This window comes from Indicator indicator, chromosome 1 (genome assembly GCF_027791375.1).
Source record: "Indicator indicator isolate 239-I01 chromosome 1, UM_Iind_1.1, whole genome shotgun sequence".
Classification (NCBI taxonomy): Eukaryota; Metazoa; Chordata; class Aves; order Piciformes; family Indicatoridae; genus Indicator; species Indicator indicator.
This window is the reverse complement of record NC_072010.1, coordinates 95,443,418-95,731,628: the sequence shown is the minus strand read 5'-3', so window position 1 is coordinate 95,731,628 and position 288,211 is coordinate 95,443,418. Positions and strand designations below refer to the sequence as shown.

Genomic DNA, 288,211 nt, shown 5'->3' with positions numbered 1-288,211 from the left:
CTGTGAATTTATGGTTCTTCCAAGCTTTGCATGCTAAAAGATGAATAGGGCAGTTTTCTCACTACGAAAGACCAGTACAGCACATTACTATGATAGTATTGCTAGACTTACATTCAATGAATATATATATTGCACATGAAGAAAAAATGTCATTTCATAATAGGAATTTGTTTTGTGATTATTTAATTCTCACTATACAGTTATGGAAAGATGATGCTATCTCTGCCACTACTCTATGTAATATATTCTAGTAACTGTGTGAAGTTAAAGTTTTGGTATATATTCCATGCAAAGTGTAGATAAGAGCTGAGCATTTACAGAAAGTACAACAATCTTTTTTGATGTCCTTTGGAAAACATGGACCATCAATATTGAAATTCACCTTCACAAGTGGAATTCTGTCAGAGATTTAAAAACATTAGCTTTTTATCCTTGAAAACATTCTGTGGTGAGATTTTATAGATGGGTTTTGCATGACACTTCAAATCACACACTTAGTATTTAAATGTGATTAATGCAAAGTCTCTGAAATGGTGGGTAATTAATGCTTCTTGTCTATGCCATGTTTCAGTTCTTTGCAAGATTCTTAACACAAAATAAATAAAACTTTTAAAAAAGGAAATAAAGTTTAATTTTGATTATATTTTAACTAAGTTTTAAATTGCAAATACTGTTCTTAAGAGTGCAGTAATTTGCAGGAAAAAGCTAACGTATTTGAAAAGAGTCTATGGCTTCTGGTATTACTGACATGTCTGTAGCTTCCCCATCCCGATATACTCCTTGTTTTTCTGACAATATCTCCTGCTTACAGTTAAAATATTAACTGCTTATAATTCCTCATATCTATGTATCAGCTCTTTTCACTATGTGAATATTGATCATTTAACCACATGTAATTTATCAAGAACTTCGTCATTGGTCCTATTTACCCACTTTCCAGTCTCTCTGGCATTAGGCACTAAATCATAATCCATCATGTATTAGATGAGATTTACTTTTTATTTTCCTAAAATCTCTTTAATCACCTGCAAATAAAGCATACTTAAAGATGTATTTTGCCAATATTTGTCAACTTTTAAGAAAGTTATTTCTATTGTTTTTTCCTCTACAGAAGTTGTACAGTGCTTCCATTTTCTTGCTGTCTAAAGATTATGGTCTAGAGATTATATCAAATGGTATCTATGTAGAAAGCAATTAAACTGCAATTCAGCAGTAAAATCCCATGGGCTAAGACCCTGAAGGGTAAAGAAAGTTGGTCAATTTTTAAAGACCACTTCCTCCAAGCCCAAGCTAGGTGTTCCCTTGAGTAGAAAATTGGGTAGACATGCTAGGAGACCTGCATGGCTTAGCAAGGAGCTCCTGAAGGAAATCTCAGGGAAGGAAGAAACTTACAATTCATGGAAGAAGGGATTTGTCATTTGGGAGAACTATAGAGAAGTTGTCAGGGCATGCAGGAAGGCAACAAGGAAGGCCAAAGCTCTCTTGGAACTGAAACTGTCAAAGGAAGTAAAAGAGAACAAGAAGGACTTCTTCAAATATATCAGTAGGAAAAGGAAGAATAGGGAAGGTGTGGGGCCACTGCTGAATGAGGAGGAGGCAGCCCTGATAACTGAGGATGCAGAGAAGGCAGAGTTGCTGAATGCTGCCTTTGCATGAGGCTTTACACCTAAGACTGAACTCCCCTATGTACTCCAGACCCTGGATGAAGGAGAGGAAGTCTGGAGGAGGGAATGCTCCCCACTGGTTAGTGAAGACTGGGTTAGGGATCAGTTGTACAAATTGAATATTCACAAGTCCGTGGGAACTGATGAGATTCACCCAAGAGTGCTGAGAGAGCTGGCTGATGTTATCGCTCTGCCACTCTCCATCATTTTTGCCAAATCGTGGCAGACAGGAGAGATGCCTGAGGACTGGAGGAGAGCCAAAGTCACTCCAGTCTTCAAAAAGGGCAAGAAAGAGGTTCCAGGGAAGTATCGACCAGTCAGCCTCACCTCCATCCCTGGAAAGATGATGGAGTGGCTCCTTCTGGAGGGCATCTCAAGGCACTTGGAAGAAAAGAAGGTTATCAGGAGTAGTCAGCATGTATTTACCAAGGGGAAATCATGTTTAACTAATCTGATAACATTCTATGATGCCATAACTGAATGGGTAGATTCAGGGAGGCCACTGGATGTAGTCCAAGGCCTCTGACACCATGTCCCATGACATCCTAGTGAGTGAGCTCAGGAAGAGTGGGATGGAAGTGCAGACAGTGAGGTGGATTAGGAACTGGTTACAAGATAGAGTTCAAAGAGTGGTGATCCTTGTTGCCAGGTCCAGCTGGAGAGCTGCAACCAGTGGAGTGCCCCAGGGATCAGTGGTGGGTCCGGTGCTGTTCAACATCAGTGACATTGATGATGGGACAGCATGTCTGCTCAGCAAGTTTGCTGATGACACCAAACTGGGAGGCTTGGCTGATACAGCTGAAGGCTGTGCAGCCATCCAGCAAGACTTGGACAGACTGGAGAGCTGGGCACAGAGGAACCAAATGAGGTTCAAGGACAAGTGCAGAGTTCTGCATTTGGGGAGGAATAATAAACTGCACCAGTACAGGTTGGGAGGTGATCTGCAGGAGAGCAGCCCCATGGAGAGGGACCTAGGAGTCCTGGTGGATAACAAGTTATCCATGGGACAGCAATGTGCCCTTGCAGCCAAGAAGGACAATAGGATATGGGGGTGTATTAAAAGTGTGTCCAACAGATCGAGCTTCTCCTTCCCCTCTACTCTGACCTAGTGAGACCTCATCTTGAGTACTGTGTTCAGTTTGGGGCTCTCCAGTTTAAGAGGGACAGGAATCTGCTTTAGAAGGTCCAGCAGAGGGCTACAAGGATGATGAGGGGACTGGATCATGTGCCTTATGAGAAGAGGCTGAAGGACCTGGGGCTGTTCAGTCTGGAAAAGAGAAGACTTAGAGGGGATTTAATAAATATTTATATATCTCTGAGGGCTGGGTGTGAGGAGGGAGGGGACAGGCTCTTCTCACTTGGTCCCTGTGATAGGACAAGGAGCAATGGATGTAAGCTGCAGAACAGGAGGTTTAACCTCAACACAAGGGGGAACTTCTTTACTGTAAGGGTCACAGACCACTGGAACAGGCTCCCCAGAGAGGTTGTGGAGTCTCCTTCTCTGGAGACTTTCAAGGCCTGTCTGGAGCATTCCTCTGTGACCTGAGCTAGATTGTATGGTCCTGCTCTGGCAGTGGGGTTAGACTTGATGATCTCTTTGGATCCCTTCCAACCCCTGACATCCTGTGATCCTGTGAAAAGATACTGTTTCCAGTGTAGTTCATGGCTTGTTTTGAAGCACGTATTTTGTATTTTCTTGAAAAGGCAATGAACAACTTTCTTCACAAAATGAATAGGATTGAATCTGTCAAATATTGCTATCATTTTCCAAGGGACCGGTTCAGAGCTAGATCCAGAGAAACCTCTTGAAGTTCCTTTCTACTCTCACTTTTGTGGTTCTAGAACTTTTAAGGTAAGGAATTCTACTAGCTCTTTTCTCAGCCTCTTCCATTTATATAAAGATAGTCCAACAATGTTTTCATCTTCTCCTTTGCCAGCAATCACTGAGCTGAGTATAACCAAAAGAGGAAAGACTCTTTCTTTTTCTTACACTTCAACAGCAATTCAAACCATCTACTTCTCTTGCCTACTGCATGAATCCGTAATACCTTTAATATTAAAAGAAGAATAAAGAAGGAACAAAACCCCAAACAACCTTGTTCAATAAAAAGAAAAGACAAATCAATAACAAACAAGAGAATTTGTAGTGTTCTACCTGACCTTATGGAGAATGTCATTTTTGCCTGATAGAAAGCAGTGGACAAGAAGCAGCAAAGAACAGAATAGTCATTAAACAGTTTGAGAGGTATTTAAGCACTGCTGTGTACTGCTGTTTCTGCCTTATCTTTCACCTAATGACAGTGAAATGTAGGTCTCTCTTCAACAGTGGCCACCTTGCCTACTTACTACAAGTGCCCATTCATTTCAGTCTGACATAGCTTTTCTTTTCCTTCCCACTGACAGGAAAAGATCATGATCTGAGAAAAAAACATGAGAAAGAAATTGAAGTATGGTATTTACACAAAACACTGTCCTGATAAGTAACAAATACAGCAATGGAGAAAACAGAAAGCAGGTTGCTCCCACCTTGACTCCAGTCTAAAAGCAAAAGTATTAAAACTCTTCTCATGTCCTGTCACTTGAAACACAAAGAAGCATTAAAAAAAAAAAAGATACTGAACATGCCTCTAAAAGGCATAGTGTGCAATTCACACTTGCAATGCTTGTAGGATTAAGGGAAGTAAATGATAATGAGATGGGTCTACAGAACAGTGTAGTACAACTCTGTTCTCACATGTATTTCTTATTCCTAGCACCAACTAGCCCTCACCAGATGTTATTAACATTTCACAGTTGTGGTTTGATTTGGTTTTCACAGGGCTTTTTCTGGGGACCTTTCTCGGTGCAGAATTAGGAGTTTCACAGCCTTTTTACACTGTCCTAGACTTCTAATAGGAGTTGAAACAGTCTAAAATGCAGTCAAAAATATTACCCATGACAGCATGTTTGTACTACAGAGCCACTTTGAAAAAACCTCGGAGACAATTTCTTACAGGATTTATCTGAATATTAGCTCATAAATTAATTTATCACATACAGATTTGATTGTAAATAATCAAGAGAAACTTCACATAGAAGGTAGTTTTTTAACTGATACTTGGTGTTCTATGTATATAATGAAAGTAATAGAACAGTCACCTTTCCTTACAAGTAAAATACATCTCACACATACTACTTAGGTAAAAATTTATATATATATATATATATATGCTGTCATTTAACATCTCATCAATGCCATTGTAAGTAAGTGGGCCAATTTATATGCAATGGACTCAGAGTAACAGAAGACAATCTGTTACTTGAGGTAGTGTGCATACTGGTAGATGTAACATGTTCTCTGAGATCAGAATACAATGCAAACTATTTAGAAAGAGGCATAAATAACACTTAAGAAGGAAAGATTTACTTAATAAAAGCATGTCTCGTCACTGCTGTAACAGACAAAGCAACAACAGTATTATAATTACTTTGAAATTACAAAGCCCCATGAGTGTTACAAAAATGGGGAATTAGCTTTCAGAAGCCTGCTTTCACTGGTGGGCACGCTTTTTCTTGTCATGCAGAAGTCACAGGAGAGGTGTGGGGAGGGCGATGTGAATTTACAGCACCTAAAAATCTTTTTTTTTAAAGCAACTGAAGAAACAAACTTGATGTTTCAGATGTAATATAACAATGTTTGTTTTCTATATAGAAAACTGTATAGCTTCACTGTAAAAGAAAAAAGGTGCATAATTTAAAATTAACTTTTCATTCATTATTTTGAAGTAAAGATTATGTGAATTGTCAGCTTGATATTCTCCAGAATACTGGCATTTCTGCACAGTATGTTGACTGAGGTGAGTCAAAGCAGTAGGATGCCTACAAGTGTAAAAGACTGTTCCCTGAAAATAGCTGCTGCTTCTGAGGATAGACACAAAATGGGTAATAAAGATGTGCTATACACAGCTGAGATGGAAAAAGAGACAAATCACTGCTTTCAGATGACTGCTAAAGCAGAGCACCCATCCTTTATACACACACACAAAAAAAAAAAATGTTCCAGGGTCCAGATACTTATGAAGGGAAAGGAAGAAAGTTTTATTCTATTTTCCAAAATTATTAGTCACTACTGTTCTCTTTGTCTTTCTGGTCTCTGCAGGTACTGATAAAATCTCTCTGACTCCTTTTCCTTTCCTTTTTCTTCATGTTTCTCAGTTTTCAGAGGAAACAAACATTGGAGATAAGTGATGATGCAAAAAACTTGGAAGAGAGCATTTTCTTGGAGAGAACCATGGTGTTTGTGAAACAGAAGGACACCATGTTAGCTTTCTGATGAGAACCTCAACCAAAAATCAGTCCTACTTCCTCACAGAACATAGAGCAGCTGACCCTTGAATCCTCATGTGGAAAACAGGACATTCTCTTTACAGTTCAGTTCAGTGCTTTCATGTCTAGCCATTTCCATTTCACAGAATCACAGAATTGATTGGAATCACAGGTTGGAAGGGACTTCTAGAGATCACCTAGTCCAACTCCCCCTGCTAATGCAGGTATGCCTAGAACCCAATGCACAAGAATACATCCAGATGGGTTTTGAAAGTCGTCAAAGAAGGAGTCTCCACAGCCTCTCCAGAAAGCCTGTTCTAGCGCTCTGATGATCTCAAAGTAAGGAAGTTTTCTTTAAGTGAAATCTCTTGTGTTCTAGTTTGTGCCCATTGCCCCTTGTTCTTTCACTGGGCACCACTGAAAAGAGCCCAGCCCTATCCGCTTGACCTCCAAACTTCACATATTGATAAGCATTGAGAAGATCAAGGATAAAACTCCATTCACCACCTCTCTTGGGGCCTGGCCATCCAGACAGCTTTTAATCCAATGCAAAGTACACTTATCCAAGCCTTGTGTCATGAGTTTCTGAAGGAGAATCCTGTGGGAGAGTGTCAAAAGCTTTAAAATCCAGGGAGACAATGTCTATGGTCCTTCCCTCATGCAGTAGGATCACCTTATTGTAGAAGGAGATCTGATCAGTCAGACAGGACCTGCTTCTCATAAATACATGCTGACAAGGCCTGATCACCTGATTGTCTTGTAAGTGTTTTGTGGTGGCACTCAGAATGACTTGTTCCATAACCTTTCCTGAAACCAAGGTCAGAGTGACAGGCCTGTAGTTCCCTGAATCTTCTTTTTGGCTCTTCTGTAGATGGGCATCACATTTGCTAGCTTCCAGACAACTGGGACCTCCCTGATTACCAAGGACTGTTGACAAATAATGGAGAGCAGCTTAGTGAGCGTATCTGCCAGCTCCTTAAGTACCCTGGGGTGGATCTCATCTGATCCCATAGACTTGTGCACATCTATGTGGCACAATAGGTCACTGATCATTTCCTCCTAGACTATGTGGGTTGCTTTTTGCTCCCTGTCCTTGTCTTCCAGTTCCAGGGGCTAAAACCTCATGGAGCAACTGGTGTTTCTGACAAATACTGAGGCAAAATAGCCATTCGGCAGCTCAGCCTTTTCCTTGTCTTTGGTCACTAGGTTCCCTTTTATACCCAGTAGTGGGTGGAGATTCTCCCTAGCTCTTCTTTTACTGTTAACATTCTTAGAAACGCTCTTTTTATTATCTTTAATAACACTGGCCAGATTGACTTTTAGCTGAGCTTTGGCCTTTCTAATTTTCTCTCTGCAAATTTTTGCAACAACTTTGTACTCTTCCTGACTTACCAGATCCTTCTTCCATAGCCAGTAGACTTTGCTTTCCTTCCCGAGCTCTACCCAAAGCTCTCTACTTAGCCAGGCCAGTCTTCTGCCCTGCCAGCTCATATTCTGATGCACAGGGACAGCTTGTTTCTTTGCTTTGATGATTTGTCTCTTGAGGAATGTCCAGCCTTCCTGGACTCCCTTGTCCTTCAGGACTACCTCCCAGGAGAGGGAGGAACATAATGAGACCTGATTAAAGTAAAACTACTTACTTCCACAATTGTCTGTTTATCCTATAATTACTATTATCACCACTGACAGAGCATATTTTTCTTGCATTCCTATGGAATGAGTGCAGGCAGGCAAGCAACCTAAGTGTTATATGAAGCTGAAAGACCTGTATATGATGGGTAGCGTTTGTGCATCAAGTAGTCAGTAACAAAACACATGATCACAACATATTCTGAACTACAAATTAAGGATATGGAAGCAGCAGAATTAAAAAACTGAATGTATCCTTTACCAGTAAAGATATGGAGATAACTGAGAAAAGGACTTCTGAAAATATTCAGATGGCCAAGTAAATTGAAGAACTTTCCATGTGAGTTCTACTGCTAAATGATACCACTAAGTAGGAGTCTTGCTAAGCAGAGGAACATCTGGTCTCAATCTAGACAAATGCCTAGACCCTTCCAACATGGGTCCAAATGCACAATTCACTTCTGCTTACAAGAACATTGATGCTGTGTTAAGGTTTTCCCAGAACTGTTCTTTTAACAGTCAAAGTAGAATATGCACCATGAAACCAAAAGACTAAAATATTATCTGGGGGGGTTTGCTTCCATCCGTACCAGAGAAATGCTGGCTGTAAGGAAAATTTGAAAGTTAGCAATCCAGCTTACTGCTCCAAGCAGAACTTTTCTCAAAGCTATGCTAAAGCAGTATAGCTTTGAGTAAAATCTGAAAAATTCCAAGGACAGACATTTTATAAGCTATCAGCAGGTCTGATAAAACATGATAGACCATGTCTTGCTTATTTAACATTTGTTACCATTTAAGCTTTTCCTGGAACCCAAAATCCCAATGGGACTGATTTAGGTTGCCTTCCCTTTCCCCTTTTCCCGGTAGGTGTATCAGTGTGAGCTGAAATTCCCCCCACACCGACAATAACCAGGCTAGCTCAGTCTGGAAAGCAAATGAAAGCTGTATTTACAAGCAAAATCTACAATCTATGATGAAATGCAATGAATATGTACAAATATACAAAATTCACAACATTTACAAATACATACAATCAACAGAAAAGCACAACCAAGCTCCCTTTGCTTCCCCTGAGGAGACCTTCCCAAGGGGCCTCTCTCCCAGGGGCCTCCTCCCCACAGACCCCTCTGGCAGAAGGCAGAGTTAGTTAAAAGCAAAGAGGCTGTTGACTTAGCTCGCCAAGGTCAGGGTGTTATCTTCAGCCAGAAGAGAAGAAGCAGCAGCAGCCAGACAGCCCAGCAAGTTGCCCAGACTGCAGACTGCCCCACTTTGTTTTGAGTAGTGGTTCTTAAACATTTCTATCTATCCAATGGAAGTGTTTAGAACAATCATTATTTTGCTTTCTTATACCCAATAGTGACTTATTTACACTCTTTTGCTTTCTCTGCTTGAACTTTGCAAAGAAAAATTAAAAAGACAGCTTCAAACCATCACAGTAGGGAAAGAAAATTAGGCAGGAGAAGACAGAAGTAAAACAACGAAAGAGCAGCCTTGCATGGATTTGGAAGTAAAAAGATAAGTTTAACAAAAAATAAAAGGTATTTAAGAAAAAGGAAGGTTACAAAGGTATAAGGACAAGGGATAAATAAAAATATATACAAAATGCGATGCAGCTGGCAAAGGATTCTCTGGATGGAAGATGGATTCTCTCTAGATGCAGTCCCCTTAAGTCTCTGGGACCACATGGAACAGGCCTGACCACACAGTTAACAGTTCACAGCAACAACAGAAGGATGGCAGAGAGCTGAGGGCAGGAGAAAGAACAAGGTAGGAAATTACCCCTCTTAAATAGGGTTGTGGACAGAAAGTGGGAGTGGAATAAACTTTGACCCAGGGGCCCCTTCCCCTGGAAGGGGGCCAGGTCTCTCTGCCCACCTGGGTCAGGTTTCTTTGCCTGAGGCTAGCTTTTTCCAGCCCACCCCTCCTGGGCTGGGCTTAGCCCAGCACATCATTACATTCTGATATATGTTTTCATCATTCGATCGATGTCCATAATGCCAGTTTTGTATGACATCACTTTATTGATCAATGGTATCCTACAGAAGTCTAGGTATACTACGTTGCACAGCTACATCACCTCCACAGCAATGATTGGAAGATACTTTAGCTACTGTTCTATACAACCCTAAGAATCATGTCAATAAGAAACATTAAACAGAATTTCCACTATTTCATAATCTGTGTATATTTCATCATCTGTGTGTATGGCCTTCATTTGCCCTGATGCGAGTAGCACTTGACTACCATACGTGGGGCATGGATATGACAAAAGCAATGATCAGAACTCCTTGACAATCTCCTCTGTATTAATGTCACCAATGCATTTCAATGTAGGTGACTTTACAGTGTTGTAACAAGTAAAAATAGCATACATGTAGAAAATTTCACTCATGTAATTTGTCTTTGTTGACAGATGTATCGTTTAATGCAAATCAGTTTCTCTATTAGACTAATATTTAAAGGAGTCCTTTCACTGAGAAGCTGTATTAGTGCTTTATGCCTTATTTCAAAGGGATGAGCAACAGTTTTATTACAGCTTCATAATAGAAATTCATTCAATATAGAGTTGCTATGACGATTGATGAGACTTAATAGTCTAGATTCAAAGGTCCTCAATCAAAATTGTCTTATAGTTCAGTCATTTGCACGTGTAATGGATGTGGAATGCTGTGTAGGACAGAACAAATAGAACTCATACGCGCAGAAGAATCACACTGAGCTTTGCATCTAAGTGATGTTTACTTGAGCTATGCAATAGAAGTCTTGAGGCTTTTCCACCCCTAGTAGAGGTGTCCAAATTGATGTTTGGCTGCAGCAATACTGAACTCAGCATTGACTCCCAAAACCATGTGAGATGGATGGTGAAATAGTTCTCAGCCAGTTGTATTTATCTGTATTTAAAGATGAAGTTATGGACAGAAGAGATAATTAAACACCTTGCTGCTACTGCAAATGGGCTTCCCACCCCATCCCTTTGTCCTATGATTCAGCTGCTTGATAAGGTTTGGATCCCAACTCATATGAGTGGTGGTATGGAAACAGGAATTGTTGTAGGGGGAAGTATGCAAACCTCTATCATATAGTCCTTGGCACTACATAAATACCTTTAATTAGACCAAAATCCCAATTACCAACAAAGATTTTATCCAAAAGCAGTTACTTACTGGATTAGTGCTGAACTTTCATCTTTAATTTCAAATTGGCTCATTGTTCAAAGGAAAAATAGCTTTTTTAATAAACATTTGGAAAATGTGTGGAAAACATAATGTCTGTAAACAGTCTCATATCCTACAGTTTTATTTGATGTTTTAATGAAATAAATTATGCCATGAGTTCCACCTGAATGCTTACCACAATATTTGGATATAGTGAAGACAAGTACCGATATGAATAATTGCTCATCATGTGCTGGCTGGGTGGCCCACCATCAAGCTTCTTATTTTCATCTATAATCTACAAAGGCTTCCAAACGTAATTATGACATTGAGTATCTTATGATCTAGGGTAGGCCATAATTCTCTAAAGTATGTCCCTATAATTTTGATTTTTTTTAATACTATCACAGTGCTCCTTGATTTGAGTGATTTTCACTGTATAATACCATTGATATGACAGACTACAGCTGCAGTGGTGATGACATCATACTATTTAATTTGCTGTCTCTTTTCACTTCAATCCCCTTGAGCTACACATTGGAATTCTCCATCCTTCCATGTAACCCAGCAAGTGTACCCAAGTCATTGAGCAAAAGCAATCCTGTGGATGGATTTGCTTTTGCCTGAAGCAAGACTAACCCAGACCATCTTTGTTATTATATTCTTCATGTGCACTAGGGAGACTTTATCCCCCTCTACAGCATGCGGGAGTATTGACTGAGCAAGGCCATCTCAATTGGCAGATCCTCTGGTGTAAACTACCCAGGTGCCTCATGCTAAACTCATATTCTAGTGTCTGAAGGTCCCACCCTCCATTCCTCTCATTGTAATTTTTAGCAGTCCATTTTATCATATAATTTTCCTGGAGGCCAGTAAAATATGGAGAAGAGATACACCACTCCATGCCATGCTCATTAGCCCAGATGTCTATGAGGCTGTTTTGATAATTAGTCCCATTGTCTGACTCAATTCTTTCTGGGGAACCATGTGGCCACTAAGACTTACATTTCAAGGCCCAGGATGTCTTTTTGGGCTACAGCTTGGGGCACTGGATATGTTTCTGGTCATCCAGTGTTTGCTTCCACTGTTGTGAGCACATGGAACCTACCTCAGCAAGTGTGTGGGAGTGTGATGTAGTCAGTCTGCCAGGTTTTCCCAGATTTGTATTTCAGCCGTCACTCTTCATAACACAGAGGCTTCAACTGCTTGGCTTGGTTGATTGAAATATATGTTTCATGGTCATGGACAACCTGGGTAATCACGTCCATGGCCAACATGTGTAATCATGTCCATGGCCAACCTGTGTAATCATGTCCATGGCCAAGCTCACCCCTCGGTCTTGAGCCCATCTACATGTTGTATCCCTTCCTTGATGACCTGAGCTGTCATGGACCCACTGAGGTGTAATTAATTCATCCTTATGTGGCCAGTCCAAACCCACCTGACCCACTTCAATCTTAGCAGCCTGATCCAACTGCTGATTGTTTTGATGTTCTTCAGTGGCCCAGGTACTGGGTACAAAGGTATCCACGTGATGTGCGTTCACTTCCTGTTCCCTACCCAAGCAGCAATATCTTGCCGTAATTCAGTAGCCCAGATGGGTTTACCTCTATGCTGTCAGCTGATCTGCTTCTGTTGCCCCCAGAGGTCATTCACCACCATCCATAAGCAGGTCTCCATTTTCCATTCAACTTTCACACTCATCATATGGGGCTGTTAAACTGTGAGCAAGTTTTGCTGATCCTCCCTTGGCTCTCCAGCTGATGAATCAGCTTATGAAAAAAAACAGGCAGTCTTGGTTGGTGCAATATTGCTGCTGGTGCACTGTTGTGGTAGTTGCTGGCACCTGCTGTTCTTCAGCCCTCAGCAAGCTATACCAAAGACCCACCAGTACCCTTTTGTGTCCTTCAAATACCCTTTTCTTAGGTAGTCTATGCCAAGGATGCATGGGGCCTCTGGGCTAGTCACACACCATTCATTCCCAGTTAGACTCAGTTCAGCTTCCAGTATAGTTATTTGTTGTGAACCCCATCAACCCAGAAATACAGATAAACACATATCCCTCTGTATCTTGAAGATATTAAAGTGCACTGTGCACCAGTGTTTACTAGAGTCTTATACTCCCATGGATTGGATGTGCCAGGCCATGACAGACCAGTAAAAATAATTGTTCCTTTCCTCCACTTGGCTGGATGACATGTAACATCTTTCCTGAAGGGGACCCTCTGTCATGCCTGACAGAAGTCACCTGTTTTCCCATTGCCCTGTCAATGCCCTTTCCTAGACAGTGATGCCAGCTGCTTGGATTCCCTGCCCTCTAATTCCAAACTGCTGGCCCCATTATCCTACCATGAGAGCAGCCAGGTGTAACAGTGTGGGAGGTGAAATCCCCATCCCACACTGACGATAACCAGGCTAGCTCAGTCTGGAAGCAAATGAAAGCTGTATTTACAAGCAAAACTATAATCTAAGATGAAATGCAATGAATATGTACAAATACACACTATTCACAACATTTACAAATACGTACAATCAACAGAAAAGCACAACCAAGCTCCCTTTACTTCCCCCAAGGGGCCTTCCCCCAGGGACCTTCCCCCCAGCCAGAAGGAATCCCCCCAGACCCCCCTTGCAGAAGGCAGAGAGTCAAGAAGCAGAGAGACTGTTAGACTTAGCTTGTCAAGGTCAGTATGTTATCTTCAGCCAGAAAAGAAGAAACAGGAGTCAGAAGCCCATCAAGCAAGCTGAGAACCAGACTGCCCAACTCCCCAACCTTGTTTTTGAGTAGAAATTCTTAAACATCGTTATCTCTCCAATGGAAGTGTTTAGAATAATCATTATTTTGCTTTCTTACACCCAATAGTGACTTATTTACATTCTTTCACTTTCTCTGCTTGAACTTTGTGAAGAAAAATTAAAAAGACCATTACACCAGGTGATAATGTGCCTGCCTGGATGGTGGCTGAAATACCTTTCCATATCTCATGATCCACTCAGGGATAGGGTTAGGGTGAGTACCTCTGGCTCTTTTTTCCATTCTCTTTATGACCCTGGATCATCATTGTCCTTCACTAAGCAAACTGATTTTTTTTGGTGTATTCCTTTTTTGTACTGAGGTGACTGATACCAGCACAGGCTGGTTCTCTGGTGCAGCTGCGGTGTCTGCTGTTGGGGCTTGAGTAGATGCAGTGCCTGCCAGTCTGTCTTTGGGCCCAGAGACCTCCTCTTCCCTTTGAGGGAACTGAATAGTGTTGAAAGGGACTAATTAGGGATGGGCAAGGGCCCAGCACATCACATTGATATATGTCTATCCAGAACTGCCAAGTTGACAGCATACTTTTTCCAAATATTTTACTAGTTTATCAGGATTCTGCACTTGCTCAGGAATAAAATTCTAAAACATTGGAGGTGATCACTGTCTCAGGCACTTGCTCATACTCTCCCACACACCCTGCTACTCATAACTATCCAGCCTCAGGCATAAATCTCTAGGTGGTGTTCTTGAAAAAAGACAAATAATTGTATAACCCTAAACAAGACTTGGAACACAGTTAGAAGACACAGCATCAAGAGCATGCTGCTCTGGGTATCCCAATAATATTTAAAATTCTCAGAAGCTGTCTCCCTTACAGATTGGGTAAGTTTACTAATACACAACAATCCCACATACAAATACCAACTTAACATCATGACCAGTGACATAATCATATCACTCAACATAACCCATGCTAGTCCTGACCTGTCTCTCAGAGATCATCAGTATCACCACAGGGTGAACATAAGGATTTACATATACCACCACATGAATAAATAGACCATGGACTATTTAAGTAATATTAAGAGTGCATGTAACAAAATGGGTTTAATATGCTTTGTCAGATGTTTTTGTTTCTCCACCCTTCAAGCCCACTTCCCTGGGCCAGCTTCCCCCCTATGTAACAAGCATGACGTCAGTACAGTATGGAATATCCCACTGCTATCCTGGCTGTGGCCCCTCCCAGGTTCTTGTAAAAATTAACCCTATGCCAGGCAAACCCAGGACAGTTTCCTATGGAGGGATGTGTTTTCAACCAGCAGGAATGACAGTGAATTGATTTGAATATTCAAGTTGGCTACAGTTGGCTTTGAAACTTCTACTGGACATCATAGTCAAGCAGAGGTTCAGAGAAAGCTCTGCAATACAAAGCAACACAGTCATGTCAAAAATGAAGAGGCTGCTTTGCTCAGCATACAAGGTTAACTAGCACTGCACTATGATAAGTTTGCTGTTTCTTGAAACTAAGTTAGATATTGGCATAGCACCACCTCACCATGGAAACATGCCAGCTTATTTGACAACAGCTCAGGCAAGTCTGTATAGTGTCTGAGTGACCTGTCTAAACATACCTAATTCATCACATCTAACTTGGAAGACGAGTTTGTTACCAAGGACTCATATACAACTATGTGTAGTATAAATGAATTAATGCTACTTAGGAAAATTTTCATAGTTCCTCAATCCTTTGTTCATCTATATTTCACTCTAATCTTTAAAACATCATCTTGTAGATTGCAATTGCTGGTGTGTTGCTCTTAAACAATGAACTAGCTAACTATTCCAATTTGAAGAAAACTGTAAGTAAGGTCAGCACAAAATCAGAATCTAAAGGGCACTGAAATAAGCAGAAATATTCAGAAGATAGGTCATCCACACCAGTAAGAATTTACTTCACAATCTGAGTAGTTTTGCTCCTATAAAATTATTTCTTGTTATCAATAATGTGACAACTTCTACAAGCCTGATCACAAAGCAGGATTCAGTGGTGTTAGGTGTCAAACAATGAATGACTGTTACTATCCCAAATAAATTGTCAATTAACTAAAGACATTTTTAAAAGTAAAGATCAAAACATACTAGTGTAAGTAAATATTAATCTGATTTAGAAGTTCCTCTTTACAATGGAGACAGAGGAGTCTTTTAAAGCTTTATTCGAATAAAGGGAGAGTCCATGGGACAGTTCCCCATGGGGTCTCTCAAATTGCTGGGAGTGCAGCTCCCCTTTTATCCTAAATTCCCGGACACGAATTTCCCTCTCCCTTTCCCCATTGGCTAAGGTACTCAGGATTTACAGTCTTTCCCAGAACGCCTACTACATGTCCCCCTTCGCATGCAACCCCCCCTGCTTCATACATCGTATGTTCATTTAAATTAGGTTCTTCACTTCTCTGGGTGGAGAAGTTAATATTCAGTAGTCTATTAAGCCTGCACTCTGTCCTAAAAGGTCAGAAGTTCAGGGTGTGTTCAGTGTCTGTCACCTTATGACAGACCCCTCAAGGATTCACAGCAAGGTTCAAGATAAGGTACCAGGTAGGCCCCTTTGTTGTTAACTGTCTGGTTCCTCCGTTTCTCTTCCAACCCCCTCTTAGGCAATTCTTCCTTTGTAAAGACACTACCTACTCTTAATCCTACCACTAGGATTTTAAGTTTCACTTACATCTGCACATAGAACACAGCAGAAGAATATTTGGAAGATATAGCAAGCCACATAGTGTTGTATAAATGTATGACTTGCCTCAACATGTCCCAGCATTTTATGACCTGATACAGTAAGACTTTTTATTTGTATCAGATTGAAGTTCAATGGTTCTTCTTTCACCTTATCGTCTTGTTCTTTTAAAATCCTAGGGAAAAGAAGCAATAATTCTGAGAGAATAGCCAGTAATATCCTTAAAGAGATCAAAACAAAAAAATATTTCACCCAAAACTATACCATTTTCCAGAAATTAACAGAAAATGACAGAATTTTGCAAACTAACAAGCAAATAAACAAAAAAGTACAATTATGGTCACCCTATCACAAACTATCTTTGTTCAATTATTTAGAAAAATATACTTGGTGCCAATCATTAGCATTTATTGTATATTACAGCAACTAAAAGCAATACTTTACATTTGGTATTTTTGAGGTTGGAGCTAACCAAAACTGCATCTGCCTACCTAGACATTAATCAATTATCTTTCACACATTAATTCACGTAACAATTAACATTCACAAAATTTCACTAACTTCAGCAACATTAAAGATCTGTCAATTCAATAATTGTTACCACCTCTGTATTTCAGAGGGAACAGATTCACCCATAATCTTTATATAAATTCAACAATCCACCTCTCCCTCTCTCCCAGCTACCAGGCAGTTAGCAGAACCTGAGATGTAATGAGTAGAGGAAATAAAAAAACCACATCCACTGTTCCGCTACAGGGACTCAGCAGGATCCATTTCCAAGCACGTTTCTCCAAACATTCAAGAACTTCCTGAAACAACCATCACAACATCCTAGGACCTCAGCCTTCCCAGCAACAATTCATATTTTTCTGTGTCTATACAGAGTTTCATTAGGTTATGCAGGACTTTCTATGAACCTGAGCAACTACTCAGTTGGAGCAACAAGGTCAGGCAGCAGACCAGTTTAAAAGGAACAAATAATTCATCACTGTATGTTCCTATCCAACTCTTCATTCACTCTGTCATTAGTGATAGGATTAAGGTGAGTAGTGTCTTTACAAAATGAAGACTTGGCTAAGAGAGAGTTGAAATAACAAAGAAAGAACCAGACAGTTCACCTTATCTATGTGTATGTAAATTACAAATAGGCTCTGCTAAGGGCCTTATCTGGGGTCTTGCAGTAAACCAGTGGGGGGAGGGGCGGTCTGAAGACAACAGACAGTGAACACAGCCTGAACTTCTGAACTTTTAGGACAGAGTGCAAGCTGAATATTAACTTCTCCACCCACAGAAGTGAAGAACTGAATTTAAATGAAGGTGGATTACATGTGAAGGGGTACATATAGCAGGCGTATCAGGAAGACTGTAAATCCTGAGTACCTTAGCCAGTGGGGAAAGGGAGAGGGAAATTTGTGTCCAGGAATTTAGGATAAAAGGGAAACTGTTGGCGTACGGAAAAGGACTCTATAACTCCAAAGTTATAAAGTAGGTATGTTTATTGCACAAGATGCACAGGGGAATCCTTCCTCCAAAGACGTGCATACCCAAGGGAGCAAGCCATCCCGTATTTATACACTGAAACCATGCATATTCATAAAACGCCTATACATTCTTATCACTGAAACCCGCCTATTCCCGCTTCATATGCTAATTGGCTTATCAGTCCTCTGCACCTGCGTAGTTCTCCTCAGAAATTGTGGGCAGGGGTCCTCAAAATGTGGGAGGTTGTCTTTGGGAGGAAGGCTGTGGGTCTTCATCATGATGTTCTTTTCATCTCTTGCCTGGAATTTTGGTGATTGTGCAGTTCTGCGACATCCTTATCGACTTAAGCCTACGTACATCCTTGGTGGTCATCTGCCTTTTCTCACCAGGGGGGTTTGCTGATGGATTTATGATGGGTGCCAGTCAGTGTTTCTTTTCCCAGATGACATTATAATGCCTTGCTCTTGCTTTGTTCTTTAGATAACCTTGGAATGCTTTCGTGCTGCTACTTGCAAGTGTACAGTGTACCCTTTTTAGTGATTAAAGACCAGCTTCTTCCCTTGCTAGTCATCTATTTCTATATGACTTCATAATTATCTATTTCATTTCTATGTTCCCGGCGTAGATATACAATTGATCATAATGTTCTATTCTATGTTCTCTTCTATTTCTTCATAGCCCCATATCACTGTGCCTTTCAGAAATTTGAGAGACCCCACAGAGAACTGTCCTGTTTTACAAGACTCCTCTCTCTTTGTTGTGAACAGAAACTTCTGAATCATATTAAGTCTTCTTTACATTAGTGACAAGGAAGTCAGGCACATACAGAACTCACACACTGAACTCAGAGATACAGAATTCACTGAATTCTTACCTAGCTAAGTGAAGCACAGACTTTTTGGTATTGTATCCAGAATAGGCACTGCATTCCTAGAAAATCAAATTGTAATCCTAAAATCAAACAGAAAGACCATTTAAATTAATGTTGCACAATATTTCCCTCTAGCTTTAAAAATATGAAACTAATTTTTTCATTGAAAATTAAATATACCAACAAAGAAATAGAAATAGATAATCTTAGGAAAAGTTACCATTTCATTCTAGAGCTAACAGTAAAGAGGAACAAAAGTAATCTGAGGAACAAAAGTAATCTGAGGTACAAAAGTAATCCAAGTGTGTCACCCAAACAACATCTATATGCATTTCTTTGCAGGTATTCAATATACTTGCTTTGTTGCAAGAACTTGATCCATCAGACTCAAATGCAAACTTGCTTTGTAAAGTTCTGAAGTCTTGCTTAACTTGCAGTGATGAGGTAATCAATACACTACTGACAAGACAGCTGGAAATAATTCCAGTGCCTCTAAAAGGAAAAAAAATCTTGGAAAGCTTCAGCACTAGTGATTCTGTATTCAGCCATTTGTGACCAATGTGCCACCAAAGATCCAGTCAAAAACCTCAGCAAAAAATAACAACAAATTAATTCTGCTTGATTTTTTGACTTGTGAAAATTTTCTGTACCTTCTTTCACTGTCAGCCTGCACTTTTGCTTTTGTAACCCCTGAGAGCTTTGCAGTTAAGACCAATGGATCACGCCCTAAAGACATTATTGGGATTTTAGCTGAATTAAATGCAAAAACAAGACATCATCTGCACAAAAGCCTAACCTGGCAGCTGTAATGGCAAAAGCAACTTGCCAAATAATAATAATAACCCTCTCCAAAATAGACATCTGTCTACTTTCACAAGATACAATATTAAGCCTCACCTACATGGCCTCTGTGGTATTACTACATGCCCTCTTACCCACTCACATTTCAATTTTCCCAATTTTCTGTGTGTCTTATTGATATTTATGACAGTATCTTTAAGTTCAAATAAGTAAGCCAGTATCTTAGGAAATTACAATCACATTGTCTGCATATTTTTAGTTGTTTGCTATTAACTGCAGTTATATGCATTTGCATGTATTTAACAGCCCCTCAATGGGGACAACCCTTTAATGGGAACAAAAGTTCCCATTTAATTCCACAAGCACTCAAGTTTTAGTCTGTTGGTTTTGTTTTGTTGGGTTTTATTTAATATACCATACTTCTGAAATTCATAGAATCCTTTCAGAGGGGAAAGACTTTTAAGATGATTGATTCCAACCATTACATAACTCTACCAAGTCTGGTGCTTAACCATGTCCCTCAGCACCACATCTCTGTGTCTTTGAAACATCTCCAGGGATGGGGTATCAACCACAGGGAAGCCTGTTCCACTCTCTGAGAATCCTTTCAGTGAAGAAGTTTCTTCTAATATACAATCTAAACCTTATTTTTATCGTGAAATTTTGAAGACAAAAAGTGAGGAAAGGAACTTCATAAATATAGTAGTTTATTTTATACGCTCTTAAAGAGTGCTTCAATGATATAAAATGTCAGTTTTGAATATGTCGTCATTGGTATGTGGTTTCTTCTAATGAACGTCAGGATTGAACCACTTGCAGCATTTTCTGGGTGGCTTGATAAGCACAGAAGGTGGTAGTGTCAAATGGATATTTTGCTGGTGGCTTTTTTTAAGTCTTCTCTACAATGTTTACAATGATGCAACTACGATTCTCTTGCTTTTCTTAGAAATGTTTTATGATAAAATTTGATAAACTCAAATTTCTTGCTAGCTACACAACAGAAGTTTGAGATAAAACTTACACTCCTTATTTGTGCTCAGCTGATCAGAATTCTAATTGGAAAACTACTGTGCTTGGTATCTAGCTAGTTTATGGCAGTGAAGCATAGTGGCACTACTCCTGCGCCTTACCCACATACAACAGGATTTCACTAGAGAAGAACTCTCAGTGATGACATCATTTTACGCTGGCATAAATCTGAACAGATTTTTCAACAAATTCCATTGGTAGGACAAGTTTTTATTAGTGAAAGGTAACAACTTAACTGATTTTAATATCTTATTTGTGGAAATACAAAGCGTCATTCCTTTGAATTAGGGAAGAAATGTTAATTGATAGCATATACATTGAAAACAAAGTAGCAGGAAACAGAACATATAATAAGACAGAAAATTCTATCCATCTCCATCCACAAATCAGCTGTTGAGTCTGGGAGAACACTGGCAATTACATCATTTTAAAAGCTTATATACAAATCAACAGACGTCTAAAAAACAGGGAGGAAAATGTATTACCAGAGGGAGCTGGGCATTTTCTGTCCTGTAAAGCAGTATTGATCTGAGAAGAACAGCTCCCTTATTAGGAACTGAAAGGACTCCCTTCAGGCTTCCATTCTTTGTTTTAATAATGAACTCTGCTGTTCATTGTGTTCATGCTCTTGCATGTGAGACCTTGGATTTCTGACCGAATTTTTAGTACGCTTGTGGGACTGAAGCAGAGCGAAAGTTAAAACAGCTGAGCTGGAATGCCCTCTGAAAGTACACATTTCTCTATGAACCCACAAAATTCTAGATAAAATCCATCCCATTATGTAAGAACTTGAAACAGTTCATAAAAACTATTGGGATTCAGGGTCAATAGGCTAATCTGGTTCTTTGTCTGCCTGAGAACAGGTATAGTGTTGTACTCACCAAGTACACCTTACACATATTTCTATCAGCTCAGCATCTAGTCCCACATAGTTTGGATCTTTTGAGAGTAACTCATGGAATTATTCACAAATAAGTAATTCATCTGCATTCACTAATAGGAACAGTGGTGACATGTGGTTTCAAAAGCATTACATAGCTATTTAGCAAGAACTAATATTTCATTGACATTAATTATCATTACTAGCTCAGCAGGCATAATTGTTATTATTTAATTACATCTCTGTTTTTCAAATAATTGATTGTCATTAAGCATTCCCATAGCTACATCAGGGAGCACATTCAAATATGCAAGTCAGTCATTCAGATCCATTCATTTGATTATATCTATCTTTTATTTGACAGCTTGCATTGTTTTACTTATGGAAAACATATTATTTTCTTATATAACTTGTTAGAATGTCCTGGTGGGCTGTGAGTTCTGTGTATTAGAATGATTATCTGTCCATTTAGCATTTATGTGTTATGTGCATTTTCACTAAAGCCTTGAGAATTACACCCTGGTATCCCTTCTGGCCCCCAGGGTCCTGAAACTATCTGCATTTCCATGCAGACAAGAAAATAAAAGGACACACTTTAAGGGATGAAGTTCAAGGCTGATATTGCACCCTTATAAAAATACAGTTATGAATATAAACCTAAATATGGAGGTATGCTTGTAAAATGGTGTATGAATAATCAAAATGGGAAAAGATGAGATCTTTCATAGTTCTTTCAGTTACAAAGAGGTGCTTAGCAGCAATCTTCTCTATAAACTAAGAACAGTTCAGCTGCATTTATTTTTTAAAAAAATCTCCTTTTTGGTTACCAGCAAGCAGAGCTGTAAATCAATTCTCAAAGAAGAAAGAAGTATATATGTAAAATCCAGCATGCTGTTTAATTTAGTTAAATTCTTACCAGTTCAATTGTTTTCTCAGGAATATTGAGATATTCTGGATGGGTTGGTGTTCAAACTATATGCATTTTATAGAGAAATTTTAAAAAAATGACAGGCATGGGAACACAGGAAGAGAAACAAGTATCTGATATTTGCAGTCCCTTAATACTTAAATTATGGCCCACGTATCACCAATGCTCTGGTAGATGTAGATGTTAACTCTACTTTTATCTTCTTGATGGAGAGTTGCTAAAAGTAAACATGTTTTCTCCTTCTACCATAGGAGTAACAGATGGTCTTCTGTGGTTTTACATGAGGTAGGAGGGAAAAAATGTCCCCACATTATCTCTCTGTTAAGACCCCATCTGCAGAGAAAAGAAAGAAGAGAGAGACTGAAAGAGAAGGGAGGAAAAAAAATAGAGAGAAAGAGAACAAAGGAAAAGAGAGGAGGGAGAGAGTGAAGAGTGGTGAGACTTAAGTCTTAAATATTTTTTGTACCACTCTTTTTTAAATCTAGACAGTTTTATAACTACTATAATTATCAGCATTTATATCACTGAGTGTGATGAGGCTCCTAATCCTTAAAAATACTTGTCGCTTTAAAATTAATCTGTGTGCTTTATGAATTCTGACACATTCACACTCCATTTTAAAACTTTCACCCTCAAGTTTTCTAAGGAGTTCCCTTCTAAGTATAGCACCTTAGCAAGATGCTCTCCCATTCCCATAGGAACCTCACATTCCTTTTCATTATCAGTTTTATTACCCACCAAAAGCACAGGTACATTATCCCCAGTTACCTCCTGCAGAACAAATTAAAAATACTAGGTGAGACACTGTATTTAAAAAATCACAGATTAAGAGGATAAAAGCTAACAAACGTCACACCAGAGATAATCAAGTCCAACCCCCCTGCCAAATGCATCATCTAGGGTAGTCCACACAGGAATGCACCCAGGCAGATTTTGAAAGTCTCCAGAGAAGGAGACTCCACAACCCCCCTGGGTATTCTGTTCCAGTGCTCTGTAACCCTCACTGTAAAGAAGTTTCTCCTCATGTTGAAATGAAACCTTCTATGTTCAGGTTTGCATCCGTTGTTCCTTGTCTTATTACTATGCACTACTGAAAAGATTGGCCCCATCCACTTGGCACCCACCCCTCAGACATTTCTACATATTGATTAGATCCATTCTTAGTCTTCTCTTCTCAAGACTAAACTGCCCCAGGTCTCTCACTCTGTCTTCATAAGGGAGATGCTCAAGCCCCCTAATCATCCTCGTGGCTCTCCATTGGATCCTCTCCAGCAGATCCCTGTGACCCTTACTGTAAAGAATTTTTTCCTCATGTTGAAGTGCAACTTCCTGTGCTACAGTTTACATCCGTTGCCCCTTGTCTTATCACAGGGTGCAAGTGAGAAGAGGCTGTCCTTTCCTTCTTGAAACCCAGCTTTCATATATTTCTATACATTTATTAGATCCCCTCTTAGTTTTCTCCTCTCCAGACTAAAAAAACCCAGATATCTCAGCCTTTCATAGAATCATAGAATCAACCAGGTTGGAAGAGACCTCCAAGATCATCCAGTCCAACCGATCACCCAGCCCTAAGCAATCAACTAGACCATGGCACTAAGTGCCTCATCCAGTCTCCTCTTGAACGTCTCCAGTGATGGCGACTCCATCACCTCCCCAGGCAGCCCATTTCAATGGGCAATCACTCTCTCTGTGAAGAACTTCCTCTTAATATTCAGCCTATACCTCCCCTGGCACAACTTGAGACTGTGTCCCCTCATTCTGCTGCTGGTTGCCTGGGAGAAGAGATCAACCCCCACCTGGCCACAACCTCCCTTCAGGTAGTTGTAGACAGCAATGAGGTCTCCCCTGAGCCTCCTCTTCACCAGGCTAAACAACCCCAGCTCCCTCAGCCTCTCCTCATAGGGCTTGTGTTCCAGGCCCCTCACCAGCTTCATTGCCCTTCTCTGGACACGTTCCAGTACCTCAACATCTCTCTTGAATTGAGGAACCCAGAACTGGACACAGTACTCAAGGTGTGGCCTTACCAGGGCTGAGTACAGGGGAAGAATGACCTCCCTTGTCCTGCTGGCTACACTATTCCTAATACAGGTCAGGATGCCATTGGCCTTCCTGGCCACCTGGGCACACTGCTGGCTCATGTTCAGCCTACTATTGACCAGCACCCCCAGGTCCCCCCTGTCTGGCCGCTCTCCAGCCACTCTGTCCCCAGCCTGTAGCGCTGCTTAGGGTTGTTGTGACCAAAGTGTAAACCCTGCACTTAGCCTTGTTAAATCTCATCCCATTGGCCTCTGCCCAGCCATTGAGCCTGTCCAGATCCCTCTGCAGGGCCCTTCTACCCTCCAACAGATCAACACCTGCTCCTAGCTTCGTATCATCTGCAAACTTACTGATGATGGACTCAATTCCTTCATCCACATCATCAATAAAGATATTCAACAGGACGGGACCCAGCACTGATCCCTGCAGGACACCACTAGTGACTGGCCACCAACTGGATGTGGCACCATTCACCACTGCTCTCTGGGCCCGGCCCTCCAACCAGCTCCTGACCCATTTCAGAGTGAATCTGTCCAAACCACGAGCTTCCAGCTTTGCCAGGAGCTTCTTGTGGCAGACAGTGTCAAAGGCTTTGCTGAAGTCCAGGTAGACTACATCCACAGCCTTCCCCTCATTCACCAGAAAGGGTAACCTGATCATAACAGCAGATCAAGTTGGTCAGGCAGGACCTGCCCCTCCTGAATCCATGCCAGCTGGGCCTGATCCCCTGACCATCTTGTAGATTCTGTGTGATTGTACTCAGGATGACCTGTTCCATAACCTTGCCTGGCACCGAGGTCAGGCTGACAGGTCTGTAATTTCCTGGTTCCTCTTTCAGGCCCTTTTTGTGGATGGGCATCACATTGGCCAGCCTCCAGTCATCAGGGACCTCACCTGTGAGCCAGGACTGCTGATAAATGATGGAGAGTGGCTTGGCCAGCTCATCTGACAGCTATCTCAGCACCCTAGGATGGATCCCATCTGGTCCCATAGACTTGGGAGGATCCAAGTGGCTCAGCAGGTCCCTTACCACTTCCTCCTGGATTACAGGGGGACTATACTGGTCCTCGACTCCATCTGCCATTTCAGGAGGCCAGTTGTCCTGCAGACAGCCTGTCCCACTATTGAAGACTGAGACAAAGAAGGTATTAAGTACCTCTGCCATTTCCTCATCTTTTGTTACTATATTCCCCTCCACATCCAATAAAGAGTCGAGGTTGTCCTTGCCTCTTCTTTTGCCATTAATATATTTGTAGAAATATTTTTTATTCTCCTTTACGGCGGTGGCCAGTCTAAGTTCTAAATGGGCTTTTGCCTCTCTAATTTTTTTCCTACAAGACTTAGCAATGTCCTTAAACTCATCCTGGGATACCTCCCCTTTTTTCCAAAGCTGATACACCCTCTTTTTTTCCCTTAATTCCTTTAGAAGCTCCTTGCTCATCCAGTCCGGTTGTCTCCCTTGTCGGCTCCTCTTCTGGCACATGGGCACAGCCTGTTCCTGTGCCTTCAAGAGTTCTTTCTTGAAATAAGTCCAGCCTTCCTGGACCCCTTTGTTTTTAGGGCTGTTTCCCAAGGAACTTTCTGAGTTAGTTCCTTGAATAAGCCAAAGTCTGCCCTTGATAAGTCCAGGGTGGAAGTTTTGGTGCTGCCCCTCCTGGTTTCACCATATATTGAAAACTCAATTATTTTGTGGTCACTGGACCCCAGGCAGCCTCTGACCACCACATCACCCACCAGCCATGTGCTTCAGACCTTTAATCATCCTTGTAGCCCTCCATTGGACTCTCTCAAGTAAATCCCTGTCCCTCTTGAACTGAGGAGCCCAGAACTGGATGCAATATTCTAGGTGGAGCCTCACTAGGGCAGAGTAGAGGGGGAGGAGAACCTCCCTCGATCTGCTGGACACACTCTTGTTGATGCGCCTCAGGATACCATTGACTGTCTTGGCCACAAGGGTACATTGATGCCCCACGGAGAACTTGCTGTATAGAGAGACACAGAATAGCAACCCCCCAAATACACAGAGTAGGCACAAATCAAAAGTAGTTTTGGAAATGGTTCAAATTATCACAGTGGGAACATTCATAAAGTAGGCTGAATGATGTAGCAATAAATGGACTTGCCTATATGTCTTTACCTTATCAACAGTTTGTAGCAAAGCAAAGTAGTAATTAAAAGATGAGTGAGCTGGCAAAAATATTTTGTCCACAATGTTTGATTTTTCTGGATCAAAACCTGGAATTGTCCTCTAACTTTTTCCATATTTATTTGTAAGAATTACAGATTTTTAAGATCATACATTCAATAATGGCCTATTGTTATAAAATGCATGCTACTATTAGTTCAGTACAGCCACTCAGATGAGGAATAACTATGCCTGTTTATAAACATTTGATTGAATAAGTCCTAATTTCAACTTGCAAAGCTATCCATCTTTCCATAACAATTTGTTCCTTGCTTTTTCAGCATCAGTACTCTCCAACAGAGAGCATATAGGAAGTCACACTTTATTGTCTCTAAGAATGCAGTCCTTTATAACAGTAGCCTTAAGTTTAGTTTTATTTTTTCTTTTGGCCACAAGAAAATTCAGCTGCTTGCATTGTCAATATGTTGTCTAGGAGCTACAGAGATAAACAAAGAGAAGAACAAAAAGATAATTTTTTATTAACTGAAGCTACTCAGTCAGTGGCATAGATTATGATTTTGCTTTCATGTGGTTAGAAGGATGATCCCCAGGAAACTGAACTGTGTACCATGAGACAGCTTTAGGGCACTAATGTAGATACTGCAGCTTTAGGTTTGTGGTTTATGTTCACCACACAATTTTCCATGGGCTACTGTGATAGTTTTAAGGCTATACTTTCAATTTCTTCTCACAGAGTTCAAGCAGAAAAGTGAAAGAATGAAAATAAATCACTATTGGGTGTAAGAAAGCAAAATAATGATTATTCTAAACACTTCCGTTGGAGAGATAGAAACGTTTAAGAGTCAATACTCAAAATGAAGTACACGCAGTCACTGTCTGGTGTTTCTCTGCTGAGCAGACTGCTGGCTTCGGGAGATAATACACACCTCCACATACTGACCTTGACAAGCTAAATTTAACAGCCTCTCTGCTTCTTGGCTTTCTTCCTTCTGCCAGGGAGGTTTGGGGGGGGGGGCTGGGGGGGGGGGGGGGTGGGTAGGGGGGAGGAGGAGGAGGCCCTTCTGGCAGGGGGAAAGAGAAGCAGGGCCCCTCTGGGTCCAGGGGGCTTTGTTGTGTTTTTCTGTTAATTGTACATATTTGTAAATGTTGTGAATAGCATATATTTGTACATATCCATTGTATTTCATTATAGATTGTAGTTTTGCCTGTAAATACAGCTTCATTTGCTTCCAAACTGAGTTAGCCTGGTTATTATTAGTGTGGGAGGGGAATTTTCAGCCCACCACACTGTAACAGCTACATAGTTAGTTATCCAATTTAGTGATCATCAGTGATCAACAGACTTTCATCACTGATTCAAAGCATCTCCCAGTGCTAGCAGTGATCCAACAGGAGTAATCAGATAGATAAACTTTATGAGAAATTGGAGGACTTTCCCCACCACTTCTTTTAAGTTCCTAAAATCCTGGAACTGGATTGTTTTCATAGACACTGAAATTCTAAAAATAGCTTTACTAGTAACTGTGCAGACCAAAATCAGTAACAGAAATTTAATTGTGATAACACCAGAAACATGCTGCTCTCTGTGCTTTGTTCTGTGAGCATCCAGAAGAAGGTAGAGAATAATGACACCAGAGTTTAGATGTCATGTCACCTTGATGCTTATCAGCCACTGCTTGACAGCTATGAACGTATCTTTTGCTGTTATATTTTTCATCACAATGACACCATCAGCTTTTCTGAAAAACTGCTTGGTAATATTTCTGTACCTAAAAGTAAGAACCTGTTTAGAGCTCACTTCAATACAAGCAGCAATCTGACAGGATAAATAAATTTTTTCAGTAATTTCTCTTGAAAAAGAAGATGTTGCCATACAGTTTCTTCTAATAATCTAGTCTTAATAATGGTTATGGATCCTGCTAATTTGGCCTACATATATATCCTAAAATTCCATACACTAGCCAACAGGAAACTGTAATACTGATCTTCACTGCAGATCCTGTTTGAAAGGTGAAGCTTATTATGAATTGTAGTAAGCAATCCTATCCTTCCTGAATTGTCAAATCCCTTTTCACATTCAGCAGAAGATTCACAGAGGACACTCCACCACAAATTACTGCAATAGCAAATAAATTCTTTACCAAATAATAAAAAGGTGGAAATAAAGTGTTTGGAAAAGTTTTCACTGCCTTCTTTAATTGATTCTGGGTTAGTCCGGATAATCAGCTGCATATCTCACCTTCTCCCATCCTCTTTCATTTTAAGCTTCAACCAGAAATCTCTCCCTCACAAAGTGCTCTGCCTAAATCTAGCTAAATTTTGTGTTGGGGCCTCTTTTCCTAAGCTTCCTCTAATAAACGTAGAACATTGTTATCATCCTTGCTTTTAGTAATAGGAAACTAAACAGGAGTTGAAGAGATGGGGAAGGAAATTGCTACAGAAAACTTACAAAAACTTAGAGTTCTTCAACTAAAATAGGATTGTGTGAAAAAAAACCCCACCCTTCTCTTTTAAAACTATTAAGGCATTTTCTGCTATAGGAATACAGAGGTCCATTTTTAAATCAGCCTTCCTCCTAAAGAAATTGTGTGCTACTAAACCTTTAAGAGTTTAGTAAAAATCTCTTTACAGTCTATGTGAACATTTAGCACCAAATGAGCATACTATTGCTAATATGGAAGGCTCTAAACTGTGACTTCACTGGCTCTATTAGGAATGCTTCTATATTTGTTCCTCTCCCAAGGAGCAAGATCAGGTGCATGCTTACTAACCTTCAAACAGATGAATCAAGGAAGCAAAACCTTAGAATGCATACTGATTATGGCTGGGACAGAGTTAAATGTTATGATACTAGCTTGTGCAGGGCTATGTCTTAGCTTTGTGTTGAAAGCAGTGGTGGTAACACACTATTTTAGTTACTGCTCAAAAGTGTTTACACAGCATCAAGGCCTTTTCTACTTCTCAGACTGCCCCACCAATGACTATGTATGGTTTGTTTTCCTTAATTTTGTTTCTTTCCCTTTTTCCTATATTTTTTTTGGGGGGAAGGGGAGGTGTTAGGGGTAGGGTAGCAGGCTTGGTTTTGTTTTGTTTTTCATTATTAAACTATCTTTATTTCTACCAATGAATAGATTCTGATTCAGACTGAGCAAGCAGCTGTGTGGTAGCTGACTGCCAAGGTTAAACCACAACACAAAGTTTCTCACCATTCCTGGCAAGCAGTGTCCCAGAGTTGCAGGGCTACCTGGGTATTATCTACTGTAATGGTTTTCACATTGTAATCCACACCTGTAATAGATAACAAGAGTTTGCCAAAACTTCTTGAATAATAAAATACTAAATGTTAACAGAGTAGTTGAATTTTGTAAAAGCCATAGTATCTCCAAATCAGGGTACATGAGTTAAGGGTCCATTTGACACTCTACAGAAATCTAAGCTATTTAGCCTGGAATTCATGCTGTATAACATCAGTTGTTTCAGTCTGTCTGGACACCCAGGAGAGCTGCACTCTTCCAAAGCAGCAGATGAAGACCTGGTAGAATACCTTATAATGCCAAAATTAATTTAAAGTCCTATATTATGATGTTAGTTCTTCCCTGATTCTAATGTGGACTTAGACATTCAATGTAACAGCAGAAATTTACACTCAGGCATAAGTCAAAGGAGATACAAAAACTGATTACCTGAATGCTCTAAGATTGTCACAAATGCAAACCAAATCCATTAATTTAAATACCTTTTATTGTGAACAAGTTTCATTTCATACATGCTGCAGAATAAGTAAGGCATAAATACAGACTAAGTGTAATGAATCTAGTCATTTACTATAACTCAGCTGCATTGCAATAACTTCAGTTCTGGTACCCTGACTACATATGCATGACTTTTGAAAGCTTGGTTTACAACTTCAGGCAATGTAAGTACAACACAGCCTTTGAAATGTTTAGCTTTGAAAATGCTGGTCCAGCACACTTCTTTGGGATGGTTAGTACAGTGCAGTCCAGAGGAGAGAATATCAGTTTCAGAACAGTATGACCTACAAGGAAATTCTAGCTTCACTGAAATCAATAAGATTCTTCTGATTTACTTCAGTGCCACCAGGATTTAAGTATGGAATTACTCTGAAACCTCTCCAACAGTTACGTGCTTCTCAGTTAAGAGCTCACTTTGCATGTCCTACTCTCCTTTTGGATAACGGTTTTTACAACGTATGTATGTTTGTAACACAAGGCTTGATCTCAGCAGAAGCTGCTAGGTAATGCTGGAACAAACAAAAAAAAAGTAATAATGTTTCTTAAACTTACCTATAGTAGCAGCTGTGCCTGGGAAAAAACTATCTTCACAAAACCACCTTAAAAATGAAGTCCTTCCAACACTCGAATTGCCCATGAAAATAATCTTGAATAAGCTGTCTGGGACAGAGTGTATTTTCTTCTCCTTCAAGTAGAGCAAACATTAGCCTCCATCTGTTACATAAATTCTGTTGTCTCTCCAATACACTGTGTCTTAAAGGCTAACTGAGATAGGAAAAAGAAGAGATTTTATCATATCATGTCTTCCTTTACATATAAATCATACTCCTACTCTGTTTCTTAAAATAACTCAGCATTTCAGACGTTTACAATGCATCATTCCAGAACATCTGAAGTGCTGTGGTTTGGACTGAGCTCTGGAAGTATCCTGAAGGTGACCCCTGAATGAGACTGCATTGAAAAATGCATGAAAACACCAAAGAGAAAATGGTTTATGTTCATCCTGTAAATCAAACTTCAACAAATAAAACACAGTAGTTTCATCCTATACCAACACCACAGAGGAAACAGCACATCTTCACCTAGGTAAAAGAAGAAAAGTTATAATTTTTTAGTTTATGAAATCCAGGCTGAGGGGAGCCCTCTTTGCTCTCTACAACCACCTGAAAGGAGGTTGGAATGAGGTGGGGGTCAGTCTCTTCTCCCTAGTAACAAGTGGTAAGAAGAGAGGAAGTGGCCCCAAGTTGCACCAGGGGAGGTTTAGGTTCTATACTAAAACTTTTTCACTGAAAGTGTTCTCAAACACTGGAATAAACTCCCCAGGGAGGTGGTTGAACCTCCATCCCTGAAGGTTTTTAAATGATGCAGGTACTGAGGGACATAGTTTAACACCAGACTTGGAAAAGTTAGATAATGGTTAGACTAAATGATCTTAAAGTCTTTTCGAACAAAAATGGTTCTATGATCAATCACCATTATTCTCTCTGCTACTATGGTGGACCCAAGAGTTTCATGGAATTTCTGCACCTCTGTTTAAAGGCAGAAGCATGGAGAAGAGACAGAGAAAGAGGTAATTAGACCCAGTTAACCAGGCTGTAAACATTCAGCTACGTTTCTGTCATTCAGGTTTTTTAAGCAGAAAGAAGAAGCATTTGTTCTGCCTATTCATGTCCTGTTTACTGAAGGCTAAGCTAACTGGATGCTAGAAGTAGGGTATGTAGATCAGGAGTTGCTCAGGGAAGAACACTGTGGCACCAAATGCTTTGCAGGAGGTGCCCAAGCATTAGTTTGCTGGGGCAGGGGGTGTGAGGAGTGAAGGCCAGAGGAGGAAAGGCTCTCTGCCAGGCATTTGAGATACAGAATCCCTGAGACTGCTGACTGCAAGACATCAGAACTGAACTCACTGCCCAACAGTTCTTTGAACGACTCATTGAAGTCTGGCCATGCAAATGTTTTCTACAAATACACCAAAGTCTTACAGAAAGAAGCAGAAACAATATAGACCTGCACTTGATGGGGCAGAAATAAAGAAAAAAGGAAAAAGGTGGAGTTGCTGGCTTCCATAGTATGAAAAAAATTAATTTACTGCTGTTTTGGGAGACAAAATATGTCTCTTTCACAAGCTAGGCTAGTCACCCATTACAGATGTACAGAGATATTTTACCTCACTGTTGAATTCTTGTTTTCTATTAAATTTCCAAACTCCAATGCAATTAGTAACACACATACATCTATATATAGCACATTTTAAGTTTGACTGAAAAAATATTTCCAGATTAGTCTGTGTGCTCTGGGAAATAAATCAAGTTAACACAAAATCATCATCTTGGCATCATTTTCACAGTGTTTCTGAGAACAATAACTAAAGATATGGACTACATCACCTGAAATAACTTGTCCCTGGTAGTCATGCACACCTCAGTACACCAAGATTCAAAGACACCACAGGTCTTCAGCTCAACTCCTAATATAATAGGCAGTCATTTTTAATTTCAACCCACCACAACTTGTTACATCTTAATTAAAATAACCTTAATAATCAAACTTTATTCTAAAACTGCATCTGAAACTATACTAAGGAACGAGCTTCACAGTCTACTTCAAGAAAGTACTGATGGGAATATGGAAGAGTTAAATGTACATTTACTTCAGTTTATATATTGCAGTCTGAAAAAGTCTTCCCTAAGTGTGTCTTTTGAAAGGCCTTCATATAAACAGTAGCCAGGTCAAGCGATATACCTAACATTTGTGCAGTTTAACACTGGAGTGGCTGTAAAAGACAGTCTAGGTGACATACAGCCCTGAGAATGTCGTGGGTTCTGTTGAATCTGTATTCAATATCACACAGACATCATCCCAGTTTTAAAACAGAAGTTCTGATTGTAACATGAGAGGCTTCTTGTATCCGGTTGCTGCTTCCAGTTTGCAGTTTTGGGGTGTTGGGCTTTTCCACTGGGCTGGCCGTGGGCTTGTGAGGTGAAGGGGTCCTTTTATCACTGGCTTCTGCTGCTGCTTCTGCCTCTGCTTCTGCTGTGCTTTTCTGCAAAATACCTAAGGTAATTGTGCATTGTACAATTATACATTGTTCATTAAACTCTTCTTATCTTAACCCAGGATTTTTTGTCTTATGTTGCCTCCCTAACTAGAGGGGGAGGTGGCTTGTTTGTTAAAGCAGACTGTTAAACCAGCAAAGAGACTCACACCTCACAACTCATGATGTAGCAAGCAGCAAGCTATCATTTTCTGAAATTTTCTTCACCTGCAGTTGGAGATTATATGCAGACCTGCCCTGAAAACACTTCTTAATTGAATGGTACTCCTCCTAGTCCAGGCAAGCTGTCAGGAGAGGAAATCAGTCTGAGAGCACTGCGCAGAATGAGATAATTTCCAACGTCTACATCTCACAACCAGAAAGTGTGATTCTAAAAGCCATCATTCAGGAAATACAAAGTTGTAAGAGAAATTAATCAGACTATAGATGGTGTATGGAAGGAGACAAAGCATGACTCAAACAAAATGACAGGAGTCAAGACACACAGCCCAGAGACTGCCCTAAGCAATGGTATGCCATCAGTTGGATAGTCATTGGCAGGCATGATCAGCAGGACAAGAGGACCATGCAGGAGCATGCACATACTTCAGTGCCACATGGACAGAAAGTTTATCAGAAAAGAGTATTCTGCTGTGGGGGTTTTTTTCAATAAATTTTGAAAAACAATTGAAAACACAGCCTAGGCTGGGCTAAGGCACTGACATTCATAGGGAAAAAAAAACAATTAAATTCCTAGTTCTAAGTGACCTTTGCAAATTAACTTCTTGTTTACTGCCATGATGTATCATTACAAACTGAAACAAAATGTTTTCAACAATCAAGTACAATATACTTAATGATTTCTTCGTTTGGGGAAAAAAAAATTAATTTTAAGGAACAAGATCTGAGGGAATGTCCAGTTCCTTTCAAGAGGCATACCTGCCAAAATAGAGAAGGCAGGACAAGTTTGTCCTAGATGGACTTGATGGCCCACCTGGCAAAAAATTATTTACAAGTAAAATTATTTATCCTCTTTGTTTATCAGATTGTGTAACATCTATCAAAGCTGATATAAAAGTATCAAAATATGAAACATGCCACTTTTTGACAAAAATACCCCAACTTTAAAAAAAATAGAGTTGCTTCTTTTTTTAGCCAAATGCTACCTTTCAGTGGATCTTGTGTCATCTATTGCAAGGCTTAACTTCACTTTACCTAGACTCTTTCAGACAGAAGTCTATGCATACATTATTTTACTTCTTTGCACCTTCAACATTTATCTGCAATGTATTTTCATCTCCCTCTTCATAGAAGGGCTTAATTTGTGATGTTTTAACTTAAAACCAGAAAACTAAATAATTTTTTATTCTAACACATTACCTTTCAAAATCATTTCATGTTTTCTAAGGTCCTTTAGAACAGAATAGTTGGAAGGAACTATAAAGATCATCTAGTACAACTGCTTGACCTTTTCAGAGCTAACCAAAATTAAAGCATGTTATTAAGGGCATTGTTCAAATGCCCCTTAAACACTGACAGGCATGGGGCATCAACTGCCTCTCTAGGAAGCCTGTCCTAGTGTTTGTCCCTACTCTCAGTAAAGAAAAGTTTTCTCATGTCAAGTCTGAACCTCCTCTGAGTCCATTGTGAACCATTCCCATGCATCCTTTCACTGAATCTCAGGAAGAAGAAATCAGCACCTCCCTCTCCACTTACCCTCCTCAGGAAGCTGTAGAGAGCAAAAAGGTGACCCTTCAGCCTCCTCTTCTCCAAATGAGTCCTTGGCTGCTCCTCACAGGACATTACTTCCAGCCCTTCCACCAGCTTTGTTGCCCTCCTCTGGATGCATTCAAGGACCTTAATATTCTTAAACTATGGGCCCAGAAGTGCACACAATATTCAAGACAAGGTCCCCTTTGCCCCCTGACGTTTGACAGTAACACCCTTACAGGCTGCTCTCTAGAAGATGATGGTGAGTGTTCCATTGATTGTTTTGTTTTTCTTATCTATTTCCATCTCAGAGGTACTCTCATCTTCTCTAGTATATCTGTTCATCTGCTTATCAACCACCCTGTCAAGAAGCTGGGGCAGGTGATCTTCCTCAATTGATATTCTTTGGAGATGCGATGCTTTAGATATTCCTCCAATGGCTCCAGCATCAAGCTCTACAAAGAGAATTCCATTCAGTCCAGCAGAATTCCTTCTTTTTGAGTTGTTGAAAACATCATAATCTTCAAATGAATGGCTAGAGAGAGAAAAAAGGAAGACCTTCACAAAATTATATAGGACCTTACTGTTTCGTTCTAGTGCATTTGAAATTAATCCCCTATGTTTTTCACTACTCAAAATAAGCATAGTAGATTCAGTTCACTGCCTACTGAAAAATCAGCTCATCATATAATGTTTATATAGAAAGAGAGTGTGTTTGACCATTTATGGAACAAATCCTCCTGGGAACTGTCACAAGTCAGCTGAAGCACTTAATTGAGAAAAGCCACATGGATTCACCAGGGGCAAATCATGCTTCACAAACCTGATTGCCTTCTATGACAAAGTAACTCACTCATTTGCTTCAGGGCAAGCAATTGATATTGTCTACCTGGACTTCTCCAAAGCTTTTGACATGGTCCCCCACAACCTCCTCCATGAGAAACTAACACATTACAACCTAAATAGCTGGGGAACTAGCTGATGTACCCAGAGAGTGGTAGTAAATAGTTCTTTCTCAGCTTGGCAGCCATTCACAAGTGGGATCCTCCATAGGCCCAATGCTGTTTAATATCTTCATAAATGATCTGGATTTTGGTATTAAGAACACCCTGATGAAGTTTGCAGATGACACCAAAATGAGTGGTGAGCTTGACACTCCAGAAGGGTAAGCCACCCTCCAGGGAGACAAGCTGAACAAGAGAGCTACCAAAAACCTTATGAAGTTCAATGGGGACAAATGTAGGGTCTTGTACCTGGAAATACATAACTCAGGAGTAAAGCTCATGCTGGGATCTACCTGGATGGGGAGCAGCCCTGTCAAAAGCAATCTGGAGGTCTTGGTGGACAAGCAGCCCAGCATTGGTGAACAGCATACTGCAGCGGCAAAGGCAGCCAATAGGATCCTCGGTTTCATCAACAAAGGCATTAATAGTAGAGGTAAAGAAGTCATTGTACCACTCTAGTCAGCACTTGTCAGACCATGCCTGGAGTACTTTGTGAAGTTTCGATTCCTGCTGTACAAAAAAGATGAGGACAGGCTGGAAAGTGTGCCATACGAGGCAAGGCTGAGCAGGTTTTTTTCAGCTTTCACGTTTAGCGTAGACCTTCTTACCACATACCAGTACATGAAGAGTGGCTACCAGGAAGATGGAGGCTCCCTTTTACCAAGGAGTCACATGGAAAAGACGAGAGGTAATGGGTACAAGTTACTCCTAAAGAGATCCCAATTGGAATCCAGAAGAAATTTTTTTCACCATGAGAACAGTTAGACACTAGAATAATCTCCCAACAGAAGTAGTGGATTCATGTAAATTGGTCAGTTTTAAGACTCATCTTGACAGGATGTTGGGCCATCTTATTTAAGGCACAATATCATCTAGAAAGGTTGGGGATCCTTGGGGTCCCTTCCAACCTGGCATTCTGTGATTCAGTAATAATTATAAGCATCCTAGGGAAAGCTAATAACTTACATGGAAAACCTGAATCAGGATACAAAACATGAGATCTGCCTAATTTCTAGCCTCGTGGAATAGCTATAGCAAATTTCTCTACTTTTATTTTCATCTCCCCTTTCCTCCATACTCTGGAAGTATAAAACAAGCCCCAAACCAGATCCTTTCTATGTATAATCTAATTCTCTCTTTAGCAAGTAACCTGTAAAATGATGTCATGTTCATCTTTGAGATGTTTGTTCCTCTCCCTGCAAAGAAAACACAAGTAAGAGAAACATTGAGGACAAATAATTAGAAGTGCTGACATTTCTACTCAGCACTAACAGTCAAACTGGACAGTTGGCAGTGTAAAAGGCAAGACAAATGCCCTTTAGTTTGTCATATCTCCATTCTTGATCATGCTTTATTTATGTTCTCACCACAGCCAAGCCAGTTCCTTGTCTGGGTCATTCCATTTCCATAGGATTATGATGATTATAGCAAGCTGGCATGTGGCCCTCATTCTGTAGTTTATCAAAACAAATTTCACAAAATATCTTTGGTTGGAAGAGACCTTCAAAGATCATTTAGTCCAACCTTCAACCAAGGACTGCAAGGTCACCATTAAATCACATTCCTAAGCACCAGGTCCACATGCCATTTTAAATTCCTCCAGGGATGCTGACTTCACTACTGCACTCAGCAAACTATTCCAATGTTTGATAATTCTTTCAGTGAAGAAATAATTCCTAATATCCAGCCCAAACCTTCCCTGGAGGTCCATTTCCTCTAGGCCTCTAGGGAGGCCTCTAGGGAGAAGAGACTGTACCCCTCCTCGCTCCAACTTCCTCTCAGGGAGTCTGATAAGGCCTCCCCTCAGCCTCCTTTCCATTGCCATTGGCTTTCTTGGCCACCTGGGCACACTGCCAACTCATATTAGTTGACTATCAACCAGGTCCCTATCCAAGTTGCAGCTTTCCAACCACATATCTCCAAGTCTGTAGCTTACCACAGGGTCAACTATGACCCAGGTGAAGGACCTGGCACTTGGCTTTGTTGAACCTCATACCTTGGTCCATTGGTATAACCTGTTCAGATCCCATTGTAAATCTTCCCTACCCTCTAGCAGATTGAAACAGCCACCCAGTTTGGTGTCATCTGCAAAGTTACTAAGGGTGCATTCAATCCCCTTATCCAGATCGTTAATAAAGATATTTTAAAAGAGAACAGGCCCCAGTACTACACCCTGGGAACACTGCTTGTGACTGGATGCCGGCCACATTTAACTCTGTTCACTACCACTCTTTTGGCCAAGCCATATAGCCAGTTTTTCATCCAGTGCAGAGTGTACTTATCCAAGCCTAGCACTGTTAAGTTTCTGAAGGAGAATGTTGTGGGAGACAATGTCAAAGGCTTTATTAAAGTCCAGGTAGACAATGTCCACAGCCCTTCTCTCATCCACTAGGTGAGTGGGTCACCTTGTTGTAGAAGGAGGACAGGTTAGTCAGGTGGGATCTGCCTTTCATAAATCCATGCTGATAGGGTCTGATCACTTGGTTGCCTCATGTGTCCTGTGTGATGGCATGCAAGATAACCTGCTCCGTAGCCTTCCCTGGCAGCAAGGTGAGACTGACAGGCCTGTAGTTCCCAGGGCATACCAGTTGCTGTTCTGCAAACAAAGATGCATGCAGAACACATGGCATCACAAAATATTCCCTAGCTGACCAACTCCAAGCTGCAAACTTCTTTTCACATGTGAGCCAAGAAAAACATCCTGCAGAAGCCAGACCTTTGGACATGCTGGCACCTTTCATAGGGGAATATTTTTAGCTTGTATAATGAGGCTGGATTCTATTGGTTAAATGGGTTGATGCAAAAGGTAAGAAAGTATATAAAAATCAGCTACTTCAGGCAATACTGAAATTAGGGGGTTAGGGACTCTGTTAGGGAATTTGAGTGGTTAGGGATTCTGTTAGGGACTGCTGTTAGCTACTTCTTTGGTTAAGGCCTTCTGGGACTTCTGTAAACGACACTTTAAGATTCTGTTATAGACACTGTGATGCTGGGGGTTCTTCAATGCTGTAATAAAGGACTTTTGAGAGGACTTCTGAGATTTTCTACTCTCTGCATTTCTGCAATTCCCTTTACGGAGCACTAACAGGGTTCATGCAACCATTTGTCACCCAATGGCCCCCTGAAACGGGGGTTAAAATACCAGGGTCATCCTTCCAGCCCTTCTTGAGGATGGCTGTCACATTAGCTAGCCTGCAGTCAACTGGGACCTCCATGGTTAGCCAGGACTGTTGACAAATAATGGAAAGTGGCTTCGTGAGCACTTATGCCAGCTCCTTTAAGTACTCTGGGGTGGATCCCATCTGGGCCCATAGACTTGTGCACATCTAAGCGGCACAATAGGTCACTGATCATTTCCTCACACATTATGGGGACTGCGCTCTGGTCCCCATCCGTGTCTTCCAGTTCAGGGAGCTGGACCCTTGTAGAGAAATGGCCAGAAGATAGGAGGCCATGAGCTGCACAATCCAAGCTATACTAACTATAAACAGGCTGACATGTCCTTGAGAGGCTGATAAGAGAAAGCTTGGCAAAGCAGTAAACAGGAGATGAAGCCAGGTGTTAAAGCCGCAAGGCAGAAAAACATTGCCGATACCATATTCCAATCAGCGTACAGTAACAGGCGCGTGAACAATTGCAGACTAATGTTATTCGCGTGGATAAAATAATACTATAAAAGCCTGTGTCTTATAATAATAAATGAGCAACATTCTGAACTCATATTGGGTCTATGTCTTGACTCTGTCTGAGCAGGACTTTAACTCATATTGAGTCCATGTCTTGACTCTGGACAATCTCCTACAGACCCTCAGGAAGCAACTGGTATTGCTGACAAAGACTGAGGCAAAGTAGGCATTCAGCTCATCCTTTTCCTTGTCCTTGGTCATCAGATTTCTTTTTGCATCCTGTAGTGGGTGGAGATTCTCCTTAGCTCTTCTTTTACTATTAACATATTTACAGAAACATTTTTTTATCATCCTTAATGACACTGGCCAAATGAAGTTTTATCCGAGCTTTGGCCTTTCTAATTTTCTCTCTGTAAATCCTTGCAACAACTTTGTACTCTTCCTGAGTTGCCAGCGCTCCAGTTTGTTTCTCACATATTTTTTCTTACTCCTCTCTCTACTGTTGCACAGTGTTTTCTACCATTTCTTACACAGGTTTTCCTAGAGATACCAGTATTTTGGCTGAGTAGCTCAGGTGTGTATTTCAGCCATGGTGCTTTGGCCCTGGCTGAGAGCCAGATGCCCACCAAAGTGACAACTCTTCTACTTAGATGGACAGAGGAGAGGGAAAATATAAATAAAGGTCCGTGAGTCAAGATGGAAGCAATTTAACAGGATGGAAAGCAAAAGCAAAGGCCGTATGTGGAAGGAAGAGAAAACAAAGATGTTATTTTCTACTTCCCATCAGCAGACGATCACAGGATGTCAGGGGTTGGAAGGGACCCAAAGAGATCATCGAGTCCAATCCCCACTCAGTCACTTCGCAGGAAGAAAGGCTTCAGCCCATGTAGTGATTGCTCGGGAGGACAGATAACATCCACAAACGCCACCACACTTCCTTCTTTTACTTAGCTTTTCTCTCTGAGCTGATGTCATATGGTATGAAATACCGCTTTGGTCAGTTTGGGTCAGATGGCCCAGTTGTGTCCCCTCCCAAGATCTTGGCCAACCCTCAGCCTACTGTTGGGGGAGAAAATGTTGGAAAACCGCAGCCTTTGTACTTGGCTCAGCAGTAGCCAAAACACTGTTGTGTTCTCAACATCCAGCTACATCACTGCAAAACACAGCACTATGAAAGATGTTATGGGAAGAATTAACTCCAGCTCAGTCAAACCAAATACAGCAGTCCTGGCCTCTCCTCTCTAGCACAGATGTCACTCCGACAGTGACATCCCTGCCAACACCAAGAACTATTACTCAAAAGAAAGTGGGCACTCTGCAGTCTGCAGTCGGGGCAGCTTGCTGGGGTGTCTGGCTGCTGTTTTCGTCTTCTCTTCTGGCTGAAGATAACACACTGACCTTGGCAAGCTAAGTTAACAACTTTTCTGCTTTAGCTAACTCTGCTTTCTGCTAGGGGGGTCTCGGGGGGAGGCCCCTTGGGAAAGGTCCCCTCTGGGGGGGAAGCAAAGGGATCTTGGTTGTGCTTTTCTGTTGATTGATATTTGTAAATGTTGTAAATTTTGTATATTTGTACATATTCATTGCATTTCATCATAGATTGTAGATTTTTCTTGTAAATACAGCTTTCTTTCTTTTTTTTTTTTTTTTAATAATCAAGAAGGTTGGAAGAGACCTCAAGGATCATCGAGTCCAACCTGTCACCCTACACCTCATGCCTATCTAAACCATGGCACCAAGTGCCACGTCCAATCCCCTCTTGAACACCTCCAGGGATGGTGACTCCACCACCTCCCTGGGCAGCACATTCCAATGGCCAACCACTCTCTCTGTGAAGAACTTTCTCCTCACCTCCAGCCTAAACTTCCCCTGGCACAGCTTGAGACTGTGTCCTCTTGTTCTGGTGCTGGTTGCCTGGGAGAAGAGACCAAACCCCTCCTGGCTACAACCTCCCTTCAGGTAGTTGTAGACAGCAATGAGGTCTCCCCTGAGCCTTCTCTTCTCTAGGCTAAACAGTCCCAGCTCCCTCAGCCTCTCCTCATAGGGCTTGTGCTCAAGGCCTCTCACCAGCCTCGTTGCCCTTCTCTGGACATGCTCCAGCAATTCAACATCTTTCCTAAACTGAGGGGCCCAGAACTGGACACAGTACTCAAGGTGTGGCCTAACCAGTGCTGTGTACAGGGGTACAATGACCTCCCTGCTCCTGCTGGCCAAACTATGCCTGATGCAGGCCAGGATGCCATTGGCTCTCTTGGCCACCTGGGCACACTGCTGGCTCATGTTCAGCCTACTGTCAACCAGTACCCCCACGTCCCTTTCCACCTGGCTGCTCTCCAGCCACTCTGACCCCAGCCTGTAGCTCTGCATGGGGTTGTTGTGGCCAAAGTGCAGCACCCGGCACTTGGACTTGTTAAATGCCATCATGTTGGACTCTGCCCATCTGTCCAGCCTGTCAAGGTCCCTCTGCAGAGCCCTTCTACCTTCTAACAGATCAACACCTGCTCCCAGCTTGGTGTCATCTGCAAATTTACTGAGGATGGACTCAATCCCCTCATCCAGATCATCAATAAAGATATTGAACAGGATGGGGCCCAGAACTGATCCCTGGGGGACACCACTAGTGACAGGCTGCCAGCTGGATGTGGCACCATTCACCACCACTCTCTGGGCTCGGCCCTCCAGCCAGTTCCTAACCCAGCGCAGAGTACTGCTGTCCAAGCCACAAGCTGCCAGTTTGGCCAAGCGTTTGCTGTGGGGGACAGTGTCAAAGGCCTTGCTGAAGTCCAGGTAGACTACATCCACAGCCTGCCCCACGTCCACCAGGCGGGTCACCTGATCATAGAAGGAGATCAGGTTGGTGAGGCAGGACCTGCCCTTCCTAAATCCATGTTGGCTGGGCCTGATTCCTTGGCTATCCTTCAGGTATGCAGTGATTGCCCCCAAGACAATCTGCTCCATGATTTTCCCTGGCACTGAGGTCAGGCTGACAGGCCTGTAGTTCCCAGGTTCTTCTGTTTTTCCCTTCTTGTGGATGGGCGTCACATTGGCCAGTTTCCAGTCTTCTGGGACCTCTCCAGTGAGCCAGGACTGGTGGAAAATGATGGACAGAGGCTTGGCCAGCTCATCTGCCAGCTCTTTCAGCACCCTAGGATGAATCCCATCAGGTCCCATGGACTTGTGAATATCCAAGTGACTCAACAAGTCTCGAACTAATTCCACATGGATTTCAGGAGTACAACACTGCTTCTTGACCCCATCAACCAGCTCAGGAGGCCAGTTATCCTGAAGTCCTCCTGCCTTACTGTTGAAAATGGAGGCAAAGAAGGTATTTAGAATCTCAGCCTTCTCCTCATCCTTAGCTACAGTGTTACCCTCCACGTCCAATAAAGAGTGGAGGCTCCTCTTGCCCCTCTTTTTAGCATTAATATATTTATAAAAATGCTTTTTGTTGTCTTTCACAGAAGCGGCCAGTTTAATTTCTAACTGTGCTTTTGCCTCTCTAATTTTTCTTCTACATGATCTAACAACATCCTTAAACATATCACTAGTTGCCTCCCCCCCTTTCCAAAGGCGATAAACCCTCTTTTTTTCCCTTAAATCCTTCAGGAGCTCCTTGCTCATCCAGGCCAGTCGTCTTCCCCGCCGGCTCGTCTTACGGCATGTGGGAACTGCCAGTTCCTGTGCTTTTAAGAGCTCCTGTTTGAAGTAGGTCCAACCATCCTGGACCCCTTTGTTCTTAAGGGCTGTTACCCAGGGAACTTTCTGAATAAGTTGCCTGAACAACCTGAAGTTTGCCCTCTGAAAGTCCAAAGTGAGGGTTCTGTTACTGCTCCTCCCTATTTCCCTGCATATTGAAAACTCCACTATCTCATGGTCGCTGCACCCTAGACAGCCTCCAACCATCACATCTCCCACCAGCCCTTCTCTATTTGAGAACAGCAGATCAAGCAGAGCCTTGCCCCTGGTAGGTTCACCTAAGAGAGCTGCATCAGGAAGTTGTCATCCATGCACTCTAGGAACCTTCTGGACTGTCTCCTCTCTGCTGAATTAAGTTCCCAGCAGATGTCTGGTAGGTTAAAGTCCCCCACAAGGACAAGGTCTGATGATCTTGAGACAGCTTCCATCTGCTTATAGAATACCTCATCGGGCTCCTCATCCTGGTTGGGTGGTCTATAACAGACTCCAACCAGGATGTCAGTTTTGTGTGGCCTCCCTCTGATTTTAACCCATAAGCATTCAATCCTTTCATCTGCAACCTCGGGTTCTGAGGCATCAAAAGATTCCCTAATATACAGGGCCACCCCTCCTCCTCTTCTCCCTTGCCTGTCTCTCCTAAAGAGCTTATAACCCCCCAGTGCAGTACTCCAATTGTGAGAATCGTCCCACCACGTTTCTGTGATGGCAACTACATCATAGTCTTCCTGGTGAACCAAGAGTTCCAGTTCCTCTTGTTTGTTGCCCATACCGCGTGCATTGGTGTACATGCACTTCAGCTGGGCTGCTGATTTCACCAGTTTGTGTGGTCCTCCCTCCTTTCCAGGGAGACTGGTTTCCACACCCACCCCCTTCAGACCTAGTTTAAAGCCCTCCCAATGAGTCCTGCCAACCCCAGTGCCAGCACCCTCTTACCCTTTCTAGATAAATTCAACCCATCTTGGTCCAGCAGGTCAGGTGCAGTAAGAGTTGCCCCGTGATCAAAGAAGCCAAAATTCCGCTGCTGGCACCATCTCCTAAGCCAACTGTTGATGGTGTGGGTTTTCCTGTTCCTCTCAGTGTACACCACAGCTGCTGAGGGAACTGAGCAGAACACCACTTGAGCTCCTGCCCCGTCAATTGATTTCCCAAGGGCCTTAATTTCCTTTTTAATCTTCCTGGTGCTGCTCTTTTCAATTTCTTCACTTCCAGCCTGAATTACCAGCAATGGGTAATAGTCAGAGGGCTGGGTTAGTTTAGGTAACCTCTGGGTGATGTCCTTCACCCGGGCCCCAGGTAGGCAGCACACCTCCCTATGGGATGGGTCAGGACGGCATATGGGTCCCTCTGTTCCCCTCAAGAGAGAGTCTCCAATAACTATAGCCTTTCTCTTCTTCTTTGTAGCACTGGTCATTAAGGTTTGGGGGGGCTGCTTCGTCTTTGGTATCTCCTTGATCGGTTCCTCTACAATACTCTCATCCACATTGCCCTCAGCCTGCAGAGTCTCATAGTTATTGCTCAAGGGCAGCAGGGGAGGGGAAGAGGGTCGGGGTGCATTCCCTTTGCTTCCCCTGACAGGGACCCGTATCCACCCTCCACTGCTCCCCTCAACTGGAGAGGGTTTCAAAGCCTGTTCCCACATATCCAACTCCCTTTCACATTCTCGTATGGTCCTGAGCCTTGCTACTTCTGCTTTCAGCTCAGCCACTTCATCCTTCAGCTCAGCTACCAAATTTATGAGAAAATTCATCTGGTCACACCTGACACAGGTGTCTCCTTCACCCTCCACACCAAGTGCCAGGCTTGAACACTCACTGCAGCCAGAAGCCTGAACACCAGCATGCTTGCAGAGAAACTCAGTCTGAGAACCTACTGCATGTTTAACACCCTTTGTCCGAGTTGCTACCATGGTAGGTACCTGCAGACAAGAGATCTTAAGATCAGAGATTTTATTGAGGGTTGTTTTTTGTTTTGTTTTGTTTTGTTTTGTTTTTTCCCCTGTACCCTGTCAGCTGACCTGGCACGTGCAACCAGGCAAGAAGCCTATAGCTCACCAGCCAAAATGGCGTCGCGCACTCAGCTCCGCTGGGTTTTAAAAATTCCCGCGGCTGACGTCACAATCCCGAGCAGGCACGCGAGAGGACGACCGCTGGTTGTCGCTCTCTGCCAGGGGTCTTTCCGCCCCGCAAACCCCGAAAAGAAACAAAAAGAGAGAGAACCCAAAGCAGGCACAGCGGACCCAGTGTCTATCCTGATCAGCTCACCAGCCAAAATTTCATTTGCTTCCAGACTGGGCTAGCCTGGTTATTGTCGGTGGGGGGGGGATTTCAGCTCACACTGACATATTTTTATTTTTGGCGCTCCAACGTGAGGCGATTGTTTGTATGATTTATTCCTGCTCAGATTAGAAAGCAAAATGAAGCTGTTTTGGATTCTGAGTCATTCTGTTTCCTCTGTTATCCGTGCGATTGTCTACAGATGGGCCATTTCCTGCATGATAGACAAGATTGTGAGATATGTGGCATACAAGTAATTTCTTTGGTTTAAGAACAAGTTACTGAATGTTGTTGATTTCTGTTGTGGTCTTATCGGGCTAGGGAGATATGGTAACTCAACTATAAACCTGCCAGCAGAAGCATTTGAGTTTGCTATTCCTCTTGCAGAGGATTATGTGAACCAATGGAATCCCAAATTGATTTTTATGCTAATCTTGATTCTGGTGCTTGTGGCAGTAAACATTTGGCTATTGGTAGCACTGTATCAAGAAAGACATAAGGCTACTTGCTCTTCCAACCTGCGTAGACGTAAGAGGAAACATAGAAAAGCTCAGAGAGATTTGGAATTAGGTTCTGATTCTGATTACAGTGTCCAGGAGATCACAGTTAAGGTTTGTGAGAAAGCTGCCGATAGCATTGACTCAGAGCCAGCAGCAGGAACTGCAGGATTTGTGCCAGGAGCTCTGGGAAGCGTGCCAGAATCTGAGATAACAGCCATGGCTACTCAGGCAGACACCATTAATGAGGCACAGGCAGACACAGCTACACAGGCAGACACGGCTGCGCAGGCAGACTCCATTACCGAGGCACAGTCTCCTCCTCCTCCCTCTGCTGCCCAGATGGACACAGCAGCAGCTGCAGGGTCTCAAAGTGTACCTGCTGACTCTGCACAGGATCCTTCTGTTCCTGCAGAATCTGTACAGAATTCCTCTGCTCCTGCCAACCCTGCACAGAATTCCTCTGCACCTGCTGACCCTGTACAGAATCCCTCTGTGCCTGCCAAATCTGCACAGAATTCCACTGCTCCTGCAAGCTCTGCTGTGAATGTGAAAGCTAGCCCAGTGAATTTGGTTGCCACTGTCACCAGAAAGCACAAAGGAGCCACAGAAGGAGATGTAGATGGTGCAGGAGATGGTGCAGAAGGAGGTGAGGGTCCCTCTACTCAGGGTCCCTTTGTTAAGAAAGATCCTTCTGGGGAGGAAGAGAAGGTTAGCCTTAAAACTCTGGCAGACCTCTTGAGACCACACATGGATGATGGAGATGTAGGTCAGGATGTGGACCCCGGTAAATTAGCAACTGCTGGAAGTGCCTCTGAACTCAAGGAAATGGAGGATTACGGTAGGAGTATGGGGACAGCGACCTCAAGATGATGATGATGATGACGATGAGGATGACATACAGTCAGCTAATGCACCCAGTCAGGAAATTAGACATGTGAGGAAGGATTACATCAGAGGAGACACTGAGCCAGTCATGTCTTGGCTAGCCAGGTGTTTTGATATGGGAGCTCCAGCGTTGGTGGTAGGCGACAAGTTGGCCTCCCAGTTGGGTATGCTGTCAAAGGATACAGGCATAGACAGGCATCTAGGCAAGTGCATTGGTAAAGTTTCTCTGTGGGCAGGCCTCCTACTGGCAGTCCTGCTGAGGTATCCCAGCAGAGATGATTTACCATGGAACCCTAAGCCTTGGACCACAATAGATAAGGGAATCAAGTGTCTGAGAGAGTTTGCTGTGAGAGAAGTGATGTACGGAGATCATAAGACTCTGAATCCTGATGAAATTCCTGTTGGAACAGGCCTTGCCAAAAAGCTCATTAAGCTTGCTTCTCCTAATTATGCTACTATTCTGGCAAGCAGGATTGTGGCAAGAAATTATGGTGGAGTGCCTCCCACTGTTGGCCATTTCACTGACCAAATGAGGCAATTGGAAGATAGTCTCGCACATACTTCTTTAGTTTCAGCCATTGAAACTCTGTCTGGAGAGCTAAAGAATTGCTTGAAAGAGCTGATAGAGGAATTTAAAACCTCCACATCCAACTTGATGAAGGGGGATGATTCTGATTCTGATTCCTCTAGATGGATACAAGTTTCAGCTGTCAGGAACAGACGTCCTCCAAGAAGGCCATTCCAAAACAGGTCAAAACAAAACAGACAGCAGAGGCAATCATGTGGCAATATCTGGATAACTCTGCATGATCAGTTTGGTGAGAACATGAACAGATGGGATGGTCAACCAACTTCTGATCTTTTCAGGAGGTTATAGGAGCTGCACAGTGGCAGATCCCGAGGTAGCAATACCAGAAGGGTAGCTGTCACTTCCTCAGTTTCCCAGAACAACTCCAATAGCTCCAACAGTGATTCTAATTCTGGTGCTGGACATTGTGCCAGCTGTACATGTGGATGTAATCCCCACAATTAGGGGTGCCCTGCCTTCTGCCAGGGGAGGTAAGGGACAATGGAGATAACAGAATCTGTTGGGATGTGTACATCCAGTGGCCTGGCACTTCAAAATTTCAGAAGTACAGGGCCTTGGTTGACACAGGAGCTCAGTGCACCATAATACCATCAAATTATGAAGGGGGAGAATCTATAACTATTCAAGAAGTCACTGGTGGATCTCAAGAGTTCTTTAAGATAGAGGTTGATATAAGTTTAACTGGGAAGCAGTGGAAGAAACATACTATTGTAACAGGTCCTAATGCACCTTCTATTTTGGGAATTGATTTTCTGAGAGAAGGGCGTTTCAAAGACTCTAAGAGTTACAAATGGGCCTTTGGAACAGCAACTGTAGAAATTGAGGGAAGAAAATTGAAGTTTTCTATTAGACCTGAGCTTTCAGATGAATCTGCAGTTGTGGGACAACATGAGATAGAGGATGTGAAGTTGACGGTTGCTTCTCAAACTGTGCATCACAGACAATACAGAACCAACCGTGACTCTTTGGTGCCCATTCAAAACTTGATTCGTCAGTTGGAGAGTCAGAAGGTCATCAGCAAAACTCATTCACGTTTCAACAGTCCAATCTGGCCTGTGAGAAAGCAGAATGGAGAGTGGCGTCTGACAGTTGATTTCCGTGCCTTGAATGAAGTAACTCCACCCATGAGTGCAGCTGTACCAGACATGATGGAACTCCAATATGAGCTGGAATCCAAGCAGGCCAAATGGTATGCTACCATAGACATTGCTAATGCTTTCTTCTCTATTCCCATAGCAGAGGAATGCAGGCCTCAGTTTGCCTTCACCTGGAGAGGCATTCAATACACATTCAATTGTTTGCCCCAGGGGTGGATTCACAGTTCAACCATCTGCCATGCAGTGATCCATGATGTTTTGGAGAAAGGTGGAGCTCCAGAACACATTCAGTTCATCGATGATATCATCGTCTGGGGTGAAACTGCTGAAGAGGTCTTTGAGAAAGGTAACAAAATCATTGACATTCTCTTAAAAGCTGGTATCGCTATCAAGCGAGACAAGGTGAAAGGACCTGCCAGAGAAATCCAGTTTCTGGGAGTGCGGTGGCAAGATGGTCGCCGTCACATCCCAATGGATGTGATAAACAGAGTCTCCACCATGGCAAATCCCATCAACAAGAAAGAAGCTCTACGTTTCTTAGGCATAGCGGGATTTTGGAGACTGCACATTCCTGGATACAGTCAGATTGTGAAACCTCTATATGATGTGACTCGAAAGAAAAACAGTTTCCAGTGGGGTCCTCAGCAACAAGCAGCCTTTCACCAGATAAAGCGAGAGGTAGTCCAAGCGATGGGTCTGGGAACTGTCCGAACTGGTCCAGACATTAAGAACATTCTGTACACGGCCACGAGTGACAATGGTCCAACCTGGTGCTTATGGCAAAGAGCTCCAAGTGAGACATGCAGACATCCTCTTGGTTTCTGGGGTCGTGGCTACGGAGGCTCAGAAGCTAGCTACACTCCAACAGAGAAAGAGATTTTAGCTGCTTATGAAGGAGTAAAAGCTGCTTCTGAAGTGACTGGAACTGAGTCACAACTTCTTCTAGCTCCTAGATTACCAGTTCTGAATTGGATGTTCAAAGGCAAAGGTTCTTCACCACATCATGCAACAGATGCTATCTGGTCTAAGTGGATGGCTCTGATAACACAGAGAGCTCGAATGGGAAATCTAGAAAGACCAGGTTTGGTGGAGGTGATCACAAACTGGCCAGAAGGCATAAGCTGTGCAAAACCTCCAGAGGAGAGAGTAACTCGTGCTGAGGAAGCTCCTCCTTACAGTGATCTGTCTGATGACGAAAAGAGAAATGCTTTGTTCACAGACGGTTCCTGTCGTCTGGTTGGAAACAAGCGAAGGTGGAAGTCTGCATTGTGGAGTCCAACACACAGGTTGCAGAAGCAAGAGATGGAGAAGGAGAATCCAGTCAATTTGCAGAGGTAAAAGCTGTCCAGCTAGTTCTTAACGTAGCTGAATGTTAGAGATGGCCAAAGCTTTATCTCTACACTGACTCGTGGATGGTAGCCAATGCCTTGTGGGGTTGGCTGAAAGACTGGAAAAAGAATGGATGACAGAGAAAAGGAAAGCCAATCTGGGCTGCAGATCTGTGGCAGGACATTGCTGCTTGCATTGAGAGAATCCCAGTGCAAGTGAGACACATTGATGCTCACATTCCTAAGAGCAAAGCTACTGAGGAATAACACCACAACCATCAGGCAGATCTAGCTGCAAGAGTTTCCCAAGTGGACACAAACTCTGATCCTGATCTTGACTGGAAACACCGAGGTGAGCTGTTCTTAGCTCGGTGGGCCCATGACTCGTCAGGACATCAAGGCAGAGATGCAACCTACCGATGGGCTCGTGACAGATCCATTGACATTTCCATGGATGCTATCACACAAGCCATCCATGACTGTGACATTTGTGCTGCTATTAAGCAGGCAAAAAGGATCAAGCCTTTGTGGTATGGTGACCAATAGTCCAAGTACAAGTTCTCGATCTGGTAAGCAATATGTGCTGACTATGGTAGAGGCAAGCACTGGATGGTTGGAAACTTATCTAGTTCCTCGTGCAACTGCACGTAACACCATTCTTGGTCTGGAAAGACAAATCCTGTAGAGACACAGAACTCCAGAGAGGATTGAGTGAGACAATGGAACTCATTTCAGAAACAATCTTGTAAAAAAATGGGCCAAAGAGGACGGCATTGAGTGGATATTCCACATTCCCTACTATGCATCAGCTGCAGGGAAGATCGAATGCTACAACGGTTTGATGAAAACCATTCTCAGAGCCATGGGGGGTGGATCTTTGAAAAACTGGGAGAAGCATTTAGCACAAGCAACCTGGTTGGTGAATAGTAGAGGTTCAGTGAATTGAGCTGGACCTGCCCAATCAGATTTGTTGCAAAAGGAGGAAGGTGATAAGAGTTCCTGTTATTAGAGAAAAGAATCTGTTAGGGAAAACTGTTTGGGTATTTTCCCCTTCAGGAGTGTCCAAACCTGTCCGAGGGGTGGTTTCTGCTGAAGGTCCTGGTCACACCTATTGGGTGATGCAAGAAAATGGTGAAATTCAGTGTATTCCACAAAGAAATTTAACTTTGGCTGAGAGAGGTTAAATTCAGAGTGTTGCGCAGATACAACATCACGGCCAAAGAAGAATCCATGAGATCTATGGTGCACGAACCCTACGAACCCTGAGAGCCCTGAGTCACCTGAGAGTTCCTATTCCTTTCTTCACTCCATCTGCGAGGAAACAAGCTGTTTGCTGTTTTTTCCTGTGATTTTACCCTTTTGAATCATCTACATCTGAGATAGCCGGAATGGACTATGATTTTTATTCACTCATTGTTGTAAATATTATTTTAGATTAGACAAATAGTAGTTGCAGCCAATGGAATTGTTTACAAGGGGTGGACTGTGATGGTTTGAAACTGTCTTTTTAATTTTTCCTTGCAAAGTTCAAGCAGAGAAAGTGAAAGAGTGTAAAGAAGTCACTATTGGGTGTAAGAAAGCAAAATAATGATTGTTCTAAACACTTCCATTGGATAGATAGAAATGTTTAAGAACTATTACTCAAAAGAAAGTGGGCACTCTGCAGTCCGCAGTCGGGGTAGCTTGCTGGGGTGTCTGGCTGCTGTTTTCGTCTTCTCTTCTGGCTGAAGATAACACACTGACCTTGGCAAGCTAAGTTAACAACTTTTCTGCTTTAGCTAACTCTGCTTTCTGCCAGGAGGGCCTGGGGAGGAAGCCCCTGGGAGAGAGGCCCCTTGGGAAAGGTGCCCTTAGGGGGGAAGCAAAGAGAGCTTGGTTGTGCTTTTAAATGTTGTATATTTGCATTTCATCATAGATTGTAGATTTTGCTTGTAAATACGGCTTTCATTCGCTTAGACTGAGCTAGCCTGGTTATTGTCGGTGGGGGGGCGGAATTTCAGCTCACACTGACACACCTGGCTTTAGCAGTTACTCAGCCTTAAACATTGGACACAGTGTCTCAGATTTTTACACTAGCTGTACACCATTTATGTTGACTTAATTCACTGTCTGGCCTTAAACTGTTTTTTGCCTTTCAGTGAAGACTCAAGTTCTTCCTGTGCACAGTCTGAACATTAAACCTGCTTCAAAAACTCAGGTATTTCTAGACTGATACATATTCTCTATGTTCAGAACAACACTGCAGGTGTGGTTGAGTAGGACTGAGCTCTAATTCCACAAAATACTATTGAATCCAAAGTGCTATCTGAACACTGGGCAGTTTTTTTCCATAGCTTTAAAACCACATCATTCCACAGTCTTTGCACTTGATCTGAAAAAAACCACCTTGAAGAGGAATACTTCTATTTTCTACTTCCAAAACACACATCAGACATGCAACCTCAAAAATAGCATTCTAAACACAGTGGCTGGTCTTTAAAAATAATTTAGAAACAATGTTCATTATTTATACCCTCAAGAAAAACTAAATTAGTAATAGCTAAGGACAACTTGGCACAAACCTTAATAGAAAATAGTATGCCATCTGATCTAATATTCTGCTTTATGCTGAAATATGACAACTAGCCATAGCTCTGAGCTACATAGTTCAACTAGGAATACATTTATGTGAGGAAGCCCACTGGTATTTCAGAACTATGATACTTTTTAATGAATTGGTCTGATTTTTAATACCAAACATTCCCAACAAATAACGGGAGTTGGGTGGGAAAACACTGACATCTTGAAGAAGACAGAGACTTACATTTCCTTCTCCTCATTTAGTCTTGATGTCTCCTCCTGAAGCACCTGTAACTGTTGTTTGTGAGATGTTCTCTCCAGGTTAGTCAGCTTCAGCTTGGTGTTCTCTTCTTTGGTTTCTTCTTTACCAGTGAGAAGGTTTGTACACTGCTACTCTAACTGGTATGGAAGGAAAATGAACAGAAAGTATTATAACTATGGCATCTTGATTTTGAGGTTTTTCAATTCAAGTCTTAAAGGTTAGTTGAATAGGGAAGTTATTTCTACCAGAGCTGTATGAATAAAACATGTATGGTGCTCTTCCACTGCTCTGCGTACAGATATAATTAAGTTACACAAAAATAAAGCCATTCTATTCTATGACTTCATTTAATCCAGTTAAAAAAATGCACCAAGACAAACCACAAAAAAGGTATTTACAGAGCAGATTATCAGTATTTAGCTGATATTCACAACTGATATTTTAGACAACTTCCCACAATGACAAGGCCTACAAAAAGTGGTTCAGAATTCTGCCTAAAAACTGTTAAGTTTAAATCTGGTAGCTGACAAACCTTCTCATCCCCAGCAATAGCAACAAGCAGTAACTTTTCTGCCACCTCCACTAAATCTGCCAAGAAGTGTGAATTAGAGCTTTTTTATTAATTTTCATATCAAGTCTCCAAAGTATATAGAAAGGAAAGATACATCCTCCCTGTGAAACAGGTAACTGCAGATGACAGTGGTTTCTGGCTAACTGAGCAAATTAAGATGATAGAGCAAAAGTTATGTAGACTAAAATTAGTCCACTGCATATTAGGGAAGGTACTGCTGGCCTGAAGATAGAAAAGCTTTTTTAATTTTTTTCCCCAGTATGCATTTTGAGAGATGTAAAATGTATTAGGAGCATTACAATGATGCCAGTTCAGTCTTCTTAATCTGAGACACAGTGTTGGAACTGTCATTTTGCACATTCCAACAGGAAGAGCTCACCCAAACCAAAATCCATCCACACACAGATCTGTCAGTCTGTTCATTCCACGTGTCTTGGTTTTGAATGCAACCTTAAGGTCCACATTCAAAACAAAAGCAGAAAATGCTTTTCTATCTGGGACTGTGAACGGTCAGGGACAAGAGCAGAGTGGGCACACGCAGCAGCAGCAGCAGCAGCTTAACCTATTGCTGAACTGTAGCCTGAGCAGACTTATAGTTCACGTGGAACACTGACTAGCTGGGCATCAAAATAGACAAGCAATGCTGGTTTATGCTGATAGAGCACTTCAGTTCCTGAGTATTGCGTTCAGTTCTTTGACAAATCAAAGTTATGTAGTCTAAGTAAAAAACACAATGATTCAGTTTACTAGCAGATGAGACTTCCTTAACCAGAGGAGTGGTTTTGGGAAATGCAAAAAGCGATCGCACAAAGATGAACTTTCAAAAAGTTTGAGCAGTAGAAATCCCACTTACAGAATACTGTGGCCATCTCAAAACTTGTACGGAGAGTGACCTGGAATTATAACTAAAATGGCAGCCATCATCAGCTCCAAGAATCACAGTTACAGATGTCAGAAATATTTGTTAGAAGTCCTGGTGCTTACTCATCTGAGAAAAATAATTATGTTGAAACTATGCTCAGCAGTATTTAAGTCCCAAGACACAAGTGGAGAAAGCATTACTGTCATGGTAGGGCCATGACATGGCCCAGTACAAGCCCAGACAGGCCTTAAGATGTCCATACAGTCTCCCTTTCTTTCTCCTCCCTCCTGCAGAAAAACAGGGCAACATGGGGAAAAGAACAAAGGGGACAGGACTCCTGCCTATCTGGTAAACAAGATGTTTATCTGGGCTGAGAGCACATAAGCTGACCACTGTTCCCCCGGATACAAGGTTTTGTTTCTGCCTTTTATGGTTATAGCCTGGTAGAATGCCTTTCCATTGGGCAGCTACACGTTAGCTTCAGTGCCCCATTGGACCAATCGATCTCTGTCAAGATGTATATATACAAATGACTTGGTAGTCACCCTTACCTTGCCTTGCCTTGCTTCAAAATTTGCTTAAAGCCTACTTGGACCTGTCTTGTAGAAGCTGCCTCGAGTTGCCCTGCCCTGCATCAAGTGCCTGGTCCAGAGACTGGGATAAAGCCACGAGCCACACCCATGCAAGCCAGAGAAGCCACAAGCCTAGAAGACGGTTCCGCCTAGCCTGTTTCCCCCTGCCACCAGAATTGTGCCGTGCCTCAGTTTACCCAGAAACCAAGCCCGTCGTGAAGAGCGTCATTAACTTCCCGCCATCCGCTGAAGCCAGATCAGCCTGGGACCACGTGGTAAACTCTCAGACAACAGCAGCAGCAACATCCCCATGTGGATAAAACTAGCTGTGAGTAATTAATTCATTGCCCTTTGGATGTAAAGGTTTTTATTGAGCCTCCCCCCGCTGTAATCAAGCGTTATCTGCTCTCGGCCACTTTCCAAGTTATTGCTTCCCAGCTTGCATTGAATTGTTTGTATTTTGCCCTAAGACTGCATATTCCCATTGTAAATATATATTCCAACTGTACAATGATCCTATTCAAGTTTTGGCAATTTTCATTAATAAAGGGTTACTATTTTTATGAATACCCATTTGCCATATCATTTATTATTCTTGTGAGGGTAATTAATAAATAATTCTCCCCTTGACCATAACAGTTACTTCACAGTATTACAGAGCTCGTTCCTTTTACTGTATTTATACAATCGTTTAAGTGATGCCAAACACTACTTTTAATTCCATCATTTAAACAATGCCAATATAGTGGAATAACTCATTAGATAGATGTTCAATTGTTATAGAATGGCATAGACTCAACAGGCTCTAGCTGCTTATTGGAGCTGGCACCCATGGTCAAGCAGATGAAAGCTAATTGGGAAAGACTCATGGCCCACAGACATGTTTTAAAATAATCTAAAAAGCAGAGAGAAATAACCAATTACCACAGGCCAAGCAGAGACACAGTAGCTGATGGCCTATTTTCTCTTTTTTTTTTCTTTTTTTTTTTAACAGAAATGGGAGGAAAACCTCACAAGTTTACAATTGCACAAAGAATTGGGATTGCCCAATACAAACAAACTGTTGCTGAGGACAGCTATCAGTCTCCCTCAAAGACACATATAAAGAACTCTTCATGCATTCCCTTGTTCTCAGCTGCGCATCCTTTCTGTATTTTTTGCCTTTTATTTTCCTATTTATTCCAGGTGCATATTAATTATGATATATTTATACAGTGGCAGGGAGTTATTTTGGTGTTTATGTCTTTCTTAACAATTCTATCACTTAATTTGCATTTTTTGAGTGATATTGATCCATGTTCTTATGGATTTCTAACTCAGAAGCCCAAGAGCATGCTCTTCGATGGCTGCCAGCAGCACATCATTTTATGAGAGAAACCCAGTAACTCTCCTTCATTTTATCAGGTCCACACCTAAGTTCTTCCCCTTACACAAGATTTTGTTCCTTAGATGTTATGCTGCGCATCCTCTGTGCCCAGTGTCCCCTTCTGAGATGTCATCACACACCCCTTGAGGAACACTATTGTGCACACCTTGTGCTTTATCTAAGCATCCAAATGAACAGGCTAGGCTACCATACCAGAACAAAAATAATAAAATATTATGTGTAAGATTGACAATGGTACCAATCTGCTGGTTGAATGACTAAAGTTTCAAGAGTTATCAATCCTGTGAATAAAATTATCTCATTCATCACATCATTAAAAGCAGTGAATTCCATTTATCCCAAGACAGATTCCTTTTTAATAAAATGAGACGGTGCAATTTTTATGCTACTATGAAGGTACTGTCATTCAAAAGCACCCTTGTTGAGACTCCTGCAAATTCATAATGAGAGAATAAATGCTAAGTAATAGGAATTACAAATGAATTAGAAAAACAGTAAACATGGTTTAGCACCAGAAGCAGAGTTAGATAATAGTTGGACTTGATGATCTTAAAGGTCTTTTACAACTAAAACTATTCTATGATTCTATAATACGATTAATAATAAACAATACAATGAATAGGAAAAGGAAAATTTAATTTTTAAAAAAATCAAGTAAAAATAACATAAATGTTTCATGTTCTCCAAGATAGGCAATAGTAGACAACAAACATGTAGATAATAATCATAAACTTTCCTGATACTGCTGCTTGTATTACTTGATTGCACCAGACTTAAAATTGACTCCTTTTAAGTACATCCAGGTATCTATATTAATGACACAAAAGCAATAGAAGCTCATAGTTTGGCAGAACCACATCACACCAACTTGCATTTTTGGGACTAAAATAGTACCAAACGGAAAATCAGATTAACAAATAAATATTATCTGATTTTTCCACTATGGAAGATATTGGTTAAACCCCATTTCTGGTTTTTAACCAATTGTTCCATTTCTTCTTCTTTTGACAGGAGCTTGCACTCCAGCTCTTTACTGTAGGACTGAAACCTCTCTGTGTCCTGCAAAATCCAAAAAGGATATGGATTAACAGAACAGCACAACTTTATCAGCAGGAGACATAAGGCATGAAAATAATAAGCAAGCTTTTTACAGTGAACATAGTGAGCTACTGGTAGAAACCAGTTGAAGGAGTCTGGACTCTGACCATCTCTAAACTGGTGTAGTTCAGCAATTTCAGTGACTGCAGTTTCTATAGGATATGGTGACTGCATATGAGTAGACATTAAGTCTACAAAGGGGAAGCAGAAGTATTTCATCTGAGCTTAGCCAGCCTAAGTCAATGAAGCTAGAATGCATCCTTCTATTTCCAGCTACACGTATTCTCTCATACCCTAGCATTCATGCTCATCTGTTGCAACAGTTAGCTGCTTCAGAGAGCTAAACAAGCAGGGGAAAAAAGGGGGGAAAAAAGTGAATAGCTTTCTGAACATTTGGTTCCTTGAACCAGACAACTGCTGAGAATGTACTGATAGAAACAACTTGGGCAAATATAAATGGAGTCATACTGTAACTCACATACAGAAATGTGGGATATACAGGCTACTGACACACAGCACAGCAACTCATCTTAAGTTTAAGTAACCTGCTACCTTTAAAATCCATCACTAACAACATGTCACAGATATTCCACACATATATGCAAGTCATATGAGCTTCAGGCTCTGCCATTCACTGCTGGGAACTGCCACTAGTATTTGAGATTACTGCTTCAGACAATCCTCAACTGAGACAAACTCCAAGACCTCCCCTGAGTAAAACTTACTTCCAGCGGTTTGTATCAGCAGTGAATTTGTCCTACTCCTCCACAACAGGCTTCTACTCTCTAAGGTCTTCAGACAAATGCCTCTGAACAAAAATTTAAATTCCCTCAAGACAGCAGTGATTCCTACATGCTTTTCCCCTTCAGTATTACATGTAATGGGGTTTTCAAATGCATGTTAACTGGCTTCTTGTGTGGAAGAATATATATCCAAGTGAAAAAAAGAGAGTAACTTCTCCTTTTGTACACCCTTCAGTCAGCAGGGTATTAAGTATCATAAATAGCTACAATTTGTACTCATCTGCACCTTGCCAATTTCTTTAAATGTATTCCTCAGGAGCTGCTCTTCAAGCTATAATAATTCCCCTTTTATATGGCATCAATGCATCTCTCCAGGCTGTAAAGTCATTGTGAAACTTTGCATTAGAGCAAGAATTTAACAGATCTCCCCAAATGCCAAATTATTCATGCCAAGAAACAGTATTTCTTGAGTGTCTGACAATCATTAGTGTGAATGCTGATTAAACTGTAAATAGCTTCAGTGGGAAGCTTTAATGGAAAAGCTTGAAAGAAATGGCTTTACCTCCGAACTACAACTAATTGGGAGATCCAGAAATTATTTCTGATGCAAAAGTCTTTGTTATTTTAGGATTTTCAATACAGCGTCAGTTTTGGGCTATTAAGAGCATATACAGTTGGCTATTAAGAGTATATAAACCATTTCTTCCACAATTGCTGTTAGGCAAAGTTACAAATACTTTTTAAACTTCAGCTGATACACAAAATTTATATAAAAAAGTTCATCTCATCCACTACTAAAAACTGCTCTCAGATTGGAATGAAAAAAAAATTGACATTTGAGTCAAATTTACTACCACATGAGGAAAGTGAAAAGACTGAGTCCTTAAACAGTTTTTTGCTGTAATACAGTTTATGTCAGGAAAACAAAAAATTCTTTGTATATTTGGGTCATGAAAGTTTTCATCTGATTGAGAATGAAAGCAATATATCCAATAATTCTGACAATGTTGTATACTGTGTGTTGTCTGAAGTCGTGCATTGGTTTAAAAAAAAAAGAAATTAAAAAAAAAAAGGTTTGATTTCAATACAACAAAAAGACATGAGCCAGTAGCTCATGGCTAGCTGTCCCACACCACACAGAGAAGCTGTGTAACCTCAGTCATTTGCACACTCAAAACTCATTTGGACAAGTCCTTGCGCAACCTCATTGAGTTTGAAAGTTAGGTGAAGAACGGATGTGTTCCCACCTAACTGATTCTAAGACAACTCTTTCCTGGAGCATACTGGCACTTCTTGTTAGTGTCCATGTTTTAGGAGAAAAAACAGGACAGAACAATAAACAAAAATCAGACTACAAGAGAAGTAGAGGAGATTTAAGAGACTTTGTAAGAAAACATGATTGTCAGGTGTTCTGGAAGCATCATGGCAGTGACAAAAGAATGTGATGTTTATTTTGCAAATAGTTGTGGTGGTTGCACAAATTGCCATCACTATGTTTATCTTTTGTTACTCTTCACTGAGAACTTGGCCCTTCCCCAAAAGCAGAGACTGCAGAACGCAAGAAGAATAGCGCTGCTCTTAACCTCAAAGAGCATTTTTCCTAATTGTATCCTAACTGTATCCTGGGCTGCATCAAAAGATACAAAGCCAGCAGGTCAAGGGAGGTGATTCTGCCCCTCTGCTTTGCTTGTGTGACACCCCATCTAGAGTGTGTCCAGCTCTGTGTCCAGCTCTGGAGTCCTCAGCACAAGAAGGACATGGATCTGTTGCAGAGGGTCAAAGGAGGGCCACAAAGTTGATCAGAGGGATGGAGCAACATTCTTGCATGGACAGGCTGAGGGAGCTGGGTTTGTTCAGCCTGGAGAAGAGAAGGCTCTGGGCCTTCCAGCACCTGAGGGAGGCCTACAGGAAAGTTGGAGAAGAACTTTTTTATAAGGACATGCGGTGACAGGACATAGGGCAATGGTTTTAAACTAGAGCAGAGCAGATTTAGATTGGACATTAGGAAGAAGTTGTTTACTAGGATGGTGGTGAGACACTGGAAGGGGTTGCTCAGAGAAGTTGTGGACCTCTCATCCCTGTGTGGTGATTAGGATGGAGGAAGATGGTTATTTATTTATGAATTATGAAATATGAATTATTAAAATTATTAGTAAACAGTTAATCACCTTTATATATTGATTTTAATGCATAGTTGTGAAAATATATTCCATAACTGGTTTAATATGTACAATTTGACCCAACTAGAATATTTACAGAATTAATTTCAATTAAGGGAACGAAGGGTGCAGTTCCACCACTTGTCCACTAGATGGAGACTCGACAAGACTCTTGATGCCTGAAACTATGTATAGAGATACAATGTTATCAAGAAGCAAGTCAAGTTGAAATATCACATGTCCAGGCACAGGCACTTTGAACTGAATGTTACTAAGTGTTGCACATGTGAAAAGATACATGTGTCTTTGGTCATAGTGAGGCAAGTTGCTGGGTTATGTTGGCTGCTCGCTGTCTGCCCGGGGCTGGTCCATCTGGGCGGTGACTCTTTCTCCTCCCGCAGCCGCGGAAGGGGCGACTTTCCGACGATTGGCGGCTTCCTTTGGCAAGGCGGTCCCACGGCACAACCGAGGCGGTGGGGGCTGGCAGGATCAGTGCAGCTCCCTGAACGGAGTCGGCCCGGCAGGGCTGGTCTGGGGAGTGGTCCTGCGTGGTGGGGCCGGGTCCTTCAGGGTTGGCCCTCGCCGTTGGGGTGACAGATCCCGGTAGGCGAGGTCAGCCATCTCCGATCCCGGAGACCGGCTTCGGGGAAGGGATGCAGTGCTTCCCCTCGGCTCAAAGTTAGCTGACTATGCCGATCTTGGCAACTGCTTCCCATTAAGGTGACAATACAGTCCTTGGCTTGAACTCAACGGAGAGGATATCTTTCTCTCTTTCTCTTGTGAGATCCTGGGTTACTTTACCCTGATGACTTAGGGTTGCGGAGCGGCAACAGTGGCTCTGCTTATCTCCTGCAAACAGCGGGGGTCACGCAAAGCGCATTGCTGCTTGTCATCTGCTTATGATTGCAGCAATGTTGGACTGCCGGGCTTGGGCTAGAGTTTACCCTCGGGGTTCCAGTCTTCTCAAAGACGTGACTGGGCTTACGACGCTGGCTTTCGTAGCTTCAGCGAAGGGATCTCCTTTGCTGGTTCCTTGAGCAGCTCAGGGACTGGCTTCTTTCCGTGTTGCAGAGGCTTCTAGTATGCTTGCATGTGGGAGTGACTTAGGGGCTGCCAGCTTACATTGCTTGAGCAAAGCGAGAGAAAGCAAAAGGAGAGAGCAAATTGGTAAACAAGTGGAGTGTGCTGGTTTGAGGCCAGCCAGAACATCTCTTGCCCCGAAAGGGGCAAAAGAATGACACACGCAAACGGATTGAAGAGTGATGGAAAAGTTTAAATGGAAAAGCAAATTGGTGAAGCTACAGAAAAACTACAAACTACAAAGCATAGTGGAAAAGAACATCCTAAGGCATACAGAACCCCCTCACAGAATTCCCAAAAGCTTCCCAATCCTCCCTTCCTCCCACCTGAGGGTATACCCAATCCCTCAGGGCTCTTCCTTCCCCCTCCCCTCCCACTGCTAGGCAAGTCTCAGGCTGGCCAGGTCTGAGACTGTCCCCCCCTCTCCGTTCTCCTCCTGGCATTAGGCCTAGTCAGGCCTAAGAGGCCTGAGATACCCCCCCCCCCCCTCCCGGCATTACCCGATAAGAGAGGACATCTCCCATGGGCTCGGAGAGGGAAGAAAGAGGAAGAGGATGACTCTGCAGATGGCTTTATAGGGCGCAGGATTTATGGGTAGAAATACGCCATTTCCTGTGTCCACCCCTAGTGGGTGGGTACCTGGGACACCAGAGGTGTATCTCATGCAGCAGGGGCAGGGGACACCCAGCCTAAACTGCCACATGGAGTAGTACTTATAGATCTCTCAAGGCTGGATCTGGCCAATGGGCACACTTGTCAACAACCTGCTTTAACCTATAGAAAGGGTGAAGCTAGAATTATGCCCTTAGGTAGAAAGAGCATGAGCATGCCATGCGATGGGTGCATGTAGCTGCTTACCCCTTAGGAGACAGGTTGGCGCCTGGGCCTTGGTCCCCCTCTCCTGAAAGGAGGGTGGAAGGGGGGGCTTGCCAAAACATGTTGGGACAAGTTTGCTGGTATTTGGGGGCATAATTCTGGGCATATAGTGCCTTCACCACACCCTTGAAGTGTTTAAGACCAGGCTGGATGAGGCTTTGAGCAACCAGGTCTAGTAGGAGATGTCCCTGCCCATGGCATGGGGGTTGGAACTAGATGATCTTTAAGGCCGCTTCCAACTCAAGCCGTTCTATGATTCCATAGCAGCATCAATAATAAAAGTTGTAGCTCGGATGGCATTCACAAGAATGCCAGCTGCTACTGTATGCTAATCACTGAGCACAGGATATCATGTTCCTCTCATCCAATCAGTTACTTAGTCTGAAGCTGCAAAGCCTAGATCAATACAAAAGTATCAGTGATGTAAGCGATGTTTTTAATTATTCTGTTGTGAAACACATTTTACCAGCTTTAATTTCAGATACAGAATGAGTATAAATCCACTGAAAATCAGATCAGGACCCAGGCCCACAAAATGTCACTCACTTTCAAGAGAAACTGCTCCTTCTCCTTTTTGATTTGCTGTTCCATTTCCTCATAGAGATGTTGAATTTCTTTATCATAAGCAGCAATTCTCCTAATAAGAGATAAAATTACACTGAGTGGGTCTTTGTAGCATTACTTCAAGTCATGGCTCACATTACAAATTAACCTCTACACTTCTGCCTTAACACAAGACACCAGAGAATGTTTTAGGGTTAAGAAAAGAAGAAGTTTTGTGCAGGATAAGTCACAGATGAAATTTTTTTTAAATTTTTTTTCTTCATGGAAGGAAAACTTCAGCAGCTCAAAGTCTAATCTGCTTTTTCCATATAAAGTAACTGCTTACTAATGCAGTTTTAACAATTACTACTGAATCTTAGGTTTAAAGATCAGAGCTTCATAGTGATAATACTAAGAATTCCAGAACCTAAGTTTGCCAGTTAAAAATATTTTCACTGCAACTTCATTTCAACTGCATTGTTCAACACTCAAGAGCTTTGAATGGAGTACTTCTGTCCCATGGTGGCTGGACTAGATGACCTTTGAAGATCCCTTCCAATCCAAAACATTCTATGATTCTGCATCTAAGGTATTTCAGCTAGAACAGACTTCTTAATAGCCCTTTTTTGAAAGCTGCCTTACTGCCTAACAGCTTTGATGAAACAAATGTGAAAAGCACAGCTGCAGAACAGAAATAAACGTTGCACACAAATGTATTTCACTGTAGGAAGGAAAAAAAAGACCTACAGAGCTCCCTTTTTCTAACATAATATTGCAATGAATATCACTACAGTGTGATACAGGAAGGGATTACACTTAGCAGATGTTTTTGTTTGGGCAGAAAACAAATTAACAGTTGAAAGGGAACAAAGCTCACTTTTCATCAAACTCAGGGGATATCCCAGAAATATTTTCAATAGAGATTAATAGGGCCTTCATATGACATTCCTCCTCATTCTCCTTGCTACAGCTGTTCCTTGAGCAATCTGCAGAATGCATCTGTTACAAATAAATACTTAACTGCCTAGGCATTAACATCATTAAGAACAAGACAAGGAATACACAGTAGAAAAAAAACATGAAATTTGTAATCTGGGTATGTATTCTTTCACTTTTTTTTTTTTTTTTTTTTTTTTTTTTTTTTTTGTTGCCTAATACTCCATACATTACAATTTTTCACTTATTAAAGGCCTGATTCTCTTCTCAGTTAAAGCCAAGTAAATTGGAAAGAAACTTTACCAAATTTACCTAAACAAATAAGAGCGAGAAACACTAGAAACAAGTCTTTCCCCCTTTCAAAACATCAGAACACCTGACATTGCCAGCTTGCATTTTCAATCACAGGTAAAGTAAGAGGAGGGGAAGGCATTTTCTCAGGATTTACAGCAACAATAAACAAATAGCAAGCTACACCAACTTGAGGAAAACTATTGCTATCACTCATATTTTCGTAAATTCTGATTAAGCAGGAAATGCAGCCCAGACAAGGGCCTCTTCATGTGACTGCAATGCTTCAAAAAGAATGACAGAAAATTCAGAAGCCCTTCTTGCTGCCTTACTCCCCTTACAGTGTAAATTCATGTTCTAATGTCATTTTTTCTTTTCTTAAAACTGAGAAAATGCTTCATAAGACATTAGCACTCATCAATGGAATAAAATTACACATATTCATAAAGATTTAATTATTTAGAGTGGCAGAGATGATAAGTATTTAAAAGTATTGTACTCATATAGTATAATGTCATTTTGTCCAGGGCTAGATTGACTATGTACTGAAAAATCCTGTAATTTGCACATGCAGAACACATTTCATGGTAGTGTTTCCATGGGAATCATAAAGATTTTCCTTGCTTCTGTGTGACAGAAAGAATAACTTTAGTCTCATTTTACTAAGCTGATGATTTTGACATATCTCTCCTCTTATTTGTTTGGAAGGATCTGGTAGCACTAGCAAGAATACATGCAGAAGGTAATTCTGGATGTAGCAAACTTTTTATTTGCTCTGGCACATAAGTACATGCCATTGCTGCATGTACTTCTGCATGTACAATCCCCAGGCATTTCATTCGTGGCTTAACCATTCTTAACTCCAATCAAGTTAAACAGAAAGATAAAATAATATCTTGTTATAATCAAAAGTGTAAGTACAACAATTCTAAGTAACATAACTAACAAGCAGCAGGAAAAAAGATTCAATGCATTAGCTAGCAAACATTCCCCACATGCAGTGAGGGGAGAATAATTAAAGCCATAAGGGCTTCATTGTTATGTGAAAAATGCAAAATTTTAATTAAAACCCCATTCCCCAGAATCATATCATCTTGTTTTACTCAGTGCATAATTTTATAATTTCTGCAATATTTGATAATGTGACCTTATTCTTTCCAGTAATGCTATGGGCTCAACAGAGATCAAAAAGATAAACATGTCCATGGTTATATACTAGCACAGAATATGTCTAATGCACTGACAGACCTCTTCTGTGGGGGTATAAGGAATATATCTATTTTGAGGAATCTTTGTTGAAATTCTTTTAACTAAGGGACCGTAGTGGCAGGTTTTAAATTTCTTCTCCAACAATTGTTTAATTGCTTAAAATAAGATATAAAACTGAGATGAAGTTAATATGACAAAATCAGAGTGGATCAGTCGTTATGGTTCCAAGGTGGAACTTTTGTCTAGTTCACAGGAACTTTCTGGACATTTTTGGGAAAAAGGTAAATAAATTACCATTGGACATAAAACAATAACATAGATAGGTATATATCATTCCATTCATTTGTTAATGTGGATTAAAAAGCAGTTGCATAAACATTTCTGTCTCTTTTTTACCTCTTCATTCTAGCTGATACTAGCTGGTGCTTTTGCTTTGACTTGAAACTCCTGCCTGCCGGCTACTGCTGCAGGCAGGAGTTTCAAGTCAAAGCTGTGGGAGCAGCAGGAGCACAGCACGGGGCTGGCAAGTCACAGAATCACACACAGAATCACAGAACTAAACAGGTTGGAAAAGACCTTTGGGATCATCAAGTCCAACCTTGTGGTGGTAGGCCATGACACATGGCCCAGTATAAATCCAGACAGGCCTCAAGATCTCTAGACAAGTCCTTTCTCTCCCCTCCTTCCTGCCACAATAACAGGGCAACACGGGAAAAGGAACAAAGGGGGTGGGACCTTGCCTGTCTGGTAAACAAGATGCCCATCTGGGGTTAGAGCACATAAGCTTCCCCAGATACGAGGTCCTGGCCTCTGCCTTTTATGGTCATAGCCTGGCAGAATGCTTTCCATTGGGTGGCTACATGTTAGCTTTAGTGCCCCATTGGACCAAGTGACCTCTGGCATTTTATATATATACAAGCGGCTAGGTAGCCTAGGAGCTTTGCTCAGATCCACTTTGCTCAGATCCGCCCTCGCTCAAATCCACCTTGCTCAGATCCGCCTTGATGTTGCTTGCTGAAGCTGTGCTCATGCCTTGCTCAAATTTGCCTTGCTCACATCTGCTGAAGCCTCGCCACACTTCAAGCCTTGTCGTCTCGAGTGTCCTGCCTTGCTTCAAGTGTCTGGTCCAGAGCCCTGGGATAAAGCCTGAGCCTAGAACTGGATTACAAACCGACAGTTTCTGGAGTCCATCAGAGGAGAGAGCGAGCTAGGGACTATCTCCAAATTCCTACTCTAATCCTCGTGAGTAAACCCGGCCTGCTCATATCTTCCTAAGGGTTATTGGTTGGCCTTTGGTTTATAAGTGGGTGAAGCTATTTGTGTCATAGCTTTTTCTAGTCTCTGAACTCTCTAAATTGTGTCAAAATTGCCATTAAGCATCCTGGAAGAATTCACGACTGAATAGAACCTGTAAATAATTCTATCAGTTTTGTACATAGTTTTGGGGTGGGGTTTTGGGAAAATAAAAATAACTGTATTTTATAATTCCTGCCTCGTTAATTTAACCCAAACTAACACAAACCTATCACCCAGCACCATCTAATCAACTAAACCATGGCACTAAGTGCCTCATCCAGTCTTATTTAAAACAGTTCCAGGGTCTTTCATTGAACGCAGAAACGGCAAGCTACAGAGCCCTTGCAAATAGCACTGTGTCCTTCTCCCCAGCCAACTGCAGAAAATATTTGGGAGAGAGATGTGCAGTGGTTCCCTATGGATGTAGTTAGGGGAAACAGTAGCAAACCCACCAAAAGCAGCAGCAGCTCTGGTGAAAAGCCAGTGGGGGGCAGTTGCAGCCAGCGGCGGCGCTGGCAGCAGCGCTGGCAGTGGCTGTAAAGCTCAAGCAGTGGCTATGTCGGCAGACTGTGCAAGCAGCGGTGCCAGCTACAGTGACAAGTTTGGCTGCAAATGCCTGCAGCTATGTCAAAGTCCCCCAGATGAACAAACTTAATGAGTTCCACCTTCAAACCATAACAGTCGCTTGAACTGAAATACTAAAGCAGACCTCTAATACTGCAAAATATTATGTCCTGTTACAAAGTAATAAAAATAACCACTCAATAAGGGTGCACATTGCCATTATCTACATGTTCAGAGCACAAAAATACTAGTTCCTGTAAGAAGGTCAGCAGTAGACAATGTATTATGCAAATCTCTTCTTCAAGACTATCTAAAGTCAAGACTATCTAAAGTTTTCCTAGGAAAAAACCTTACTTGGCATATAGAAGGTTTCTTTTAATATATGCATTTACATATATACACATATATATAAATACCTATGCATTAAAATTAACAGGGAGATCACCTCTATGCCTTAAAGTAACACCCAGTAAAGTACGAAAAATCTCCTCTATGCAGGATCACAGATATGTTACATTATGTATACATATGTTATATGATACATGTTATCATATGTATTATAAACTTATTCATGAGCTCTATGAAAACAAGTTTCTAAGAGATGTTAACAATGGTATAGACTAAGTGTTCAAAGTGTTGAAATGGCTAGACCTTAGCCTGAGGATTAACCAATTGAACAAGTGAGAAACTACTGGACATTATATGAGGAATTGCTGTAGATATCAATTAAGAGTGAGAAACTGACAGATTACAGACAGCACCCTGACTGTTTCATAGTGTTCACAGATGGTCTAGCAGGGATTATGCAGTAAACAGAGAACCTCATTGCTATCTGAAGGAGAGGTTTTTTGGCACCTTTTAGGAAGAGTCAAGCCAAGGAAAGCCTCTAGAGAACCACATCAATAACATCATATAAAAGCAATGTTACTTAGGTACCAATATTAGAAAGAAGAAATTTGCATACAAATGTAGAAAAAATGGGATGAACATTAAAAAAAATTATTTAGGGACAAGTATTTTATTTATGAAGAGAAAACGATAGAGAAAGGAACAAAGGCAGATGTGAAGCATTAGCAATCTGATGGTTAGTACGACTGTTCGGTCAAGACCTGTGTTTGATTATCCCAAGATATGCTGTGTTGTTATTGCATCCTATTTCTAACTGTGTGAACTCAACAGCTATTATTTGTGTGTACTACTTATTAGCATAATTCTTCAAGCTGAACTATCTAGCAAGGAGGGAGATTTCCATCTGGAAAAACTCATTGAGCTGATAACTGGAGGTAAAGGGACTAGGGTCTCAGCATGGGCATTAGATGAACTTAAAAATTGTCATCATATCTGAAGGATCTATGATGGTTAATGAGTGAGCAAACTTCAATCCAGCTGAATCAGCTAGCAAATAGAAGGAGACCCACACCTGGAAAGATCCAAGGTCTGAGTCAAAGAATTGAGTTAGGGGCTCAGGCTGCAAGCAGAAACATTAGGTAGTCTAACATCTATGATAATATTCAAAGGACTGGTAAATGTAAGTTTGTTTCTGAATAACACAAACATGGGGGGCAGCTGCATGTGTGTACATTTGCCCTAAAAATAATCCAGTCCTGATAAAGCAGATGGGAGAAACAGGATCAAGACTGCTATCCTTCATGTTTCTGTGACTGCTTCTTGTTTAGATGTGTTCCAGGAGAGGCCCTGTTTTCTAAACATCTAATCAGCACTGGTCTGCAGGGTACACTATGTGTACTGTATCTTCATGTGTGTGTACTAAATGTACGTTTGTCATGTGGTGGGTTTGGAAACTCCCCACCCCCCACCCTCCCCCATCATTAATTTTACCAGACTAGCTCAGTTTGAAAGCAAATGGAGCTATATTTACAAGGAAAACTATAGTCTACAATGGAATGCAATGAATATATACGAATATACAGTATTTACAATATTTACAGATATTTACAGTTATTTACAATTAACAAAACAGCACAAACCCCCCCCGGCCCAAAAGAGACCAGGAAAGTTGTCTCTCTGCCTCCCCCTTCCCTGCCTTCTCCTGACCCCTCTAGCAAAAAGGAAAGAGAGAGAGAGAGAGAAGTAGATAAGGTTAATACCAAACCAAACAGTCAAAGTCAGCAGAGGCATGTTAGAAATCTTCCCAGAGAAAGAAGCAAGAAGAGAGCCGAACAAACTGCCCTGCATTCCTAAACAGAGCTGAACATTGTTTTGAGAACCAAATCTTAAGCAAGTTATCCCTCCAATGGAATGGTTTAGAATAATCACAATTTTTCCTTTTTACACCCAATAGTGATTTATTTACATTTTTACTTCTTTCTGCTCAAGATCTGTGAAAAATTTTAAAGGCATAGCCTAAAACCAGCATAACCTTCGACCTCACTACTAGGTGGACCTATAAATAGGAACAACAGCAGCGTACTGTACTTATTGAATCAGGACAGTTTCATGAATTAAAATATGCAAGTGTGAAAGCTCCACAAGAAGAAACAGGTATAAAAATCACAGAATCACTTAGGTTGGAAAAGACCTTCAAGATCATTGAGTCCAACCATTTACCCTGCTCTACCAAGTCCAACACTTGGCCATGTCCCCAAGCACCACATCTACATGTTTTGTAAACACATCCAGGAATAGTGACTCAACCACCTTCCTGCGCAACCTATTCCAATGCCTGACAGCCCTTTCAGTGAAAAAAGTTTTTCTAATGTCCAGCCTGAACCTCCCCTGGTGCAGCTTGAGGCCATCTCCTCTTGTTCTATTACTAGTTACTAGTGATCACTAGAAGAATAGAATGGGTTGACAATATAGATTGGTATGGCATAAATATCCCAGCACATGCACATGCACATGAAGCTTCTCACATCATGCAAGTAAGAGAAAAAAAAAAGAACTACTCAAGACAAAAGCATAGCCTACATCCAGGAAATGAGATAACAGGCTGAGAGTAGGCTGCATTATACCCAGGTGACTCACAGAAGACAGGAAGGAAAGACAAAAGATCACATTCATTCTCAATTTCCAATCTTCTTGATTGTCACCAATCAAGAACCAAGGAGACATGATATGACCTCAATAATCAATATCTCTTATCTTCTGTGGCCCCACAGTAAATCCTGGGTGGTTTATGTGGACACATGCATCTTTGTGCTAGTAAGTATGTAAGTATAAAAAGAAAGTAATTTTTCTCCCACTGTATGGTCTTTTCTCAAGTTTTGCTGTTATTTGTACATAGTTCAAAACACAAGAAATTATTCTTTCTCACTGTTACCAAAGACAATATTACTCCTCTGAGAGTTCGGACTCCTTTCAGCTATTGATTACAAAGAAAACAATGACCTATTTGCTGAAATTAGAGGTGTTATCAGAAGGAACAATAAGAATAAATCATATAAAACCCATTTTTACTACAAAGGCATAGAAAACAATTCATTTTTAAGGCAGAGATTTCATGTCACCCAGAAAAGTAAGGTAATGCTAATGGTCACCTCTGTGCTTATACACAGATATTAAACAGACAAAATTATTCTTTCAGTTCCCAAAAATGAGAGGAGTCTAACAAACAAAACCAGAGTTATTGGTAAATCTGAATGCCCTCTGGTATCCAACTGATCTCACTAGAACTGAATTGCTTCATATTGTATTAAAACTGCAATGCAATATTGGACATCTGCAAAAGAATTTTAGTAAACAAAATCTGTTAACTGGAAGAGAAAAGCTAATTTCAGCCTGTTTTCTATTATAATTAATTTTATAGGTACTCTTCAGGACTAATAAAATTTTACATTAGAGGAACCCTTGTGATTATAGTCCTCAGTTCTTCACTGAGCTACCATGTTTATTTCAAAGGTTCAAATAGTAGGTATGACAGTTATACAATTGCCGCGATGCGAGAGACGGGACAAAGCCTGATACAAGCAAAGTGTCACTTTATTGTACAAAGCTTTTTCTTTATATAGGTTAACATGGTATCAGAAGGTAGCTTGTCATTAGTATGTCCAAGCGACAGTTGTAAATTCATAATTGGCTACAGAGAGAAAGTATCACGCGAACGCATATATTTTTCCAAGGCTTAAACAAGCGTCAAGCAAGAGATAAAGGATTCCATAATTCTACATCCCTCTGTCCTAGCTTTTGCTTTGTTCTTGTTATCAGGTAACTGCGTAATCCCCACAGGTCACAGTGACCACTGGGAATTACCCTATCTATGTTTTTTTTCTTTTTACACAGCTGCACTCTGTTCCCAGGGTTTACCACCCATCAGAGACACAATGTATCCAGTGTCTGGGGTGCTGGACCCTAAATCAATTCCTTCATACAATGACACAAGCAGTCCAACAGTGAGAAGTACTAACTTCTTTACAATTCATTCCAACTCATTCTTTTCATTATCTGCTTCTTGGAGCTGAGAAAAAGTTCTGACCAGGAGCTCTTCAAAATTGGAAAGTAAATGAGGTTCATCTTTTCTCAGCTGCAACCAAAGGTGCTTCACATCACTCTCACTGAAAGAAAATATCATAAAGAATTCATTAACAAAGAACATTTTTCAGCTGCAATACATGTTCCATCCTAGTGGATAGAGGCTTCAGCATCACTATTCAGAACATAAAGACTATTAAAAGCAAGGGCTACTTAAGCAGTACCCTTAAGTGACGATTAGGTGGGTGGAACATAATGGAAATTGTGTTTATTAAAAAATGCGTTGCAAAGCTTGGCCACACACAACTGCAGAGAATCACAGGAACTGCTGTCTAGTGCCAGACACTACATCTAAACAGGAATTGATAAGAAAGAAGACAGATGAGAAACACTGCACTATCCCATCACTTCTATTAGAGGCTCCCAGGAATCCAGTGAGGAAGGAGCTGCGGGAAAGCTAATCAAATGCACCTCCTCATAAGAAATGAATGAGACAATATGCAAAGTTATTTAGACAAGTCAACAAATTGCATTTGTACTTTAACCCATTTTAACGTCACAGAGGAACTGCTGCTAAAATCACAACACGAGAACTTGAAAATTTTGATTAAAGATGTATCAATAGAATGTTTTGTTTCCAAATTTGTTCATCATATACTGGAAAACAGATTTTCTACAGTGAGTAAATTTTTTAATGCTTTGCCAAAAATTCTTCTCTTTGTTTTTTACATGTGTATCTTAAGCCTGAACCTAGCCAGCAAATAGTGCTGTATCTAAAGGACTAAATAAGGATATGGGTAGGAAAAGTGGGTGATAAAAACCTCTTCATAATGAAAGCCTTTCAGGGTGACTGCCAGTCTAACTCTTTCCTGTCAGATTAAGAGAGAAACAATGATGAGCATTTTTATTTCATGGTAAAGATCACTGATGCATTTCTTAAACAGTCCTACTATATGTCCAGATTCTCCCCCTTTTTTGCCACATGCCTTTTTTTTTTTTTACCTAGAACATTCATTGTGATTGACCAATGAATGTCAGGCCAACACAAAAGAATCTCTTAGAGCAGTTTTTGCATTCTTTGTTGCAGAGTGAGTCATCCTGGTCCTGGAAAAGGTAGTGTTGTCAGAGCAATCACATGTAATTATGTGTGCAGGGCAGAAAAAGCAAGAAAAAGGGGAGAAAACATTATTTCTTATGGTTAACTGGTACACTTTAAACTCTAGTCATCATGCATTGTTGGACTGAAAATCAGTGGCATTTGTGGATTACCTGCTAAGTAATTATCTATTTTCAAAACTTATGGCATATCAGTGGGTTAATGTCACGACTTTCATATGGCATAAATGCACATTTCATATGTGGAAATTTTAGTTGAACGACATTTTATCACCTCTGACAACCAAGAAAACTATTTTTCAAAGAATCTCTGTGTTACAGAGCAGCCTTGGTTCTTGTCATTCACCTTGGATTCCATTAAAATTAAAAGCAGAGCTGAATCATAAAAGATCATACAATCTATTACTATTGCTGCAAAGACTCACTCATCTAAAACCTTTTTAGCTCCAAGCTGATTCATCAGATTTGAGAAGTGGAACTCTTTATCCTCATCATCACTCATGGTCTCTTCACATTTAAATGTGCAGGCTGTTTCATCTTCTGGCTGTTGCATCATCTCATTGTTCAAAGCAATCTGCCCCCCCCAAAATGTGGCCTAAGAATTAGAAATTACACACATTATCATTTTCACAATTTACTACAAGAAACAATGTTACTGAAGACCAGTATACTAAAGGTCACATTTTAGAGTAAATATAATTTGTTTACAAGAAAAGGGAATATAATGAAACAACAGAAGGATGAGACACAACAAGAGGATCCCTGAGTTTTCTGCATGCTTTTACCCCCAGTTTAATATCTAGCCTTCAGTAAATCACTCACTTCAAAATCGACAAGCATTCTGAAAAAAATCTGTCCTCCATAAACAAAAGGCATAAACTGCAGCAGCAAGTACTTTCTAAGTGTTGTGGTCTTATTTCTTGATATGCTTAAGTAGAAGTTAGGAATCTAAAATAACCACTGATGAAATCTGCTTAACATTCTTTTTAATGTATGACCAAAGGCATACCTTAAATTCCTTTATAAACTGCATATTTCAGTATATCTTTATTTTGTATATCAATAAAAAAAACCCCAAAATTAGACCAAATCCATTAGTCACCATGTAGACTAAAGTCACTGGTGTCTGAATAAATTTCTAATAACCCACCACTGAATTACAAGAAAGACGAGACAATGAGAAAGCTATTGCTAGCTTCAAAGAATCAGAGTTTATAAATTTTTGGAATTAATATAAATTTTTTTCACTGTTGCTAAGTTACTGTAAAATTAAATGGAGTAGATAGGTCTCAGTTCAGTTTTTTGTCAATGGCTATTTTATTGGAATTACTCTTCATTTACTAGTCTTGAATGAAATAAGGATAATCCAGTATTTTCAAAAGGTCTGCATTTGTAATATCTTTAATTGGATCAGCAAGGAATAAAAGCAAATATAAACAATTATCTTCTCAAGTGTTCTGAGCACCCTTATTTCTGTAGTTAAATGGACCAGACACTTACATACATACTGAAATTGTCAGATATGGTAAACAAATACTCATGGTGAAATAGATTAAATGTATGAGAAAGATTCTTTGCAACTCTTTGTCATCCTTTTGGCAACATGTGTTTTAGAACCTGAAGTATAAATTTATCAGGACTTTGCGCATAAAAACTAGAATCAAATAGAAATACATGTTTTAGGTTCCTTGTAAAAACAGGTATCAAAATTGTTTATATACAGGTACATACCTACATACATATGGGTCTTCACTAAGTGAAAATATATGCCATTTAGTTTTTGGAAAGAAAATAATTATAATCCATGAAATTCTCTATGGGTCTGGATTTACCAAAATTAGTACTAAGAATGTATTTGTTTTCATTCAGCTACTTCAATAAGATAACGCATACTGGCAAAGCCTACGGCACAGCAAGCATCTGCATTCCTATCTTGTCTCAACTTTGCAGAATTAGCACAAGTCATCACAAAACTCAATACAAGACCTAGTAATCTGAGCAAGTTACTATGAGGTTTTTGGTTTTCCAACATAAGTAGTTACTTACATTTGCCTATATACAGACACATCTTTGGATCTGAGGATATGGAAAGTTTCAGTACTTTACATTAGATGCTTCTGTTGGTAGTAGTTTGCACTGAATTTATTTTGCTCTCACTTTCCAATTCTCCTTCATCCATAACAAAGTAGAAATGGATTAACATAATGAAATTATGCTTTGTGTGGCACACAAGTACATTATTGTTTTCTGCCACATACTGGTTCGAATCATGTTACCAATTCTTCAATACACACCCAATCATATTTTCACACAGAATCACAGAATCATTACTCTAAAGTCATCAAGTCCAACCATCAAAAAGATTTTGTTACATCGTTATTTTCAACCCTTCCAGCAAGTCTGATTTTGGCTCCTCAAACAATTTAAGAACAATTTGGTGAGATTATTGTGAATATTGAATAATTGAATAATGTTCCTCTATACTTTCTACAGATATATGTGATCCAGCTGAGAGTTCACTTGTCTGGCAAGTGAAACCAAAGTGAAAGACTGCATTTACACAATTTTGCTGAAAAAACAGAGGCTAAAATTGGTGGGCTGGATAAATTCATGAGGCTGTAGCAAATTGCAAAGTAATGAATTTACTGGAGTTTCAGCTTTCTCAGTAAGAATGAAATTAATTTCCTGGGGGCATTTTTTTAAACTTCACTTACATGGATTTTCCATTTTTTTGTTGCTTTGTCTGTGGAAACAAATGCAAACATTTGAAGAGATTATTTCAAATCCTACATATCACTTTAAAGTTAGCAGGAGAATGCTACTATTTTTAACTCCAAATTAATCAGTCTCAACTCATTAAGAGAATTAGGAGCTTTGTGCATTTCACATAGACAATTTTGGTTTTACCTACATATCTCGACAAGTGATGAATCCTTTGCCTTCCAGATCACAAATCTGAAAAAACTCATGTGTTTTTCCCAACACAGTTAGTCCTGGGTCTTGTCCTCCAGTTGGGCTCCTCTCTGAATCTCCTGGTGGTGCCGGGCTGGCATAGCCTTCTTGTATTCTGTCCATTGTCACAATCTCAGTAAAGGAATATCTTGGGATGCTACTGTCCCTTTACTTATTCTGATCTGAAACCTGTGCATGAGAGGTAAGGAAAAGAGCAAATCAGACCCTTTTAATGATGCTTTCCACAACCTCTTAGCAACCACCTCCTTCATTAGGCAATAAAACTAAGAAGAAAAAGCTTTTTGAAAATGCTTACCCTTGATAGATTACACTAAAGATACTGCAAACAGAATAATGAATGGTGAGGGAGAAGTCTGAGGGAAGGAGAAGACCTCTGAAAAGGAATCTCAAAGCAAAATCAGATAATTTAATGAGAAAGATAGACAATCAATTAATTTGAACAAGAAAACACAAGAAAGATGGGGAAATGAAAAAAACAATTTAAAGTCACTACAAGTATTCAACTGGTATCTTTTTGGCTCTGATCATCTTATCAACACATACCATATCTCGGATCAAATGCTTTAGAATACAGTTCATATGACAGCTACAGAATGGGAGATAACTGATGACTGACGGAACCTGATGGATCATGATCAATTAAGTAAAAACAAAAGAAAGATAATAAATTATAGAATTCTGAAACAAACATTTCCTTAGATTCATCCTTACTACTTCAGGCTTTAACTTCTATGAAGAACTAATTGCTAGTGAACTTGGTGGGAAGTTTTCATAAATCAATCATATTCTCAAGAGTCTCTGAAAATCTGTATTATGCTTCCTTCATGAAAATATTTCTATATATACATGTTTGGCTATAAATTGATCTTAATTTCATTCCATGTCAGATACAAATAGCTTTTCCTCTCCAAACTTGATTCAATACGAAAGGAATGGGTTTTCCCAAAAGCCTGTGTCCTTTGTTGTGGTTTGGTTTTGCACCATGTTGCAATTTGGAATTTACCCCAAGAAGTAAATTACCACACTACTCAGCATTTGGAAATTAAATTAAATTATTATTTATAAAAGCAAGCTAAATATGAAAGGTAATAAACATATACAAATGCATACATACATACATACAACTAGAAAATAGCCCAACTACCCCCCTGTACAAACAAATATCCCAGACCCCGCTGTACAAACACATCTATACACTGCAGCCTGAAGGCCACGTTGCCTTACCTCCCCCCACTGTGATAACCCAAACAATGGTCAGCACAAGAGAAGTAAAGGCAAAGTTCAGAAAGAACAAAGAGAGAAAACAGGAGAGGAACACACTATAACTCCAAATATATAGCATTTGCAGGCGAATGGGATGGGATAAGCGTTTTTTCGTAGTGTCTTGTCCAACCCCCTCTGGGGATTTTCCAGCCTCCTATATTCTGGAATTCTCTGAAAAACTTTTTATTTATCATATAATATTCAGACTATAACAGTCCTCAAAGGCACTATGGCATTGTCATGCCTCACTTGATATTTCTAAGTCTTCTTGAATAATCTTAACTCATCACTGTGTGGGTAAATCAAGTAGAGAAACAATGACAGGCTAAGAACATGTGTATATTTACCAGAGCTCAGATGATGTGCAACAACTTGACTTGGTATATGCATATTGATTTTGTATTTCTGTTTTTTCAAATAGCAGCCACAGATTAGTTTGATAATTTTTAATAGAGAGAAGTATTTTGAGAGACATTTGGCTATTGTAACATCTGGTTCTAATCCAACATGACTGGCACAATCTGAAACAACTCCAATAGAGGCTAGTGAGAATTATTTGAATCTGAAATGTAGGTTATCTTCAGAATACAACCTTTGGCACTGCATGTATGTTTTCACAGTGTGAGAGCTGAAACCCCCTCCCACACCAACAATAACCAGGCTAGCTCAGTCTGGAAGCAAATGAAAGCTGTATTTACAAGCAAAAGTACAATCTATGATGAAATGCAGTGAATGTGTACAAATATACACTATTCAGAACATTTACAAATATGTACAATCAACAGAAAAATACAACCAAGCCCCCTGGCTTCCCCCTCCCCTTGAGGGGCTGTGCTTCTTCCCCAAGGGGCCTTTCCCCAAGGGGCCTCCCCACCGCAGCCAGAAGGACTCCCCCCCCCAGGTCTCCCTGGCAGAAGGCAGAGAGTCAAGAAGCAGAGAGGCTGTTAGATTTAGCTTGTCAAGGTCAGTATGCAGGTGTGTTATCTTCGGCCAGGAGAGAGAAGAAGCAGGCAGACAGAGAGAAGACAGACTGTGAGAGTGTCCAACTCCCTATTGTCCCGTATCTTGTTTTGAGTAATGGTTCTTAAACATTTCTCTCTCTCCAAAGGAAGCGTTTAGAATAATAATTATTTTGCTATCTTACATCCAATAGTGATTTACTTACATTCTTTCACTTTCTCTGCTCAAACTTTGTGAGAAGAAAAATTAAAAACAGTCTTAAAACCATCACATATGTGAAGGCAGAATCCAAGGAAAGAAGAGCTTTAGCTTGTCTACTTGGCTTATTAAGGAGAAAAGTCTCCGATCGCATACAGTAATTCAGCAGAGGCTGACCAGTCTATAGTTACCTGGGTCCTTCTTACCCTTTTTGAAAATTGGAGTGACTTTTGCCTTCCTCCAGTCCCCAGACACCTCTCCTGTCCACCATGACTTAACAAAGATAATGGAGAGTGGTCTGGCAATGACTTCTGTCAGCTCCCTCAGCACCTGCAGGTGCATGCCATCAGGACCCATGGATTTATGGATGTTCAATAAATCTGGATTCATTTCAATCTGTGGGTCTCCTTTCCCTGATCCCCCTTCTCTGCTGGGAAGGCATCATTGGGTGATAGAACAACTGCTAGTTTAGGTCCAGATTTGGGCTAAAAAGAGACAGTTTATTTGGTGGCCAGTGTTTATTTGGGGTCTGATTTTAATAGGCCAACTGGGAGAATTACAGACCTTTGCAAGTCTTGAAGGGTTGAAGTTTTAATGGATTTGAGCAAAATGTTACAAGAATTCATCCTGTTGGTTATGTCGGTGTGATGGTCGCTGGATGCACTTAGCCATTTTTTTGTTTCTAGAGTTGTTTCTGTTTTTGACTTTCCTGCTTTTGGTTATTGCTTTTGTGCAGTTTATCACTTCTGGGCATGGGGTCAGAGGTGCTGCTCTGCTATGTTCTGTGGTGTTAGGTTATGGTATTAAATTATTTTCTTATAACAAGGATTTCTGATTTCTATGGAATGGTAGTAGGCAACAAGAATTTTATATACCCTTGGGATGCTTCCACCACCTTAATTATAGTTTTAGGCCTTTTCACTGTCTTTCAGTTCTTGGTCTGGCTTAGAACAACCCCCTGCAATGGGCCTTGCAGCTATTTCTGCCCCCACAAGAAATATTGCAGCCTCCAGTTAATTGATGTGTCTGGCTGAGAGACACAATGAGTGTCAGTATCAGTTACTCCTATGAAGAACTACACAAAAAAAAAAAAAAAAAAAAGGGTCCTGGATGGATATCACTGGAGGAATCAGAGGTGACCACTCAATCTCTGTCCCTAAGGGAGTTGTGAAGTACATGTAAAGATTACAGTTGTTACGAAGAGAAGCAACTTGTTACTTGTCTGATCCATGGCTAGGATAACAGAGCTGATTTGGAGTTGAAGGTCAGAGAAGCCAAGGAACTGGGATCATGATTTTTCCAGTGAGGTGTACTACAAATCATCAAATCCCAGAACTACAGAGCACTGCTTTGTCAGTGTGAGCTGAAATTCCCCCCCCACCGACACTAACCAGGCTAAGCTCAGTCTGGAAGCAAATGAAAGCTGTATTTACAAGCAAAATCTACAATGTATGATGAAATGCAATGAATATCTACAAATATACAAAATTCACAACATTTACAAATATATACAATCAACAGAAAAGCACAACCAAGCTCCCTTTGCTTCCCCCTGAAGGGGACCTCTCCCAGGGGCCTCTCTCCCAGGGGCTGCCTCCCCCCAGACCCTCCTGGCAGAAAGCAGAGTTAGCTAAAGCAGAAAGTTGTTAACTTAGCTCGCCAAGGTCAGTGTGTTATCTTCAGCCAGAAGAGAAGAAGAAAACAGCAGCCAGACACCCCAGCAAGCTGCCCCGACTGCAGAATGCAGAGTGCAGAGTGCCCCACTTTGTTTTGGGTAACAGTTCTTAAACATTTCTATTTATCCAATGGAAGTGTTTAGAACAATCATTATTTTGCTTTCTTACACCCAATAGTGCCTTATTTACACTCTTTCGCTTTCTTTGCTTGAACTTTGCAAAGAAAAATTAAAAAGACAGTTCCAAACCATCACAACTGCTGATCCACAGATTTCATAAGTCATGACTTGTTGCAATTCCATTCTTCCTAGTTGTGATAGTTAAAAACATAAAGAGCTATTTTACCTGCATTCATGTCTCTGAGTTTCTAGATTTCAGTAAAATAATTTTTTAACATTTGTCTGCTTTCAGCAGAAAAACAGTAAATTTACTTAATACTGAGTTTTTTTCAAAACATGAATCACCAGCAGAAAAACAGTAAATTTACTTAATACTGAGTTCACAATGATTTTATACAAAATAATCTTACAAGGGATAACATTTATATTTTACAAATACTGGAAAATAAATTGTATTGTGTATTTTACTACAAAGAAACACATTTTTTCACAATCAAATTATCATTGTTAAAATAACCTGCAGCTGTTCTGTAGTATGCCTGACATAGAAGCTGGAACCTTCAGAACTAACTTAGGGCTGGAGCACCTCTCCTATGAAGATAGACTGAGAAAGTTGGGGCTATTCAGTCTGGAGAAGAGAAGGCTCTGAGGAGACCTTATTGTGGCCTTCCAGTATCTTAAGGGGGCCTACAAGAAAACTGGTGAGGGACCTTTTAGGGTGTCAGGACTAGGGGGGATGGAACAAAAATAGAAATGGGTAGATTCAGATTGGATGTGAGGAAGAAGTTCTTCACCGTGAGGGTGCTGAGACACTGGAACAGGTTGCCCAGGGAGGTGGTGAAAATCCCATCCCTGGAGGTTTTTAAGGCCAGGATGGATGTGGCTCTGAGCAACCTGATCTAGTGTGAGGTGTCCCTGCCCATGGCAGAGGGGTTGGAACTAGATGATCCTCGAGGTCTCTTTCAACCCTAACAATTCTATGATTCTACGATTATGCTGAAAAGCTTCTAAAGTTGCTACGCTCTTGTGCTATAATACGGCAGACAAGCCAGACATGGAAAAGCCATCCAACGGTAAAGAAAGTAGAGCACTGACTGCAAAAGTAGTACAACTGTCATCATGGAAGAACAGGCCAAACACAAATCTGCAAATAATGACATATCATTTCTTGAGAAAGATGAACAGATCAGTAGACCTCAATGCTATCCATTTAAAAAAAAAATGACTATTCAAGGTAAAAATTCAGGATTCATGATTAAAACAACTATCAAAGATATAAAGTTGTGTGCCTCCAAAACTCAGTTGCTCTTCTTTCCCTCTACTGTGTTTAAGACAACTACCCTTTAGCTCTTGTGGAATTATTATAAAACCTGACCAAACCATGTGAAGACCTCAACTGAACCAGATGAAAAATGGAACTTCTATTCCTCTGATTTTGACTTGTCAAGTGAAAACATGCACATCTCATGCTTTTGCTTCAGAAAGACATTGAAATTTGTCATAAAAGCCTCTTCTCTTCCACACGGCATGAATTCACTGGGTAGGTAACTTCTCTCACGATGCAGGGGGAGCAGGAAAGTCAGACAACAAAAGAACCCTGCATCCATTGGCCTAAAAAAGGAAAAACTGTAAATTATGTAGGAATTCCTTTCCTGAGAATAGGAGAAGGAAATTGTGAAGGAGAACCAAATTCTGTTTACAATCAGTGTTAACAGAAACTCTCTAACCATTTCTGACTGTAGCTTTTAAACATTAAGGGAACCATTACACAATCATAGAATGGATAAGGGTTGGAACAGACCTCTGGAGATCACCAGATATGCTTGCATAATGCAAGCTCCAACTTTCATTTGCATCATGAATTTTTACATTTCTATTAAATTACTGCAATTTATTTCAAGGTAAGAGAGATAAGAAGAAATCAAGGTGGGGGAAAAACCTGTGAGAAGATGTGGTAGGTTATAAATATATTGAAATCATATAAATTAAATTCCTCATTTTCAGAAGATAACTGGTTAAGGAAGAAAAACCATACCTAAAATTAAAGAAGAAGAAAACAAACCTTGGTCACACATCAGAAGCACTCTGTCCACAGTTTTAACTGGGAAACTAGAAAGAGAGGAAAAAATGCGAGAGGAAGCAATGGCATTAACAATTCCAAACAGGCTACTGAAGTCTTTGGAGAGAGGCTATTTGTCCCTACATGAATCCACAAATCCAAACTCTGTTACTTCTGTGCACAATGATATAGGATCCCAATTCTCACCAGTGACCATGTCTTCATCAATCATTTTTATTTTTATTGTCTTTACCCAAGCAACTAATTTTCACTGGGTTTGTAAGAAAGCTTGCCTCTTCCATTGCACGAACTAACAGTAAACTATCATCCAAGAAGAATTACATTTTCCTGTATGAAATAAAAGATAACCTTCATGCTCTTTGTTCTGCACAGCTCACTTTCAACGTTTGGGAAACCCATAAACAAACTCACTTATATTTGATTAGTAGGCTTCGTGTACCTCATCCTGTTCTACAAAAACCACTAGCAACACAAATAATTAAAAATGCATATTCGGATTTTAACTCACTACTTCCACATTCTCTATCAGTCAACTACTCAAAATGTTATTCTTGCACGATCCCTACTGCACAATAGGGTAGATAGGGAGAATATCTTCTGGTGTGGTTTTCTGGAGGCCACAGACTCTTCAAAGTGGCACATATCCTGGCCAAGGCTCATCAGTGTAATGACTTCCTCACTGTGCAACAGCTATGGCTACCTAATCATAGAATCATTTAGGCTGGAAAAGACTTTCAAGATCGAGTCCAACCATTAACTCAAGACTACCACGTCTGCTGTTAAACCACATCCTTCAGCTCCACATCTCTACCTCTTTTAAACACCTTCAGAGACAGCGATTCAACCATCACCCTGGGGAGCCTATTCCAGTGTTTGAGTACCCTTTCAGTGAAGAAGTTTCTTGTAATATTGTGGCAGTTTAGGCTGGGTGCCTCCTGTTACTGCCACATAAGCTACACCTCCGGTCTTCCAACTGTCCAGCCCAATGAGGTGGACACAGGAAACAGCAGATTTCTACCCATAAATCCTGCACCCTATAAATCCATCTGCAAAGTCATTCTCTCTCTATTTCTTTCCATCTCTGCTCCCATGGGAGATGCTCTCTTATCAGGTAACGGTGGGGAAGTATCTCAAGGCCTCTTAGGCCTGTCTAGGCCTAATGCCAGGAGAAGAAAAGAGGGGGGGGGGCAGTCTCAGACCTGGCCAGCCTGAGACTAGCCTAGCAGTGGGAAGGGGAAGAAGGAGCCCTGGGGGTTTGGGTAGACCCTCAGGTGGGGAGAAGGGAAGAGTTGGGAAGCCTTTGGGTGTTGTGTAAGGGGCTCTGTATGCTTTGGAATGTTCTTGTCACTATGCTTTGCAATTTTTGTAGTTTCACTAATTGCTTTTCCATTTAAACTTTCCATCACTCTCCAATCCATTTGTGTGAGTGTCATTCTTTTGTCTTTCCCGGGGCAAGGGAGGATCTGTCTGGCCTCAAACCAGCCCAGATTATTGGTAGCAGAGGATGGTTGCTTCAGGGAACTCTGCAAATTGGATTGGAGAAATGCAGAGATGGAAAATTTAAAATGGATATATGGACATTGCTGCTTTTGGTGGTTGGGCTCAAGGTTTTGTGCCAGGGTGACCGTGTGGGTGTTTTATGGGTTCCGATGGGACAGCCTGGTGCGTAGCTGCGGCATGGAATCCCTCCTGCTGTTCCAAGGCGGCAGCGGCGATTCTGTAGCTACAGGCACTGAGGAAAGCTTAAGAATGCGGTGCCTGTCCCTTTCCCTTTTGCTCCGCACGGCGTGAGTGGTGAGCGGAGAGGTGCAGAGCCAAGGAGGGGAAGGGACTGTTGTAAGCAGATCAGAGTCGGCTTTACCCCGGCGGTGGGGGCTAGCCACAGCAGGGAGGTGAGTGGTGGCTCCCGCAATCCAAGAAGGAGAGCAGTGGCTCCAGTTCAAAAGCTGCTTCCAAGGCCCAGGGAGCGAGTATGGCTTTGGCTGGAAAAGCCGCTCTTGTGGCCTGAGGGGTGGAGGCGGTTTTGATCTGTACCGCGGCGGCAGAGGTGACGGCAGCTCCATCGTTCCGTACATCGGGTGACGGCCGTTGTTATCTCTCCCCGGATTTTTGGACGCGTTCCAAAAATGGTGCCTAGCACCTGGCTCCACCTCTCTTCTTGGTGGGTTGCAGTGCAGCCACTCCCTTTCCCAGGGGAGCACTGTGTAGCCAGATGCCTCCATGCCTTGGTATGCTTACACTCAGGGGGAGCAGTGTGCCTGTGAGTGGTGTGCATTCATGTAGCCTGGGCCGCGGTTGGAAGCGGTCAGCACTGGGCTTGGGAAAGGTCCGTGCAACTTTTGAAAGTCTCAGCGTGCTGTTGCCTGGAGGGGTGGAAGGAGTCGAGTCGATGAGCCTGATTGTTCTGACTCGATTGCCCCGAGGGGTGGAAACAAGCTGTTTGAGTGGATGGAGATAGAGGTTTGGTTGAGAAGTTATGAGGTTGTTTCCAGGTGGCCAGGATGTCCATTGGATCCATGAAGAGTTCACAATGCAGAAGAATGAACTCTGCGTCGCTGGGAGGTTCCACCAGATGAGGGAGAAGAACTGGAATGAACTGTTACCTGAGCCCGAGTGAGAGACTTTTCTGAAGGACACCCAGATGAAGAGTTGGACTTTGCCAGACATGTCATCTGAAAATTGTTTCTAATTTGATGATATATTTTGAGTGCAGGAATTATGGGTATGAAATAAGGGGTGGAATGTGGCAGTTTAGGCTGAGTGCCTCCTGTTGGTGCCACATAAGCTACACCTCCAGTCTTCCAACTGTCCAGCCCAATAAGGTAGACACAGGAAACAGCGTATTTCTACCCATAAATCCTGCACCCTATAAATCCATCTGCAAAGTCATTCTCTCTCTATTTCTTTCCATCTCTGCTCCCATGGGAGATGCTCTCTTATTGGGTAATGGTGGGGAAGTATCTCAAGGCCTCTTAGGCCTGTCTAGGCCTAATGCCAGGAGAAGAAAAGAGGGGGGGGGGCAGTCTCAGACCTGGCCAGCCTGAGACTAGCCTAGCAGTGGGAAGGGGAAGAAGAAGCCCTGGGGGTTTGGGTAGACCCTCAGGTGGGGAGAAGGGAAGAGTTGGGAAGCCTTTGGGTGTTGTGTAAGGGGCTCTGTATGCTTTGGAATGTTCTTGTCACTATGCTTTGCAATTTTTGTAGTTTCACTAATTGCTTTTCCATTTAAACTTTCCATCACTCTCCAATCCATTTGTGTGAGTGTCATTCTTTTGTCTTTCCCAGGGCAAGGGAGGATCTGTCTGGCCTCAAACCAGCACAAATATCCAATCTAAACTTCCACTGGTGCAACTTGAAGACACCTCCTCTCATCCTATCACTTTTACAAGGCAGAAGAGAAAAACACCAACCTGGCTACGACCTCCTCCTTTCAGGGAGTTGCAGCAAGTGAATCATTTCTGTCTGGGAATAAAAAGGTAAGAGGTAATCTGGGACAAAATAAAACAAACAAATGGTACAGAGGTACAGCAGGAGAGTATGAGAATGAAGTCAAATTTGACTGAGACATGACACACAATAAATCTTAAAGTGACGACTGAGGCAGATTGAACAAGAGCCCCAGCAAACTATTCTATACCTCAATTATCTGGCTCTGTGGGGATTCAACTTACTAAACATGGGGAATAGCTACTTCAGAAAAGGACACTGGTGCCTATAAATGCAGTGAAATACTTATCAACTTCTTTTTTTTTTTTGTCTCAGGATGAAAAAAATAAACCTGGTTAAATCTTTGTCTGGAGACAGCTCCAAAGTCTTTAACTGAATTTCAGTCAGTTTCTTGACACCGGCATCCTGCATGGGTAAGTCACAGACAGACAATCAATTATTGTTTTACATCAGGTTTAATTTAGACTGATTAAATCTGCATTTTTCACAAGAAAAATAAAGCCTAAAGATGTTTTGTGCCTCCTTATATGTGGATCTGTACATTCATATATACTTGTATATGCAAATACATATATATTGCAAATTAGCAAATGATGAAAAGGGAATCTGGGCAGACCACTCTAGTCTTTACCCCTCCATATGGCCACCATCAACAAAATCATGACAATGTATCATATGTCTCAGAATAGTAACATGAGGAAAAGAGAGCAATCTGTTAGAAGCAGCACATGCATCCCGTGGGCTGAAGAAACCACAAGGAAAGCTTGCAAAGCTCTTTAGTGCATTAATTCCTGTTACTTTCTATATTGTTCTCTTTTAGCCCACCACAAGATTGGAAGCAAAGAGGAGAGAGGTGTCTTACACAGAACACACATACCTCCTTCACTTCAGCAGCATACCTGAGTCTTTAGGACATCCCACAGACAACCAGTAAACTTCTACCAGTGCATCAGAATAATTCATATGTGCCATCTAAAAAGAAAAGTGAAACCTACCTGGCAACAATTGTTGAAAACCCACAAAGTTGCAACTAAGAAAATAGAAAAGTATGTTAAATTAGTCAAAGTATTTGTGCAGGGTCTGTCTCGTGGGTTTTTGTAGTGAGAGTGAAGCTGTCTTGTGTTCTAAGCTTCAACAACCCCAGCAACCAATTGGACTCACCACTGGCCAAGACTGAGCCAATCATTGTGATAAACATATTTAAGAGGGAACTTTTGTTTTGTGTTTTGAGAGGAACAACTTTTTGGACACCAAGATCAGTGAAGAAGCAAAGGGGAAGGTGCACAACAGCAGAAACTCCACTGCAGTCCATGGTAAGACAGCATGCCAACTCTTTGCAGCCCATGGAGACTAACAGTGGGGCAGGTGCCAACCTGCAGCCCATGGAGGACCCCACACTGCAGCAGGTGACAGCACCCAAAGAAGGCTGTGACTCTGAGGATAGCCTGCAGTGGAACAGTTTGTTGCTGGGAGGTCTGAACCCATACTGCAGCAGTCCCTAAAGAGATGTAGCCCACAGCATGGATTCATGCCCACAGGAGGAACAACATATTGTAGCAGAGGACTGCAAGGAGTCCTCCCACTGAAGCAGCAAAGAGAACATGGGATGGTCTGACCACAACCCCCATTCTCCACCACTGCTGAGGGGAAAGAAAGTAGAGAAATGTGAGCAGAGCCGATCCCAGGAGGAAGGTGTTTTTAAGGTCTGGTTTTATTTCTCATTATCCAGCTCTGATTTGATTGGTAAATTGATGGTGGTTTTGTTGTTTGAATTAAGTGCTGTTGTTTCCCCAAGTCGAATCTGTATGCTTGTTATTATAATTGATGTGAGTCCTCCTTGTCCTCTTGGCTCGACCCTCTAACCTTTGCTTTGCTTTTCCTCCCCATTACACTGGAAGAGGGTAGGAGCGAGCAAGCAGTTGCTTAGTTCTTTGCTGCTGCCTTGTATGATAGCATTCCAGAGGGATTTCACCATTTTCCCAATTGTGATACAATCCAAATTTCTTTACATGCAGTCGTAATCTGTTCTATTGGTGTATGTTAAGAAATCTGTTATCCTTGTAGAAGTTTCTAACTATCATTTGTAGTCATCATAAACATTCAGTATCAAGACAGACTGAAATCTCAATCAGAAACTAGACTAGTGCCACAGCAGTGGGCACATACTGGGCCTGTTCCAACTACGAGGGCAGCTACGGACCTTAATTTTTGTATTTGCAGGGAAGTGTCCACTGAAAACCACCCAGGCAGCTCCTGAAGCAACCTCTTTGTGACACTGCCTATTGGCCTTAGCATGAAGCTACATGAGGATGCAGAAGTGCAAATACAAAGACGGCACTTTTGGTCACCATCTTTATTATATTCATACTGCAGGAGAAGCCCACAATACCTCACACCCCAGCCCACTCAGCTGCAGTTCTGAATGCAAGCTTTTCACCTTGTGCTGCTCCAGCGCTGTACCAGTGCTGTACAAAGAAAGAGAGCAAGATAGAGTTGGCTTAAGCAACCTGCTTGCGTTCACGCCGGTCGCCAGTGGTGCAGACAGGAGCAGCCTGTCGGCAAGCACAGCGATTCTAGTCCTGCTGCCTTCCTGCCTGAAAGGGATCTGACGATTAAGGATAAGGACCTGGGCTGCGAATACAGCGTCCGGCCCTGCCGGCGACTACGGAACGGCCACCGTGCCGCCCCAAGCTCCCCACCTCTACGAACTTTGTCAAGCTTCCTGCCTCACCAGCTGCTAAAGCAGCGCCCGGCTCCGGGAAGAAGCCAAGGCGCCGACGGGCACCTGGGGACAGGACGTGGGCTAGTCGCGGCTGTACCTATCCGGCTGCTCCTATGTCCGTACGGATCCCGAAGTTCTCTTGCCAGCAGCCCCTCGCAGGAAGCCGAGCTTTGCAACAGGCAGAGCTCGGCGGAAGAGCGCGCTCTTGAGACACCGGAGCTCTGCAAAGAAGGTTGCTGCAGCGCGCGGAGGTGCCTTTCTGCCAGTGGCTTCGCTAGAAGAATGCCCTGGCTACGTACGTCTTTTTCTTCCTACCCTGACTCTTTCAGCCCATGATGTTTTTCTGCCCTGACTCACCTCCCGTCACTTCCTGCAGGTGCCCAGGCGAAGACGCGATACCAGCCTTCAGCGCCGGCTGGTGAGGCTCTCCGAGCACGGGTGGAAGTGAGACCGCAGAACGGTTGAAACAACTTTCTAAACTTCCCTCCCGAGCACGGGTGGCATAATGGAGTGAGGCAGGCTGCGCTCCAGGGGCGGGAGAGCGAGCCCGTCCAGCCCAGCCCCTCCTTCCTCCTTCCCTCCCTCTCTGCGAGGTCTTGCGGCCGAGACTCGAGGGCCTGTCGGAGAGGCCGTTGCGGCACCAGGATGCTGTAGCACCTCACCTTTGGTCACCGCTAGCGAGTACTGTCGGAGAGCCAGGGGAAATCAACGAGGCACTGCCCTCCTTGATCTCTCGTGAGCATGGAGTTGCAGTCTCTGTAACCCGAAGTGCACAGAGCAGAGGGGTTTGGAAGGGTCCAGGGACACTCAGCCTCATTAAGGCCTTAAGATGACAACCATGCAACCTTGTGATCTCAAACTGTTCCAAGTCTAGTTGCACATGTACAGAGGGTGGCAACAGCAGGTAGAATTTACTGCTCATTCGTTTGATTCAGAGATTTCACTTTGCCCAGAGTATGTTTTGAAAAACGTGTAAATATCAGGCCTTCAGGAAGAGAAAAAGAAAAACCTCAATATGTCACTGAAATCAGCATTAACAAGAAGGTACTACTTTATTATAAAGTTGTGCAAGTTTGGGCGCTAGGGACATTCCCACAAATCTAGCACACCATTTGAAATTCACTGTGGATATTTATACAGTGAAATGTATAAGTTACGCCTTATGCTCACATCATGTTAAAGGTCCGTCTTCTCTTAAATTCACTACGCAGGCTCAGAGGGTGCAGGGTTTGTTTTGGGTAGGAGTCTTCCAGCTAGGAGGTGTGGACCCTAGCATCTTCAGGAGAGGAAGCTTTCTTGAACTTTGACATTTTTTTCCCTTATCATCACTTTGTTTGTTAGGTCCTTGCTGGTTTTGAAGAACACTTTGTTAGTTAAGGGAAGATATATTTGGAAGCTTCGGTTATAGGGATGCAAAGGTTTTTGTCAGTTACAGGCAATAAGAATGTGGTTAAACTGCTGAGATGGCACAAGCTGCTAATTAAATCTGTAAATATTTTTTCCAACAAACATAGTTGTCACCACTGTAAAATCCCCCAACTGCAGAATAGTTCTTAGGGCATGGTGCCTCTTCTTAATCAAGTGATCTGGTAGCAGATACTTACTAGGATACCAACAGCACAGGTCAGTTCTGTGGTCCTTACCCACACACTCCATGGGTAAGGATCAACTGTTCCAGGGTACTCCTTTTCATACTGTGCAAGCTTTGAACCTTTCAGACTTATCTCTTTAAACTATAATTCCAGAACACTGGTAGATAGCAAGTCTTGCAGGTAGATTGCAGAATACAGGCAAGTAGGAGTTTAAAATAATTATTAAATGCTGAGTTTACCTAGGATAATTTCTGCAAAGGGAAATTTCACTTCACTAATTATTACAATAGTATAGGCTTGTACAAGTTTCCACAAGACAAGCCTGAGTGTGGGTTTACAATACATTAAGGAGCTGTTTGCCATTTACTACTTACATCCATGCTCAGTAATAAAGTATGTATGTGAAACTTGATTCATGGCAGCTGCTTTATATGTATTGTGGGCTAAAACAGGCACACAGGTAGTTTCTTTGAAATCATTGCTTGTTGAATAGCTGTAACACTCTGCACATGCTGACTTGACACAGAGTAACTTTTGTATTTATCTTCTTGCTATGTTAGTAAAACAGTGGATAAAAGATGGAATTACATTTCCTTTAAAGGTGTAGACAATGTTCCTTACAAGATTTTTTCAGAGAAATGAAGACACACTGTCAGCCACAAGGTACTAGACATAATTCAGAAACTTGTCAAGAAACAAGACAGCATATAAAAAATAAACTTCTTATCACATTGAAAACTATCCTAAAGGGCTCCATAGCATTCCATAATAAAACAATTCGGGGAAGACAGGTTTAGAAACAATGCAGAAATATTTCCAAAAAACATTCTGTACTCAGGATTAGCTAACACTGAGCAAAAACCTAGAACAGCAAAGAGACTTTGACACATGTATAAAGAAAAAACTCTTTAAAGTAGCATATGCAGACTTACTTAATACACTAATGTATTACGACCCCAGAGACCATGTCTCAAAACAGAACTGTTTAGGTACCTTGCTGCAAAAAGTCATTCCATTTTTTTCCTTATCATTTACTGTGAAGCAGTTTAGACTTTCCATTTTCTGCAAGAAAGTCTTCATGCCTACTAAGGAATAGTAGCTGATCACTGAGGTTATCTAGGTCTTGCTTACTCAGCTAATGATATTTTTACATATATACATGAATACTTTGCAGTAGAGCCTTATTCTTTCTCATAGCAAAAAGTTATGGATTTTAGCTCTTCCTTAGGAAGAACAAATAGCAGAGTAAGAAGCAAGACATACAGTACTTATAAGACCACTAATATATTGTAGTACTTATGTAGATACATGGCAACTAGAAGAGAGGACCTAGCAGTAACTATTATAACTCAAAATCTAAATTACTTAGCCTTAGCATTGTTTGAAAATTTGTGTCAAATCGGCAGTTTGAATTGAACTGTCTTGTTTAAGTCTCCCAAATAAATCTTGTTTTTACTTCTTCTGAGTAGTAATTCTGGAAGCTGCTGGATTTAAACATTAGCCAAAAGAAGAAATTGATTATTTTTATATTGAACTAGATGAGTGTCCTGACTAAGCAAGCATCACCCAACAGGTGAAACCTTCACAATGAGACCTACCCATTGTATGTCTTCTGCTTTAAAATGATTTTTTTTTCTTTTCTTTTTAACATAATTGGGAAGAATGTTAGATTTAGATGAAAGTATTTGCATACTGGAGGAGTGCTAAAGAGCTATGTCTTTCAGAGGGCTATCAATCACTTGCTGTAATCATCAAACCCCAGAAGACTCACACAAGAAAAGGACGACTTTGACATACAGCTGAAACGTAAGTTTATCACATTGAAATTTGGTGGAATTGGAACATTCCTATATGTACTACCATGAAAAATCAGCCTCTGAGGCCTTAAAGAAACCTGTTTCATGATAGAATTACGCTTTCAAAATTGTGCTCAGGTTAGAAAATACCTTAACATCATTGAGTCTTTACCCTACAGCCAAGAACACCACTAAACCATGTCACTAAGCACTACATCTACATATCTTTTAAACGCCTCCATGAATAGTGACTCATCTGCTTCCTTGGGCAGCCCATTCCAGTGCTTTACAACCCTTTTTGTAAGAAGTATTTCCTAATGTTCAATCTAAACCTCTCCTAGTGTAACTTGAGGCCATTTACTCTTCTATTGCTCATTACTTGGAAGAACAAACTGATTTCCACCTCACTAAAACCTCCTTTGATGTAGTTCATAGAATCAACCAGGTTGGAAGAAACCTCCAAGATCATCCAGTCCAACCGATCACCCAGCCCCAAGCAATCAACCAGACCATGGTACTAAGTCCCTCATCCAGTCTTCTCTTGAACGTCTCCAGTATGGCAAATCCATCACCTCCCTGGGCAGCCCATTCCAATGGGCAATCACCCTCTCTGTGAAGAACTTCCTCCTAATATTCAGCCTATACCTCCCCTGGCACAACTTGAGACTGTGTCCCCTCATTCTGCTGCTGATTGCCTGGGAGAAGAGACCAACCCCCACCTGGCCACAACCTCCCTTCAGGTAGTTGTAGACAGCAATGAGGTCACCCCCGAGCCTCCTCTTCACCAGGCTAAACAACCCCAGCTCCCTCAGCCTCTCCTCATAGGGCTTGTGTTCCAGGCCCTCATGAGCTTCATTGCCCTTCTCTGGACACGTTCCAGTACCTCAACATCTCTCTTGAATTGAGGAGCCCAGAACTGGACACAGTACTCAAGATGTGGCCTGACCAGAGCTGAGTACAGGGGAAGAATAACCTCCCTTGTCTTGCTGGCCACACTATTCCTGATACACACGAATGTGTATCCTGGGCACATTGCTGGCTCATGTTCAGCCTATGGGGGACTGTGGTGGGTCTGCAGATTCCTTGCCTGGGAAAGAAGAACTTGGCCTTGGGCAGATTGCTGTGTATCAGTGAGGATATGGGAGGCCCCAGAGGTGCAGATGGTTTGCGAGAACAAAGAGTGTCTGGGAAAACCCTAAGATAAGAGGTTTGAATCATCCCGTGTGTAATTTAACAAGAATATTTATTACCATAGTGAGATAGCAATAACCAGTAAGAGTATTAAAAACAACTTGTTAACCAATTAGAAGTAGCCACAGTACCATAGAAAACATATAAATGTGTGTTGATGTCTGGGAAATTAAAATCATCCATAAGAACAAAGATGGTTGATCTAGAGATATCCCATAGTTCCTTGGTGTCATTGTCCTGGCTGGGTGATTGATAGCAGACTGCCACAACAACATCTGCTTTACTTGTTTTCCCCTCATCCTTACTCAGAGGGTCTCAACCATCTCATCACCAACTGTAAGCATCCAACCTGATATCCACTGCCACCTGCCCGTGCCTCAAGTTTATCTGGCCTGTCTATCCTTCCTGCAAAGCTGATAATCATACACCATGGCACTGGAGTCACAGAACCCTCTGCTGAGTCTTCACTGTGCTGGACTTTGCCACTTATCCTCAGGGCCCTCAGAATCCTGATGGCACATCTTATCGTTGAGTAGCTCAGCCTTTTCCTTGTCCTTTGTCACCAGGTCCCCTGTATCATTCAGCATCAGGCCCATGCCTGCCTAATTGTTTACATTTTGGTTTGTGTCTGTTTGGTTTTTTGTGGTGATTGTCTTATTACTTATGTACATCTAGAAGCTCTTTCTATTGCCCTTCACATCTCTCACCACATTTAATTTAATAATCTATACTAAATAAATTTAAAAAAACTAATAAGTATTTACTTCCATATGACCTCCAGTACCTGAAAGGGGCCTACAGGAAAGCTAGAGAAGGACTTCTTATAAGGGTTAGGACAAGAGACAATGCTTACAGCAGGACATTAAGACTGAACATTAGGAAGAAGTTCTTTACCAGGAGGGTGATGAAACACTGGAAGGAGCTGCCCAGAAGAGTTGTGGACTTCTCATCCCTGCAAGTGTTTAAGACCAGGATGGATGAGGCTTTCAGCAACCTGGTCTACTGTGAGGCCCATGGCATATGGGGGGTTGGAATCAGATGATCTTTAAGGTCCCTTCCAACTCAAGCCATTCTATGATTCTGATTCTCTGTATGTTTCAGGTAACTAGGTGACCCTTCTCTTAAAGACTCCTTTAAATTAAAAAACCCTGCTGTGACTACTATAGTAGCCATGTACTCAGAGATGAGTACAGCTGCTGCTCTTCACATCTTTTCTGCTGCTTTAGCCTAATGGCCTTCTGGCAAAGTTTGAGATGGCAGACTTTCATTATAGCTAACATTGTTTTATGCACAATGCACTGTAAATAGGAGCTATTTCCAAAGATACTGTCATGGTAGGGCCATGACATGGCCCAGTACAAACCCAGACAGGCCTTAAGATGTCCATATAGTCTCCCTTCCTCTCCCCTCCCTCCTGCAGAGAAACAGGGCAATGTGGGAAAAAGAACAAAGGGGACAGGACTCCTGCCTGTCTGGTAAACAAGCTGTTTATCTGGGGTAAGAGCATGTAAGCTGACCACTGTTCCCCCAGAAACACGGTCTTTGCTTCTGCCTTTTATGGTTATAGGCTGGCAGAACGCCTTTCCATTGGGCAGCCATGCGTTAGCTCCAGTGTCCCACTGGACCGCTTGATCTCTGGCAAGATATATATATGCAAGTGACTTGGTAGTCACCCTTGCCTTGCCTTGCTTTAAGCCTTGCTTTACACCTTGCTTCAAGCCTACTTGGACCTGTTTTGTATGAAGCTGCCTCGAGTTGCTCTGCCTCGAGTGCCTGGTCCAGAGCCTGGGATATAGCCATAAACCATACACAGCAAGCTGGAGAAGCCACAAGCCTAGAAGATGGACCTGCCTAGCCTGCTTCCCCTTGCTACCAAAATCGTGCCATTCCTCAGTTTACCCAGAAACCAAGCAAGTGCCTGTCACGAAGAGCGTCATTAACTGTCCGCCGTCCGCTGAAGCCAGATCAGCCTGGGACCACGCAGTAAACTCTCATTGCCGGCAATCCACCGTGATAGCACCCTACGAGAGCGGCCTAAAGCTAACACAGCAGCAGCAGCATCCCCCGTGTGGGTACGATCAGCTGTGAGTAATTAATTCATTGCCCTTTGGGTTTAAAGGTCCTTATCGAGCCTCCCCCCACTGTAATCGAGCACTATCTGCTCTCGGGGACTTTCTCTTTCCAAGTTATTGCCTCCTAATTCGCACTGAATTGTTTGTATTTGCCCTAAGACTGCATATTCCCATTGTAAATATATATTCCAACATATATATAGTACAACAATCCTATTCAACGAGTTTTGGCATATTTCATTAATAAAGGGTTAATATTTTTTATTAATACCTGTTTGCCATATCATTTATTATTGTTGTGAGGATAATTAATAAATAATTCCCCCCTCAACCACAACAGATACACATCTGTAATTCCTGTTATACTTTTTCCTGATATTTTCCATCTTCCTTTGTGCCTTGTCAACAACAGACAGCTATATAGCAGCCACATTTTATTTATGCAGTAGTGTTACTGGTGGAGCCAGGCTCTGCCTCCCCTGAAGAAGAGTCAGGAACACCCATTAAGAAATACTGAGGGTCAAGTACCCCCTGTATCCTTCTCCTGACAGGCTGAAAGCAGTAACCTAAAGGAAAAGAGAGAGTGGAGGCAAGTCCATGGTCAAGGCAGAAAACAAACTCCTGCCTTGCTCACCTCCCCCCACCTGTGGTAATTTTAGGCTATGCCTTTAAAAATTTTCCACAGATCTTGAACAAAAAGTAGTAGAATGTAAATAAATCACTATTGGGTGTAAAAAGGAAAATAATGATAATTCTAAATAATCCCATTGGAAAAACAATGGACTTAAACTAGTTGTACAAAACCAATTTCTCTCTTTTTGCTTCTTTGGCTCTGGGTGATGCTTCTCCTGGCTTCACTGACCTTGACTGCATCGCTTTTTGTTGTGACTGGTATTAACAACAACTTCCCTGCTCTGTGTTTTGTCCTTTTTGTGTACAGAGGGGTAAAGGAAGGAGGAGCAGGGGAGGTAGAAGCTGTTGCAGCTCCCCGAGTTTTTGGCCAGGGGTGTTTATTAATTGTAAATACCTGTAAATATTGTAAATACTTTACATTTTGTACATATTCATTGCGCTTCATTGTAGATTGTAGCTTTGCTTGTAAATACAGTTTTAATTTGCTTCCAGCTGAGCTAGTCTGGCAAATTTAATGTTGGGGGGAAATTTTAAACCCACCACATATTACAAAATTAATTGGCACCTATCCAGCGTGGGGTGTTGCTTGATTGATTAATTGCTGCTAAAATCAAGGAAGCCAAAATAAAGCTGTGGAACTCAGTGAAGGCAATGTTTGGGAGTGTTAGTGATTATTGCCTTGGTCTTATCGGTCATGTCAAATATTGTAATTTTTCAGTATATATTCCACCTGAGTTTCTGGAGTTCATGGTCCCCATGACTGTGAGTTACTTAAGTGATTTGACTTCTACAATGGCTTGTCTTCTGTGCTTGAATTTGCTGTCTTTAGTTGTTATATTAGGGTTGGCTATAGCTTTATGGAGAGAAAGATGTAAAACTAGGCAGGCAGCAGTTAAGAGCTAAGAGTTAACAAAGAAGCACGCTTGGATCATAGTAGTGGAGGGAGAGAAGTGGCATGTGAAAAAGTGTGTGGCCACTATGCCTTTAGAAAGGAAAAGAGAAGCCCCAGATCTCCCATTTCCCACTGTTTCAGAAATATGGAATAAAGAGGTGATATGGGTACCTGTGGCGCATACTCCGCCATGGCAAACTAAACCCACACCAATACAGGTAGGGACAAACTGTGGCCGCGCTGGCAAAAAAACAGTGAAGGGGCGTGAGCTGTTAGTTCACGCAGCATCAGCAGAGAGCCCCTGCCCAGCAACAAGCGGTGGTGGAGGTGCTGGTGATGGCAGACCCTGCACCAGGGCCCATAAAGGCGGTGGCAGAGGCAGACCCAGCTGTGCTGGTGAAAGTGGCAGTCTCGGGAGTTTTGCCATCAGCCCCTGCCCAGCGGCAAATAGCGGTGGCAAGTGCTACCTTCAATAACGATCCATATGGTAAAATCGCTCGTAACAATCAGGTGGAAAAACTGCGCTATGTTAACGGCTATTCAGAGAGGGTATACTATGAAAGGGTGCCAGAAGACCTCCTGATACAGAAAGTAAAGGCAGTGGTATTGGCGGCACCCCAGGCAGAGGTCATTACAGAGGCAGAAAGACTTCCGCCTGCAGTGGCTGGACTGGAATTACATCTAGCCGGAGTGGCAGCAAGGTCCCAAAGAGCACCCAATGACGCTGTTTCTGTGCAAGTCCCTTCTGCTTCTGCCAGTCCCACTGTGAATTTCCAAGCAGCACCAGTAAAATTGGTTGCTACTCTGGACAAGAAGCCTGAGGACAAGGATCCTTCTGATCCATGTCCAAGTTCTCCACGTAAAGCAAAGGGAAAGAAAAACAAACCAGTCTTAGATGACCCCTTGCAGAAGACTTCTTTGCAAATGCAGACCAGAAGTCAAACCAAGAAAATTGCTCAGGGTGATAGGGATGAGAACAAGAAAGTCTGTCTTAAAGATCTAGCTAACTTAGTGAAGCCACCAATGGATGATGGAGATGCAAAACAGGGCATGAGTCCTATTGGATCAGGAACCAAAGGAGTTGCTACTGAACTTCAGGAGATCCTGCAGAGGCTTTCAACAGGGGGACAGCAGGATGAGGAGGATGAGGATGATGAGGATGATAAGGATTATATACAGTCAGCTAATGCACCCAGACAGGAAATTAGGCATTTAAGAAAAAGATTATATTAGAGGAGATACTGAACAAATGATGAGCTGTTTGGGAAGATGCTTTGACACAGGTGCTTGTGCTTTAATGGTAGGTGACTGATGGTTTGAAGCTGTCTTTTTAATTTTTCTTTGCAAAGTTCAAGCAGAGAAAGTGAAAGAGTGTAAATAAGTCACTATTGGGTGTAAGAAAGCAAAATAATGATTGCTCTAAACACTTCCATTGGATAGATAGACGTGTTTAAGAACTATTACTCAAAACAAAGTGGGGCACTCTGCATTCTGCAGTCGGGGCAGCTTGCTGGGGTGTCTGGCTGCTGGTATGCTGAATCCTGATGAAGTTCCTGTGGGAACAGGTCTTGAAGAAGCTCATTAAACTTGCTCCTCCTAATTATGCTACTATTCTGGCAAGTAGAATTGTGGCAAAAAATTATGGTGGAGCACCTCCTATTGTTGGCTGTTTTACTGACCGAATGGGAGAAGAGTCTCACACGTGTTTCTTTGGTCTCAGACATTGAAACACTGTCTGGAGAAAGAAAGAATTGCATGAAAGAGCTGAAGGATGAATTAAAAGCCTCCATATCCAAATTGGCAAAGGGGGATGATCTCAATTCTTCCTCTTCCAGGAGGAAGAAAAGAGAGAGTGGAGGCAAGTCCATGGTCAAGGCAGAAAACAAACTTCTGCCTTGCCCACTTCCCCCCCACCCCATCGACAAGGGGCAGTGGCAACAAGTGCTGGCTGTGTGCTGGCCGTGTACTAGCTTCCCTGCTATCTCAGGGGAGGTAGGGGATCATGTGCTGTGTGTTGGGGAAGATGCAAGGGCTATCAATGAGCTAGGACTCACAGTAGAACTTGGGAATGATCAAGTAGATGTGAAACAGAATGGGAATGATGGTATCACCAGGCTTTCATGTGACAAGCTGAGGGACAACATACCAGGTTTGGAGGGATGGGGGGAGGCTAGTAAGGGCCTTCAGCCCGTTGCTCTGTAGCATGCTGGGGACACAGCAGCACAGTCAAAGTCTCATACAGATAAGCCCACAGCTCCTGTGGTAGTAACAGCGAACAGGAAAACATCAGCACATGCAGGATTCACTGATAGGTTGGTGGCCATGAGGGTGACTGGGAACGGTTGGATGGCAAGAATGAAAACCAACGGATTAACTCCCTCTCTGAAATATTTATATACTGATGCATAGTGTTGGTTTTCCCCTGATTCAGGGGCTGAAAGCGACTAAATCTTGTCTCTCTTGATGTGAATCAACAAAGATAAAAACCACCTTTGCTCCTCGCCCAGACAACAGCTGCTCAGGGAGGGGTTGGTGAAAAGACCCTCTGGAATGTCCAACAAAAAGATGATTGCTGTGAACAATCTGTCTGATGGCCCAGGGGGAGCTGCGATTAACTGACTAAAAGACACTGAGCCTTAGCAGCTCAGAGAGAAACCGACAGAGAGAAGAAGCCAGACGTAGAGAAAGACATCACCGTGCAGCCTGGAAGCAGCAGACCAGGAACCCTCTCTCCGTGCCCTAAGTTTTGCCTGCTGTAAGAAGAAAAGAATAACTCATGGAGAAAAGACATCTTTACTGAAGACACCACATACTGGAGGCTGCTCAGAGAAAGACTTGGAATTTAGTATCTCTCCCTCCCCTCCTCCAAGGATGTGGTGGGTTGAAAATTCCCCCCTCAACATTACAGCAGAAGCCAACAAGGATGACATCTCCTCCAAGTCAAAGTGGCAGCACTCTTCCTCAGACTTCCTCAGACCCAAATTGTCTTGGGGCTCGGGGGGTGGTAATATAATTCCTTTCCTGCTTTCTCTATTTCTCCATTTTTTTCCCTCTCTTTCTCCATTTTTCTTCTCTCTCCCTCTGTTAATAAATAGCCTCATTTGTGCCTTTAATTTCACCACATGGAAATGTTCAAAAAAGAACCAAGTCCCTCTCCCCCTCCAGACCAAGACAGGGGCCAGTAGGTGAAGAATGAAGGCATGAACCCCATTGCCGTATAGCAATGAGATTCCAGAAATGCAGAGGGCAGAGAATCTCAGAAGTTCTCTCAGAAGTCCTAGCATGACAGAGTCTTAGAATCCTAATTACAGAAGAAGACCTGGAAGCCCTTAACAGACGAAGCAGCTAACAGAAGTCCCAAGTATATCTTTAGCAGCATCCCTACACTGAAGCCTTAACCAGAAGTAGCTAACAGAAGCATAAGTCCCTAGCAGCCCTAAACCTGCCCAAGACATCCCTAACTGAAGCCCTAACCAAAGTGACTATTGCTCAGAGTGGCTGTTTATATAACTTTTATTATCAATCGTTTAACCAGTAAAATCCAACCATATATATAAGCTAAAATCTTTTCCCAATAAGAGGTGCTAGCATGTCAAGGAGGTGGCTTCTGCAGCATGTTCCAATCAAAGGGTGCCAACATGAGGATGTTGTTCTTGGCACACATGGAATGTTATTGTTTTGCTCTACACAGTGTGCTAAGAAATTGGTCAGCTATGGAATCATGCACTCTGCATGCGTCCAGCAGCTGCCCTCACAACAGTGGCTGCAACACACGGAGCATGGGGAAGAAGAAGAAGGAGTTGGAGATCTGCATTAGGCTGCATGACTATGATATAATTGCAATCACTGAAACATGGTGGGACAGCTCCCATGACTGCAGTGTTGTCATGGATGGGTAGGTACTGGTCAGGAAAGATAGACCAACAAGGTGAGGCAGTGGTGTTGCTTTTTATGTGTGAGAGAAACTGAAATGTGTTCAGTTCTATCTGAGGGGGGAGGTAGAACAGGTTGAAGGCCTATGGGTAAGAAAGGATGTGGTAAAGGGAGGTGAAACTGTTGTGGGTGTCTACTATAGACAACCAAATCAAGAAGATGTTGATGAGGCCTTCTACAGTCAACTGGAGATAGCCTCTAGAACACACTCCTTGGTACTCATGGGTGACTTCAATCACCTTGATAATTGCTGGAAAGACCACATAGTTAGGCACATTCAGTCCAAAAGGCTCTTGCAGTGTCGATGATAACTTCTTGATGCAGGTAGTGGAGGAGCCAACAAGGAGAGGCACACTGCTGGACCTTCTATTAACTAATAAAGAACGACTGGTTGGGGACATTAAGGTCAGGAACGGCCTTGACAACAGTGATCATGACATGGTGGAGTTTAGTATTATACAAGGTAGAAGCAGGGCAATGAGTAGGATTATAGCCCTGGACTTCTACAGGGCTAACTTTGTATTCTTCAGAGATACACTTGCAGAAATCCCATGGTCTAAGACTTGGGAGGGTAAAGGATCCCAAGAAAGTTGGTCATTTTTTAAATGCCACTTCTTCCAACCCCAAGATAGGTGTGTTCCCTTGAGTATAAAATGAGGTAGATGTGCTAGGAGACCTGCATGGATGAGCAAAGAGCTTTGGAAGATAATCTCATGTAAGAAAGAAACTTACAGTTCACGGAAGAAGGGACTTGTCACTTGTGAGAGCTATAGAGAAGTTGTCAGGGCATGTAGGAAGGCCAAAGCCCTATTAGAACTAAAACTGGCAAAGGAAGTAAAAGAAAACAAGAAGGGCGTCTTCAAATATATCAGTAGTAAAAGAAAGAATAGGGAAAGTGTGGGCCCACTGCTGAATGAGGAGGCAGCCCTGATGACTGAGGATGCAGAGAAGGCAGAGCTGATGAATGCCTTCTTTGCTTCAGTCTTTACTCCTAGGACCAGCCCCTGGGAACTCCAGATCCTGGATGAAGGAGAGAAAGCCTGAAGGAGGGAAAACTCTCTGCTAGTCAGTGAAGACTGGTCAAGGATCAGTTATAAAACCTGAATATTCACAAGTCCATGGGCCCTGATGAGATGCACCCAAAAGTGCTGAGAGAGCTGGCTGACATTGTCACTCTACCGCTCTCCATCATTTTCACAAAATCGTGGCAAATGGCAGAGGTGCCTGAGGACTGGAGGAAAGCCAGTGTCACTCCAGTCTTCGAAAACTACAAGGAAGAGAGACGTTCCAGAAAACCACAGACCAGTCAGCCTCACCTCCATCTCTGAAAAAATTATGGAAGTCATCTCTAGGCATTTGGAAGAGAAGATTATCAGGAGTACTCAGCATGGATTTACCAAGAGGAAATCATGCTTCCCTAATGTGATAGCATTCTATGATGCCATAACTGAATGGAGGGATGCAGGCATGCAGGGAGACCAGTGGCTGTAGTCTGCCTTGACCTTAGCAAGGGTTTTGACACTGTCTCCCATAACATCCTTGTGAGCAAGCTCAGGTGTGGTATAGAAGAACAAGTAGTGAGATGGATTAGGAACTGGCTACACAAGAGAGTCCATAGAATGGTGGTCAGTGGTGCCAAGTCCAGCTGGAGACCTGTAAATAGTGGAGTGCCCCAGGGATCAGTGCTAGGTCCAGTCCTGTTCAGCATCTTTATCAGTGACATTGATGATGGGACAGCATGTCTGCTCAGCAAGTTGGCTCCCAGTACCAAACTGGGAGGCTTGGCTGAGACACCTGAAGGTTGTCCAGCTATTCAGCGAGACTTGGACAGACTGGAGAGCTGGGCAAAGAGGAACCTAATGAGGTTCAACATGGATAAGTGCTGAGTCCTGCATTTGGGAAAGAATAATAAACTGTACCAGTACAGGTTGGGAGGTGACCTGCTGGAGAGCAGCCCTGTGGAGAAGGACCTAGGAGTCCTGGTGGACAAGTTCTCCATGGGCAGCAATGTGCCCTTGTGGCCAAGAAGGCAAATGGTATCTTGGGGTGCGTTAAGAAGAGTGTGTCCAGCAGATCAAGGGAGGTTCTCTGCCCCCTCTACTCTGCCCTAGTGAGACTTGCATACTGCATCCAATTCAGGGCTCCCCAGTTCAAGAGGGACAGGAATCTACTTGAGAGAGACCAATGGAGGACTACAAGAATGAATAAGGGACTGGAGCTTTTTAGTCTGGAGAAAAGACTGAAAGAGGATTTAATAAATATTTATAAATATCTGAGGGCTGGGCGTCAAGAGGGAGGGCACAGGCTCTTCTCAGTTCTGTCCTGTGATAGTGTCGTGGAGAGGAAATGATTAGGGATGGAGGATGGTGATTATTAATTATTAATTATGAAATAGGAATTATGAAAATTAATATTTATCATTATGAATAGTAATATATATTAATCATTCTATATATATTGATTCGGATGCACGGTTGTAATAATATAGTCCATAACTGGTTTAGTATTTACGATTATACCCAATTATAATATTTACAGTCACTTTCTAATTGACGGAACGAAAGGGTGCGGTTCCGCCGCTTGTCCACTAGATGGAGACTCGACAGACGCTTGTGGCTTGCAACTATGTACAGAGATATTTATAATGTTATCACGAGGCAAGTTAAGCTGGAAATATCACGTGGCTACGCATGGGCGCTTTGAATAGAATGTTACTGAATGTTGTACACATGAAAAGTACATTCTTTCTTTCTTTGTGTAGCGATGCAAGTTTCTGGGTTACGCTGGCTCGCTGCTTATCTGCTGTCTGCCCGGGGCTGGTCCCATCCGGGCGGTGACTTTCTTTCTCCCTCCCGCCTCTGCGGGTGGTGGCAAGGCTTGCTTTCTCCTCCCGTGGTCTGCGGAGAGGGGCGGTTTGCTTTCCTTCTCCTCCCGCGGTCGCGGGGTTGGAGCGGCTCCCTGAACGGAGGATCGGCTCTCCACGCGGCAGGGCCGGGCTCTTGGTTCCCGGTAGGCGGGTTTTGGTGGGGGGTGCAGTGAAGCGACGCTTTCCCCTCGGCTAGGCTCGAGATGAGCTGATTCTGCCAAATCTCACAGCGACTGCTTTCCATTTAAATTACAATGCTGCAGTCTTTGCCTTTGACTTCAAAGAAGAGGCTATCTTTTGCTCTCTCTTTCCCTCGGGGAAATCCCGGGTCCTTCGCGCTGGTACGGGGCTGTGGAGCGGCGACAGTAAGCAGCTCCTTTTCTCTCCCGCAAGCAGCGGGGGCTACGCAAGATGCGTTTCTGCTTATGGCTACTTAATTAGCTCGCAGCAAAGCTGGACCGCCTGGCTCAGGCTTGGTCCTTCCCCCTTTGGGTTTTAGCTTACCCTCTCTCGGGGCTTCCTCAGTCCTTTCAACTGGGTCTGATCTCTCTCTCAGGCGTACGGCGCTGAGATTCTGTATCAGCGAAGGGGTCATCCTATTTGCTGGTTCCTCGAGCAGCTGCGGTGAGCTGGCTTCTGTCTGTATGCAGAGGCCTCTAGTGTGCTTGCATGAGGTATTGAGAAGACTTGGGGTTTGCTGAGCTTCTGTGGCTCAGCCAAAGTGAGAGAAAGCAAAAGAAGAGAGCAAAGTAGTAAACAAATGGAGTAATACTTATAGATTCTTGAGGCTGGATCTGGCCAATGGGCACAATCGTCAACAACCTGCTTCCACCTATAGAAAAGGTGAAGTTAGAATTATGCCCTTAGATGGAAAGAGCATAAGTATGCCATGAGATGGGTGTATGCAGTTGTTTACCCCTTAGGAGACAGGTTGGTGCCTGGGCCTTTGTTCTCCTCTCCTGAAAGGAGGGTGGAAGGGGAGACTTACCAAAGACATGTTGGGACAAGTTAGCTGGTATCTGGGGGCATAATTCTGGGCATATGATGCCTTCACTACAGATAGGACAAGGGGCAATGGATATAAACTACAGCACAGGAAGTTCCACCTCAACATGAGGAAAATCTTCTTTACTGTAAGGGTCACAGAGCACTAGAACAGGCTCCTCGTGGAGGTTGTGGAATCTCCCTGTCTGGAGACTTTCAAGACCTGTCTGCATGTGTTCCTGTGTGACCTGCACTAGATTATATGGTTATATTGTCCTGCTCTGACAGGGTAATTGGACTTGATGATCTCTGGAAGTCCCTTCCAACCCCTAACATCCTGTGGTCCTGTGAGCCTGTTATAGGCCAGGACAGAAAACTGAATGGCACCATAACTAAGTCAAATCATGTTTCCCACTCAAACTCAGTTTTTAACAAAGATCAACATCTTTTGTCTGGTTCATTTTATGACAATATGTAAGCAGAGCATGGGAACAGAAAGAGGGAGGTGAGCAGGCTAAGGCCTTATATTGCCTCGTTCATGAAATCAGGACACAAGTCAGATATTCATCATCTGTTACTGGTTTACATATTACCTTAGTCAAAGGAAAGAAAAACGTATCAGTAGAGAACCTGAGTAAAGAGAAGAAACATTTAAAGTTGTTCCTTTTTGTGTTGATATGATTTCATTCCCTTTAATTTTATTGGCATTTATTGGTTAGCAGATCAAACCAGGAAATTTCTGACTTCCCAATAGGCATACTGTCAACACGTTGACCAAGCAGCTTCTCCAAATGCTGACACGTTTATCCTTTCTTACTATTCTTTCATCCCTAACTGCAAAATACATACATAAAATAGGCAGGCAAAGTCTAAATATAGAAATTAATTATATTTCTCAGTAACAAAATCAATAGCTGAGAAGAACATAGCCGTATCAAACTCTTAAGAGCTCAAAGTGCACAAGGAAGAGAAACTCATTTTATGGCATTACATGGATATGATTAATGCCCTGATAGGCAGTTTATTTTCTTTATCCTTTTCCCATACTGTATAACCTCTCTTCAATACAATGCTATTTTTTTCTTGCTTATTCCACTACACACCAAATACTCTCCTACTCCCATACATTCAAAGTGGGCCCTTTAAAATGAAAATATCTACTCAAAATAACTTGTAAACTTCCAGTATTTGTGTTCATCTTGACCACTGCTTGTCCAAGCATCAGGATGGAAACCTAGTGCAAACAGTCCTACTACATGCATTCACTTACCTGAAAGCAGGTTGTAGCAAGATGAATGTTGGTCTCTTTTCCCAAGTAACAAATGATAGAACAAGAAGAAATGGCCTCAAGATGCAGCGGAGGAGGTTTAGATTGGATATTAGGAAAAAATTCTTCACTGGCAGGGTTGTCAAGCACTGGAGCAGGCTGCCCTGAGAAGTAGCGGAGTTGCCATCCCTACAGGTATTTAAAAGACATGTATATGTGGCACTTAGGGACACCAGTTTAGTGTCCAGACTTGATGATCTTAAAGGTCTTTAAAACCTAAATTACCCTCTGATTCTGTGACTCATTATCATAGGACTGGAATGTGACCTCAAACTAAATACCACAAATGTGGGACCAGAATTGCAGGATATTATGTGGCACAATTATCTGTAAGAGTATGGGGAGGGAGAATGTCACTCCTTTGAGGGTATCTAGTCAAGGACTTCTTCCAAAGCAATGGGGACAATAAGAAAAGGAGGAAGCCATGAATGAGAACATATGGGAACACAAATCTGACTGACCTGGTAAGGGAGCCAGTGATAAAACCCAAACTTGATCAGTGTCACATCAATTGATAAAAACATGTGGGATGGTGAGAACGTTTATTCCAGTGAGGTTATCTGAGCAGGGACCTGCCAATTGGGAAACTAAGGGGAAAAGGGGGGCAATCCAGAACAAAATACAGAGACACAGAGCTGACAAATGTAAATAACTGCAAGAAACAAACCTCAGCACACACATTATCTGACAGGCTATCAAGAAACCACAGGTTCATTTCCAGGAAAATCAGCCTGGACTTCACAACTGATAATACTGCATACCAGAGTGACCCCCCTACATGGGGTAGGAGATGTACAAGTGAAGAGGGAAGCAGGTCTGATCAGTATGCTTCTGGTTGAGCCCAGTGGCTAATCACTGCAGTCTGCCCTAGCTTCTTGTGTTTCTTTTCAAAATCTCTTCTTAAGTATCTCTCTGTGTATGCTCACTCTTTGTATCTTGTGAATGCATGCTGCAAGGACTCAGCGCCAGCTACTGGTGAGACCTGTGTGTCTATGGGGAATTTTGTGATAGCTTCTAGGGTCAGACCAGGGGTGGGGTCAGTGTGTCAGCTACTGGAACCAGGGAGGGGAGGTCCTGAATCTCAAGCCCTTGTGGCAGGAATGGTATCCATTCCCAAAACTGCTGTCAGGCTTTTCTACTGAAGTCATCAGTAATGTGAGCGGCTTCTGGCTCTACAAACAAAATTGCAGCCAAGTAAACACATTCTTATTTTGGCTACAGGGGAGAAAAGCAAAAGCAGCATGGGAGAAGCAAACACATTACACAGTATTGCATCTGTCAGTCCCCACTGGTTTTTGGTCACTTGTTAATAAGTAGACAGCTATACTTTGCAGCAGACCTAGGCTCTTCTGGGAGTCAGCTGTTCTCTACAGTCCCTAATAATAATCATAGTTAAAACACCAAAGGACATATACATCAAAGAAATTTTAGGACTGACGTGCTGATCAGATGTAGAGCCTGTATAGACCATTAAGAAGCACACCATCAGTGGTAAGTCTTCTTCCTGAAGGTAATGTGCATGTATGTAGACTGCTCTTTAGCCTTTGTGCTTGTGTTCTGGTAAGAGCTGTCCTCAAACTACCAGCTGAAATGGCATCCACTGTACTCCTGAAATTTAAGTCACTAATTCCAGGTGGCACATTATGTATCTCACAGCTAGCTTGGATGTAAGGGCACCAGGACATCTGTTAAAAAAAAAATAAAACTGTATCTTTTGTTTCTGTAGATTTTAGCTTAAAACCCTGTTACAGACTGCCCTGCCCCTGTGACAAAGACAGACACCTTCCCCAACTGCTTTGGATACAATAGATCTGTTCAGCAATAAATGAGTATATGCCCATTCCAAAAAGCAAAGCTGGCAAAGAAGGCCACTATGATACAGAATAACATTAGCTCATAATGAAACGTTTTGCCACAAGGGTAGTTTAGTAAGAAAGCTTTACCTCAGATCAAGACACATACGAGAATTACATGCTCGCTTGCACAGGTATAAAAAGAAAATGGCACATAAAGTTTCACTACATGAAATAGTAACAGAAAATAGGTTTCCTTCCCCAGAATCAGACCAAATAATTTTTCAATTTCTTTAATGCTCTGTAGTCCAAGAAATTATTTTACTCCCTTCCTCTCTCACTGTTCCTTTTATTAAGTACAAGTATTTATTGTATTTGTTGCATGTAGGGATTTAGCATTTGCTTGCAATAATAATCATCTCCCCTTGACATTAAAGGGATAGCTACTTAATAGAGATACCTTCAGTATCAAGATTCCTCAAGACAAAAATAGGCACTAGAAAGCAGAACAGTATATTAAAAGAAAAGCTGAAACTACAGTTGCACAGTGGTCTGGTAAGATTAAGATTCTGCCATTCCATTTGAGTGGAATTCTAAACACAGCATCATCATGCAAACAACTGGAAAAGTCACTAAGACCAGTACAGATTATAGTATTTTGTGTCCACGAGACACTGGAAAAGAAACTTCATTTTTCTTAACTAAAAATGTCAGTTCACACATTAAAAAAAAATAAAAGGCCAAATCAGAGAAACAACGGCATGTGTATCTGTTAGTTTGATAGAATACTGCGTAATACACAAATTCCCTGCTATTAAATTTTATACAATGCAAGGAGGAACAATGTACCTCTTGCACAGCTAGTGAATCAAAGACAAATCATGCCTACAGGAGTATAACCTAGAGATCCCAACCAGGATCAGAGATCATACTTCCTGTTGCACTTAGCCCTTAACAGTTTAGGAACAGAAGAGAAAGGAAAAACTACCATGAAATTATAAATACAGACACTCAACCTGTGCAAGATCCACTGACAGTCAAAGACAATAGCACTAAAGAGGGAACAGAAGCTTGTGTCCTCAGTTCTGATGCCAGATACATAGTCATATTCTGCTTCCAGTTTCATAGGTTTAATGTGATTTTGAGCAGACTTGGTCAGACCAGCTGCAGTGCCTTTTAAATACAACAGATTTTAAACATAGTCTTTGATCCCAAAGTCCAGTAACAATTCCATGGCAGAGAATGATCTCCGTTGGTCTGTCATAATTACATACTATTTCTATAAGGATTCGTTATTGCTCATATCCAAAGAAGCAGATTGAAAAGCTTCCACTTTGATCTTGTATTACTATCTCTTAGTGCCACTTTAACAAAGCAAAACACCAGGGATACAACTTTGTAGCAAATTATTTAACATTTCAGTTGCATTTTGCTGTAACAGCCCCTTTTTCAGGCTCTTAATATATTTAGGTACTCCAGTATGCCCTTTACCCTAATACTGTCTCTTTTGCTCTTTTCACACGTGAAAAATATTCCTTAACTTTAAAACAATACCACAGTTATGAAAGCCTGATATACACAACTGTCATTCAAAGCTTTCTGTTAAAGTGTTCAATACAAAAAAAATGACATCTTTTGAAATTTTCCTTATTAGTTGAACTGCATTATTATCTTCATATCGTCTTCAGTAAGAGCAAGTACACAAGAACACTGAGTACTTCTTAAACCCTATCCAAACAAGAATCACAGCAGCACAGCTGCATGAATGTAAGTGCATACACACACATACTGTAACAAGAGGGTAAAATTTCTATAACTCAGAAAAGTGTATGGTACTGCTGATAGTACAAAACTGAATTCAACAGTTATATACCCAACAATTAACCACCACAAGAACTTATGTGGATCATTTCCATCAAAACAAACATTCAAATCCTACTGCAAGGGTTCTGTCATCTTGCAAGTACTTGCAAGTAAATCTTTACAAGCATGTAATTGAAGCTTACAGTAAAATGTACCTAAAAGATAAACATAGCAGCTTTGGTGGACTTTAGAGTTCCCTTAGTGGTTTTCTCCATATAACTGGGGGGGTTTTCTGGTAGGTTTAGAATCTAAGACATCTCCAAACACAACATTGTCCTGGCTTCATCTGGGTTATAGAACTATTTTCTTCTTAGTAGCTAGAATAGAGCCTTGTTTTCAATCCAGCAGGAGGCAAATGCTGGTAACATACTGACATTTTCAGTTGTTGGTAAAGAATCATGGACCTTCCAGCTTCCCATGTATTGCTGCTATGCAGGAGCACAAGAAGCTGGGGGAGATCATGGCCAAGACAGCTGATATCACCAGCCAAAGGAGTATTCCATACCACAAAATATCATGCTTAGTATAGAAACTAAAGGAGCTGGCCAGGAGAGGGGTGAGAAGTTGCAGCTTCAACCTTGGCCACAGGTGATGAGCAATTGCACTGTCCATCAATTGTCCTTTTCTGGAATTTTTATTTCTCTGTTGTACTCCTTTTCATTGTAGTAACACAAAGAGTGAGTGAGCAGCTGTGTAGTGAGGTTAAACGTCTACTACAAAACACGGACACACACACATATGTAGCCAAGTCCCCTGCTTTTTTTTGCCGTTTTTGTTATTTTTATGTTCTGCAGACAATCTTTATAAAAGATTAATTTTCTCATATGCATACTATATTACAGGCATATTTCTATCACATGAATACTTGCAATGTATCAATAAAAAAACCAAAGGGAACATAAATCTTGCCTTTGAAAACGTACCAATGCCCAATGCATTTAAGGCTCACCAAGCCATTTCAAAATTGTAATTGTCTCTACATTTGAAAAACATTAGTAAAGTTCACAGATTTTAAAAACCTGTTTGACAATCTCTCTTCAACATTCAAAAGCTTCCCTCCTTCAGAAACACCTCTCAAGCTTCATGTGTTTATATTACTGTCTTTATAAAATGAACAAAAGTATTGAAGAGACACAAAGATTACTCAGTTCAGCTGCTTTCAAACTTAACAAAATTCTATTAAATACTCAGGGTAGATTTGGTTTGCATCAAAGATAACGAAGATCTTTGGGTTCCAGGTATTATCCACACAGCTGTCATACAAGTTCACAAAACTTCCATCTTTTGAAGGAGGCCTCATGTATTTTGAATCGCCATTGATATAGTCACCAGTTAACACACGAGCAAGAAACATGACTTTATCTGTTCTATGCAGATGAGGCTGCAGATTCACACCATGAATTTGGAAAGTATCTCCATGCTTCATGTCCTCTTTGCAGAAACGACTGGAATATGATGCATCTCTTGCAAAATAGGTCCCTTTCAAATAAAAAACCCAACAACTGATCATGACAGCTTAACTGCTAGAGCATGGATCTATATATAGACAGATAGATCATAGAATCAGTATGAAGATAGATGTCTATTCTTTTATGTTTATTAGGAATCCAGTATTTTTTTTCCTAACTCATTATATTATAGCAACATGATCAAATACCTTTCGTGAAAATGTTTCAGTAGGGAGATTGTCTTGGGATCAATACTGCTTTGTTAGGCATCCACCCTCTACGCTCCATGGCCCGACCAGATGTTGTGCTAATTACATTCTTTACTTCATCCTAACTTTCTTAATTACACTTGATGTAAAAGTAGAGCTAGATTAAACAGCTCTTAGGTAAACACAGGGAGTACCTCACAAAGAATATGCTACAGGGAACATGCCACAATGTTGAAGTGTTAAGATTACCAAACAAAATTTCAAAAATGCTTACCTTTTCCATACACAGCAGCATGCATCCCATTTATTCTCCAGTCAAAGTTGTGTATGCATATTGCTTCTACAAATTCACTACTGGTGCCATGAAATAACATCTGCTCATTAATAGTTGGGACACCTCTCCTCTTCTTCAGTTGAGCTTTTTTCCTACAGAGACCACACAACACACCATTAAAAACATCTCTATGATCAAATTAAATTACTACTCACACCATGCAAAAAGGACAGATCTAAGCCACTCCATATGTTCCACTTTTAGAAGCGTCTAGATGATTCTAGTTTTGAAGGTACACATCTATATCTCACACACTTATGGATGCTGTGGACAATTTTCAGACATAATTCAAGGTCAGAAAAACATTATATTGCAATTAATACCTTGTTTATAAATAAATGCATTCCACAGAAGTTAAAATATTGCAGCATGTAGCTTGAAAGATATGTTTATTCAGGTTTATTGTTCAGCTTTTTTTTTCTTCACCATTTAGTGCTAACAAAAATACCTGTCTTGGCAACTTCATTTTTTTTTGTTGGTTCATTGGGCTTTTCTGTTTGTTTGTTGTTTTGTTGGGATGGGTTTTGCTGTTTTGGTTGTGTTGGTTGTTTACTTGGGTTTTTCTTTTTGTTTTTGGGGAGAGGGTTGGGGTGTGTGTTCTGGTTGGGTCGGGGTTTTTTCCTACCCTACAAATGCTTTACGAATCAGAAGAATGTTAGTAGAATCTCAACGGCACCTGGAAGGTAATAATTTCCTTTGTGGCATTTTGTGTAAAGAGGCAGAGAGGTTCCAAGCTCTCACATTCCACACTATTAGCAATTCAGCAAAACCCAGGAGCCAAGGTTCCCCTCAGCTCACAAAAATTGCCATGGAAGGCAACACCTTTGAACTAAGAGCTTGTAATGCTGAACACTTGAAATTTTTTCCATCAGCAGCCCTGATAAACATACCCTAAAATAACTTCTCTTGAAACAGAACAAATATATAGAAAAGGTGAGCAATCAATTGTCCAAAAATATTCCGTAACAGTTCTTCACTATCTCTGACCAGTTGATTTCATAAAACCAATTTTAAAAAGGCATCATGGAAACTCTTATAACAGGCTAAAGGTGTTTTGTCCACTACAATGAAGCAAAAAATCATTCAAATTTAATCACTGACTTCATCAAGGAAACAAAATATTTTCTCTAAACCACAAAAGTTTAAGTTGCAATTATTCCTCATAAGTAGTGGAGTATACTGAGCATAGTGGAAGGCGGTTCTAGAGAATGCAGAAATGCCCCAGCAGGACCTTTTGTTGATCTGGAACAGAAAGTGAGGAGTCCATCTATTCTAGAAACCATCTTCACACTTTCCACTAGCACTGACAAGCTAATCCAGTAAAACAAAAATCAGGTTGATTCACCACTCAGAAAGCTGTCATACAGTCAGTTCACTCAATAAAGGATAAACCTAAAGAAAACTAAAGATGGTCACCAATGTCACTGACCAAATATTGTTATCTATTGCTCCACTCTTCAACAATTCCAAAGTGATACAAGACTGAGATTCATCATCTTTTACTTGCACTTTCCTGTGCAAGAACTTCCAGTGAATTTGAAATGATAGAATACCTACTTCTTTCTAATATACTACCAGGCAGTAGTTTCTTCACCAGTGTGTATAAGTTCACCTACTCCAGAGCTGTAGCTAAGCTCCAGCTGCATACATACATTTGTTTTAGCAATTAATGTTACTTGGTTTTGGGTCTATTTTAATTCAGGAAAAGCTTTAAAATGGAAATTACTTTTCTCCTTATACTTTTATACTACACAGGTACTAAAAAGTGCCTTGGTTTGTAGTTAGTTATATGGCAGTACTTTCATACTTCTGATGTATGAAATTCTAATTCCCAGGCTCAGTTTCATACCTTGAGAATATTCTAGCACAGAGTTCTTAAACCACAAGTTCTACTCACTAAGCAGTCAGGAAAACTAGTACACTCTCCAAATTAAATCAGTTCCTCAGCTAAGCAAAAAACGTCATCCACTGTCCCTCTCTCCCATCTACACTGGAGACTCAAAAGAAAAAGTCTGCTTGGCATAATTACAACAGAAACTTGAAACACAAGGCCAAGCAAATAAGTCTTAATACAGATATATATATATATATAACCAAATACACTTGCAATTAAGAGAAGGCTAATTCTTAAGGAAGAACTTACATTAATTTCCTTATTCATATTCATGACAGTTTTAAATTAATAATAAATTACATATCTTAAAATATATAACTTATGAAATTTTTAAATATACATCTATTAGCTATTTTCTCACTATTCAACACTTTCAGCTGGGTAGTGTAGTAACATCTTTAAAAGTGATTCTGATACATACACCTTCTTAGAAGCTACACAAATAACTTCTGTCAAATAGAACTGCTTAAGACTGATAATATGAAATAAGTGAAAACAGAATTCTGTATGTCCTACTTCTTCCAGGCCAACAGAATACAGAGAGGGAAGAGCACAGACTTTGAAAAAGCTTTTGTAGCACATTAAACTTAAAGAAATTACAAGAATATGTGCTAATTTGGCATTTAATTCTGTCATAGATTTCATAAAGTTGAGAAATTAAAACAATCTACAAACATTAATTTGCACTGTTCACTAAAAATTAAAATAATACAAGTATGGCAAGGAATTATTTTACAAAAAGCTTTTTGTTCTTGTTTCACTGTAAGTAACATGGGCATCTACCACATGGACATCCTGAACATCTTTAATGCTTCAATCTTATCTATGCAATATCTAATCCATTTCTACAAATATTGCATTTCTGTACTTGTAGAATCTACAGTATTGACGGTGGAATTCTGAATACAGAGCAATGACATAAGAAAATTTAAAAAGAAAAATGCTAACACATTGTCATTCATAATAAAAAGCAATTAGACGTATTTTTGATGCATGCTTTCAGGATCTTCTCTGTGAACAACTTGCTGGTTTTAGAAATAATCTCACCTGCAAAAAAACTCCCACAAGTCTAGATTTTGTATTCTTTTAATTCTTTTAATTCGGTGGCTATCCATTGTTTTGCCAAAGAGACTAGAAACTTCATCATATTCATTTGTTTTCTTTTGCAATGGAATAAGCTGGGGAAAAAAATGAGTATGTTAATATTATTTCAATTTGATGCATTCTTTCATTATCACATTTTTGACCAACATGCATACCAATTCTTACCTGATATGGCTCCTCAGTATTTACATTCTCCCAGTGTGAAGGCATAGGGATAGCCTCATTTTCACAGATGAAACTTCAAACAAAAAAAAAAAAAACACATAAAAACATGTCACAAAGACATGAGCCATTTTTATTCCTTTCAAACTACTGCAAACAATACAGTATGTAAAAAAACCTCATAAGAAACCACTTAGGATTTTCCTTCAAAGGCTGTTTTCAGCAGGTAAGGTCAAAGGTAAGAAATCCTATTTTGTATTCAAATTCTAGCTTAGCTTATTATAAATAAACTAGGGTAATGAATGGTTTTAATATACCATCTACCCCCCCAAAAAAAGATAGGAATACAGGTCCACATCAGGAAAGCAACACTAGTTTAGACACATGAAAGTGTATATATAGTGTGATGGTTTTAAGGCAATACCTTTAATTTTTCCTCACAAAGTCCGAGCAGAGAAGTGAAAGAATGTAAATAAATCACATTTCAGTGTAAGAAAGCAAAATAATGATTGTTTTAAACATTTCCATTGGAGAGATGATAGAAATTTTTAAGAGTCAGTATTCAAAACAAGGCACAGGCAGTCTCTGTCTTTCTCTCTGGTGTTTCTCTGCAGGCAGTCTGCTGGCTTTGGGAGATAACACATGCACCCGCATACTGACCTTGACAAGCTAAGTTTAACAGCCTCTCTGCTTCTTGGCTTTTTTTTTACCCTTCTGTCTGGGGGAGAAACAGAGCCCCTCTGGGGCCAGGGGGCTTTGTTGTGGTTTTCTGTTGATTGAACATATTTGTAAATGTTGCGAATAGTGTATATTTGTACATATTCATTGCATTTCATCATAGATTGTAGTTTTGCCTGTAAATACAGCCTCATTCGCTTCTGAACTGAGTTAGCCTGGTTATTGTTGATGTGGGAGAATTTCAGCCTACCACACTGTAACAATATAGCCTGAACATTCCAACCCATCAGGAACCACAATTAGTTTAAGCTTCTGGAAATTAAGCCCTCATTTGAAGTTTTTAAAAGCATTGTGTTAGAAATACACAGTTGAAAAATCATAGTTGAGTTTGTTGGGTTTTTTTAATAAAAAACAAAATTAAACCCTCAAAAAAAAAAAAGTCTTAAGTATTTGTACCACACTCATAGCATTGTTTAAGGCTTAATACCTGGACTATAAGCAATCACCTGAAAGTAAAGAATGATATCATCACACAGAAAGAGATTACTAAATGCAATTATTCCAGGAATAAAAATCCAGAAGTGAATTATCATACTATTGCATCCAAAAATGGCGTTACAACTCAAAAGAACAGGCTTTCTAAAATGTCAGTGTAAAAAGTTTGCTACTACATTTCTTATTGAAAACACCAGATCTTTTTTTTTGAAAGTAAAACCAGATTACAATTCAGAAATTAATTTATTTCTAAGAAATTATTTGGGGAAAAAAACCCACATATATTCCATATAGTCAATTTTACTGTGTCAGTATCACTGCATAGATCAGTCTATTGTTTAATAAGTTTCAGATTCACATCAGTCCATCCTTACATGTAATGACTCATCATCCAAGCACAAATACAGGTTGGGCAGGGACTAGCTGGAAAGCAGCCCTGAGGAGAGGGACTTGGGGGTGCTAGTGGATGAGAAGCTCAACATGAGCTGTCAATGTGCACTTGCAGCCCAGAAAGCCAACCAGATTCTGGGCTGCATCAAGAGAAGTGTGGCCAGCAGGTCAAGGGAGGTGATTCTCCCCCTCTACTCAGCTCTGGTGAGACCACACCTGGAGTACTGTGTCCAGTTCTGGAGCCCCTATTACAAGAGGGATATGGACATGCTGGAACGTGTCCAGAGGAGGGCCACCAGGATGATCAGAGGGCTGGAGCACTTCTCCTATGAGGACAGACTGAGAGTTGGGGCTGTTCAGTCTGGAGAAAAGAAGGCTCTGAGGTGACCTTATTGTGGCCTTCCAGTATCTGAAGGGGTCCTACAAGAAAGCTGGGGAAGGACTTTTTAGGGTATCAGGTAGTGATAGGACTAGGGGGAATGGAATAAAGCTGGAAGTGGGGAGATTCAGGCTGGAATGTAGAAGTAGTTCTTCACCATGAGAGTGGTGAGAGCCTGGAATGGGTTGTCCAGGGAGGTGGTTGAGGCCCTATCCCTGAAGGTGTTTAAGGCCAGGCTGGATGAGGCTCTGGCCAGCCTGATCTAGTGTGAGGTGTCCCTGCCCATGGCAGGGGGGGTGGAACTAGGTGATCCTTGTGGTCCCTTCCATCCCTGACTGATTCTACGATTCTATGATCAAATGGCAAGAAACTTAATAAAAAGCTATCTGGTTATTATGATGCAATTTATTGGAATTTCAAATTATTTAAATAATGAAAACATACAAGCAAGGAAAATATAAATTAATACTTGTTGCTGTTACAATAATACTTCTAAATAATTTATGAAGTCATTATAACAATGGAACAAATAACTCTTCATTTTTTGCTGCTTCTTCTACATAGCAATTCTGATTGGAGCAAGGGACTCCAATGGCTAAAGTCAGGCACAGCTTTTAGAACTTTGCCAAAGGCCATCAGTATTAAGTATGCCTTGTCTCACCCACTATGAGTTCTTTACATTTTCAGAAAAGAACGGTAAAAAACAGACTAAAAACTAGTCACTCTTTTCTTCTGAAATGTCTTCCTTCTTGACTTGACTAGCTCTTCCATCTTGGCTCACCTCTTAAATTGTTTCATCCAAAAAGTAAAAAAATATAAACAATAGAAAACATCTTTTGGTTTCATTTTACTTGGCATAATTAGGAATAAAATAAAAACAATTAATGTTCCTTGTATTTCCTTACCTGAAAGCACTGATAGAAAAGGGAGCTCGCTTTATTGGACGCTGCTTAAGGGTAGTTAGGTTAGTTTGTTTCATCACTGAGCATAAAACAAGAGTTAGGATGTAAGTTTCTGGAATTTCTCTATAGCATATGAAACACTTAATTGTCATTTTAAAAAATAACATTACTACACCCAAAGCTGCATGACAGGAATTCTTATTTCAACAACTAACAAATCATCATTTTTCATAAATGTTTCTAAATACTGGCCTCACAATCATTGCGATTTATACGACCTGGCAAAATGTGCAAATATTACACCAACAAAACATACACTGTTAAAATACCTATCTAAATCTCTGTCAAAATTTCCACTGACTTTACTATAACTAGGATGATGAAGCATACTACTACTATCCCTAATTCAAGATACAACAAACAGTAACATAAAATTCATTCTTTAGCATTTGTATTTAGTATTATTATTCTGGAAGCAAAACAAAGTGTTTTTTTAAACAGACATTTCAATCCAAGTAAACAAACTTCCTTATATCATACTGCTTTACTCCCAGTATATGGCTGGTTTACCCAATCCCTACTAACTGTATTTGAAATACTATTATTTAAGCATATAGCTGTTTTGCAATTTAACCAGAAAATAATCTATGGGTGGAAAAGCCAAATAAATAAATAAAATCATTAGACCACACCATTCAACAAAGGACGGATTAATTTACAATTAGCTGCATTCATTAAAATAATTTACAAGCATGGCGTAAGTAAGATCTTTACAATCTATGAGACAAACCCTTTTGCATATAGAATCATAGAATCATTTCAGTTGGAAAAGTCCTTTAAGACCATTGAGTCCAACAATATTTCCTTGTTATTATAACAAAAGAATTGACCCCCATATACGTGCTGAATTATTAAATCACTTTTATGCCAGTATGTTGAAGAAAACTTCACTATAATAATGTTTCTTATTCAGACTCTGAATGAAAAAAGTTTTTCAAGCTTACAGGCAGTTGCATGTTAAAGAAAGAAGGCTTGAACTTCCCAGTCCTGCAGACGTATGCTACACACCACCTACAGCTGAGGTTAAGTTGCAGTAACAGGATGAACTGCTTTTAAACAAGGCATGCTACTTTATTAATAAAAATGGATTAAGGGCAGCTGCTTCTAAAAACTTCCATGTACTTCCCAGTAAGGAAGATACTTGCAATCCCAAGTTTTTGCACTGAATATGAGAACAGTAATTTGCTGAATTGAGAAATTAACTGGTGTATCAGGTAGCTTCTATTATTTAAATTTACTCTATACAAAGATACATACCTGAAAAGTCTAGTGTGTAGTTAAATTTCGTAGTAGTAAAAGAAACAGAACCATGCGGATTTGTTTGGAAGCTCCTTTCAATGTCTTCACTGCTAACAGAGCAATGACTGTTTGAATCAGTCTTCAAAATAAACAAAAAAGCACATTTAGACAAATTCAGGAATAGGTAGTTGATGTGTGGAATCCAACACAGCTAATATAACTTCATACGTATTTACCTGAAACATGTGCCATTTACCACACTCAGCCAAATAAAACCAGCCCCACTGGGTATCAGAGGTATCCATCTCTTCAACTGAAGTTTCCATCTTTGGAAAAAATTCTTCTGATGTTCTTTGGAGCATTTCCTGAAACATTCATGTACATACACAAAGGAAGTTCTGATACTGTTTGCAAAAATGCATTATTTGAGAAATCAATTAAAAAAGTGAAATAAAGAAAAATTACAACACTTAAAAAAAACCCTGGCAGGCAAGGTGGCTTCCATACAAGCAGTGACTACCATAGTTGGGGTTCTGCAGAACAGAAGAACAGAGGAAAGGACATAGAAGTGGCTGATAAAATAATGACAAAACCAAATAGGCAATAACGAATGACATTTTCCTCCAATAGAAGTAGACACTGATCAAAGGTTGCACACGTAAAGGCTGAAACAACTGAAAGAGAAAATTCTTGATAAAACAAATGGCAATCTTGGAATTACTTTTACATGGTATGGTGTGGATGCTGCAAATTTATGGAAGTTCAAAAACGGCTAGACAAGTTCAAGCCTACTAAGAGCTATGCCAGAATACCTTTAGAAGAACAATCCCTGACAGATTTCAGGAATTCATCAACAAATCCTGAAACTTCTGAAGTTTGCCACCCTCCATTCTCAAGCAATAATTCTACGTCAGTTGAGGGGAATCTTTCAGAGAAAGAAGCTTGCCTTACTCCCAGAAGAGGTCAGCAATTAATCCACTCTAACTGCCTAACCAAGACTGGCACTTGTCCCAGCAATTTCCTTGACTTTTGTTAGAAAGAAATTGAACACTCCATCACAAGTAAATCAAACAACACTTAGCTAATAACCTAGATGTTTCAGATGCTGCCTGGGCACTTCAACCCAGAAATAAGGTAGAAACCTAGAGGCAAGTACTGGAGACTAAGTAGGCACCAGCTCACCAGCGCTACTGGGGCAGAAGTTAAAATCAGAAGGCAACTCTTTTGGCACTACCATTTCCCCTTATTCTTCCCAAGCTAGCCCTCTCTGACGAAAAACAATCCCAAAAACCTCTCTGCAGTAATATCTAGAGACTATTCTAATCATCAAAAGCTCCAAAGGGCTACAAAACCTGGGGAATCAGAAGTGGACATTGCTGAAGTGTGGAATCTAAGGGCAAACCTACTTTCGTACAGACAGAAACTACAAGGCTACATACATAACTGTTTCAAGTTCAAGCAGAACAATAAAGGTATATCGCTTGCATGGAAAAATATTTGAAAGAGATAATAAAATTGTTGTCTATTTCAGAGGACATCTGCCAACATCTATTCCACACAGCAATGCAATGTCACTGAGTCTTCATCATTAGGTGTTAAAGCACACTGTTAAAGCACTGGCCACATCTTTTGATGAAATATCTTTCACCTTCATTCTTCCTCTCAAATGAGTACTTGACTATGTTCTCTCCCACAGAGCAAAGGCAGAGGTAGTCTACACTTTTTAAAAGCTTAGAGGAAAGCAATTCAGGCCTTTTAGTCAATGTTTCTTTTCCTCACAAAACCTTCCAGACTTCATCTCCACTGTAACATCAGGGCCTCGAATCTGACAAACTACATCAGTAATACCTTTTGAACAAGTTACAAAATTGTGCTTATCTGTGCCCCATTATCACACATTTTCCTCTAGGGGTAACACAGCCTTTATTAGAATAAACTATTTACGAAAAAGGCAGTTACTCCCATAGCTTTTAGTAATGCTACGTTAAATCCACATGTATTACCCCAATCACAAAGGCTAGGGTAAGCTGGTAGATTCCAGAATACTTTAAAAGTATGGAAGAATGACCCAAAGGCATGAACATGTAATGCCATAAAAACAAGAGCTGTTCTGAAAGATGACACAGATCCAAAATGCTCTAAGGAAATAGCTCAACATATTGATGAATTTAAAAGCAAGCCCACATCATTTATATTTGTTTTGTCCAAGAACTCTGAACAGTGACAGAAAAGTCTCAGTGGGTTTTTCTGTATGACAGTCAACTACCAGAGGTGCAGCAGTGAGAATTTTATCAGCAATGCTAACAGGTGGCATTTCAACTCCCATTATTAGCACTGTTTCTACTGGTCCAGGAGTTACCAGAACCACTCAAATTAAACAGTTTCTTTGACAGTAAAAGCTTTCTTCTGAACAGAATGAAAAGTCATTGGGTGTTGTGCTGCGACTGAATAGGTTTACTGCTGCTGGTAACGTACTGCCTCATTTTCTCAGAGGTATATCTAAGTCTGAACGACAAACGCGATTCCACAGTGTGGAATCACAGAAAGGTTTGGGCTGGAAGGGAACTTTCAAACCCCTCACCATAGGAAAGGCCACCTTGAGGTTCTCAAAGCCCCATCCAACCTGACTTAGAACACCTTCAATAATGGGGCAATACACAGCTTCTCAGGGCAACCAGCAGGAGTGCCTCACTGCTCTCAAGGTAAAAAATACAGAAGCATGCAAACGGGCAGCTGTCTGCTTTCTTGTGCCGCCTGCTTCCCTTGGCAAATCGCACGTTATTGCCAAAGAGTCTTTCACCTACGAACACCAACTTTGTATGGTTCCCTGCTGGGAACATTAGTAGTGCTGACACTTTCTGGCTCTTCCTTAGAGTACACTTGAGCAAGAGACTTGGGTGAGAGTGCAAGGCCAGAAGGAAGAACACTAGCACTAGTAGGGGACACAAGATGAAATGGCAACGCCCTCAGCAACTGTATCACCACTTACCTGCTTTGTGCTGCTGGGGACCACTGATTCAGTTATCCCTCCTAGGGCCCCCCTCCAGGGCTGATCCCCTAACAGCTTAAGGACACGGCGGGGTGACCGATAGAAGCACATCACTAGTCTCTCTCCATGTGGGCCCTAAGCTTTCCCACTGATGGTGGCCTACATACCCCCCACCCTCTTCCTTAACCTGGCAGCGCGCTCGTCGGCGGGGACTGGGCGGCAGGGGAAGCGGCCTTCGGGACGCATCTAGTAGGAAACAGACTGAAGAGGAAGAAGACTAAAGGAGTAGTCGTTTCCGCAGTTTCCCCCGCGCGCACTCACCGCATCGGCCGCCCACCCCGGGGTGACTCCCCACATGCCGCCCGAAGGGTTTGTAGGGTAACAGTACGTGTAGGCTGAGTGGCGGCAGGGCCAAGCGCCCAGCGTCACGGCGCAGACTCCAGCCGCTTCCGTTAACGGCAGCGGGCGAGGGGGGCGGAGCAACAGCGGGTAGAGCTCGCGTTCAATAGGCTCGTCACATAGAGGGGCGGGGCCTAGCGTGTAATTATGCACCTGGGTAGGCGGAGCCGGGGAGGGAGGCGGGATTGGGGAAGGGGTGGAGTCACGGTTGCGATGGGGGATGGGGGCGAAGGGGGTGAGGGTGGAGGCGGCTAGACTGCGGGCGGTGGGGCTAGCGGGCGGCTAGTTCGGCGCACTTGTAGACCGGGATCACCTGGTGTACATCTCGCCGAAATATGTCCAGACGGGTTTGGAATGCCTCCAGAGATGGAGACTCCACAACCTTTCTGAGCAGCCTGGTCCAGCGCTCTGCCACTCTCAAAGCGAAGAATTTTTTCCTTCTGTTTGTGTGGAACATCCTGTGTTCCAGTTTGTGGCCAATACCCCTTGTCCTGTCACTGAACACCACTGAGAAGAGTCTGTCTCCATCCTCCTGATATTTGGCCTGTAGATATTGATAGGCATTAATGAAATCTCCCCTTTCCTGAGAGATCCAGTCCTCTTCCACTCTTTCAAGTGTGGGTAGCGTTTTGATGGTGATAGGAGAGATACATGTCTTTACAAATAAAGACATGACATGCAGCCTGAAATAATAGAGAATTAGGAATAATAAAGAGCACAAAAGGGGGAATTGTTGGAAAATGATCCCAAATTTTCATTGGCTGTGCCATGTCAGCAACTTGACCTCACCCTTATTTCCTGTAACTAACAAAAGAATCTTTGCATCCTTATCACTGAAGTCCCCCCCATATACCTTTCCTTAACTAGCAAGGTGTCCTTCGAAGACAGCAGAAACTGGACACAACCTAAACTTTAGTGTAGGCTTAATAGGACGATAAATATTAATTTCTCTGCCTGGGGAAGTATAAGGCATAATTTTAATGAACATGCGATGTATGGTGCAGGGGACTGTACAAGTAAGGGGGAATTATATAGTAGGTGGACCAGAAGTCTGTACATTCCAAGTACCTCAGCCACCGGGGAAAGGAAGAGGGTTCCTTGCAGAGAGGAATTTGGGATAAAAGGAGGCTATGTCCTCCAGTAATGTGAGAGACCCCACAGGGATTTACAGGATTCATCTGTATCCTTTGTGAACACAAACCTCTAGCGATGAATGTTTTCTGTACAATGGTTAAGTTCCCCAGTGCAGCAATCCTCACTGCTTTGTACCTCACCACTTTCAGTTCTTTTAATTGTTGGCTAGCAAGCAACAGTCTTCTGCTTTACTGAGGCATTTTTACAACACATAATCTTCCTGTGAAATATATGTATATATACATTAGCTATGTTCATGAGTATGGCCTGTCTCACAGAGCTGCTGCTGCCTCTGTTATTTCAGTGGCAGCACGAAGCTGCACACAGACCCACCTCCAGCAGTCTGAAATTCATATTTGCTCTTTGCATTAGATAATCATACTTTATGCATAGTTTGAACTTCTGCTGCCTTGCCTAGCACTAACATGGTATCAGTTCTTTAAAATCCTACATGTACAGAATTTTTAGATAATTGTCAGGCATTTGCATAAGTCTGAAGTTCCAGTACAGAGCTGTCTAGCAGCCAAAAATTTTAAAGAGGTTTCTGAGGCTATATATCTTGAAGCATGTTTTAGAAGTTGAGATTTTTGGGTGTGGTTCTTTAATTTCTTTGTATGTTTAGACTGATAGTTAATAATGGAGCATAAACCTCTTTCTTGAGATTAGAATATTTTGTTTATAGTGAAAGAATAGCTTGACTAAATACTCAGGATGCTACCTGATAATGCCAGACTCCTCACAGCAACAACTTAAAACATTCTAAAATTCAAATATTTTTGTCAATATCTTATGTACTGTGTGCAGACTAACAACCTATCTTGAGAAGACATAATTGCATTAAATGATTCTCATGAGCCTCTACTCCAAGCAGCAAAAAGGCAGAAACAGGAAATGTTTGCCCATATGACCTTAGTTATGAACACATTTTTGCAGGGAATGGCAAATGAAAGTGAAAAAGAGAACTCTCTGGTACATGAATCTTAGGATCATAGAATGATCTAGGTTTGAAAAGAATTAGGAAGCTCTTTAATCCAGTCTCTTTATCAGTGCAGGCCTATCTTGAAATCCAGATTAGGTTGCTCAGTTTGTCATCTGACCAAGGTTTTTTGGTTTTTTTTTTTTTCATTCAGGCCTGTCTGCTGAACTGTTTTTAGAGGCAAGAAGGTCTTTTTTTCCCTTTTGTCCAGACAGAATGTTGTAACTTACGCACATCACATCCTGTCCTTTCACTGTAGTCCTGTGTGGTGACTTCCTTCATTCATCCTTCATGATGCCTTTACCTGGGTACAGAAATAACCAGCACAGGTCTCTGGGCTGCTGAAAATCAGCTGAAGTAGAGGGAGATGACAGTCTCTAACATAATACTTCTGTAATTGGATCAGTCAAGGGATTAAAAGAAGACTGGAATTCACTTTGGTCATCTAGCACAAGCTCTTGCTTAAAGCAAGATCATCTATGAGATCAGGTCATTCTGTTCAGGATTCTATCCAGTCAGATCTTGAAGTCTACAAGGAGACAGACTGTGCAGCCTTTCTGGCCACTCTCTTCCACTGCTCAATGCTTATCTATCATCACGTTGAAGAAATTTTCCTGCATCTGTTTGGTACCTCTCAGTATATCCTAAGCCCTCTGTTTCTTGTCCTACCACCATATACCATTGTGAAGAGCCTGGCCTGGTTTTCTTGATAACCTCTGTAGGTATTTGAAGAGGGCAGTCAGATCCTTCCACCTTCAAGGTAAACAAGTCCAGGTCCATCAATTGCTCTTCACAGAGCAAGTGCTCCAGCCGCATGCCTGTTTGGTCCTCTGATGAACATTCTTCAGGTGATCAGTGCTTTTCTGGTACTGATGAGCCCAAGCCTGGATGCAGTATTCTAGGTGGGGTTTAACAAATGACAGTAATCCCTTCCTTTCAACTACTGGGTAGGATCCTGCAGTTTTACAGCCAAGGATGCAGTTGGTCTACACTGCCGCCAGAGCACATTGCTAGCTCATATCCAGCATTCCATCTACCAGGATCACTGCTCTTTCAGAAGAGCTGCTCACCTGATAGTAATTTCCTAACCTTTGTTGTTGCCAGGGGTTATTTCTTCCCAAGTGCAGAACTTCACTTTTGTACTTTTTCCAATTCATAATAAGCGCATTCCTCCATTTTGTCTATGTCTCTCTGAATACTTGCTCTCTGCCCTTGAATGTATCAATTAGAATAAGAGGAGGGTAAACTGCCATCATACATTTTCTTAGAGGGAAAAGTGGATGATTCTTTGGTATTTGCCATTTCATAGTAGATTGATTTCTAATAATCAATGTAACTATGTATTCATGCAATTGAATGCTAATGTACATGATACCAAAATATAATTCTGCTGGAATTAACTGAAAATAAGCATAAAACAAACAGAACAACCAATTAAAATAGGAATATTTTGTGCCAAAACCTCATAAAAATACAATGACTATGCCATGACCAATAAAATAAAATGAAAAAAAAAAAGATTGACAGTGTTTTGCCACTTTGCAGAAAACTTTAATATTTTGTGATGGGCACATATATTGCAGCATAAAGGAAACTCTAAAATCTGTGTGAAGTTTGTGGTGTCCACAAACTTGTACACACACAAATACAGTTGCCCAGAGGCAAGCAAAGAGAATAAGCAAATATTGTGTTTATTACAGAGCATCACTTCCAGAGGCAGTGGCTGTCCACCTCAAATATGGCATTGCTCTTGAGATGTCAAGGAAGCTGTAGAATCCATCGTTATGCACCCTTTACTTGAAAGTCTACATCATCTTGATTTGTTGTTCAAGGAACTGTTAGATGTGTTATCTTTCTTAACCTACCTCTCCTGTGTCTGTTTTCCAGACAATACTCTTCTAGACATGTTTCTGCTATGCTTTCACCAATTACTCCTATTCTGCAATCTCTGTGAAAAGGAGAAGTTCCGGGAACATCTCAGGTCTTTGATGCTTTTTTTCTGTGACACTGACTAAAAGCCATGATTGATTCTACCCCTTAATCACGGAGAACACAGCCCACAGCCAAAATATTTGTCTCTCTTCACTTTTCTTTCATATTCCTAGGTGTCCCTTTTTTGCCAGTTGTCTTACTATCATACCTAATACTTCACCATTATTTGGTTGTCTCCTTCTGTGTACAGCCTGAGCTCCAACATCTCAGCCTGTCTTCTTTTTTGAAAGGAGGAGTAGTCCAGGAAGTTCTGAACTCTTCAGATGACATTACAAGAATTCAAATGCAAGCAGATGCACTTGCACCAGCAGGAAGGCAGAAAGACTTTTATTATGTTTTGTGATTGTTTGCTTGTTTTCTCTCAAGAAGGACATAGCAGAGTCCAGGGGAAACAGAATGCTTGGATACCTGCACTCATTTTGGACTTCTACCTTTTCTAGGCTAACACAACCATGTGTTGCTAAGCACAGCATTGCATAATGATATTAAGGCTGGAGCCAAACAGCTGCAGCTCAGAGAATTATATACCCTCAATATACCAGTGCATCTGCCAGCACCAGCATAGCTTCTCAGGTATGAAACAAACAGCTGAATTGGGCTGGCGGTTCTCATTGACCTTGCAGTGCTGCTCCCTGTGCATTGTTCTCATGACTAAGCTTCTCTCATCATACTTAAAGCCTGTGTAGTATGCATACTCCTTCTGTGCTCCAGTGTATATATCATGCCAGCACTGGACACCCTCAGTCTGAGATTTCAGTATAAAGGTGAGTTCTCTACATACAGAACAAGACTTTCCTATAGCGTGATGCACTTCTACTGTTAATTGCAATCTAGGAAAGATGCAGTGATTATTTGCCACCTTGTCCAATGACTGGAGATAGCGTTCCTGTTTACCTTAATTTCTTAGTAAATAACAGTCATGTTAGGAACAGTTTCTTTGTGCAGCCTCTCTGTTTTCAGTCCCTGTGTTAGGCCAAGTTTATTTATGAGTAGAGAAAAGCATTTATGGATCACTTTTGTGCCCAGTTATACTGAGCAGTAGAAACAACTGTCAGTAGTTTATTCTGTGTCTGGGGAATTTAGTGAGCAAGACTGAAATGACCAGAGAAAATTTCAGACTGCAAACTGAGACTGGGAACCTGTGGTTGTCTGGGAAGTCTGGACAGGATTGTCATCCATAAGACGAAGGGTAAAATTACATCTCTGTGTATACTGCTGCTTTCCCCAAGCACTCAAATGACATATGAATGTACTGGGGCTAGCAGGGTTGGAGGTATCACAGTATCACATTATCACAGTATATCAGAGGCTGGAAGGGACCTCAAGAGATCATCGTGTCCAAGCCCCCTGCCAAAGCAGGATCACTTGTGGTAGTCCATACAGTAATTTTGTTTGTAATTTTGTTTGTAGCAACCTGTATGGTGCTGTGTTTTGGGTTTGTGACTAAACCAGCCTTGTTAGCACACCTATGCGTTGGCTATTAATGAGCAGTGCTTCCATAACATCAAGACTTTATCTTTCTCCCATTCAGGTCTACCCCAGCAAGTAGACTAGGGGTACACATGAATTTGGAGAGGACATAAGCACGACAGTTGACCTAAACTGACCAAAAGGATATTGTATGCCGTGTAACATCATGCTTAGCAATAAAATTGGTGAGAGAGGGATGGTGAGAGAGAATGGCTGGGCATCAGTTGGCTTGTGGGAGTTGATAAGCAATGGCCTTTGAGTTGTTTTTTTCCCACTCCTTCCTCTTATTTACTAAACTACCTTGATTTCAACCCATGAGTTTTCTTGCTTTTGCTCTTCCTATCCTGCTAGGGTTGAAGGGGGAAGTGATTGAGATACTGTGTAGTGCTTAGCTGCGGGCAGGGTTCAACCTGCCACAAAGTGAGCAGTGAAAATCTCTAGAATGTCTCTGCTGTACACACAGTCAGACTTCCACACATTCCCACACTCCAGTGTGTGCACAGACATGCATCCCAACGTCTGGTCCCGTTCACTCACTGCATCATGCAGGGCAACACTGGTGCTATGAAACATCAAAAGATGTATTGTAGCCACCTGAATCTGAGCCACACATGAACCAGCACTGAGAGGAATCGCTGTGTGACACTGGCTGGAAACTTTCTTCTACAGGGTACAGAGGCATCAGTCTACTGATCTTGCTTGCTGTTTCAGGTGATCTGTTGCTTGCAGGGAGGTTGGACTGGGGCTGATGCAGAGAGCACTAAGGCATGCTGTCCCTGGCCTGCTCATCCACGTGTGCACCAATGATACTGTTAAGGGAGACCTTAATAACCCAGGGGTGGCTACAGGGCACTGGAGCCTAAGTGCTGTTTTCCTTGGTGCTGTCAGTGGAGAGGAAAGACTTCAGGAGGAGGGTACCCAACCTAAGGGTTAGCACTTGACTGTGCAGCCAGTGCTGCAGCCAGGGCTTTGGCTTTTATGACCATGGACCTGGTCTTTGAGGAGCAGGGAGTGCTGTGGAGACACAGGAGGCTACCACGCAGGGGTTGGCACAAGAGCGTGTTTTTCAACAGGCTTTCCAGCCTTAGCTAGGAGGACCTGAGCCTAGGATATTCTGGGGATAGTGGCCAAATCCTGCAGAGAAGGAGAAGCACATGGAGCAGGAAGGAAGTGCCTGGTGAAATGAGTACACACACTTTTGTTGGCAAACTGGAAGGCAGGGCAATCCAGGAGCTGGGCATTTGTCACAGTACACATCATGCCCTCAGTGACCAAGGTCCACTTGCACATCACTCCCACCAAACAGGGAGAGCAGAGCACGTGTGCTGGGGACAGAGTGAGCAGAATGGGTGAACTTTCCCAGGCAAGCCAAGGTAATGAATTGAGTCATGGTCCATCCAGAGTGTCTAGTCAGAAGAAGAAGATGTCAGGGCCTGGAGTGCATCTCTCTTGCAGGAGTTTTGTTGGCCAAAGCTAAGTTTAGGTGGCTGAGACCAAGTCTAGCTGCTTTGCTGGTAAGAGCTACTGGGAAGAAGGCTGGGAGCAAGAGCTGTTTCTAAGCAGAGGCTTTGCTGTGGGCTCTTGCCTGTGCTGCATCACAGTTCTGTAGCAGTTCTGTGTGTGAGCTTCCACCTGCACAATATGGACCTTGATCCAGACTCACAGCTTCAGCTTCCTGGCTGACTTCAGATTCTGCATGGTCACTATGGGCTTGCTGAGGTATTGCTAGGCTGCATGTGACCCAGTCTTTGGCCATTATCCTGACCTGGACTTGCTGTTCCACATCCTGACTCCTCTTGGTGAGGCCACTGCTTGTGCCAGCTTTCTTCTCCTGACTAGCCTTCCATGGTGGAGCAGCTAGCGTTCACTGCTCTCTGACAAAGAGGCAGGACTTTCAACAAGGCTACAAAGCATGTCTAAGGTCCACATAGCTGTGAGTGAGACACATAGCAAGATTACAGCACTGGACCTGAAGCAAGCAGGTTCTAGCTTGTTGAGAGAATGAATCTCCTAGGCAGTTTTCCTTCGGAGTTGCCCGGAAGAGTAGAGCCCAGGAGAACTGGTCAGTTTTTAAATACAATCTCCTCAAAGCACAAGAAGGGTCCATTCTGATATGCGGGAAGTCTATCAGTCCTGGCAGAAGGCCAGCATGGATGAACAGAGAACTCCTGACCAAGGCTGACAGTGCCAAGGAAGTGCACTGAAGTGGGCAGGGCAGCTCTAGAGGAATACAGCTGTTGCCTGAATGTGGTGGAATCTGGAAAGCCCAAATCTCAGCTGGAGTTAAAACTAGTGAGGAAGGTGGAAAACAACTGAGATTACTTCTATGGATATGTTGCTGGTAAAAGGGAGACTCAGAAAAAGTGAACCCTCTGCCAAATAGGGCAGGAGACCTGGTGACAAAGGGGACACACATGGTGCCTTCTTTGCTTTGGCATTTTCTTGTGTAAAGGTCTGCTCTTAGGCCTTAGGTCCCCAAGATTAGTTGGCAAAACCTGGCAATGTCGGTAGAACATCACCCACAGTAGAGCAAGACTATTCTGGGAAGACAAGCTGGACATATGTGAGTCTGAGGTGCTGAGGGAGCTGACGAAAGTTACTGCAAAGCTGCTCTCATTTTTGAGGGGTCACAGTGAGCAGGGAAGGTCTGATGATTGAAGAGGCATCTAGCATAGGTTCCCTGGCCATCTTCCCTGAAAGGCATGAAAGAGGCCCCAGAGAACTACAGGCTCTTCATCCTAATCTCTACCCCTGGGAATCCTCCCCAAAACTACCTCCAGTTGCAGGAATGGCAACAAACTGTTTGGGAAAAGACAGCAGGTTTACAGAGGGCAAATTATGCCCAACCCACCTGATAGCTTTCTCTAGTGATTCAACTTGAAAACAATTTGCTGTTCTATGGGGATCTTTCTCAGCAATTTCTGTTTCCTTAAAGTATTTGTTTGATGGATGATGAGAGAGGACGGGGCAAGATATCTTTTCCAGAGGTCTGGACTTCAACTGCAGCAGAGTTGGAATAGATCTCTGTGAGTCACCCTTTGGAAATCTTTTTGTTCACTTTTGGGTTTGGTGGAGTTGAGGTTAAGACAGAAATGAGCTCAAAGAGTCACTTTTTAAAAACTCCTTTATTTTTTTATATCATCCTAGTATAAATCTTTTATATAAAGGTGAAAGTAGATATTGCATAGAAGAAACACTGGTGCAAACATCACCTAGTAGGAATCGCGTGTTGTTTCTCAGTCTCTGTTACCTACTGCACAACAGATGGCTAGTCCATAAGCAAACATCTCCAAGTTTCCCCATACCAGATACAGGATGAAGCTGCTCAAGTCTATGGGAAGAAGTTACATCAGAATTATGTGTGGCCTTTTCTATGCTGCTCCCAAGAAAACACCCCTTTCCTGCTTGCTTTTTCTATGCCAGACCCTCTGCTAGCACCCTTCCTGTGTGTGTTTGTATTTCATGCATAGAAATGGGGAGTGGACACAGGATAGGAGAGTTGGTCTGACATTACTATACTCTAGGAACTCAATGAATGACTTATTCAAGGCGTCTTTTGTCATCCTGGAGACATTCATGCCATTTTTATCATCACATATGTTACTTAGCTATGGGTACTTCTGAGTGCCCTCCACCTGGGCTTCCTCTAACTAACAGGCTTAGTACCACCAGGAAGGAACAGAATTCACTGCTATCACTTCAGCAGCTTTCAAGTGGAAGTTTTTGAAGCAGTTCTCCTATTACGTCTCTGCTTAAGATCTGCTGCAGCTTCCAAGAATGAAGCACAGTGAGAGGGCAGATATGGTACAGTCTGAAGGAATGCTCAAGAAAACAGCATTTTCACACATTTGAACTGTGCTTTCATTAATTAGAGATAGAGAAATGTATTTATACAAATAATTTTTTTTATATTACAGATATTTTTACTCAGCATCAGCTTTTATTTAAAAACATGCAAAAAAAACTCATAATTGAGTAATCAGAGTGACATTTGCGCAAAACACACACAGAGCCACTCACCAGCATAAGCAAAAAAAGTGCGTACATGCATGAGCCAAAACTCCCTTTGACCAGTTTACAGGACAGTTAGTGTCTTCTCGTATAAACTGACTGATGCAGCCTCGCAGTTTCCAGGGCTAATTTTTTTTGCCTGGAAAATGGCATTACTTTTCCACTCCTTTCAGGACATCTGTCATCACCTCCCACATCAGAAAGTCAGCTAGAGACACCAAGCAGTCCTGCTTTTGACTGCCTTCCTGTAGGTGGCTTCACAGAGATGAATACATGAAGCTTGTGTAAATATGTCACTTAATACTGTGCTTGAAATGCCAAAAGTAGTCATTAAAATAAGAGTTCAGGATATAGGCTGCTGGATCATAAAATGAGATGAACCATTAGAAAAGTAAGTTTGGATGGAAGACAAAGTAGCTTGCAACTACACATTTTATCTCTTAGTTATTCATAAGCATTTTTAATTTCCTTAGTACTTTAGTATCTTTAACCATCTTTTTTGTACTAAAACTGACTGCAGATTAAAATTTAAGATGTGGCAGGTACCACTATGCAACCCAGAAGGACAGAGATGATGCCCTGCACCCTACTCTTTTGAATGCCAAAGAAAGCTAGAGAAAGCTAAGCACCTTTGCCCAAAGGCAGAATTAAAATTGCCGTATCTTTTCTTCAAAAATAGGAACACATCTTAGCAACTTTGGATACAGTCTTACATGTAGCAGCAAGTGTATTGGGCAACAGAGCCCCTTCTTCAAGATGGAACATCCATCTCTAGTGGAGCTCAGATGCTTCTGGTCCCAATTTTTGTTAGAAATGGAAGTAAAACTGGATTTAGTTTCTGTGCTTTCCCTCTGATTCTTCCCTTACTCTTCCAAAGGCAATACAAGTTGAACCCATATGGCATTGTCTGTTTCAATGGGAAACAAAAATCCTGTGGAACTTTGGGCATTGTGCTCACAGGGGCAAAGGCCATGCTCTAGAATAGTAACCTTCTTCACTGCAAAATCCAAATTCACCTCTGTCTTATCTCCCGCACATCCTTCCTGTCATGCTGATTTCACAGGAACTCACACATAATCCACACAAAACAGTATTGCTGCCAGATGCACAGATGCATTCAAGACCTAATAGGAAGATAACCAGGGGACTAAAAATTCCCAGATATGAGGTGGCTCAACAGCTATTTCAATCCATAAGGAAAAGATAAACATATTGACAAAACAAAAAATTGTTAAGAATTTGAAGCATAAATATTCAGACCTGACATTAAGAGAAATTAGTTTACCAGAGGAGTAGTTTGACATAGCATGGCTGGAAAGGCACAAAAATCTTCATCCTCAACAGCTTCTGAAATTCAGCCCAATAACATAACAGTGAACCTCATCTCACAGATGACAGTACTCTTTTGAGAGTGACACTGGGTGAGGTAACCATCACTGGATAAGGATGATCACTTCTGACTCCTGCTAACCAAGACTGGCAGTCCTCTGTTTCTTTCAGAGCTGAGTTGAGCACTGACTGAAGTTAAACAAGAACACCTGCCAGTATCTGAGGCTGTTCTTCTTTCACAAAACAGCAAAACACCTGGAACAAAAGGTAAATGGAAGCTACTTACAAGGAAGCCACATTCAAACTATAGAAATATATATTCAAGTTTTCTAACAGGAATGTTGGTAAAAATGCACATTGCAGTGAACTCTGTACTACCCCATTGGATGGACTTGGCAGTCCATCAGCAAGAACCAATTCTGTACTGAAAGTGTGACAACACATACTGTCTCTGAGTGCTCTTTTGGAAATTGTCCCTTTCCTGCATTGTCTGGTCACCTTTAATCAAGCCATCTTTTCCAGCTCAGGAAGACAGCTGTTGTCTGCCTGGTGAAATCCCTGTGAGGAAGGGCATGGCATGATAATGTTGCCATCAAATTGCCATCCATTCCCTCATATCCAGCAGCATGATGTGCCTAGGACAGACGTTTTGAAGCAGACCACACAATCTGTGAAATCTGCTGCCAGCTGCCCAGTAGGTCAGGTTGCTTCTTTGTGCTGGGGGAGCAGTAACTTGCTTAGTCACTACTTTTAGCTTTCAAAGTAGCATGACATCAAAGTAGGCAGACACTGCTTTGGATGAGTACAGGCCTCACAGGAGTATAAAGCTCACCATTTGGTCCAATGGGAAGGCATTGTATTCCATCTAAAGAAGAACCTCTGAGTTGAAAGGAACCACCTTTGTTACAGTAAGGGCATCAAGGCCTTGATAAAGGTTGATGATGCCTCCCCATGGACTTAAGAAAAGTTATGTCTTTATTTGCTTGCACCATCAACTTTGTCCTCTGAGATCACACAGTGGTTCCCATATTAATGTACAGTAAATGTGTAAAACCAGAAACAGTAAGAAGTAATGTCAGGCAACTAAATTCTAAGCTATATCCATCATAATAATCATCATTATCATAATAAAAATGTATACATTGTAAGGTAGAAGAAGCTGCAAAGCAAAGCAGCTCCAATTACTAGGACTCTCAGAGTGACTTTTTTGAGTCTTCCAGTAAGTTACACATGAGGGTTGAAAACTTAATGGAAGACTTTGAAGAATTCTCCCTTGAAGTTGAGCACACATAATTTTTGCACAAGGATTAGTAGAGCAAAACATTTTCTTCACTTAAGAAAAGTTCTTAGAGCAGATCTATGATTTCAGTAGAAAATCAATTTGTTTGGAGAGTTCCCGTCTTTGGCAAATAAATGGCAAGTGAGAAAGTGATACAAAAATGAGTCAAATGACAAGTTGTGATAATAACTGGACGAGTAACAACAAAGTAGGTTAGTCAACAGGACGGATTCCCTCAGCAGGTCTAGGCTTGATACTTTTTGAAGTCATTCCGTTCATTCATTTTTATGATGAGACAGAGGGGTTGATGTGGTAATGTTTCAGAGGCTCTAGGCATCATATTTTTTGCCAGTCCTGTGAATCTGCTGGAAGAGTGTCATGGAGAAGGCCATGCCAAGAATCTGAAGGAAAACAAATAATAAGGGTTTCAGTACAGGATAGGCTGACAAAACTGCACTGCTGTCCTGTGTTCATGTTCCAGCTGTAGTTCTAAAAGTCATACTACCCTATCTGTATTTCTCAGGCTTCACCATGGATTAGTAAATTTGGATGTATGTTGTTCAGGCACACAGTGATACCCAGAGATGTATCTGTCAGATCACAGATGGAGGCAAAAAGCTCTCAGGGCCCTTTGTCATACGCACAAATTTTTTTTTCGGAATAAATACAAACAAGTCACTCTCCCAACAGTTTGTGCTCATTTAGCCAGGTAACTGACTTGAAAACATCAAATTCAGGTATTCTCCCCCAAGAATGACACAAGAACCCTGAAACCTTAACAGATTATGATGTCATTCTGGCATTTCTCTTTCAAAACACATTAACTTACTCAGTTCAGTGGCCATGATTTTACTCATTTGGGCAAATTCTGGAACTTGCTTCCAAAATGAAACAGTTTCCCTAGGGACAGCATAACAAATAGCTAAGCATGGGAACTCCAAAGTAGTGCTCATAAGTCAAAACACAAGCAAGCTAAACCCCTCTGTAGCATGCCTTCTTTGCTTACTTGCCTGCTTCCTTTCTGAGTAGATGGCCTTAAATGAACTCATAAAACAATTTTTGAAATCATGACAACTCAAAGTGGTTGAGCACCACTTTTCACACTGTAGAATCAAGAATGCTAACAGCAAATCAAAAGTCATGTCGACAAACATCATACCAATGTTACCTGCATTATGAGGATGCACATCCCAATTGAACCAAGGACATGCTTATTCTCATCAAACCAGGTCATAACTCTCTCATAACATCCCTGAAATGATGAAAGATGAAAATTGAAATCCCAAGGTCATATTTTCTTTCACACGCATTCCCTCTACTTCCTTTCTTCCATGACCTGCAACACAGCCAATACAAGCCTTACCGTTTTCCACACTAATCCAGTGGAATTCCGTCCACAGTCTTGGGAGTTTTCTGTACAACATCGGTCTGGGACAGTGTTTTCTCCCAGCACTGGGTACCAATCCGTAAAGTCATTCACACCACAGCATTTCATCTATAGCAGAACCAAAGGATTAATAAACTTAACTAGCACACTTTTTGAATCATGAACCACCAAAAAAAATTACTTCCAAAAAAGAAAAAGGGTCACATGGCCAAGGTATGTTAGTTTTCTTGCTACAGAGACATGAGCCCAACAGCAAAAGCCTCACTGCCCAAGCTGCAGTTCTACTTATGCAGATTTTTCTGCTTCTCATCTGTTTCAGATCTCAGAGAGATCATCTTTCACCTTACAGAGTACACTTTGATCCTGGGTTTCACAGAGATGTTCAAGAGTGCAAAATCAGAAACCAAAGTTTTCATCAGCCATCTTTTCGACTTGGCATGGATGCTACCGTAAACAGACGGCATCAGCATTTATGGTCCAGTTATTTACTTTTTTCCATTGAGAAAATGTATTACCTCTGCTTGAATGATATTCCATGCATTTTTCAGTCCGACATTATTTTCTGAATTGTAGAGCTTCATACCTTCCTTCAAATCCTTCTTTGCACTCTCGCTGACCTGCATCATATAAAATAGAGAAAAGTCAATGAACGCACTGCTGTTTAGAGGAAAGGGCCAAATGGCACACACTTGCATACAGAATGTATCTCTCCTACATTCTTTCATCATAAGCTTAATAATGGGTAGAAAAGCTCCATCATCAGCTCTCACAAATGTGTGGGGCCCTTCAGTACCTGCCAAGGCTTAGTCTCTTCTTCAGATACCAAAATACTGGATTAATTCTAATGAGATAGGAGACCAAAGAGCTTCCTCTCTACTTAAAAATATATTATACAGTCACCATTTGATCCAATCTAACTGAAGAGTGATCAGCAGAGATCTGCTGAGCTTACTTTAACTTTGCCAGAGTTAGCTGTTGGCAATGCCCTGCAACAGCCTCTCCTGCCTGTAACCTGGCCTACTTTAATTTGCTTATATAATAAACCCAGCCTCCCAACCTTAACACAGGCATCTTTTGTAAAGGTTTAGGCAGGATATAATAAGTAGCCATTACAAAATCAATTGTTCTGTTTTGTGGGTACAGGCTTCTAGGATTTACGATTTTTCAAATGTGCTCTTCTTTCTTTACAGGAGGAAGTTGGAATGCTTAATGGGAGATCCAAGGTGCCCCACTTCTTGTATAAATTCTTGTAGGAATACTACTTGTAGGAATACTTGTCTTGTATAATACCCGTAGGAACTGTAACTTGGTTCTGACAGCAGTGAGCTGGCAGTACAGAAGGGATTAGTGTATGGGTCCTGGAAAAAATGACAACTGTATGTTTCATCCCTCTTTGATATCCCACTGAAAATCAGAAGTTAACCCACAGTGCCTGAAAGTGGCAGATATCATAATGACAACCTGAGAAGGGATACCAATCTGGTAAGAGTTAGTTTTATAGTCAGTCTGGACATGCTCATACTGTAAAGTGTTTATCAGAGTTCCCCAGTTCCTCAAGGATTTTTCCAGTCCTACCTATCTGACAGGCCAGCCAGTTGGCCTATTTCACCTAGTCTCTACTAAATTCCTACAGATGGGCCTGTGAATATTGCAGGCCACTCTTCTCCCATCATGTTCAAGGGCTAGCCCTAAGAAGCTAGCCAAGTCTTAAGTAGGACTTCCCACAACCCAGGGCCACAAGATGATCAGCATCTTTCAGAGACCTCAAACAGCTATTTCAAAAGCTAGCTTAGCTTGTAGAAGAAGACTAAAAGGGGGTCTTGGATCATAGTTTTAGTTCAGGGAGGAAACTGAAAAGCTCAGCAGGCTTGTGATGGTTTGAAACTGTCTTTTTAATTTTTCCTTGCAAAGTTCAGAACAGAGAAAGTGAAAGAATGTAAATAAGTCACTATTGGGTGTAAGAAAGCAAAATAACAATTGTTCTAAACACTTCCATTGGATAGATAGAAATGTTTAAGAACTATTACCCAAAACAAAGTAGGCATTTGGCACATTCTGCAGTCGGCAGTGGGGGCAGTTGCTGGGCTGTCTGGCTGCTGTTTCTTCTTCTCTTCTGGCTGAAGATAACACGTACTGACCTTGGCAGCTAAGTTAACAACTTTCTGCTTAACTAACTCTGCTTCTCTGTCCAGGGGAGTCTGGGGGGGAAGCTCCTGGGAGAGAGAGGCCCCTTTGGGAGGGTCCCCTTGGGGGGAAGCAAAGGGAGATCGATTGTGCTTTTTCTGTTGATTGTATATATTTGTGAATGTTGTGAATTTTGTATATTTGTACATATTCATTGCATTTCATTGTAGATTTTAGACTCTGCTTGTAAATACAGCTTTTCATTTGCTTCCAGACTGGGCTAGCCTGGTTATTGTTGGGGGGGGGGGAATTTCAGCTCACACCGACACAAGGCTCTTCGGTTTGCCCTACTCATCACTTCCTCCTCCCTCTGCAGAAGCACTTTACAGAAAACAGTCAAAATGTCAAGGTTAAACCTTCACCCAAGTGAAAAGCAAGGAGAATCTCCACCAAACAGAAGCAAACCAAACCTGATTTATATGCTAGTACAGGTAATTAATCTATGTAGCGTATTTGCTTACCTTGTCCATATAAACAAAGAACAAAATGAGTAGTATCAGCTCTGCCAGGAGAATTACGAGAAGAATGATGAAAAACTAGAACAAAGGAAAAACAGACAGTGTATAAACATTTGCCAACTAGAGAGTAAACCTGGGATAGCTAGAAACTCTGAAGACTATAGGCATTGTCCTCTAAATGTTTCCTCTACATGCAAGTGTTATTTCAAACTCTATTGCCACTAAAGCTCCTGTAGGTCTCACCAGCAATGAGGAAGCTCACTGCTTAACATATTCTAAATCTTAGGTTTTGCCCTTACATTTTGAGGGTTTCAGCAATGCTTTTGTCTTGCTTTTTATGACTATCACAGCACACAGCCCTGGTAGTCTCTTTCCTTCACACATTTGTTCTCTAGTTTAACTCTCTGAGGTGGTCTAAGGAATGCTGCCCAGATGTTCCACAACAGCATGGAAAAGAGACTTATATATGGAAAACTAATGTACTCCTTAATGCCATAGGCCTGTGATTAATTAGCTGTGACTGAATTGGAAGCTGTCTGCTTTGAAAGAACTCCTCTTACCTTCTGCCACCATACCTCCCTCACTGGTGTGTGGAGAAGTGTTATGAAACCTCCTGGGTTTTTGCAAGACAAGTGATCCACACTGTATTTTCTGAAAGGGGTTCCCAAGTGTCTGTGCTTCAGTGCTGGAAAAAGACTTGGCAAAAACCAAGGGGCTTTTTGTTTATTGGTATGGCCTGGCAGGGACCTTAACTTTGGGTCAGATGGTTTCCACCAACCTCAAAGGCCTTTGATAATGGCAAAGTAGAAAATGGCCATGAGAGACTTTGAGAGGCATCCAAAAGCAGCTGTGCTTAATATTTTTCAGTCAACACTTCTATTTCCAGAAGGGATATCCATGTTGAACCTACAGTTCACGTTTAACCACTCAGAGGCAATTAATAGGAATTTTCTTTGCTATCTAATTCATTAGGGCACAGGAACATGTATACATTTGGTGATACGCTGTGAGCAAAGCTGTGGAATATCGTATTACAAGAAGCTTAAAAGCCAAGGGCAACGTTACAGTGATCCACACGACTATTTTGCACTGGCCATTTAATAACAAAGCAACAGTCACTTAGACAAGTGAAAAGAAGTACTGGTGTCTTACACTCAACAGTAGGCACTTGTTTTCCTTGATAGCACCTAGGCAGCCCAGAAAGCCGGTCACCATGATGATTGTGCCAATGGCAATGACTAGGTTGGCAGCTGAAAGCGACGGAAAGCTAGGAGAAAATGTGGCAAAGTTTCCTTGAGACACTGACAGCCAGATGCCCACACCCAGCAGCCCACAGCCACATAACTGTAAAGAGAGAAACAAAAGACAGGTTGTACATTAATCTAAATGGCTCTGTCTCCTTCACTCCCTCTCTGAAAGAATTTCTCAAGCAGGTTCTGCTATTCTGCAGCAATGCTTTCACTGGTTTGGTACTGAAATGAAATGAAGCTACATGCTCTTACCTAGACTTGGTTGTGCCACCTATACCTATAAACCTATTCAAAAGCCTCTGGATGGCAGAATTCTCATTTTAAAGATGTGAAACCAGGGCTACTCATTGATCTCCCAATTGCACAACTCAATGCAATTTTTCTGTAGGGAAATTAAAACCATTATTTGAAAGAGTACTGCATGGCACTTATTTCTGCATTCATCTACAATGTTTCAGATTATTCATCCCTATATTTCGTCATCCTAGGACAGGCAAAGAAGTCCTGGAGATGATTAGACTCAATAGTGTAATTTCAGTAAAGACTTGTCATTAAATGCCTAGTCCCACTGGATTTTAGTATGAGTTCTCATAGCTTTACTGTTGTTTGCCAGTGTTCAGTGTTACAAAAAAATCAGATTTCTACGCTTATTATCTACAGGAAACTCAACTTTTGTTAATTTCTGTCAGTGAGACAACCTGAAAGAAGTGCAAAACTACTAAGAAAACCTAAAATCTACTTAACTTTACTTCTTATTCTTAACAATACTATATCTGGTTAAAGAAATAAAGTTTCGCACCTTAAGTCATGGGATAGGTGTTCAGAAGATTGGCCAAGTGTTACACTACAGGGAGTCTAAGAGCCATCTTTTAGTACTTGCTTAAAATGGTGGTTATATGACTTCCCATCATCATGTCTGTGATTGCTGTGCAGTAAAATCAGAAGTAGGACTTCGTTCTGCTTTCCTTAAATCTGTGAGCCACTGAACAGCACTGTCTGAGTTTCCTGCCAAATCTATCCTTTGCCTAGGTCAGAGGTGAAACTCATATCACCTTCACTGGGAGGGTGTGGTAGTTTTAAGGCTATACCTTTAACTTTTCTTCACAAAGTTTGAGCAGAAAAGTGAAAAAATGTAAATAAATCACAATTGGGTGTAAGAAAGCAAAATAATGACTATTCTGAACAATTCCATTGGAAGATAGAAATGTTTAAGAGTCAGTACTCAAACCAAAGTGCGGCAGTCTCTCAGTCTATCTGTCTGTCTGTCGAGGTGTTTAAGGCCAGGCTGGATGAGGCTCTGGCCAGCCTGATCTAGTGTGAGGTGGCCCTACCCATGGCAGGTGGGTTGGAACTAGATGATCCTTGTGGTCCCTTCCAACCCTGACTGATTGTGATGATTTGAAACCGTCTCTATGATTCTATGATTCAATTGTTTGCCCTAGGTTTGGATTCACAGTTCAACTATCTGTCATTCAGTGATACATGATGCTTTGGAGAAAGGTGGAACTCCAGAACATATTCGGTTCATCAATGATAATCATCGTCTGGGGTGAAACTGCTGAAGAAGTCTTCGAGAAAGGTAAAAAAATCATCTCTTGAAAGCCGGTTACACTATGAAGTGAGACAAGGACCTGCCAGAGAAATCCAGTTTCTGGGAGTGCAGTGGCAAGGTGGTCGCGGTCACATTCCAATGGATGTGATAAACAGAGTCTCCACCATGGCAAATCCCATCAGTAAGAAAGAAACTCTATGTTTCTTAGGGATAGTTGGATTTTGGAAACTGCACATTCCTGGATACAGTCAGAATGTGAAACTTCTTTATGATGTGACTCGAAAGAGAAACACTTTCCAGTGGGGTCCTGAGCAACAAGCAGCCTTAGAATCATAGAATCATAGAATCATAGAATCATAGAATCAAGAAGGCTGGAAGAGACCTCAAAGATCATCGAGTCCAACCTGTCACCCTAAACCTCATGCCTATCTAAACCATGGCACCAAGTGCCACGTCCAATCCCCTCTTGAACACCTCCAGGGATGGTGACTCCACCACCTCCCTGGGCAGCACATTCCAATGGCCAACCACTCTCTCCATGAAGACTTTCTCCTCACCTCCAGCCTAAACCTCCGCTGGCGCAGCTTGAGACTGTGTCCTCTTGTTCTGGTGCTGGTTGCCTGGGAGAAGAGACCAAACCCCTCCTGGCTACAACCTCCCTTCAGGTAGTTGTAGAAAGCAATGAGGTCACCCCTGAGCCTCCTCTTCTCCAGGCTAAACAGTCCCAGCTCCCTCAGCCTCTCCTCATAGGGCTTGTGCTCAAGGCCTCTCACCAGCCTCGTTGCCCTTCTCTGGACATGCTCCAGCAATTCAACATCTTTCCTAAACTGAAAGAGCCCATCCTGAAAAACTGAAAAACCCCCATCCTCCCAAACTGAGGAGCCCAGAACTGGACACAGTACTCAAGGTGTGGCCTAACCAGTGCTGTGTACAGGGGTACAATGACCTCCCTGCTCCTGCTGGCCACACTATTCCTGATGCAGGCCAGGATGCCATTGGCTCTCTTGGCCACCTGGGCACACTGCTGGCTCATGTTCAGCTGGCTGTCAACCAGTACCCCCACGTCCCTTTCTGCCTGGCTGCTCTCCAGCCACTCTGACCCCAGCCTGTAGCTCTGCATGGGGTTGTTGTGGCCAAAGTGCAGCACCCGGCACTTGGACTTGTTGAATGCCATCATGTTGGACTCTGCCCATCTGTCCAGCCTGTCCCTCTGCAGAGCCCTTCTACCTTCTAACAGATCAACACCTGCTCCCAGCTTGGTGTCATCTGCAAATTTACTGATGATGGACTCAATCCCCCCATCCAGATCATCAATAAAGATATTGAACAGGATGGGGCCCAGCACTGATCCCTGGGGGACACCACTAGTGACAGGCTGCCAGCTGGATGTGGCACCATTCACCACTCTCTGAGCTCGGCCCTCCAGCCAGTTCCTAACCCAGCGCAGAGTGCTGCTGTCCAAGCCACAGGCTGACAGCTTGGCCAGGAGTTTGCTGTGGGGGACGGTGTCAAAGGCCTTGCTGAAGTCCAGGTAGACTACATCCACAGCCTTTCCCACGTCCACCAGGCTGGTCACCTGATCATAGAAGGAGATCAGGTTGGTGAGGCAGGACCTGCCCTTCCTAAATCCATGTTGGCTGGGCCTGATTCCTTGGCCATCCTTCAGGTGCAGAGTGATTGCCCCCAAGACAATCTGCTCCATGATTTTCCCTGGCACTGAGGTCAGGCTGACAGGCCTGTAGTTCCCAGGTTCTTCTGTCCGTCCCTTCTTGTGGATGGGCATCACATTGGCCAGTTTCCAGTCTTCTGGGACCTCTCCAGTGAGCCAGGACTGGTGGAAAATGATGGACAGAGGCTTGGCCAGCTCATCTGCCAGCTCTTTCAGCATCCTAGGATGAATCCCATCAGGTCCCATGGACTTGTGAATATCCAAGTGACTCAACAAGTCTCGAACTAATTCCACATGGATTTCAGGAATACAACACTGCTCCTTGACCCCATCTACCAGTTCAGGAGGCCAGTTATCCTGAAGTCCTCCTGCCTTACTGTTGAAAATGGAGGCAAAGAAGGTATTTAGAACCTCAGCCTTCTCCTCATCCTTAGTTGCAATGTCACCCTCCACATCCAATAAAGAGTGGAGGCTCCTCTTGCCCCTCTTTTTAGCATTAATATATTTATAAAAATGCTTTTTGTTCTTCACGGAAGTGGCCAGTTTAATTACTAACTGTGCTTTTGCCTCTCTAATTTTTCTTCTACGTGATCTAGCAACATCCTTAAACATATCACTAGTTGCCTCCCCCCCTTTTCCTTCGAACAAATAAAGCAAGAAGTAGTCCAAGCGATGGGTCTGGGACCTGTCCGAACTGGTTCAGACATTAAGAATATTCTGTACATGGCTGCAAGTGACAATGGTCCAACCTGGTGTTTATGGCAAAGAGCTCCAAGCGAGACACGTGGACGTCCTCTTGGTTTCTGTGGTCGTGGCTACAGAGGCTGAGAAGCAAAATATACTCCAACAGAGAGATTTTAGCTGCTTATGAAGGAGTAAAAGCTGCTTCTGAAGTGATTGGAACTGAGTCACAACTTCTTCTAGCTCCTAGCCAGTTCTGAATTGGATGTTCAAAGGCAATGTTCTTCACCACATTATGCAACAGATCCTACTTGGTCTATGTGGATGGCTCTGATAATACAGAGAGCTCAAATGGGAAATCTAGAAAGACCAGGTTTGGTGGAGGTGATCACAAATTGGCCTGAAGGCACAAGCTCTGCAAAAGCTCCAGAGGAGAGAGGAACTCATGCTGAGGAAGCTCCTCCCTACAGTGATCTGTCTGATGATGAAAAGAAATATGCTTTGTTCACAGACGGTTCCTGTCGTCTTGTTGGAAACAAGCGAAGATGGAAGTCTACAGTGTGGAGTCCAACACTCAGAGTTGCAGAGGCAAGAGATGGAGAAGGAGAATCAAGTCAATTTGCAGGTTCCCAAGTGGACATGAACTATGATCTTGATCTTGACTGGAAACACCAAGATGAGCTATTCTTAGCTCGGTGGGCCCATGACTCGTCAGGACATCAAGGCAGAGATGCAACCTACCAATGGGCTCATGACAGATCCATTGACGTTTCCATGGATGCTATCACACAAGCCATCCATGACTGTGACATTTGTGCTGCTATTAAGCAGACAAAACGAATCAAGCCCTGATGGTCCAGGTACAAGTATAGTGAAGCCTGGCAGATTGACTACATCACTCTACTTCATTCTTGATCTGGTAAGCAATATGTGCTGACTATGCTAGAGGCAAGCACTGGATGGTTGGAAACTTATCCAGTTCCTTTTGCAACTGCACGTAACACCATTCTTGGTCTGGAAAGACAAATCCTGTGGAAACATGGAACTCCAGAGAGAATTCAGTCAGACAACAGAACTCATTTCAAAAACAATCTTGTAAAAAACTGGGCCAAAGGGCAGGGCATTGAGTGGATATTCCACATTCCCTACTATGCACCAGCTGCAGGGAAGATCGAACATTACAATGATTTGCTGAAAACCACTCTCAAAGCCATGCGGGGTGGATCTTTGAAAAACTGGGAGAAACATTTAGCACGAGCAACCTGGTTGGTGAATAGTAGAGGTTCAGTGAATTGAGCTGGCCCTGCTCAATCTGACTTGTTACAAAAGGAAGAAGGTGATAGAGTTCCTGTTACCAGAGAAAAGAATCTGTTAGGCAAAACAGTTTGGGTATTTTCTCCTTCAGGAGAGGCCAAACCTATCTGAGGGGTGGTTTCTGTTAAAGGTCCTGGTCATACCTATTGGGTGATGCAAGAAAATGGTGAAATTCAGTGTATTCCACAAAGAAATTTAACTTTCGCTGAGAGAGGTTAAATTCAGAGTGTTGTACAGATACAACATCACGCCCAAAAGGAGAATCCATGAGAAACCTACAGTGCACGAATCCTAAGAACCCTGAAAGCCCTGAGTCACCTGAGCATCCCTGTTCCTTTCTTCACTAAGAAGCAAACTGTTTTCTGTTTTTCCTGTGATTTGAACTTTTGAATCACCTACATCTGAGATAGCCAGAATGGACTACAAACTTTATTCACTTATTGTTGTAGATATTGTTTTAGATTAGATGGATAGTAGTACCAACCAACAGAATTGTTTAGAAGGGGTGGATTGTGGTAGTTTTAAGGCCGTGCCTTTAACTTTTCTTCACAAAGTTCAAGCAGAAAAATGAAAGAATGTAAATAAATCACTATTGGGTGTAAGAAAGCAAAATAATATTATTCTAAACACTTCCATTGAAGAGATAGAAATGTTTAAGAGTCAGTACTCAAAGCAAAGTGCAGGCAGTCTCTCAGTCTTTCTGTCTGGTGTTTCTCTGCTGGGCAATTCTGCGTTTCTCTTTTGGCCTCTTGCTTTTTGAAGATAACACAGACACCCGTGTACCGACCTTAAAAAGCTAAGTTCCCTCTCTGCTTCTTGGTTTTCTTCCCCTTTGCCTGCTAGCACTGGGAAGGGGAGGGGGGGGGGGGGGGAAGAAGCAGGGTCCCTCTGGGGCCAGGGGGCTTTGTTGTGTTCTTCTGTTAATTGTGCATATTTGTAAATGTTGTGAATAGTGTATATTTTTACATATTCATTGCATTTCATCATAGATTGTAATTTTGCTTGTAAAATACAGCTTCAATTGCTTCTGAACTGAGCTAGTCTGGAGTTGTTAATATGGGAGGGGAATTTCAGCCCACCACACTGCAACAGAGGGGGATCTTAGTACACACACACAGGGAGATCAGAATATTTTGCTCCAATTACTTTGACCACTGTACAGGAAAAACAAAACTGCACCTCATAATTACTCACAGTGATATGCCAAAGCTGCTGGTGCTCACCTGTCAGCAGTAAGGAACAAGAGAAATTTAAGTTCTTGTCATCTGGCAAGTTCTCCACACCCAGCCCACTCTGTTGTGCTCACATAAATTTACCAGTTTTAGTCAAACTGTTAACTGAAGGCCAGAGAACAGCACCTCCACTAAAATACGGTTTAGTCCCACCTTGTGATGAACACTAATCTGGCATGATGAAGAGATATAAACCTAACTTTTTGGGTAAATGCCTGCACTTCTGTCTACAGTGATTTACCAGCAGGGGTGATAGTTCAGGGTACAACTGGCTCTTTTTGGTTTTGCTGCTTCCCAAAACATGAGAAAAAACAGGAGTAGGGTTTTTTTTTTCAGTCATGGGTAAGGTTTACCTATGAGTCAGGTGCACATTTCCATAATCATATGCATAGTTATTTTCTTTTACTTCCTCTGTGACCCTTCTGCCCCCTTGGAGCCACCTTCCTAGTTTGATTGCAGCTTTTGACACTGCTTTGCAGCTGGGGAAACTCACTAGTTTGGTGAAGAACTGCGAGCAGGAGTAGGCCTTATGCAAACTGCTCACAGACAGTCCCATAGGAGGCAAAGTATCTGCTGAGGTACAAATTCCACAAGAGCTAGCATCATACAAAGCATAAAAACGTAGGCCTGTGTATGCAGAGAAAGAGATTGAGATGGAGATGAAATATACTGCATCGGTGATTATTTCCAGGCCCATTTGCATCTAAGCATTAGTTTATTAATCTGGAAAAACACCCCACACACTGGGTACCAGAGAGGAAATTTTCAGCATTCTTTTAAGGAGGCTGGGAAGCACCTCTGCTTTCAAACTCAGCACACCATAACTCCAGAGAGTGAGTTGGGGAGCTTTGCATCACTGGGTGTAGATAAATGTCACAACATCTGCTTCCTGTAACAGAGCTGAATGCAGCTGGAACATGAATGTATGTATCAGCAAGAAGAAAAACAGCTACCATCCCTATGAAAAGACTGGTACCAAACATACACACAAGTGTGTGGCAGGAAAGGGCAACAGGACTTGCATCTCTTCCTCTAAATCCCTCCACTCTGATTAACAGTCTTGAAGTGATTTGTCATTGCCTTTCATGGTACCTCAGCCAGGTCAACATGAATGTGGTGTAGGAGACAACTGTGGGGGGATGCAAAACAACTCTCCTGATCACATCCTGCTGCAAGACCCATATTTAAACTGTTCTGCAGTTCATGGAATCAGTCAACCTGTTGCTCCTGCTTTAAATTTCATCTACTCTGCCATTGAATTGCTGCAGTTTTGGTGACTCAAGCCCTCTCAGGAATTGATTCTGCAGCTCAGCTGCTTCAACTGTTAGATGAGAACTACAGGCAGTTGTGCAGGCTGAGAACTTGATGGTTCAGGAGATTAGAAGCAGCTCTCACCACACAAGATTCGCTTAAAGTTTAAATGGCATTTCTAAGCTGCCAGGGCTGTACACTGCTAACAGGTGATGGCACTTCAATCAATGACTTCATGACACTCCATGGATAAGACTGGAAATGTTTCTAAAGAAGTTTCTACCAAAGACTGAATTTGTTCAGTGTGACTTTCCTTCTGAACCTGAATTCTGCCTTTGAAGGTCATTCTCAAACATGTTTCTTAGACTCTATTAGGCTCAGAAATCACAGCCTCAGCTCAAGTATTTTGAGAGAGAGCTATGAATTCTGGAATCATCAGGCCAAGTAGATCATTGAGGATAAACAGGGTTATGGTAAGAGCAAGATCAGGGCAAAAGGCTTACAGAGGAAGGGCAGGTAAAGGACAAAAGGAGCACATACAATCAAGAGAAAGGCATTGCACCTCAGTATCCCTCTCCAATGATGTGGATAGTAGTAAGAGGTAAAATTAAGAAGCCCATACCAGCTTTTTGCTGCTCTACCTTTTGCAAAAAGGCAGCACAATCCTTGGCTGCCTGCCAAAGCAGGGTCACCTAGGGCACACTGCACAGGAATGCATCCAGGTGGGTTTTGAAAGTCTCCAGAGAACACAACCTGTTCCAGGGCTCCATCACTCTCACAATAAAGAAGTGTCTCATCATGTTGAGCTGGAACCTCCTGCATTCTGGCTTGTACCTGTTGTTCCTTGTCCTATCACTGGGCACCAACAAAAAGAGACTGTGACCCTCATCTTGACACCCTCCCCTCAGGTATTTATAGACATGGATAAGATCCCCTCTCAGTCTTCTCAAAACAAAACAGCCCCAGTCTTTCTTCACCAAAGAGATGTTCAAGTCCTGCAATCATCCTTGTAGCTCTCTGTTGGACTCTCTCCAGATCCCTTTCTCCCTTGAACTGGGGAGCCCAAAAGTGGACACAGTATTACAGAATTCACTGAATTCTCTTGACATCTGTCATCATCACTGTGCCCAGAAAACGTACTGCATTCTAAAAAACATTTAAAAGAGTCTCACATGATTAAAGAGAAATTAGAACTCCAGAGAAACTCAGAGAGAAACTCAAAAGCAATTCTTTCCCTGTCATCACAGAGGGAAAGGAACTCTTTTATTCTGGATTGTGATGGTTTGAAACTGTCTTTTTAATTTTTCTTTGCCACGTTCAAGCAGAGAAAGTGAAAGAGTGTAAATAAGTCACTATTGGGTGTAAGAAAGCAAAAATAGTGATTGTTCTAAACACTTCCATTGGATGGATAGAAATGTTTAAGAGCTATTACTCAAAACAAAGTGGGGCACTCTGCATTCTGCAGTGAGGGCAGCTTGCTGGGGTGTCTGGCTGCTGTTTCTTCTTCTCTTCTGGCTGAAGATAACACACTGACCTTGGCAAGCTAAGTTAACAACTTTTTCTGCTTTAGCTAACTCTGCTTTCTGCCAGGGAGGTCTGGGGGGGAGGCCCCTTGGGAAGGGTCCCCTTTGGGGGGAAGCAAAGGGATCGTGGTTGTACTTTTCTGTTGATTGTATATATTTGTAAATATTGTAAATTTTGTATATTTGTACATATTCATTGCATTTCATCATAGATTGTAGATTTTGCTTGTAAATACAGCTTTCATTTGCTTCCAGACTGAGCTAGCCTGGTTATTGTTGGTGGGGGGAGAATTTCAGCTCACACTGACACAGCTGCATAATAGCACTCAAGATGACCTGCTCCATGACTTTCCCAGGCACTGAGGTCAGACCAATAGGTCTGTAGTTCCCTGCATCCTCCTTCTGGCCCTTCCTGGAGATGGGCATCACATTTGCCAACCTCCAGTCAGCTGGAACCTCCCCACTTAGCAGGACTGATTGCTGGTAAATGATGGAAAGTGGCTTGGCAAGCACTTCTGCCAGCCCCCTCAGTACCCTTAGGTCTACGCCATCTGTCTCCTTAGACTTGTGTATGTCTAAGTGGTGCAGTAGGTCACTAACTATCTCCTCTTGGACTATGAGGGTTTCATTCTGCTCCCTATCGTATCTTCCAACCTAGGGTGCTGGTTATCTAGTGAACAACTGATCTTGTGAAATACTGAGGCAAAGAAGGTATTAAATAACTCAGCGTTTTCCTCATCCCTGCATTCAACTAAAGACAGAGATTCTCCTTAGTCCTCCTTTTGTTGCCAATATATTTGTAGAAGGATTTCCTGCTCTCTTTAACAGCTGAAGCCAAATTAATTTCCAGTTGAGCTTTGGCCCTTCTAATTTTCTCCTGGCATATTCTCATGACAATCTCCTGAGTGGCCTGCCTCTTCTTCCAATGACCACAGACTCTCCTTTTCTCCCTAAGCAGCAATCAAATCTAACTATTCAGCCAGAGCAGCCTTCTACCTCACTGACTCATCTCTTGACACATGGGGACAGCCTGTTCCTGTGCCTTTAATTACCTCTTGAACAGTGTCCAGCCTTCCTGGACTCCTTGGCCCCTCAGAACTGCCCCCCAAGGGACTCTGTCCACCAGTTTCCAAACCAAGCCAAAGCCTGCCCACTGGAAGTCAGAGGTGGCAGTTCTGCTGGCCCTCTCTTTACTTCTCCGACAACTGAGAACTCTATCATTTTGTGATCGCTGTGCCCAAGATGTCCCCCAACTGTTACATCCTTCACAAGCCCTTCTCTGTTCACAAACAGCAAGTCCATCAAGGTGCTTTCCCTAGTTAGCTCTGTCACCAACCGTGTCAGGAAGTTCTCCTCCACACACTCTAGGAACCTCCAGGACTCTTCCCTCTCTGCTGTACTTCTCTGTATTTCTAGCAGACACCAGGGAAGTTGAAATTCCCCATGAGAATGAGGGCCTCCTGACTCTTACCCATAAATGCTCAATTCTATCACTATCATCAACCTCAATACAATCAAAGCATTCCCTAACACACAGGGCCACACTACCTTGACTATCTCTCCTGAAGAGTTTATAGCCATCAATTGTGGCACTCCAGTGGTGTGAGACAACTCACAACTTTTCTGTGATGGTTGCTGTATCATTTTTTCCCCTGAGAGACGATGGTTTCCAGCTCCTCCTGTTTGTTTCCCAGAAGAATAAAGCATCACAGTTTGCACCTCCACTTTGAGTAACATGCCCTGGATCATCTGTGGCCCAATTACAGAGAAAAGAAAGCTCCACACATTCCTCTGTGCTGTGTTAAAACAGCCAAACTTGCTTGAAGCAAAGATGATACAAAGAAAAATACATGGAACAGCTTCAATATGGCCCCCATAAAAATATCCCAAGGCACAGGAGGTTTGTTACAGCATAATGGTGAAAAGTGTCAATGCTGGGAACTGATTTCAGTTGCTTGGTTTGTAAGACAGCTTAGTCTTCTTTTTACCTACCTGAAAGGCAGCTTGGGTAATCTATGTTTCATATTAGGAGAATATTTCACTAAGAAATTAGTACAGCACTGAAAGAAGTTACAAAGAAATTGTCAGAATCTCCACTTTCAGAGGATTCCAGAGCTTTGCTAGAGACAATCATGGCTGACCTGACCATTAGCAACAGTGCTACTTTAGTATGACTTTCAGATATTCCTGCTAAGCAATGATTTTATTCCCTCAGCAATTTTGTTCTTCCCAATTTGTGAAAAATCCAACAACTGTGTCATTTCTACTGAATACAACAAATCTACTACTTTTAGAAGTCTTATGGGGAAAGACATCATGCCCTTTCTAGGGAATTGGTACATTTGAGTGTCTCTCTCCACTGCCTGTATATCAATGCATGTAGCATTGGGAACAAACTGCACATCTGAATGCAGTTATAGTGCTATGACACTGCTGTGATCACACAGATAGTGGGATAACTCATGCAACTGGGGCATTGTGACAGATGAGTAACAGATTCTTTAGGAAGATCAGGCTGGGAAGACAAGGTAGGGATGTTGCACCTTTTGTGAGAGGGCAGCAGAAATGTAGAGCTCTGCCTTGGGAAGGGTGAGGAATTAGTCAAGAATTACGTGTCATATTAGCAGGCAGACTCATACAGGTGACATTGTAGTAGGTTTTTGATATAGAGCTCCCAATAAAGAAAAACTAGATGAGGCCTTCTTTATATAACTGGAAGAAGACTCATGTTCACAGGCCGTGATCCTCCTGAAGGATTTTAACCACCACATTGTCTGCTGGAAGAACAATCCAGCAGGACACAAGCCATCAAAGAGATTTCTGGAATGCACTGCCAACAATTTCCTGACACAGGCGACTAAGAACTGACCATGAAGAGGTGCTGCTTACAAGGAAGAACTGTTTGGGCATGTGAATATCAGAGTCAGACTTGATTCTAGTGATCATGAGATAACAGAATTAAGGATCTCATGAAAACAGAGCAAGGCAAAAAGTGGGATCACAATCCTGGACTAGAGGAGTGCAGTCTCTTACTTTCTTCAGACACCTGAGTCATACAGGTTTCAGAGACCTGAGGATAAGAAATACAAGGTCAGAAATTATAAGTGTCCCATCCCCAAAGAAACCTCAAAAAATGTGGGATAGATGATTGGACTGTGAGTTGGATTGAAAATTGGCTCAACAACAGAGTTCAGAGGGTTGTGATCAGTGGCACAGAGTCAAGTTGGAGGCCTGTGGCCAGTGGAATTCCTTAGGGATCAGTACTGGGTCCAATTTTGTTCAATATCTTCATTGACAACCTAGATGAGGGGATAGAGTGCACCTTCAGTAATTTTGCTGATGGTACAGAACTGGGAGGGGTGGCTGACACATCTGAATTTTGTGATGCTATCTAATGAGATCTGGACAGGCTAGAGAGCTGGACAAAGGTGAACCTCATGAAGTTCAATAAGGACAAGTGTAGAGTCCTGCACCTGGGGAGAAATAATACCAGGCACTAGTAGGAGGTAGGGGTTGTTCTGTGGGAAAGCAGCTCCAAAGAGAAAGACCTTGTAGTCCTAGCGGACAGTAAGTTATCTATGGGACAACAATGTGCCCTTGTGGTCAAGAAGGCAAATGGTATCCTGGAGTGCATTAGTGTGTGTCCAGGAGGTCTAGGGAGGTTTTCCTCCCCCTCTGCTCTACCCTGGTGAGACCACAGCTGGAATACTGTGTCTAGTTTTGGGCTCCCCCATTCAAGAAAGACAGGGATCTACTGGAGAGAGTCCAACAAAGACCTATGAGAATGACTAAGGGATTTGAACATCTCTCCTATAAAGAAAGACTGAGAGAGCTGGGAGTGTTTAGTCTGGAGTTAGAGAAGGCAGAGAGGGGATCATATTAATATCTATATATATCTGAGGGGTGAGTATCAAGAGAAAGGGGAGATGTTCTTTCCAGTGGCACCCAGTAACAGGACAAGGAATAATGGATATAAGCTAGAACACGGAAGTCCCACTTCAGCATGAGGTGAAACTTCTTTACTGTGAGTGTGACAGAGCACTGGCATCAGCTGCCCAGAACAGTGGCAGCCCAGAACTGTGTGGCCTGCCTGAGGTGATCCTGCATTGGCAGGGGGGTTGGACCCAACTGACCTCTGGAGGTCCCTTCCAATCCCTAACATTCTATGATTTTGTGATTCATTTTGCAGTTATTTAGGCAAAGGTCTTTGCTTGGGCACTATAGCTTGCAAAATCTGTTTCAAAGCTGCGTGGGTTTGCTGTTGTTATGAATAAAATAAGTGATTTGTGTTAAAGGGTGAGTTAGGAGTAAAGTTCAAGGAGCTTGTTTTGAAAGATCACAAGAAACTGTTTTCGAAAAGCTCGAACAAAGACTTTTAAACCAGACAAATCAAGCTCTGGAGGCATCAGACCAGAGATAAAAGCTGTACCAGCTTTCCCAGCTCTGTCTTGGAATGTGGATTTCAGATAAGAAACCTTGGAAATGGCGCATGCTTAAGGGGGGAAGTTATTCAGCAGACACTGTGAGGAAGATTTCTTTCTTGACCCCCCCAGAAGACTCCTGCCAAATAGAATTCCCGTGAGCACCCCATTCTGAGAGCTCATTATCATATCCATGCCTTCTATTTAGCATAAGCTTGTTATGTAGATAAGGTAGCTATATAAAATTAGAGAAGCTATTGTAGCGGTTGCTGTGATTTGTCCCCCCAGCCCAGTGTGCACTGTTTGCTTGCTTTTATTCCAAATAAAATTTTAAAAGACATTTTTCTGGCTAGCGTATTTATAACAGTTGTTTTAGCCTTGCTTCAGTAGTTTTGGTTGAAACAGGGCTGCTTTCAACTGCTAGCAGCTTTCCCCTGAGACACAAAAAATTAAATGCTTTAGGGAAGAAGAAACTGAAGATGCCGCCAGACTGGAGTGGAGAAAAACTTAGAGAAAATTAGTTTATATGTGTGTATAGTACTGTTAAAACTGTAATGATGACTTACAATCATAACTGGGGAGATATACAGGCTCTGCTGGAATTCAGTTTCAGGATAAGGCAGCAGAGAATAGCTCAGAATTAAATTATATCTTCCCAAGGAGGATATGAAATGGAATCCTGATAAAAGTGATGAACTGGAAAGTCTAAAGAAATATCAAGACTCAATTCTGTATGGAATTTAAATTGGACTAGAAAAATAAAATCTTGCTTAAGTTTTATGAATGCTTGAAAATGGACAGATTTGACTCCAGAGTATGTGAGCAAGCATGAAACTGTTTAATATGGTGTTTATAGGTCAGTTGGCATCAGAAAGTAAAAAGAAATTGCAAAAAGTAGATGGAGCAGCAGTTGCATAGAAAAAGGTGAAGGAAGAACGGAAGCGACGATGAGTAAATTTGCAGAAAGAGGCAGAGGAAGTGTTTGAGAAAAATTGAGAAGCAGAGGTAGAGGTCACAGCGGCAGTGCTGGTTGTGAATCAATGTGCTTACAGTGGAAAGAGGAAATAAAGGGAATGCTTGTGTTTTTTTGATGTATTATTTTATTAAACTCTCCTTCTCTCAAGCCGTAGGGCTTTCTGTGTTACTTTCACTCCTGACCTTGGGGGGACGGGGGAGAAGGAGGTTTGCTTGTTAGAGTGAGCTGTCTTATACCAGAACAGTCTATTTTTGTGCCAAATGTGGGGCCCAAAAGGGTTGAGATAACAAGAAACAAGACAACAAGAAGATTCAATTACGGCTTGTTAAAAGAATAATCTTTTTTTTCTACTCTGTAGTATGTTTGCTATGTTGATGCACTTGCTTTGGGGGTAACTGGGGCTGACGTGCTAGAGCCCAGCCCTGGTAACAAAATAAATCCTTACGTACTCTGTATGCTCTGTGTGGTGGTGTTTATCACTTTGGGGAAATGGATTAGAGCTACCATGTTGCTGGGGTGGATACAGTCATATTATGATATGATTATTCTACTTAAGATGTAATCTCACCCAATTAATGGGCCAGGTCTTCTCCAGAGTAATACAGGTTTTTCCCAAGAATACCACCTGGAGATCTGCCCCAGAAATGGAAAATTATGAGTGGCAGGGTGTCTGAGAGAGTATGGGCAAGTGCTTAGGATGATGGTTACCACAGGCATTTTGGAATTTCACCCCTGAACAAGTGCAGAATCCTGACAAATTGGTAAAATATTTGAAAGAAGTACGTTCTCAGCCCAGAATTTCCTGAGAGACTGCAATATGTTGGGGCCTGGCCTATGACTACCCAGCCCTTCTCATCACTGTTCAGTGTGCTCAGGGGCAAAAGATCATCTCTGGACATACAGACTCACAGGCACTGCAGCTACTGTAGCAGGGGAGAGTTAATTGGAGTTTGGATTAGAAATACCGTAGTGGCCAAGGCCTGCCCAGGGATAATTAGTGTTTGTGCCCAGCTGCCTGCAGGTGTCTGGAAATGCTTGGTGTTTGGTCTTTGGTCAGAAACTCCCAGGTGCACGATAATCATAACAGGTAACATGTATCTGTAGGCCCCTTTGTTTATGGGACTGAGTGGAGATGGGAATGAACTGATGTGTTGACATCTTGCGCTGACCAAAAAATACCTCACGCAGAGTTATCCAGATACTGCCACGTGATTGCCTCTGCTGTCTGTTTTGGTTTGACCTATTCTGGAATGGCCTTCTTGGAGCACGTCTGTTTCTAACAGCTGAAACTTGTATCCATCTGGAGGAAGAGGAATCAGAATCATCCCCCTTCATCAAGTTGGATATGGAGGTTTTAAGTTCCTCCTTCAGCTCTTTCATGCAATTCTTTATTTCTCCAGACAAAGTTTCAATGGCTAAAACCAAAGTACGTGTGAGACTATCCTCCAACTGCCTCATTTGGTCAGTGAAATGGCCAACAGTAGGAGGCACTCCACCATAATTTCTTGCCACAATCCTGCTTGCCAGAATAGTAGCATAATTAGGAGGAGCAAGCTTAATGAGCTTTTTGGCAAGGCCTGTTCCAACAGGAATTTCATCAGGATTCAGAGTCTTATGATCTCCGTATATTATTTCTCTCACAGCAAATTCTCTCAAACGCTTGATTCCCTCATCTATTGTGGTCCAAGACTTAGGGTTCCATGGTAAATCATCTCTGCTGGGGTACCTCAGCGAGACTGCCAGTAGGAGGCGTGCCCACAGAGAAGCTTTACCAATGCATTTGCCTAGATGCCTGTCTATGCCTGTATCCTTTGAGAGCATCCCCAACTGAGAGGCCAACTTGTCGCCTACCACCAATGCTGGGGCTCCCATATCAAAACACCTGGCTAGCCAAGACAGGACTGGCTCATTATCTCCTCTGATGTAATCCTTCCTCACATGTCTAAATTCCTGTCTGGGTGCATTAGCTGACTGTATGTCATCCTCATCATCATCATCATCATCATCATCCTGAGGTCGCTGTCCCCATAATCCTATTTTAATCCTCCATTGAATTTCCTTGAGTTCAGAGGCACTACCAGCAGTTGCTAATTCAGCAGGGTCTACATCTCCATCATCCATGTGGGGTCTCAAAAGGTCTGCCAGAGTTTTAAGGCTAACCTTCTCTTCCTCACCAGAAGGATCTTTCTTAACAGAGGTAGAAGGACCCTCATCTCCATCTGCACCATCTCCTGCAGCATCTGCATCTCCTCCTGTAGCTCATTTACGCTTTCTGCTTACAGTGGCCACCAAATTTACTGGATTGGCTTTCACATTCACAGCAGAGTTGGAGGGAGTAGAGGAATTTTGTGCAGGGTTAGCAGGAGCAGAGGGAGTCTGTGCAGGGTAGGCAGGAGGCGTGCTTTGAGATCCTGCAGCCACTTCTGCGTCTGTCTGGGCAGCAGAGGGAGGAGGAGGAGACTGTGCCTCGTTAATGGCGTCTGCCTGCACAGCTATGTCTGTCTGCACGACCATTTCTCTCTGTGTAACTATGTCTGCCTGCACAACCATTTCTCTCTGTGTAACTATGTCTGTCTGCGCATCCATTTCTCTCTGTGCAACTGTGTCTGTTTGTGTACCCCTGTCTGCCTGTGTACCCCTCTCTGCCTGTGTAATCGAGTCTGTCTGTGTCGCCGAGTCTGTCTGTGTAACTATGTCTGCCTGTGTACCCGAGTCTGTTATCTCAGATTCTGGCAAAGGTCCCGCAGCTACTGCTGCTGGCTCTGAGTCAAAACTATCAGCAGCTTTTTCACAAACCTGAACTGTGATTTCCTGGTCACCATAATCAGAATCAGAAACCAATTCCGAACCTCTCTGAGCTTTTCTATGTTTCCTCTTACATCTATGCAGGTCGGAAGAGCAAGTAGCCTTATGTCTTTCTTGACACAGTGCTATCAGCAGCCATATGATTATTCCAAGAAACAACAAAATTAAGGCTAGCACAAGATATCTAGGGTACCACTGGTTCCAAAGACCCTCTGTAGTTGTAAGAGGAGTAACAAACTCAAATGTGTCTGCTAGCAGATTCATAGTTGAGTTACCATATCTTCTAAGCCCAATAAGACCACAACAGAATTCAACAGCATTCAGTAACTTGTTCTTAACCCAAAGAAACGACTTATATGCCACATATCTCACAATCTTGTCTATCATGCAGGAAACAGCCCATCTGTAGACAATCACACTGATAACAGAGGAAATAAAATTACTCAAAATCTAAAACAGCTTCATTTTGCTTCCTAATCTGAGCAGGAATAAATCATACAAGCAATCGAGCCCCACGTTGGGCGCCAAAAATAAAATGTGTGTCGGTGTGAGCTGAAATTCCCACCCCCCACCGACAATAACCAGGCTAGCTCAGTCTGGAAGCAAATGAAAAGCTGTATTTACAAGCAGAGTCTAAAATCTACGATGAAATGCAATGAATATGTACAAATATACAAAATTCACAACATTTACAAATATATACAATCAACAGAAAAAGCACAACCGATCTCCCTTTGCTTCCCCCCAAGGGGACCCTCCCAAAGGGGCCTCCCTCTCCCAGGAGCTTCCCCCCAGACCCCCCTGGACAGAGAAGCAGATTTAGTTAAGCAGAAAGTTGTTAACTTAGCTGCCAAGGTCAGTACGTGTTATCTTCAGCCAGAAGAGAAGAAGAAGAAACAGCAGCCAGACAGCCCAGCAACTGCCCCCACTGCAGAACGCAGAATGTGCAGAGTGCCTACTTTGTTTTGGGTAATAGTTCTTAAACATTTCTATCTATCCAATGGAAGTGTTTAGAACAATCGTTATTTTGCTTTCTTACACCCAATAGTGACTTATTTACATTCTTTCACTTTCTCTATTCTGAACTTTGCAAGGAAAAATTAAAAAGACAGTTTCAAACCATCACAATACCTTTGGACTCTCGTTTGACTGCTACTGGAACTGAGGAAAATGAAGATGAGGAAGGCTATTGCTGGACAGGGGGCGTGCGATCCCCTTAGCAGGCTGTGTGCATGAGCAGTTGGGTGAGAAGTTACATAACGCGATTGTGAAATATGGGTGGGGCTTTAGTTCTAACTCAGCCTCCTGTGATGTCCTGGCCCAACGTCACAGGACGCAGGACCCTTAAAAAACCCTGAATGGTGGTGCGGCCACTTCTCTGCTCCAACAAGACAAGATTTGTTTTCACGGGAATACCTGCCTGGATGGGAGACGGTTGGCTCAGCCATTTCATGATCTTCAGTACCGCCGTGTTTCTTACAGGGTGTTTAGGGTAAGTTAGCTATGCTGTGCTTGGGATCGGCCTCTGCTTTTGGAATACGGGGCAGCTTATGGGGTTGTTGTAGTGAAGGCATCACATGCCCAGAATTATGCCCCCAGATACCAGCTAACTTGTCCCAGCATGTTCTGGGAAGTCCCCCCTTCCACCCTCCTTTCAGGAGAGGAGGAACAAAAGGTTCAGGCGCCAGCCTGTCTCCTAAGGGAATAAACAACTGTGGGCACCCATCTCAATGGGATGCCTATGCTCTGTCCATCTAAGGGCATAATTCTAGCTTCACCTTTCTGTAGGTGGAAGCAAGTTGTTGGCAAGTGTGCCCATTGGCTAGTTTCCAGCCTCGAGTGTCTATAAGTATTGCTCCATTTGGTGCCACGTTGCTCTCTCCTTTTGCTTTCACTCGTTATGTGACTCATGATGCGTCCGCTGTTAAGTCTCTGCACACGCAAGCATACTGGAAGCCTCTGCGAACATGGGAGCCAGGCCACCAAGCTCACCTCGAGGAACCCGCAAAGGATGATCCCATCACCAAAGGCGTCGTAGACCCAGTCGAAGGGGACTGAGGGAAGCCCCCAAAGAGGGTAAGCTGTAACCCAAAGGGGGAAAGGACTAGCCCATGCCCGGCAGTCCACATTTGCTGTGGGCTAATTAAGTAGCCATAAACAGCCAAATAAGCAGAAACGCATCTTGCGTAACCCCGCCGCTTGCGGGAGAGAAAGGGAGCTGCCTTGCATAGCATCGCCACCCCATGCCAGGGCGAAGCACCTGGGGTATTTCCCCGAGGGAGAGAGAGAGAGAGAGAGCAAAGATAGCCTCTCCATTGAAGTCAAAGGCAGCGACAACTCGAGCCGAGCCGAGGGGGAAGTATCAAGTTACCACACCCCCGCCACCTACGGAACCGGCCCTGCCAAGCCGATCCTCCGGTCAGGGAGCCAGCCCCTCCCTGCAGACTGCGGGAGAACGAAGAAGCTAAACACCCCTCCCTGCAGACCGCAGGAGAACAAAGAAGCAAACTGCCCTTACCGCAGACCGCGGGAGGAGAAAACCAACCTTGCCCCCCCCCACAGAGCCGGGAAGAAGAAAGAAAGCCGCGGCCCGAACGGGACCAACCTTGGGCAGAAGCAGATACCCATTGAGCCCGCGTGATCCAGCAATTTGTCTTGCTGCATATATCTTTCATGTGTATAACATTTAGTAATGTTCTATTCAAAACGCCCGCACGTAGCCGCGTGATATTTCCAGCTTAACCTGCCTCATGACAACATTATAAAGATCTCTATACCTGGCTAGCAGCCGCAAGCGCCTTGTCGAGTCTCCATCTAGTGGACAAGTGGTGGAACTGCAACCTTTCTTTCCCTTAATTAGAAATTGACTGTAAATATTATAATTGGGTATGATTGTAAATACTAAATCAGTTAGGTCTATATTATTACAACTGTGCATCCAAATCAATATATATAAAGTAATTAATCTAATATTAACAATAATAATAAACAATAATTTCATAACTCATATTTTCGTAATTCATAATTAATAATCACCATCCTCCATCCCTATTTCCTCTCTCCACGACAGTTGTGCCTTGCTTTCAGTTTCCACACATTACAGCGCTCCAGCACAGTCTCGTTCACCTTTATACTGAATAAATACTATCAGCACCTGTGGTATGTGTACTTAATTAATTCCTCATCAAAGAGAACTCACTTGAACAGCTACTCAGACCCCAACAGCAGACATGGCAGCTGCACCAAAGAACCAGCCTGTGCCAGCATCAGTCACTGCTGTATGGAAAAAAGAACATACAAGGAAAGCAGTTTATCTTGCAAAGGATGAAACAGTCAGGAACAAGAGGAGCCAGAGGTGGTCACTTGGGTTTTATCCTCAGACTTGAAAGATCGCCAAGGACAAATGGTGAATGACTAGCAGGCCCTGACAACGAGAAGGAAGTCTCTCTTCCTTTGTACAGGCTTGTGTTTCACCCGTGGAGGAACTGTCATGAGAGGTCCATCGACTCAAAAATAACGTGTCCTATTCCCCACCTGTATTACAGATCACAGTAGTCCCATGTTTCAGCTATCAGAAGCAGGAGCTGCCCTGTTCGAGAGAGAGAATCTGAGAGGTACACACCATGGTGTACTCTGTGGTTTTACTTACCTGACCATGGGGAGGACATGAGGAAGTGGGATGGAAAACTCATTTCAGCCCTAGCTGTGTGAGTCTGTGAATCACAAGGAAACTCTTCCCATAAGAATGCTGCCCCAGTTTCCAGTGGAAAGTCACCCAAAAAGAGCAGATAAGATGTTACTGCTTCTGATCATCCTGAAGGGACTTCCAAAGCATCTTCACAGGGCACAAGTGATTCCAATCAGGGTTAGAGCAGCCCTGCCTCCAGCCAGGCAGAGGAAAGGGACAACTGGGTCTACTGGATTGTGTAGAACCAATGGCTTGACACATTGAACCCAAAAGAGTATAAAACTTTAGTAGATACAGTCACACAGTGCACTCTGATGCCGTCAAACTATGAGGTGTGGAACCCATGTATATTTCTGGTGTGACAGGGGGATCCCAGCAGCTGGATGTGTTGGAAGATATGCATCAGAATGCAAGGTACATTTTGCTTCCTCTTGGAGGGATGGAAGGAGCTACTGGAAGCATCTGCCCCAGGGGTGGAAACATGGCCCCACCATTTTCCATGGACTGATCCAGACTGTACTGGAACAGGGCAGAGCTCCAGAACATCTGCAGTAAGAAGTCCACTGTGTACCACAAGACAATGTCATTTTGGGTGAGAATAGACAGTGTTGTATATATGTATGTTGTATATATGTTGTATATATGTATATATGTATATATGTATATATGTTGTATATATTGTATATATGTATATATATATTGTATGATGTTAAGGGCTGCTGAGCATGACATAGATGGTATAGAATAAGGGTTGGAGAACATCATGGGTTTAGCTAGCTGAACCAGCTAATGGTATTCAACACCAAGCTGACGGTCATGCCAGCTTTATAACAAAACGTGGTGGCCAGAGCAAAAGATCATGGGGCTTGGAGTTCAGACTGTAACCTGTGACACTTCCTATTTCTAGGGGTTTTCTTTCAGTTTTCTGGTTTAGGGTGTTAGTCTGTCCTGAAGGGACATAGCCTCAAATATACCCTGAATGGAGCAGGAGCCAGGAGGTCTGGTTTTTCAGAAGACTGCCCACATTGCCCAGGCTTGTCTGAACATGCCCTGGGATCCAGGTGTGTGTGCCTTTGCCCTCGTTTGGAGAAAACTGATTCTATAGGTTAAAGTATCAGTTTCTATCTCTTAATCTTTGTTGTCACTGGCCATCATTGTCTCAGGAAATCTATAAATACTAGCCCAAAGAGTGAGTGCCTTGCCTTGTCTTGTCCAAGATCCAGGAGAGAAGCCACAAGCCTTATCCTGCAAGCCCGAAAAGCCAAGCCTTACTTGCGTTGCAATTTGGAACACATACTGTGCCTCAGTTTACCCAGAAAGACACAAGTAACCCTCGCAGTAACATGTTGTAAAGCTCAGGAGAAGACAGACATGTCTTGCCAGGCCGAGAGACAAACCCTGGAGGAGCCAAGTCCTTGGGACAATTTTGGTTTATTGGAAGAAGCGATAAAAACCGCTGTGAAGACTGCAGCTGAAGAACCTCTCCACAACAGGCAAAGCTATAAAGATGATGAGCCCCGCAAGCCTCATCAGCAACCACTTTTCTACAAAGCTTCCAGCTACAAAGCCCTCAGAGATAAAAGCTTCCCCCATGTCTGTGCTACAGAAACAAGCTGCAAAAGCCAACAGAAAGTGAAACTGTACTCCTTCAGCTTTCATGTGTTTGATGCCATTTTGGTTTTGTTTAAATCCACATGTGTGCCGCATGGTACCGTAATCTGTCGATTATAAACGTGGTGACTGAATATACTGGACTAAAGAGCAACTTGCAGTGAGTATAATCAAGCAAATCTGATTTTTATAAGCATCTGTTAAAAGGTCTGTTGCCCTAGAGGATTCTGGAATTCTTCCCCATTGTGGGCAGAGCTGGCATGTTGCTCATGTTCTTTTTTATCTTTACAGTTTAAATTAGTGTTTGTTGTTTTTTCCTAATATTGCTTAAATTGTTACATGTTCCTGCTGGTGAGGTATCTGTTCCACAACCAAATATTTCAAACCAGTAAATAGGTTTTATTAATATGTTCCATGGGTTTTTTTTATTAACAAATTTATTAACATATTTTATTAGTTGTTCAAACTATTAAATATTAATAACCATAAATTCATAACATAGTCTCCTCCAATTTGCTGGCTGCTGGCTTGTATGCTGCCCTTTTCTGCCTGCTAGCTTGTTTGCTGATTGTCTTTGCTGGCTTGTCTAGTATTGCACATTGGATCATTGCATTAAAACTCTCCTTATTCCAGCCCCCAGGGCTTTCTGTGTTACTTTCACTCCTGATCTGTATATGTGGGGCTTGCTTATTAGAGTGGGCTTTCTTAAATCAGGATACAAGGAAAAAGAACAAAGGAAGCAGTTGGAATAATAGCAGGAATTGTATTGGATTGAAGGGGACTGGAAGAATTTAATATAAAGTCTTGCAGCTAATCCTCTGGTTCTAGTTCAGATGGGTAATGAAATATTAAAAATTTTAATTAATAGCAGAGTTACTAATTTAACATAAAATACCTCTACAGGGCCTATAGGGAAAAATAAAGTAAAAGTTGTTGGTGCCACAGGGGTAGAGTCTATAGGCCATTTTCTGATTTTTTGTGCTTTTCCTGTGTAAATGACACGATTCTTTTTGTTTCTATCCATTTCACATCCATTGGCTCTGATGGGCAGAGATATCAAACAAATTAGAAGGACAAGGTTCAAATACATATTCCAACTAATACTGTCTGGAGAGCACAAATATATTTTACAGGAATAATCTCAAAAACAATCATTGAAAAGAAAGCTCAAAGAATGATCCCTCCCAAAATAACGAAAGCAGGGATTCTTTCTGTATGGGGCACTGGAAAGCCCGGAACAACTAAACTGGCAAAACTGGTAAAAGTAAAACTGAGACCAAGGGCAGAACAGGTAAGGCAATCACACAGTGATTTTAGAATATTTGGTTTAGGTTTTGAGCAGTTGCTGCAGATAACAGAGCGTAACATTTCTAGTTTCACAGGCAATAAAACAAGCTGCTAAAGCAAGGTTTCTAGTCCAAGACTACTGCTAAAGCAAGGTTTCCAGTCCATGACTACAGTGCGCATGTTACTCTTATTACAACTGCAATAAAAGATGCCAATCATAATTTTTGGGCACCTCTTAGAAATGTTATCCTGGGATATTGTAGGACCCTAGTTAAGTATGCAAATGATCCTGGCTACAAAATCAAATATTAAGTAAACCAACTAGGGGCTATATACAAAAGCCAAGACTACCCTCAGACCTACACAATGCAACACCAGATAGGAAAGAGCAAATGTCTGCAACAAGAAGGGTTTGCAATGTCCTTGCTGGAGTTATGGGTGACAGCACATGGCCATGGATTATCAAAAAGAATCAGTCTGCCTATAGTCCATGAAATAGCATCTTGCCATTGCTAAGAGACCTCAGACCACTTGTGCAAGCACAGACACACAAACATTTTGCTGAATCATGCCCCATGAATATGTAATAGGTAGTGGGAATAATTGTATTAGATAGGTGTCACTTATGTAAAATTCATGTATAAATAGCCATGAGAAATCTTTGGGGGGGGGGGGCACTACTTTGAGGAGAGATCTCAGTGCATCCCACATGCTGCAATAAAGAAATGCCATTTCTTAGTACTACATCAGTGTGTTAAGATGTTTCATTTATGATTTAATGACACTTATATGTATGTATACACACAAATATTTCTAACGTATTAAAATACAAAGTTATAGAAGCAAATAGCCATAAACCCAGGTATAAAATAGATAAAACATTCTGTAATAAGGCTAAAGGAGTGAAATACTATAGTTTAAATAAACACATTAGTAAAAGACTAGGTCCTCTTCCCCTAACTTAGCAGACCACAAAACAAGCCCTGACATGTCTGAAGTGGGGCAAGATTTCAACAAGGTGGAGGGGTGCCAAAAGGATGACAGCCCTAGAAAGGCTGAAACATAGAATGGTCCAGGTTGAAAGTGACCACAGAAGGTCATCTAGTCCAACCTCCTCTGCAGTAAGCACAGGCCCAGAGCCCTGTCAAGCCTCACTTGGAATATCTCCAGGGATGGGGTCCTAACCACCTCCCTGGGCAACCTGTTTCAATGTTCCACTGCCCTCATGGTAAAGAACTTGTTCTGAACATCCAATCTAAATCTGTTCTTCACTAGTCCATTGTCCCTCAACCTATCTCTACAGGTCTATGTAAACAGCCTCTCTCTCTCCTTCTTATAGGCCCCCTTCAGGTATTGGAAGGCTGCTATCAGGTCTCCCTATAGCCTTCTCTTTTTCAGGCTGAACAACCCCAGCTCACACAGCCTGTCTTTGTAGCAGAGGTGCTCCAACCCCCTGATCATGGTCCTCCTCTGGACCCAACCCATCAGGTCCATGACCTTCCTGTATTGAGGGCTCCAGAGCTGGATGCAGTACTCCAGGTGAGGTCTCACCAGAGTAAAGTGGCAGAATCACCTCACTCAATCTGGTGGCCATGCTTCTTTTGATGCAGCTCAGGATGTGATTTGCCTTCTGGGCTGCAAGTGCACACTGCCTGCTCATGTCCAGCTTCTTGTCCATCAGCAACCCCAAGTCCTTTTCCACAGGGCTGCTTTCTATGACCTCATCCCCCAGTCTATATTGATAATGAGGATTGTTCCAGCCCAGGTGCAGGACCCTGCACTTGCTCTTGTTTAACCTCATGAGGTTCACCTGGGCCCACCTCTCCTGCTTGTCCAAATCCCTCTGGATTACATCCCATCCCTCTGGCATATTGACAGCACCACTCAGCTTGATGTCATCTTCAAACTTGCTGATGGCACACTTCATCCCACTGTCTGTATCATTGGTGAAAGTATTAAACAGCACAGGTATGGACCACTGAGTGACACCACTTGTTACTGCTCTCCATCCGAACATCCAGTGGCCATTCAGCCATTTCCTTACCCACTGAACACTCCACCTGCCACATGCTCAAGTGTTACAGATCTTTCCTAAGAGACCACCATGGGGCATCCAGTACAAAGCCTCTTGCACAGAGCCCAGTCCATTGAACGGGACTGAGAACTCTCTGCATCTTCCCATAAAACACCAGCTTGACCTTTACAGCACAGCCAGGGAGGCCCCCAGAGCTCTCTGGGAAGTGAGAAATGGGGCTGGTAAGAAATACAGTAACTACACAGCTAGAATAACATCATTGAAGCCACACACCATCTTTGGAATAGATCACATTATCACAGTACATTAGAGGTTGGAAGAGACCTCCAGAGATCATTGGGTCCAATGCCACTGCCAAAGCAGGATCACCTAGGGTAGTCCACATAGGAATGCATCCAGGAGGGTTTTGAAAGTCTCCAGAGAAGGGGATTGCACAACCTCCCTGGGCAGCCTATACCAGTGCTCCATCACCTTCACTGTAAAGAAGTTTCTCCTCATGTTGAGGTGAAATCTTTTATGTTCAAGCTTCAAACCGTTCTTTCTAGTCTTATAAGTGCGCACCACCAAAAAGAGATTGGTCCCCTCCACTTGACACCCACCCCTCAGATATTTACACACATTGATGAGATACCCTCTTAGTCTTCTCAAGACTAAATAGCCCCAGGGATCTTAGTCTCTCTTCATAGGGGAGATGCTTGAGTCCCCTAATCATCCTTGAGGCTCTCTGTTAGATTCCCTCCAGCAGGTCCCTGCCTCTCTTGAACTGGGGAACCCAAAACTGGGCACAGTATTGCAGGAGTGGTCTCACCAGGGCAGAGAAGAGGGGGAGAAGAACCTCCCTAGACCTGCTGGCCACACTTTTCTTGATGCACCCCAGGATACCATTGGCTCTCTTGGCCACAAGGGCACATTTTTGTCCCATGGAGAGTTTGCTGTCCACTACGACTCCAAGGTCTCCATAGATGCAGTAAAGCATGGCAGAAAAGGTAGTATCTTTCCTCTGTGTTGATGGAACATATGAGGCATCTCATTAATCCTCACTTCTTCAGCTGTCGACTCTCCAGCAGTAAGCCTTGTCTGTGATCCTGTCATAAGGAAAACAAAGCTCAAAATAGATGAAAAGCTTTGAACCTTTTCTATAGCTGAGGATCTAGCATGTATTTTGGGGGCATTTACCATCATTGCTCACTTCCTAAAAGGCCATGTTTCTCTAAGAGCAGCAAGCATGCTTGTAAATATGCATCCAAATAACCAGCCTGGAGAGCACTGGGTGGCAATTCTAGTGGCAAGCAATCACCATGCCAAGTATTTTGATTTGTATGGCTATCCTCCAAACAGTGCTCTCTTTCCTGAAACTATCAAGGAGCAAAGGTAGCATCCCCTCTCCATGGCCTGTGGATACAGTGTTGTTTTCCCAATCACCATAACAAAAGATTACCTCCTGAACAGTTTTTAAAAATGTATTCTAATGATCTAGTACAAGAAGAGGAGATGGTAATGTGCTCTCCCCATGATGAGTGCTACTCCAAATATTTTTCAGAAGACCTGCATTTCTTCTAAAAATTTTCATAAATATATTCTGTAAATGAAACTTGCAACCTAAGCACGAGGCTCTTGCGCATCATCTTGAACCACATCCCAACACATTTTTTAAAATTGGACACTATAGACAGGAAAGGTTAAAGACTTTATTAATATTTTATTTTCAATAGCAAACAACAGGATGAATCCCTGGGCTTTAGCAATCTTTCTCCTCTTAGGTGGTGTGCATCTTCCTTCTTGGTTCTTCTCAGTCACTTTTATTTGTTCCAGTCCCCAGTTTGCTATGTGGCCCATTATAGAAGATGGGACAATTCACCACAGCCACAGATTCATAAACACATTCCAGGTGCTGTCAGGCTAGAAGGCGCACAAGTCTGAAGAATGCATTGAACTAATTCAAGCAAGCTCAACCCCTTGATGACATCTCATTTGTATACAAAACTTCCCTGGTTATCCCAAGAAGGAATACATGTGTGTTACCCCAGTTTACCTGGAAGCATGTATGCACTCTTCCAATGTAGTGCATGCATGCTATACAGCACTTCCTGAGCAACAGGGTCGGGGTCATCAGAAGCCTCCAGTTCTTTTACTTCTGTCTTGTTTCCTTCCAGAAAACCAAGTCATTTTCCCTCACTCCTGACCCCTTTGCCTCACACCTGCGAGGTATGTGTGAAGAGCTGCTATACACAGCCTTCTTGTAGGCCACCAAGCCTCGTTTCTCGAAGATGTCCCTCATTTCAGCATCCTAATAGTGGACTTTATCAGACCTCATTTTTTCCTGGGGCAATGGTGGCACCCTTGGCTGCTGCAGGTGATTTGCGGGCACCAGATGTATTTTTCCCATATAATCCATCACTGCTTTATCAAAAGCCCTGTTTGAGCAGCAGAAGAAAACTTAGAAAAGAATTGATAAAGCCACTTCTTTCCATTAGTATGTTGTATTTTGAAGCTACTACTTGGCAAATAACATCTTTCAATAGACTGGAAACATCTCCTACATATTCTTAAATACTCTGGCAAGAGGTCTTCAATTAAAAGGATGTTATGTGCAGTCAGTCAATTGCCTGGATCACCTGAATCTTGTTACTGTTAAAGACTTAAAAAAGCTGAAGCAAGTGAAACCTTCCTCCTGCACTTTGCTGGAAATTCTACAAGGCTGAACCTGATTTTCATTAGAGAGCCTGCTAACAAAGAACCGACATTATAAAGGGACCAGATACATAAAAAGGGGTAGGAAAGCAGCCACAGGCTACACTGTGAGAGTTACAAGCATCAGAGAGTTGGTAGATGACTTGACAGTTAACGGAATCTCACTTTCCCTTCTGAGCAGCAGTCTGTGTTAGGGAAAACAGCTAATCACAATATCACAGGAAGAAAAATGAAAATTCAGTAACAAAATTCAGCCAGTTACAGGTGGACAAATATCTTTGCTATCCCAAGGCAAACATGGGATAGTGGCATTATACCATTTAATGAATACACGCATGACGTTTCCAAGTCCTGCACTGCGTCCATGAAAAAAAAAACATGTGGAAAGCTTTCATTGATTTGTTTTGAGAAGAGACTGAAGACTCCTTATCGTGGAAGCAAAATAAAATGAAGTGCTCTAGTTGTTATCTAGAATGCTTTAACAACATGTTCTTGCCGAATCTACTATAAGAAGAAGGAATCTTCAAAACGCTCAGATGTCAGAATGGTTTAGTGAAGGAAATAACTGAGGTCAGGTCTGTTCCTGCCCAATGCTGATTAACTTTCTGTAGTCCAGCTACCATTAGACCACATCATATCTTCTTGTATATTTAAAGCTACTCCTTGTTATTCCTGGAGCTTTCATTCACAAAGCCTTCATATGGAAGGAAGGATCAGCAAATCCCAATCTTAAAACATTTAGGAATGATTTTGTATGAGACCTGTGTCACGGGACTTCTTCAGTTTCCAATTCTGCCACATAAAAATAAGCAGAACTGAAGTAAAGAACAGGTTATTGCATAAAAAATTGAGAAAGACATGGGTCTGCTTTTTTCATATAGCCTAATGTAACAGCCTTCATATCAGAAAAGCTAAGCAAGAAGTCACTGTAATGTTTCCTTCCTTGGTATCTGAAATATTGGAAAAAAAGAGACTGGCACAAAAGAATGTCTAGCAACCAACTCTAAATCTCAGCAATGATTAACAGCTCTTGCTGTTACTGTAACTAATGAGTATTCCTGATGTGAATATATTTAGACTTCTGCCAGGCACTGCTAAAAAACCAGACAGCACAGTCTGTGATGAAGTGATGTCAGAAGAATAGAAGGAAGTAAACCTAAAGTGGGCAGCAACTATAACAGGAAAAACAAGGCCATATGTGTCAGTGTGAGCTGAAATTCTGCCCCACACACCAACAATAACCAGGCTAGCTCAGTCTGGAAGCAAATGAAAGCTGTATTTACAAGCAAAATCTACAATCTATGATGAAGTGCAATGAATATGTGTTATTTATAAATTGTAAATATATATAAATATATATATTTTGTACATATTCATTGTATTTCATATTTCTAGCTTTTAGTTTGCTTGTAAATACAGCTTCATTTGCTTCCTAAACCTTCTGAGCTAGTCTGGCAATTTATTTTGGGGGTAATTCCCCAAATTCATGTTGGGGGTGATTCCTAAACCCACCACACTATGTTTGGGAAAATATATCCTCAACAACTCATACTCACTTCACTATGGCTTTGGACTCAAAATTACTTTGGTTTATTTTGTACTTTTACCTAAAACCAGTTTTATCACATGGCTGTAGTTAAAAATGCCCTTTCAGTAATCAATGACAATATCAAAAAGCACACTTCATTATAAAATGTTCCAGAGTAAGATTAAAAAAAATATATTTTGGTGACAACATCATGTAGGACATCTCCCAGTCTCTTATTTTTGCTCTGCTACTTTCATGCCTGTGAAAGCCAAAATATACCAAATATCTGAAATAAAAAGTAAAATGTAAAGCCCTGACTCATGGGCATATTTTACTGCTCAAAAGGCTCATCTACTGGCAACAACACAGATAGTAGCAGCAGGATCACTGAGAAAATCACTACCTACCTACATTCTGTGCACATAATAAAAGATGTGCAGTACTTGAATTCTGAAAGGAACAAAACTCTGTGTCCATGGGATTCATCTGAGTATGATGCAGTGAAACTACTCTTAAGGCAAGTGTTCCATGCCAACACTGAATTAATGTAATATTTCCTAGGTGTGATTCTTTTCTTGTCTAAAAAAACCCAGAAGTTCTTCAGACTGATTTATTTATTTTAGCTTACAGGAGGGAAATACATCCTCAACAACTCACACTCACTCGTCTGTACCTAAAAGAAGCAAATCATTCTGCCATGAAACCCAGGTTCCTTAGAGATGGCATGTAGAACATCTTGCTCATGTATGGATTCTTTGGCATTTAATAAAGTTGGTGTTCGTTCTGCAGGCTTCTTCTATTGCAAGCAGGATTTGTGTCCACTATCCAGTCTCATCTTAAGTTTTATTCCCATCAATGCAGAATTCATTAAATTGTAAACTATGTTGTATTGAAAAAATACAAGACTGTTAATGGAATTTCATCCACTGCACTATGCAGACATCCAAAATAGACATTTTGAGCTAGTCATGCTATATGGTGAAAGTTATCCTGAAAAGTAAACAGTCTGGGTTTGATTGTTTCTCTTCTCCTAGGTGCTATTTATTTGATTTAGGGAGACACACTTGACTGAAAAACTTAACAGATGGAAGGAATTAAATCCTTTATATGCATCCTAAAAATACTTCCATTTCCCTACCTCTACCTCTTTACTTACAAGATAACCCTTGAGCAGTTTTTTAATCCATTTCTGCAGGTCACCTGTAAGTAATTTATCAAGAAACCAAACATTTCATATACAGAGTAGGCTGTTCTTTGACTAAGTCCAGACTGTACTCTTCAGTAATCTCTTTGGTTCACCTATTACTAAGGACAAGCTTACACTAGTGTCAGAAATAGTTGATAGTTAACCACTGAGAAGAAAACCAATGAATTATGGTCATAGACAATGATTTATGAACCCCTATTTTAAATATATGTATTCCAAACAAAGGATTCATTACCCTTCTTGGGGCTTCATCCAACTCTGGTAAGAAAGAAACTTAACTGATAAGAACCTAACATTGCCCAGGGAGGTGGTGGAGTCACCATCCCTGGAGGTGTTCAAGAGGGGATTGGACGTGGCACTTGGTGCCATGGTTTAGATAGTCATGAGGTGTAGGGTGACAGGTTGGACTCGATGATCCTTGAGGTCTCTTCCAACCTTCTTGATTCTTGATTCTTGATTGCACAACTGGAATGCTACATTACTTGAATTTTTACCAAAGTCACCTGCCTTAGTTGTCAAACATCTAATATATTATGTAGCTACGGAACTGACCAGACTCCCATCTGCTAATGGCAAATGTGAGTTCATCTTTTCGTACTCCAACAATGAAACTCAGATGTAACTACCTTGTTACAAAAATTATAGCCATACTGAAGAGTAATACACAAAAGTTCAAGAAATTCCTCTGCAAAAAGCCTCACTACCCTGAAGCTAAGTTCCTAAATTTAGGGCGGTATTGCCTACAAGAGGGAGATGACTTAAGAACTAAAACCAAATAAATAAATAAAACTCTTACAGAAGTCTCACTCCACTCCATGGAAAGCTTCAGAAATTTACACAGGAGAACTCAATTCAACTTCCTGCTGTTGGCAAAAGGGTTAGAATTTTCCATCCTATAATTTTGCATTTCCCCCAAAGCGCTCTAGTTAAAAGTCTAACCATTCTGAACTGACTGTATAATGAAACATGCTCATTTCCAGAAAATGTGTGCCACCCAGACGTAGATATGGAGATACACAGAAAGCAAACAATGACATCCTACATAGTCCACAAGCAGAGACAGAGATGAGTCACACACGCAAATTTTTTTGTCTTTGAAGTTGTGGCTTAAAACTGCAAAGCTATATGGCAAGACATGTATCAAGTGGAACTAGAACTCATCCCACTTCAGAATGAATACTGATCTAGAACACCGAAAGTAATCTGTATTGCACCTTTATAAGTGACACAACTCATGCAGATTGACAGATATAAAACAATATAGTACAGTCCTAATGGGATGAGTCTCTGTAAAAAAAAATAGTATGAATTGCCTTAGGGCTCTCCCATGCATCTTTTGGTTTTTTTCCATCAATCTAGATTCTGCTCTTTCACTATAAACAGATTTGAGAATTAGCTATGATTATGTACAGAAAGCATACTCAACAGGCACAGAATCACAAAGTGGTTGAGATTGGAAAGGACCTCTGGTCATCTGGTCCAACACTGCTTTTCAGGTAGGACCACCTAGAGTCAGTTGCCCAGGACCATATCCAGGCAGCTTTTGAGTATCTCCAGGGATGGACAGTTGATAACCTCTCTGGGCAACTCGTTCTAGTGCTTGGCAACCTTCACAGTAGAAAAGCATTTCAAATCTTTTTTTTTATTTGCTTCCTGCCTCTTGTACTCTCCCTCAGTTTTTTCTCTCCAAGGACCTAAACAGTTCCAGTTGTCTCAAGCCTTTCCTCATAAGAGGTGCTTCATCATCCTAGTGGTCTTTCATTTGAATCTCACCACTACATCCACATCTCTTGTACTGGGATGCCCAGAACTCCAGTTGTGGCCTCACCAGTGTGGAATAGAGGGGAAGGGTCACCTTCCCTCTACCTTCTGTCAACACTCCTCCTAATGCAACCCAGGATACGGTTAGCCACCATCTTTGCAGCATTGCTGGCTTTTGTTCAACCTGGTGTCCACCAGGACTACAGGATCACAGGATTCAGGGGTTGGAAGGGAAACAAAGAGATCATCGATTCTAACCCCGCTGCCAGAGCAGGGCCATACAATTTAGCTCAGGTCACAGTGCAACGCATCCAGACGGACCTTGAAAGTCTCCAGAAAAGGAGACTCCACAACCTTTCCAGGGAGTCTGTTCCAGTGGTCTGTGACCCTTATAGTAAAGAAGTTCCCTCTTCTGTTGAGGTGGAACCTCCTGTGCTACAGCTTACATCCATTGCTCCTTGTTCTATCACAGGGAGAGAGTGAGAAGAGCCTGTCCCCTCTCTCCTGACACCCAGCCCTCAGACATTTATAGACATTTATTAAATCCCCTGTAAGTCTTCTCTTTTCCAGACTAAAAAGCCCCAGGTCCCTCAGCCTCTCCTCATAAGGCATGTGCTCCAGTCCCCTAATCATCCTTGTAGCCCTCCACTGGACCTTCTCCAAGCAGATCCCTGTCCCTTTTAAACTAGGGAGCTCCAAACTGAACGCAGTACTCAAGATGAAGTCTCACCAGGGCAGAGTAGAGGGAGAGGAGAACCTCCCTTGATCCGCTGGACACAGTCTTCTTAATACACCCCAGGATCCCATTCGCCTTCTTGGATGCAAGGGCACATTGCTGTCCCATGGATAACTTGTTATCCACCAGGACTCCTAGGTCCCTCTCCACGGGGCTGCTCTCCAGCAGATCACCTCCCAGCCTGTACTGGTGCAGTTTATTTTTCCTCCCTAGATGCAGGACTCTGCACTTGTCCTTGTTGAACCTCATTTGGTTCCTCTGTGCTCAGCTCTCCAGTCTGTCCAAGTCTCGCTGGATGGCCACACAGCCTTCAGCTGTATCAGCCAAGCCTCCCAGTTTGGTGTCATCAGCAAGCTTGCTGAGAAGACATGCTGTCCCATCGTCAGTATCATTGATGAAGACGTTGAACAGCACCAGATCCCTGAGGGACTCCACTAGTTACAGGTCTCCAGCTGCACCTGGCACCATTAACCACCACTCTTTGAACTCTATCTTGTAACCAGTTCCTAATCCACCTCACTGTCTGTTCTTCCATCCCACGCTTCCTGAGCTTGCTCACTAGGCTGTCATGGGACACAGTGTCAAAGGCCTTGCTAAGGTCAAGCCACTGGTCTCCCTGAATCTACCCATTCAGTTATGGCATCAGAGAATGCTATCAGATTAGTCAAGCATGATTTCCCTGTGGTAAATCCATGCTGACTACTCCTGATAACCTCCTTCTCTTCCAAGTGCCTTGAGCTGCCCTCCAGAAGGAGCTGCTCTATTATTTTTCCAGGGATGGAGGTGAGGCTGATGGGTTGATAGTTCCCTGGATACCCAAATCCTTTTCTGCCAAGATGCTTTTAAGACAGGTAGCTCTCAGCACATACTGTTGCACAGGGTTGCTCCCCACCACAAGCAGACCACATTTCCCCTTGTTGAACTTCATGAAGTTCCTATCAGCCCATGAAAACTGTCTCTGCATTATAACTGTATTTTGGTTCAAGCAGAAGGAATTCACCAGAAACTAAATGAAGGCTCTCTGTAGCTAAAAGCACAAGCCAGTATCTTTTGAGCTAACCAGTAAAGGCCATCAAATGGACCCTAAGCGACTTGTTCTTTCTGAAAGGGCACACAGAGACAGATCTGTCACTTACATACAATAATTCGAATGGCTTATGCAGACCATGAAGAGTTTATGATCTGGCAAACAAAGGAGGCAGAAAACAGAAGGAAGAGCTGCCAGATGCTACATCTGAAAGATTAAGCAACATAACAAACAAAACCTCCAAATGTCTAAGAAGAGCAGTGTTTAAACAAACTGAGAAAAGCAGTTTTATCTCTATTCTCGTGTGCTGGGATTGGTTAACTTCTTACACACTCAGAATATTCTGTTACCACTTATGAACCTCGAATTTCCTCTACCACTTCTGCAGAATTCATTATAAAGCTCCAGCTGCTTACTGTGTATCTGTGTAGTGTAATCTGCCTGCATTAGACTGCTTGTCATGACAAAATAATTCTGGAGACATTTGCTTGCATGGCATCTCTGTACTGACTTGCATCACACAAGATATTTGACTGGAAAATATACCTAATCCTAATCTGCGAGGTGTGCAATAGATTTTAATACAAACATGAGCACACTGGCTAAAATAATATTTTGTCAGAGAGGCAGCCATGGGACTTGGAACTTTCCAGTCTCTATCCAGAAAGATTTCCAGAAATTCTTCCTGTTCCACAAGTTAAATAGCTTTTGCTTCACCTGCAACACCTAAAACCACAGCCCTTGCTCATCTACATTCCTATATGCTTCCATCTCTTTTGCCACAATCATCAAAGAGAAGCTACAGTGGCCTTCAGTTACTGTTGCCAAGTGTGAGATCCATCCAGCAATACCTAGAATTCAGAAGAGATTTATCTAATTCCTAGTTTGACTTTACATGTGCTGATATGTTCCTCCAATTATTGTCTGATCTCACAAACATTATAAAATAGAAAAACCTAAGCAGCAATTGCTTTACCATGCACAATGCATGTCTGACTGGGGCTTGAGTCCCTTGCTTTGCCCTCACAAACTCCTAGCTCATGTTTTTATATAAAAAGCAGAATACAACTGAATGCATCTCTCAGCGATAGAACGGAAGAGACAAAAAAAAAAAAAAAAAAAACCACGAAAAAGAAAAAGTTGGCACTGTGCTGTGAATAGTCTTCCTGTGTAGACAGAAGATTTAGCTCACACCACCTGTTACTTAATTTTGCTGTTTGCACTTGCACCTGGTCTGAGAAGCAAGTGAACCCTGCATCCGCAGCTAACATCATCACCAGATTACCAGCATAGCCACCTGCAAGAAGCACAACTCTTGTCTGTCCATCTGCTTTTTGAAAGAGGTGAATAAGAACCAGGGGCCTCAACAGTTTGAAGGAGTCTGTAAACTGAGTGCCAAATGAAAACAAGAGCATAGGACAATATATGTTAAAAAGGCTCACATATCTGCACTCTAGACACAAAGACTACCTTTGTTTGAATATAACTTTCTGGAGGACAGCAAACTCTCCATGGAACAACAATGTGCCCTTGTGGCCAAGAGAGCCAATGGTATCCTGGCATGCATCAAGAAAGGTGTGGCCAGCAGGTCTAGGGAGGTTCTTCTCCCCCTCTTCTCTGCCCTGGTGAGACCACTCCTGCAATACTGTGCCCAGTTTTGGGTTCCCCAGTTCAAGAGAGGCAGGGACCTGCTGGAGGGAATCCAACAGAGAGCCTCAAGGATGATTAGGGGACTCAAGCATCTCCCCTATGAAGAGAGACTAAGATCCCTGGGGCTATTTAGTCTTGAGAAGAGAAGACCGAGAGGGTATCTCATCAATGTGTATAAATATCTGAGGGGTGGGTGCCAAGTGGATGGGGCCAGGCTCTTTTTGGTAGTTCACAGTAATAAGACAAGGAACAACGGGTTCAAACTTGAACACAGATTTCACCTCAACATGAGGAGAAACTTCTTTACAGTGAGGGTAATGGAGCACTGGTACAGGCTGCCCAGGGGGATTGTGGAGTCCCCTTCTCTGGAGACTTTCAAAACCCACCTGGAGGCTAAGTGATCCTCCTTTGGCAGGGGTGTTGGACCTGATGACCTCTTGAGATCCCTTCCAGCTTCTGATATACTGTGACATTGTGGTAAGACTATGAATGGCATATGGTTTGCAGCAATGACACTTCTATCCAGAAATACGGAAAAGGAACACTCTCATATTAATAATAGGAACCCTTTGAAGAGAAACAATATTCTAAAAACTGCTTTTCTAATGGAAAAGGGACAATATGAACTTATTTAAGTCAGAGCTATTTAAATCACAAACTTCAATGATAATTTAAATCAAAAGCAAGAAACTCCAAATAAGTAATGGATTTTAACTCTGGATTACTTTTGTATCCTTCACTCAGCTTCCTTCCGCATTTAATGCATCTTTTTGTCATGTGAGAAAAGCATATACATTTATACACTTAGTAATCTTATATTGTTCTTACTATGGTAGAAAGCAGTGAATTATAGGGTTTTATTGCCAATATGGTTTTATTTTTAAATTTTATTCATGGCAACTGAATTTTGGTAGAAATTGGAATTCAATCAAAAGCCACAAGGCAACATTTCAAAAATATACACTATTAGATACACAGTACTAAGTCTAGTGTGCTGTATGGGTAAGAAATCAGAACCTCCAAACCAGAGTTTTCATTTTAAATGGATTTATTTAAGCTGGAAGTTAATCAACCTGTAGTTAATTAACTGAACAATTCTGATGACCAAACTCTTGAGACGGAGAAACTGTATTTCTTAAATGCTTATACTTAATTCTTTTTTTGTATTAAAGAATAGAAAGCAAATTTGTTTGCTTCTTCAGCTCCTAGTTTTTCATTTACTGGAAAATGAACTAGATGTTGAAAGTAACTAAATGAATAACCTGAGATGAAAGTTACTGCTGTCAAAAACTGGTTTAGGCCTTCACTCAGATTTGCTTTCAGTTGCTAAAACTTATGCTGGTATTTTTTTGCTCTCTTTTGCAGTAACTGACAGCAATTATCTACTCCTTGACTATTTTTATTTAGCTTGCTTTTTCAGAGATTATAGTCATAAAATGGATTGTTGAAATTTCAAACAATTTCAGTTTTTCAAAAGGAGTTAAATGGAGTTAAATCAAAAGGTCTTGTTTGTTTGCTTCTTCCAGCTTAGAATGCAGACTGCTAACAATTAGTACTCTCTTGCCAAAGCAAGAAGGAATTCTAGTAATTGTTTAGAGAGTTCTTGTTTTTTCAAGTTCTGCTTTTCAAGGTATAAAAATAACTTTCAATTTCTTTTTTATTTTTAAAAAGGCCCATGGGGCTTAGATTAGATGACCTTTAAAGGTCCCTTCCAACCCAAACCATTCTATGATTCAGGATTCTAGGACGTCCAGTTGTAGTTCTGCTAGAAGGCCACAAAGATAACAAATCAGATGCTTTAAGGATTCACACTACAATAGGAATGCAACAATATCTCTTGATACCATGCAGAAAACAGCAGCATGAAATGAGTATTACATGCAAATTTGCACATCTAAAACAAACAAGGAAAAATAATGCTATAAAAAAATTGCCAAGGAGTTTAGGCTTTACATTCTATCTATTAATAAAACTGACAGATTGAAGCAGAGGACAGAAATGAATTAAAGTGAACTACAATAAAGACAAATGGGAAGCACTTGACAGTGATTACTCCTTTTTAAAAAATGAAACCAGAAGGAGGCTTGGCAGTTGTTCGACATGGACTCATCTCATCGTCAGACATGGCAGTAAACTGAGTACTGAATTTAAATGCCAAGATGATAATCTTCTTGAAATGGAAAATGGCAGTGTAGTACAGCAATCTCAGATGGTGGCATATGCATACAGTTTATTTATTTACTTACTTATTTAAATATAAATCAATGTATCACGCTGGATTAATTTTTTAAAGCTTAAGGAAAATTGTTTTTTATTTTCTCTGTAGCTACCACAAGGTAGAAGGGCTTTGTGTTCTAACAGACTGCTCACAAGCTAACATAAGCTGTGGGAAGCTAGGCTTCCCAAATCCTGGAGCTGAGTTGCCTACACTGGGCACACATCAGCCAATATGTTACTTGAAAAATTCCTAGACATGAAAATTAGTTAAGCAGTGCAACTCCACTTACACTTATTTATTGTGCAAGTTTTTTTATATTGCTTTTCTCCTGACCTTTCATAGATATTTATGTATTATTCACTTTCTAGTCTTCAGGTCTTGCCTTTCTTAATGAAATATAGCAAAATGAGTACTTTGCATTAAGAATTAGTAATTTTAATTTCTTTCTCCTTAAGCAAGTTTCTCTTTCTTTAAATTAAGCTGACTCTATGGTTTGGTATGAGTAATGCCAGTGAATGTGAGGTTACAATAACACAACAAATTTAGAAAGGAGAAATGATATATGCATATATGAGAGTTGTACTTGTAACGTGGAAGGCTTATTTAAAAAGAGAAAGAAAAACATCATTTACCCATTAATCAATAGAAACAAAATTAGAAATACAGGTTGATCATGCTGTTGCACAGAAGTTAAGTTTAAGATGTATTTTGTTCTATGAAGAAAATGGAAATAATTTCTGTTAAAAAGTGGTAGACAATGAGTCCTGGAAAACTGAACAGTCATGACAACTTTGGTCATCTGGGAGTTATGAAATTCTGTCATTCTGCAGAATGGAAGTTGGAATTGAGTACCATCAGTTCATAACCAAACTAGAAAAACTGGTTACATTTCTGTTTATATCCTGTGCTTCACAGCACACACTTGCCTTTTTAGACAAAATTCAAGTGCTCATATAACCCACAGGAAGAGAAACTCTTCACTAATCCCACTGCCTGCTTTTGTTACTGGGTTGTCTCCTAGCTCCTTACTGCCTTATTTCAAAATGGTAGGCACTGTTAATTCAAAAAAGGGAGGGAGGCGACAGATAAAAGCAGCTTTCAGCATTTCCATAAACAGCCTATACAAGCCATTCTTTTCAAGTTTGTCACTGGATTGTCTTTCATTTCTCAAAGCCCATTCTAATGGTCTTGAGGTTAGCACTGATGTTTTACTGGATTTGTGGCTGCAATGTCACATACCAGCTGACTCTGACATTTCAGCTCCTCTTCTGTTTCCACTGTTGGAAGAAAGCCACATGCACAGTTGCCCTATTTAACACTCACAGTGGAAAACACTCTGCTGAAGCACTCCATCACCTGAAGCTTCCTGTCTTTCCAGGGTTATAATGCTGCCCAAAGGCCAGAGAACACACTCCACATTCTGGGCTCTGACTGTTCAAGCCCAAGCAGTGAAGTTATAAATAACAATGACTCCACTTAATCCTTTTCAAGAACTGTATAGGCCACAACATTATTATTCACTTTGTAACAATTCAGACAGATTTATTTTTCCTAAAACCACCCAACAGCTGCCTTTCAGCATAAATGCTTTGTGGTGGTTAAATAAAAATTACAATGAGCCTCAAGGATTGTAAAAAAGCACACAAGTCCCTTGCAGACCTTTTTTCTTCCATGAGGTAAAAGGGACATGCTTTGATAAAGAGAGCTTTTGAGTTAAATTCATGGGAATTATTAATGATCATGTCAGATGTTTAGGCACACATTCAACCATTAAATTACACATGTGAGTTATAGTCAAGATCCTCCTGATGTGTTCACATGGGCAGAGTTTATCCAGATGCTCATATCTCTACACTTAAAAACATACTGAACACATGAACACATTTTCTGTGCAAAAAGCCCTTTCTTTCATGAAAACAAGTATTTTCTTCAAAATACCCAGGAAGTTCTACGTTTGATATTCTGCCTGGCTCTTTTTCCATTCATTTTGAATAAAATGATGGTACTACTGATGCGATAAGCACTAAATATATGTAGTATTATGAAAGATAAGTGAAAGTCCTGTCTTTCTGTCTGTCTGAGTTGGACTAAGGTACAAATGCTGTCGTCTTCTACATACACATCAACAGCACTGTCATGGCAACTGTAAGTAACAGTGTTCAGCAAGTATACCCAAATACCACATAATTTGCATGAAACCCTCCCACTGAACACTGTCTGATGGGCCTGTAAAACAAATTAGCAGATAAATGAAAGACGAAGCTCTTCCATCAGGCTGCAATGTGCTCGATACAAGAAAAGAACAACCAAGTTTGGACACCTCATGGCAGTAAGCATATGAAATAGTGATCAAAATGGTTATCTACAGATACAGGTAGAGGAAAATAGTGATCAAAATGGTTATCTACAGATACAGGTAGAGGAAAAGAGATCACTGAAAAACATACAGCTTTTAGAAGTGACAGAGCATAGCACTTGAAAGACACAACCTGCTGAGAAGATAGTGAATGAGTCTGGGGGGGGGTGTGAAATAAAATGTGTATTTCATGATTCCGGTTAGAAAACAATGGGAAAAGGAAGATGTTGACCTATTTCCTTCTCCTTCCATGCTTTTAGCCTCTTTCCAACCCCCTTCTCTTCTTTCTCATATTTTCCCTTCTCTTTTATTTTAAATCATCCAAATCTTCTGTTTCCTTCCTACTCCTGCTACCTTATTGTTCTGTTTTTTACTGGTCTGTGGTAGTCAACATTTTCCATTTCCCTTTTTGAACTGTAAGCATGTTGCCTCACTCTTCTGTCTCCCAACAGATATGACACGACTGGTTTGTGCAAGAGAGAATGAAACTGCCTGTCTTTGACTGCAGTAATTACTTTGTACACAGATACATGAGCTGTCAACGACTCTCAGACATGGCTGAGCAGGTCCCACGGCCCAGGTCAAGAAGAGGAAAGAGAATTGCTGTTACGGAGTTACTAGCTCTACACCAGATAGAAAGGTAGGGTGGGATGACATCAAACCTTCCCTGTGCCACTCATGACAGACCTGGAATTCCATCTGAGTGCTACTGAACACATCCATGCTCTTGCCATAGTATTGGCATGCGCTCTTTAGATGAGTTTAGGCAGTGGAGATAAGAAAGCCTTTTGCATAGATGCCCTGGTACATAAATGTTCAGCAAGGTGGAAATTAAACCACCTTGGACTACAAGAGTTGAAGCAGACTTTGACACAGATAATGGGTAATGAAAACAATTTAATACTGGACCTCAGTAAGTTTGCAGATGACATTAAGCTGGGAAAGACTGTTGATCTGAATGAAGATAAGAAGGCTGTACAGAGGGATCTGCAAAGGCTGGATTGATGGGTCAAGGCTATACAGAGTTCCACTACAGTAGGAATGCAACAATATCTCTTGATACCATGCGGAAAACAGCAGCATGAAATGAGTATTACATGCAAATTTGCACATCTAAAACAAACAAGGAAAAATAATGCTATAAAAAGCAGCAACCTACAAATAAGAGTAAAGACACTAATCCATGCTGGCTCTCTAGACATTTTGGTTTATTAGGCTCCTCTCCCACTGTTAGAACAACATTGTTTCAGTTTGCATGTGTGTTTTTGTCCCAGATATAACTGGGATGATTTTGCAGCCACTCCTGACAAATAACTGGCTGTCTCTTGCAAATGTAGCCAAACAGATGTTCTAGAAACACCGCACCATTTCAACAGGTTCCAATCATCAATCAAGTGAAAGTTGTCCCTTTTTCTCCATACCACATTTCCCATTTTTCTGTTTTGTGTTTTAAATATATCTAATCCAGATCCTCTCCAGAGAGAGCTGCTCCCCGTATGCAAACAGCCTGGAACAGGCTGGATCAATAGGCCAAGGTCATTGCCATGAAATTCAACAAGGCCAAGTTCTGGGTCCTGCATTTGCATCACAACAACCCCATGCAATGCTCCAGGCCTGGTGAAAGGGGCTGCTCAGCAGACAAAGAACTGGGGGTGCTGGTTGACAGCTAGCTGAATATGAGCCAGTATGTGCCCAGGTGGCCAAGAAGGCCAACATCATCCTGGCTTGCATCAGGAACAGTGTGACCAGCAGGAAAATGACAGTGATTGTCCCCCTGGACTCAGCAATGCTGAGGCCACACCTTGAATACTGGGTTCAGTCTTGGGACCCACACTACAAGAATGACATTGAGGTGCTGAAGCAGGTCCAGGGAAGGGCGACAAAGCTGATGAAGGGACTGGACAACAGGTCTTGTGAGGAGCATCTGAGGGAACTGAGATTGTTTAGTCTGGAGCCAAGGAGGCTGAGGGAGACCTCCTCACTCTCTACAACTCCTTGAAAGGAGGTGGTAGTGAGGTGGGTGTTGGTCTCTCCTTCCTAGTAAGAAGTGATGACTTCAAAAAATGGCCTCAAGTTGCATCAGGGAGGTTTAGATTTGATATTAGAAAAAATTCTTCACTGAAAGTGTTCTCAAAGACCTGGATAGGCTCCCCAGGAAGGTTGGGTGAATCCCCATCCTGGGAGGTGTTTAAAAGAAGCAGAGATGTGGTACTGAGGTGGTTTGGTTGAATTAGATAATGGTTGGACTCAATGATGTTAAAGGTCTTTTCCAATGAAAACCATTTTGTGCATGTGTGTCAGTCCCTTCACTTCCATGCCCCTTCCCCCACCACAAAGCTGGGATGGGGGAAGCAGAGCAGCTGGAATGGAGGGAGCCAAGGCAGAGACACCTCCCCCTCACCCAGGACTGCAGGTCAGTAGACTCTTTAAGAGCCCCTCCCCCAAGCCACATGCCCTGCCAAGCACAGTAAGACACAGCCCCCGTGCTGGGGCAAGTCTGGGCAAAGAACAGATGTTTATCTGTTCCTGCTGCCCACTTCTATTGTTTGGCTTTGGAAATGCTCTCCTGGTGACATGTGACAAAATTAGACTTGGTTTTATCAAAACAAAACAGTTGCAGAGAGAGCAAGCTCTTTGACTCCAGTTTTCCCTCCTGACACATGTGGACTAAGCAGTTGTAGAAGTTCAGGAGAATTCTCTAATAAAAAGGGAGAAAAAGAGAAACTCTCACAATCAGCAAACAGTGTTGTGAGTATCTGATATATTCCTAAGTCCCCAGGAAGTTCTTTTTTTTTGTAAGTGGGGTATTATTGCTGCTTTTCGATTTATCTTTTCCAAATACTGTTCTCAAACTATCTGTAAACATTACTATGATGAAGATAACCCACAATCAAAATATTGAACCTTTATAAAATTTGTATCACATTACCAGGGAGGTGGAGCCAATAAATATATAAATAAATAAATAAATAAATAAATTTTAAATAAATTTCTCACCTTATTTCATAACATATTTTATGTCATGTTTTATGTTCTCTGTAAGGCAAATGAATGTCAGCTCTTCCCAGAAATGGAAGTTTTGAAAAGTAGCAATGTCAGACCTGAACTATACTGCTCCCCACCACCCACAATCCGTTTGTTTCACCCCTCCATCCAATGCCTTTCCTCTAATCCTATCCTTATTCTCGAAAAAAAAAGAAAATGTTTTTTGTTACCTTCATGAAATCTTTCATTTTGAAATGAACTGACGTTGAATGATATTGCAACACCAAAGTCAAAATGACCACTGTAAGGAAAAATAGTGTGATACTTCCTTTAATTACTAGAGGAAGAATTTAAAATGTTTAATATAACTTCACAAATGCATAAATAATACCATTTTAAAGCTATCATACAGCAGACAACTACAATATAAGACTCTTTCTAACCACGCACAATGGAGTTGTTTCTATCCTACAACTTAATTTTTTTTTGTCATCAAAAGCTAATTATTAATACAGAAAATAAGGTTCACTTATATAATACTAATAATTTTTATGCTACCTACTTCTGCAACAGGCACTTGGTAACGCTACTAAAATGAAAAGGAGTAACACCCCTAATGCAGCTGTACCCATCTGAGGTACCCACCTTACCTACATCAGATTCACTGGAAATCAACTAGATCCTCACTAGTGAATACCTACATAAATTCTTTGTCTGATGATAAACTTCTTATGAAATTGTAATCACATAAATTTGTGGAATGGAAAGTCCTATCTAACTTCCTCAGTTATATTTAATGTGAGTCTCTCTTGCCAAAACTACTGAAGTACTCTGTATTTTTGATAGGTAAATACACAGCAGGAGCCACTTTTGTAGAGGCAAAAGGTTTTAGGTTATTTTCTTATACTGAAATTTCATTAGAAATGATATATTAACCATCAAAAAGAAAAATATCCTCCACACCAACAGAGACAGTCCAAAACCTTATCTCTATGATTTCACATAGATAATATTAAATGAGAATTTCTATTCTGGTAAGGGAGAAGAGGCAAAACACATTGAAAGCTACTGTCACAGTCACTTTTACACAATCTGCAAGAAATTTAAAAAAATTTATTTTATGATGCTATACAAATATATTGATGATTCTCTCTCTCCAGTATTTTCTGTCAGTATTCTATGGCACCAAAAGCTGTAAAAAAAAAGAAGCTGGAAAAAATGCCCCCAAATGGCATCTAGTAAAAGCTGTTAAAAACAAGTTAAGAGCTGTGTATGGAATCTGTAGTTTTTATAGCTAATTATTTCCTCAAGTTTGGAATTCTAACCTGCAAGGAGTTCATGAACACAATTACAAAGATTTTTGCAAAATTCATAGCTGTTACAGATGGCAGTGGTTACACTTTACATCACAACAGCCAACAGCTGTTTGCGTGAAACACAACCAGCTGGATGGAATCCACTTGCACAGTAAAACATATTAGGCAACCATACTACCCCTTCTGCTTTCGTATCTTGGTGACAAAAAGAAGGTGGAGGAAAGCATAAATCGGAACAAACCAAAACTGAACTAATTCAACATCTACATTCTGAAGAACTTCAGTCTGTCATCTCAACCATATACTAAAATTTTACTTACAGAGAAGAGCGGAACACACTTGTGCTGGACATACAGCAGTTCATTCAGTTCTGTATCTCAGAACTAAGCATTTAAAGAGCAGTGCAGTCACCAGTCACATTCAGCATAGATTCACAAAGGGCAAGTCCTGTCTAAATAATCTGATGTCCTTCTATGGTATAGTCACCCACCCACAAGTGAAGGGAAGGCACTGGATATACTTTTCCTGGATTTTAGTGAGGCTTTTGATCCTGTTCCTCACAGCATCCTTCTGGACAGGTTGTCCGGCTGTGAGATGATCAGGTTCATGGTGCACCGGGTAAAGAACTTGCTGAAGGGCAGAGGTCAAATGTTTGTAGTGAGTGAGGCTATGTCTGGTGTTCCTCAAGAGTTCAATCCTAGAGTTCTGTTCTGTTCAGTATTTTTATCAATGATCTGGATGCAGGACTCAAATGTGCCATTAGCAAGGCTGCTGACTACACCAGTAACTGAGAGGTGCTGCTAACTCTCTTAAGGAACAAAGGGCCTTGCAGAGGGATCTAGATAGATCAGCCTATCAAAAGAGGTGATCACTCCACTGCCTTGAGAGTTGGTGCAGCCTCACCCTGAGTACTGTGAGTAGTAAGATTCTCCCGACCAGCACCCACACATGTGAGGATTATTTTGATCCATAGCATCATAGGTGGAATTACCTGTGATGCAACTTCCCAATGACAAACAAGAAGACCTGCACTTTCATGCATTCAGGAGAACACACAAGGCACAAGGAGGTGTTAAGGGAAGCACTCTACCCTACAGCAATCACATCTTTGCAGAATTTCACAGTAATATCAGGCTATATTTCTACCATTACTGTTAGCTTAGGATCAATGAATTCTGCGCCAACATTACCAGCTGCCTTAACACTAGTATTTACGCAGGTACATCTTATCACGATGGAAACCATCTGTTCCCAAACCAGGACAAGCAGAACTGTAGATGATGCACTAACTTGAGTCCTACGCTTGCTTCTTTTCCCATTTGTACCAATCATCTGTGCCTCATTTCTTATTTTGAAGTTACTCCTGACAAGCAAAAACAATAATATATCTAAAAGAGGTGTAACAGAAGACGCACTACAGCTCTAAGGGGCTACTAATCCATCTGCTGACTGTGCTGCCAGGCTACTATGCCTCAGTGTACTGGTTTTAGGCTATGCCTTTAAATTTTTTCACAGATCTTGAGCAGAAAGTAGTAAAAATGTAAATAAATCACTATTGGGTATAAAAAAGGAAAATAATGATTAAATTCCATTGGAGGGATTGCTCCCTTAAGATTTGGTTCTCAAAACAATGTTCAGTTCTGTTTAGCAGTGTGGTGCAGAGTGTCTGCTTTCTTCTTGTTTCTTTTGCTGGGAGGATTTCTAACACGCCACTGCTGGCCTTGACTGCTTGGTCTAGTATTAACCTTATCTGCTTCTCTCTCTCTCTCTTTTGTTTTTGGCCAGGGGGTCAGGAGGAGGCAGGAAGGGGGAGGCAAGGGGCCAGCTTTCCTGGTCTCTTTTGGCTGGGGCAGGGGGGAGTTGTGCTGTTTCGTTAATTGTAAATATCTGTAAATATTGTAAATACTGTATATTTGTATATATTCATTGCATTACATTGTAGACTGTAGTTTTGCTTGTAAATATAGCTCCATTTGCTTCCAAACTGAACTAGTCTGGTAAAGTTAATGTTGGAGGGGGGGAATTTCCAACCCACCACACTCAGGTCCAGACAGCTCCATGTTTGCGTAGTGCACCTGAGGTGTGCAATAACCTGAAACATGGGAAGTCTCCTAGTACTTAGGGAACACATACACAGTTTTGCTCAGGCCTAAGTATCGTATGCCTTGACAGTTTTACTTTCTGTTCAATAATATGGAGCTTAAATTCACATTTTACAAGTTTGGTGTGCATAGGATTCCTTGACAGGCTTGATATAGGGCAAATGCAAGGTCCTGTCACTGGAATCAGGGCAATCCTCAATGTCGACACTGACCAGGTGATGAACTGACTGAGAGCAACCCTGCAGAGAAGGGTGTTGGCAGATAAAAAATTTAATGAGCCAGCAGCATATGTTTGCAACCTAGAAAGCAAATCACATCGTGTGCTGAATCAAGAGAATTTTGTCTACCAGGTCAAGGGAGGTGATTCTCTCCTTCTGTTCCACTCTCATGAGACCCCATGGAGTACAGTGTTCAACTCCGGGGTCCAGTGTAAGAAAGACGTAGACCTGCTCAAGTGGGTCCAGAGGAGGGCCACAAAGATGATCAAGGAGCTGGAGCACCTTCCCTATGACAACATGCGGAGAGTTAGGGTTTTTTAGCATGGAGAGGAGAAGACTCTCTGGATATTTTATAGCAGCCTTCCAGTACTTAAAGAAGGCCCACAGAAAAGATGGAAAGGGACTCTTTATCAGGGAGTACGGTGAAAGAACGAGGGGCAAAGGTTTCAAACTTAAAGAGGGTAGTTTTATATCAGACATTAGGAAGAAGTTCATTATTGTAAGGATAATGAGACACCAGAACTGGTTGTCCAGAGAAGTTGTGGATGCCCTCTCCCTGGAAGTCTTTAAAGCCAGGTTGGATGGGACCTCGAACAACCTGGAAGGTGACCCTGCCCTCGGCAGGGTGTTGGAATTAGATATCTTTAAAGTCTGTCCCAACACAAAAATCACGCTATGATTCTGTGATTTCCCAGATCATGCCATAGGGACAGGCTATAAACTATGGAGAGTACATCTTTGAAAGGAAAAACAATCATAATGAACTGGCACACTCTTGATTCTGAATGGGAAGCTGGAAGGCCAGGCAGAATAGTTCTCTAGGCAAGATCTGACCAATGGGCTGTGTGCTAGACATCCCACAACTGGACAGGCAAGAAAACACAGGAAAATAAAGTTTTCTCCATTTTGCAGAAAATGAAGTAAGAAAAAATGAGATTAAAATGTCTCCCATGAAGTTACTCCAGGAGAATCTCCATTTACTACAAAAGAATCAATAACTCAGTAAAGGTATTTCCAAGTCCCACTCAAATTGTTCTTGAATTCTTCCAACACAATTCAAACCTGAAATATAGTTCAGTACCAGAGACAATGATTGCACACCAATTGTGAAGATCACATAGAAGCTTCAGTTTACTTGGGGAATGAGAGGCAAGTCATTCCATGGAAAAAGTTGCACACTTAACAAGTTATTACTACTTTTTATCTCTACATTTGGGATGCTATTCAAGACTTACCAAACTTCACTGCTTCTAGAAATTGTGACAACTCAGGGAAAGGCTCAGATGATGTCACAGAAGCAAAAGTAGATGGGATACCAAACCAATGAAGATATTTTCATGGATATGATTCACACAGTCAGAGAAGAACAATCAGCATAATAAATAACCAGCTAATGAAAACAATTTTCTCTAAAAAGGATGCTTTCCAAAATTTTCTTATGGAATAGATATCCTCAGCTGTTTAGAGTCAGTGAGCAAGCTGTGACTGCAACAATGCAGTTAACAGGCATGCTCAATGTACAAAGAGAATGCTATCATTTACAGCACAAGAGCAATATTGCTATAGCTGATCTGGGACACAAAGCCTCCTTCCTAGAACCTTCAATACCAACTTCTCCAGCTTTCAGATCTGGAGACATGAAGTAGCAATGGGTTTAGGATAGCCTTAGCATTTTTAAATAATCCTATTCTTTCAATTTTACAGTCACATTGGGCTGGCACAATGCCACCAGAGTATGAAATTTAATACAGTCATAGCTGTCACAAGACGTATTAGATTGTTCTATCCATGGACTGTGTTCTATATATAACTGATGAGAGCTTGAATTAAGGTTGCGTTTAAAAGCCCCAGCTATATAACTAACAGCGCTTTGCACTGAACTTTTAATTATGTATGGATCACAAGTTTTCCTCATGGCAGCAATTCTTCCTCTCCAGAAATACCTCAAATATTTTGATACTATATTTACAATAATCTTTAGTGTTTACAAGGGCTACAATTTTAAAACCTGCTCCAATTCTTTTGAAGCATTAATATTAAAGATTTTTTATTCATATAGAACAAAAACATAATTTCATATGAGTGTTAAACAAGGAAAACTCAGTATATTATTATTATACACTGGATTGTGAAACAATTAGAGACTACTTTACCTGAGACTCATCAAGAAGTCCATCTCACACACACAGAGAAAAAAAAAAACAAAAACACCCGCAAACCTCTGTCAAAAGCAGGAATAACTGCAAAGATTTCTGCAGAGTTACTCCCAAAGGGAAGCAAACACATCTGCATGTGACACAATACTTCCCTTTTCCAGGCAGTAAGCAAGATGTCACAAGAACAAAATATGAAATTATGTACATAGGAGGTGTGACATTTTGAAACAATCTCTGGGACTCTTACTGTTGCACCTTTCACTTGCAATTCAGGTGTCTTAGGTTGAGCAGACAGAAAGCTATTTTACTCCTCCCCAAAGGAGTAAAATAAAAACACTCCACACACAGAATTGGAAAGTTAAATGGAAATACTATTCACAACTATATACAACAATACTACATACACAAAATTCATATTCAGCCTCGGCCCAGTTCTCCATTCTGGGTTTACGAGAACATCACTAGGTCAACACCTTCCCAAACCCTTCCCTCCAACCAGGCAAAAAACCCAGCCTCAGTGCTCCCTCCCACTAAATGCAGCAGGCCCAAATGCCTCAAGGCCTCCCTCCCTCTCCAGGCCACATTGCATAGCAAGAAATTAGCTTGTCAGCTCAGGACCCACTCCCTACAAACGAGAGATAGGAGCTGCTGCAATGCCTGGAGAGAAAGGGGCCAAAAAGGGCAAGAACAGACTGTTATACAGAGGTCACAAAATTATGGGATAGAGATAACAAAGTTACAGTACCCTGTACACCTTCCGGTCTGTCCAGCCCCTTGGAAAACCATCTCTATGGTTAACACATCCCAGTCTTAAACCCATAACAGAGGGCTTTCTCTACCAAAGGAACTCTAGCTTGTATGTGTTCGCTGTACGCTTCAGTACTAAACTGCAGAAAAGCAGAGAAGTGTTTTGAACAATGGAAACTAAACAGACTAAATAAATTTTTAACAGTAACTTTAGAACAGTCCATTTCTTTTTCTTGTTTGGCACAGGACAATAAATTCGGTGTTAAACACTCAGTACAGCTTTCACAATCATGAGAATCACAGCACAGTTGCAGGAGAAACAGGCCACTTACCTGGTGGTCAAGTAATTCACCAAAGATGTCTGTTTTCCTAGAAATAGCAGTTGCAGGTCTGAGGTATGTCACAGCTTTATGCAAGATTCTTTTGAATTATTTGTTCCACTGTTATTCCTAAGAAGTTGGCAATAAGAACTTAAAATGCCCTGGAAATAAGCACTGGGTCTTCAAACAAACTTCTATAGCTACCAGAACAGAATCCAGTTCACAAATTCTGCTTTATAGAACACTTAAGTTATGCAAAGACTTCACTTAAAGAATCACAGAATATATTTGGTTGGATGAGACCTTCAAGATCATCTAGTCTAACCTTCGACCCAGCCCTGAAGGGTCAACACTAAACAATATCCTTAAGTGCCAGCTCCACAAGCCACTTAAACCTACTTAAACCACTTTTTCTAGTCCTGTCGCTTGACACCAAGGACAAGAGGCTGTCTCCCTCCTCACTCCAACCTCCCTTCAGGTAGCTGTAGAGAGCAATAAAGTCTCCCCTCAGTGTCCTCTTCTCCAGACTGAACAATCCAGCTCCCTCAGGCACTCCCTCAGACACTACTTACAGGTCATGTGCTTCTAGGCCCTTCATGAACCTCGCTGCCCTTCTCTGGACACACTTCAGTACCCTAATGTCCTTACAGTGAGGGGGCCAGAACTGAACACAATACTTGAGGTGTGGCCTCACCAGTGCTGGGTGATGATCTGTTTCTGCTGGCCACCATGTTTCTCATACAAGCCAGGATGCCATTTGTGTTCTTGGCCACATGAGGCACACTGCTGACTCAGAGACTATCAACCAATGTCCTCAAGTCCCTCTCCGAGTTGCAGCTTTCCAACCACAACCACACAACCCCAAGTCTGTAGCTTACTATGGAGTTGTTGTGACCCAAGTGCAGGACTTAGCACTTGCCCTTGTTGAACCTCATACAATTAGCCTTGGCCCACTGGTCTAATCTGTCCAGATCCCACTATAAAGCTTCCCTACCCTCTAGCAGATTGACACACCCACCCATCTCGGTGTCATCTTACTTTCAGAGGCTTTTGGGACAATTGTCAAAGGCAATTTCAGAAGCTCCATCTTGCTGATTTTAAAATACTATTAGGAGCGGTCCATTAACCTGAGACAAATATGGGCCATTTGGACCCTGTATTAAAAAATATGCAACTCTATTTACTGTCCAAGAGCCAATAAGCCAGAAAAGGTCTCATCCCCTTCTTTCACTTCTTCCTCCTTTTCAAAGGAGTAAATATGCAGTTTGAGTCTACAGTAATAATGCCTATATGAAAATCCCCAATCTTTAGAATAATATCAGAAATGGACACAACACACCATACCTTTTAGCTCACTTACCACCACCATCCATGCATGCTGAGACTTTAAAAAGATGTTAAAACACAATATCTGTTGCAAGTGCTCAGGTAATATCATCTGCATTGAATACAATTTGCATTTATTGTTATCTAGATACTTATATGGCTTCCTTATGGCATTACTAAGACCTTTCCCAGGTAGTAATGAATTTCTCCAGGAAATACCCTTTTAAAATACACATGATTATTTTCAGTTGAGAGCTGAAGAACAGATATGAAGGGGAATAGAGTGCACTGCTGAAGGCCACATCAAATGTCTATGAAACACCTATGACCAGAGCAGAAGCCTCCCAAAATCACAGATTGGCTGTGACTCCATGCTGTCCTTTCTCCCCTACTCCCCTACTTAGCTGAAAAGAAAGTCAAAATGAAGCAGTTACATGACCTTTTGATCTCGTTTGAGTCAAAATTATTATCTCTGAATGGAATAACATTAAAATATTAAGAATGCTAAAATTTTCTGCATTGTGCCACCACAAATACCACATTTATTCTGAATATTCTTAACAAAGAATTGTCCCACCAATCACTACTGTTGCTAGTGGTGGCTGTGTCAGAGCTATGTGACAGTGGTTATTTTCAAGATGTAGAAATAATTCTGTATCAGTTCATATTGAGTTTATAGCACTTAGAAGCAAAGATGATATCAGTCTACCATTCTGGAGGTTTTTGGATTCCCTGTTCTGAATGATCCATTTTCAGCAACTTTAAATCCAAGATGGGTATATGTCAAACCTAGCTATGGAGATGATTTGAAGAGATGAAGGGATGACAGGGATTCAGATCTAACAAAGTATGCCTGAAACCATCCCACCCACAACCCCACCCCCCTTTTTTTTTTTTTGGTGGGGAGAGGAGCATTAATGAGTATAATAAAAGAAATATGCTTCCCTGCAAAGTATTCCTTGTGTCTAGTCTTGTACCTTCACAGTACAATAATGCTGATCTTTCTCCATTTTCATGCTAGACTACTAGGAAAAAATTCAATGTTCACAGAAAAAAATCCCCCGCTGCAAACAGCCTGCTAACACAAGGAATGATGCTGGTAAGCAAGAGTATTTATAGCTTAGTTTTAATGGGTGTGTTGTTTCTTTGGGAATACAAAACACAGACTTCATGATTTTGTAGTGCTCTTAGCAGAGAGAAACTACCAGGAAGCTTACTGGTGCAACTTGAAGGAGAGCTAAGTAAAACAGATGTACACTTGGAAAGGAATTTCCCTCAATTAGGAATTCTAGGATCTGTGGGGGTAATTTTCTTATTCTGTAATACTGTCCACTCGCAACAATCACATTATCGTTTCTGACAATGTCCATATTATTGCACAGACCTAGAAGTGTAATACTTCCCTGCAGCTTGTGATAGCATTTTTATATTTTCTGGATTTTGTACAAAAGATATTTAGCTTGTTTCAATCTACCAGTGTTTTATGACACATGAAGGGCAGGTATCTGGATAGGTGCTCAACAAGCCTTTCTGCACATCACGTTGCCTGCCTAAACAAATCTGATGGACTTGTTCTGTCCCGAGTTGTTACCCTAACAGCAAGCTGTCCATACCAAATCTGTCATGATAATGACAGAAGAAACAGCACCAAAAAAAGGTCTAATATAACTCAGAACATGTAAAAATCTGCCAGTGGTTTGTGAGCTTTTGGCATCATACACAAAAACTAACTGCAAGCAGTACTTCTCAGCTGCGTCACTGTTCTTAAAGTGGCTTGTTCACAATCAAAGACACACTTAATGAGTTTGAAGCAGCACATATTGGGCATGATGTAGGTCAGGATGTCTCAAGGAAGACACAGATTCAACCAGTAGTTGAATCTGTAGTGGTTCCCCCCTTTCACTATCAGAGAGATCATCTTGGAGTACATATCAGAAGAAAATTCTTCGCTGAAAGGATTTTCAAACACTGCAATAGACTCCCCAGGGAGGTGGTTGACTCTACATCCTTGAGGTATTTAAAAGATAAAGAGATGTGGTGCTGAGTGACATGGCTCAGCAGCAGTCTAGACAGCTAATGGTTGGACTCAATGATCTTAAATGTCTTTTCCAACTGAAACAATTCTATGTTGCTATGATTCTATCTTGAAAAAAATGCTAATTCACAATGGTGGAAAACCATCAGGATACCCATTCCACACCAAACAAAAATAAGCTTATGCAGGAGTTATGTCAAAGTACAGTCGACCCACGATTCTTTCACACTCTTGACAGCAATGTTGTCAAGTCTCCCTTTCTAATACATCATAAATCAGGATCACAATTCAAATATTTATTGTTGGGACAGCACTTGTAACAAATGGGAGTGCTGAGACTAGAACCCAATACTATTCTCTGCATCTTTCCTGTGCCAGAGAAGGCTTAAAGACTAGAAACATACATAAGCTCCTCAAACCAAAACTACACAAGTCAAAGAACTTTATCTTACAGACATGACAATAAAACTTTAGCTTGAAAATACGGCAGCTGTAAGCAAAACCAACACATCATCCTAGCAGCTTGTAGTACAGTCTTACTGCAATACACCATATTCAACTGTTTCTGAATGGGAACAAAGAGCATCATCTGCTGATTCCCAGTATCAAATCCTACAGCAAACCTTTCTTCCTTTAAGATCATCCAGGGTAGTCTTCACTATGCCAAAACATCAGCATAGATTGCAAAACCAGCTCCGACCACCATGGTCTGATATAAAACTGCAAGACTGCACCATCTGTGCAGGTGTGACAAGAAAAATTGTTAATCATCAAAATTTTAGAATTTCGTTGTATTTGCTTCAGTACATGTTTTCCCACAAAAGAGTCTCTGTGTTAAGCATCCCAAGGGTCTCCAAACGATTCATTCCAACCATTTACCACTCTGTACCTTCATATTCCCCTTTGTCTGGCATGTAGAATAGATGCTAACTTTAAAGGATCTTCTTTTATCTTCCCCTGACACTTTTCTACACAGTTAGGGTAAAATGAGTGTTTTCACCAGTAATTATCAATTCAATGTCTTCAGCTTCTACCCCTGCAACAGACAGGCTTACTGCATTCCTCAGGAGAATTGGAACCATTCCTCTCTCCCCATCAACAGGTGGGAAGAAACATTCATAAGCAGGTTCATGAATTTAATAAACTTGGGCACAACAGTGATGGCACCAGAAAGGTATGTCTTTTTTTTGCCTCCTTTCTCATACATGAACTTATGTAAAGTACTTGCTTTCCCCTGTGCACATCCCTCAAATAAAGAACATGCATTGTCCTTTAATTTCTTATCGTACTCCACAAAACCTTTTGATGCAATATTGGATCACTGCTACCATTTTACTAACACACCCCAGCAAACCTTAAAAAGCTGCAAAACAGACTCATGTATGACTTTTTACATACAGAGTGTCAAGTTCCTTCTTTCACAGCAGCACCTGCCTGTATGCACTGCATAGTCATGGGAGCTCGTTTATACAGTTAATTATTCCCTTCCAGGGTGAGAGGTTCATTCTGTTTCTTTATTAAAGCCCATCAGTTTTCTCAAGTGTAAAATACTATAACTTCAGCAGGATAATGTAAGTCTTACAGCAAGTTAGCTTCAAGTCAGTTCTTTGATTCTCAGCTTCTGGCTTCAGTTCTTAAGGCTACCATTAAGCGTTAACACAGTCAGCAGCTTGCTGTGTGACCCTAGCCACAGAATTCCAATTGCACTTCCCATTTTTCTTACTTGTAAAGAGCTTTTAATCTTCAAACAGGAGAAGCTACTCATAGATTCATAGAATACCAGGTTGGAAGGGACCTCAAGGTTCATCTAGTCCAGAGTAAGAATGTAGTTTAAATGAGATGGCCCAGCACCCTGTCAAGCTGGGCCTTGAAACTGTCTGAAGTAGGGGAATCTACCACCTCCCTTATTTAATAGTTTGAATGGTGAAAATTTTTTTCTGCCATCCAGTCTGAATCTTCCCAGTAGCAACTGTGGTACCCATTAACACTTGTTTTTAACATGACTGTTTGTAAAAAGGGATTCTCCCTTCTCATCATAACGGCCCTTTATGTACTGGTAGTCATTCCAAATACCAAATATTCTTATGGTAAGCATGTTGAAGTCCCACGATGAAAGGTTCTACATAAATGTAAAATGATGGTAAAATGTTGTTATTAATGTGCATATGAACATATTTCCATCTGAACTTTCAAACAGCTTGTGGTGAGTTTGAAATTGCCCCCAACATTAACTTCACCAGACTAGCTCAGCTTGGAAGCAAATGAAGCTATATTTACAAGTGACACTACCGTTTACAATGGAATGAATATACACAAAATATACAGCATTTACAATATTTACAGGTATTTACAATTAACAGAAACAGCACAAAAACCTTCCTGGCCAAAGCTGGCTCTCTGCCTCCTCCTCCTCCCCGTGTCCCCCTCCCCCACCACCTCTGTCCAAAGGAAAGAAAGAGAGAGAGAAGCAGAGATTATGTTAGAACTTGCCAAGGTCAGCAAGCAGGTTGATATCTTCCACAGTGAAGGAAGCAAGAAGAGAACACCCAGCTAGACTACTGCAGCAGAACAGACTAGACTGAAATTTGTTTTGAGAACTAAATCTTAAAGGGTGCTATCCCTCCAATGGAATAAATCAGAATAATCGTTATTTTTCCTTTTTACAACCAATAGTGATTTATTTACATTCTTACTGCTTTCTGCTCAAGATCTGTGAAAACTTTTAAAGGCATAGCCCTAAAACCAGTACACAGCTTTACACCCTTGGAGAGGACATCAGAAGCAAGAAAGAGAGGTGAAGAAAACTAGTAAATATAGTAAGGTCATTAATAGTTTTTTTTTTCCGGATCAAGATGGAACCCTTTTATTTTTAACTCAAGTGTTAACACACAACATTAATGATATTTTACAGTTCCTGGCATCAATCAATACTAGAACTAACAAGAGAGGTGATTTTCCTCCAAACGAATGAAAATAAGACAAAAATAAATTCTAGCAGCAAATAAAAGTAGTAAAAAGCTGACATCCTGAATTAGCTCTAAGTTTATATATTCAGCAGTCATATTCTTAACTTCCTATTTGTGTTGCTATGCAGCATAACTTCCATCTGATATTAAAGTCCGGATACATATGCATGCACACACTTCTGCACAGCCAAACAGAACAATTAATTCATAGTGATGAAGTAACTTCAGTTTTCACCATATCCACTAAATGGAAGTGTGTAGGTACATAGATATGCAAATTGATTTTGGAATCAGGCCAAACCTAAAATTACATTCTTTGTAACATCTGTCACTATTCGTCTGTCACGCATCAAAGAATGCCAGGCCATACTATGACATCAGCTCAGGAACATACATACTTTTGTCTAAGTTACTATGGACTGTTAGTGCTCTCATGACAACTCTAGTGCATATTTCTTATACCTGTAATTGAAACCTAGCAAGAGATTACAATGAAATTCCACTCCCTGCAACACTCCCTTGCTTCTTTCCTATCAGGAGTATGAATGCTCATAAGTACTTGGTCAGTGTGATGGTTTTAAGCCTTGCCAGGTAAAATGTAGCAATACAGTTCCGAAGCAAACTCCTATCACTCAGCACCTACTCCAGAGGCCTTCCATTACCCCTGTGGATTTGCAATTACCCTTGAATCTCATTCTTCTCTACCCACAAAAGATCTACAAACACCTTCAGATAAAGCAGTATTTGCATCATTTGTGCCCTAAATTTTCTCTCATATGCAGACAAGGTAAGTGAAATAATAATCACCCTTTAGTGGCATTCATTGAATCATTAAAGTTGGGAAAGACCTCTAAAATCAAGTCCAACCATTTACGCAACACCAGCATGCCCACTAAACCATGTCTCAAAGTGCCATGTCTACACAGCTTTTAACACCTCCAGGGACCTCCTTCCATGGGCAGCCTGTTCCAATGCCTGACCACTCTTTGAGTAAAGAAATTTTTCCTAATACCAAATATAAACCTCCCCTGGTACAACTTGAGGTTGTTTCTTCTCATCCTATCACTAGCTACATCATTTACCACATCACTGCAGACTATCACAGAAATCAAATAACACATTTTTTTTTATTTATTACAGGAGGAATAGGTACTCTTCATTAGACTGAGCAGCATGCTTGGTTAGTATCCAGTGTGCCAGTTCTCAGGAGATATAGGTATGCCAAATACAACTGATATTATTTATTCATACTAGTGCTGCAAAAATGGCAAACAGGAGCAAGACAGGGCTTCTAAACTCAAAAGTTGCCATAGAATGTAAATCACAACATCCTAAGAGGTCTCAACATGACTAAACACTTTATATTTTAAAACGAACGAGGTAGCAGATACATGGAGATGAACATCCCTCAGGAATCAGTACTGAAACCAGTCTTGTTCAACATCTTTGTTGGTGACATCGACAGTGGCATTGAGTGTACCCTCAGCAAGTTTGCTGATGACACCAAGCTGTGTGGTGCAGCAGATACGCTGGAGAGAAGGAATGCCATTCAGAGGAACCTTGACAGGCTGGAGAGGTGGGCACAAGCCAACCTCATAACGTTCAACAAGTCCAAGTGCAAGGTCCTGCATCTGGGTCAGGGCAATCCCAAATACCGATACAGGCTGGGCAGTGACTGGCTTGAGAGCAGCCCTGAAGAAAAGGACTTGGGGGTGCTGGTGGATGAGAGGCTTAACATAAGTCACCAGTGTGCACTTGCAGCCCGGAAAGCAAATCACATTCTGGGCCGCATCAAGAGAAGCATAGCCAGCAGGTCAAGGGAGGTGATTCTCCCCCTTTACTCTGCTCTGGTGAGACCCCACCTGGAGTGCTGCATCCAGTTCTGGAGCCCCTATTACAGGAAGGATCTCGACATGCTGGAACATGTCCAGAGAAGATATGAATCACCTCACTGACCAGCCATTTGTGCCACATTTGGTTATGGGTAAGACAAACATCAGGAACATCTCTGTCATGGGTTAAGTTGAACCTCTTGCGGTTATTCATACCATGCTGCAGCCATGCCAGCTTCAAAAACATGGAAGTGCTAACTGGAGCAAAGTATTATGGGGCTTGAAGTTCATATTGCAACATGGAAGACTTCCTGTTCTGGTTGCTGCTTCCGGGTTCTGAGTTCTTGGGTGCTGGCTCTTTTCTGCAGGCATGGCACCAGAATGGGTGGCAGTCAGGTAGCTGCTGGTTTTAGTTTTCTGGTTTATGCTGTTTTTTCCCACCTGTGTATTTCACTGTGCTTCTTCTGCAAATAGGCTAAGCTAAGGTAATCATGCATTGTATTACTAGATTAATTAATTATTAACTAAGACATTAGCATGTTGTGCTTATGATATGTTATATTAAACTCTTATCTCTTTATCTCAACCTTGAGTTGTGTGTGTTACTCTTCCCCTCACTTGTGTGTTGGGGGAGAGTGTAAGTTAGCCCCCATTACAATCTGTTAGAACCATGGTGTTCTTTTGGAAGCTGGCAGGGTGAAAAATAAGCCTTTAATTTGTATACTGGACACATTTGCTCAGTTACGGATGACAAGGCATCAGAGCCTAATTTTAGTGGGAGTCTCATATTTGACTTTGTTTCTCTTTTGTTAAATGTATATTTGGCTCAGGTAGTGACTTTAACAGTTTGCTTTATAGTGCTGGTGTCTTGCTTACAAATTGGAGATGTTACTGTCTAAGTCTGCATTTAAAATCAATGCTGTGTAATTGCAGTATGCTCCTAGTTTTAAGACATTGATGAGAGAAATGTGCTATAGCAGCAATACTTGGCACAAACACAAACAATTAGAGCTAAATTTCATGTCCATTTCCAAACTAATTTGGAAAACAAAGATTGCAGGATAGGTTCTTAGACTTTTCAAGTCTAAGATGGCTGGTCAGTGAGGTGGATTGAAAACTGGCTCCACAACAGAGTTCAGAGGGGCATCATCAATGGCACAGAGTCAACTTGGAGGCATGTGGCAAGTGGTGTCCCCCAGGAATCGGTATTGGGTCCAGTTTTGTTCAATATCTTTATCAACAACCTGGATGAGGGCAGTGAGAGTACCCTCAGCAAGTTTGTTGATGATACAAAACTGGGGGGGTTGGCTGACACCCCGTCAGGCTGTGCAGACATCCAACGTGACCTGGACAGGCTGGAGAGCTGGGTGCAGGCAAACCTCATGAAGTTCAATAAGGACAAGTGCAGGGTCTGACATCTGGGGAGAAATAACAACAGGCACCAGTATAGGTTAGGGGCTGCCCTGCTGGAAAGCAGCTCCACAGAGAAAGACCTTGGAGTGCTGGTGGACAGCAAGTTCTCCATGGAACAACAATGTGCTCTTGTGGCCAAGAGAGCCAATGGGATCCTGGCATGCATCAAGAAAGGAGTGTCCAGCAGGTCTAGGGAAGTTCTTCTACCTCTCTACTCTGCCCTGGTGAGACCACACCTGCAATACTGTGTCCAGTTTTGGGCTCCCCAGTTCAAGAGAAACAGCGACCTGCTAGAGGGAATCCAACGGAGAGCCACCAGGATGATTAGGGGACTTAAGCACCTTCCTTATGAAGAGAGACTGAGATCCCTGGGGCTATTTAGTCTTGAGAAGACTGAGAGGGGATCTCATCAATGTGTGTAAATATCTGAGGGGTGGGTGTCAAGTGGAGGGGGCCAGGCTCTTTTCAGTGGTTCACAGTGATAAGACAAGGAACAATGAGTTCAAATTTGAACATAGAAGATTTCACCTCAACATGAGGAGAAACTTCTTTACAGTGAGGGTGACGGAGCACTGAAACAGGCTCCTCAGGGGGGTTGTGGAGTCTCCTTCCCTGGAGACTTTCAAAGCCCACCTGGATGTGTTCCTCTGCAGACTACCCTAAGTGATCGTGCTCTGGCAGGGGGGTTGGACCTGATGATCTCTTGAGGTCCCTTCCAACTTCTGATATACTGTGACACTGTGATACTGTGCTCATGAGATTACATACTGAACATAACACCGGCACTGCACTGGATCTGCCTGAATGCTCCAAAGGCACTGAAATGATTCAGAGGTGCTCTGGACAGCAAGTGCTTAGCTGGAGGCAGATGCATTTGTTCAGCCAAACCCCTGTTTCCAGGGAAGAATGTATTCTTTCTGATTTCCAAGAGAGGAGTCTTGAAGTGTACTGGGTTGGGTATACTGAAAAAGGAGAGAGTGCCTTCTTCAAGAGTCCTATTAGACAGAGAAAACTCCAGAAATGCAGGAGCTAAGATCCCACAGAAAAAAAAAAAAAAAAAAAAAAAAGAAGAAAGAAAACCCTAAACAAAAAAGAAACAATAACCAAAGGCTTGAAAAGCAGGTTGTCTTAACCAAGACCGTTGATTTTGGCAGGAGATGAAAGGGTTGAGCTAATGAGAAGCAAGGCAATGAGAGGACTTACTAGAGGCTTGAGGCTTGTTAGGAGAGTTTATATATGGTTTTCTTCCTGTGGTATGTCCGCTATGTTGATGCATTTGCTTTCCAGGGATAGCTGGGGCCGCTCTACTGGGATCCTGTGTGTGCTCTCTGAAGTGCTGCTTTGTCACCTCAGGGAAATGCCTTAGAGCTGTGCTGTTGCTCTGCTGGTTACTGGCATGCCAGGCTTTGTCCAGAATGATGCAGGTTTTCCCAAGAATACCACCTGGAGATTTGTGCTGGGGATGGATAATTATGAGGGGCAGCAGATGTGGGAAAGTATGGGCAAGCACCTAGGATTGTGGTCACCCCCAGCAGCAGGCAGATGCACCAGAGAACCATTCTGTGCCAGTATCAGCTATATCTGTTATAAGCAGAAAGAAACCCATCTTGCAAGAATGAGGATCAATCAAGGTCATCAGGGGAACAGGAAGAAGAGCCAGGAGTGGTCACTCAGTCTTTATCTCTGGCCTTGGAAGATTGTTATGAATTTATGGTTATTAATATTTAATGGGTAGAATGATTAATAAAATATATTAGTAACTTTATTAATAAAAACCCACCGAAAATATTAATAAAACCTATTTTCTGGTTCGAAATATTTGGTTGTGGAACAGATACCTCACCAGCAGGAACATGTAACAATTCAAACAATATTAGCAAAAATAAAAAACAAACAGTAATTTAAACTGTAAAGAAAAAAAAAGAACATCAGCAACATGCTGGCTTTGCCTCACTGCTGCCGTGTCTGGTAAAACTGGATCAGAACTGGCTTTTCGCAGCAAAGTTCTAGGCTTGAAGGAACTCTTGGCATTTGGTTTAGGCAGGGCTGCACTGTAGTCAGTCGGTGGCCACCTCCTCCTGTGGCTCGGGTGAGTCCTGTGTGGAAGCCGGATGAGCAGCACCTTGCTCCGCAGTTGTGGGCGATTCAAAATCTTTTATGCTGCTGAAGTCTCTTTCACACAAATGCGATTAAAAAGAAAATGGCAGTGGGGATCGGGTCCCTGGTGTTTGGGCTTCTCCAGGAACCCCTCCAGGACTGCATGGTCTGGGGCTTTTTCGCAGATTGGAGACAGAAAAATTTTCTGCTTGCACAAATGCTCTTAAAGAGGTATTTGACTCAATATGCAGTGTGAATAAATCATAAAGCATCTGGTTCTGTGCCTTTGAATTTTCTACTTCTCTTTCCAAATAAAAAAATCTTTTCCTTCAAGGACTGAATATTTTCCAAGTTACTTTTAAATTCTTCCAGTGCCTGCACAATGCAGAACTCCATAATCACTGCGGGTTCACTGTTAGATTTTCCAGTGCTCTCAGCCAGTTTCTTAATAAAATGATCTGGATTTCTGCATTTTTCTTTTGCCTATTCTAAACCTGCAGTGTACAATGGTTCCATTGTAGAATACTCATTGCTTCACTGCGCCATCTGTTATGATTATGGTTATTACTATTTAATCAGTGGAACAATTAATAAAAGATACTAATAACTTTATTAACAAAAAAAATCTGCAGAAAATAGACCCTATTTACTGGTTCAAAATACTCGGTTGTGGAACAGATACCTCACCAGCAGGAACATGTAACAATTTAAAAAATATTAGAAAAAACCCTGAAACAACAAACACTAATTTAAACTGTAAAGAAAAAAAAAAGAACATCAGCAACATGCCAGGTTTGCCCACAAGGGGGAGGAATTCCAGAATTCTCAAGGGCAACAGACCTTTCAACAGATGCTTATAAAAATCAGATTTGCTTGATTATACTCACTGCAAGTTGCTCTTTAGTCCAGTATATTCAGTCACCACGTTTATAATCGACAGATTACGGTACCATGCGGCACACATGTGGATTTAAACAAAATCAAAATGGTATCAAACACATGAAAGCTGAAGGAGTACAGTTTCACTTTCTGTTGGCTTTTGCAGCTTGTTTCTGTAGCACAGACATGGGGAACACTTTTATCTCTGAGGGCTTTATAGCTGGAAGCTTTGTAGAAAAGTGGTTGCTGATGAGGCTTGCGGGGCTCATCATCTTTATAGCTTTGCCTGTTGTGGAGAGGTTCTTCAGCTGCAGTCTTCACAGCGGTTTTTATCGCTTCTTCCAATAAAACAAAATTGTCCCAAGGACTTGGCTCCTCCAGGGTTTGTCTCTCGGCCTGGTAAGACACGTCTGTCTTCTCCTGAGCTTTACAACGTGTTACTGCGAGGGGCACTTGTGTCTTTCTGGGTAAACTGAGGCATGGTACAGATTCCAAATTGCAACGCAAGTGAGGCTTGGCTTTTCGGGCTTGCAGGATAAGGCTCATGGCTTCTCTCCTGGATCTTGAACAAGACAAGGCAAGGCACTCACTCTTTGGGCTAGTATTTATAGATTTCCTGAGACAATGATGGCCAGTGACAACAAAGATTAAGAGATAGAAACTGATACTTTAACCTATAGAATCAGTTTTCTCCAAATGAGGGCAAAGGCACACACACCTGGATCCCAGGGCATGTTTGGACAAGTCTGGGCATGTGGCAGTCTTCTGAAAAACCAGACCTCCTGGCTCCTGCTCCATTCAGGGCATATTTGAGGCTATGTCCCTTCAGGACAAATATGGCCAAGGACTAATGGTAGATGAAATAATTAGCAGGCTGCAGCAATGTGAGGGAATTCCCTCTCTTGTCATGCACAGGCCTGTGTGTCAGCTGTGAAGGAGCTGTCCCAGAAGGTTGAGCAAATCCAAGAGAACGTATTCTATTCTGCATCTGTATGGTCCTGGGTTTCAGCCATGAGGAGCAGGTACTTCCCTATCCAAGGGAGAGAAGCTGGTAGGTACACATGACAGTGTACTCTGTGTATTTATGTGACCATGTGGAGGACATGAGGAAGTAGGATGGAAAACCCACTTCAGTCCTAGCTGCACGAGTATGTGAATTACAAGGAAATTCTTCCTGGAAGAATGCTGCCCCAGTTTCCAGTGGAAAATCGCCCCAAAAGAGAAGAAAAACTGATACTGCTTCTGATCCTCCTGAAAGGACTTAAAAAGCATATTCACATGATGCAAGTGATTCCAGTCAGAATTAGAAGGGTCCTGCCTCCAATCAGATGCAGAGGGACAGCTAGCTTTATTGGGCTAAATGGATCCAATGGCTTGGCAAGTTGAACCCACAAGAGTATAAACCTTTAGTAGATACAGGCACACAGTGCACTCTGATGCCATCAAACTATGAGGGGTAGAACCCGTCTATATTTCTGGTGTAACATGGCAATCCCAGAAGCTGGATGTGTTGGAAGCTGAGCACCAGAATGCAAGCCATAGCTTGCATTTCACTTAGAGGGGTGGAAGGAGTCACTAGAATCAACTACCCCAGGGGTGGAAACACAGCCCCACCATTTGGACTGATCACAGACTGATCTAGACTGTACTGGAACAGAATGAAAGTTCCAGAGCATCTGCAGCAAGAAGTATTCTGTGTACTGCCAGGTGATCTCACTTTCAGTGACAAAGGACAGATATGGAGCCCAGCTTCAGAGCAGGTAAGTCTGCACCGGAGAAGGGATCTGAAGCATAAACAGCCAATGAAAAAGCTCTTTTGGGAGCTTTTTCGAAGCCAGGAAAAGCAATAGCCCTGTGCCAAACTTGCCAGCTTGTGGACGGGGCTGCTGAGATAGCATGTGTAGAACCAGCACCACACGTTCAGACTCTAAGAAGCCTTAGGGAGGGCAGTGACTAGTTGCTGCTCACAGAGCGCAGAGTGAGCAAACAGGGCTTGCGTAGGTTCCCTGGAACCAGTGAAGCCTGAGGAAAGAACTCCTAGAAGAGGACCTGAAATGGTTATAACAAAGCAAAAATGGTTGTAAACAAGGCAAAAAAAAAGCCACAGGAGGAATGTGGCAACTCAGAATGAGCTCCTGTGCAACAAGGCAGCAGTGCAGAGGTCTGGCTGCAGGGAGTACCTTCCCCTGATGCTTGTTCTGATGGAAGGCAGTGAAACAGTGTTTGCCACATGAGCAGATCAGTGAATTGCTGAGTCAGGTGGTGGGAGGAAGGCAGCAATGAAGGAGGCAATAGAAAGGATGAGAAGAATCAGAGAATGCATGAATGAAATAGATTGGTGGAATCATACCATTCAAAGGCAGCAGGCAGAGGCTCTTTGAGAAGAGAATCCACTCACATCACCAGGTAGAAGGAAATAGTCTAAGAAAAGGAGGAGAATGGATACAGGTCCCTGCCTGGGGAGACAAGCAAACCCCTTCCCAGCCTCCCTCACCTTCCCAGTTACCCCTACACAACAGATACGGAGCACTGGAAGACAAGAGCCAGGATCGAGAAGCCCCTGTGTCCTACCTGTCAGGTCGATGACAGAAGCTTAAATGAAGAGGGTGAGTGGTGGTGGGTTGTTATGGCATGCACCTGCAGGTGCTGAGGGAGTCAGGTGGAGGTCATTGCCAGACCACTCTTCATCCACCATCTTTGGTAACTCATGGTGGACAGGAGAGGTGCCTGGGGTCTGGAGGAAGGCAAACATCACTAGTCTTCAAAAAGGGTAAGAAGGAGGACCCAGGTAACTATAGACCGGTCAGCCTCACTTTCATCCCTGGAGCAACTTATCCTTGGTGCTGTCCTTAGACATATCAAGGACAAGAGTGTCATTAGGAGCAGTCAACATGGTTTTACCAAGGGGAAGTCATGTCTGACCAACCTGATAGCCTTTTATTAGGATATAACCCGGTGGATAGATGATGGTAGAGCAGTAGATGTGGTTTATCTTGATTTCAGGAAAGCATTTGACACCATCCCCCACAACATCATTTCAGCTAAACTGAGGAAGTGCAGTCTCAATGATCAGGTAGTGAGATGGATTGTAAAGTGGTTAAAGGAAAGAAGTCAGAGAGTTGTGGTCAATGGGACAGAGTCTAGTGGTCAATGGGACAGAGTCTAGTTGGAGACCAGTACCTAGTGGAGTCCCTCAGGGGTCAGTCCTGGGACTAGTACTATTCAATATATTCATCAACGACTTGGATGAGGGCACAGAGTGCAATGTCAGCAAGTTTGCTGATAACACAAAACTAGATGGAGCGTCTGAGACACCTGAAGGCTGTGCTGCCGTTCAGTGAGACTTAGACAGGCTGGAGAGTTGGGCAGGGAGAAATTTAATGGTATCCAACAAGGGCAAGTGTAGAGTCTTGCACCTGGGAAAGAACAACCCCATGTATCAGTATAGGTTGGGGACTGACCTGCTGGAGAGAAGTGAAGGGGAAAAGGACCTAGGGGTCCTAGTGGGTGAAAGGTTGACCATGAGCCAGCAATATGCTCTTGTGGCCAAGAAGGCCAATGCCATTCTGCGGTGTATTAGAAGGGGTGTGGCTAGTAGGTCAAGAGCGGTTCTCCTTCCCCTCTACTCTGCCCTGCTGAGGCAGGAATATTAAATCTGGAATATTGTGTCCAGTTCTGGGCCCCTCAGTTCAGGAAGGACAAGGAATTGCTTGAAAGAGTCCAGTGCAGAGTCATGAAAATGATTAACGGAGTGGAACATCTTCCTTACGAGGGAAGACTGAGGGAGCTGTGTCTCTTTAGCTTGGAGAAGAGGAGATTAAGAGGGGACCTCATTCATGTTTATAAATATGTAAAGGGTGAGTGCCAAGAAGATGGAGCCAGGCTCTTCTTGGTGATGCCCAATGAAAAGACAAAGGGCAATGAGTGGAAGCTCAGGCATAGGAAGTTCCATGTAAACGTGAATTTTTTTTTTCACTGTGAGAGTGACAGAACACTGGAACAGGCTGCCCAGGGGGGTTGTGGAGTCTCCCTCTCTGGAGATATTCAAGACCCACCTGGATGTGTTCCTGTTTGACCTGGTATAGTGATCCTGCTCTGGCAGCGGGGTTGAACTAGATGAACTTTCAAAGACCTTTCCAGCCCCTTAGATTCTGTGATTCTGTGTCCAGGGAAGTTGCAACCAGGTTTGTGAAGGGCCTGGAGCACATGACCTATGTGGAGCATCTGAGGGAGCTGGGGTTGTTCAGGAGGCTGAGGGGAGACCTCATTACTCTCTACAACTATCTAAAGAGATGTTGGAGGGAGTAGGGGGGCCAGCCTCTTCTCCCTGGTATCAAGTGACAGGAATAGAGGTAATGGTTACAAGCTGCACCAGGCCAGGTTCAGGCTGGATGTCAGGAAATATTTCTTCACAGAGAGGATTATCAAACATTGGAATAGTCTGCCCAGGGGAGTGGAGGTGTTTAAGCAGCATGTGGGCCTGGTGCTTAGGGACATAGTTTAGTGTTGACCCTTCAGTGCCGGTTCAAGGGTTGGACTGGATGATCTTTGAGGTCTCTTCCAACCAGATGTATTCTGTGATTCTGTGAATCCCATCTCACTACAACATCCTTTCAGGGAGTTCCATCTCCCTGAAAATCTCCCCTCAGCCTCCTTTTCTCAAAAGTCTCCCTCTCTTGAGACACTCAAAACTCACCTGGATGCGCTCCTGTGTGATCTGGTATAGGTGATCCTGCTCTGGCAGGGGGGCTGGACTAGATAATCTTTCGAGGCCCCTTCCATCCCCTAACACTCTGTGATTTTGCATTTATGATTGATATTAATTGCTCCTGGGCATGATATAGATGGTATAGAATAAGGGGTGGAGAATGTCATGGGTTGAGTTGGATCTGCTGATAGATATTCAATAGAATGCTGTTGTCGTGCCAGCCTCAAAAATGTGCTAGCTGGAGGAAAGAATCATGGGGGTTGAAGTTCAGATTGTATCAGGAGAGGCTTCCTGTTCTGGTTGTTGCTTCCTTTTATTCCAGTTTGCGGTGTTGGTCTTTTCCACTGGGGTGGCTGCTGCATGCTTGGGGATTGCTGCATTCTTGTGGGGGGGGGAACTGATTTATTGCTGGCTTCTCCTGTTGCTTTTGCTAAGGTAAATACACACACACACACACATATATATATATATATAGTGGTGTCCCCCAGGGATCAGTGTTGGTCCCAATCCTGTTCAATATCTTTATTGATAATCTAGACGAGAGAATTGAGTCCATCATCAGTAAACTTGCAGATGATACCAAGTTGGGAGCAGGTGTCAACCTGTTAGAGGGTAGGAGGGCTCTGAAGAGGGACCTTGACAGGCCGGATAGATAGGCAGAGTCCAATGGAATGAGATTTAACACATCTAAGTGCCAGGTTCTACACATTGGCCACAACAACCACATGCAGTGCACAGGCTGGGGACAGAGTGGCTGGAGAAAAGCCAGGCAGAAAGTGACCTGGGGGTACTGGTTGACAGTAGGCTGAACATGAGCCAGCAGTGTTGCCCAGAAGGCAAATGGCATCCTGGCCTTTATCAGGAATGGTGTGGTGAGCAGGACTAGGGAAGTCATTCTGCCCCTGTACTCAGCACTGTTTAAGCCACACCTTGAGTACTGCATCCAGTTCTGGGCCCCTCAATTCAAGAAAGATGTTGAGTTGCTCAAACGCATCAAGAGAAGGGCAACAAAGCTCCTGAGGTGTCTGGAACACAAGCCCTATGAGGAGTGGCTGAGGGAGCTGGGGTTGTTTAGCCTGGAGAAGAGGATGCTCAGGGGGGACCTTATTGCTCTCTACAGCTACCTGAAAGGTGGTTGTAGCCAGGTGCAGATTGGTCTCTTCTCCCAGGCAATCAGCAACAGAACAAGGGGACACAGTCTCAAGCTGTGCAGGGGGAAGTTTAGGCTCAATCTTAGAAAGAACTTCTTCACAGAAAGAGTGATTGGCCATCGGAACGGGCTGCCCAATGAGGTGATGTGGTCAATGTCACTAGAGTTGTTTAAGAAGAGACTGGATGAGGCACTTAGTGCCATGGTCTAGTTGATTAGATAGGGTTGGCTGATTGGTTGGACTTGATGATCTTTGAGCTCTCTTCCAACCTGGTTGATTCTGTGATTCTCTGATCTCAGTAAACTCTTTATCTCAACCCACAAGGTTTCTTTGTGTTATTTTCCCTCCCATCTGTGTCAGGGTATGGGATGGTTTGTGAGAGCAGGCCTTTACACAGGACAACGGTTCACTGACACCTTTATCTTCCACACACTCTTTGCTTTCTTACTTGCCAAATACACTGCATAGGATCAACACTTAAATTTGTAAAGAAAGATTCACAGATTGCACCAATTTCGAAGGGACCCTCAAAGTTCATCTTGTCCAACCCTCCTGCAGCAAGCAGGGACACCTCCAACTAGATCAGGCTGCCAAGGAACAGATGACTGGTCTTCTTTTAGAAGGTCTCACAAAAATAGCAGCTAACTACCCTAGTTTGACTGTCACCATGCTAAACTCACAGGACTTAAAAAACCAATGCACACTAGTGGACTTGCTGTTTGTCCTTAATTTCTCTCTATGGCTGGGCATCACCCATTGCACTCAATCAAATTTCTTAACTACAGTCTTTAAAGGGCAAGGACTATTTCCTTTACTTTCATACTATATACTACATACTACATACTTTCATACCCCATACTACAATGGGGAACTTACTGGGTTATACCAAACCTTACTGAAGTAATAAACCTGGCAGAACGGGAAAGACAGAAAAGTCAAAGCAAGTGTTTGTTGCGAAGCTCCCATAACACCAGAGCAGTTCTTCTCTGTGGTTTATTCCTATAAACACACATGCACACATGTGGACAAACATACATATAGCAAGCACTAGCAAAAATTGTTGTAAGATTGTTTTGTAATGCTAGCCTCATTTTTTTAATCCAAGTTGCTAGCTCCAGGTAGGAAACTTTGACTAGTTTACTAAAGCTCTTGCTGGAAAGTTGTAAACTCACTGGCACCTGAGACATTACAAATAAAAATACTCAAAAGCCCTTCACTTGAGCCACAGCTGTTACAGGTCACTGACAATGTGCCATACAATGTTTCAGTTCAGAATACCTGAGTTCCTTCAGTTCCACTACCTTGCTCATATATGACTACTAATTTTCCTTTAAAAGAAAACTGTATTAAGAGGATAATAAAAATTCAGACTTAACTCGGAGAGACAGGTTTCATGTAAGTTTAAATCAAGTTCTTAAGAAAGTCTCTTAATAAATATATTTTGCTTTTCCCAGTTAGTGCCTGCAGCCCTGAAACCAAGGCACCATCAAGTCTTCCAGCATTTAAACTGCAAATGCAAACATCCAGGGATGGGAAGGAGACAGATGGCTCCAGGGATGACAGGCTGGTCAAGGGATATTCCGTCTTTCACTTTATCTAGGTCAACAGTTTGAAACAGATTGAAAAAAAATTACCAGCTGACAGGAAAGGATCTGCCAGCCCTGCCGAGTCCCCATGTTGTCAGCTGCAGCTGACAGCTTTTCTAACATCTAGTCAGCGGTATCAGGAGATGAACAAATCCAGAGATGACATCTATCAGTTCTCTCTGGAACATCATCAGGGTGGGAAGTATGGGTATAGGAGGCTTGCTGGACAGAACTGCCATTTCAAGGAGTCAGAAAAACTAAGCAGCTCAGCCTCTTCCCCTGCTTTGAATGTTTCCCAAACTCTAGCACACAGCATTCAAGCTACATGAAAGGCTGATTAAAGTTAATTCTTATTTCAATGCATTCTGAAATTGCCAAAAAAGAAGTGTTTTCTTATTTTGTGAAACATTTCAAAAATAACACAGCATAGCTGATGGCTTGCTTAAAAATCCGAAATAGCCTATACTGCATTTCTGTAAGAGATTTTGGGGTGTGCAGAGGAGAAAAGTTTTGGCACAGGTTGCTCAGGGAAGTGGTGGAGTCACTGTCCCTGGAGATGTTAAAAAAACATGTAGGCTGGGTATTTTAGGACATGACTTAGTTGGCTTGGTTGTGCTGGGTTGAAGGTTGGAGTTTTCCAACCTTAATGATTCTATGATTCTAAGTTCTGCCTCACAGGCATTAATTGGTTTTTTTTGGAATGCAGTAGCACCCACGATAGGCAAAGCACTGTTCTGATGCGCAAGGAGGCAGAGCTGTTGCCTCAAAACCTCCATGTGAAACACTACTGCAATTTCAAATCACAGAAGAACTACTAACAATTAGGAACCTGTGATGGGTTGAAAATTCCCACCCCCCCAACATTAACTTTGCCAGACCAGCCCAGTTGGAAGCAAATGAAAGCTGTATTTACAAGCAAAACTACAATCTACAATGGAACGCAATGAATAGGTACAAAATATACAGTATTTACAATACTTACAGATATTTACAATTAATGAACAGCACAAGGTCCCCCCTTGCCAAAGAACAGGGGAAGCTGCAACAGCCTCTCCCTTCCCTGCCTCCTCCCCCCACCCCCCTGTACATAAGGGACAAGGGACAGAAGCAGAGAAGCCAATACCAGTCAAAACAATAAGCGGTGCAGCCAAGGTCAGTAAAGCCAGTTAGTATCTCCCAGAGTGAAGAAGCTAAGAAGAGAGAGAGATTGTTTTGGGAACCAAATCTTATGGTAGATATCTCTCCAATGGGATTGTTTAGAATTATCGCTATTCTCCTTTTTTGCACCCAATAGTGATTTACTTTTTACTACCTTCTGTTCAAGATCTGTGAAAAATTTTAAAGGCATAGCCTACAGCTACCACAGAACCATAGAATTAAATCTAGCCAGGGAGATGAACAGTAAAAATTTCCATAGGTATATTAATGGTAAAAAGAAGACTAGGGAAAAGTGTGGGCCCCCTAAGAAAGGAAACAGGTGAGCTGGTGACAAGTGACATGGAGAAAGCTGAGGTTCTCAATGACTTCTTTACTTCAGTCTTCACTGGCAAGGGCTCCAGCCACACTCACAGAGTCAAGGAAGATAATGGCAGGGGATGGAAGAAGGAACTGCCCATTGTGAGTGAGGATCAGGTTTGTGACCATCTGAAGAACCTGAAAGTGTTCATGGGACCCGATGGAATACACCTACGGGTGCTGAGGGAACTGGCAGATGAGGTTGCTAAACTGCTCTCTATTATATTCCAAAAGTCATGGCAGTCTGGAGAAATCCCCACTGACTGGAAAAGAAGAAACATAACCCCCATTTTCAAAAAGGGAAAGAAGGATGATCTAGAGAACTACAGGCTAGTCAGTCTCATCTCTGTGCCCAGGAAGATCATGGTGCAGCTCCTCCTGGAGGCACTGCTGAGGCAGAATAATAACAAATAATTGATTGGGTACAATTAGCACAGATTTGCCAAGGGCAAATCCTGCCTGACAAACCTGGTGGCCTTCTATGACGAGGTCACAACATTAATAGATGAAGGCCGAGAAAGTGACTTCATTTACCTGGACCTGAGCAAAGCCTTCGACACTGTTCCTCATGACATCCTGGTCTCCAAACTGGTAAAGTATGGGTTTGATGGATGGCCCATTCAGTGGATAGCACCTAAAGGGAGGCTGTCAATGGGTCCATGTTCAAGTGGAGGCAAGTAACAAGTGGAGTCCCTCAGGAATCAGTACTAGGACCAGTCTTGTTCAACATCTTTGTTGGCGACATCGACAGTGGCATTGAGTGCACCCTCAGCAAGTTTGCTGATGGCACCAAGCTGTGTGGTGCAGCAGACATACTGGAGGGAAGGAATGCCATCCAGAGGGACCTTGACAGGCTGGAGAGGTGGGCCCATGACAACCTCATAACGTTCAACAAGTCCAAGTGCAAGGTCCTGCATCTGGGTCGGGGCAATCCCAAACACCGATATAGGCTGGGCAGTGACTGGTTTGAGAGCAGCCCTGAAGAAAAGGACTTGGGGGTGCTGGTGGATGAGAAACTCAACATGAGCCATCAGTGTGCAGTTGCAGCCCAAAAAGCAAATCATATCCTGGGCTGCATCAAGAGAAGCATAGCCAGCAGGTCAAGGGAGGTGATTCTCCCCCTCTATTCTGCTCTCGTGAGACCCCACCTGGAGTATTGCATCCAGTTCTGGAGACCCTATTACAGGAAGGATCTCGACATGCTGGAGCATGTCCAGAGAAGGGATTCGAAGATTATCAGAGGGCTTGAGCACCTCTCCTACGAGGACAGACTAAGAGAGTTGGGGCTGTTCAGTCTGGAGAAGTGAAGGCTCTGAGATCTTATTGTGGCCTTCCAATATCTTAAGGGGGCCTACAAGAAAGATGGGGAGGGACTTCTTAGGCTGTCAGGTAGTGATAGGAATAGGGGGAATGGAAAAAAATAGAAATGGGTAGATACAGATCGGATGTTAGGAAGAAATTCTTCACCATGAGGGTGCTGAGACACTGGAACAAGGTGCCCAGGGAGGTGATAGAAGCCCCATCCCTGGAGGTATTTAAGGCCAGGCTGGATGTGGCTCTGAGCAACCTGATCTAGTGTGAGGTGTCCCTGCCCATGGCAGGGGTGTTGGAACTAGATGATTCTTGAGGTCCCTTCCAACCCTAACAATTCTGTGATTCTATAATACTCCCTCCCAGCTTATTGTCATTTGCAAATTTACTGAGGGTGCATTCAATGCCCTTGTCCAGATCAATGGTAAAGGCATCATAGAGAACTGGACCCAGTACTGAGCCGTGGGCAATACCACCTGTGACCAGCTCAGTTTAATTCTGTTCACCACCACCAGAACAGCCATCCAACCAGGGTCCACCCAGCCTAGCCATGAGAAACCATCATTTTTACATGGATTTGAGAAAAGTGCCTTTAGTGATCCACTTCAATGACTTGTAGTGTCAATGCATCCCTTAGTAGTGTACTGTACCAGTAGCAACCCAAAATCAAGAGCTCTTCCCTGGTTCACTGAAAGCATGCTCTGCTATCTCCATTTTTCCATAGATTTCTCAGCCAGTTACACATACACATGAAAGGAAACAGTGACCTAATTCTGACACTGTGGTGTACAGGTGGTAAAGATCCTACACAACTAAAAACTCTGTTCTCACTGGTCATCCCCTCCAAGAATACCTCTCTGCCTCACTTTTTCTGATGCTTCATTTCATGGTAAACAGCAGTCAGGAAAACAAAAAATGCATAACCCCTCTAAGCTGGGGTTATGTCGAGGGCCCAGATTGCAAATCCCCAGGAAACAAGTCAGAGAAATCACTCACTAAGGCTGCAAACCATAGCTTGGATTCCAAGATAGACCTTAGTAATCGGCATATAGATTTCATCTGTAGTCTGGAAGAATTCACAGACTGTGATTCACATTCCTTTCACTTTTCAATTACTCTTTTCATTTCAAGAGCTCTCACCACGTTTACAATCAACTGCTCTACAATTATTTTTGGAACGTGACAGCCTTGAACTAGAGAAACATTAGCAGGACTTGGGCTTTATAATGCCACAGATTTACTGCTACCCTCTTCCTGCAATTCCCCTCCTCCTCTCCAGTTGGAAAAATCAGAGGGACAATAGAGAATAGAGATTATTCTGGATTCAGCATCACTTCAGAATGGAGACACTGTGGACTATTGAAAGTGCATGCAGAATTATGGACTTCAAACAACTATAATATCTTAGATCATGATAATCTAGAAATCCTAAGTGTAGGAAGAACAGCACTGAAGTCAAGGCCTTAAACTGAACCTCTTGATATATGGGTTCTGTTTTCAGCTTTCATAAATCACTCTCTAACTTTATACTCTATCTTACCACCTTACCATCTATAAATACATATGGAGAAATATTTCCTATTTCATATCATAAACTCTCAGCTGCTAGGAGCACCTTTCACTATCTTCTTATTCAGAATGTCATGAAGCAAAACCTCAGTTGCTTAGTGGTAACCTGAGATAGTACTTTCTGCACATGACAACACAGGCAGAGCCCCAAGGTGCTCCACTATAGATTATCTGCAGGGTCCCAAGAGGAGTAGCAGACTTACACAGGCAAATAGAGTAACATCTGTTAAAACTCTCCCAGGACAAATTTCCTGGCTGGTAGTTTTATACTATGAACCAGGGCTTAAGTTAGTTTTAGGCTTCTCTTTGCAGCTCACCTATCCATTTTTCACTTACTTCACACACCCCGTGAGCCTAGCAAAAGCCTAACTGCAACAGCTTCTCTTGAATCATTCTGAAATTGAGTACTTGACGCCCATAAGCAAGCTGTAAAAATCAGTTATTTTCTACTGCCAGGTCTGACTTCTAGAGAGAAAATTGTAATTATCAAGACAAGATTATTTTTTTATTTGGCAGCACTGACATAAATCCCTCTCACAGGGAGTTCTATTTTCTGTTTCAAGCAAATAGATTTTCTGTCCTGAGCATCAAAAATTTAAACCACTCATATTCCCCAGTGCCTTATATTTAGCAAGTCTCTCTTCTAAAAGGCAGTGTCAAAAAGCAGCAGGGAGTTCCAGTGTTACATTGCATCTCAATATTTTTACATCAGCTGTGTTTGATTTGCAGTTATGAAATACAGTTTTCTGGGGTTTTTTGTTTAGTTGGTTAGGCTTTTTGGTTTGGTTTTGTTTGTTTACTTGTTTGTTCCTGATGATTCTAAATCCTGAAATAGCAGCTTTGGGTCCTAGAGACAAGCTGATCTATTCTCTTCTGCCATGCTTTCACTAATAGCAATGCTTTTGCAGGCAAGTTCTGTTTTTTGAGATTTTGGTGCAGTTCTACTCTGCAGGGTCTCATTGACTCAACAAAGCCACTATTTCTATGAAGCATGAAGATCAGCTTGGGGGCTGGATAAGCACCAAAGGATAAGGGAAAAGCTCTCCAAGTCACCTCAGTCACTCAAGTCAATACACATGGCTACACACATCATAGCTAGCACTATAACACTTGAGCCATGTATTGTTTGATGCTCCAAGTGAGAATGATGCTCTTGAGTCAGATCTGTCCAGCTACATACCCAGGTTAGCCTCAGGCAGAAACAATGCTAAAGGGCCTATAAGAAGTTGTCACCTCATGCTCTCAAATTACTTAAAAAAACTTTCCCAGAACTCTCCTAAGGATTAGATATGTACCCTGCTGCATTCCACTGCTGCAAAGTTTAATTCAAGACTGATAAGGGTGGAAGACGTGGACATCTCTAAGATACAAATGACTATCAAGTGTCACTTTTATACAGCTCTGAAGCCACAAGCAACAAAGCTAATAAAACATCACCTCTGCTTGCTACTCCAGAGGATGTCACAACTACAGGGGAAAAAAAGTAAAAAAATTAAAAAGAGCAGTGAGATGATCTGTAGCAGACAGGGGAAGAGTACACAGTGCTACCCTCAGGCTTGCCATGTCCTCCTGTATGACTCTGGTGAGTTCCTCTGTTTCTCAGTTGTCTACCTTGTAAACCACAATACAGGGCTTTGAAATTTGAAGAAGGTGTCTTAACACTCTTTGATCCTATCTTCATCAGCAACCTGGGTGAAGGGATACAGTGCACCCTCAGCAAGTTTGCTGACGATAAAAATCTATGAGGAGTGGCTAACACACCAGGAGGCCATGCTGCTGCCATTCAGCGAGACCCGGACAGACTGGAGAACTGAGCAAAGGGGAATCTAATGAAGCTCAACAAAAGTAAGTGCAGAGTCTTGCATCTGGGGAGGAAAATCACCATGTACCAGTATAGATTAGAGGTTGACCTGCTGGGAAGCAGTTCCATAGAGAAGGACCTTCACACACAACAATGTGCCCTTGTGGACAAGGCAGCCACTGATACCCTGGCCACACAAAGAGTGTAGCCAGCAGGCCGAGGGAGGTTCTCATCCCTCTCTACTCTCCACTGGTGAGACCACATCTGGGACTACTGTGTCTGGTTCTGCGCTCCCCAGTTCAGGAAGGGCAAGGGCATACTAGAAAGATACCAATGAGGGCTATGAGGATGATTAAAGGACTGGAACATCTCTCTGATGAGGAAAGGCTGAGAGACCTGGGACTGTTTAGTCTAGAGAAGACCGAGAGGGCATCTTCTCAATATTTATCAATATCTAAAGGGTGGGTATCAAGAAGAAAGGGCCAGCCTCGTTTCAGTGCTGCCCTGTGACAGGACAAGGGGCAATGGACACAAACTGGAACAGAGGAAGTTTTACCTCAACATGAGAAAAAGCTTCTTTAATGTGAGGTGAGAGAGCACTGGACCAGGCTGCCCAGAAAAGTTGTAAAGTCTCCTTCTCTAGAGACTTTCAAAACCCACCTGGATGTGTTCCTGTGTGACCTGTCCTATGCTATTCTGCTTTTGCAAGGTGGTTTGACTCAATGATCCCCAGAGGTCCCTTCCAACCCCTACCAATCCATGCCTCTCGATGGATTTTTTTGGTTACGTTTCCCTTTTAGGAATGTTAGCACAGGAAAAGCAATAGGCTCCTCCCAAGTCTTGACATTTATTTATTTGGCTTAAATTTGTTAAAGGCAACAGTAGAAAGGAATCGGCACATAATCACAAAGCAGACTTGGTATCTCTCACGTTGGTCTCTTCTCACTTTTGACCCCCAGATTTTGCTTAGGAAATGAAAAAAAACCCCACGAGGTCTTTCATAAATAAGCAAAATATAAGATATTCTCATGCTTCCCTTGACAGCATACCCCAAACCTACTTGAAAGGAATCATCATCTGGCATCTTTTTGTGAGAAATTTATTAAAGGAAACCTCTGTAAAGAAATTGCCTTAAGGCTACAGTTCAGTGGTAGCTATGGCAGTGTTCCTGTGCTGCTGGCTTACAATCACCATGAAAAAACCCCATGAAGTCATGAATAAATGGAACTCTTTATGCCTTTGCAATACCATCACATGGGCGTATCAATCCAGAATGAGCAGGAATCTCTCCCACAAACCACGCTATTCTGCACATAGAAGAATGGATACATTTAAGCAGGTCTTCTTTCTTCAGCACCTTTGAGTAAGAACTGTTAAATAAAAGTTAATGTAATTTGTCAGCTGAAATGCGTAGTCAAGTTACTAGGCTCTGAGAATATGTTTTTTTAAGTCTCTTCCTAATTAATACCTTAAGCAATAGATAGCTGGGAGTCATGAGACTTAACAGCAACTAAATCAAGGTGAGATTTTTTTGGCTTAATGACAAAAACATTATACATTAAGTCTCCCACTAAATGACTGGCAACTCTATTCACAAGAAAAAAAAACACCAACAACAACAAAAACTATTGAAAACCAAAACGAAAACAACACAACAAACCGATGGTTTGAAACTGTCTTTTTAATTTTTCCTTGCAAAGTTCAGAACAGAGAAAGTGAAAGAATGTAAATAAGTCACTATTGGGTGTAAGAAAGCAAAATAACGATTGTTCTAAACACTTCCATTGGATAGATAGAAATGTTTAAGAACTATTACCCAAAACAAAGTAGGCACTCTGCACATTCTGCGTTCTGCAGTGGGGGCAGTTGCTGGGCTGTCTGGCTGCTGTTTCTTCTTCACTTCTGGCCGAAGATAACACGTACTGACCTTGGCAGCTAAGTTAACAACTTTCTGCTTAACTAACTCTGCTTCTCTGTCCAGGGGGGTCTGGGGGGGAACCTCTTGGGAGAGAGAGAGGCCCCTTTGGGAGGGTCCCCTTGGGGGGAAGCAAAGGGAGATCGGTTGTGCTTTTCTGTTGATTGTATATATTTGTGAATGTTGTGAATTTTGCATATTTGTACATATTCATTGCATTTCATTGTAGATTTTAGACTCTGCTTGTAAATACAGCTTTTCATTTGCTTCCAGACTGAGCTAGCCTGGTTATTGTCGGTGGGGGGGGGGAATTTCAGCTCACACCGACACAAAAACACAACAAACCAAACAACCAAACAAAAAACCCCCACAATTAAACAAACAAGAAAACAGAAAATTAACAAAAACATCACCAAAACATCCAGATACCTTGCAAATGGAAACATCCCTCTCATTAATCACTTGTGATAAACTGAATATTCAAATGAAGATCTATCTTGCTTTTCTTTAGTTATTTAGAAGGTTAACAATTTGGCTCTTGTAATCATGTTTATCTGTCTGATCTGAAGCATTTACATTAGAAGAAGTTTAACCATAGTCTTTCTATCAACTACAATCTCTCAGATCAATAGCATCAATACCATAGATCTCCACAGCAGACATCTCTTAATATAGAGAGATAATTAAGGGAAAATGACTCCTATTCATGGAGCTGGGAAGACAACAGAGTTTTCAAGAACTTTGTCACAAGCTGTTGAGAGCAAGCTTAACAAATCTTTAGGCATCTAAAATGTTGCCAGTCACTGCACAGAGCACCAAGCATTCAGGTGTCTGAAAAATGGCCATCAACCCATTCTTCTTTCAGACTGCTGATGGCAGGTGCAATGCCCAACCAGGGAAAGGATTTCAAATATTGTACTTTTGATTATGGATTTTTGAGTTTATTACTTCCTTTGAAGTTGTTGGTCTGGTGGGTTTTGTGGTTGTCTGTTTTGTTGAGGTTTATAGCAATTTATGGCTCAGGTATCATTTTCTAAAAATGGATCTCAGGCAGGACTAGAATCGAGGCTTGATTTTCCAAGTACTTGTACAAGTAGTATAAAATAATTACCAAAACCAATACAGACTATTAAAAGTCCTATTTTAACAGGCTCAACTATTGTCGAATACTCAAAACCAATTTAAGTGAGGCATGAGAGATCTCTTATACCATCTCAATACACGCAAATGCATAGGCCCTGATGGGATGCATCCACGAGTGCTTAGAGAGCTGGTTAATACTGTTGCTGAACCTCTCTCCATCATCTTTGAAAAGTCATGGAGAACAGCAGAGATGCGTGACGACTGGAAGAAAGCAAATATCACTCCAGTCTTCAAAAAGGGCAAGAAAGAAGACCCTGGCAACTACAGACCAGTCAGTCTCACCTCCATCCCTCGAAAGATGATGGAGCAGCTCATCCTGGAGATCATCTCTAACCACTTGGAAGACAAGAAGGTTATCAGGAGTAGCCAACATGGATTTACCAAGGGAAGATCCTGTCTAACCTGATAGCCTTCTAAGAAGTTATGACCAAGAGGGAAGAGCAGTGGATGTCATATATCTTGACTTCAGTAAAGCTTTCAATACTGTCTCCCCTAACATCCTCATAGAAAAGCTCAGGAGATGTGGCATAGATGGCTGGTCAGTGAGGTGGATTGAAAACTGGCTCCACAACAGAGTTCAGAGGGGCATCATCAATGGCACAGAGTCAACTTGGAGGCATGTGGTGTCCCCTAGGGTTCAGTATTGGGTCCAGTTTTGTTCAATATCTTTATCAACAACCTGGATGAGGGCAGTGAGAGTACCCTCAGCAAGTTTGTTGATGATACAAAACTGGGGGGGGTTGGCTGACACCCCGTCAGGCTGTGCAGACATCCAACGTGACCTGGACAGGCTGGAGAGCTGGGTGCAGGCAAACCTCATGAAGTTCAATAAGGATAAGTGCAGGGTCCAACATCTGGGGAGAAATAACAACAGGCACCAGTATAGGTTAGGGGATGCCCTGCTGGAAAGCAGCTCCACAGAGAAAGACCTTGGAGTGCTGGTGGACAGCAAGTTCTCCATGGAACAACAATGTGCTCTTGTGGCCAAGAGAGCCAATGGGATCCTGGGATGCATCAAGACAGGTGTGTCCAGCAGGTCTAGGGAAGTTCTTCTACCTCTCTACTCTGCCCTGGTGAGACCACACCTGCAATACTGTGTCCAGTTTTGGGCTCCCCAGTTCAAGAGAAACAGAGACCTGCTAGAGGGAATCCAACGGAGAGCCACCAGGATGATTAGGGGACTTAAGCACCTTCCTTATGAAGAGAGACTGAGATCCCTGGGGCTTTAGTCTTGAGAAGAGAAGACTGAGAAGGGATCTCATCAACATCAAGTATCCGAGGCGTGGGTGTCAAGTGGAGGGGGCCAGGCTCTTTTCAGTGGTTCACAGTGATAAGACAAGGAACAATGAGTTCAAACTTGAACATAGAAGATTTCACCTCAACATAAGGAGAAACTTCTTTACAGTGAGGGTGACGGAGCACTGGAACAGGCTCCCCAGGAGGGTTGTGGAGTCTCCTTCTCTGAGGACTTGCAAAGCCCACCTGGATGTGTTCCTGTGCAGACTACTCTAAGTGATCGTGCTCTGGCAGGGGGGATGGACCCAATGATCTCTTAAAAGTCCCTTCCAACCTCCGATATACTGTGATACTGTGATGTTCATGACTAAGAGTACTTGTTTTTCTCCAGTACTAACCATTTCACCCTGCAGAAGCAAAAATTTTTGCATCTTCTTCTTGCTCCTTCCTCCTGGATTGTTAGGCAAAAAGCTGTCTCCAGTTTAAAGAGCTGAACTGTGCCTTACCGTTAGAACAATCTCAAATCTGATGATGTGTAATATCACGATCTCTGTGTTTATTAACACATTTCAAATTAAAATAATGAGACACCTAAGCTAAGCAAAATAGGCACCATAATTCCTAATCCTTCAGAGATATAGTAATTGAGGGTCAGTTTAGCACTGTCCTGTCTCTGTGGCAAGCTATGTGCTCCCAAGGTTTTTTCTTTCATGCACACATTCCTGGTTCTGTACACTGCCTTCTTTTTCAGTGATGCTTTGCTTATTCCAGCCCTAAGATAGACCTAAACACTATATATTTTATATAATCCTAAGAAGCCATTAAGTCAGATATGGCTGGTTTTCCTCTTCATGCTATTGGGTTTGAACATTTTGTTAAACCTGCTTATAATACATCCTCTAACACAGATAACCTTTAACTGACTACCCAGAAAATACATTGCATCCATGATCTGCGCTGATAGTGCAGCAAGAAAGAGCCACTGCTGAAATGAATGTCACATCAGGTGGTATTCTTGCAAGAGCAACAGAAGTAGGAGACATTACAGGGCAGAAACAATGAAGGAAGAAGCCTTCATCTCTCCCTTAAGCTGCAATGATGCATAAAATTAAGCCAGAGACCATCATTGAAGCAGTATTGTAATTACAGTTTCTAGAACGTTTTACCATTAAATTGAAGAGAGAAAGAAGGTTCTTGAGAAGGTGCTGAGCTTCTTTCAACAGAAAATAGAAAAAGATTGACCAACTATCCACTCAAAAATATGAAGTCACACAGTGTGTGCATGCAGGCAATTGTGTCGGTGTGAGCTGAAATTCCCCCCCCACCGACAATAACCAGGCTAGCTCAGTCTGGAAGCAAATGAAAAGCTGTATTTACAAGCAGAGTCTAAAATCTACAGTGAAATGCAATGAATATGTACAAATATACAAAATTCACAACATTCACAAATATATACAATCAACAGAAAAAGCACAATCGATCTCCCTTTGCTTCCCCCCAAGGGGACCCTCCCAAAGGGGCCTCCCTCTCCCAGGAGCTTCCCCCCCAGACCCCCTGGACAGAGAAGCAGAGTTTAGTTAGAGCAGAAAGTTGTTAACTTAGCTGCCAAGGTCAGTACGTGTTATCTTCAGCCAGAAGAGAAGAAGAAACAGCAGCCAGACAGCCCAGCAACTGCCCCCACTGCAGAACGCAGAATGTGCAGAGTGCCTACTTTGTTTTGGGTAATAGTTCTTAAACATTTCTATCTATCCAATGGAAGTGTTTAGAACAATCGTTATTTTGCTTTCTTACACCCAATAGTGACTTATTTACATTCTTTCACTTTCTCTGTACTGAACTTTGCAAGGAAAAATTAAAAAGACAGTTTCAAACCATCACAGCAATGTACTATCAGATTTGTAAAAGCAGTGCCTGACAGAAGTACAAATAAATCCTCTCAGCTTTCTCTGATGGAAGCTGAGACAGAAAGCAGCCAACAGCTGCTGTTCCTCAGAAACCTGATCATAACCTCAGGAGAATTTTTGCGTCTCCCACTCAGTTACTTACATTTTGAATCACAAAAGATCAGGTATGACATTAGTACCAGCAAGGCTGGGCATGGAGAACAGGTAGGTAGGTGAACAGGTAAACCTAGGGCAGCAACAAATTGTATGCTGTGCATTCTGACCAAAGGAAGGAGAAGAGACTAGGGGGGATAGAGATGAAAAAATGATGGATGTTTTTATTTTCTCCGTTTTCTTTCATATTTCTTTATCATGCACACAGTAAAACTTTAAAAGACAAAAATACTTCTATGTGTATGTTTCCACAGGTAAGACACCATAGAGAAATGCAATAGTTTTGCTTTTCTCTTTTTATATTCGTTTTATGCACATCTTTCTTGAGTATGTTTGTTAGAGGATTCTTTTTAGATTCAGAATCAGGAACTCGTAAATGTGGTTGTAAGAGTTCTGGAATAATAAACAGGTCCAGGTCCAAACAAATTTTTTCTCCTTTATATTGCTTTAGTTCCACTCCCCTGTTGTCCTGCTGCGTTGCAATGCTGTCTGTTCTTTTGTGATGCCAAGAGTCTCCCAAGATGCAGAAACTGGGACAACCAGTACCTACAGAAGAGTTATACCCCAAATGAAAGAGGGACACCACTAAAAAATATCAGCGTTGGGATACAGGAGATAAAGACAGCCGTGGGGAAGAATAAATCTTTTCCCACTGCTTGAATATCAATTTTGAGAGAAAAAAGAGAGATGGGAAAAAAATAATAGTTTCATGAGAAATGCATTCCAGGATGTGGGGGAAAAAAATCCAGAGACAAGAAAAGAAAAAATATCAGTGATTAAGAACTAGAAAAATTAGAAGCGGTGGGATGATTCCCAATGACTGGAATGCAGGGATAGATGGGTACAAGCTCTTTAGGAAGGATAGGCAGAGAAAGAGAGGAGGAGGTGTTGCCCTCTATGTCAGTGACCAGCTGGAATCAGTGGAGTTCCACCTGGGGAAGGATGATGAGCTGGTTGAGAGCGTATGGGTTAAAATTAAAGACAAGACAGGGCGAAGGAGATGTTACTGTAGGGGTCTGCTACAGGCCACCTGACCAGAAGAACCAAGCAGATGAGGCCCTCCACAGGCAAATAGAAGTGGCTTCCAGGTTACAAGCCCTGGTCCTCATGGGTGATTTCAACCACCCTGACATCTGCTGGAGGGACAACACAGCAAGGCACCAGCAATCCAGGATGTTCCTGGATTGCATAGATGACAACTTCCTCCTCCAAATGGTAGAGGAACCAACAAGAAAAGGTGCTATGCTGGACCTTGTTCTCACCAACAGGGAAGGGCTGGTAACCAATGTGAGGCTCAGAGACAGCCTTGGCTGCAGTGACCATGAAGCAGTTGAATTTAAGATCCTCAGGGCAACCAGGAGGACATATTCTAAGCTTACGACCCTGGACTTTAGGCATGCAGACTTTGATCGCTTCAGGGATCTGCTGGCCAAAGTGTCATGGGACAAAGCCCTAGAGGGAAGAGGGGCCCAGGACAGCTGGTCAGTATTCAAGGATCACCTCCTATGTGTCCAGGAGCAATGTATACCAACAAAGAGAAAAGCAGGGAAGAATGCTAGGAGGCCTGCCTGGATGAGCAAGGAGCTGCTGGACACACTATCACTTAAGAGGAAGCTCTACAAGGAGTGGAGGAAAGGACAACTGGAATGGGGGGTATGTAAGGAAGCTGCCTGAGCAGCAAGAGACCTGGTTAGGAAAGCCAAAGCACAGTTTGAATTGAATCTAGCCAGGGAGGTTAAAGGGAACACTAAGAATTTCTACAGGTATATTAATGGTAAAAAGAAGACTAGGGAAGGTGTGGGCCCCCTCAGAAAGGAAACAGGTGAAATGGTCACAAGTGACTTGGGAAAGGCTGAGGTTCTCAGTGACTTCTTTACCTCAGCCTTCACTACAAGGGCCTCCAGCCACACTCCTGGAATAGTCATGGAAGCTAATGGCAGGGACTGGGAGGAAGAACTGCCCATCATAAGTGAAGATCAGGTTCATGATCACCTGAAGAACCTGAAAGTGTTCAAGTCCATGGGACCTGAGGGGATACACCCAGGGGTACTGAGAGAACTGGCAGATGAGGTTGCTAAACCCCTCTCTATTATATTCCAAAAGTCCTGGCAGTCTGGGGAAGTCCCCACTGACTGGAAAAGGACAAACATAACTCCCGTTTTCAAAAAGGGTAAGAAGAAAGAACCAGGGAACTACAGGCCAGTCAGTCTCACCTCTGTGCCTGGTAAGATCATGGAGCACATTCTCCTGGAAGCACTACTGAGACAGAAGAATAGTGAAGAGGTGATTGGGTACAGTCAGCATGGCTTCACCAAGGGCAAATGCTGCCTGAGAAACCTGGTGGCCTTCTATGACAAGGTCACAACATTAATAGATGAGGGGAGAGCAACTGATGTCATTTACCTGGACCTGAGCAAAGCTTTTGACACCGTCCCACACCACCTCCTGGTCTCCAAACTGGTGACACATGGGTTTGATGGGGGGACCACTAGATGGATAAAGAACTGGCTTGATGGCCACACCCAAAGAGTGGCTGTCAATGGTTCCATCTCCCAGTGGAGGTCAGTGACAAGCGGAGTCCCTCAGGGATCAGTCCTGGGACCAGTCTTGTTCAACATCTTTGTTGGTGACATGGACAGTGGCATTGAGTGCACCCTCAGCAAGTTTGCTGATGACACCAAGCTGTGTGGTGCAGCAGACACGCTGGAGGGAAGGGATGGCATCCAGAGAGACCTTGACAGGCTGGAGAGGTGGGCACAAGCCAACCTCATGAGGTTCAACAAAGTGCAGGGTCCTGCATCTGGGTCGAGGCAATCCCAAGCACAAATCCAGGCTGGGCAGTGACTGGCTGGAGAGCAGCCCTGAGGAGAGGGACTTGGGGGTGCTGGTGGATGAGAAGCTCAACATGAGCTGTCAATGTGCACTTGCAGCCCTGAAAGCCAACCAGATCCTGGGCTGCATCAAGAGAAGTGTGGCCAGCAGGTCAAGGGAGTTGATTCTCCCCCTCTACTCAGCTCTGGTGAGACCCCACCTGGAGTACTGTGTCCAGTTCTGGAGCCCCTATTACAAGAGGGATATGGACATGCTGGAACGTGTCCAGAGAAGGGCCACCAGGATCATCAGAGGGTTGGAGCACCTCTCCTACGAGGACAGACTGAAAGAGTTGGGGCTGCTCAGACTGGAGAAAAGAAGGCTCCAAGGTGACCTTATTGTGGCCTTCCAGTATCTGAAGGGGGCCTACAAGAAAGCTGGGGAGGGACTTTTTAGGATATCAGGTAGTGATAGGACTAGGGGGAATGGAATAAAGCTGGAAGTGGGGAGATTCAGACTGGACGTGAGGAAGAAGTTCTTCACCATGAGAGTGGTGAGAGCCTGGAATGGGTTGTCCAGGGAGGTGGTTGAGGCCCCATCCCTGAAGGTGTTTAAGGCCAGGCTGGATGAGGCTCTGGCCAGCCTGATTTAGCGTGAGGTGTCCCTGCCCATGGCAGGGGAGTTGGAACTAGATGATCCTTGTGGTCCCTTCCAACCCTGACTGATTCTATGATTCTATACATATAAGTGAAATTCCTGATCATATGTCTAACTGTACAGCACAAAAAAAAATCTAATCCTTAAGTTTCTAATTTGAATTTTGGATAAGTCTTTAATTCAGTGGATCTTCAGCATGTAACATAAAACAAATATTCAAGCTTCCAGAAAGCAATCGTTGCTCCGATCAGTACATGCCATTTTGAATAGGTTTGGAGGAACTCATTAAATCATTTCTTTATTATACACACTACAGGAATGTGAATTCTATTGGCAAAATGAAATCAATCAGCAGCAAAGAACTATTCGTTGGAGTCTACATTTATCAGTCTGACAAGCTGTCACTACGGATTGGGTCAGGCTCATAACACAGCATCCAAACAGTGGGGGGAAAAAAATCCCTGTGACTGCTGAAATAGGGAGCAGTTCACCCATTTAAAGTAGCCCCTAAAGGCTTGTGTCAACTATTTACTACTGCTCACACAGAGCTGCAGAAGCTTTTAAGTGAGAAATCTGCAATCTTGTACATTGCAGAACTGTGCATGCTGTGGACACATTTCTTTGAGGACAAGCATGATGAAGTATCCTGAAAGAAATACTGCTGGGCTCCAATACAGCCCTCTCAAACAAACACCACATTCAGGAACTTGAAAAGGGACTAAAACTAGGACACAATGTCAGAACAGATACACTGTTTGAAACATACAAGAGCTGTTACACAGTCTGCATTTTAATAAAACCCATAAAAAAACCCCACCACCTCTATTTGCACAGACTACTTTTGCTACAGATGCATTGTTTTCAAGGTTTAGTTGTTCTTCAACCTCCCTCAATGCAAGTCTAAAATGTGAAGTATCATTTTAAAAATGCCATACACAAGAATATACCGCAAAAAAATAGCTTTTTATTTCAAATAAAACCCCATAACCAGTAACCAACCCCACTCCCAGCCCTGGTGAAAATCATCAACTCCTAAAAATCTCATGATGCTTAGGTATAATACACCCTGTGGATAAGAATAAACATAACAGAGAAAACAAGCACTAGCTGGACTGCAGGAACTCTGACTGAAATAGAAATAAAATTACTATGGAAAGAAAAAAAAACAGTCAGCAATTCCAATAAAGACTGCAAAGCCATATACCATGGTAGTGAGATGCATAAAATCAATATATTACACTGAAGAACACAATTACACACTGCAGCTGCTTCAATAGGGGAGTGGCAAGACCAATGTTCTTGTCAGCACTTGCCCCAACCGTACATTCAAGCTGGACAGAGTTTAAAACTAAGTATGACTTACAGGGACACAGCTGTACCAAAACTGCTGAAAGGCTCAAAGAAGCAAATATGTTTTAGCTGAAGTGTATTGCAGGAAAGCCTACAAGAGAAAACAGGGAGATCCACAGAGGGAAAACCAATAAAAGGATTAAAGTGTTTAATTGCAGAAATGCAATTTGAGTGTCAGATTCAATATCTGAAGGGGACCTACAGGAAGGCTAGGGAAAGACTGTTTAAAATGGCTTGTAGTGATAGGATGAGACGCAATGGTTTTAAACTGGAGCAGGGTAGATTTAGGTTGGATATAAGGAAGAAGTTCTTTACAATCAGAGAGATAAAATACTGGAACAGGCTGCCCAGGGATGTCCTTGAGGCCCCATCCCTGGATACATTCAAGATCAGCAGCCTGATCTAGTTGGAGGTGTCTCTGCTCACTGCAGGACGAGATGACCTTTGAGGGTCCCTTCCAAGTCAATGAAATCTGTGAATCTGTCAATCCTCAGAAGTGAGAAAGAAAACATTTCTACCCTCATAATAAAGCTTCTCCATCTCACTGAACAATACATGGAGTGCTACGCATAATGCTCTAAACTTAACATTAAAAGCTATACCACAGTAGTCCAGGACAGCACAAATATTGGCATAAGTATTTAACTCCAGCCCTGGGCTGCACTGGCAGGACTATCTAGCAGATCAAGGGATGTGATTATGCGTTTTTTAGACCACACTTGGACTACTGTCTCCAGGTCTGGTTCTCCCAGCTCAAGAAACTGGAGTCCATCCAGCACAACAAACAATGAACACAGCTTGCTTCAGGGGAAATTTTGGTGTGGGTGTAAGAAAAACTGAGAACAAACTGAAATAATTGAGAACCATTAAATACAGGAATAGATTACCAAGAGAAATGATAGAATCTCTCTTGCCATAAATAGAGAGAGTTGGACAGATGGGAATCTCATGAAGTTCAACAAGTGAAAGTATGGGCTCCTGCACCTGGGGAGGGGTTGATCTGCAGCAGGTTATGGGTTGATCTGCTGGAAGGCGGCTTTGCAGAGAAGGATCTAGAAGTCCTGGACAAGAAGTTCACAATGATCCAGCAATGTGCCCTTGTGGCCAAGAAGGCAAATGGTCTCCTGGGGTACATTAAAAAGAGCATAGCCAGCAGGTCTCCCTCTACTCTGCCCTCGTGAGGCCACACTGGAAGTATTCTATCCAGTTCTGGGCTCCCCAGTTCAAGAGAGACAGGGAACTACTGGAGAGAATCCCAACTGAGGGCCACAAAAATGATAACGGAGAGACTGGAGCATCTTTTATACAAGGAAAGGCTAAGAGACCTGGGGCTCTTTAGCCTGGAAGAGAGAAGACTGAGAAGGGATCTTCTTCATGCATATCAATACCTAAAGGGCTGGGCACTCTTCAGTGGTGCCCAGTGATAGGACAAGGGGCAACAGACACAAACTAGAACACAGGAGGTTTCACTTAAACATAAAGTTCTTTCTTTTGAGGGTGGCAGAGTACTGAACTGGCTGCCCAGACAGGTTGTGGAGTCTCCTTCTCTGAAGACCTTCAAAACCCACCTGGATGCGTTCCTGTGCAACTTGATCTAGGTGAACCTGCTTTAGCAAGGGTTCGGATTAGATGACCTCCCCAGGTCCCTTCCAATTCCTACCATTCTGTGATTCTGTGAAATACTCAAGGCTGAACTTGACAGAGCCTTGGGTAACATAATTTAAGGCCTTGCTTTCAACAGAAGATTGCATCAGATGGTTCTAGTGTTTCCTACCAATCTAGAATTTTTCTGTAATTCTGTGATCTAAATATATGCTTGGCTAAGCACTGCTAAATACTATTGTTGCAGTAACCTCATTTTAATTTACAAATTTTCTGATGTTTCTTCACATTCCAGTGACATGGTAAAATAATTTAAAACAATAATGGCAAGGGAAAGGAGGAAAGTTCACTCCTTTACAGAGTACCTGTCAGCATCCACAAAATTACCAAGCAGAAGGTTTAAAAGGAAGCACCCTTACACAGAATACATAATTAAACAAGAGAATTTACTGCCAGAGAATTTAGGAAGGCCACAGGAATTTCATATATCTGTTTAGTTCCTTTAATGCCTATTAAGCATTCATTACCATCTACTTTAAACATTTTGTCTGATCCAATATACCCAGTATTACATTTGAGCTTCATGAATGGGTGATAAACAAAACTAATATAAGTCAAACACAGCAGTCTTCACTGTCTTAACTTGGAATCCCACTACAGTTTGTTTGGATCATACATTTCAATACTCACAGCAGAATGATAGAAACCTTACCATCAACATCTAACAAATCATAAAGCACATGGATGATTTATTCCAACTGTAATTATACTGCAGATGGAGGAACAGGTTAGGAGACAAAACAAGGACATAATCCAACAGCCATGCCAGCTTCCATTTCTACCTGAAGACAGAAAGAAAGAGAGAAAATGCCCAAGCAAATGTGATTCCAACCTGCCAAGGTAACAAATACCTCTATCACAACAAAGTTATAGATCATAGCCACCCCCACAGGTCATTTCCATGAACAGAGCAGGTAAGACCTGAAAAAAGCCTAAACAAGCACAGAAAGAACAAAACAGGATCAAAGATAACCCTAGCTTGTCTGGATTTGAAAGCACATCCCAAGACACAAAACCACTGAAAGATATAAACCAAACATCCTCCCAGATGCTGATAGGGGAAAAAAAGGTCCCCCTGGAGAGTTCTTTCTAGGTTCCAGGTGTAGAAAAAGTCATTAGAGCAAATGTTGCTCTGATGGCAAGAAGACAAACATATGGCTTGATGGGCTATGGAAAGTTGGAAGAATTGTTACAGTCAGATATGCAACAGGAAACTTTTTTGCCTTCTTCTCTCTACCTTTTGTAAATGTTAATGCAATGCTTTTTCATATCACTTATGGAATAATTGTATTAGCTGGTTTGGAGTCATAAAAAAGAAATATTACAATGGACTCCATAAAGAGAGACATCCCACAGCAAAGTCTTCATCATGACTATCATCTATTGGACGACAAGCTCAAGAAAAGAGCTTCAGCTTTCTTAGCAATACTCTGCAGGTGGTAAAGAGGTTTAGAATTTATATTCTGTGTCATGAGAAACTTCCACTCTGTAGGTACTCCTGGAAGTCATGCAAATACAGCCTCTGGAGTATGGTCAAACAAAAGGATAGTTTACAGGCCCTAAATCTGAAAGGATTTTTGTGCCTGTGGACCATGCTGCACAAGGCATTGCACACAACAGATGGCCTGCTGTTTAAAGACACTTACCAAGGACTTTAGAGATCCAGATTCAATTTCAGTTTAACTTTGCACAAGTCTCTTAGTAGGACACATCTACACCATGGATATAGACAGATTTAAGATGTCTCTGCTCAAGCTAATCTAGAAATGAAAAGGCAGGGCAGACTGCTGCAAACCACTCAAACTCAAGGTAGGTGACTGTCCGGACAGGCAATACCATGCAGAACTCCACGCAAGCCTACCTGTGCTGAACTGTGCTGCATATAGACCCACTAGTTCCAATAGCTCTTAGCCCTTTACCCTGTGCTCCAATGCAGGCATTCTCTTTGGTTTTGTGGCTCAGCTTTCCATCTGTATCAGAGGGATAAAAGCACAGCCCATATTTACAAGGTGTCAAGAGTATAAATATATTAAGTGGTCCTAAGGTACTCCAGGATTATGGCAACAGATGTAATGCAAATTCCTTGAAGCAGTGAAAATGGCGAGGGCAGAGAAATCAAAACTCTAAGAAAAGACCAATTGAGAACAAAGTATTTTGGTTCATTTTTTTTTCTAATTTAATGGTGTCTTTGCATCCAGAGGACACTGCAGAAGAAAAGGCAATCTAAGACACAGTAATAGCTAGATGAAGCAGAAGAGGCTGGGGAGGGATGCACAGAAGTACACGACAGTAAGATTCTTAACCGCTAATGTAGTTTAAACCTACTGTGAGACAAAACAAGACGTCTATATTTCTGAATTACAATTCATTGACAGATAGCTCTTTAGCTGCTTGAGATCATAACTAGCTGGAAACTCTCCAAGACAATATAGAGGAAGAAATGAGTCTTGTGAGGAACCCATGCTACTCAGCAGTGACACAGCTACTACAAGTATGTAATAATTCAGCAGCCTAATTTAAGGTAAAGCATGCTTAATACATCTATTACGAAACCTAAAAAGAACAAACCTCTGGTTCAGAAGTAGCCCTCATAGTAACTGTCAGTTCTCCAAGATAACAAATTAAGTGAGACAATTTGAATAGTACAGGGCTAGTTCTTTCACTGTTTCATTTCCGCATCATTTCAGACTCAGTGATTGTCCATTGTAGTATACAGAGATGACTACATATGACAGAATTTCTTCAAGTTAACTGGGTCCACTATTATATACATTATTTGCAGAGTAAACTGCTTGGTTTAAATTAACATGCCTCACATGTGTGGTATGGTACAAACGTGTATGCAAGCAACTAATGCATCTCTGCTAATGAATAGTAATCTGTTAAGCTGATGACCCCCTACAGCTTATACTCATCTGTTCATAATCTTATCTTCGTCCATAGCTCATGATTGTCTTAACTTCAATCCTCTTCACCATATAAACATTAAAAAACATTCAATTTATTTAAAAAAGGTAACAATTTATCAGTCACAATTCCTTACAGTGTCAGAAATTAGTAATTCTGTAAATAACAAAGATTTGCATACCAGTTTCTGCTGGTTTTAACTTCTTGCAGCAACTCTCAATACATGAGGTACACTTTTAAGAATCAACAGCAATGTGATAATCTCCTACTGCAGACTTACAATTTTACCTACAGCAGGAAGCACAGAATAGAGCAGCAGAATGCACATAAACCAGAAGGATGGAGTAATCCATGAAAGAAATAAATATATAAATTCATCTTTGATGCCTTGAGAATTGCCATTGTTGTATAGGAAGAAAGACACACAGACACTGGTTTAATGTACCTCCAAAACTTTATATCCCTGGTGCTTTGATTAAAAAGAGGTGAAGGTGTTTTCATTCAGGAAAGCAAGAAGATGGGAGTACCAAACGCAGTGAGGACCAAGCAGATTCAACCATGGGTACAGAATTCCATCCCCATTAAAACAGAAGCAGTATTTTCAAACATTACTAATTCTTCTGGTTCTAAGAAGTTTATTTCTAAACTCATTTACTGAATTTAACAATAAAAACACAGCAAACCCAAGGAGCCAAAGAAGGAAATAAAATGAGCTGTTTGCAGTTCATTGGGCAGGGCACTAAGCCTCTGTCAGTGAACAAGGTTAAGTTCACTCACCAGAGTGACCAGCTCCTGTGTGGTAAGTCTCTGTACTGGGGAGGGTGACAACCAAAATGGTCAGCAAAGGGCTCCTTTAGAGTCAGCTCAGCAGTTGGCACAGGCAGGCTGTGTGGGCAGGACGTGAGGCATTGCAGTTTACTGAAGAAGTGATGGTGACTACTCAGAGCAGGAATGCTGTGCTCCCAGCATCAACCAAAATGGATATTGGTATCCAGGCCACAGGCTGTGAGGAATGCCATAGCCTATCACCAGCAACAGGGAGCAACACTGACTATGGTTGTGTGTGGTGTGAGCAGGTTTTTGACCTGCTCAGCCAGATGACACAGTTCCAGGATGAAGTGATGGAGCTCAGAGAAGAGGTGAGTAGGTTGAGAAACATCAGGGAGACTGACAGGGAAATGTATTACTTCCACAAACTAATCTCTACAAAAAACAGAAAGGAAATGGAGCAGAGGATTTGATATCCTTTCATCAGCAAAGCCCCCCAGCCTTCCTCTAGTAACCCACATGAGCAGGGTCAACGGGAACAGATCTCTGCCTGACAAAACAAATGATACAAATGGATCAAGTGTGTTCCTTTAAGAACCATACTGCCCATAGTGCCTTTGCAGAACAGATATGGGCCTCTGCAAAAGGAACTGGTTGTGAACAAGCAGGGAGGGACAGAAGTGCTACCAAGACCAACTCACCTCAGGCCAGCCATAAAAACTGACCCTGAAAAGAAAAATTGAAGGGTCATTGTTTTAGGTGACTCCCTGCTGAGCAGAGCAAAGGGCCTGACATCCAGACCAAACCCACTTCATAGAGAGGTCTGCTGTCTCCTTGGTGCCCTGGTAAAGGACATTGTAGGTAAAATTCCCACCCTTGCGAGTCCTTCAGATTATTACCCACTTCTGGTCTTTCAGGTAGGTAGTGATGATGCAGCAATGAGAGGTTCACAATCAATTAAAAGGGACTTCAGGGCCTTGGGGCAACTGCTAAAGGGATCAGGAGCTCAAGCTGTGCTCTCCTTCACCTCTGACATCAGCAATGGACAAGGGAATGTATAGGAAGAGCCAACAGGTCAATCCATGGATCCCAGACTGCTGTCGTCAACAAGGGTTTGGATTTTATGATCACGGCTCGGTTTACAGGGCACCAGAGCTGCAAGCAGCCAATGGGATGCACCTGTCCTAGAGGGAGAAAAGGATTCTGGAGCAGGAGTTGCCAGGGCTCATTGACAAGGCTTTAAACTAGATTTGAAGGGGGAAAGGATTCCTAATCTCATGCTGGCCTGTGACAAACATTGGGGCAGCTCACCAGAGGCAGAGGGATGGAGAGCTAATAAGGGCTCTCAACTTGTTGCCATGAGGCAAGCCAAGGATGAAGCACTGGGACACCCCAAGGGAATCAAGGGGGATTCACCTAAGAGGGCACCACGGCCAGCCCAGCTGAAGTGCCTATATGCAAATGCACACAGCTTGGGCAATAAACAGGGTGAATTAAGGGACACTGTGCTGCTGGAATGCTGTGACATAGTGGCTGTTACCGAAACTTGGTGGGATGATTCCCATGACTGGTTGTAGGGATAGACAGATACAAGCTCTTTAGGAAGAACAGACAGGGTAAGAAGGGAGGTGTTGCACTCTACATCAGTGATTGGCTGGAATTGGTGGAGCTCCACCTGAGGAAGGATGATGAGCTGGTTGAGAGCATATGGGTGAAGATTAAAGGAAAGACAGGGGAAGGTTATGTTACCATAGGGGTCTGCCACAGGCCACTGGACCAGCAGATGAGGCCCTATAAGAGACTAAATCTTGTCTGTCTTGATGTGAATCAAAAAAGATAAAATCATCTTTGTTCCTTGCTTAGACAAGAGCTGACACCAGGTGATGGTGCAAAGACCCTCTGGCAACAGAAATATGTAATGGGCAGATGCCATTGGTATGGACTCTGTGGAATGTGCACAGACAAGATCATCAGCTACCCTGGAAAGGGAGGATGGTGAAAAGGATACAATGGATTCAACACCTGGCATGGTAAGCCCCTGATGTGTATTGTGTGTACGGGCAGGTAAAAGGCAAAGGAGGAGGCGGAGGTAAGGGCCTCCACAAGGAATACACAGAAGGATTCCCTGGGCACAATACATGGATGCCCACCTAAAATAAACCCTGTGACTAAAAAAATGTATAAAAGACCTGAGCTATGCCTGCTCAGGAGAAGAAAATACAAGGAGAGAAAAAGACACAGAGAAGAAAAGACATCATCACGCAGGACCAGGAACTCTCTCTCTGTGCCCTAAGTTCTGCCTGCTATAACTCATGGAGAAGGGAAAAGGCATCTTTACTGAAGACACCACATGTTGGAGGCTGCTCAGAGAAGGACTCTTGGACTTTGGGATCTCTCCCCCTCCCCTCCTCCAGGGCAGACAGCACAAGCCAACAAGGATGCAGCAGCACCCTTCCACAGACTCAAATCATCTTGGGGCTGGGGGAGAGGGTGGTAATATAATTCCTTTTCCTTCTCTCTCTCTCTCCATTTTTCCTCTCTCTTTGTCTCTCCTTCTGTTAATAAATAGCCTCACTTTTGATATTTTGACCTCGCTTGTGCCTTCAATTCATAACATGGGAATGTTCAAAAAGAACCAAGTCTCTTTTTACCGAGACAGGCCCTCCACAGGCAAATAGAAGTGGTTCCACATTCACAAACCCTGGTCCCCGTGGGGAATTTCAACCACTGACATCTGCTGGAGGGACAACACAGCTAGGCACCAGGAACATCCTGGAATGCATAGATGACAACTTCCTCCTCCAAATGGTAGAGGAACCAACAAGAAAAGGTGCTACGCTGCACCTTGTTCTCACCAATAGGGAAGGGCTGGTGACCAATGTGAGGCTCAGGGAAAACCTCGGCTGCAGTGACCATGAAGTGATAGAATTTAAGATCCTAAGGGCAACTAGGAGGATGTAGCCCAAGCTTAAAACCCTGGACTTTACGCATGCAGAGTTTGATTACTTCACGGATCTGCTGGCCAAAGTATCACAGGACAAAGCCCTAGAGGGAAAAGGGGCCCAGGACAGCTGGTCAGTGTTCAAGGATCACCTTCTCTGTGTAGTTATTTGAAAGAGTCATGTGAACTTTGGCTTAGCTCAAAAAAAGCAGGAGGAAAGAAAAATTATCATCCCCAGACAAATTTCCAAACACTTAGAAGTTCAGTTAGCTCTGGTGAATAAATTCAGCAATTTAGTTGTTCCTAATCAGCAGGGCACTGAATTGAACGGAGATACGAGTTGATTTAAAGCTAATTTGTTTCAGAAAATTGTGAAATTGCTTTGAGCTAAGCACCTGCAGTCATACCTGTACAGTGATATTAAGATGATCAAGTTTTATGTGACAAGTCCCCAAAAAGTTCAGCAATACCCACTGTTTAGTAACACACCTTCATCTATATTAAGTTCCTTTAATTTGTCTGGAAGGTGTGGTTTATCTATTTTTGCAAGCTACCTAAAGCAATGCCTGAGACAGGCAGTAGAATTCTTCCTTCACTTCAGTTTCCATGAGTTTCTCAAAGGTTGGATAACTTTAGAAATTATATAGGATAAACACAGAGGAGCTATTAAGTAAATTATACCATATTAGTTGTGGCAACTTGGCTGCCCATTAAGAACATTCCAACTTTAAGTATAACAAAACCCCAATTAACTGAACTTTACTATCCACAAGTTGGACTACATCCTTCCATCTTTACTACTCTAATTCTGTGTCAGCAGCATTTAAATAACTAAATTAGAAGCCTCCTTGAACAGACAGATAAGGGAGTTAAAAGTCCATCCTTTACTTGCGTGAGGAAGACTACACCCCTTTGGATCAGCCTCTTGCAGAGTTGCTTACCCGGAGGGCAGCAGGAACAGACAAAAAGGGTGCATGCTAAAAAAGGCCCAGTCAAGCAGCTTACTGAAATGCTCTGTATGGGTCTAGGAGCCCAGCAGTAAGTGAGAAACATTACTGTTATTAAGCTTATTCAAAGTTAATTCACATAATTGTACCATATGATTCTAAAATTCACTTTACAAGAATTGGTATCTTAACTTTTAAAAGTTAAGCAATCTGAGTCACACAGCCAGAGGATGAGGAATGGAACCTGAATCATGTATTTAAAGTAAAATTTAACTCTAGGAGTATAGGGGTGCAGGGAGGGCTGGAGGAGAATAATATCTTTTCCAGTTTTAAATCTTTATTCCACTTCTCACTTTCAGTAACTATAAACGTCCTCATATATAAATAATTAAACTATGTCCAGCAGGCTACATTGTAACAGATGTGTATAACAAATCTGCTTTCTGAATCATGAATCAGCTCATCACTTCTCCAAAATGGCAAATGGCTCTCACACCCACCTATAGCTAGAGTAAAAACATTTTGACACAGAAGAAAAACAAAATAATATAGAAAAAAAACCAAACAACCCCACACAAAAAAAGTAAAACATAATATGGTGTTAGAAAAAAAGCAGTTGGTGAGAGGACCACTGTGAAAATTGCCATGTCAGATGTTTTCTGTATCAGGCTAAAACAGCTTAGATCCCTAAAAGCAGTTATGGGGCCCTCATCACTTCAATTAACCAGTCTAACTCAAGTCTGAAACAAATGTTGCTATTTTTAATTAAAACTAATTTCAGACCTCAGATAATGTTTGAATATTACTCTGTAATGTCATCTGTCCTTGCACAGATTTTCAAATAGTCTTAATGTATTCATTGTATTTACATTGTATTCATTAAGACACCACGACATCTGAACTAAATATTACCTTTTCTTTTCCTCCCAGGCAAAATGGTGGCACAATAAAACACTTAACCTAATTGCTCTTCCCCACTGAGGTGCATCTTTGCATAGGCATACCAACAGAGGAAACAAACTCAAAGCTAGAATCTTTTCACAACTTATCTAATCCCTACTAAAAACTAACTAGAAATATCACCTTTTCCCAGATTTCACTAATTTTGTTTGTGATTTTTTTTGGGGGGGAGGTGGGGTGGTGTTTGGAGTGGGTTTGTTGTTTGGTTTGGTTTGTTTTTTTGGTGGGTTTTTTTTGTGTTGGGTTTTGATTGGTTGGTTTGGTTTGGTTTTTCTGTTGGCAGGAAGAGGGAAGGAACAGGGCATTGTTTGGGTTTTTTGGTTTGGGTTCATTGGTTGTTTTTGAGTAGTCTTAGTCTCATGGGACTTTACCACAACTGTCACCACATTGCTGCCTTATGCCATTAGAGTCCAAATACAACAGAAGCAAGTAAGACTATAATGTCAAGAGACAAGCATCACAGGGTCACTCGACTGTCTCTACCTCTCATTATTCCTTCTGCCAGAAAATGGGGAGTATCAGGTAATACAGACCAGCAGGACAACAGAGAAGAGAGGGAATTTGAACCTGTTTCCTGTTCTAAGCTGTCTGTAGTTTGCAATTTTGTCCTCAATTCAGGGACAAACTGTATACCCTTTTTAAACCTCAGAGACTAGCTTTCATCTATGTGTAGGGACAAAGCCTCTTCAGATTCAACTGACTGTCCTGTAGATTCAGTTAAGCATTAAAGATTTGTACTTCAAACTAAACAGTGCACTATAGTTTATGTCCCACAGACATGCTCTCTTTCCTATAGTCTGATCTGGGACTTCAATAAGAGTGACATGCATGGCTGCTGCACTTCATGTTCACTAATAAACACACAACATTGTTTTTAATTCACAAGTGAAAAGAAAAAAAATCATTACTCCTGTTATAAGATTAAACTAGATAACTAATGTATAAAGGTACTCTTCAGGAGCAACAATCTTTATCCATTATTATAATATAAGAGTATCAGTGAAAAATTTGCTCTTTTTGACTTTTTGATTGACCAGCAAGTCTTCAGCTCTTCTTGTCTTATGTTTTATTGAAAGGAAAACACTCCCAATCTATTATCAAATTTATTTTGAAAATAACTATTAAATATCTGAATTTGTAAATTTTACTCCATTATACTCAGAAAAATGATAATTTCTGTTTACAATTATGACATTAATAAATACTAATTATTCCTATCGGATTTTTTGTAGTAGTTTAAATAAAAACAATTTAGCAAATTAATCACATTGAGGATCTTCGTGACTATACTTTTCCTTAGCTCTTCCTTAAACACAACAAGATCTTCTTATACATTTTGTGAAAATAATTATTGTGATCCTTTTCTCTACTAAAACAAAGTTAAATCTACCCTAAAAAGACATATGGCCTAATACTTGTACTAGCTGACAATTAAGTTGCTATCTGCAGAAGCAAAAATCAATATTTTATTTCTTATGCAGAGCTATATTGGCTATTTTGCAATCTCCATATGTTTACACACAAATATTCTCGAAGGCAAATTAAATCAACTAACATTTGTAGTTGCTCAGCCTCTTTGCAAAACACACTATGCACTCAGCGTAAATCATTATCCTAGCAACACAATTAAATACTGTAAGCTTCCTTAACCCTCAGCTCAGACTTTCCTAATCTCAAAAAGAAAGGCAATGCCAGATGGCCAAGAACAACTGCTAAGAGTCAGGACATAACGAAATATCTGAAGACCTTTGCAATATGCTGGAGGAACACATTCTGTTTCAACTTACTGCTGGTCCCCACTTAGATCAATTTGTTCTGCAGAACTCAGATGTGATCCTTCCACACTAACTAATACACATGCTACTAATTTTCAAAAACTGTATTTTGTTGTCATGAACTAATTCACCAACACTGAATTCTTGCTGGGCAGAACCAATGCACCACCTCTTTAACACAGTTATCATAGTGACAATATGTTTGCTGCTTAACAAGAGAATCCCCTAACAAGTTGCACTTCTCCATCACCTTCAAGCATATACATATGTGTATATATATAAATGTATATATTTTAAAATTAACAAAATAGATTTTATATAAAAATAACATGCATAATACATAATATACATATATAATTGGTCTTCAAATACACAAAAGGTGGCTCTCAAGCTGAAGGAGTAGCACAGCTCACTGCCCCATGAAAGATAGATCAGATCTCAGCCTTTTTCTCTGTGACAAGAAGCAAATAATGGAAGAATATTCCTCTTTTTCAATAGAAGAGCATCCTTCCATGGGCCAAGACTCAGAATTGCTCAACACAATGGTGCTCAGCACTCTGGGATGCCAAAGGATACCACCAATCTTTCATTTTCAGAAGCATCATCTCAGAAACATCATTTTACCATAAACCAGAACATTTCCCATGAGAAAGGTTTTCTGCTACTGCAGTCTAAGAACAACGTAGTTTTTGTGGCAAGCAAACTTGTCAGCTAGGTTGCATGTTGCAGCTGTACAGCTGCTAGATTGGCACCTGTTTAAACAATCTATGAGTCCCACCCCTTTTTCCAGTTTCTTAAATCAGTATTAGTTCCTGTACAAAAGCCTGTACAAACAAAACACTTCATGCCTTTGTCAGAAGGTATCTGTATGGAAGTGGTCTCCTCACGTCCAAAGACCAGGAGTCTCATTCTTCTTTGACTTACAGGTTCAGAAAATTTCATGCTTAAAAAGGAACATTCTCTTTTTAGAAATAAATCACCTTGCACTGCAAAAGATGATCATTACTGCAGGCCACAACTTCATCTTTTTGAACTTTGGTTTCTTAACGGAAACTCAAGAAGAAGCAATGAGAAGAGACAAACCTCAGAATGGAAAGAAACAGGCTCAGAAAAAAGACAGGGCTGAAATAGCAGGGAGTGCTTCAGGACAGGGTAGGAGAGGAGGGCACTGGCAAAGGTGTGGAGGGGCCCTGGGATGAGCTAGCAGTTCAGGGCAGCCACGAGAGAGAATGCAATTGCGCAGTGTTAATAAGCAACACAAGCAGAAACAAACACCCAAAACTTGTCAGACTGGCATAGCAAAACTCATGTATATTCCAGGTACAAAGCCAGAAGCAGCCAACTACAGAAGACCTCCCTGTTGTATGCTTTCATTCTAGTTTGCTCTTGCATGAACAAAAAGAGATTATAACGTTATTCATTTGAATAGCCTGGTCAAAAAAAAAATAGCAAGACTGCAGCCCTCTGGAAGGATGTGTGGGAACATCAAGACTGGGTTGCAAAACTGATTATAAAGTCAGCTAAAGGGAAGAAAGGGGACTTCTGAGGAATTTAAACCAGGCTGGTAGATCAAATTTCTGTTTCAAAGCACTTTGAAAAGTATCTAACATCTTGCATCTAGCATGTTTCCTTATTCTCTCAGATTCCCTATTCCAGAGAATCACTTTAACTTTATACAACCAGTTCATACAAAAAGAATTTTTAGAATATTTTACAACATATTACAATATTTTACTGACTCTCCTTGAGCCTTCCTCTCAACTTCCATCTCCGTGTCTCTCCCACCCTCTCTCACACACTGTCCTTTCTGTTTCCACCCATCTGCAGTATCTCATTAGCAACAGGAAGAAAAGCAGCACAAGTCTTACCACAAAATGCATGGTGAAGAGGGTGTAAAGGGAATCGATTAAGAGGTAAGAGCTGAAGAAGCACAGTATCGTAGAGAACTCTCCAGATGGTAGGCTAGATTGAACCTAAGCAGCAATGTATTTGTATAGAAGGTAAAAGCTGAGGAGAAAGAGATGAACATGTAGATGAAGTTTAAAATACTTTTGCAAGTTGGTGGAATGGAAAAATGGACTCTGAAGGTCTCACACAGAGTCAAGAAAATTGTTTCTTGGGGAGGAGATAAAAACAATGAAGTTAGTGCATCTAAGGAGATGAATGATCACAGAGGCCATGAGTAACGATAACAGAAAGAAGTTGTTCCAAAACATATAGCATATGAAAAGAATACTTGCAAGGTGTCAAAGTAACGTATGGTCAAACAGTCAGCTTGACATAAAGATGGTATGTAATAAGTGCTTTATTCCAGAAATAATTACAGTAAATGTCTTGTACAGTTCATGTACAGAAAAGAAAAAAGAAATTAAAACTCACAAGTGAACTTTGATCAGATGTTCTTTAGTGATTAGGTCTATATTTATATCTAAGACTCACGCAAGTTCAGTGACCACAGCAGTTCAGTCTACTACTGATAAAAGCTCAGTGTTGCATGAGTAGTTCAACATGTACTGAATCTCCCATCAACTCTTGCTCTTAAAGTTTATTTTGGTAAGTGGGTCAAGATAAACAGAATCTGCTAGTAAGACTCCTGCTTTGAATAATGGTAACTCTACACCAAAGGTAGGTATCTAAACTGTTACTATTCCTGTTTACAAAATAAATTCTGGGGTGGCACTTTCATTTCTGAAGCACATCGTATAATGTCTGAATCACAGCCATGAATTACTTTGTTCATGTAACCAAGCTTTGCAACTATCTGGAAAGCAGTGACCTTCAGTTTCAAAGCAAACCAACCATTTCATATTTGGCTATATTTATGCACACTCAGTATTTCAATTAGTCTATGATTACCTAAAAAAATATTGTTCATTAATGATGCCTAGCTGCCAGATGACCTAACCTCTCCTCCCTCCCTTGTATGTGACAATACTTTGCTCAAAGTAGCCATTACACTTTTAACTTGCTTGGTGTGCCCTGCTACAATTCTTTGGCTAATGGAGGAAAATCCATTTTGGTCTTTCAGAGAAAGTGCAAGTCTCCAACTTCACCAATGTGGACAACTGCAAGTGAAACTGAATTCAGATTTATTCACCACTCCAGTCATTTCTCATTTAGGCTGATACCTTAAGAGGTCAGAACAGACATACTTTATGGTTTTTAATTGGAGAAATGGGATAGAAGTCCCTTCAAATGAAAAACCAGCTTGTCAAATGAAGCTTACAAAAAGAAAATGAGATTTATGGTGACAACGAGAATGTAGTTCTAATTTAAGTTAACCAGCACCTTAATGTAAGACAAGGTATTACAATACAATGCAAAAATCCTGCCACTGCAGGATTTTAATGCTACATTAATTTTGCTTTTCCTTAAAGGATAACAATTCTGCCCTTTCATTGATAACCCAGTTCAAAACACATATTAGAGCAGCCAAAATACAGTAACCAGGCAGTAACAAGGATATAGCATGTATGTTTTCCCAGCAGACACTGGTTTAACACTGAAAATATTCCAAGCAGGTAGGAGAGGGAAGGAGGGGGGAACTTGCTGTACTTGCTTCAAAGATGCACTGCACACATAATGCAGCAGTACAGGATATACTAACAAATAAAGGTAATGAAAAAAGCATTACTCACCCAAAATATTAAATTGAAAAGGAACATCATGTATTTCAAACAACACAGGCAGCCTCTTGCCATGTTGCACTTCTTAAATTCTAAAAGGAAAACAAAGGATAGATCCAGGTAAAAGACCACATATTTGCTGCCTTTGGGTGCACTGTATTTGTCACTTTTTGTGCCAGTCCCAATGCCAGTGCCAGTTCCGACTCCAGTGTGGCTCTGTGTGCGTGATCCAGTTGTACCATAGAAAGCTCCAGCAGTAAAACCTCGGCCAAATTGCCTCCCTGAGGTAGAAGGTTTAGCAAAACCCGAGTCTTTGCTATCCAAAGATGGACTCCGGTGAATTGAAGAATCCTCACTACTTGACTTCTCCATGATCTCTCTTTTCACAGTTATCAGACTTAATGTATAGCATCTCTCAGCACTGAATGCAGTGCCTTACAAAAGCCACAGTGTGGGAAGAGCTGTGTTTTGCTTCTCTTTCTCTTCTTATATAAATCAGATAATCACTGCAGAATTTATTCACTGCATTGTTGCTGGTTTTGTTTTTTACAGCAATATAGGCTGTAATTTATCTGCAGCATGGATTTATACATTAATACCCCATGCAAGAGCATGCTCATTTTTTATCTTGATGAATCTGTTATGCAGAGCTTTGATCTTTATTCAAAGGAGCCATAAGCTCTTTCTCTCCCTCTGATCTATAGGCAGGTGGTCCTCGTATCCATTTCCAAAAAGCTTCTGCAGTACACCTGGAAGACTCCCCTTGAGCCAGTGCACTTCCCTTCCTCTCAGCTTCCGTCTCTGTGTCTCTCCCACTCTCTCTCACACACTGTCCTTTCTCTTTCCACCATCTGCAGTATCTCATTCAGTAACCAGCCATCAGAGTGCACTCTGTTTCACTGCTGTTGCCGTGAAATCACCAGCAACTGCAACTACCGAGCATTTCCCACAGAAATCCCCGACTATCGAATAATAAATGTTCCCTCTTGGTTGCCCCTCCCTCTCTGCTTTTCATTGGGCCAGTTAGCAGAAGTCTTCTCCCTCACAGCACGCCTCCATGACATAATATCTTTAATAGGATTAGAATTATTCTTGACTATACAAGTGCACAGGAGAAAATCTCTTTAAATGTCAAGTACTGTTTAGCTGTTTACGAGCCAGAACTGTGAGGCAGTGATGCCTTTAACGCAATAAAATACTGGAAAAGCATAGATTAGATAGGCAAGTGGTAGCCTCCGCCTGCTCATTAAATTAACAGTGACTGACTTTTTTCCTGGCTTAAACAAATGCCATGGGACAAGGAACTGGAACATACAAGCATCTAGCGTACACTGAATAGGCATGTGTCTCAGTTATACATGCGCATAATGTCACGCAATCACCCATGATATCATTAACCGTATCCAGAAATGCAGAGCTGCTGTTTCTCACGGGGTCATTAATCAGCTCTTAAAACTCTTAAATGTAAGGGTAGCTGAACCTGCAGCTATTTACACTCTATTTAACTGATATGTCAAGAGATGGTTCTTGTGTACAGCAGTAAGACATCTTATACTGCAGCTACACACACTGACACAAATGCCACATTTATATTCCAGAGAGGAGCACAACATGCCTGCTAGGACTCTAAAACAGTAAGGACATAACCATGCATGTGTGTCCCCGTGCATATGCATGCAAGCGCCTGAAAGGAAGAAAGATAAATACTTCAGGCCATGCCTGGTGCTTCCAAATTTATCCTTCTGTCATAAGTGTAAAACCAGATGCACTGATGATACAAAATGATACAGCAGATTTAAAATGCAAGTTATTATTTTGTAAAAAAAAAAAAAACAACTGTACTAGGAGGCCACTACTGAAAAAATACAGCTACCAGGAAAAATAAAAATTATGCACAACTTTCAACTGACCTTTTCACATATACACTATAACATAGGGTTAATTATTTCATTGTGTATCTTTGAGAAGAGATAATATAACATATATTTAATCTTACACATCTATAACATGTATTAAATCTTATGCCCAAAAGCCCCTTAAAATTCTGTAATTTTTATGTAACCATATCACAATTAATACACAAAAGTAGTGTTGTATCTTTCTTGACAGGCTTTTTCTGAAAAAAAGATCCCTCCATCACAAAGTGCATCACACCATGAAATACTCAGTATTTGTACATATAATATCAGCTTCACATCCCTTCTGCCATAGAATAACATTTCAACAGCAGGCAGGCCCAAGACTGTATTGATGGTGTTTATTCACTTCAGTTTAAATTTCAAGTCACTTCAGAACTACCTGCATCAAACAGCATTGGTGCTGAAGGACATGGTTTAGCACCAGACTTGGCAAAGTTAGATAATGGTTGAACTAAATGATCTTAAAGTTCTTTTCCAACCCAAATGATTTTATGAAATGTGTCCATTAGACTGTAAGATGATAACTCAGCAGTGTGTGTGACAACAGAAAAAACTACACAGAAAACAACCAAGTGTAAAAAAAAAACCAAAGATAAATCAGCACTGACTAAACTAGAGCAGGGCATTTCTATATGCTACCATGGTGCATATGCAAACTTCTACATCAGCAGTCATCAAGAACCGACTTTCTGAGAAGAAATCATGGAAAAGACTTGTAGGTCACAGTCAGGAACCTGTCTTGGACAGCAGAGAACACCGAGTAAGTTGCACTCAAACACAGGGCAAACGTTTGAGTATTGTTTTAGAGGTCTGAAAAAACCTCTTCTGCTTGCAGTTCACTACTGGCAAAACAGTCATGCCACTGTGATTCTACTACAGCTTCTAGTGGTTTTTACTTGTCATACAAAATTGAGCTCTTAGACAAAAATCTCAAAGAATGCACAAATATTTAAAAGCATTTTTCTGTTGCATCCAATAGTTTGCCATAAAATTTACGTTGATACAGACTAGCTTCAGGAAAAAATAAAAGCACTGTGCACTTGTGAAAACTAATGCAATAACAATATTTGCTATGGTTTCCCAGATGAAGTTACATGATAGCGATAACAAATTTGTTCTCAAGGTTAGAAAAGTGAAAGAAAACAAAAATCTCAGCAAATCCAGTCAGAGTTTGTGAAGAGTAGAAACACTTCACTGGTGGTTAAAAAAAATAGAAAATAAAGCAACACAGCTGTCCCTCCAAGGTTTTTGGTTTAGGCTTTTCGTTGGTGGTGGTTTGTGGGGTTGTTTTGTTTTGGTTTCATTTGATTTGTTTTTTTGGATTTGGGACTTTTTTTAAGTTTTTGGGTTAGACCTTACTGAAGTTTTTCTAGTTTTCTATTTTTGCCTTCAAATGCTACAAAGAACTAGTTTTCTTTTCCATTACCTGTAATGCACCTCCCATTAAGGGCTCTCCATGACTGGTCTACATCACAGTTTATACATCTAAACACAGATTGGAGGTTGGAAGGGACCCTCAAAGGTCATCTTGTCCAACACCCCCAACAACTTCAGTTAGTATATGAAGTCACAAAATATTAAATATTTTTTCCTTAGTCCTCAGTTTTATCTCACCAGAACTTTAGTGATGATTACGTTGATCTACAGCACTCCTGAACGTCACTGTTTGTTCACAGGGCATGTAGAAGGCAGGTGAATATCACATACACGAGGGATACAGTCTGTAAGGGTATAAATGCTTTGCTCAGGGGTCCCTCTCTGGAGATACCTAGCTTGAGCTGACCCTGCTGCTGGAACATGCTAATAAATTATTTATTTTTACGAGATTCAATGCCTGAGACTGCCTCAGGAAGTCCAGGACTTGTGACCGCATGTCTTTAACGCTGTGTAGCAGGACCAAGAGCATCCAACAGGCATGAAAGAAGAATGAACCAAGAGAATGATGTGAATATTCATTTCTAGAAGGCAGCACGCATCTCTGAAATCTCTTCAATTATGCCATGAACTTTTATAGGCACATTCCTTTCACAAATAAGTGAATTTCTTCATTGCTATGACATTCCATTTAAGCATGATATGCATTTAAGCATAAACAGGTGTGATTCCATGAATGGGGACATTTAAAACCAATATGTCAGGGCTGGCAGAGACCCAGATGTCTACAATGGGCAGCAAACAAACCATTTACTTTAAGCTTCCTTCCCCATTAACTCATCATCAGCCCCAGCCTCCAATATAAGACATCACTGAGAATGACAGGCTGACTGCCATACTGGAAAGCCATCACACCAGGGACATGTGGCTTATCAAAAGGCTGTTTACCAGCAGCTATTCCAAGCAAAATCTGATACCAGGTTCCACCTTCAAGTCAAAGTGACCTGAAGCTTTTGTAAAGGAGTACCTAGAGCCAGTGGCCTCACTGCTGAAAGCTGTCAGTACAGTAGGCTGAGTTCACCTCTGCTTGAGCCCCCAACATGACTCAGAGCAGAAACATTCAGAAATAAGGGTGGGATCTAGTCTCTACACCCACACAGTCTTCAGCCTACTCCCAGCGTTCCCTGAGGTCTACCAGCTGTGATAACAAAATATATTGTTTAGCAATTTCCCATATATACTTCCTCTGGTCTTTCAAAGGAGATATTCCTGAATTAATGAGAAACATTATTTGAATAATTCAAGACAAGTTGCACATACCTGATCAAACAATTGCATAACAGATACATTTCATCCTGCTAGCTTGGGCTGGACCCTTTTCTACACTTTCCAACAAACTTCCTCAACACCTAGCCAGAGCAAAATCCACAGATTCCTCCCCCTCATAAGGCTTTTTACATTTATAAAAACAATCCCATCTGGTCTTGCAATAAAGGTCATTTACCCTCACAATAAAGCATCCTGTATGTTGTGTGGTGACACTATTGGTCAACTTCAACATTAAAATTAAATTAAATTAATAAAAATTTTTAAAGGATGTACCTGTACCATAACAGTCATGCAATTACTGCTTTTTGCTTTGCCAGCCACAACAAAGTCAGATGTAAATCCCAAGATACTTTAGCCACCTGTCTCACTTCACAATAATGAGGCTAAATGGTTCTCACCTGTGTAAGATACAAGAATGGGTGTTAAAATGAAACCAAGGTAAACCTCTTACTATAATCCGGCAGTTTTATGTAACGCTGCTGCTATTTATGAGCTTTGTGACCAGTGTCAGCTCTTATGACAAGAGTGTGAGATTTATAATGATGAAAAAGGAAAGGGGAAAAAAATAATCATAGTACAGTTTGACATGACCCTATCTGTCAAACCACCAAAAAAATGCAGCAGTAAAATTACCTGATTTACAGTAGAAACTACTGAACTTTATACAGTGTCTTAATTATTGTATTTTCATAAAGGCAGAAGCATAACAGCAAAACATTCACATTAAGGAGGACTCACTTGATGAGAATGCCACGTGCTATCTGGAATACCAGGTATTTGCAGCCTAATCTGGGGTGTGAAGAACAGATGTAAGCCTGTTTGACTCCTTCCCAAAAGCCAAGCCACCCTGTCAGACTCCCCTCTGTGCCTGGGAAAGTCAAGAGCACATCTTCCTAGACAACACATGTAGGACAAGAAAGTGATTCAAGACAGTCAGCATGGCTTTACTAGGGGCAAATCCAGCCTGACCAACCTAGTGGCTTTCTATGACAAAGTGACTATGTCAGTGGATAAGTAACGACCTACCTGGACTTCTGCACAGTCCTCCACAACATCCTACTCGACAAGTTGGAGAATTATGCATTTGATGGGTGGACAGTTCAGTGGATAAGGAATTGGCTGGATGGTCACGTCCAGAGGTGACTTTAAGTTCAATGGCTTAAAGTCCAGATGGAGAGCAGTGACAAGTGGTGTCACTCAGGTGTGTATTGGGACCTGTTTAATATTTTTATCAATGATATAGACAGTGGGATCAGCAAGTTTGTAGAGGACACCAAGCTTGTGTGGTGCTGTCGATACACCAGAGGGACAGGATGTCATCCAGAGGGACCTTGTTATGGTTTGGAGCTGGTACTTTAGCCCAGCTCTTAATTGCAAAATAAGAGCAGGAATTTTCCAGAGACTTTGGGTAAAAGGTAAACAAAGTCAGGGATTGGACACAGAATAATAATAAGTGATAGGTTTATACCATCCCATTTTCTCCCTGGATAGCTTTTACTTGGTTGCACAGAAATTCTCTTCCCTTTTTTTCTTCTCTCTCTGTGGCTTTGCTTGCATGGCTTGATGCCTTATCTCCCTTCTGACCTTCTACTGGCTCAGCTGACTGTTACTGTGTCTGTGAAGGTACCAGGGAAGGGAGGGGGGGGGTGGAGGTTCCTAGCAGTCCCTCTGAGCTGCCCAGGGGGTCTAGATCTGAACAAGGACGTCCCTGTATTGTTGTTGATTTGTAAATACATGCATATATATTTTGCATGTCTTATCACCTTATACAACATCATATTTAGTTTATTTTGTAAATATAACTTCATTTTGCTTCCAATCTTTCTGAGCTAGTCTGGAGGTAACTCTCCATTCTGTAGGTGAATCTCCGATTGTCGGGGGGTGCAAATCCAACATTAAAACAGTCTTTGAAAAGATGGAGAGGTGGGCCCAGGTGAAACTCATGAGGTTCTGCACCTGGGCCAGAACAATTACAGAATCACAGAATCAGTAAGGTTGGAAAAGACCTCAAGAATCATCAAGTCCAACCTGTCACCCAAGACCTCATGACTACTAAACCATGGCACCAAGTGCCATGTCCAATCCCCTCTTGAACACCTCCAGGGATGGTGACTCCACCACCTCCCTGGGCAGCACATTCCAATGGCTAACAACTCTCTCTGTGAAGAACTTTCTCCTCACCTCCAGCCTAAACTTCCCCTGGCGCAGCTTGAGACTGTGTCCTCTTGTTCTGCTGCTGGTTGCCTGGGAGAAGAGACCAAACCCCTCCTGGCTACAACCTCCCTTCAGGTAGTTGTAGACAGCAATGAAGTCACCCCTGAGCCTTCTCTTCTCCAGGCTAAACAATCCCAGCTCACTCAGCCTCTCCTCATAGGGTTTGCGTTCAAGGCCTCTCCCCAGCCTCGCTGCCCTTCTCTGGACACATTCAAGTATCTCAATGTCTTTCTTAAATTGAGGAGCCCAGAACTGGACACAGTACTCAAGGTGTGGCCTAACCAGTGCTGAGTACAGGGACACAATGACTTCCCTGTTCCTGCTGGTCACACTATTCTTGATGCAGGCCAGGATGCCATTGGCTCTCTTGGCCACCTGGGCACACTGCTGGCTCATGTTCAGCTGGCTGTCAACCAGTACCCCCACGTCCCTTTCCACCTGGCTGCTCTCCAGCCACTCTGACCCCAGCCTGTAGCTCTGCATGGGGTTGTTGTGGCCAAAGTGCAGCACCCGGCACTTGGACTTGTTGAATGCCATCCTGTTGGACTCTGCCCATCTGTCCAGCCTGTCAAGGTCCCTCTGCAGAGCCCTTCTACCTTCTAACAGATCAACACCTGCTCCCAGCTTGGTGTCATCTGCAAATTTACTGATGACTGATTCAATCCCCTCATCCAGATCATCAATAAAGATATTGAACAGGATGGGGCCCAGAACTGATCCCTGGGGGACACCACTTGTGACTGGCCTCCAGCTGGATGTGGCACCATTCACCACCACCCTCTGGGCTCGGCCCTCCAGCCAGTTCCTAACCCAGCACAGAGTGCTCCTGTCCAAGCCACAGGCTGGCAGCTTGGCCAGGAATTTGCTATGGGGGACGGTGTCAAAGGCCTTGCTGAAGTCCAGGCAGACTACATCCACAGCCTTCCCCACATCCACTAGGCAGTCACCTGATCATAGAAGGAGATCAGGTTAGTCAGGCAGGACCTGCCCTTCCTAAATCCATGTTGGCTGGACCTGATACCTTGGCCATCCTTCAGGTGTGCACTGATTGCCTCCAAAACGATCTGCTCCATAATTTTCCCTGGCACTGAGGTCAGGCTGACAGGCCTGTAGTTTCCAGGATCCTCCATCCGGCTCTTCTTGTGGATGGGCATCAGATTGGCCAGCTTCCAGACATCTGGGACCTCTTCAGTAAGCCAGGATTGGTGGTAAATGATGGAGAGAGGCTTGGCCAGCTCATCTGCCAGCTCTCTCACTACCCTAGGATGGATCCAATCCGTTCCCATGGACTTGTGAATATCCAAGTGGCTCAGCAAGTCCCGAACTAATTCCTCATGGAAGTCAGGGGTACCACACTGCTCCCTGACCCCATCTACCAGTTGAGGAGGCCAGTTATCCTGAAGTCCTCCTGCCTGACAATGACTCGGTTTTGTTCATACGTAATACATCTGTTATGTTTATACAGTCCCTCTGAAATACTAATAATTTCTAACTGAGTCTAAACACTACATCAATACCAAGCTGTAGGCAGGGAAGGAAGAGGGGGGAGGAATGAATTCTTCCCTATTAATTGTTCCCAGGCACCAGGTACTTTAAAATGTCTATCACAGAACTATCTTCATACATTTTAAACATCTTTCATATTTAAGATCTGGTTATTTTTATTTTAATATAAAGAACAAATACTCAAAATCCAAAGAATCCAAACCAGATTTCTACACAATGTCCTGCATTCTCAAACAGGGCCAAAAAACACCCAGACCACTTAAGGCCTGGCATTGTAAACTGGCTATATTATTGCTGCAAAATTCTGACAACCAGATTCCTTCTCAGATTTCACAGGCTGGTCACCAGGAGCTCTTATGCATAATCTGTAAACCACATTTTTACAGCAGTCAGAGACCCTCCAAACTGAAAAGCCAGATACATGTTATTGACACATTCTCAATACCAGGAAATTGTAAAGCATTTACTTCTGTTATGGAAGAGAAGAGATAAATGCTTATGGACAGAATTGTAAATGAAGATACCTTCAAGAGAAGGTATTTTGAAGCTATTTTGAAATAAAACTTTCAGCTCATAAAATGTTCATGTTAGGGCTTTAGGCAGACAACAAGATCAGGACAGACGTGCTACCTAACACCTAAAAGGGTCTCGCTTTTTATAAAGCTAAGCCATGTCTTCTGGTAACTAAAAGACAGTTACAGAAGATGATGGTACTTTGTTTACAAGTATGCATGTTGGCAGAATGAGCAACAGAAGTAAATTGCTCAGGAGAAAATTTGGTCTGGATATAATTTGGTCTGGATAAAACCTTCAGAGGGAGAACAACTAAATATTGGAATACATTGCTTAGAGAGATGGTAGAATCCCCATCAATGGAAATATTCAAGACTCAGATTGATAAGGAGTCTAGATAACTTAAACTAGGGCCGTGCTCTCAACAGAAGGATGGACCACATGGGCTTCAGCATCTCCTTGCCACCTGGACTTTGCTGTGTTACAGTACAATTCAAAACACTAGAAAACTGCCAAATTAAAATTGCTATTTGCTAATATTGCTAATTGCTTAAAAAAAATAAATTAAAGTGTTTCTTTAAAGTTAGCTAGATTTGATGAATTAGCCACATCCTCATCAATTAAGTATCTATAGATCATAAAGCCTGTCTGATCCATGTGAATTATTTTGGTAGTTATACCTTCTAATCTGTTAGAATGAATAACTACTGTCTAGTTGAAACACAGGTTTTACAGAAGAAAGGACACAACAAATTCCAGTCATTCAAATCACCATGTTCTGCCCTTTGTTTTTTTTCCCCTGCTGGAGTGTGAATTCCATGCAAGGCTGTATTTGTCAGAATGCAGGACCTTCCCAAAGGAATGTAATCTATTTGCAAAACCAGGGATGAGTAATTATTTTCCATATAGCCCTAGAGATGTACCATCTGCAAGGATGAAGGTCTCTTTTAATCTCCTCAACAGTACATTTCTAAAAGATCCCAAAGTAAAGGTATTTACCTGGGAGAAGAAACCTTGATCCTTGAGCACTGAGATGATCGGACCTCTTTTCGTGTTGCCACAATGTCATGACAGCGGAAAGCTGTTTAAAGGACTTTGATCTGACAGGCTAATAAAGTTTTAGATGCACCCATCTCCTTGATTAGGTATTAGCAACATACGATTTGTCAGTTTTTTTCAGTCTAGAAAGTAGTTTTAGATATATCTTGTAAGTACCTCCCTACAGCTTTCCTATCATACTGTTCTCTTCTCATAACCTGAGTGAGGAAGAAAGAGTCTGTGAAACTGCACAAAAACAGTAAGTGGAGAAGAGGGGAAGGAGAATAAGAGGTGGGAGAAGACAGCAAAATCCGTTTACTCATTCAATTTAGTTCAGGGCATCTTAGATGCTACTGCAAGAAGAGTGAATAAAACATTTTGTACAGAAGTCTGACTTTAGCAGTGGTTGTTCCTTTAAGTGCTAAAAGAGATATTACATTGAGTCTGATTGTTAACATACATTGGTCTGATTACTAAAGCTTTTCATCAAAATACTGAGTAAAGAACTAATCTCTCAAAGAAAAAGTCCATTTGCAATTAAAATTATGCTACATTAGAGCAGTTTAACAGCTGCAGATAGTCCTACCATTAGGCTGCACCCACCTAGATGTTTGATTTTGCAGCAGACGTACATGATACATTCTTTTCCTCCAGATTTTGAAAGATTATTAGTTACATTCTCCTAACCTCTTTGTAATGAGTTCTTCTCATGACAAGCATTAGCATATGGAAGCATCTCCTCTGCAGTGTTTTGCTCTGTCTTTAGTGTGCTGTATTACAAGGAGCAAAAATTATGAAGAAAACAAACATATATGAGTTTGTTCCTGAATGCTATTTGAGCTAACTGATGAAAGAATTACAATCTTTTTAACTTCCCAGCTTCCAGTACTCACATGACTAAAACACACGATTAATTTTGATGGTCAAGTTAAAGAATCCTGTACACATACCTTCAAAGAACTGTACACTCATTCTTACAGAATCAAATTTTCTAACTCTGACAGGATTTCTCTTTTCAAGGCTAATCTGGGTAGCCATGCAGGTTTTCACTCTGAATTTATTTTCACTCTGGATTTCTAAAGAAATAAGATTTATGCAACCAGACTGTCTACTAGCTTCAGCCAAATCTGAAGGAAGGAGTCAAGCAAGTACGGTGCCATATAAGTCCTGGAAACCCAACCCAGCACGCAGAAGCATGTGTTTGGGGCATCAGTAGCAAGGCAGAACAGCCTGCAAGGCTGACCTGGAGCCTGCATGAGAAACAGGCATGCATAAGACTCTAGACTCACACTCTGCATGCCATCCTACCCTGCACAGCCCTGTCAGAGGGGCACAGGGGAGATCTTGGAATCTGGGGGAAGTAGAAGGTGGGGAAGAAAAGGAGAAGTCTATAATGAAGTCAGCCAAAAAGTCCAAAAGAAAATCACAACTAATTCATTCTACTTTTGGTAGATTTTTAAATGGTGAAAGACAGAACTGGAGCTGGCCAGTCAAACCTTCACCTCTAACAATGTGCAGTCTCAGGTACATATCACAACAGCTGCAGGAAGTGAATATTCACAAGTCAGTTCACAGCAGTTTGACAGCTGTAGTCATGAACCTCAGGCATGTGCAAAATGGCCGAGGCTCTCTCCTTCAGTGCAGGGCATTCTGCAAAGAGATTTATGAACTCTCAGCATAAAGGGGCCATGACTTGGCTGGACAGCGGAGTCTCCAGTTATTAATTGAAATAATGTTTATTTCTATGCCTATAAGTAAATATTAAGTAAATATTTTTTTTCTTTTCTGCAAACTACTGAACTCGATTCTTACGACAAGGCACAGGTGTCCCTGGAATCATAATGGCAAGCAGGAACTAAAAGAAATTACATGCCTTACAGGACAGCCGGACCTCTGAGGCTGAGACGGTGTTTCACTAAAGACATTAGAGGGAGTTTGATTGAACTTGTCAGCTGAACAGCAGTCAACAGAAATGCAATAATTAAAGTAGCATGACTAGGAGGACCTGAGGCAGAAAATCACTTTAAAGGCTGCACTCATAAAAAAAAGGATCACTGAAAAAAGGATCCCAAAATATTTTGGTCATTCCATATACAGCTCTTGAAGTTCTTAGGCAATGCTCAAACAGACCACTCTCAACAACATTCAGAGTAATTTAGTTCTTGTAACAACTTTTATTTTCTACAATATGCTCAAAATCAGGAAAGAAAGCAAAGCAGTACACTCCCCTACACGAGCACCAAGTCAACCAGAACACATGATAATTACTAGGATGAAACTGAAGATGGAAAGTACTAGTGATAGGGCAAGCTATAAAGTCTATCTACAAAAGTCATGGTAATATCCAGCCATGTATTTCTCTATTTCAGCCAGGTAACAAGTCTTCAAGAGTCTAGTACAGGCTTGTAACTGGGATGCAGTCCTCATTCAATACATGCCTCATGTAAGCATCTCTCCATGGGCTTACATTCTCATTGAAACCTACCTCCCCAAAAGACCTGTGATCCCTATCAGTGCTTTGCATTCTACATTAACAGAAATGGCCTAATGAATGCAAAATAATTCTGTTACAGTTTAGGAGTACCAGAGACTAGTGATTTTACTCTCAGGATATTTACTGCCTGCATAAAATAGCTTAACAGAGAGCTGGGAAAGCAAACCATAAGAAAATAGATTATTTTTTTTTTTAAAGAAAAAGTTTCTTTGCAAATATCTGAAGGCTATTAGGAGAAAAAGGCATACATACCACACAAATCACAAGGTTAAGAAGTTGCCTTTCTCACAAGAGGCCAGCTGTTTGTGGAGCCAAGTAGAATGCTGGGTTCCAGCTCCAGGAGAAACATTAAATGCAGGGTCTGACTGCTAAGAGGGGAACTCTTTGATACCAAGAAGTAAACAAAGTGATATACAGCTCTGTACCATCCCACAAAAATCCCACAACATATAACTTAATACTATTTTTATTTTCTTCAGTTCTAGTATTTTTACTAGTTCTTGGAAAGGGAAAAGGGCTCAGACACTGAGCCCTGCATGTGCTTCAATATAAAGAACGCAAGAAGTGCACTCTAAGAATTATACTTTAAGAAACTATTCCGTACCAGCTTTCCATCTGGTAGGACCCACATACCAAGCCTGTGGAGAACAAGGTGTCATTTTACTGGTTTGTACATAGCTGTTTACTCAATATCATCATTTCATCATTACCACTGTGGTCTCTTTCTAGATTGCAGGGCTTTTCTCTGGTCTTCTCCCTTCCCCTGTGGTGCCCCAACCTTCCCAAGTGCTGGCACTCGTATCAATGCAATGAGACTTTTCAAGAAGCTGAGCAGACCACAAACTATCCCTATGAAAAAAACACTTTCAGCCTGGCCAAGGCAGCTCCCCAAAGTACAAGCACACAGAGGAAAGCATGTTCAGGATCCTAACTTAACGTTCAGCTTCAAAAGCTGTGCAACCAGAGCCTAAATGAGGATGTACCCTCTGGATATTCTTGTGCAGTAGGACATGCATATTATCCCATTTCATTGATAACGAAGAGATGCCTACTAAACCGCCAAAGCTCACACAAGAAACATCTGTCAGCAGAGGGAAGCTGAATTTAGGCTAAGTGCCTCTTTCAACAACTGGACCCTGTCACTTGAAGTGGTCTCAGCAGCAAAGAGCTGGAATCCCAAAAGACAAAGGAAGTGCTATTTTAAATATGTGATTTTCCCAGTCAGTTCCAGTTCTTATAAAGTGTAGGTAATACCCACAATTGACAGAACTACAGACAAAAATTAATTCAGAACTACAGTAATGTGGGTTTACAAGGCAGTCCTTGCCTAACATTATAGGATCCTGAAATGAAGAGTAACTTCTTTTTTAATTAACCCTTTTCGTTCTTTTTTTCCTGATGAGGAAGAAAGCAACAGTTTAACAGACAGCTGATGATCATCAGAATACATTCTGAGCAACATTTCAATTTTGCTGCTTGGTTCTTGAGAACACGTCTTTTGGCAAAATCAAAAGCAGCACATTCTGAATGATTTCTTATTAAGGGCACAGAGAAGAGTAAAGAGCCTATGAATGCATATCAAGATGTTCTATGCACCAGAAAGTATTTGTTTTTTTTTCCTATGTCTGTATCTAGTAAAAAAACCACAACTTCTGTTAGCTTAAATAATAGTACAGTGAAGATATCTCACAACCAACGGACATTCTGAACTTTCAACACGTGGAAGCTTAGTAAGATTTTTACAGTCTGCCTGTCACCGTTCTCAGCTTCTGATGACTGCAGTGCTGTTCCATCTATGGTAGTGGAGACCGTGCTTTACCAGAGGCTTTAGATACTAAAGGGTATAAGGAAACAGGTTATAGAGAAAGCATCTATTTTCAGCATAGGAATGCAGTGTGTAACTATCTCATGACAGGGAGCTGAGCTCAAATAGAAAGCATAAGACCAAGCATATCAAAGCATCAGGAAAACTGCATCCTGAGATACCAGCAGGAAAGCAGAGGGTGGGGGGGCTGCAGACAGTGTAAGGAAGAAGCACATAAGTCTAAAGGAAGGAAACAGTAAGGCAGATCCTGAAGTTTTACAACAGCAGCCAGAAAGCACTTCACAGCCTTTGACTGACTCAGCACATAAAATACCAGAAAAAAAAGCCACAGATAAAACTATCAAAAAAATAAAAGCTACAGTGGAGAAGTTCATTACTTCTTCAAGATAGAAGGGATATTAGCACTAAAGTTCCTGTCTTGGCCTCAGATTCTTAAGGGAGCTCAGAGCCCTTCCTTTGAGCAGCACTTTAGCATTCTACAGCTCGTTCACATGGAGGACTTGGTGCCTCAATACCCAATAACAGAATTTATGGATTTTGAGGTGCCTACATGAGAACTAATGCATTTTACAAAATCTATTCCTATGTATAGCCCTTCCCCAAAACTAAATGAAGCAAAACAAACTTTGTACACTCAGTGCTAAAGTCATGTATTGCAACAACTGTTTTGAAGGTCATACCTTGAATGAGTTATGAACATTGATGCTATGCATACATTTTAGGAATACTGATATATCTTCATTCCAGATCTCTCACCCTACTGAAAATAGAACCACATCTTTCAATTTCCATACAGAAAATGGGAATCATGCTACTCACAGACAGTTCCAGACCTGTTGTTCACATCAGCTGAAATGATCTCACACACTTGAAGCCTACAATGCTTAACTCTAATTGAGACAGGGACTATGATAGATTATCAATGAATAATTTTCACTTTCTCCATATAGTCTTGTTCATGTTTTTGCTTGAACACAAGTTCAGGTGAACACCACATGAAGGAAATTTAAGCAAATAATTTACAATTATAGACTACTTCATTTATTAAGGAGCTAGTAAGTATTAGGAAAGTACCTTGAGACAGCAGAAGCACTCAACAAGTTGGCCTTAGATTCTGAAGAGAGTAAGAAGGAACACAACTCGTGAATAAGAAGGGACATTCAAAACAACATCACCATATCCTCATACACTGAAACTTAAGAGTAGATACTAACTTATCTTTGAGGGAAAGGAAACTTCCTCCAAGGAAGAACTCGTTCCTTTTCACAGTGCAGGGTGAGACCCAGCTTCCTTTATAAATATCCTGCTGCACATCTAATAGCTGCAAAGCCCAAAGACAAAAGAACCAACATAGAGGACAACCACTCAGCAAACACCAATGGAACAGACCCCATAATCAGAAAAGGCAGAGATGAGTACTGTGAATCTAGAACTGCTTGCCTACAATCCACAACAGCACCACAATACGTGAAAAAGTTGAGAGTGATTAATCTTTGCTTTTCTAAAATCCAGGAAATAATATGCTGAGATCCACAATAAAAGGACATTCCAATTGAAAATTCACCAGCTCTAAACACTGGGAACCATCATTACTAGCCCACCGTAGGTACAGTCATGCAATCATAGGTTTATTCTCCCCATGGAAATAAAGTGGCTTCCACAGCCCATGAGTAGCTTGCTCTGAGGAGAAAGTAGCAGCATGTACAACCTAACCATGTACCATGTAAGGATACAGTTCCTGCAATGAAGAGGGCTGGGGCTCCACAGCCAACTCCTGTCCTTGAAATCCAACACGATCCTTACATTTTCCACAGAGTTTTTTTGCAATGCATAGCAAAATTCCCCACATAGCCATGATCCTACTAATCACATTCCTTGTTTCTTAGTTGTGTTACTTGAGACCAAGGTCACTCTGCAAGCCAAATGGCCAAGCACTTAAAATTACCGTGGGACCTGCACTGTCACATGGGCTGTTATTTAACACCAAGTGTCCTGAAAAAGAGTCTAAAACTAGGCAGCCAGAAAAAGTAAGTTTTCTGAACCTCATGGTGTCAAAAACCCCTGTATTACACTGAAAAAAAGGCAACCCTCCTCTTTCCCTCAAACAAGTACTCTGAAAACTTTAACTCCTAAAATTTTATGAAGCACTCCTATATTAATACAATAAGCTCACTACAGACTGTGTTCAGAGCATCATTTAAACACCACACACTGTTTAAATTAATTGCAACAATGAGTAAAAAGCAAACCAGACGTTTCTTGGCTGTACAATGCAGTATATTGTCTTTGAAGACAACAGGGTTGTCTTCATCTCAGGGAACTGAAAACCTTCACAAAATCAGACACACAGCCAAGTAGGGCTCAACAATTCACTTAGTACACTTCTGTACAAACGCAGTATGGGCATCCACTCAACAGGAAGCCATGTCCCAGTTTGAGCTCTGACATATGCTGTATGTCATACTCACAGCTGGGAGACAGTAGAGATGTCCTGGAACTGCTCCCCAGGAGACCAGCGAAGAAAGAAAAGCACTACTTCGCACAGCTCTGTGGGAAACACTTCAGAAAAATTGCAGAAATATCTATTCACTGTCCAGGGCTATACTTTTCATCTGAGCAGTTGTGCAATACATGTCCCTAAAAGCCTCCAAGGCTGGAGGCTCTGTATCTTCAGTCTGTGACAAGGCTGTCCTTACCCCCATTTTAGAACAACCATAGTGAGTTTCTTTTGCTTTTTACTTCTTGGCAGTGCTTAGCTTCTGCAGTCTGAGGAATGTTCTTTCAGTTTCCTCCCTAGTACATAAACCAGTACAGCTGATTCCTATTCCTAGTTTTACTATATTTGCTTTTAAAACATCTTATTATATGAAAACAATATTGTGTTTGTAGAAAGTCTATTTGTAGCCCAGCACTCCTTTATAGTCTGTTCTGAAACACACACAGGTATCTTTTTGTACATGTAAGCTCAAAGGAATTCAGTCTCCTGGGTTTCTTTCTACCTTAGCACATCTGCTAGCACTGCAAATAGGGACTAAGCAGCAAAACTGCATCTCTACCAGAAACCTCTACTAGCTCAGGCCTGGATGGTAGCTCATTTCATACAGCCCATCAGAAAGCTATCAGTTGGCAACAGATTCCAGTTCGTATTTGGATGGATACCTTACTTTACGAGATTCTGCTGCAACATGGCAATGCTGAGATTGCTTTCTACAAGTGTCTTTTGCAGTCTGAAATTGAAACCTTACTGGAAATCCAGCTTCTCCATCTGCTTCCAGAACAGCTAAAAAATGTGCTTCAGCACATTCACATCAGACTTTGAAGGAATTAATACTACCCCAGATCATAATTATCTTTCAAATGCAAAAAGCCACACTGACATATTAACTGAGAGCTATATTTAAAAACCAAACCTGAAAATGCTAAGGTGTGTGAAATAACTGAAAGAAAATGAATTCTTTAAAATGCTGTGAACAACTTGGAGGGTAGTTGCTGCATTTTAAATGAGTGCCATGCAATTTTCAACACAGTAAACACTGAAGTAACAGAATGAATCATAAAATATCTCAAATTGTAAGGGACCCATGAGAATCATCAAATCCAATTCTCAGTGAAGCACCTTTTCCTAATATTCAAGCTGAATTCTCCCCAATGCAGCTCCATTCCATTTCCTCATGTCCTGTTCCTGGTCACACAGACAGGAGGTCAGCACCAAGATTACCCTGTCCCAGGCAGAGAATCCAGCAGTAGCTCTTGTTAAATTTCATACAGTTGGTGACTACCCAGCTCTTGAGTCTATTCAGATCTTTCTTTAAGGCTTCTACCCTTGAGGGAGTCCACAGCTCCTCCTAGTTTAGTGTTGTTTGCAAACTTAAGTTAATGTATATTCAATCCCTGCATCCAGATCATTTATAAAAACATTAAACAGCAATGGCCCTAAAGTTGAGCCCTGGGGAACCCCACTGGTGACTGGTCACCAGACTGGTGTAACCCCATTGATTATAACCCTTTCACAAAATCACAGACTGTTAGGGGTTGCAAGGGACCTCGAGAGATCTAGTCCAACGCCCCTGCCAGAGCAGGATCACCTATATCAGATCACACAGGAACTCATCCAGGTGGGTCTTAGATCTCCAGAGAGGGAGACTCCACAATCCCCCTGGGCAGTCCATTCAAATGTTCTGTCACCCTCAGAGTGAAATAATTCTTCTTCCTGTTTCCATGGAACTTCCTATGCCTCAGCTTTCGTCCATTGCCCCTTGTCCTGTCATTGGGCCCTTTGAGCCCAACTGATCAGCCAATTGCTCACCAGAGGTATTATGGACTTGTTTAGCTGTATACTGGATGTTTTATCTAGAAGGATACTGTAAGAGACAGCTAAATCCAAGCCTGTCACATCTAATGTCTTCCATTGGTCAGCTAGATGGGTGACCTAGTCATAAGAAGTTTAGTTAAGCAGCACATTCCTCTCATGAACCTGTGCTGGCTATGGCCAATGACTACATTGTCTCTCAATGCTTTATGTAAACCAGATATACCTGCAAGTATAAGATGAAATTACTAGAGAATTCCAAGTTATGACAGCTTCTAAGATCTAAAAAATTTCCAAGCTATTAAAATATTTTTTAATTAAATAAACATATTCAAGCGTTCCAGGTTTGCTGTCAAAGAAAACTGTAGAATAAAACTGAGGACATCACCTTTAACAGCAGCAGTATTTTCTAGGAAGCTACTGTTTTCATTCCAGCCTTACCAACTAGTTCTTTTTCATGACATCACATGAAGCTGCAAGCTTGGTTTCTTCCTCTCTACATAACCTCCTTGATACAAAGGGTAACTTCCATGTTTATAATTTAACACAGTGACTAACAAATACAGTTAACTACACTATAGATACCTAGACCGAATACTAATTTAAATGCATTTTTCTTTAAACCTTTAGCACAATTAATGTAGCCTTATGTAACCATATAAGAATTTTTAATTGTTTTAACTCATTTCCAGACTTCAAGCCACATACGATTTTACATAATCCTGACTTTAATGTCATACCAGCAAGTAAGTAGTTTTGGAGGTTTTAATGTAATGCAAACCACATGGAAATTAAATTTCTCAATCTATGGACCATTCATTATATGCTAAGAAGCAGTAAAACCCATTTTCCTATTTCCCCTTCTCCCAGCTAAAATGAAGACTGTTTTTCCCCTGAGGATAACTACTAAATATAAATAATGCAAACCAAGATTAAAACAGATCATTTCAATTTTATTTAGATTATCATAAAATTGGCAGTTTAAAACTGCACTACAAAAAGTATTTTGCTTAACCTTTTTTTTGATGTCTAATATAGCAGAGTGATAAGTTTGTTTGTCATTGTGGTTCTTCATCCTTACATTTCTCACAGAATTCAGAAAGTGTTGAAATTACATTTAAAAAAAATATATATGAATCTTTAATTGACAGTTTATTTCCAAATTAAAGTAATTTGAAAGATCTGATGCCACTACTCTCACATTACTGAAACAGTCTTTTGATGCCAGATCTGAGTTTCTGTTGTTAGGAGTGGGGAAAATATGGAAATAATCTTCCAAGCTTTCTTAAACCAGTGCAGTTGACAGAAAAAAAAATATGAAGTACCTCATTTTTCCTTCTCTGTAAGTCACCTTCCTGTAGGTCACGCTATTGCAATTGTCAACCTTTATACAGTTCTCTCACTTGTTTCAACAAAGTTGAAATAAAACCTGTTTTAGAAGAATTCAGCATAGTTCCACAAAGGTCTAAATTTTAAGCTCACAGACTTCACTTAAATCACCTGAAAACAACTACTGACTAGTTTTTTGGAAGGCTCCTGTAAAACAGCACCGGTGTGTTACATCCCTCCGTTCCAGCAACTGCTAAAGATTTCAGAATTAGAAACAGAGAAATAAAAGCAGTCAGATGTGAAGCAAAAAAAATTAAAAATCACTAAAATACAATTATTACAACTTAACCTAGACAGGTCACCTCAAATATCATCTGAGCTTTCACTGGTAATTTCTAGAGCAACTAGACTTGGTTTGCCTGTGGCATGCTGACTTGGAAGGAGCTGCTAGTACATAGTGTCAGCTATTTATCAATTATTCCTCCCCATCACTCTTTTCCCCCCTCTCTCTTTCAGTGTTGATGCTGAGTGAGAAACAGCTGAAGGGGCACCTACTTGAGATGTATTGAAGGTTTCTCCATTAACACGGTGTTTGCACTCAGGGTCCTTATGTAAGGGCATGGAGCAGGGAGTCAAGGAGAAGTAGAACAATGTGCCTGCAACTTCTCTCCACTTAACCCTCTCTTCTCCAGCTCCTTTGCTTCTGCTTGGGGTAACACTAAACCTAGCCTTATATAAATGCCACAATGCTGTAAGGCTGCCCATAGTGGGGGTTATGACCTAATGAGACACACTTCTGTACATGGAAGGACTCCTGAGTGATGGGTGTTAATTCTCAGGCTAGACACATGGCACTCTCAGCCTAATTTTTTTGCCCTGTTGACTAACTCTCCAAACTCTTAGACTCAAGGATCAGATTCAGGCTGTTCATCCCAACCTATGCAACTTGATAGGGGATTTTTTGGTTAGTGTTTTGGTTTGGTTTTGGTTTCATTTTTTTCCCTAAAGTATCATAGTATCATAGTTTAATAATATAGCCATAGTTTACTAATATAGTCATAGTTTACTAATAAAGCCATGTAATTTGCTGGTAAACTCAATTTGCTTGCAATGGTGAGGACAACAAAACTGACTGGAGAACAGGTCTTATGAAGAGTAGCTGAGGGAACTGGGGTTGTTTACAGAAAAGAAGGCTGAGGAGAGACCTTGCCACTCTGTACAACTATCTGACAGGAGGTTGGTGGGAGAGGTCAGTCTCTTTTCCCTAGTAGTAACTCACAGGACAAGAGGAAACGTCCTCAGGTTGTACCAGAGAAGGTTGAGGCTGGATAATACATGAAACGTCTTCACTGAAAGGGTTCTCAAACACTGGAACAGGCTCCCTAGGGAGGTGATTAAGTCCCCATCCCTGAAGGTGTTTAAGAGACACAGAGATGTCATGCTAAGGGACATAGTTTAGCTTTGTAGAGTTAGAGAACAGTTGGACTCAATGATCTTAAAGGTCTTTACCAGCTGAAATGATTATAGGACCGCTTCTGTACCAATAGCTTGTCAGTAGCTCCCCAAGTTCTTGTTTCCCTTGCAGGTCTCACAAACCCCACACATTAAGTGGAAAGACAAGCTCTCTCTTGCAGTCAACCTGAAGTCAGATCTCTACAGCACAAAGATGCCTTCACAGAGGTCCTACTGACACCCATAGGAAGGAGAATCTGGTTTCCAAAAAGGATACACTGAAGCAGACATTCTTGGTTTCAACGCAAGTACTAACCATCTGGTATACTACTATGGTACTATGTGCATACACAAGGCCTATTAATTTTGTATTTCTGAGCATCATGCACCAGAAATAATTATTCCTGCCCTTCCCCAATCTCTGACAATTATTTTAAATAATTATAGCAGGTTTAGCAGTGAGTCAGTTCAGACCAGACTACTGCCTGTACTCTTGCACAGTCTACATGAGAAGTTACAGCAACAGAGAACTCACTATATTTCAAAATTTGTATGAACTGTTTCATCATGTAAGGACATTTTAGAAAAAGGTAAGAACAATACATTTTTTCCACAGAGAACGACTGCCAGTTCCAGTGTTATAATCTGTGACTTGACAGCATTTCATCTTCGTGTGCAGCGTTTTTCTTTTCTTTAGCTTAATACAGCATCAGAATTTTATCTTAAACAATAGACTGAAGTAAAATCTAGTCATTCAGTGGGTCTTCACTGCCAGTACCCTATAATTATTTTAGTGCGTGAACTTGGCAGTTCAGACTAGAAGTCTTACGTTTATGCAATCTTACAGCACCTTTGGCATAAATTATATAGTCTTAGAGATCTTTCATAATTCAGCCTGTACAAAACCTGCCAGCTCTTGAAAATACCTTGTCTTATAGACTACCCAGCAGACGATTTGTTACATTTATAATATTCCTATCAGCCAGTACTATGCAATTAGATTCAATATAAATTATCATGATAAAAAAAATAAGATCCACCTAAGTACAAACTGCCAGCCAACCAGAGCAAATAGATCTTGCCTTGAAACAAGAACTTGTAGTTATTATTGTGTCATATTTCCTGCATGTACTTGCCCACTTGCTGTAGTCTCACTTCCAAAAGTATACATAATTGCAACACATTCCTCTCCTACATATAGGTATCTAACCTTCAGAGTTGAATATCGAGACAAAAACTCAAAAATCCTGACATTCAAAAGGTGGTGTTTGTAAGACCATGACTTTCCATGCTCAGTACTTCATTAGCTGCAGGTATCCCACTCTTTCAATTAAAGGCAATGAGTGCCAATTCAGGCACTCATATATACGGATTTTTCACTTTCTACATAAGTGCAGAATACAATAATGCACAACTTTGTACACCTGTGCTCCAACTACACATCTGAGACAAATCAGCATGCTGCTACAATACAGCTAAAAGCCACTAAAACCGACAGAAGTCTCTAAAACCAAGACACAACCCACTGTTTTCCTGCCCCAGCACAGTCTTGTTGAAGGTCCTGACTAGCTTGCTGATTCATACCAACCCTTAAAAAGACTGAAAAGTCTCAAAAAGACATCAGAGATTCAAGCTAGTATCCGTGATTAATATGAACTACCTAGCACTTCTCAGAAGTTCTATCAAATTTTTGAGACTGGAGAGTGAAGAGATGATTTGGGGTTTTTAAGAGAGATGAACCAGCAAAAATGTCAAATATGAAATCCTCAGATAAAAATAGAAACCTCAAATCCAAGCAGAATGAGCATTGGTGGTAGTCTATAGTAAGAATACTAACTTTTGAAATTTGTTTCCTTAAAGCTCTGAAATGCATATTTAAGGTCAGTTTGTAAAACTCATTTATCTACAAGCTTGTCAAAAAATCTTCCAATACATATTAAAAAAAAAGGAAATATATTCAAATCTCTACTTTTAAGGGCAAAAGTTGGAAAATGTTAGCGTAAAACATATAACCCTATTGATAGAGTTCATTATCTCATCTATTTTGAATCAAAAGGAACTACAAGGAGTAACTTAAGATGAGACAAAAACATAGATATGAGACTAAGTTTTAAACTCAATCTCAAGATTATAAACATTTATATACTCAGTAACAGTTTTACAATTATTTTCTGTTTAAACTGGACACTATTTATGGTGCATCAAATGCCACAACTTTTGACTCCAACTTTCACAAACGAATACATTTGGAAAAAAAAGTACATTTTGCCTGAGATTCAAGCACTAAACCTTAATAAAACCAATGACTCTTGTGGGAAACCAAGAAAGAAACCAGTGATGCAATAATGCTGTTTTAAAATTAAAACATTTCCCTTAATCTACACGAGGATAAAATAGCACTATGTACCTTTAAAACAACATAGGAAATGAGTATTTCAACACATGCTCCTTTACCCAAATGGCACTGATCCATCATCATACCCTCATTTAGTTATTCTTAGAGGCATACTAACCCTCAAAATAAGGAAAGCATTAAAGTTCCTGAGAGTGACAGGAAACCCAGCAGAGTAAGAAATTTTACACAGTTATTTACAGATATTTTCCTGTGAGAAAAGAATGACAAGAATGCATCTTGAACACTTACAAATGCACTAGAATATATCGGTCTGCCTGGCATGGAAAACAGGCTTGGAGTGGGATTCAGTGAGGCTTTCGCTTGTAATCAGAAAAATCCCACCTAAGAAATTTGAACCAGCCCACAAAAACATGTACTAAAATATAGAAGTCTGCTAAAAAGATACACAGCTAGAAGGGATATGTGAAATCTCTGACTATTAACTTAAAAAAATTTAAAAAAACCCCACCACTGAAGCACTTTATTATTCTGCAGGGACCTATTCCTAAGTGAGTGACAAGGACAAAAATCAACATTTCTTTCCTTTTCTTTCCTTGTGAATGGCACTGCAGAGCATGTGTGCAATTCCTCCATTAGGGTGCTGACAGAGTATAAATTAAACTGAAAGAAATCTCCAGCTGATACAGTCTATTATATTTGAAAGATATACTCATGGAAAAGAAACTAGAACAACTGAATTTTAAAAGATAATTATTCAAAATGATTATTCAGATTATTTATGAAACAATTATTCAGAATGTTTAGGCAACAACTTAAGTTAAGCAATTATCAATTACTAATGTTTGACTGTTAAAAGTAAGAAGGCATGTGCAGTCAGGTCCTACAGGAGATCCAGTTCATACTGTCCATATAGCCAAAAATTTCACCATCAGCTGTACAAATGGGAAGCCCAGAATTAACTACTTCCCTGCTGCTCTAGCATAGTAGAGGTACGCATATTATTCTCCCATGATACCTCCACACCCCTCAGACACATCACTATATAGTGCTGATTTTCCAGACTACTAGTGGTTCTCCATAGAACAGGCACAAATATACCCCACTACACAAAGGCTGCTACATGGATCAGCCAAGGAGCAGCTCAGGCTCTTGGAGAAGAAAAAACATTTAAAACTGTTCATGTCTCAAAAAAGCAAATAAATAATGAAAATTAAGAAACAGATTCGGGGATTATTCAGGAATATTTATGTGTCAGGGAAAAGCAGACAGGACTTGATAAGACTTGTAAGACATTAGTCCATAAAAACCATTGTTAACAGAATGAACAAACTAATTCCACAAGCCCAAATCAAGTTGGGAATCAGTCTTCAACACCTGTCTGTAGACTAGTACTCACAGTTTAAATGCATTGTTTAAAGTGATCTCCCCACAACCTCTAGGCCAAGAAACACAACGTAAAAATGCACTTTCAGAATTACTTACTGTGAACATGAGCCATACCAGATGCAATTTTCAACTGAAAGTGTTCAACACTAGGTGGAGTAGGGCTGAAAATTCAGTCCTGAATGTAGCGTACCAAAATAACATGGCAAACAAATAACAGACTGCTGAAGGAAGCAGGTCCTTCCTGACTAGTAGAAGTGTGAAACAGAAACATCCACCCAAGACAGTCATGAAGCCATGTCTATTTACAAAAAAAAGCCTCACATTTCCTTTAACTCAAAATATGCTGAGCATATTCTCGGATTCAATACATCCAGCCCTCAGGGCCTCTGTAAGAGTCTCATATGGATTTCCATCTAGGATTTCTTTGACTCACCACATCCAAGGTAAGCATCAAAAGCAGTCATTTGAAGTGTTTATTTCAGCCCATGTATAAGCAAGGATATCCTTTCTGAATAATTAAAACACAGAAAGGACATGTACAGTCCCCAACGGTGGGGAATTCCAAGAGCCCTGAAGGAACACTTTCATAAGCTTTACATAATGGAGCAATACTGCATCAAACAAACGCTCTTTCTTCCTAGGTCACCTGGCAAGATCTTGCTTTAACTCTAAGCTCACACTGAGCTACCAAAGTAAATGAGAATTTCATTAAGCTGTATTTGCTGCTATCTACCTTCTCCCTTTGAGAGAGAATATAAAAAAATTAAGAAGAGTGGCTGATAGACCAGATGGTTGTGCAGGACAGGGTGGAGAAATGGACTAAAAGGAGCTTCATGAAAATTGACAAAGAGAAATATGAAGTCTTGCACCTGAAAAGGAAGAAGCCCAGGTATCAGTATATGCTGAGAGCTGACTGACTAGAAAAGCAGTTGTGCCAAAATAAGCATGGGGGTTTCAGTGGACAATGGGTTCATCATGACCAAGCAAAGCACCCTTCAGGCCAAGTAGAGCAAAAGCATCCAGGACTACATTAAGAGCAGTATCACCAGCAGGAGAGTAACCATTCTTCTCTACTCAGCACTGGTGAGGCTGCACCTGGAGAACTATGTGTCCTGGGTTAACACCACCTGTTCTCACAAGCCCCCCTCCACCCACATAGACAGCAGGAAAAGTAAGATCAACTATGCTGCATTGAAATAAGAAGTTTACTTGAAATCATTCAACACAGAATTACCTTGATCAGTTTGCAGAAAAGTACAGCGAAATGCAGAAGTAGCAGCAGAAGCCAGCAATAAAATGGTTCCCCCACCCAAGAAGGCAGTAGCCAGCCCAAAGGAAAAGCCCGACACCCCAAATTTGGAAGCCAGAAGTCACAACCAGAACAGGAAGGCTCTCATGTTATAATCTCAACTTCAAGCCCTATGATACTTTGCTCCAGATAGCACTTTTTGCTGTGAAGCTGGCATGATGGCAGCATGGTATTGAATATTCACATCAGCAGATTAAACTCAACCCATGACACTGTCATGTGCTAGGCTCCCCAGTATAAGAAAAACATGTTCATACTAAAACAGCTCTAGTGAAGCGTCACAAAAATGGACTGGAATATTTTCTATAGAAGGAGATGATAAGAGATTCATATTAAATGTAAGGGGAAAAAGAAAAAATCCAAACATTTTTTATACTAAGGATGATCGAATACTGGCACAGATTGCCCAGAAAGCTTGTACAGTGTCCATCCTTGGAGACTCAAGTCTTCAAAAAGGGCACGGAAACCCAGAAAACTACAGGCCAGTCAGCCTCGCCTCCATCCCTGGAAAGGTGATGAAACCACTCATTCTGGAGGTCATCTCTAAGCACATGGAAGAAAAGAAGGTTATCAGGAGTAGCCAGCATGGACTTACCATGGGGAAAACATGTTTGACTAATCTGTCTGACTAATTTTCCCCCTCCACTTGGCACTAGTGAGGCCACACCTTGAATATTGTGTTCAGTTTTGGGCCCCTCACTACAAGAAGGACATTGAGGTGCTGGAGCGTGTCCAAAGAAGAGCAACTAAGCTGGTGAACAGCCTCAAAAAAAAGTCTTATGAAGAATGCCTGAGGGAACTGGGGGTGTTTAGTCTTCAGAAGAAGAGGCTGAAGGGAGACCTCATTGCCCTCTACAACTCCCTCAAAGACAATTGGAGTGAGGTGAAGGTCAGTCTCTTCTCACATGCAACAAGTGACAGGACAAGAGACAGCCTCAAATTGTGCCAAGAAAGGTTCAGCAAGTTTGCTGGATGACAAAAAGCTGGCATGATTGGCTGATACACCAAAAGTCTGTGCCATTCCGAGAGACCTGGACAGACTGGAGAGCTGGGCAAGGGGAAATGCAATAAAGTTCAGTAAGGGTAAATGGAGAGTCCTGCACTTACGGAGGAATAACACCATGTACCAGTACAGATTAGGGGTTGACCTGCCACAACCTGTTCTAGACAACTCTGCTTTAAACAAGAGGATTGGACTAAAGGATCTCCAGAGGTCCCTTCCAATCTCACTGATTCCGTGATGAACCACAGATAGTAATGTCCAACGGTAAACCTTCAGCTTTGCAACTCCTGCTCTCAGGAAAGCATCCTAGTCCAGTGGAGATGACCTGGCAAGCCATACACACAACTAACATTGCCAAAGGAGCTGCATCTTCTATCTGTTTGCAAAGGATTTAGAAAACATCTGGAATTGTCAGTGTTGTGCAAATACCCTTCCTGCTTTTTGAAAGGGAAGAATAGAGAATGGCAAGTCCAATCAGAAGTATTTTGCTTTAAATTGCCTTAGAGCAAAATTCACAGTCTGCATCCAGTGTAGAAATTAACCAATATACAATGGCATGTAAAACTGAACATACAACATTTCAATGCTCAGGGGTGCCAAGAGTGTAGACACTCTGTATCAGCTATCAGAGATGTCCACTCACTTCATCTTACACATCCAAGGTATAATAGTTTAGCACAAGGGCTTACCTGTCTGCTCCCCTAACACAAAAAAATGAGGGGAAGAGTAACGCACACAACTCAGGGTTGAGATAGAAATAAGAGTTCAATATAATGTAAGATATCATAAGCACAATGTGTAATTACCTTAGCTAGTAATCTAATTTATCTAATAATACAATGCATGATTACCTTAGCTTAGCCTTTTTGCAGAAGAAGCACACTGAAATACACCAGAGGAAAAATAACAGCATTAAAACAGAAAACCAAAACCAGCATCTACCCAATTCCCACTCATTCTACCACCATGCCTGCAGAAAAAGTCAATACCCAAGAAGCCAGAACTCAGAAGCAGCAACTGTAACCGGAAGCCTCTCATGTTGCAGTCTGAACTTCAAGCCCCATAATACCTTGCTCCAGTTAGCACTTTCACTTTTTGAAGCTGGCATGACTGCAACATTATATGGATCTGTCATGGAGAGGGGGGATTAGGGATGAAGGATGATGGTTATTAACTATGACTTATGAAATATTAATTGTGAAAATTATTATTTATTATTATAATTATGAATATTCGATTAATCTCCTTATATATATTGATTTGGATGCACGGTTGTAACAATATAGTCTATAATTGGTTTAGTATTTACAATTATACCCAATTATAATATTTACAGAATCGATTTCTAATAAGGGAACGAAAATTGCAGTTCTGCCGCTTGTCCACTAGATGGAGACTCGACAAGATGCTTGCGGCTTGCAACTATGTACAGAGATATTTATAATGTTATCACGAGGCAAGCTAAGCTAGAAATATCACGTGGCTACACACGGGCGCTTTGAATAGAATGTTACTGAATGTTGCACACATGAAAGGTACATTCTGTCTTTCTGTGTAGCAAGGCAAGTTGCTGGGTTATGCTGGCTCGCTGCTTCTGCCGGCTTTCTGCCCGAGGCTGGTCCCATTTGGGTGGTGACTTTCTTTCTCCCCCCCGCCTCTGCAGGTGGGGGCAAGGCTTTTTTTCTCCTCCCGCGGTCTGTGGGGAGGCGTGGCTTGCTTTCCTTTCTGCCGATCGGCAGTTTCCCTTAGCGGGGTTGGAGTGGCTCCCTGAACGGAGGATTGGTTCTCTGTGCGACGGGGCCAGGTCAGGTGACAGTTCCCAGTAGGCGGGTTTCAGTGGGGGGTGCAGTGAAGCGATGCTTCCCCCTCGGCTCGGCTCGGCTCGAGGTGAGCTGATTCTGCCGAATATCGGCAACTGCTTTCCATTAACGTTACAATGCTGCAGTCTTTGACTTCAATGGAGAGGCCACCTTTGCTCGCTCTCTCTCAGGGAAATCCTGGGTGCTTCGCCCTGACAACTCAGGGCCTTGGAGCAGCTGCAGCTCCTTTTCTCTTCTGCGAACGGCAGGGGCTATGCAAGGTGCGTTTCTGCTTATTTGGCTGCTTATGGCTACTTAATTAGCTTGCAGCAGATCTGGACTAGCCAGGCTCGGTCTTAGTCCTTCCTCTTCTGGGTTAAAGCTTACCCTCTCTCAGGGCTTCCTCAGTCCTTTCGACTGGGCTTGATCTTACCCTCTCTCGGGCTTATGACGCTGGGATTCTGCATCAGCGAAGGGATCATCCTGTTTGCTGGTTCCTTGAGCAGCTCGGTGGGCTGGCTTCCATATTCGCAGAGGCTTCCAGTATGCTTGCGTGTGAGAAGGCTTACAGCTTACGCAGCGCGAGCTCACATAGCAAGTGAAGGCAAAAGGAGAGAGCAAAGTAGTAAACAAATGGAGTGATACTTAAGAGATTCTCAAGGCTGGATCTGGCCAATGGGCACACTTGTCAGCAACCTGCTTCGACCTAGGGAAAAGGTGAAGCTAGAATTATGCCCTTAGATGGACAGAGCATGAGCATGGCATGCGATGGGTGCATGCAGTTGTTTACCCCTTAGGAGACAGGATGGCACCTGGGCCTTTGTTCTCCTCTCCTGAAAGGAGGATGGAAGGGGGGACTTACCAAAGACATGTTGGGACAAGTTTGCTGGTATCTTGGGGCATAGTTATGGGCATGTGGTGCCTTCACTACAGAGTAACAGCAGCAGATTCAACTCAGTCCATGACACAAGTTTACCATTTCTTTTACTACACACACACACACATATATAGGCTACACATGCCAGTTTGAAAGGCCCAGGATGAGGTTCTCCTCCCCAGTGGTCTAGTAAGTTGATCCTAGAACCTTCAATTTATGTTCCAGCTACTCTCTCCACCTAGGTATTATACACTTTAAAAAAAATATAAACACTGTATCTGAGGAAATAAGACCTACACAAAGAGAACCAGAGGGATCTAGTCATGTGCCTCAAAAACACGGCAAAGAAACACTGTAATTATCATATATTTTAGGCCATTTTATGAGGCCTGCAATTCCTACTGCACATGGAAAAACCTACTGGTTTGCTCAAAGTCTCTTCTACCCACAAATGATTCAGTAAAAATTGTGCAGATATGAAGAACAAGACAAGACAGAACCAAGCTGGCCCTTGGTCCTGAATTATGAAATACTGCCAAGCTTGCACAAGGAGTCCTGCCTTTATAATTGCAAAAGACTAAGGAAAGAGCAAGGGCATTGTGAGAGCTTTGTTGGAAAGCCAAGATAAATGCAAAATAGATAGGAGGCAGCAATGAAGATGGTGGACAAGAAGAACTTCACAACATAGATTTAAAACACACACATTTACACAAATCTAAAAATCAACTGAAGAAAATCCCCAACAAATACACAAATAAAGAATATACAAATAAAGAATATTAAAATGGGCAAGGATTTACTACCTGCAAATAATTTTTTTCAGGCTAAACCATCTAATATATGATACAACTGTGACAGTCAATGAATGACATGGCACTAAAACTGACAGAAGGAATAAATATGCTGGCATGTAGGTTGAATCAAATACTGATAAGGCTAACCACAGTGCAAAGGCATTTGAAAAGCAGAGAACAGGAACAAAAAGATTTAACTATTTTCTGCCAGTAAGTTTGCAAATCTCACCCTTCTTTATTTTTGCATTTTATGTGCCTCTCACTAAGGAATTCAGCCTTTCAGCATTCCAAGGTGCAAAGTACTGCTTTGGCTGTAGATCACCTCACAGTAATACACATGCAAAACACACAAATTACATTTCCTTTAGCATAGAAGTGGTGCTAAGGGTAAGTATGGCATTTGGACATGATGAAACTCTAACAGCTGCATCAGACTGGAGGGTGGAGAAAAAAAAAAAGGAGAGAGAGAGAGGGGATATGGAGGGGAGATACTAGAGGACTAGAGGCAAGCTAACGGCTGGATTCAACCATCTTAGGATGAGAGGTACTTTTTCAACACCTTATATTTTACCAGTTACAGCAAAAATAATAGTAGCGCATAAATAAATTACCTAGAATTGTTCTCATCAATCCTATCAGGTCATCATTCATCACATCATGAATCTTCTTTATACATAAACACATCGATGGTAAGTAACAGAAAAATAAATCACTGTCATATCCTACATAAAGAGACCCCAATAGTTAAGAATTCTTGAACAAGAGTCATACAAAAAGAGAATGAGGAAAAATAAATAAAATTTCTTCTGCTCTGACATGGGAATGATTAGTACCCAAAGGCTGGTGTCTATTCACCTTCCTGTAGATGGTGACAGTGTGGTTATGTGACAAAGAACAAAGACAGAGGAGGAGTACAGAGAGGTAATGGCAGGAGTTGGAACCCCAGTAACAACTTGTGTAGCTACTCCCAGGGTCATCACTGGAGAATGATCATCCCCTCAAAGGCATGTGGACTCCCAAAAACTCAGTCCTGTTAGGGTTGTCTTAGGATAGCCATCCACCCCATTGCCCAGGTATCATGTCTGACAGGTAAGTCAACTGAAGGGGCTCTCAGGGTCACCTTACAGGATAAGGGGGTTTGCTGCCCAAGAGTATGGGACTGTGCTGGATTACACCCATCCTGGATGGGGCTGAAAGAACCCAGCCCCTAGGTGGACAAAAGAAACTAAATCCAGGTGGGACTTGGTTCCTTTCCTGCCAGGAGAAGGTGTCCCCTGGCTCAAAGGTGATCTATTCCACTCCCCCTTCCTGTCTAGCAAGCCTATAGAAAGGGCAGACATCTCGCTGCTTGCTCTCTTTCCTGCCTCATCTGCTCGAAAGAACATCACTGCTGCTGCTGCCTCCTGCACTGACCACGTGGCCGGGGCCTACTTCTTCCAACTGGATCCACTCACATTCAGGGGAATACAAGGCCATACAGGCTTGGTTTTGTATATTTTCCCATTTACCCTCACTACCTTACCTGTTACTGATACATATATATATATATATATGTATCTATATATATACACACACACATATATATATATTTAATTTTTTTTTAAATTTACCTCTCCTACTTCCAAGCTGATTCCAGACTATTTCTCTATTTCTTTCGTGAATTTACTTCTCCTCTCTCCTACCTCTTTTTTTTTTTTTTTAATTTTCTCCCTCTCTACCCTGCTGGGAAAAAGGGAGGGGGAGGAATCTCAATCTGTTGTCATTTGAGCTCCTAAACTCCAGTCAGAGCTCAAACCAGCACAGGGACATATTATGAGATGCAGAGGAAGACCGTTTAAGGATTGCACAAGAATTATTAAAGGATGTTTGTTATAGGAAACAAACATAGGGGAACTTTAAAATCAAGGTGATTTAGGGGGAACAAAAATAGAAAATAGAAGATAAAATGGGTCAGTTATGTGTAAATAGGTTTTGTTGCTTGGAGTGGGACTACAGGTCTTAATGCTGGTGTATTTGTGGTGCCAGCAATTGCAGTGAGGCAGAAATTGCTATTAACTATCAAGCAACTATTAGCCAAGCAAAGTGGCTTGGCAAACAGGTGTATGTGTGTCTCTGGGAATGAAGCATCTGATGGAATTAGCTTCTGGAGAGATCAGGGTGGTCCTCGCAAACTTCTGGAAATACTCAGGTCTGGAGGTCAGCTGGAAGGCCTGCTAGTGAATGAACTATATCCAACGCTAACTGCTGGGGGTTACGCAACACAAAGGATGCAGGAGTGGGAGGCTGTTTGTGTATGTCTGGGAGCAAAGGGGTCTGTAGCAAAACCCAGAGTGGAGCTGGAGCCTTGAGGACTCATACGTTCAGGTGCCAGTAACTGGGTAGGCTGGGATCCAGGAGCCAGATGCTGAGCAGACAGTATCTAAACAGGTACTGGAGGGATCAACACTGCATATACGAGTATGTTTTCCACTAACAAACCCTGGTCCTGTTTGCATCTCTGTTGAGTGCCAAGTGTTTCTGTGTTGATCACTGTGACCAACCATGTGTATATATGCATGTCATACATGCCTACTTTTGCATGCAGGGAATATATATCCAGCCTCACCCTTGGCTGCTCCAGAGAGACAGAGCTGCAGCACCTCTCTATCAGGTTAACAGATTTGGCAGTCCTCTTAATAACAACCAGGCTTCTTAAATTTCCATATAGAAAGTATCAGGAAGAAGTCAAAATAAATGCCCTGTACAGGCAGTGACCAGTAGGGGTTTCCTACCTTTCTGACAAGTTCAAAGACATCACAGGCAAATGGTAAGTTTCTCTTGTTCTGCTTGTGAAAATGAAAGTAAAAAAACCAGCTCACACCTTGACAAGGAGACAATTCAAATGCTTGTTACCTACAAATTCCAATGTGTTTCTACGGCAATTTGTCAACAAATTTAAGTAGGAAGAGAGGAAGCCACCACTTACTGGGGGCATGGTAGGAATAGGTAGAAGATGGAAGAATCAACTCTGTGGCTACTTCATTAAGTTCAAGTGTGTGATACTAGGTAGTGCCTGTGAATGACCATAATTCCTTGGATGCACCAATCTGCTGCTGACAACTTCACAGCCATACCATATGTTCTGAAATAGCATATACTTTTTTTTAATTCTAGTTTGATTTTAGCAAAGGTAGGGAGGTGGGAAAAGGGTGGAGATTCTGATTCTGGTTCTGGTCTCCAAGACCGTGAAAAACTATTTTGAAAAAGTGAACTTCAATGGCAAATGAAACAAATAAAAAATAGCTTAAAAAAAAAAAAAGAAAAAGAAAAAAGAAAGAAAGTGGTAGAGAAAATGGAAAAGGCTTTAATATTTTCCCTGTCCCTTTATTTCCCATCTCTGTTTCTCTCACTTTTTGCTAACACCAATTTTGCTGACACACTGCTGGGGCATCTCAATTTCTAAACTAATAACATAATCAAAATATCTAAAAGAAACTTGGGTGCATTCTGAAGAGTACGGCAAGCCAACTGACAGAGGCTCTCATCCCCCCCCTTTGCTCTGCCTGGGTGAGGCATGGACAAGGAACTACTGGATAGAGTCCAGTGGAGAGCCACTAAGATACTGATGAGACTGGAACATCCCCACTGGAACATCGTTATGAGGAAAGGCTGAGAGACCTGGGGCTGTTTAGCCTGGAGAAGAAAAGACTGAGGGGGGGAATCTCACCAATACTTATAAATATCTAAAGGGTGTGTACAGGAGGATGGGGCTGGGCTCTTTTCAGTGGCATCCAGGGACAAGACAAGGGGCAATGGACACAACAAAAGAGGAGGTTGCACATAAACATAAGGGGAAAAAAATTCACTTTGAGTGTGGCAGAACACTGGAACAGGATGTCCAGAGAGGCTGTGGAGTCTCCATCTCTTGACACATTCCAAACCTGCCTGGATGTGAGCCTGTGTGATTTACCTTGTTAAAGTGTGGGCTGATGTAGGATCGAATTGACACATCAACATCAGCCATGCTGGGGGCACAAGAAGGGTGCAGAGAGGCTTTACAAAGCCCTGCAGTGATAGACCAAGGGCAATAGCTTCAAACTAGAGAAGAGCAGATTAAGATTGGATGTTAGGAACAAGTTCTTTACTATGAGGGTAGTGGAACACTGGAACAGGTTACCCAGGGAGGTCCCAACCCCGGAGATATTCAAAAGGAGGCTTGACAGGCTTTGGGCAAACTAATCTAGTTGAGGATGCCCCTGCTGACTGCAGAGGGGATTGGACTAGATGACCTTTGGAGGTCCTTCCCAATCCAGACCATTCTATGATTCTACTCTGGGTGATCCTGCTCTACCAGGAGGGTTGGATTACATGATCTCCAGAGGTCTCTTCCAAACCCTACCATTCTGTAATTTTGTAAATTAACCTCTTTAAAGGCATTCTTGATATAGTATGAAAGCAAAGTAAACTAGTTTGTGTGTTTTCTTCCATCCCTCCTTTTTACATTGCAGACAAAGAACATCGCAAAAAGAAACAACATAGCAAGCAAGCTTACAGGAAGCCATCCTTGAACACATCACTGGTAACTAGCTTATGATTTCACATTTGCTTTCTGTTTAATTGATTCTTCTCATGCACTCTTGCAGGCTAAGGAAAAACAGGCTGAAACTGGAGTACCAGCAGCCACATTTGTTCTTTGTTCTGGGAATACCAGGACAAGAGTAATGCATACATGTTTTTAACTGCCACTCCATGTTTTTTAAATCAGATTTAATTACATTGTCAGACTATTCTGTCCTGTCGCATATATATATTTATGCTATATGAATGTACACAACACCCCTTTGTGTGTTGCTCTGCATGTTGGACATTTGCATGCCCCAAATCAAACAATGAGCTGGTGGGAATGGGAGCTGGTATTAACTCACTGAAGAAAGAGTTCGGTGAGACATGAAGATACACAGTGAGACTTCTTGTCAATCTAAAGTTTTCAAAAGAAGGCTCCAAACAAGCCATTGTCTCACACAATACGGTTTTGTTCAATGCTTACTTGGATTTTTGTGGGGCAATTCTTGTTTTTGTCTTACTAAAACAAAGCACACACCAAAATGCTTTACTGTGATTAGATAATATGAGACAAAAGCAAGAGGCACAGAGAGAGCAAATGTCTCTGGTGAGCCTGGATATAAGAGGGGAATTCTCCAAAATGGACAGACACAGAGATTTCAGCAGTGCACAGGTAGCAGCTGTTGCACTGACCATAACTAGACTGGGCTGGAGCCCTGAAGAAGTGAAATGACAGAGCAGTGGAAGAACACAAAGCAAAGGGAATCAGAGTCCTTTCTGAATCAGCAGGTTATTACAAGTTGTAGAGGTGGTGGATATAAAGTAATTCTCATGAGAATGTCAGCATCTTATTTGTACAGACAAAAGCTTGTTCAGAAGTTGTTAGACAAGAAGCTGTGACAATTGATTATATGAAACAAAAGCAGAAAATGCTGAAGTTACAGATAGTAACTCCTTTGTCTCCTATGGACACCCTTTTTGGCATACTAGTTACACAATGTTTTAACAGAAAAATCTAATCTCAAATAACTGTCTGCATGAGAGTCAATTTCATTTTGCTGAGTTCAATACATTTTACAAGTAGTATCCTGTCTAGCAGATGAGAATATTGAAACAAGAGACCAATAAAGCTACCATGCCAACCTCACCAAGTGGTTTAAAGAACCAGAGGCACAATTCCCCCACTCCCTTTTGCACTCAATATGAATACCTTTTACAATCAACACACTCCTCATCAGCCCAGGCTCCTAGCAAAATGCTCTTTGAAGACTTTTGATGACTCTTCTCCCTGTTCCTTCTCTGCCAGTTTCTGGGGTTTTCAAGACACCCAAGTGAGAGTCTACCATCTGCAAAGCAATCCAAAGCTCGCACTAGCAAATGAATATCAATCAGAATGTGAATTCCACTCCTGTTCTGTGGTGGGATAGGAATGCAAAGCTGTTACTACATCTTAGGTTGGAGAGCCATCAGAAACTTCACAGTCATGACCACCACAAGCACATTCTGAAACTCTGACCTGCTCAGGTCCTCACTGGCAATCAGCCAGGCCCTTGGTGATTGGGACCACTGTGCATAAAATGTATCAGATGGCATAATGCATTTTGTAATTTCTGGGAACTGTATTAAGTATGAGGACTACTGCAACATTTCACCTTAGTCCCATTGCTCTTCTACTTCAAATGGAGGTAGAACATTAGCCTATAGCCTTACAGAGATGTAGCCAGCAGATAAAACACATTCCAGCCTGCACTGCATCCCTCTGATTCTAGTGACTCTGAGCTATGGACTATGTGATGGCACTCCACAAATAAACACAGTGTAGCATGTTCATTAAAAAGAAATACCCCTTAACAATACTTCCTTGCTGCCTCATCTTTCAAATCAAAGAGCTGCTGCTTAGCACTTACCAAAATTCTTGGTAGAATCTGCAATCACATAGGTCTTGCAAATATTTTATTATTAAAAACAAGACTATAAAAACACAGGAAGACAACCAGTAGCTGGATGAATAGTGAATAAGCTTTTAATTAGAGGCTATACTTTCAAATGAAGGCATGTGGTTTAACAGTTCAAGTAAGAAACCATAGCATATTGGCTAGAGATTTTCAGCTTCTCAATTGCAACAGAAACTTAACAGGTAGCTACACCAGGTCACTTAGTGCTACCAGTGCTTTGGGATTCCATATCCAGAAGAGGAATTATCATCCTTCTTTATAACACACTTTGGGATCTCCAGTTCTATACACCAGCAAAGCTTCTGTCCTTCTGGCTGTCTATGGATTAAAGATCAGCCTACAGAGAAAAATGAGGGGGAAAAAAAGAGTAGAAAGCAGTGGTAAAAATGAAAAGTTTAAGTACTGTTACCATCTCAGCTGTTAGGCCACCACATTGCATCGCCTTTTATCTTTTTTGAAGAATGTTTTGGCAGTTCCCTGTTCCAGCTGTAATGAGCAAGAAGCTGATGTAGCATCTTCACTGCTGACAAACAGCTTGAATTTTTGAGGCAGTAATAACAGCAACGTACATGTACACTGTATGGTGGAGAACCAAACACAAAGCATTTATAGAAATGAGCCCTTTGGCTAGAGGGCAGGAGTTACACAAGGAAGAGAAATGCTGCACTTTAAATCAAAAGCTCAGCAGTATCCCCAGTTCATTGCTGGATACTATTGTCACTACAGATTTCCTCCACTTCTGCAGCAACCCCTTAAATTATTTCACCTTCACTAAGCCCAAGTTCAGTTCTAGTTTCATTTCAGTAGAAAATTCATTTATCGTATCTCAGACTAATTAGCCTAGATGCTCAACAATTTAACACAGGACTGAGATGTAGCTGGAAACATCACACCACATTGTCTCAGCACCTGCAATCACTATTATTACTTCAAGGATCTCAACTTAGAGCTGTATTCTGTAGAGTATATACAGACTCCCGCATACCAACAGTCCCTAGGGCTATCCCTTTGCCCACAATACCCTTTAACAACACTTACAGAAAGAACGAATTGCAAAAAAATGTAAAAAGTTACAGCTCAAATAAGCACTAGTGGCTGAATGGGCAAAGTGCAACACTGACCAAAAGCACTACTTTAGCAAGTACTGCCACCAACAGGCCAGTTGAGGCTTTCTCAATCCCACCCCTAAATTGACATAGATTAGAAATTTCGTATCAGAAAAATTCAGCTTGCCACTGCATATCTTTGCACTTAAAAAACTGACTTAGTCTACAGCTCCAACAAAAAGCTTACTGATATATCTCTACAAAGAAAAAGACTTATAATAAATAAACTGCAACACTGAGCTCCCTTATGGCTATTACTGCATATCTGCAGTGCATTTACAGCATTATGCTTTCCTGTTTCCAACTCTTAGTGTTCCGGTTTGATACAGTATGATCAACATTACCAAACTGGAAATCTCCCACTTGTGGCACACCGCTTCCTGAAACATCATTCACTTGGTTGGCATGGTGACACTGAAGTAACATACAGACATTTTATCAAATGACATATTTTCGGGTCTGCACAAATCTCCTGGTTTTTTTGTTTATCTGTAGAAACCTCAAGTTTTTCTACCACAAAGAGACTCCTTACTTCCAATCTCATATAATCTGAAAGATTTTTTTTTTCTCCCAGGTTGCCTTATATAGTTGAGTAATTAGTGCCTCCCAGTGTTATTTATCTTGTTTAGACTTGGTTTATCTGCACTGTGAACTTTACATATTCAAGAAAACAAATTATGAAGAATGGCTGGACTGCAATTTAATTATGAATAATTAATTATGAATAAAATCTGAAGAAAGTACTATGTACTACATGTAACATGTGCAATACAATCTGGGCCATTCACAGAAAGTCTTGCTAACTCTCACAACCTGTTTTTCCCCAACCCAGACATCACAATATTTAACGAAAAACTATCTGTGTCTTCTCCTTTGCAACTCTTTTATAGTCCTGTTCCTTCCAGCTATACCGAATATTGAGAGGAGGCAGGGCCTGACATTTTAATCAAAATCAGCATTCCTGCTAATTTATAGCCTTCCCTTATCTGTCTAGCCTTTGAAGATCTACACGTCTTTCCACTCCACTGTAAGCAAGTTTGCTGATGACACAAAACTGAAGGAGTAGCTGACACACCAGAAAGTTGTGCTGCCATTCAGTGAGACCTGGACAGGAGGGAGAGTTGGGTGAGGAGAAATTGAATGAAATACAAGGACAAGTGACTAGAGTCTTTGCATCTGGGACTGTCCTGCTGGGAGAGCAGCACAGGGAAAGGGACCTGGGGGTCCTGGTGGACGGAAGGATGATCATGAACCAGCAACGTGCCCTTGAGGTCAAGAAGGCCAATGCCATTCTGGGGTGTATTAGAAGGGGTGTGGTTAGCAGGTCGAGAGAGTTTCTCCTCCCCTTCTGCTTGGCCCTGGTGAGGCTACATCTGGTCTACTGTGTCCAGTTCAGGAAGGACATGTAACTGCTTTTGAAAGAGTCCACCACAGAGCCACAGGGGTGTTTAAGGGAGTACAACATCTCCCTTCTGAGGAAAGGCTGAGGGATCTAGTTCTCTAGGTTGTAGAAGAGGAGACCAAGGGGTGACCTCATTGATGTTTATAAATATGTAAAGGGCAAGTGTCAGAAGGATGGAACCAGGCTCTTCTCAGCGATGTTAAATGATAGGATGAGAGGCAACGGGTGCAAGCTGGAGCATAGGAGGTTACACAGGAACATAAGAAAACACTTTTTCTCTGTGAAGTTGACATAATACTGGAAGAGGCTGCACAGAGAAGATGTGGATTTTCCTTCTCTGGAGCCATTCAAAACCCACCTGGATGTATACTATGTGACCTGCTCTAGGTGATCCTGCTTTGGCAGGGGAGTTTGCCTAGATAATCCTCCGAGGTCCCTTCCTAACTTTCTGTGATTCCCATCTAGATCATCTATTAAGGAAAGTATTGTTTTGCTATTACCTGCTAGAAGGGTATGCTCTAATGGACATGTGTAATTGGAAAAACAAACAAACCCCCACAACCTAACAGCAATTTAAAAATTGAATTGTCATATAAACTGCACAGTAACTGTGTTCTAATTGACAGAACTCTAAATGCATCCTAAATTATTGTGCTGGTTTAACACAGTCCCCTCTCACAAGCAAGCCCCTCCCTGAAAATCAGAAGGGAACATAATACAAGAAGCTCTGTGGTTGAGCTAAGGAGTTTACACAGAAAAGCACAGCAAAAGCAGAAGCAGCAGCAGAAGCCAGCAATAAAACAGCTCCCTCCACCCACCCAAGCTTACAGCCAGCCCCACAGAAAAGAACAATACCCCAAAAACCAGAAACTGGAAGCAGCAACCAGAAACTGGAAGCCTCTCATATGACAATCCGAACCACAAGCCCCATGATACATTGCTCCAACCAGCACTTCCATTTTGAAGATGTCATGACATTAGCATAGTATTGAATATCCATCAGTAGATTCAACTGATTCAACTCAACCCATGACATTATCCACCCTTCATTCTATACCATCTATGTCATGTCCAGCAGCAATTAACATTAAACAACACATATCGTACATCATTCACTATCCTTTCTCATTAAAAATGAGGTCAACTTGCAGTACAGCGAAGACTTCTCGCTGCTGATGCTGTGGAGCTTCACCCTGTTCCAGTACAGTCTGGATCAGTCCAAACGGTGGGGCTGTGTTTCCACCCCTGAGGCTGTTATCCCAATGACCCCTTCCACTCCTCCAAATGAAAACAAACTGCGGCCTGCATTCTGGTGCTCAGCTTCCAACACATCCAGCTGTTGGGATCACCCTGTCACACCAGCAATATAGATGGGTTCCACCCCCTCACAGTTCGGTGGCATCAGAGTACACTATGCACCTGTGTCCACTAAAGCTTTACACTCTCATGGGTTCAACTTGCCAAGCCATCAGATCTATACAGTCCAGTAAACCAAACTGTCTCTCTCCATTTGGTTGGAGGCAGAGATTCTCTAATTCTGAGTGGAATCACTTGCATCTTGTGAAGATGCTTTGGATGTCCCTTCAGGAGGATCAGAAGCAGTACCAGTTTGTCTGCTCTTTTTGGGCGTTTTTACACTGGAAACTGGGGCACTGTTTTTCTGGGAAGAATTTCCTTGTAATTGACAGACTCACCCAGTGAGGTCTGAAGTGAGTTTTCCATCCCACTTCCTCATGTCCTTCCCATGATCACATAATACCACGGGGAACATTGTGGTGTGTACCTCCCAGATTCTCTCTTTTGGACAGCCAAGCGACCACTCCTAATAGCTGAAACATGGAACTGTACAAGTGGGGAATAGGACATGTTCTGCTGGAGTTGATGGACCTTTCTGGACAGTTCCTCCACAGCTGAAACACAGGCCAGTATGTGAGAAGAGCGACTTCCTTCATATTGCCAGAGCACACTAATCATTTCATCCACTGTTTGTCCCTGACCATCTTTTATGGCACTGGATGCTATTGCCAATGAGCTGGCATATGATGGTGGTACACTTCGTAGAAACTTTTTCAACACAGCTGGTGTGCATATGACTTCATCTGGGTCTGTAGGCTGAAGACTGCCATTCATGTTATTATAGAGCATTTATGGCACAGCTAGTTCCCTCAAGTATTAGCTGCCTTTCTCCATAGTGATCTATCTTCCCAGATGAGCCGTCATATCTTTATTGAACATATCTTCACACCTAACAGAAATCACCCCCAGAGACTGAGAGTTTCACAATGATCTTGTCAATGCCCCCTTCCCTAGGCAGGGATCCCAACTGCCTGACTTCCCTGCCTTCTAATTTCAATCTACTGGCTCCATTTTCCCAGCATTGGAGCAGCCAGGTGGTAATGAGCTCACCTGGATGTTGGCCAAAGTCCTTTCATATGTCCTGCAGCTCTTCCTCGTGTTTCCATGATGGCCCTGGTTCATTCTTACCCTTTGCAAGACGAACTGCTTTCCTTGTATACTTCCTTTACTGGACAGGGGGAACTGATACTGGCACAGTCTGGTTCTGCAGTGCAGCTGCCATGCCTGCTGGACTATCTGTAAGCCCAAAGACCTTCTCTTTCCCCTGAGTGTGCTGAACAGTACTCAATAGGCATGGACCAGGCCCAAATATATTGCATTGATTTGTAACTCCTGAGAATTTCTGAACTGACAACATACTTTTTCCAAACATTTCACCAATTTGTCAGGATTTTGCATTTGGTTGGTGCTGAAGTTCCAAGAAAGCAGAGATGATCACCACCCTAGATACTTGCTTATACTCTCCTACACACTCTGCCACTCATCATTATCCAGTCTCGGGGCACATGTTCAGGTGGTATTCTTGGGAGAGACCTGCATCATACTGGACAAAACCTGGCATGCCCATCAACTGGGTGAGATTATATCTAAAACAAAGTGTCTAGTAGAATAACCATATCATGTTGTGACAGTATACAGTACAGCCACATGATAGCACCAATCCATTCCCTTAAGTCCACAAGCACCACCAGAAAGGGCACATCGAGTGCAAGTGCTCAAGATTTTATGTAACATAACATGGGCTGGGCTCCAGCAAATCAGCTCCAGCTATCCTCAGAAAACAAATGCATCAACATGGCGAAGATATTATGGAAAAAAAAAAAGCATACAAATTCCTTTTAACAAGCCTTAATTGAATCTTCTTGTTATCTCAACTACTTTTTGTGCTCCATGTTGGGCACCAAAACAGACTGTGATGGTTTGACATAGCCTGCCCTCACAAGCAAGCCTTACAGACACAAAAAAATTGGGATGGAAAGTAACACAAGAATTCATGTGGTTAAGAGTTTACTGGAAATAACACAACACACAATTACCTTAGCCTGCTTCACAGAAAAACTAACAAAAGAAGAAGCAGCAGCACCAGGCAGCAGCAGGCAGCCTAGCAGAAAAGACCAATGCCCCAAAAACTGGAAACCGGAAGTAGCGACAGGAAATGGGAAACCTCTCATGTTACAATCCAAACTACAAGCCCCATGATACGTTGTCCCAGCCAGCACTTTCATTTTAAAGCAGCCATGGTGTTAGCATGGTATTGAATACACATCAGCAGATTCAGCTGAACCCAAGACAATTACCAATGACAAAGAATCACAGAATTGTTTAGGTTAGAAAAGACTTTTAAGATCATTGAGTCCAACCACTGTCTAACTCTACTAAGTCTGTGCTAAACCATGTCCCTCAGCACCCTTTCCCAGCCTCATTCAAACCACCTTCCTGGAGACCCTGTTCCAGCGTTTAAGAACCCTTTCAGTCAAAAAGTTTCTTTTAATATCCAACCTAAACCTCTATGGTGCAATTGGGGGCTATTTCCTCTCACCCTATCACTTGTTACTAAGGAGAAGAGATCAACACTCACCTCACTACAACCTCCTTTCAGGGAGTCATAGAGAGCAAGAAGGTCTTCCCCCAACCTCCTTTTTTTCCAGACTAAACAATCTCAGTTACCTCAGATGCTCCTCACAAGACCTGTTCTCCAGACCCTACACCAGCTTTGCTGCCCTTCTCTGGAACCACTCCAGCACCTCAACATCTTTCTTGTATCTTTCTTGTACCTGACTGAAGTTCTTCACAATGAAAATTAATTATCAAACAAGAAAAACTCAGATCCCAAGCAAAGACTTCTTCTCAACAAGCATGTAGGATGTTATATATAAAGCATGGCAAATACTTGCATTAGGGGGGAACTTCTATGCTGTTTATTGGAAACAAAAGTCACAGACACATCATGAGTTTCTATAAAACGTATTGGAGATAATCCTGTTACCTAAATATATCACAGAAAGTAAACATTCTAAATATTGTTTAGGCCTCTGCAAAATGCCTTATTAAACATTCCTGGTGATTCTGTAGCCATTATCAAGATCTGATTTGATTTTTTGAAACAAGCTTCAAGGAAAGTTTCAAGATATTAGGCATGTAAAGTAAGTAAAACAATTTAATTAGTTTTATAAAAACTGATTTCATTGACTAGTTCTTAGTACAGAAACTGCTCAATCTAGGTGAATCATGTACAGATCATTTGAAAGCAGAGGGAAAACTGTCTACATTGAATCAGCTATTTGTCCACATGCAGAGAACCACGAAATATATATCTGGTTGGAACAGACCTCAAAGACCATCCAGTGCAACCCTTGAACCAGCACTGAAGGGTCAATACTAAACTATGGCCCTAAGCAGCAGGTCCACACAGCGCTTTAACACCTGCAGAGACAGTGACTCCATCACTGTTCTGGGCAGATCGTTCTAATGTTTGATAACCCTTTCAGTGAAGAAACACTTTCCTAACATCCAGCCTAAACCCCCACTGGTGCAGCTTGTAACCATTTTCTCCAGTGCTGTCACATGACACCAAGGAGAAGAGGCTGGCCACCTTCTCGCTCCAAACTCCCTTCAAGTAGTTGCTGAGAGTAATGAGGTCTCCCCTCAGCCTCCCCTTCTCCAAACTGAACAACCCCAGCTCCTTCAGAAGCTCCGCACAGGCCATGTTTTTCAGGCCCCTCATAAGCCTTTCTGGACCCACGCTCCAGCACCTCCATGTACTTCTTATAGTTGAGAGGCCCAGAACTAAACACAATACTCAAGGTGTGGCCTTATCAGTGCCAAGTACAGGGGGACAATCATCTCCCTGTTCCTGCTGGCCACTACCTTTCTAATACAAGCCAGGACGCCATTAGCTTTCCTGGCCATCTGGGCACAATGCGGACTCATATTAGTCAACTGTCAGTCAGTATCTCCAGATCTCTCTCCAAGTCACAGCTTTCCAACCACAAATCCCCAAGTCTGTAGCTCACCATGGGGTTGTTGTGACCCAGG

General features: G+C 41.8%; 3 protein-coding genes across 3 annotated transcripts; all 3 read right to left on the bottom strand.

Annotated features, from left to right (window-relative positions):
• Nucleotides 1-16,324: 16,324 nt before the first annotated feature.
• On the bottom strand, nucleotides 16,325-75,528 carry CRACR2A (calcium release activated channel regulator 2A). The gene is given in 17 exon segments (XM_054390727.1): nucleotides 16,325-16,380; nucleotides 16,383-16,414; nucleotides 18,596-18,672; nucleotides 22,900-23,001; nucleotides 28,068-28,182; nucleotides 29,620-29,701; nucleotides 30,718-30,850; nucleotides 35,125-35,188; nucleotides 35,190-35,441; nucleotides 52,705-52,850; nucleotides 55,000-55,007; nucleotides 57,077-57,173; nucleotides 62,617-62,707; nucleotides 71,274-71,420; nucleotides 72,879-73,048; nucleotides 74,071-74,107; nucleotides 75,341-75,528. Coding segments are annotated over 17 exon segments (1,797 nt in total).
• A 34,467-nt stretch (nucleotides 75,529-109,995) lies between these two features.
• PARP11 (poly(ADP-ribose) polymerase family member 11) lies at nucleotides 109,996-121,470 on the bottom strand. The gene is made up of 8 exons (XM_054387776.1): nucleotides 121,435-121,470; nucleotides 118,361-118,489; nucleotides 118,143-118,263; nucleotides 116,829-116,904; nucleotides 113,985-114,057; nucleotides 113,763-113,893; nucleotides 110,762-110,913; nucleotides 109,996-110,309 (listed from the first exon to the last, which is right to left on the bottom strand). The coding sequence occupies exons 1-8, from the start codon at nucleotides 121,468-121,470 to the stop codon at nucleotides 109,996-109,998; spliced, it is 1,032 nt and encodes a 343-aa protein (XP_054243751.1).
• Nucleotides 121,471-131,100: 9,630 nt separating this feature from the next.
• Nucleotides 131,101-243,475, bottom strand: TSPAN9 (tetraspanin 9; the record flags this gene model as incomplete). Its single annotated transcript, XM_054399207.1, is given in 7 exon segments — nucleotides 131,101-134,104; nucleotides 134,872-134,955; nucleotides 135,067-135,198; nucleotides 135,606-135,707; nucleotides 137,736-137,810; nucleotides 138,885-139,076; nucleotides 243,002-243,475. Coding segments are annotated over 7 exon segments (1,131 nt in total), but the record flags the coding sequence as incomplete, so codon positions are not given.
• Between the last annotated feature and the right edge of the window lie 44,736 nt (nucleotides 243,476-288,211).

Bases quoted from the DNA above. Each gene is read 5' to 3' on its own strand.
- PARP11 (XM_054387776.1), bottom strand. From the start codon at position 121,470: ATGTGGGGAGTCACCCCGGGGTGGGCGGCCGATGCG. The intron at 118,490-121,434 runs GTGAGTGCGCGC...TGAATGTTTCAG, and splicing joins CGGGGTGGGCGGCCGATGCG to GAAATGCTCCAAAGAACATC. The intron at 113,894-113,984 runs GTAAGAATTGGT...TTTTTTCCCCAG, and splicing joins ATACTGAGGAGCCATATCAG to CTTATTCCATTGCAAAAGAA.